A 288,358-nucleotide genomic window follows, 5' to 3' on the forward strand; every position below is an offset into this window, starting at 1 on the left:
TATTCCCAAATACACGTGCCAGTGGTTTCCTCACATACTCATCGTCATGCAGCTGGGAACTATACTTTCCAAAATACATGCCTCTACATTTTTATGTGAAAAACACTCCCTGAAGACGTGCACAGGACACCTACAAACATTGAAAATACACACACACACACACACACACACACACACAAACGGAGTCACCCATAACCCTACTTGTAGTCAGAAGTCACACAGAATCCTAAATCCTCTGGAAAATCACACAGACATGATACTGTCCAAAGACATACATACTTGATAAGCATTACTAATACTATTTCCTCCTCAACATACACAAACAGAACTCAGAACTTCCCAAAGACTTAACACAACCAGATACACCCTGATTATAAAAATGGAACATCCGCAACCCTGAAAAACATGGGAACAAACTACAACATACATGCATAAACAACTATTTGCAGAAAGACTTGATGTGCAAATACTAACTCCCAAACACATAAAGACTCACAACCCTCTCCAAATGTACATAACAATGATGTCAACTACAATCCACTTGTCATCATTTCCCAGATACACACATAATCCACTTGTGGCCCCAGTGCAAAATACAACACTGCCCTCTCTAGGCTCATACCCTCACTAAGTCAAACGGTAAACACACGCACAGAAATTCTACCTTTGAGCACTCCTTTTACAAAACTACCTATAAATCCCACACCATGAACAATGTACATACACTTTAACCAAACATCCTAACTTCTCTTCCCATATAAACATACCTCCTACATTCCCTCAGGGGATGCACACACCATCCTCCTACAGCTGGAGAATAAATACACAGCCACCACATTTCTAAATACATTCATAGTCGTAGATCATACGAATGTGAGAATGCACGTGTCTAAATCTACACACACACAGTACATCCACAGAACCAAAAGCACACACGGTCGCTCTGTCACTGTAATGGGTATGTACAGGACTGCTCGTACCTCCTGATGTATACAATTGCACAGAAATCTGTTGTGTCACAAGCATACAACCCCACAGAACTCTGAAAATGCTCAATTGTATACAATTCCTGTGATATACCTGATCATACACTCAGAATTCCCCATACCCAAATATAAAACACATACACCACAAAACCCAATTAAATCACCATCTGTAACCTTCATACAAACCTCCTAATTATAATCACCTCCAAAGAAACACTCAAAACAGATACACATATCCTCATATCCCAGAACAATATAAACCAGCCGACATAACACAAAATGCAATAACACACTCACCCTATCAATAACTGAATATGCTCACAACACATCATATACTTAGCATATGACATCAATATCCATTGCAAAATGTATCACATATGATCACTTACATGTCACAAACATGCACATGCACTCAATGCCTCAGAATTTGAACATAAGTGCAGACAAAGCACTCTGACCTACATAGCATCACCTACTCCTCACACAGGATGCCCCTCTGTAACCCATAACAACCCAATCACCTCGAAGTCCAAAATACAAACATACACAGCAGTCCACCCTGAAAATCTATCAAGAGCATCTGTCCACATCCACAGGCTTCATACACACACCTCATAGCATCCCAACATACCACATGATCCATTCTGTCCACCTCTCTGCACCAAAATTTATATGTCCTAAATTCTTACCTAGAAACCATGTACATACATAGAAATTTTAAGATCTGAAAGCACACACGGCCAATAAATGGTGATACACAGGTCCTACATCTTCTCAAATGTATGAACGCATGTTCCAACAGTTCAGTGCCCCCCCCCAAAAAAAAAAAAAATCACGGAACCAGCACTAACAAATTAAATACATGCATTGCCACAAAGGCACTCACCTAGCACAGATCAAGGAAATCACTCATATACAATCATTACACACATGACAATCAAATATGGACACACAAGATGATTCACGGTGTCCTGCTCCATATCCTTTCCCTGATTCTTCATATGAAACACAAAAGACCACCAAGTCCCGGTCCTAAGGCACAAGACACATGTACACTGCATCACATACGTAGTCTGATGTTTGACACCTCCAGTCAGCAATTTGTTACAAGCTATTAGTCTTGTGGGCTCTGCAGATAGAAGTCGAGGGATGAAAATGCAGATTTCAGGCACACACCTCTGTGTTCAAAACATAAGAGAACATAAAAGTGCAAAGCAGAGAGTACACTCCCTCCTATAAAACTCAGTAAGTGCTCAATATAGAGAAAACTCTTCAAATAGGAAGACAGCCCTCTGTGATACCTCTTATGGACATGGAACTACTCTGGGACAAAAGGGGGTACCTCTAGGGGAGGATCACCACAAATAGACCCAAGTGACCCTCCATCTCAGCCTATGTAGATGTTGCCTAGCTGGGAGGACACACTGTTGTGCAATGTATGATCCCGTGCTAGGCCCGGACTGGTCCACCTGAACTCCCTGCAGTCACATCTCCCCCAATTTCTGAATAATTTCAGACATCACAGTCTATGGTTACTTGGCCCTATCACCTTTGAACTGTGGCAACACCGTACGTGTGGTGGACAGAGGACAGTAGAGGAAAAGTGCTCTCCATATGCTGACTGGGAAGCAAAGAGAGGCAAAGAGGGAAAGGAACTGGTGTCCAAATACCCATTCAGGGGCACATCCCCAGTGACCTCATTTCCACCAACTGGGCCCCGCCTCATAAAAGGTGCCACTCCCCTGCAGTGAGCCATCAGGTGGGAAATAAACGTGTAATGTATGAACCTATGGGGGACACTAAAGAACCATACCATCAGGTTCCGCCCTTGTCCCCATAACCTCATGTCCATCTCACAGCATTCAGTACATCTCCAAGAGTCCCAATAGTCTCGACAGTTCCTGAATTTCTCAAAAGCCCTTCTCCAAAGGGCTTTTCTCACTTCTGACACTCAAGGAAATTCAGTGAGGCTGTACCCTGATTAAAAAGGCTTATATTCTGCTTTTTTGTCCTTTTAATTCATGAGCATGATTTTCTTTTCTCCCACACCCTCATCCCTGTCCTAATGACTAGCTGGAGAGTTAGTTAAAAACACTAACCTTTACACTGAGCACTCTCCCTTCCTAGGTCACAGGAAATGTCCAAATTCAAAGGAATTCACAGAGTTCTAGAGCAGAGAATGATGGGGATGAAAACCAGAAGCCCAAACCTTCAAAATGCTGGCTTCTCAACAATCATGTTATCTTAGAGTCACAGGTCCCAGATGAACCAGTGACCACTGGACCCACATAAGACCCTCACAACACATGTTCCAGAAAAGGACTTTTGTCCACACTAGTGAACTACCCTGGTGCCCACACGCCCAAGACAGAGGGAAGAATTCCACATAACATGCTATATAAATTTTCACTGGGCAGTGCAAGCAAGATAAAATCAGGAGCTAGACATTCATTCTTCTGACATGTCGGCATGTTACAACATAAAGGCTTTTCTTCTCCCAACACTCTGATTCTTCAGTGATTGGCTCTTTCAGTAGAAAGCAAAGCAGCAGAAGCAAACCTTTCAAACTTACTTTGGCTGTAATCCTCTGTAAAATGACAAGGAACTTAAACAAACTTCCAAGATACAATTGCAAAGGTGAAACACAAACATCCCAAAGGGAAGAACAGAAAACTTGCAAGTAGGAATCTAAACAAACACAGCAGGGCAAATATTAAGTCCTGTGCTCCATGTGTGGAACTGGGGCACATGATGGAGCAATATGGGTTCCAGGGGACTTGGGCATCCTCACCCCTCCAGCCTTGTCTACTGCAGGACCACTCCATGGACCTGGCTGGGCTCACTGCCTGTGACTTCCCGTGGCAGGTGTTTCATGTTCCTGGCATTGCTACATTCCTGGGGTCTCCAATACAACACTGGCCTCACTCTCACAGTTTAACAAATCGCCCTTTCTGGGCCTGCTGGATGGGACTCTGACTGCTTCACATATTTTCCTCACAACCAGGCTTTCCTGCAAATATCAGTACGACCCTCCAGGGCCCCACAACTCTTGCAGTCTGCATGCCTGAGTCCAGTATCACATGGACAATGCCATGGTCCTCTGTCAATGAGAGCAGTAGCCAGGCCAGCCTAGACCACGGCCTCTGTATGCCTGTGTGCTGTTCGTTAAACAAGGAATGGATCCTGAAGTAAGGATTCCTAGGCTGCCCTGGTACCCTGACATTCTCATCTCGAACAAGTCTTGCCCACAAAGTATATATCTAGTGTAAAGTGCAAAGTATTTAGCTACGTTTCATGGCATTCATCTCCTTACCAACCACACCCATCTTGACCCCTACGAAGCCCTTTTTTCTGGGAAATTTACAAGTATTTCAAATATTCCCACATTGTTTTTTTGCTCCTGACTCCTACTATAAATCTGGTTTGAACCAGCTAGAAATACCCAGGCCACGTCCTAATGATATGCTGCCTTGAAATTTCCTTGATGAGATTAATTAGTCTGTGTTTTCAGGACCCTTTTCCTCACCTTGACATAGATCAGACAAACTCAGCTAGAGGAGGAAAAGTGTATTTGGTTCATGCTCTCAGAGATCTCAGTCCAATGACTGCAAACTCCACAGCTCTGGTACTGAGGTGAGTCAGAACGTCATGGTGCAATGGTATGGAGCAGGAAAGCACATCAGGACATACTAATCACAAAGTGGGCAGGGGGGGAGAAGTGAGGATACTCTGCTCACAGTACAAACTATGAACCCCAAAGGGATGCCCCCCACTGACTGACTGCCTCCAGGCACACATACCTGCCTGCATTTACAACCCAGTAAATCTGTATCAATGGACTAATGCACTCATTAGGTAAAACCTTTCAAAACCCAATCATTTCACCTCTAAAGGTTTTTGCACTCTCTTATACATGAGATTTTGGGGGAATCTCACATCAAAGCATAACGATCTGTAACCTTTAAATAAGATTTCCACAAATTCTGTACATATGGAAAATGTACTCAAAATGTAGAGCAATACATGCTAGAAGCCACATGAGTGACCTCTAATCCAGTTCCTAATAAGGTACTTATTTCGATCTCAAAACCACATGGAAACAGCCTCTACTGTCTGCATTACTCCCCACTTTCTGAGGTCTGACTTCACATCAGCACCACCCACAAAGCTCTCTTTTACCATTCATGGTTTTCTCTAGCCTGCTGCTCCAAGCTGTTCCAAACCACTCCTGCAAAACCAACTCCAAAGCCTTCTGAACCACATGATCAGGTACAGTCACAGCAATGTGCACACTCTTGGAACCAATTTTCTGGGTTAGTCAGACGTCTGTCACAGTACAAAAATCTCTGAGGTCGACACGTTGAGTGGAGGAAAGATTAATTTGGGATCATTGTTTAGAGGTTACAGTCCATGATTGCTTGGTCCCGTTGCTCTTAGGCCTGTGGCGAGGAAGTACATCTTGCTGGAGGAAAACTGCTCACCTCAAGGTAGACAGGAAACAAGAGAATGAGAAGGAGAGGGAGGGGGCAGGAAAGAAAAATGTCCTAATATCCCATTCCCCATTGATACGATTTCTTCCCACTACATCCCACCTCCTGAAAGGTTCCACTGCCTCTCAACAGCACCATCCACTGGAGACCAAGCTTTTGACTCATGAGCCTATCCCATATGGAAAGACACAATCCCAAGATCACACTCAGATCCCCTTACTTACTCCATCCACCACTTCATGCAAAGAAAAAAAATGCTCAGAATTTTTCCCTGGGTGATATCCCAAAGGAAAAGTCATCAAGGAGTCAGGCACAGAAAACTACAGGTGGGATCCAGGGAAGGAAGGAGGAGGCATTGTACGGTCTCCTGGAGGCCACCCTGATCACACAGTTAACTGATAGGTCACCTGCTCAATGGAAATGGAGAAAATGAGAAGGCTGAAATACCCTATCAGGAAAGCATGAAGCAGTGTGCTTCCCACTGAAATAGAATCCTGATACTTCAAGAAAGGATGGAGAACATTTCAAAACATGACCCAGTGGAACATGTCTCCCACACAGAAAGTAAAATGTGAACAGAACTTTGGGGACCCTTGGATGTAGTGACCAGCCCTGAAGCTTCAGGATTCCACAGGGAAGGGGTACCCGATATCCAGCAGCAAACACCACCCAGGGCATATCAAGTACTGGGGTAGAGGTTCTGTAGGATTTCAGTAGCCTCACACTGTGGAGGCTGGTGTCTTCATCCACTAGCTTAGCCTCAGAGGAGCCAACTGCATTCTTGGCTGCCCAGCTGATTCTCAGAGCATTGGCATAGGACAGGTATTCTCCCACCTCACCTCCTGCCCAGGAAACCCCACGATTTTATGCCTGCTGCCCATCACAAACAAGAAACCTAATAAAAATTTCTGTTTTGTCCACCAAGTCCCACACAAGTGCTGAAGAGGAATCCATATGCCTATGGAATGACCATGGCTGAATCTATCTATCCACATGAGGAAAAGCCACAAATCAACATTCATGAGTGTTTTGGGCCCTCAAGAATGAACCAACCCAGTTAGGAGCAGTGGGACAGAATGACCACAGTCAATGCATACACACAAGCATTCCTGATGCCCCACCCACAATACACACAGAATCACCAACATATGAACTCATTGTTGCCTGAACATGTTTACTTCACACACATGACTCATCATACATCCTGAAAACACACACACACCCAAGAGGTATGCTAGTAAATGCTTAATAAGATATCATCCAGCGGGACATAAAAAAAGTCTTGACTTTCAGATTACAAGGTGTATCTAGTCAACCAAGACTAATTTCAACTTAACAACCAGATACCACTAAATACAAAACAAAAAGGGATGAGCCCCATCCCATCGCAACTAGTTCCAGCCCACACCAGCATACAAAGTATTTGTGCAAGCAATTTGGCTGTCCCTGGGATATGAACTTCAACTTCAATCCCAAATACACAAAGAAAATCACAGCACTATCTCCAGCAATAAATACACCTGAACATATGTACATCTGTTTTCTATACTCTGAACAGATATAATGCCTGTTACTTCTGAACATAAGTGCAACTGCTCTCTGCACCCTGAACAGATGTAACACTTGTTACTATATCAACTTTTACACAAAATACCCTGTTTGTCCTAAATGTTCACATGTGTCATTCCTACAAAACAACAAAGAAATAAAACATGAGCCGGAAACATGTCTGTACAACAAACATGCTGCCCCCATACACACCATGAACACCCTACAGGCAGGCACACATTCTGGGAAACCAACCAACAAGTATACAAACACTTGTCCCATGCACTACCCAAATAGACACACATGAAGTCCCACACTTCTCAAATACATTTCTCCACAACACCTCCATGCACAATGTACACAGCCTAGTTCCAAGCATACAATAAACCTCCCACATCTGTCAGAGCACACACCCCATGAATTCAAGGACACTCTCAGCCACCAAAAACCTCTACTTTTCAAACACATGAGACTGAACACAAATACCAGGAACACTCAGGCAACATCACACCAATCTTCAAGGATTACATTCCGCCATACACACAAACACAACTCTTGAGCATCTTGTATATGCATAAACTCTAAATATGCACATCCACGATCCCATGAACATACACCTAAACACTCATGTGCATACACAGATAACACAAAAACATTCGTCTGCCATGCATGAGGCACAGTTCAATACCAGCACACACAATAAACCAAACATGCACTAATCTTTATACACAGTTTCCACACAAGAACTGGGAAACAGACACATGAATATTCCCAAAACTTCTCATAGAGATTCCCGAAAACACTGCATAGTATTTTACATCCCAACAGAAAGCAACCTGCCAACCATGCCACTCAAAATGTCTGTATATGCCTATAAACATCACAACATTCCTCAAACAATACACTCTGAATACTCCTATCATCCTCATTCCCAATGAAAAAATTTATAGAGTGCAACCACTTAGTGATAAATCCACAAACTAATGTGCATGCCCAACACACAGGAACATCTCCAGCATATTATATAAAATACACATAAAACCACTTACAAATCTCATATTATCACTGGCTGCAAGAATGCACTTCTTCTCCACCCCAATACTAAGAAATCACTCTGTTTCGCATCTCTAACACATAGAAACACAATTCCCACACTCCTCTTTGTAAATGCCTCACCTCTCCATCCCATACGTACATCCCTACTTCCCAGTTATATACAAGTAAGTTTCTCATCAATACACACATGGCCACAGAAAATACACATCAAAACTGCCATGTCCCTTAAGTACACATACACTCGAACATTCTTCCTTCTCACTACTGTTGCTCATTCATGTAACGAACACTGATACAAACAAATGAGCACCTCTGGGGTGTGCTAGTTAATTCAATCTCCATATACATGTACCTCTCCATAAGCATCACATCCCTACACGATTAACCGGCACACACAAATATACAAATATTCCCAAATAGGTAGTACCTTACACTACCATCGTACACAAGAACACAAACTGCCAACACAAGAAACAACTCCCCATCAAAAATGCAGCATCCTACTAACTGCCACACCACAATCACATATATTTAACCCACTCCTACAAAAAAGTACTCTCAGACCTGGCCTCAGACACTCAAGTACCTATACATGAAGAGGAATACCAAAAATAAAAACAAACCCACATAACCAAACACCATGTCCTGAACGTAAAAATACTCCTATACGTCCCAATTATGTCAATCACTTTGCAAACCCAGAGAAATATACCCAAACATGAGCCTTAACCCTGCTCATATGCACAAACACACATTTATTTCCAAAATTACCCTCCTGCATGCACACACGCCAGTCTTCAGGGGCAAAACAAACAAAACCCACAGGGGAAATATTAACAAAATCCAGATCACGAACACCTAACCTCAACTCTCCGAGTTTATCTTCCCACCCTCCAGATACACACATCCCTACAAAGTCTCACAAAATCAGTCACGACTCTCCCTCAATCTCAAATTACAACCACTCACCACCACCCGCAATTCTGAATACACAGCAGATTCTCATCAGTCACTTGAAAACTAAACAAACCCCAAACTCTGAAGGCATGTCAACACATGAGGGGCACAACCACCCCACAAAAGGTACAGGGACAACCCCTCAAGCCCTCTGAATTCCCACCATCCCTACAAGGACAAGCACAGCATCTCATTTTCTCTTGCAAATAACCTCCCATTGATCATCATGCCCTTCAAAACGAAAGGAAAACTTCCTGCACCAGAAACCCCGACAAGAGTCTCCCAGTAACCCGACGACACACACGAGAGCATGCGATCCATTTCCCGTGTGCGATCCACGAACGCCACACAATTTAGTAACCAAATCTCAATCTCTTTATTGCAAAACCACTGTAGGGCAGACGCTTCTCATCGGGTCAGGTCATCGAGTCCATTTTCCACACTCTTCCGCCACAGCCAACCTGCGACTGCACGTCCACCGGAACGCGACCACAGCAGAAGGGCCAGAGCGGCTGGGTCGTCCCTTTTGCAAAGTCGCCAGCGCCACCGGACAGGAGTGTCCTTCTGCCCAAGGACGCGGAGGCCGCCGACATCTCCAGCACGCACCGTCTCCCGGGGACGAGGAGAGGCCGTCCCAACTCCACGGACCTCGACACCGGCCACCTCCCTGCAGACCAGACGCCGCTGCTCGCTCACCGCGGAGGCTCCGCTCAGCGCCACGGCCACGGGCTGCCAGGGGCGCCGACCCAGAGGCTCCGCGCTCGCACCGCCTTGGCGACCGTCCGCTCGCGTCCAGCACAGGAGGCGCGGGGCCGCGCGGGGCCCGGTCTGGGCGCCGCCCGCTTCCAGGTGAGAACCGGCGGCGGGACGACAGCGCCCGCGCGGACACTCGACGGGGAGGCCCGCCGCCCGGGAAGGAAGACCGGCGCACGACGGACCGGGGAGGGAGAGGCACGCGGGTCCAGTACCTCTGGGCTGGGAACCACTCTGGTCGCCGCCACGGGAGCCGGGCCGGCCGTTGGGGAACCGCCAGCCGCGCTCGCGCTATGCGTCGCCCCGCTGTAGCCGCAACCGACGCTGGACCGTTGGACGGCGGCCCGCGAGCGCCACAGCGCCTCCAGACAAGCGCGTGCGCGTGCGCGAGGGCGGCGGCGGCGGGAAGCGCGGAGCGCCTGCAGGATCTCATGGCAGAGGGTCCGGGTCCGTGAGGTGTCGCCTGCAAGACGGCTCCGCCTCCGGGAGCCTGGGTCTGCTCCTTCTTTCAGCGAGTGCACTTGAAACGACCGCCCTGATGTTCACTATTACACACCTACCATGCCTGCATTGGAGAACGCCCTGGCTGCAGCGTTGCAAGCTCTCTACCCTGAAGCTCAGGCTCCTCATCTTGGATGCACTGTTTTGACCCCCTTTGCACTATGTCCTTTTGATTCCTGCTCAGTCGTCCAAACATCAGTGTTTGCTTTCCTCCTACTGCATGTGTAGGTTCCTTGAAAAGGAGTTCTGGAAAAGGATTTTTAGATGAGGGTGACATTTAAAAGCCCCATTCCTTGATTTCTGCCTTCCGCATTTACTGTACTCAGCTTATGATTTCATATGAGAGCCCTCCCAATATATATGGATGCTCAACTCTTTTCTTTGAATGTTTTTTTTTATATGTTTATTGAAGCCCTGGCAATGGTAACCAATTTTAGTAGACAGAGCATTTTAATCCTCTTCCTATTCTTTTATAATTTTAGTTTTCAAATTTGTACCGTGGATTCACTTGACCTGGTAATACATTGAAAAAAGATTTCACTCCCTTGATGCTACTTTTTTGAATTGGGTAGTTAATATCGCTCCCCTCCAGAGGATAGTGTGGAAGACATGTCAAACGTGACACTGCCATCGGCTTCATGGTGTGCAAACCTAGAAGTTCTTCAGGAGGCAGACAGGGACTTTGCCATTCTTCCATGGGTCCCTGATTAGTTGGACCTCCACGTTTAGAAATATTTTTTCTCAGCAATCACTGTTAGCTCAGGACTTTACTTCACCAATGGTCAGATAATAGGACAGAAGGATATTTCATGCTTCTTTCCATGGACACTCTGTTGCTTGACTCTTTCCTACTGTATTTACTGTGCTGGGTGTAGTCTTAGATATGGGGAGCTTTCACAGTATGTATGAATGAATGCACAGATGTTTTCTTTGAATGTGTTTGTTACACCTTTAATCAAGGCTTGACATTGACCAATTTCATCAGAGCATTTCACCTTCTCCCTGTTTGAACTGTATGTCATGCTTTCAGTTGGCATACTTTATTTTTTGCATAACTTATTTATTTTTAAGCTACAAGTTTATCCCTCCCTCCCCCATCATTTTTAAAATGATTTTGATTCTTTGTATACAAATGGAGTACAACTTTTCATTTCTATGGTCGTACACAACACAGATTCACACCATTCGTGTAATCTTACATGTACATAGGGTAATGATGTCTGTCTCACTCTACTATCTTTCCTTCCCCTGATCCCTCCCACCCCATTTGCTTCTATGGAACCCCAGTTCCTCTTTTTTCTCTTATCCCCCCTGCCACCTGCCCCATTATGTACCATCATCCCCTTTTCAGAGAAAACATTCTGCCTTTGGTGTCTTTGGGATTCACTTAATGTAATGCTCTCCGACTCCATCCATTAACCAGCAAAGGCCATAATTTTATTCTTCTTTATGGCTGAGTAGTATTCCCTTGTGTATATGTACCACAGTTTCTTTATCCATTCATCATTTGAAGGGTATGTAGGTTGGTTCCATAATCTGGCCATTGTGAATTAAACAGCTGTAAACACTGATGTGGCTGGGTTACTGTAGTATGCTGATTTTAAGTCCTTTGTGTATAGGCCAAGGAGTGAGATATCTGGGTCAAATGGTGGCTCCATTCCAAGTTTTCTGAGGAATCACCATACTGCTTTACAATTTGCAACTGCACCAGTTTTCAACTCCACCAGGAATGTATGAGTGTGCCTTTTTCTCCACATTCATGCCAACACTCATTATTGCTTGTGTACTTGATAATAGCCATTGAAATTGGAGTAAGAGGAAATCTTAGGGTAGTTTTGATTTGCATTTCACTAATTACTAGAGAAGATCAGCACTTTTTCATATTTTTGTTGATCACCTGTATATCTCCTCTTGTGAAATGTCTGCCCAGTTACTTAGCCCATTTATTGATTGGGTACTTTGTATTTTTGATGTAAAGTTTTGTAAGTTCCTTATAATTTTTGAAGATTGGTGCAGCCCCTTTGTAAAGCAGTATGGTGATTCCTCAGAAAACTTGGGATGGAACCAACATTTGACCCAGCTATCCCACTCCTCAGCCTACACCCAAAGGAATTAAAATCAGTATACTATAGAGATACAGCCACATCAATGTTCATAGCTGCTCAGTTCACAATGGCCAGATAGTGGAACCAACCTAGATGTCCTTCAATTGATGAATGGATGAAGAAACTGTGGTATATATATACAATGGAATATTACTTAGCTATAAAGAATAATAAAATTATGGCATTTACAGGCAAATGGATGAAATCGGAGAATATCATGCTAAGTGACATAAGCCAATCTTAAAATCTCAAAAAACCAAAGGATGAATGATCTCGCTGATAAGCGGATGATGACACATAATGGGGGGTGGAGGGTGGCAAGAATGGAGGAAGGAAAGACTGTATAGAGGAAAAAGACTGGTGGGGGGGACCAAAAAATAAAAGAATGAATCAAACATCATTACCCTATGTAAATGTATGATCACACAAATGGTATGCTGTTACTCTTAGTACAAACAGAAATAACATGAATCCCATTTGTTTACAATAAAAAAAAATTTTTTTAAAAAAACAAAAACAAAACAAAACCAAGCAAAACAGTGTTTCCAAAATGAGGAGCCTGAGCTTCAGGGTAGAGAGCTTGCAACGCTGCAGCCAGGGCGTTCTCCAATGCAGGCATGGTAGGTGTGTAATAGTGAACATCAGGGCGGTCGTTTCAAGTGCACTCGCTGAAAGAAGGAGCAGACCCAGGCTCCCGGAGGCGGAGCCGTCTTGCAGGCGACACCTCACGGACCCGGACCCTCTGCCATGAGATCCTGCAGGCGCTCCGCGCTTCCCGCCGCCGCCGCCCTCGCGCACGCGCACGCGCTTGTCTGGAGGCGCTGTGGCGCTCGCGGGCCGCCGTCCAACGGTCCAGCGTCGGTTGCGGCTACAGCGGGGCGACGCATAGCGCGAGCGCGGGCTGGCGGTTCCCCAACGGCCGGCCCGGCTCCCGTGGCGGCGACCAGAGTGGTTCCCAGCCCAGAGGTACTGGACCCGCGTGCCTCTCCCTCCCCGGTCCGTCGTGCGCCGGTCTTCCTTCCCGGGCGGCGGGCCTCCCCGTCGAGTGTCCGCGCGGGCGCTGTCGTCCCGCCGCCGGTTCTCACCTGGAAGCGGGCGGCGCCCAGACCGGGCCCCGCGCGGCCCCGCGCCTCCTGTGCTGGACGCGAGCGGACGGTCGCCAAGGCGGTGCGAGCGCGGAGCCTCTGGGTCGGCGCCCCTGGCAGCCCGTGGCCGTGGCGCTGAGCGGAGCCTCCGCGGTGAGCGAGCAGCGGCGTCTGGTCTGCAGGGAGGTGGCCGGTGTCGAGGTCCGTGGAGTTGGGACGGCCTCTCCTCGTCCCGGGAGACGGTGCGTGCTGGAGATGTCGGCGGCCTCCGCGTCCTTGGGCAGAAGGACACTCCTGTCCGGTGGCGCTGGCGACTTTGCAAAAGGGACGACCCAGCCGCTCTGGCCCTTCTGCTGTGGTCGCGTTCCGGTGGACGTGCAGTCGCAGGTTGGCTGTGGCGGAAGAGTGTGGAAAATGGACTCGATGACCTGACCCGATGAGAAGCGTCTGCCCTACAGTGGTTTTGCAATAAAGAGATTGAGATTTGGTTACTAAATTGTGTGGCGTTCGTGGATCGCACACGGGAAATGGATCGCATGCTCTCGTGTGTGTCGTCGGGTTACTGGGAGACTCTTGTCGGGGTTTCTGGTGCAGGAAGTTTTCCTTTCGTTTTGAAGGGCACGATGATCAATGGGAGGTTATTTGTAAGAGAAAATGAGATGCTGTGCTTGTCCTTGTAGGGATGGTGGGAATTCAGAGGGCTTGAGGGGCTGTCCCTGTACCTTTTGTGGGGTGGTTGTGCCCCTCATGTGTTGACATGCCTTCAGAGTTTGGGGTTTGTTTAGTTTTCAAGTGACTGATGAGAATCTGCTGTGTATTCAGAATTGCGGGTGGTGGTGAGTGGTTGTAATTTGAGACTAAGGGAGAGTCGTGACTGATTTTGTGAGACTTTGTAGGGTCGTGTGTATTTGGAGGGGGGGAAGATAAACTCAGAGTGTTGAGGTTAGGTGTTCGTGATCTGGATTTTGTAATATTTCCCCTGTGGTTTTTTTGTTTGTTTTGTCCCTGAAGACTGGCGTGTGTGCGTGCAGGATGGTAATTTTGGAAATAAATGTGTGTTTGTGCCTATGAGCAGGGTTAAGGATCATGTTTGGGTATATTTCTCTGGGTTTGCAAAGTGATTGACATAATTGGGACATATAGGAGTATTTTTACGTTCAGGACATGGTGTTTGGTTATGTGGGTTTGTTTATATTTTTGGTATTCTTCTTCATGTATTTGTACTTGAGTGTCTGAGGCCAGGTCTGAGAGTACTTTTTTGTAGGAGTGGGTTAAATATATGTGATTGTGGTGTGGCAGTTAGTAGGATGCTGCATTTTTGATGGGGAGTTGTTTCTTGTGTTGGCAGTTTGTGTTCTTGTGTACGATGGTAGTGTAAGGTACTACCTATTTGGGAATATTTGTATATTTGTGTGTGCCGGTTAATCGTGTAGGGATGTGATGCTTATGGAGAGGTACATGTATATGGAGATTGAATTAACTAGCACACCCCAGAGGTGCTCATTTGTTTGTATCAGTGTTCGTTACATGAATGAGCAACAGTAGTGAGAAGGAAGAATGTTCGAGTGTATGTGTACTTAAGGGACATGGCAGTTTTGATGTGTATTTTCTGTGGCCATGTGTGTATTGATGAGAAACTTACTTGTATATAACTGGGAAGTAGGGATGTACGTATGGGATGGAGAGGTGAGGCATTTACAAAGAGGAGTGTGGGAATTGTGTTTCTATGTGTTAGAGATGCGAAACAGAGTGATTTCTTAGTATTGGGGTGGAGAAGAAGTGCATTCTTGCAGCCAGTGATAATATGAGATTTGTAAGTGGTTTTATGTGTATTTTATATAATATGCTGGAGATGTTCCTGTGTGTTGGGCATGCACATTAGTTTGTGGATTTATCACTAAGTGGTTGCACTCTATAAATTTTTTCATTGGGAATGAGGATGATAGGAGTATTCAGAGTGTATTGTTTGAGGAATGTTGTGATGTTTATAGGCATATACAGACATTTTGAGTGGCATGGTTGGCAGGTTGCTTTCTGTTGGGATGTAAAATACTATGCAGTGTTTTCGGGAATCTCTATGAGAAGTTTTGGGAATATTCATGTGTCTGTTTCCCAGTTCTTGTGTGGAAACTGTGTATAAAGATTAGTGCATGTTTGGTTTATTGTGTGTGCTGGTATTGAACTGTGCCTCATGCATGGCAGACGAATGTTTTTGTGTTATCTGTGTATGCACATGAGTGTTTAGGTGTATGTTCATGGGATCGTGGATGTGCATATTTAGAGTTTATGCATATACAAGATGCTCAAGAGTTGTGTTTGTGTGTATGGCGGAATGTAATCCTTGAAGATTGGTGTGATGTTGCCTGAGTGTTCCTGGTATTTGTGTTCAGTCTCATGTGTTTGAAAAGTAGAGGTTTTTGGTGGCTGAGAGTGTCCTTGAATTCATGGGGTGTGTGCTCTGACAGATGTGGGAGGTTTATTGTATGCTTGGAACTAGGCTGTGTACATTGTGCATGGAGGTGTTGTGGAGAAATGTATTTGAGAAGTGTGGGACTTCATGTGTGTCTATTTGGGTAGTGCATGGGACAAGTGTTTGTATACTTGTTGGTTGGTTTCCCAGAATGTGTGCCTGCCTGTAGGGTGTTCATGGTGTGTATGGGGGCAGCATGTTTGTTGTACAGACATGTTTCCGGCTCATGTTTTATTTCTTTGTTGTTTTGTAGGAATGACACATGTGAACATTTAGGACAAACAGGGTATTTTGTGTAAAAGTTGATATAGTAACAAGTGTTACATCTGTTCAGGGTGCAGAGAGCAGTTGCACTTATGTTCAGAAGTAACAGGCATTATATCTGTTCAGAGTATAGAAAACAGATGTACATATGTTCAGGTGTATTTATTGCTGGAGATAGTGCTGTGATTTTCTTTGTGTATTTGGGATTGAAGTTGAAGTTCATATCCCAGGGACAGCCAAATTGCTTGCACAAATACTTTGTATGCTGGTGTGGGCTGGAACTAGTTGCGATGGGATGGGGCTCATCCCTTTTTGTTTTGTATTTAGTGGTATCTGGTTGTTAAGTTGAAATTAGTCTTGGTTGACTAGATACACCTTGTAATCTGAAAGTCAAGACTTTTTTTATGTCCCGCTGGATGATATCTTATTAAGCATTTACTAGCATACCTCTTGGGTGTGTGTGTGTTTTCAGGATGTATGATGAGTCATGTGTGTGAAGTAAACATGTTCAGGCAACAATGAGTTCATATGTTGGTGATTCTGTGTGTATTGTGGGTGGGGCATCAGGAATGCTTGTGTGTATGCATTGACTGTGGTCATTCTGTCCCACTGCTCCTAACTGGGTTGGTTCATTCTTGAGGGCCCAAAACACTCATGAATGTTGATTTGTGGCTTTTCCTCATGTGGATAGATAGATTCAGCCATGGTCATTCCATAGGCATATGGATTCCTCTTCAGCACTTGTGTGGGACTTGGTGGACAAAACAGAAATTTTTATTAGGTTTCTTGTTTGTGATGGGCAGCAGGCATAAAATCGTGGGGTTTCCTGGGCAGGAGGTGAGGTGGGAGAATACCTGTCCTATGCCAATGCTCTGAGAATCAGCTGGGCAGCCAAGAATGCAGTTGGCTCCTCTGAGGCTAAGCTAGTGGATGAAGACACCAGCCTCCACAGTGTGAGGCTACTGAAATCCTACAGAACCTCTACCCCAGTACTTGATATGCCCTGGGTGGTGTTTGCTGCTGGATATCGGGTACCCCTTCCCTGTGGAATCCTGAAGCTTCAGGGCTGGTCACTACATCCAAGGGTCCCCAAAGTTCTGTTCACATTTTACTTTCTGTGTGGGAGACATGTTCCACTGGGTCATGTTTTGAAATGTTCTCCATCCTTTCTTGAAGTATCAGGATTCTATTTCAGTGGGAAGCACACTGCTTCATGCTTTCCTGATAGGGTATTTCAGCCTTCTCATTTTCTCCATTTCCATTGAGCAGGTGACCTATCAGTTAACTGTGTGATCAGGGTGGCCTCCAGGAGACCGTACAATGCCTCCTCCTTCCTTCCCTGGATCCCACCTGTAGTTTTCTGTGCCTGACTCCTTGATGACTTTTCCTTTGGGATATCACCCAGGGAAAAATTCTGAGCATTTTTTTTCTTTGCATGAAGTGGTGGATGGAGTAAGTAAGGGGATCTGAGTGTGATCTTGGGATTGTGTCTTTCCATATGGGATAGGCTCATGAGTCAAAAGCTTGGTCTCCAGTGGATGGTGCTGTTGAGAGGCAGTGGAACCTTTCAGGAGGTGGGATGTAGTGGGAAGAAATCGTATCAATGGGGAATGGGATATTAGGACATTTTTCTTTCCTGCCCCCTCCCTCTCCTTCTCATTCTCTTGTTTCCTGTCTACCTTGAGGTGAGCAGTTTTCCTCCAGCAAGATGTACTTCCTCGCCACAGGCCTAAGAGCAACGGGACCAAGCAATCATGGACTGTAACCTCTAAACAATGATCCCAAATTAATCTTTCCTCCACTCAACGTGTCGACCTCAGAGATTTTTGTACTGTGACAGACGTCTGACTAACCCAGAAAATTGGTTCCAAGAGTGTGCACATTGCTGTGACTGTACCTGATCATGTGGTTCAGAAGGCTTTGGAGTTGGTTTTGCAGGAGTGGTTTGGAACAGCTTGGAGCAGCAGGCTAGAGAAAACCATGAATGGTAAAAGAGAGCTTTGTGGGTGGTGCTGATGTGAAGTCAGACCTCAGAAAGTGGGGAGTAATGCAGACAGTAGAGGCTGTTTCCATGTGGTTTTGAGATCGAAATAAGTACCTTATTAGGAACTGGATTAGAGGTCACTCATGTGGCTTCTAGCATGTATTGCTCTACATTTTGAGTACATTTTCCATATGTACAGAATTTGTGGAAATCTTATTTAAAGGTTACAGATCGTTATGCTTTGATGTGAGATTCCCCCAAAATCTCATGTATAAGAGAGTGCAAAAACCTTTAGAGGTGAAATGATTGGGTTTTGAAAGGTTTTACCTAATGAGTGCATTAGTCCATTGATACAGATTTACTGGGTTGTAAATGCAGGCAGGTATGTGTGCCTGGAGGCAGTCAGTCAGTGGGGGGCATCCCTTTGGGGTTCATAGTTTGTACTGTGAGCAGAGTATCCTCACTTCTCCCCCCCTGCCCACTTTGTGATTAGTATGTCCTGATGTGCTTTCCTGCTCCATACCATTGCACCATGACGTTCTGACTCACCTCAGTACCAGAGCTGTGGAGTTTGCAGTCATTGGACTGAGATCTCTGAGAGCATGAACCAAATACACTTTTCCTCCTCTAGCTGAGTTTGTCTGATCTATGTCAAGGTGAGGAAAAGGGTCCTGAAAACACAGACTAATTAATCTCATCAAGGAAATTTCAAGGCAGCATATCATTAGGACGTGGCCTGGGTATTTCTAGCTGGTTCAAACCAGATTTATAGTAGGAGTCAGGAGCAAAAAAACAATGTGGGAATATTTGAAATACTTGTAAATTTCCCAGAAAAAAGGGCTTCGTAGGGGTCAAGATGGGTGTGGTTGGTAAGGAGATGAATGCCATGAAACGTAGCTAAATACTTTGCACTTTACACTAGATATATACTTTGTGGGCAAGACTTGTTCGAGATGAGAATGTCAGGGTACCAGGGCAGCCTAGGAATCCTTACTTCAGGATCCATTCCTTGTTTAACGAACAGCACACAGGCATACAGAGGCCGTGGTCTAGGCTGGCCTGGCTACTGCTCTCATTGACAGAGGACCATGGCATTGTCCATGTGATACTGGACTCAGGCATGCAGACTGCAAGAGTTGTGGGGCCCTGGAGGGTCGTACTGATATTTGCAGGAAAGCCTGGTTGTGAGGAAAATATGTGAAGCAGTCAGAGTCCCATCCAGCAGGCCCAGAAAGGGCGATTTGTTAAACTGTGAGAGTGAGGCCAGTGTTGTATTGGAGACCCCAGGAATGTAGCAATGCCAGGAACATGAAACACCTGCCACGGGAAGTCACAGGCAGTGAGCCCAGCCAGGTCCATGGAGTGGTCCTGCAGTAGACAAGGCTGGAGGGGTGAGGATGCCCAAGTCCCCTGGAACCCATATTGCTCCATCATGTGCCCCAGTTCCACACATGGAGCACAGGACTTAATATTTGCCCTGCTGTGTTTGTTTAGATTCCTACTTGCAAGTTTTCTGTTCTTCCCTTTGGGATGTTTGTGTTTCACCTTTGCAATTGTATCTTGGAAGTTTGTTTAAGTTCCTTGTCATTTTACAGAGGATTACAGCCAAAGTAAGTTTGAAAGGTTTGCTTCTGCTGCTTTGCTTTCTACTGAAAGAGCCAATCACTGAAGAATCAGAGTGTTGGGAGAAGAAAAGCCTTTATGTTGTAACATGCCGACATGTCAGAAGAATGAATGTCTAGCTCCTGATTTTATCTTGCTTGCACTGCCCAGTGAAAATTTATATAGCATGTTATGTGGAATTCTTCCCTCTGTCTTGGGCGTGTGGGCACCAGGGTAGTTCACTAGTGTGGACAAAAGTCCTTTTCTGGAACATGTGTTGTGAGGGTCTTATGTGGGTCCAGTGGTCACTGGTTCATCTGGGACCTGTGACTCTAAGATAACATGATTGTTGAGAAGCCAGCATTTTGAAGGTTTGGGCTTCTGGTTTTCATCCCCATCATTCTCTGCTCTAGAACTCTGTGAATTCCTTTGAATTTGGACATTTCCTGTGACCTAGGAAGGGAGAGTGCTCAGTGTAAAGGTTAGTGTTTTTAACTAACTCTCCAGCTAGTCATTAGGACAGGGATGAGGGTGTGGGAGAAAAGAAAATCATGCTCATGAATTAAAAGGACAAAAAAGCAGAATATAAGCCTTTTTAATCAGGGTACAGCCTCACTGAATTTCCTTGAGTGTCAGAAGTGAGAAAAGCCCTTTGGAGAAGGGCTTTTGAGAAATTCAGGAACTGTCGAGACTATTGGGACTCTTGGAGATGTACTGAATGCTGTGAGATGGACATGAGGTTATGGGGACAAGGGCGGAACCTGATGGTATGGTTCTTTAGTGTCCCCCATAGGTTCATACATTACACGTTTATTTCCCACCTGATGGCTCACTGCAGGGGAGTGGCACCTTTTATGAGGCGGGGCCCAGTTGGTGGAAATGAGGTCACTGGGGATGTGCCCCTGAATGGGTATTTGGACACCAGTTCCTTTCCCTCTTTGCCTCTCTTTGCTTCCCAGTCAGCATATGGAGAGCACTTTTCCTCTACTGTCCTCTGTCCACCACACGTACGGTGTTGCCACAGTTCAAAGGTGATAGGGCCAAGTAACCATAGACTGTGATGTCTGAAATTATTCAGAAATTGGGGGAGATGTGACTGCAGGGAGTTCAGGTGGACCAGTCCGGGCCTAGCACGGGATCATACATTGCACAACAGTGTGTCCTCCCAGCTAGGCAACATCTACATAGGCTGAGATGGAGGGTCACTTGGGTCTATTTGTGGTGATCCTCCCCTAGAGGTACCCCCTTTTGTCCCAGAGTAGTTCCATGTCCATAAGAGGTATCACAGAGGGCTGTCTTCCTATTTGAAGAGTTTTCTCTATATTGAGCACTTACTGAGTTTTATAGGAGGGAGTGTACTCTCTGCTTTGCACTTTTATGTTCTCTTATGTTTTGAACACAGAGGTGTGTGCCTGAAATCTGCATTTTCATCCCTCGACTTCTATCTGCAGAGCCCACAAGACTAATAGCTTGTAACAAATTGCTGACTGGAGGTGTCAAACATCAGACTACGTATGTGATGCAGTGTACATGTGTCTTGTGCCTTAGGACCGGGACTTGGTGGTCTTTTGTGTTTCATATGAAGAATCAGGGAAAGGATATGGAGCAGGACACCGTGAATCATCTTGTGTGTCCATATTTGATTGTCATGTGTGTAATGATTGTATATGAGTGATTTCCTTGATCTGTGCTAGGTGAGTGCCTTTGTGGCAATGCATGTATTTAATTTGTTAGTGCTGGTTCCGTGATTTTTTTTTTTTTTGGGGGGGGGGCACTGAACTGTTGGAACATGCGTTCATACATTTGAGAAGATGTAGGACCTGTGTATCACCATTTATTGGCCGTGTGTGCTTTCAGATCTTAAAATTTCTATGTATGTACATGGTTTCTAGGTAAGAATTTAGGACATATAAATTTTGGTGCAGAGAGGTGGACAGAATGGATCATGTGGTATGTTGGGATGCTATGAGGTGTGTGTATGAAGCCTGTGGATGTGGACAGATGCTCTTGATAGATTTTTCAGGGTGGACTGCTGTGTATGTTTGTATTTTGGACTTCGAGGTGATTGGGTTGTTAGGGGTTACAGAGGGGCATCCTGTGTGAGGAATAGGTGATGCTATGTAGGTCAGAGTGCTGTGTCTGCACTTATGTTCAAATTCTGAGGCATTGAGTGCATGTGCATGTTTGTGACATGTAAGTGATCATATATGATACATTTTGCAATGGATATTGATGTCATATGTTAAGTATATGATGTGTTGTGAGCATATTCAGTTATTGATAGAGTGTGTTATTGCATTTTGTGTTATGTCGGCTGGTTTATATTGTTCTGGGATATGAGGATATGTGTATCTGTTTTGAGTGTTTCTTTGGAGGTGATTATAATTAGGAGGTTTGTATGACGGTTACAGATGGTGATTTAATTGGGATTTGTGGTGTATGTGTTTCATATTTGGGTATGGGGAATTCTGAGTGTATGATCAGGTATATCACAGGAATTTTATACAATTGAGCATTTTCAGAGTTCTGTGGGGTTGTATGCTTGTGACACAACAGATTTCTGTGCAGTTGTATACATCAGGAGGTACGAGCAATCCTGTACATACCCATTACAGTGACAGAGCGACCATGTGTGCTTTTGGTTCTGTGGATGTACTGTGTATGTGTACATTTAGACATGTGCATTCTCACATTCGTATGATCTACGACTATGAATGTATTTAGAAATGTGGTGGCTGTGTATTTATTCTCCAGCTGTAGGAGGATGGTGTGTGCATCCCCTGAGGGAATGTAGGAGGTATGTTTATATGGGAAGAGAAGTTAGGATGTTTGGTTAAAGTGTATGTACATTGTTCATGGTGTGGGATTTATAGGTAGTTTTGTAAAAGGAGTGCTCAAAGGTAGAATTTCTGTGCGTGTGTTTACCGTTTGACTTAGTGAGGGTATGAGCCTAGAGAGGGCAGTGTTGTATTTTGCACTGGGGCCACAAGTGGATTATGTGTGTATCTGGGAAATGATGACAAGTGCATTGTAGTTGACATCATTGTTATGTACATTTGGAGAGGGTTGTGAGTCTTTATGTGTTTGGGGAGTTAGTATTTGCACATCAAGTCTTTCTGCAAATAGTTGTTTATGCATGTATGTTGTAGTTTGTTCCCATGTTTTTCAGGGTTGCGGATGTTCCATTTTGATAATCGGGGTGTATCTGGTTGTGTTAAGTCTTTGGGAATTTCTAAGTTCTGTTTGTGTATGTTGAGGAGGAAATAGTATTAGTAATGTTTGTCAAGTATGTATGTCTTTGGAGAGTATCATGTCTGTGTGACTTTCCAGAGGATTTAGGATTCTGTGTGACTTCTGACCACAAGTAGGGTTATGTGTGACTCCGTTTGTGTGTGTGTGTGTGTGTGTGTGTAGTTTCAGTGTTTGTAGGTGTCCTGTGCACATGTCTTCAGGGAGTGTTTTTCACATAAGAATGTAGAGGCATGTATTTTGGAAAGTATAGTTCCCAGCTGCATGTCGGTGAGTATGTGAGGAAACCACTGGCATGTGTATTTGGGAATAGGAATTGAGTATATGCTTTTGAAGGCAAGGTGTTGTGTGTGTATTCAGGGAATGCAGGGATGGGGTCAATTTGTGCATCCGTGTGGTGGGATGGCAGTGAGCTGATGTTTGTATACTATATTCAGATATGAGTGGTTTATGGTATCTGTAATAGAAGGGGTTGTCACCGGTGTACATGCATGAGTAAGGGTGGGTGTGTGGTGTGTGTCTGTGTGTTGGGTGCTGAATGCGGTCCCAGGAGAACATCGGTGATGGCAATCCCTTCCCACGTGCCCTTGTTTCTGTTGATCTACTGTGTTGCTCACACTCAGCTGGAGCCCACTGGAGGTCGGTGACTGTGGCAGAAGTGAGATTCTGCTTTCTGATTCCTGTCCAGTGCGTGTGAGTACATTAGTTGTGCTGGTGGGTGGCCATGCCTCTTGTGCTTGAGTGGCGCTGGTCTCTAGGATCCTGGGCTGGTGGATGCAAGCAGATCAGAGAGGACCCTTCAGGAGTGGTGGGGGAAGCTTTTCCTCCAAGACAGCCATTCTTCTCCTGGATGGTTCAGAGGAACTGACTCAGGAAGGAAATGACTGGGATATTCACAGATGCAGCAACAGTTCCTGAGATAGATGTTTATGTTCGTCCACCTATCGATTCCTCTCCTGTGTTTTTCCCACTGCCACAACAAAGTCCAGGATCCTAAGTTCATTCCCCACAGGACCCCCACATCCTGGCTGTGTCAGTGGCGCATGTGTGCACATGCCTGAGCTCACAGTGTGCATGCTCTAGCAACACCACCAGCTCTACAATTATCATATGATTGTGTCTTCAATCACATTAGAAGAGGAGTTAAAAGCTGAAAATCCAGTGATACTGGCTTTAAAATTTTTCCTGAGGCTGAGTTAGTGATCCTTCCTTTCCGATTGCATGGTCCTTTAACATATCTTCTTGCGCTGATCTCCGAGTGGAGAATTTTTTCAGCATTTATTTGGAAATAAAATGTGACTAACTTATTCATATGTGATCAAACCCACATAGCAAAGTTATACTATCTTAACCATTTAGGACTGCAGGTCAGTGGTTTTCAGAACATTTGTATTGCCATCCTTCTGATACCCTGATAGAGCCACAGAAATTTTTCATTTTGGAAATTTGAAATTCACTCATTTGTTAAAGAATAAGCCTCAATTTTCCCTCTTTTTAAGGGTGTGGAAACCAGTATTCTCTTTGTTCTATGATGTACCTCATGTGAGTAGTCATACAAAATGTATTCGTTTACATAGCATGATATTCTAAAGGTCCATTTGTGTTCTAGAATTGGACAGAACTTCCTTTGTAATTCAGAACACATAATATCCTATCATATACACATGCCACATTTAAAATAATCCTCCTTGAGACAGGAAAGGCAGTGTGTGTGAAATAATTTTGATCAAACTATCCTAGTGCAGATATGAATAGACCACCTAGAATTTCACCTTAGGTATTCCTGTAAAGCAGGAATTTAGAAAACTAACATAAGTGCCTCGTCCAGCAAGGCCTAACTCCCAGTTCCAGCATGGGGTGAAGGGGACTAGAAAAATGAAGCTCACAAACACAGATTTGGAAGATTAAGCTGGGATCAGGTGGAGCTCTGTTCTCTGATGGAGCTGTGGATCTAAAGAGTTACACCAGCAGTCTTTATTTATAAATGTCTCATTGTTATTTATTTATTGTGTGTGTGTGTGTGTGTATCCAGTTTTCTCAACGGCATTTGTTGAAAAGTCCGTTCATTTCCCATTGAATGGTGTTGTCAGAGACCATTTGATGGTTTATGTAAGGGCTTTGTTTTGCATTTTGTACTCTGTTTAATTCATCTACATTTCTGTCTTTCATTTTCAAACTGTTCTGATGACTAGCTTTTCAGCAGGACGTTTTGAAATCAAGGTGTGTCAGACCTCCAGGTTTGTTCTTGTTCAGTACTGTTTTGGTAGTTGTTACCTTTCAGATTCCATATCAGTTTTAGGATGGTATTTAAAATTTTTGCAACAAGACATTAGTCTTTTGTTAGGGATTGCATTGAATCCATGGGTTGCTTTGTGTAGTATTGATTAGTTAACAAATTTAAGTGTTCCAACTCCTGATCATTTACTGTCTTTCACTCTTTGGTGTCTGTGTAAATTTCCTTCATGATTTTATAGGTTTCAGGTTACAAGTCTGTGATTTCCTTGATTAAGTAGGCTCTAGTATATTATTTTATTTGAGATGATAGATGAAATTGTTTTCTTGCTCTTTCCATATTTTTACTTTTAATGTATAAAGCACAACTTAAGTGTGTGTGGGTTGTGCTTTGGCACCTTCGCGGAATTATTCATTCTGGTGGTTATTGTCGTGGAATCTTAAGGTTTTATATGCATAAAAGTATGTCTTCTATGGACAGAGATAATTATACTTGTTCCTTTCAATAACTATGTCCTATGTGTCTCTTTCTTGCTGAATTGATCTGGCAAGGATTCTGGTATGTTAAAAAGAACTGGTGAAGGCATGTATTCTTATTTTCTAACTTGTGGGAAAATATTTTAATTTCTGATCAATTAATTTAGTAGCTGTAGGTTTTCCAATGTGTTGCTGTTAATCTTGTTGTTGTTTTATTCTTTTTTTTTTTTTTTTTTCTTTTATAGGTAGTAAGGATTGCACCCAGGGCCTCAGACATACTAGACATGCACTCCACTAACCACAGAACTATATCCTAGCACCTTTTAAAATTTTATTTTGAGACCCAGCCTGGTTAAGGTGTGCAGCGTAGCCTCAAACTTGTAGTTTTCATGCCTCTATCCAAGGGCTGTGTTGACAGGTCTGCACCAACACATTCAGCTTATTTCTCCCTTCTATTTGTAGTTCTTTTTTTTTTTCTTTCTTTCTTTTACTCATGAAAGATGTGGATGTGGGGTTGATTTTCTCAATATTTGTAGTTCCAGGTTCTTGTCAAGAAGAAAGAGTTGGAGGAGAAACGTGCTAGATGGAGCAAGAGGATTTCTTGAAGTGAGAAACATGCCTTAGAAAGAGGCAGCAGGCTCCCGGAAGGACCTAGAGACCTAGAGACGTAGAGACCACGTGGGATCCAAGAAGGTCTCTGTAAGTACTCACAAAGAGCTGACCTGGGGATATAAATTGAGGGAGGGGATATGGATATTGCTTCATGAGAATAAGAATTTAGACAGCAATTTGTTTTCTCTAGGTTCATTTGGGATGTTGGCTCACTTAAGATGAGGAAGTATAAGAGTTAGTTTCCATACTTGGTTTTTAAAAAGGTGGTAAGTAGTACTGTCTGTCAAGTTTCAAAAGGGTATAGCCAATAGGAAGAGAGAGTAAAGGTTGTGGTCACTGTTGGAACTTGGAGATGTTGTCATAAGGAGAAAGTGAAGTGGCAAGGAGAATGAGCAAAATTAACTTCATAATGATGAGCTACTTCTCTGGTTTTGAGGACTTATTTTGTCAGAATGGCAATCAGAGGTCCTACATTGGTTCTTAAGTGTAAGATGAATTCTTGAACATTGTGTGTGAGCCTGGAGTACTTTGGGATTCAGAGGAAGGGCTTTAATCCAGGAGAGAAGGCTCCATCTGGTATGCCCAGTACCTTTATGGCCTTAGTAGTAGCTACAATGACTGTGTAAGCTTCCTTCCATCTAGGCTGTGACTGTTTTGATAGATCCACCTCCTTTCAGGTCTTAACTAGAACTTTGTCTCTTGGCTTTCTTTTCTCCTACAGCTCTATGGACTTCACTGGGCTTGGTCAATGTGCATTTCCGCATGTTTGGATAGTGGTCTGAACTCATCCCACATGAATCAGGTACCACAGAAGCTGATACCCATCTGAGTCTAGGACCATATTGCTAATAGAAATGTTATGCCATATAAATGTCATGTGGTTGTAGGGCCAGATAAACTTTCAGACAAACTCTCCTGGGGGCAACAGGTGGTAATTATAACCAGATTTTGGAATTGGCTGACAAAGCTTAGCTCAAGTCCTTGTAAAGGAATGATTGGCCCTTTCCTTTTTGCTGAAAGATGGAGGGTTCCATGTGGAATTTAGGCTGTATCCCCAGTGCTTTTGCTACTTGTGGGGTAATGTGTGCTCTAAGAACTGGACCATTGTCACTTTGTAGGGATCTTGGTAAGAAAAACTGGGCATGAGTTCCTTTAGGAACATATTTGCTACTTCCTGTGCTTTTTCTCCCTTTTGAGGGAAGTTTTTCAGCCACCCTGTGAATCTATCTCTGAGGATTAGGAGCAGTTGGTATCCTGTGAACATGGGCATATATAGGTGAAATCTAGTTGGCAGCCTTCTCTTGTGTATGATTCCTGGTGTTGAGCTGGTTCTATGAGGGGTTGTGATAGCACCTTCCTGGAGTTCTTTTAGGTGTAGAGAGAATAGTTTTGGCTGAGCTGGGTGGTGGTATTCGATACTCCAATGCCCATAAACACCCAACTGACCATTCTTATTGTAGCCTCTCTTCCATGTGGAAGAAATCATATACTCCCTCTCTGGGCTTCCATTTTGATTCCTGGGGCAAAACCAATGTGTTGTTTACACATAACAAGGTCCGGAGCAGTCTCCTTCCTGTTGCTGAGCCCATTTAGTTTCCTCAATAGTGATCTCAGAAGAGGGCAGGGTGTCAGTATAAGGAAGCAGGGTATCTCTGTAGCAGTTTAGGGATGTCCTTTTTTTTTCTTGTCATTATGCATTGTGTTTTTCCCAGGAAAACCAGGACTTTTTGATGTCCTTTTCAATGTATTACAACATCCTGTTTTTGGAGGATCCTGTTTTTGCTTCTAATAAGTTTAGAAAAATTTTAGAATTTGTATCCTGTGTTTTATAGGAGCATTTTTTGCAGTAAGCATTTCCCTGACTTGCCAGTTGATTGGGTGTGCATGAAGCACTCTGAAGGCATATGTTGAGTCAGTGTAGATGTTTCCCCATTTTTTTTAACATAGGACCAGTGCTGGTGTTAGGGTTATGAGCTCATGTTTTTGTGCTGCCCACATCTTCATGAATCCAATTTATACAGCATAGTACACAAATATTGCTCCATTTTAAACAAAATTGTTTTCATCTATGAACAATTCTGGTTCTGAGTTTTTGGGAGACTGATCTGTAAGACCTTCTGAACTGGCACGGGTAAAGGCTCACACCTGCATGCATGAATGATCCCATGGTGGAAGATGTTTCTTTACTTGTCACAGAGGCAGAATCTTTCATGTAACTTTGGGATTATCTAGATCCCAAAGTTGATATTTATTCAGCCTATCTGATGCCAGTCAGAGAAGACCCTTTATCCAGAAGTGCCTTTACCTGAGGTGCAGTAGGAACTTCTAATCTTTGTCGTAGAGTTAGTTTAGATGCCTCTTCCGTTAGTATGGCTATGGTTCTACTGCCCTAGGCAAAGAGGGTATCATTTTCTCTGAAAACCAGATACAGACGGTTTTTTTCTCCAATATTCAGACTAGTACCCTTAAAGCTATTCCTCCCCTTTGAGCCACAGAAAGGAAGAAAAGTTTTTTTTAGATTAGGGATACCCAACGTGCGAGTTTCTGACTGACAGCTGAAACTGTCAGAAACTTGTGTAGGGTTTGCTCCCACTCCTCGGGCTATAAATCTGGTCCTTGATTTGCAACATGCAGGGTTTTGACATGACCCCAAAATGAGACATCCAGATTCAGCAATAACTAGCCATCCTGATGAAGGCTCAGAGTTGATGTTTGGTCCCAGCTGGTGTGCTATTACAGATTGCCTGGATCCTGTTCCTGGTCAGCTATGTTTTTCCTGGTGTTAGAATACTTTATGCTGGGCATGGAACTGCAAGCCTATAATTCCATGCACTCAGAACGCTGAGGCAGGAGGATGACAAGTTCAAGGGCAACCTCAGCAACTGAGCATGGCCCTGTGTCAACATAAAAAGAGGGGTGGGGATGTTCCACAGTGGTTGAGTACCTCCGGGTTCATATTTTGTGGGTAACCCACTATCTAATAGAACATATCCTAAGTAACCTTTTGTTGTGTGACCTGATCCATGGTTTAGATTCCCAGTAAACCCATCGTGCTAGGAAATTTAGTTGCCAGATAGTATTTGATTAGAGTTCTCTTTGTCCAGGATACAAGTGAGAATGTCATCTACGTACTGAAGGACCTAAGTCTTTTGAATCCTTCATCAATACCTGGGGCTAAAACAAATGGGGGCTGTATGTTCAGATAAGTTGCTTAGTGTGTGTCTCAATGTCTCCACATTCAGAGGCACAAAGATTTTGTGAGCGGGATGCAATCAAAAGCCCACTTTAGATGAAGGACTGTGTACCAGTGAGTGGTATATGGAATCTGGGACAGCAAGGTGTGTTTAGGTGTGTTTGTTACCATGGGGTTGAGGAGGATCACTGCCTGGTTGACCCATGTTTAAATGCTGAAATTATCTATAGTCCCCTTTGGTTTAGGTCCCAGAAAAATTATGCTATTACGAGACATGCGATAATAAATTACAATCCGGTACTGTGAGGACATAGATAGAGCAGCTTATAATCCATGCGATGCTTCTGTCCTTAGGCGATATTGTCTTTCGTATGAAGAATTTTCCCATTTAATGATCTCTGTACCAGCTGTGCGCTCAGGGTTTTTCATGGACTTCCATTTTCCCAGACTTTGGATCAAGGACTAAACATTTGACCCTTGACTTTCTGAATCTGGCTGGTTTCACTTAGTGTGATGATGTTCTCCTGTTCAGTCTGTTTACTAGCAAATGCTGTGATTTCATTATTCTCTATGGCTTTGTGAAACTCCATTGTGCATCTATACCACAGTTTTGCTCATCAATTCATATGTTCATGGGCACCCATGCTGGTTCCACAGCTTGGGTCTTGTGAATTGCCCTGCTGTAGGCGTTGATCCGCTTGTGTTGCTCTAGTGTGTTAGGATAAATACCAAGGAGTGGGATAGCTGGGTCATATAGTGGTTCTAATCTTAGTGTTTTGAGGAACATTTGGACTGCTTTCCGAGAAAAAAGTGTTTGTACTAATTTGCAAAGCCAGCAACAATGTTTGAGTGTTCCTTTTCCCCTACATCCTCACCAGTGTGTATTGTTATGTGTATTCTTGATGATTGGCATTTTCAAAGGAGGGAGATGAAATCTCAGTGTAAGTTTGACCTGTATTTTGCTGATTTCTAGGAGACCCGCACTTTGTTTTTCATACATTTGTATTTCTCATTTTCAGAAATGTCTCTTTTGTTCTTCTGCCCATATACTGATGTGGTTATTATTATTTTTTTTTTTTGATGTTGAGATTTTTGAGTTGTTTATATATTCTGGATATTACTTTCCAGTTGGAAGGGCCGCTGACAAAAAAATTTGTCCCATTATGTAACTTCTATCTTCTTGCCCCTATTCTCCTTTGCTGTATGCAGAAGTTCTTTAATTTGCGGCTGTCCAAATTATTGATTTCTTGTTTTCATTTCTTGAGCTTTAGCATTCTTGTTACGAAAGTACATGCCTACAACAATATGTTGTTGTATTAAGCATGTGTTTTCTTCTATCAGCTGCAACATTTCTTTTCCAAAGTCTATGTCTTTGATCCACTTTTGTCTTTTATGCAGGGTAAAAAGTAGGAATCCAGTTTCATTCTTTTGCATGTGGATATCCAGTTTTCTCAGCACTTGTTTTTAAAAAGCTGTCGATACCTTCTCCAGCATGTGCTTTTGGCACCTTTGTTGAGTACCAAATGATTGTATCTATGTGGATTTGTCCCTGTGTCTTCTATACCAGTGGACTTCCTGTCTGTTTAGATGCCAATACCATGATGGTTTTGTTGGTATAGCTGTGTGGTATCATTTGAGAATAGGTAGTGCGATGCCTCAAGCATTACTCTTCTTGCTCAGTATTGCTTTGGCTATTCTGAGTCTTTTGTTCTTGCAAATGAATTTTAGATTTTTTTTCCCGTTGTTTGAAGAATGTCATTGTTAATTTGATGGGAATTTCATTGTGTCTGTGTAACAGTTTTTGGTGTTATGACTACGTGGACCATTTTTATACTACCTATTTTAGGTTATTGAAAGAACTTTCCATATTCTAAGTTCTTTAATTTCTTTCTTCAGTGTTTTCTAGTTGCCAGTGCAGAGCTCTCTGACCTTATTGGTTTCTTTTATTCCTAGGTATTTAATTTAATTTTCTGAGGGTATTTCTGATTTATTTTTCACTGGGTTCTTTATTGGTGTCTAGAGAAGGTGCTGATTTTCTCTTGGTGATTTTGTAAACTGCTGTTTTGCTTAATTTGTTTATCAAATCTGGCAGCCTTGTGGAGGAGTGTTTTAGATCGTCTGAGTATAAGATCATATCTTCTGAAAACAGATATAATTTGACTTCTTCTTTTCCTATTTTTATCCCTTGCATCTTATTTTCTTGCCTTATTGCTCCAGCACAAATATCCAATAATATATCAAATAGAAGAGTTTTGAATGGGACCTCTTTTACTGTTTTCAGATTTTAAAGGAAATGTTTTATTTTTTTCCTCATTAACAATGGTGTTGAGTTTGGGTTTGTAGTGTATGGATTTTGTGGATTTTGAAGTAAATCTCTTCTATCCATTGTTTCTTCAGAGGTTTCAAAGTGAGTGGGTGCCGCATTTTGTTCCTTTTCTCTATATGTATTGTGATGACTGCACAGTGTTTGTCCTGAATTCTACATGTGTGATGAAGAACTTTATTGATTTCCATATATTGAAATCAATATTCTGTTGTGTCCCTGGAGTGAAACCAAGTTCATCATGATGTACAGTCTTCTTAATGTGTTGATGAATACTATTTGCTAATTTTTATTAATAATTCTTGCATCTGATTCTGTCAGGGATGTTGTTCTCCACTTTTCTTTTCTTGATGTGCCCATGCCTGGTTTTGGGTGTCAGAGTGGTATGTGATTTCATATTATAGATTTGGAATGGTCCCACTTTTCTAGTGTATCAGTTCTTCTTTCAATGTCTCTTAGAATGCTGCTAAAAAATATCCCTCCATTTTTGGACTTGTGTTTTTGGAAGGCTTTTTATTACTGCTTCTATCTCATTGTTTGTTATTGGTCTGTTTAGTTTTTTCATATTCTGTTTAATTTTGGTAGGCCATATATGTCTAGACAGAGATTTCTTCGTGGTCTCCCAATGTATTGGACTGTAACTTTTGAATATAGTCCCTAATGAATCTTTGGACGTCTGTGGTGGTTTTCTCGTCTTTCATCTCTAATTTCATTAATTTGTTTTTTTTTTTTTTTCCCCTCTTTTGTTCAGTTTGGGCAAGGTTTTATTGATTCCAAGATCCAGTCCTTCATTTCATTGTTTTTATTGCCTACTGTGTTGATTTCAGGCCTGTCTTCCATCATTTCTTTCCTTCTTCTGGTTATGGCATTGGTTTCATTTTGTTTTGTTTATGGCTTTGGGATGCATCACTTTCTCTACTCTACTGATCTCACTTGACTTTCGTGAACCATCATCCACCTTTCTTTACATTTTTCTTTTCTCATACACACACACACACACACACACCACATTTTATTTATCGACTTGTCAATCTAGACTGATTCCATAGTGGACATTTGTAAATTGTACTGCTGTAACATGGGAATGTATGCATCACTACGGTGTAATGGTTTCATTCTTGTATGAGTGGTAAGTCTGGGCCATATGGTGGTTCCATTCCTAGTCTTTTGAGGAATATCCATACTGGTTTCTATTTTCGTTTTACTAATTTACAGTTCCAACACCAGTGTGTATGTGTTTCTTATTTTCCTATATTCATCGTCTCCAGCATTTCTTATTTGTATTTTTGATGGCCACCATCCTGAGTGGAGTGAGATGAATTTCCAACTTGGTTTTGATGAGCATTTCCCTACTTGATAGAGATGCTGAGTGTTTCTTCGTGTATTTATTCGGCATTCATATTTCTTCTTTTGAGAGGTGTTTAATTCTTTTACCCATTTGTGAATTGTTTTCTTTGGTTTATGGCTGTTAAGTGTTTTGAATTGTTTATATTAAAGCTCTGAATGCAGGTGGTGAAGACCTCCCATTGTGCAGGTTCTCTCTTCCTGCTCTTATTTGTTTCCTTTGTTGTGCAGAAGCTTTTGAATTTGCTGCTATCCCACTTTTGAATCTTGGTTTTCTTTCTTGTGCTTTAGGTGTCTTGCTAAGGAAGTTGGTTCCTGTGCCATCATGTTGAAATGTTAGGCCCACATATTCTTCTATCAGTTGCAGAGTTTCTGGTCTAATTCCAAGTTCTTTGACCCACTTTGAGTTGACTTTTGTGTAGGGTCAGAATTCATTCTTACACCTATGAATATCCAATTGTCTGAGCACCATTTGTTTAAAAGTGTGTCTTTTCTTCAGTGTATTCTGGTGAGAACTTTGTTAAGGATCAGATGACTACATTTGAATGGGTTCCTGTATGTCTTCTTTTCTGTATCATTGGTCTGGGTATCTGCTCTTATTCCAGTGCCATGTTGTTTTTGTTACTATAACTCTACAGTACAATTTGAAGTCAGGTATTGGAATTCCTCCATTGTTGCTTTTTTGGTTTATAATTTCTGTGGGTATTCTGTCTCTTATTTTTTCAAACTGAATTTAGGACTATTTTCACTAGTTCTGTGAACAATGTCTGGTATTTTGATCTGGATTCCATTGAATTTGCATATTGCTTTTGGTTGTGTGGCCATTTTAACCTTATCAATTACTTCTGTCTGTTCATGAACATGTGAGGTCTTTCCATCTTTTGGTGTCTTCCACAATTTCTTTCTTCAGTGTTTTTTATTGTAGAATTTTTCACCTCCATGATAAGATGGATTCTTGGTTATTTTAGGTTTGAAAGCTATTGTGAATAGGATTGTCTTTCAGTTTTCTCTCTCAGTAAATTCATTATTGGTATATAGGTAATGTATGATTCAGATAGGTTGATTTTTTTTTTTTAAACTCGCTACTTTGTGTTTTTTGTTTTTTTTTTTTAAGTTCTTGGAGTGTTGTCTTAAAGCTTTATGGAATTTCTAAGTATAGGATCAGTTCATGTGTAAAGATTGGTATTTTGCCTTCTTTCCCTCCTGTTTTTATTTTTAAATTTCCTTCTCTGGTCTAATTGCTCTGGATAGAATTTCTAGTATTATCTGAAGTAGACGTGTTAACAGTGGACATCCTTGTCCTGTTGCATATTTAAAGGCAATGTTTTCAGTTTTCCTCCTTTCACTTTGATGTTGTGTTTCCTGTTTTCTCATATAGCGTTTTGAATCTTGAGGTAGGTCCCTTCTACCCCTCGTTTCTTCAGTGTTTTTGATCATTAGTGGGTGCTGACATTTGTTAGGAGGTTCCTGTGCATTTATTGAGCTGTGTGGTTTTTGACTGTAATTCTGTTTATGTAAGGAATTACTTTTACTGATTTTCATTTTCCACCATCCTTATGTCCGTGGGATAAAACCAGCTTGGTCAATGTGTATAATCTTCTGAACATGTTGTTGAATATGATTTGGTAACATTTTATTAAGTATTTTTGCATGTAAGTTCATTAGGGATATCGGTTTGTAGTTTTCTTTCCTTGATGTGTCCTTATGTGCATGATTCTGGAAGTGTTCCATCCATTGATTTTTCTTGGAATAATTTGAAAAGCATTGGCATTAATTCTTTTTTAGAGTGCAGTAGAATTCAGCTGAGAATCAATCTGGACCTGGGCTCTTCTTTGTTGGTAGGACTTTTGTTAATGCTTCTCTCTCATTGCTAGGTTTTGGTCTGTGTAGGTTTCTATGTCCCGTTGATTTAATGTTGGCATACCATAGTTGTCTAGAAACACAGCCATTTGTTCTAGGTTTTTCAAGTGATTGAAGTATAGTTTCAATATACTTCCCAATGATCCTCTGGATTTCTGTGATGCCTCTGGTGATTTCTCCTTTTACGTCTCTAATTTTGTTTTCCTCCCCCGCCTTCTTACTCTTGGTTAGTTTATATGTAAGGTGAGAACCTTGAAAGTGCATTGTAGTTGGTTTTCTTTTCCTAATTTGTTCTACATGCCTTTGAGTGGAAGAGTTGAGACTGTTTATGTTCCATGTTATTATAGAGAGACGTTCATTAGAGGGAGGCACATTTAGTAATTCTCACCATATTTTTTTGATATTTAATTTGTTCCTTTTTCACATTTGCTTATCTAATGTTCATATGAGATTAATCCATTTATGAACTGTGTAGTTGGTTTTCTTTTCTCCTGTGGTATTTCATGAAGGATTGTCTGTTGTCCTGGTTTAGTAGTTTTGAATTCTTTTAGCCTCTGCTTTTCCTGGAAGATTTTCTTTTTTTCTTCGATTTTGACAGATAGTTTTACTGGATATAGGAAGTTCGGTTAATATTTATTTTCCTTCAGTGCTTGTAACACACCTTCCCAAACCCTTCTGTATTGAAACTCTAAAATCAGAGTTTGACCTGAGAAATGATAAGTAATTCTTTCTGACTCGCCTAAATGCGATCTGATGTTTCCTCTTCAGACTTCTAATATTCCCCACTTGCTTTGTATGTTAGGCATTTTAATATTAATGTGTTAATATTGTTTTTGCATATTGTCCTTTGAGCCTTCCAAGTTCTTCCCATAGGTGAAAGTCCACCTGTTTCTCAATGTATGGGAAATTTTTGTTACTATTTTCCTGAAGAGGTTGTTCATGCCATTAGCCAGCATCTCCCAACCCTCTCTTGTCCAATGATTTTCAGATTTGGTCACTTAATATTGTCCTAGATTCCTTGTTTACTTATTCCTTGATTACTTATTTTCACTAATAATGTGTGAATGTTCAAGGCCGACCACTTTGTCATCCCATTGTGCAATTCATCTTATTCATGTTCTACCCATTAGGGAGACTTTCAAGGGAACATTTTATTTGATTTATTTTGCTTTATATTACCAGGATTCCTTTTTGGTTCTTTTTCAATATTGCCATCTCATTATTGAATTTCTCATTGATATCCTATACTGACTTCCTTCATTCCTTCCTTTTAGTGTTGTCTTTGAATTCATTGATCATTTTATAATTGTTCCTGTGAATACTTTATGTGCTATTTCATGCACTTCAGTTATGGTTGGAGTCAGTTGAATCATGAAGCATAGTAGTTATCATCTTACCTTGTTTTTTTTTTTTTTTATGTTTCTTGTATTGCTGTGTTGGGATTTGTGCATCTGTTTGGATGTATTTCTCTTCCTTTAGTGTGCGGGAGCCTATTTAGGGGATATCCTTCTCTCGGCAGTGCGTTCAGGGATATCAGGTTGTTTGGAATATTTCAGTGTATCTTGAAGTGTGTTTTGAAGCATCATTTTTGTGGTTCTGTGGTGATGATCATTGTAATTTGTTGTAATGTGTGTTGTGTCAGCGCTTGAGTATTCCACTTTCCCTGTAGTTCTCCCAAGAGTGGGGTGCTTGTAGATCATGCAATCCCGCAACTTTGTTTCATATGGTAGGCTATGTGGGGTATGCCCCTTGTGGTTGCTGTTCACTTAAGACTGTGTCCTAAAGGCTTACAAAGGCTGTGTACATTAAGACTCCTTGTGGGTGGGGTATCCACAATGTAACACAAGTTAATTGCCTCTGTTTCTGTTGTAGGAGTGGATGTCCATGGGTAGGATCTCAGTTCTCCACCTAGATATTCCTATTTGGGATCCCGTTGGCTGTTTTTGTATTAAAGTAGCACTGCCCACGCACTGTTTATGGGTGATGGAAGGTGCTTTGTCTCCTGGCTGGGTTTTGGAGTTAGCTGACCAGCAGAGTCCCCACCCTGAAAACTCATGATGTCCCAGGAGGTTCCTTACAGAAAAAGGGGAATGGAGCAATAGTAACAGCAACAAACTGTATACACTATGGCATCTACAACTAATTTCCACAAAAAGAGGAATGGCAGAGTCGGCAACTGCCAACAGCAAGAGCAGTAAAATGCCTTGAAGAAGATCCACTTTAAAAAACTCATCATATATCAACCAATCTATCCACAGTATGTGATAACTGTAGCACGTTGGAGGGTAGTGGGGTGGGGTTAGGAATTTAGAAACTAAAATAGTTCTAATGGATCATATGATGTAGAGTTCATTCAGAGAAAAGAAATGTGATTCGAAGGTTACAGAAATGTTAGAAGTTTCAAATTTTGAACAGAGTAGAAGAAATGTAGGAAAGAGGATGACATAAAGTAAAAGAAACTAATAGAGAAAGAGATAACAAGAGAAACAGTCTGTTACGAGTGAGAAGAAAGGTGTTAGAGACGATAGACACAAACAAAAATCCCCACGTAAATAAAACCCTAACTCTCAAATGACAAAACAACATGAAGTAAGAAACGTGAAAATGGAAAAAGAAAACAAGTGTGTATCTGAGTGTAAATCCACAAATCAAGTAGCAGTGTAAAAACAGGAAGACATATACATACATACATACATACATAAGTGTATGTATGTAAGACAAAAAAAAAATGGCAAAGTCACAATGAAAATAGCTGTTTGAACTCAGGTGGTCAAATCTGCTTGTGTAGGACTGCCCTCCTTTCCCTTCTTCTGGGGTCGTGTGTCCCTTGGAGCATACAAGGAGTGGGGGTTTTTAGGAACTTCTTTTTATATCTGTCAGTGGGCTGTCAGCTGTAGTGAAGTGGACTGATGCTGCCTGTAACAGCTTGCAGGTTTCCTCTCACCTGTGTACAATAGGATAGAATGGGAATGTCAGCACAGTTTTGTCTGACAGTTTCTGGTTCTGGCTCACTACAGTTAGCTGGATAGTCTGTGATTCCAAACATTTATTGGCAAATGCCTTAAATTTCTTCTTTGTTATGACTGAGGAATACTCCATTGAATGTGTATGTATGCATACCAATATGTGTGCACGTATGTAAGATGTCCATATATGTATCTGTATGTATCACATCACATTTTTTTTATCCATTCATCTGTTGAAGGGGACCAATGCCGTTTTTCTAGCTTGGCTATTTTTAACTAGTCAATGCAAATCCCATGACTCGAGGATGGGCAATGTTGCAAGCCAGAGTGTTGAATCCAGGAGTGAGCTGGTGTGACTAGAAATTTCCTGTCCTCAGGGAGAGGGGAACAATTGAGAAGTCCGTGGACAAGTGACAGGACACATAACAGACAAACTCAGAGGACAGAATTTACATAAACAGAGACAAAAGTATCAAAAGACAAAACTTAGAGGATGGATTTTACTGGAACTGTCAGTGTAATCCCAAGAAAGGGATTGATACCACTCAATGTAGTGTAGGAGACAAGGACAGTGGCACTCTTCCTGCAGGAGGAGGCAAGTACCCTGGTTTGGCTTCCAGTCGCCACTAAACCAAAATGAGCTCAGAGGACAGTCCAGCTCTCCATTCCTCAGAACAAATAACAGACCAGACAGGACAAAGGCATTGATAAAGAGACATTTTTAGGCAAAGCATCTACCCAGAATTTTCATGCAACTGTATAGTGAATCATACAGACAGACAAAACGAAAACCTAAACCAAACCTCTCGAGAGAGAATCAGAAAACCACAATCCTCTACTGTTGGCATCCCCATATAACATGAGAGGACTGGGGAAGTTCCGCATCAGGCGTTCCCTTACCACCCTGATACCAGAGCTGATGTCAGTGTACAGCCTTGCCTCCTAGGAGGGTTAGAAGGACCCAGACTGCTTTGGAATACTACAGTCATTCCAGACCTCCCTGGACTCAGTGGAAGGCAAGGGGCCCTGGGATTTCATCAGGGGGCATGTCACCTGCATCTTGCTCACCGATGGGGAAGGTCTGAGGTGAGGCTGAGTCTCATGGTCACGGGGTGGTGATGCCATCCCCCCTCCATCTCACTGGGGCCTCCAAATGTTATGATGTGCATTAAAATTAAAGACCAGTGTGCTTCTTGAACCAAATTAAAAGGGGAAAAGGTCCTTTAGTGAGCAAGCCAGACAAGCGACTGGGAGCAGGCTGGTGCCTCAAAGAACTCCCAGCACTTGCATTGTGGAAGGACAGAGTTTATAAAGGTAAAACCCACAAAACCCACAAGGACAGTTGAGCCAGATGTAGGTCAGAAAGGCCTTGTTGAGACAGATATTTTGAATATATGAGAGAATTGTTTTTATTATACATTTCAGAATTATTTTTGTTCTACATCAAGGCCATAGTCAGGGCCGTGGGAAGGTCCTACCATACTGTCAATGTAGATACAGCTGTCAGGAGACTGAAGAGAAAACATTTTAAACAAGCATAAAACGGAGTCATGTCAGAACAAAATGACATTACTTTCTTTTCTGTTTCAGTACATGCACATATAACTTCGTAGATTTCACTTTCCAGCACCTTCCCCTTTCCTCTCCTCCTCCCATACCCTCATTCCCTTTTCTCTCTACTCTTTTAGCCTCCCATCTGTTTTCTTTTCTGTTTTTTTTTTTTTCTTTTGCTTTGTACCTGGGATGGAACTCAGGGGCACTAAACCACGGAGCCACATCCCCAGTCCTATTTTGTATTTTATTTAGAGACAGGGTCTCAGTGAGTTGCTGAGCACCTTGCTTTCACTGTGGCTGGCTTTGAACTCAGGATCCTCCTGCCTCAGCTTCCCGAGCTGCTGGGATTACACCCATGCACCCCCATACCTGGCTCCCTTCTGTTTTCAAGGGATCCCTTTGTAAATTTTCCTTTTGCCCTTCATCATCTACCTATGAGAGAAAACATTTTCCCTGTGACTTTTGGAGTATGGCTCATTTCTCTTAGCATGGTGTTCTTCAGATCCACCCACTTATCAGCAAATGGCAATTTCTTTCTTCTTTATGTCGGAGAAAGTAGAACTCCATAGTGTATACGGACCACATTTTCTTTATCCATTTATTTGTTGGCAGACACTTAGACTGGTTGATGACTTGGCCAATGTGAATTATGCTGGTTAAATACTGGGGTGCATGTGTCATGATAGCATGCTGATTTTAGTTTTGTGGGACAGATTAGAAGATGTGGAATTTCTTGATCCTATGGTGTGCCCATTCAGAGACTTTGATGAATCTGTGTACTGTTTTCTGTAGTGGTTGTGCTTTGCATTCCCAGCAGTGTGTAAGTGTTCCTTTCTGTCTTCATGCTCACCAGCATTTATTATCATTTATAATCTTGGTGCTTGATATGTAACTGGGATGAGGTGCAAGGTCAAGGTAGTTTTGATTCTCATCTCTCTGATTCCTAAGGATGTGGAGCATATTCATGTATTTTTTATTTTTTTTGTCCACATGCATTTCTTCTTTTGAGAAACGTCTGATTAGTTCAGTTGACCCAATGTTGATTAGTTATTTTCTCAGTGTCCAGTATGTTTTTGGTATATTCAGGCTATTAAGCCTTTGTCACCAGAGTTGTTGACAAAGATTTTCTCCCATCCTACAGGCTGTCTTTTCATAATCTTACTTATGTTATTTGGCATGCAAAAGTTTTTTTTTTTTATTGTAAACAAATGGGACACATGTTGCTCTCTGTTTGCACATGGCGCAAAGGCACACCATTTGTGCAATCATAAATTTACATAGAGTAATGTTGTTTGATTCATTCTGTTATTTTTTCCCTTCCCCCCACCCCTCCCACCCCTCTTTACCCTCTATACAGTACTTCCTTCCTCCATACTTGCCCCCCCTCCCTAACCCTAACTCTAACCCTAACACTAACCCTTCCCTCCCCCCCATTATGTGTCATCCTCCACTTATTAGCGATATCATTCGTCCCTTGGCTTTTTGAGATTGGCTTATCTCACTTAGCATGATATTCTCCAATTTCATCCATTTGCCTGCAAATGCCATAATTTTATCATTCTTTATGGCTGAGTAATATTCCATTGTATATATATACCACAGTTTCTTTATCCACTCATCAATTGAAGGGCATCTAGGTTGGTTCCACAGTCTGGCTATTGTGAATTGAGCAGCTATGAACATTGATGTGGCTGTGTCTCTGTAGTATGCTGATTTTAAGTCCTTTGGGTATAGGCCAAGGAGTGGGATAGCTGGGTCAAATGGCGGGTCCATTCCAAGTTTTCTAAGGAATCTCCACACTGCTTTCCAGAGTGGCTACACTAATTTGCAGCCCCACCAGCAATGTATGAGTGTACCTTTCTCCCCACATCCTCGCCAACACCTGTTGTTGCTCGTATTCTTGATAATCGCCATTCTAATTGGGGTGAGATGGAATCTTAGGGTGGTTTTGATTTGCATTTCTCTTATTACTAGAGATGTTGAACATTTTTCCATATGTTTGTTGATTCCTTGTAGATCTTCTTCTGTGAAGTGTCTATTCCTTTCCTTAGCCCATTTGTTGATTGGGTTATTTGTATTCTTTGTGTAGAGTTTTTTGAGTTCTTTATAGATTCTGGAGATTAGTGCTCTATCTGAAGTATGATTGGCAAAGATATTCTCCCACTCTGTAGGCTCTTTCTTCGCATTGCTGATAGTTTCCTTTGCTGAGAGAAAGCTTTTTAGTTTGAATCTATCCCAGTGGTTGATTCTAGCTTTTATTTCTTGTGCTATGGGAGTCTTGTTAAGGAAGTCTGATCCTAGACCAACAAGGTGAAGATTTGGACCTACTTTTTCTTCTATAATCTGCAGGGTCTCTGGTCTGATTCCGAGGTCCTTAATCCATTTTGAGTTTAGTTTCGTGCATGGTGAGAGATATGGGTTTAGTTTCATTCTGATGCATATGGATTTCCAATTCTCCCAGCACCATTTGTTGAAGAGGCTATCTTTTCTCCATTGCATATTTTTGGCCCCTTTGTCTAGTATGAGAAAATTGTATTTCTTTGGGTTTGTGTCCGTGTCCTCTATTCTATACCATTGATCTACCTTTCTGTTTTGGTACCAATACCATGCCGTTTTTGTTACTATTGCTTTGTAGTAGAGTTGAAGATCTGGTATTGCAATACCCCCTGTTTCACTCTTCCTGCTAAGTATTGCTTTAGCTATTCTGGGTTTCTTATTCTTCCAGATGAATTTCATAATTGCTTGCTCTATTTCTGTAAGGTACATCATTGGGATTTTAATTGGAATTGCATTGAATTTGTATAGCACTTTAGGTAGTATGGCCATTTTGACAATATTAATTCTTCCTATCCAAGAACATGGAAGATCTTTCCATCTTCTAAGGTGTTCTTTAATTTCTTTCTTTAGTGTTGTATAGTTCTCATTGTAGAGGTCTTTCACCTCTTTTGTGAGATTGATTCCCAAGTATTTTATTTTTTTCGAGGCTATTGTGAATGGGGTAGTTTTCCTAATTTCTCTTTCTGAAGATTCATCACTTATGTATAAAAATGCGTTGGATTTATGGGCATTGATCTCGTAACCTGCTACTTTACTGAATTCACTTATGAGTTCTAAGAGTTTTCTGGTGGAATTTCCAGGTTCCTCTAAATGTATAATCATGTCATCAGCGAACAGGGATAGTTTGAGTTCTTCTTTCCCAATTCGTATCCCTTTAATCTCTTTGGTTTGTCTAATTGCTCTGGCCAGAGTCTCAAGAACGATGTTGAATAGAAGTGGTGAAAGAGGGCATCCCTGCCTTGTTCCAGTTTTTAAGGGGAATGCTTTCAGTTTTTCACCATTTAGAATGATATTAGCCATGGGCTTAGCATAAATGGCCTTTACAATGTTAAGGAATGTTCCCACTATCCCTATTTTTTCTAGTGTTTTGAGCATGAAGGGGTGCTGTATTTTATCAAATGCTTTTTCTGCATCTATTGAAATAATCATGTGATTCTTGACTGTAAGTCTATTAATGTGGTGAATTACGTTTATTGATTTCCTGATGTTGAACCAACCTTGCATCCCTGGGATGAAACCAACTTGATCATGGTGCACTATCTTTTTAATATGTTTTTGTATGCGATTTGGCATGCAAAAGTTTTAAAAATAAAATTGTACCTTATTACTTGGTTTCATTTCACTCTGATAATAACCAGGTTACAGAAGTTATTGCGAATGTTAAACGACATAATATTTGAAAGGTCTTAGAGCTTTAGCAGTCTTACTTAGGAAGTCAGTGCCTATGACTGTATGTTGGAGTGTTGACCCTGTGTCCTCTTCTCGCAGGTGCAAAGTTTTTCAACAAATTCCCGTGTTTGACCAACTTCAGACGGCACCTTTGTGTAGGGTGAGAGGTATGAATACAGTTTCCTTCTTCTACAAATGAATATCCACTTTTCTCAGCACCATTTGTTTAAATAGCATGTTTTACTATATCATAGGTCTGGCACCTTTGTCCAGGATCAGAGAACTTTGTATGAATGGTGGTTTTGTATTCTATTGTTTTGATCTTCCTATCAGTTTTTATGCCAATTCCTTGCTGTTTTTGTTACTATAACTTTGTTGTAAAATTTAAGGTTATGAATTGAGATGCCTCTACCCTTGTTCTTTTTGCTCAGTGTTCCTTTGGTTATTCTGTGTGTTCTACTCTTCCATATGAATGTAGGACTGGTTTTTTTTCTAGTTCTTTTAAGATCATCATTTATCCTTTGATGCGGATTGCATCACATTCATGCATCACTTTTAGTAATATGGCCATTCTGTCTATCCAAGAACACAGGAGGTCTTTTCATTTTCTGATGTCCTTTTAATTTATTTCTGTAGTGTTTTGTTCTTCATAGAGTTCGTTCACCTCCTTGGTTAGATGTATTCATAGGTTTTTTTCTTTTTTGGTTGTTGTGAAAGAATTGTTTCCCTGATATTTTCTCATGGAGTATGTTATTGGTGTATAGAAACGCTACTGATTTTTGCATGTCAATTTTGTGTCCCGCTACTATCCTGGATTATTTTTATCAGCTCTAAAAATCTTGTGGTGGAGATTTTTGAGTATTGCAAGTATTGTATCATATCATCTGTGAACAGAAATAATTGGACTTCTTTTTTCTCCTTTTTATTCAATTTTCTTCTTTTGTGCAACTGTTCTGGGTAATATTTCTTGTACTACATTGAATAGGAGTGAGGAGAGTGAACATCATTATCTCGTTCCTGACTTTAGAGAAAAATCTTTGTTTCCCCAATTTAGTATGATGTTGGCTGTGCATTTATCATATATATTATTATGATGTTAAGTTTCCCTATTCATGTTACATATATGAATGGGTGCTGAATTTTGTGTAAGATTCTCTGCAACTATCCATATGATCATGACATTTTCTTCCTTATCTCTATGTGATTTACATTATAAACTACAATAAATTCCATTTATATGTACAAAAAATTACATTTATTGATTTGGGTTTGTTGAACCCACCTTTCATCCCTGGAATGAAACCAACTTGTTTATGAAACAGTCTCCTTGATGTGTATTTGAATATGGATTGCTAGTATTTTATTAGGGATTTTTCCATTTGTGTCTTATCTGGCTTTGGTAACAGGGTGATACTTGATTCGTGGAATGTGTTTTGGAATGTTTCCTCTTTTTATTTCACAGAACCAGTTGAGAAGCATTGATGACAATTCTTCTTTCAAGATCTGTTAGATTTCAGCTGTGAATCCACGTGTTCCTGTGCTTTTCATTGGTGAAAGCTGGAAGGACTTTTGTTTGTTTGTTTGCTTTAATTACTGCTTCAAACTTGTTGCTTGATATGGTGTACTTAGCTTTTCGATATCCTCTTAGATCAGTTTGGGAAGGTCATGGATGTCTAGAATTTTGTGAGAATCTTCTCAATATTTCAGTTTATTAAAATATGATTTCAAGAGAGTCCCTAACGATCCTGTGGTTTTCAGAAATGTCCTTCTCTAATTCTGTTGGTTTTGGTCTTCTCTCTAAAACAGAGGTTAAGGTCTTATCAGTTGTGTTTATGCTTTCAAAGAATCAAGTCTTTTTTTACCCTGCTCCCTTTGTTTTTTATTTTCTATTTCTTTAATTCTGGCTCTGATATTATTACTTGTCTTCCACTACTTGTTTCTCCTTTCCTAGCACCTTAAGTTGTAATACGAGACTGATTATTTGGTGTCTTCCTTTCTAATGTAGACCTTTGATGCCATGAACGTTCTTCTTAGAACCACCTTCAAGAAGATTCTGTGAAGTTCTTATTTGTTGCTAAGAATTTTTTGAATTCTCCATTGATTTTCTTCTATGATTCATTAATAGTTAGTAAGCTTGTTATTTGAATTCCATGTGTTTATATTGTTTTTCCCTTGCTATTGGTTTCTAATTTCATTTTATTATGATAAGATAAATTGCAAGGGATTATATTTTTGCATTTATTAAGTCTTTGTGTCATAAAATATATTTAGTTTGGGAGGAGGTTTTGTGATTAACTGAGAAGAAAGTGAGTTTGGTTATTGATGGAAGAATTCTTCTCCAAGTGTCTTTTCAGTCCATCTGTTTGGGTAATCATATTATTTTAGATCAGAACAGTCGTAATATGGGTTGGGTGTTGATTACTTATCTGTGGGTGAGAGAGTTGTGTGGAAATTATATTATTGTGTGGGAATTTTTTTTACATGAAGGTGGGTGTACTGAGGTTTGGGGAACAAATATTTACAGTCCTTTCATCTTCTGGTTACACTGTACCCTTTACCAGTATTAACTGACCCATTTTGTGTCTTCTGGCTCATTGTGACTTGAGATCTACTGTGTCAGATAAAAGTGTAACTACGCGTGTTTGGTTTTGAGTCTAATTGGTTGGATTACCTTTTTTCCATTCTTCTTGCTTTGGATGTATTTGCCTTTAAGGTGGGTCGCTTGGAAAAAAACAGAGTTGGATCATGTATTTTGATCTTCTCTGGAAGTTACTGTTTTAGTTGGACAGTCGAGGCCAATTACATTCAGTATTTCTATAGAGACATGACAGTGGTTTCCTCCCCTTTTATTTCTAATGTTTAATTTGGTCCTAGTTAGCTTTGACTTGGCTTGTGCTCTAATGAGACTCATGCATTTGTAGTATCTGATTATTTTATTCTTTGATGGGTATAGCATTTATTGAAGTAGTGCTGTCTTAGTAGTTAGGAATTCTTTTGGTTTTTACCTCTCTTGGAGTGTTTTTATTTCTTCATCAGCTATGAAGGATACGTTTACTGGACATGGCAGTCTGGGATGGCAGTATATTCTTTTGAGGGTGTGGTGTACGTTGTTCCAAGCCTTCCTTAATTTGGGAGTCTGTGTGAAGAAAATAGAGGTAATTCTCATTGGCTTCACAGTAAATGTGAGTTTCCAATTTTCTCTCAAGTCTTCTAAAATTGTACACTTTTGCATATTGGCGATTTTAATTATGTTATAATTTAATTATAATTTATAACTATAGTTTAACTATATATAATAGTGTTATAATTTAATTCTAATGAGAATTAAATTTCAAACTCCAGATTGGTGTTTTCTATTTGGGACTCAGAATGTGGATTTCCATCTCATTCCTAACGTCTCAAATTATTTTTTGTGATGTTATTTTGCAGAATAGGTGACATATAACCCTAGGTTGTATCTCACCACTCTCTCCATTGTCAGTGATTCTTAGGTTTGCTCTTTTAATATTGTGCCAGATTTCCTGAATATTCTGTTCTTTTGTTGTCTTGTGTTTCTGATTTAAAGATCACATAGTCTGTCTTCAGGGCCTGGAAATCTGTCTTGTCTGTTGTGTAATCTGTTGTGTAATCTGTTGGTGATGCTTTCAACTGAATATTTACTTGGATTTATTGAGTCTGTCATTTTCAGGATTTCTGTTTCTTTCTTTCTCAGAACCTTTTTTTTTTTTTTTTTTTTTTCTTGCTTAAATGATCTTTCATTTCCTGTATTTTCTCTGTTAATTCTTGCTTAGATCGTCTTGTAGTTCCTGAATCATTTAAAAACATCAACCTTGTAAATTCTTCATACTGAATTTCTTCTAAGGCATTGTCTGTATGGCCAGTTGTTGAATTGATTTTGTGAGGCATTGGGGGCACCTCTCCCCTTGCTTTCTTCTATTGCTTGTGAGATGAAGTGAGGTGTAGGTTCTTTCTCTTTTGCATCTGAAGAATGAGACTCATAGCGAAGAGAGGGTAAAGTGACAAATACTTTTTCTTTCTTCAAACACAGAAATGGTGCAACTTCCACGAGGGAGGGGTCCCACATGAGTTGTTGTTGAGTTGCTGTTGCCTAGGGTTTTATATTGGCATTGGTGGGGGTGACCTTTAAAGCCATTGTCTGATGTCTTTTAGGGAAGGGAGTTTCTACATCCAATCAGAGGAAGACATTCTGTGATCATGGGCCCCCCACCCTCCAGTCAGGAAGTTCATTAAGTGCTGCTCATGTGCTTATTCACATGCTCACTAGATATTTTAAATATGGAATTGTAGCAATCAAGGTCCCTGCTCTGTGTGCCTATATCATGTTTCTAGTTCCTGCTCTTATCCGCCCCCTCTGAAGAAATAATCCTAACTTCCATTAGGGGATTTGGTTGATGACCACTCTTCCTTCTTCAGGCTGCATGGGGCCATAAGCTCTGGCAAATAGGGAAGCTCTTCAGCGGGTCTATCTGGAAGATCTTGAAAACGCATCTGTGGCCCCCTCTCTAATATCATGTGGAACTTGATAGCTGTGAGACAAGAAGGGATGAATTTCCATAAGGTATTAAATATACATGAGCCAAAGAGCACAATCAAACACACCATGCCTAAGAGGGCAAGTAAGGGCCACAAGCTGTGGAAGGAGTTGTTCCCACAGGAGTGTCCACCAATTGGAAAGCTCTTCTTTATGTGTTACAATCTGATTGGAGTTTTTTGTCAATGAGCTTAACTCAAGAATTCTTCCCATAAAAGCAACATTCTCCTTGCAAAGTGACAGTTTCCCCCAGCATTGGTGGTCAAAAGTTGCAGAGCCTGGGTGATTTTGTAGGACCTCTCCTACCAGGAATCTACCTGCTGGGTTAGTTTTTGTCTCCCCCTGCAGTGGTTTCCCTGAGTGCCTTAAGGAGCTGGGCATAGAGATGTACAGAGGTTCCTCTAACAGCTGTCCCTGTGTTGTCCACTATCCCTCATATTAAAGTTATCAATGTTCTGAGAGATGCAAGTATTACCCTTTTGATTCTAGATAGATTTTATGTACCCGATGCATCTTTGTCAGCCTTGGTGCTATTGAAGTTCCCGGGCCACGTAGGCCAACAAGCTGTGGCCTCTCCACACTGGTGGCAAGGAAATATATGCCCTATCTCCACAATGAAAACTAACTCTCTGTCTCCAGATTTATTTGAACCCATTGGAAAAGGTAAGTTAGGGGGTTTTCACTGAAAGGCCTGGAGCCTTTCCTAAATAAAACCATGTTATATCTTAATCTGGAGATATCATTTTGGCCAAGAATCAAAAAATACGCATTTTCAAAATGAATTTTTGGGAGGAAACTAGTAAGCATGGGGCAATAGGGAGATCAGTACTGTTAAACGACACTGAACTCCATCTTGCTGAAAGATTGGAGGCATTATTTTTCGAACACAAGGAGGCCTTACAGGGAGGGATAAATTGAAGGTCTGGTATTGTGATGCCTCCTGCTTCACTTTTTTTTTTTTTTTTTTTTTCTTTGCCAAGGATTGCTTCTGCTATTACGGATCTCTTATTTTTGCCAAATGAATTTCAAAATTGCTTTTTCTAATTCTATGAAGAGTGTCATTTTGACATATTAACGTTTGACAATATTAACTATGCCAATCCAAGGGCATGGGAGATCTTTCCATCTTCTAAGGTCTTCTTCAATTTCTTTCTTTAGTGTTCTATAGTTTTGATTGTAGATGTCTGCCACCTCTTTTATTATATTGGCTCCCAAGTACTTTACTTTTTAGAGCCTACTGGGAATGGGGTAATTTTCCCAATTTCTCTTTATATAAAGAAATAATTTTTGAGAGGAACATAGTAATCCTTGGGCAGTGGTGATGTTGGTACTGTTTAGAGAACTGAACTCCGTCCTGCTGAGAGACTGGAGGCATTACTTTTAGAACAGAAGGAGGCCTTACAGGGAGGGATAAATTGAAGCCTAAGAACAAGTGGTTCTCTTCAAGTCTCTCAGAATTTGGCATAAGACCTGCTACATTGCCCCCAAAGCAGAATTTGTACCTTGTAAGCTTCTTCCAATGGTCTGCAGCCTTGGTGCAGTGAGCCTTTCCAGATTGCTTTTCCTTTGTGAACCCCTTTCTCTAGCATGTAGGTAGGAGCTCACTAAAAGATAAGAATCCTAAGTATAGGAAGAAGCGGCCATTTATTTCCAATAGTGACTTGGATTTAATAGTGATGCTTTCTCTCTGGCCTTTTTTTTTTTTTTTTTTTTTTTTCCTTCTTCTTTTCGCAGTGCTGGGGATCGAACCCAGGGCCTTGTGCTTACAAGGCAAGCACTCTATCGACTGAGCTATCTCCCCAGCCCTTTTCTCTGGTCTTGAACTGGTTGGGGCACTTGCTCGTGCAGCCCACATTACAGACAGATGTCCGGCAGGCAGCTAGGGAGCAAGCAAATTTGCCATTTGGGGCACAAAAGGCAAAATGCATACCCAGAGTGACTTCTGCCCATTTTCCCTCCCTTTCATGAAACAAGTCTAACTATAAGTTGGTGTTGTAGTTTATGCTTCCCTTTGGAGGCCATTTTATCCCCCAGCTTATATTTGGGCCAGGCATGGGTGCAGAAAAATACCAGGCATTTCTTCTTTAGAGCTTGTGGATCAAAGTGATTTCAACTGCTGAACATAGCAGAGGGAGTATTTCCCATCTGTAAGAGAAAAAAGAAAAGAACAAGGCATCCCCTGCTATTCCCTTTGCCTCCTGATAGGTGTAAGCTGCTGTTCCTTTCCTTTCTCGTGAGCAACCATGGGAAAGGGTTGTGACCTATGGGATTAGACACTCTTGTCAGCATGGTCCTGTGTCCTTTGTATCCCTGTGGGTTATGGTAAACCCTGAGCTATCTGTGTGGAGCCTACCAATATATTGATAGTTTTGGAGGGATAATTGCACCTCACTCATTGGAGAAGTTATTTAAAAGCTACTTGAAGTCAAACTTCAGTGCACTGACACAAACCGGAACCCAGCCCTCCATGTATCAAATTAAGAAGATCCTCCCAAAACCCCAATCTGCTCTCATCAACACAAACTCCTCTGTCCACCAGACTTCCACCGCTCAAGCAAAGCATGTCCCAAAGAATAAGAACTCACACCTGCTCCAGTGTCTCCCATATGACCACAGCATAACTGACCAATCGCCCGTTAGCTTAGGCTTTCACAATGTACCTGACACCCCAGGGAAACGTGACCAGGGACATGCACACACCCGAGAACCAAACGTGCAATCTCAAGAGCTCTGTCCAATCTGCAGTGCTGGCTTAACCCAAGCAATGCAGCCATCCTGCCTGTACCAAGCCCATAGAAGCCCGCATTCCATAAAGGCCCACATCAACACTCAAACCTCCCAGACAAACACACCCAGCTCTCAGATGTACATTTAACTGCAGCCACACACATCTAGGGCATAAACCACACCGCAACAAAACAACACAGTAACCAGTCTGAAGCAACATTCAAAAGATCCCAAAACAGGTGTGGCCATCAAACCCCTAAGACACAGTCTCCTCAACAATAACAAACCCAACAGACCCAACTTGATCGCCCACAAGAACTGCTTGGAATTTACTTTGCAAAAACCATCTGCAGCTTTCTTAGACACTCTATACTTGTTTAAATCCTTAGTTTTATATTCTCTGGCCGTACTAAATGATTATTCTCCCAGAAACTTTGTATTTGCCGACCTCCTTTCTCAAATCCACATCCTGAAACAATCCTTACATAATTCCTGAACACCACTCTTGCCACAAGACAAAGCACTTCCAACAAGACAAAGCACAGCCCAAACTCCCCATGCTCCCTGCCCTCTCCATAGTCTGGACAGGGAGGCAGGCTGGATAATGCTCTGGGTGATGTCTCCAGTTAAGGAGGAAAAACAATCATGTTCCTTCTGCCAGAAAAGGCATATTGACTATGAGATTGTATTATACCTTGGGTCCTAGGGTGTATCTATCTTAGAGAATTGAGGCTAGAACCTGCCCAATTGGCCCCATCCCTAGAGGTGTTTATGAGGAATATGGTTGTATTTGGGTCCTAAAAGGTGTCCAAGGACTCAAAAATTACCCATAGCCTTATCCTACAGTTGAAGCATATCACCGGAGCCTATCAAGGAACCTGGGTCTACTGGTGCATGAGAGAGGGTGAGGAGAGGAATTTACAGCATAGAAGTAAAGTAAGAGACACAGGCCTCTTGGTTCACACTCTTGGGGATTAGTGGGTCACCTCTTTCCTGAAGACCTGAGATCAAACCAAGACTTGGTCTCAGGATCTGAGAAGATGCACCCTCCACCATGGGACCATGGCAGTCACAAAGTGAAAGAGGCAGGCACTCTAAGTTCGCAGTTCAACCTGGTTTGTGTTCTGCAGAGAAGATGAAGCAGAACTTCACCAATACTTCACCATCAGAGAAGAAGGAAATTGATCAAGCCTTCTCCACTAAGCCTGTTACCAGTGTCTTTAGAATGGGGGCCCCACTAACAGCTTCTAACTGGCTGACAGGTACCCAGTACCACTCCTTGGGACAGAGATGAGTTTTTAATTTTTTTTTTTTCTAAAAGGAGTATAAAACTCCAGAAAACATAAGTGACAGTTCCTTTGGTCTGTTTTACTCCCCCTTCCAAGGATCCAAGTTGAGACCCTTGCAGATCAGCAGAATGAGACCCATGAACAACAGAGGTTTAGGTGACAGAATTTCTTTCTTTAAACAGAGAGAAAGTAAAGCTTCCACAGGGTTGGAGTCCCAAATGGGTCTCAGGTGAGCTGCTGCTGTCTAGGCATTTATTGGTATTGCTGGATGTGTCCCTATACAGCTATTGCTGATGAGTTTTAGGGTGGGGCGTTTCTACATCCATTCAGAGTGAGAGAATTGGTGATCATGGGCCCTGCCACCCTCCAATTAGAATGTTGATCATGTACTGTTTACAGGCTTGACCACATGGGGTGTGGCCCATCAGATACTTTATACATGGAACTGTAGCAATGAGGGTCCCCACCCTGTCTGAATATCATGTTTTTAGCTCCCTCTCTCACTTGCAGTCTGGTGCTTCTGCTGGGATGGATAGTTCTTCTTGTATACGGGGTACTTTTTTTTTTTTTTTTTTCTTTTGTACCAGGGATTGAACCTAGGGTTGCTTAACCACTGAGACACGTCCCCAACCCTTTTTAATATTTTATACAGAGAATGGGGTCTCACTGAGTTGCCGAGATTGGCTTTGAACTCGATCCTCTTGCTCAGCCTCCTAAGCCATCAGGATTACAGGAGTGGGTCACTGCGCCCGGCTACAAGGGACTTTTTATTGAGCTGTTTTCTCTTTTTTAAATCTTTTTTATTCTTTTTAGTTATTCATGACAGTAGAATGCATTTTGACTTATCATGCATACATGGAGCATACCTGTATCCCTCTCCTTGGCATATACCCAAAGAACTTAAAATCAGAATATTACAGGGACTCAGCCACATCAATATTTGTAGCAGCTCAATTCACAATAACTATGAATAATAAGCTATGGACAGTAACTATGAACAATAAGCTATGGAACCAACCTCGTGTCCCTTCAACAGATGAATGGATAAAGAAAATGTACAAATACAGAATGGATTAGTACACAGCCATAAAGAATGCAATTATGGCATTTGCTGGTATATAGACGGAACTGGAGATTATCATACTAAGTGAAATAAGCAAACCCCTAAACACCAAACACCAAATGTTCTCTCTGATAATCAATTTTTTTTTTCCTTTTTAAGGCAACTGGACTGGGCAAATATCAAATTGTCAATTCTTCCTTACAATGTGAACCTGAACTGTCATCATTAGAACTCGTTTGATGAAAGACACTAATTTCTAGTGACTGAAACCACTTCAGAACAAAGCCACATTCTAATAAACCTTTACAAAACGTTTTGAGAATGTTGTCCACGTATCTACTGCTCAAGGTGAACAATGGGAGTGATGTGCATGAATAGGTTGAGACATTAGGTATTAAAACAATTAAAATTTCCATGAAATAGTATAGAGCTCTCTGGTCAGCTATTCTCTTACTGATTTAATTTTGGGGTGCAGAGGATTCAAGGCTTACTGCCTAGTTGCTCCTTAGGAACTGGTATGTGTGTGTTTCTGTGTTTGGGTTTGCTTTCTTGCTGAGGTTTGGAATTAGAGACTATTTTTCTGGATTTCTAGATATTGGACATGGATTGTTATCACCTGTGTTGGAAGGTAATCAAATTTATTAGGGAAACCTGTGTGTAGAGTCTCCCTCCAATGGTGCCAGAAAATCTCTGTTAGAATGCTCCTTCTTAGGGCCTCAGTGCATGTGCTGGAAGTGGGGGGGATATATCTTATCTTCTGAAATGTTCGTAGGCTTTGAGAAGTGACTCAGAAATCACAACATTTGTTCTAACTTTTAATCTTTCTCAGTTCCCCGCTCACCCTCATTTTGAGGCAAGATCCTTTTTACCAGAGTTTGAAATTGTTTCAGTCACCATCTCTGCATGGTACATCGTAGGCCACTGGGTAAGCAGAGGCCAGGATAGTGTGGAAATATTTGCTATGGTCTCTTGGGTTCTCAGCACAGCCAGATACAACATTAACACCTGAAGCCGGATCTCTCCCTGAGGTTTAGGTGCACTTTTCAAATACCAGCTTGCTGGGTGGCCTCAGTCTCAGCTAAATTCACACTGTCTTCTACATGGGTTCATGTGCAAAATTTATGTGCTGTGTTTCCCTTTCCCGTTGTGCTGTCCTTCCCCTCTGCAGTGACTGGGTGCCCCTGCTGCCCTGGCTTTGCTGCCAGGGCTGGCTTGGCTGTGATGTATTCTTTCCCATTCTCTGTTCATAACACCATAATTTCTGGGTCTGAGTCTCTGATGTCCCATATTGGATTATAATGATTTTCCTCAGTCCTTCATCACTTACGTAAGCAGCATTCCCATTTCTTCCTCTGTGAACTGAAGAGTACAGCCATCCTTCTTCCTGGGCCTATGTCTTGAATTGTTGCATCTGTTTTTTCCTATAGCATTTTCAAAGATTCATTTGAGTTGATTTTTGTAAAATATTTTGTATTCCGACATAAAAAATGGATCTAGTCTTATATTTCACTTTTATGTCAGGTTTTGAAGATGTCCATGTAGTCCTTTCTCTGAGGAACTAGGTTACAATTCACATTTTCAGAGACACAATAATAGTGTGTGTGTGTGTGTGTGTGTGTGTGTGTGTGTGTGAGAGAGAGAGAGAGAGAGAGAGAGAGAGAGAGAGAGAGAGAGAGAGAGAGGTGTAGATAGAACATGGACAGATTTATTGTAAAGATTTGAATCCTGTGATTGTGGTGTTTTAGGCTGGTGAATTTGAATTCTGCAGGACCTGTCAGGCAACTGAAGACCCAGGGAGGAATTGATGTTGCACGTCACCTTTGAGGGCAGTCTTCTGGCAGAATTCTTCCCAAGAGATGTCAGTCGGTTCTCTTAAGCTTTTGAACTGATTGTCTGAGGACTTCCCACATTGGAGGGTAATCTGTTCTATTTAAAGTCCACTGACTGGGGCTGGGGTTGTAGCACTTGCCTAGCATATGTGAGGCACTGGGTTCAATTCGCAGCACCACATATAAATAAATAAATGAATAAATAAATGTGTCATGTCCAATGACAATGGGGAAATATGAAAGTCAACTGAATGGAAATATTAACTACCACCCTACCCCAAAGAAAAACTTTCACAGTAACATGTAACTGATGTTCGAGCAAAACTGCTGGGCACTGGTGCCTAGCCAAATCAGTACATTAAATTAACTATTACAGTAACATTTAATGATCTTATAGAATACAGTATGTTCCACGGTGGACAAGCAGCAAAGTGTGGCTGAAACTCAAGCACACAGTCAATCTAATCTTCAGAGAAGTTCAGGAAAGGCCGTTCTGATAGGTGCCTGAGAAGCAGAGAACCGACAGATAAACTGAACAAGTACCCCTTGTAGTTGGCTCACTCTTCCACCCTTGAATGGAATGTGCTTATCCCTCCCCAAAATAAACAACCAGTTGATCTACTGCCAGAATGAAGTCAAACTCCAGTATCTCTCTGTGATTCACACCAGTCCTCGTGTGAGACCCAATTTGACTCCAGCGAAATCAGTCATGGATTACAAATAGCAGTTTCCTAACAACACAAGCATGTGGGGTTAGGCATGTGCAGCCCAATGCAGAAGAGGCGTGTGTTGAATAGAATGAGGTGTGTGTTGTGATTTGGATCTTAAACATTCACAAAAGGATACTAAGGTATTTCCTCACCGGCCTGTGGCAATATTGAGAGGTGATGGGACCTGTAGGAAGTGGAGCCTCCTGGATGGAGGTTACACTGTTGTGGACATGCTGTTGAGGGGGATATTGGGACCCTGGCCTCATGCTGTCTACTTCCTGACTGCCACGAGGTGGGCAGCAGTACTCCAGAATCTGATCCCTGCCATGGTGTTGTGCCTTGCTGGAGTCTGCAAACCAATGCAGCTAACCAATGAGACATGGAAAGAGGTCTCTGAAACCTTCAAAGGAAACTTTTCTTCCTCATCATTTGTTTTTCTTATATAGTCTGTCAAAGGCCACAGAAAGCTGACTAATGTAGTGAGGCAGTTAAGATTAAAATACCTGCCCAGCAACACTCTTAAAATGTCTCAGGTCAGATATTTTGTTTCTTGATTTGACAACAGTTCCCTCACATTATGGCTCATCTCACTGTTTTTGCATGGCTCTTGGGTCTGCCCTCTGAGAAATCCATGGCCTCCTCTTTTCCTATCATTTTTTTTTTGTTTGTTTTAATTAGTTATACAGGACAGTAGAATGCCCTTTGATACATCGTATATAATGGAGTATAATTTCTCATTCTTCTGGTTATACGTGATGTAGAATACCACCAGTGGTATAGTCATATATGTACGTGGGGTAAGAATATATATTTGTAAAAGGAAGCAAATGATTAAGTTAGTTTAGTTTCAAAAAGTGAATGACAGTCAGATATTGTAAAAGTATATTAGGTGATGTTAAGGAATGAGAACACAAATACCGTTGTCTACGATATTGAAATAACTAATGAATAGAAATACGATGTTCTCCCACACCTTGTTGTTTAATAGCCTCTAGTGTCATAGAATTGAATATATGGGAAGGGGTTGAGGGGAATGGAAGACCCGTGCAAAGCCCTCTACAGAGACACGAGTGTTAATAATTGTAAAAGAGGAGGCCACCACAGAAGAGAGTGAACAGCCCCATCCAAAACATGGTGTAAATGAGATGTGCCCCCATGGGAAATTACTGCATTAAAACCACAGACTGCCCTCATGAGATGCGTAATCCAGGATGGAGGATCTAGTCCCTTCCCATCCGGTTCTTTAATTGTCCATTAAAACACTTATGACCCCTTCAGCTTGGTTGTGATGTGGAACGTGGGGATTTCACAAAACACCACCCCAGCAAGGAAAAGCTCTCCCTACCTGCCAGACCTTGCCAAGCTTAACAGTATTGCCCAGGGACATATCCCCAAGACCAGAAGCCAGAGGATTCTGGGCCGGTAAGTTATATTTGGCTTGTTTTTCCCCCTGTCTAGAAGGTTCTGCTGGGTCCTAAGTACCACTGCCAGGTTTCCCAGGCTTGGACCTTGCAGAGTTAGGACATGCAGAATCATATTGGTTTCCCGTAAAATTCTCTGAGTTTATTACATCTGATAACAGCTGCAGATCTGTGGCTTAATCACAAGACATCCAATGAACTCTCCATGGCCTTTTCTTAAGTAGACATCAGAACAATATGCCCTTATCTTCCTTAGAGTAATCAGGTTTCTTGTTCAGATTACTGCACATTGATAGTTGGGAACACAGGGGTTCTTTTAATTCTCAAAGATATATTAATCTAGACTGGGGGCTATTTTGATTTAAAGAAACTCACAAAATTCTCCATATTCCTCCAGTTATTCCTTATTCACTCTCCCTGATTCCATGGCATACTCATGGTATCTAGGAATAAATCCACCCCAATAGGATCACTACTCTGTCAGGAATATCATTCAGGATATAACCAGACAAACGTTACACTAGTAATTTGAATTAAAACATGTATGTAGTAAATACACACACATATATATAACTACACACATGTGCAAATGTTTATGTGAAGTTACTTAAGTGAAGGAAGAATAACTACGGAAAGTGTAAAAGAGAATTGCAAGAGGTAATAGACCTTCAGTACACGGGATAAGGGAAAGTGAATAAGGAAGAAATGTAGACACATAGAAGAGGGTCCTGAGGCTCAGATTGAGAAGTGCGTACCAAGTGCAGCGCTGGGAGAAAGTGTGGCCTGTTCCAGGTAGATGTGGGTGCACATGGTGATGTGAAGAGGGAACATTATTTTGAAGAACTTGAAGAACTCTCAGATGAGTAAACCTGTGTGAACACTTGTTTTGACTGCTTACAGAGGAAGTTGTTCTCTGAGTGCCCTGTCTTCATGTTGCTCACCACAAAGCATTAAAAGCCAACATGTCTTGGTATATATGGGGCAGGAATGAAATTCAGAATTAGCATCAGGAGAGAACAGAGACTCATACATCTTAGGCTTGTTTGGGTCCATTTAGATGCAATCATTTAGAAGATATTTAGGCGAAGTACAACCAGGTCTCTTAATATTAGCAGCTCTGAGGTTTGAGTGCCAGTGACTCTCAGACTGTAGCATTAACGGGTCTCCGCATAGTGTTCCTGGCACCCTGAGCCAGCAACTACCAACAGCTGTCTGGTTAACGATCATAGAAAGACATCAACCAAATGCTTCACAACTTTATACATCTTTAAATCTTTTGAATTCAGTAAAGAGAAGAAGCATTCATGCACTGTTTTATGACATCTTAATGTGTCACTTCTTATTCCTTATTTCACCCTGTGAAATTGACTACTTGGCAACATTTTATTCCACACTGCAAAGTTCCTTTAGTATTTATTAAAATACGGGGTTGCTAGTCAGAAATTCTCTCTTGCATCTGTGATTGCTATTGGTTCAACTTCATTGTTTCCTGAGGGAAAAAAAACATTATTGTCTTTATTAATTGGAAGAAGAACCAATGCTACTGATCGAAGCTTATGCTAATTAGGGTTGGGGAAAGTTCGGCAATGGGCATAGGTTGGGTTGCTGCAAGGTGACATATCGGCTTGCCCCAGCTCACTGTGGTGCCGGCCTGAAAGCCCCAGGTCCTCCTGAGGCAGGGGCTGAACATTTAAGGTTAATTAGGTGGACTTGTCAGAGAGATTCTCCAAACAACCTTTTGAGGATCTGCATGCAGAGGTATACAGAAAAATGCATCTTTTAAGTGTACAACTGAACCAATTGGAATGTTTAAACAAGGTGCAAGGATTGGGGACCATGGGATGTATGGGAACCGCTGCCTCATTTACTGATCTGAGGTCCTGTACTAGCCTCCATTCCCCATTGGTCTTCCAGTGGGTTTATTACATGGACTGTACAGTGTCTTAAGAGGCCCTGTCCCTTTAAGTTACCTACTACAGCTGGTAACCATGCTTTAGTCTCTGGTTTCTGGGGATACTCTTTTCTGGTGTGGAAGGGACAGAGGACCTTTGAGATGGATCTGGACAGGAGCAGGTCCGAGTGCTGCACCTGTTTTCCACTGTGTGGCCCAGGCTTCTAAGTTAATCCCAGTTTGTCCTAGGGGCAGACAAAGTACCCGTTCTGGTGTCATGAGAAGTGTGGTGCCTAGACAGGTCAAAATATCTCTTTCCACAAGGGGAGTGGGACTTTCAGGCATCATCAAAAAGGCATGTGAGAAGAGGAGCTCATCCCCAGAGCAGCTGAGCAGTTGGGAGAAATATCCAGTCACAGGCTTTCCTGACACTCCCCTTGTGGTCGCATAGTGAGAGGAAAGGAGTCCTGGGTTTGAGGAGTTCAGAAAAAGTGACTCCAGCATCAAGAGTGAGATGAATTACCCTTCCCTCAACAGTCAAGGTCGTGTGGGGTTCCTGTCTGGAAATAAGTCTGAGTAGTTAGGAGCCTAAGCCGGATTCTCCGGGCCCCACGCCTCCTACTGTTGGACCTTCTGAAGTGAGGGATTTGTCCCCTGGGGCCTTTGCCTCTGAGTGCAGGCCAACCTGTGATCCCCTTCACTGACAGGATAGGTGTTGGTGGCTTCCCCTGGTTTCACAAGCAGTTTTTCTTGAAATGTCGCTTCTGGCCACAGTTGTAGCAGGCTATGGAGGGAGCCACACCACTTCAGAGAACTTGTCCTCTGGAATTAGCCGTCTACAGCAGTGCCACAAGGGCAGCTGCCTTTCTTTTGTCCTTTCTCTCAACTCCCTTCTTCCCTCCCTCGCTCCCTTCCTTCCTCCTCCTCCTCCACCTCCTGTTCTCCATTGTAAAAGCCAAAGTGGCAATTTTTATGACACTAACTCAAGGGTTGTCTTTTCCTGTAACTGATTTTTTTCCCTAATGTCAGGAACTTACTGAGTTATGAATTTGTTTTTTAAGTTTTTATGCTGGGGAATCTGGGGCCCTTGAGCCATGTTTAATTAGTGCTGCCCTGAGTCCTTTTAAAAAGACTGTGGAAGTTTCTTCATCCCCCTGTATTAATTAAGAGATTAAGTATGGGTTCTCCTTAAGCCCTTCAGCACACAGTTCTGAAAGTCCTTTCCCTTCCATTTCCCACTGGGATTATCTGCATCCCATTTTGGGTCCTCCTAGGGAACTGCCTGTTGCCCTGTTGGGTATGTTTCTTCTGAGTCGATTTCATTTGGAAGGAGTAGTTCTCCTGAGCCTTGCACTGTGTACCACTCATGCCCAGAGGTCTCAACTGCCTGTAAAACATCCCAGTGTTCAGTTGTAGAGAGCATTTGGTTAGGAACAACATTGTGTCTTTCTAGGTTAGGTCAAAATTTGGTGAGGGCCCTGAAACCTCTCTGTATATTTTTCATATCAGTATCATCTGAGAATCTCACTAAGTCAGTCTCAAGTCTTGTAGAGAAAAAGTGACCTGTACCATAATGAGTCTTTATGGACACTCTCCTGTGGCTCACAGGGGTAGGAAGGGGACCAGAATGTTTTCCTCCTGGTTTTGTGTTCCCTTGGGATGTGAGGACTTTGTTGCAAACCCTGAGAAAGGAGGGCACATGGGCTTAGAAAAAGGCTTTACTGTACTTGATCATTCTCTGAGAGAAAGTGCTTTCCTACGGCCTGTTAGTGTAGCCAAGAGTGGAGCATCTAATCTACATTGGTTGCATAATTTGGGGTTGTGTCTCCAGGCAAAAAACAGCTTGTGTAGAGGCTACCTGTGACCATTTTTTCCCTTCCTTTTATGATCTTAAGTGTCAAATGGTGTTACCGTTTATACTTCCCTTACAGGGCCATTTTCCCCATCACCCAACTGCTACTCAGGCCAAGCTTGGGTACAGAAAAATATCAGAAACTTCTTCTTTAGGGCCTGAGTGTCAAAGGAATCCCAGTGTTTCGGAGAATGCTTCTTAGGAGAGTCCCTGTGCCAGATGGAGTGTTACCCATCTGAAAGACAAACGGGGAAGAAGGCATCCCTTGGCTTCCCTCCTTTATCCTAGCCAGATTGAGGCATCCCTCAATCTCCTGTGGACCTCAAAGCCATGGGCGACCACCCCTTGAATCCTGCCAGTTGAAGTAGTTGATCTTACCAACACAAAGTTCTCAGAACTGTAGATGTTCTGAGACGGGTTTGCTGAGGGTGAGGATGAGGATGCCTAGCCTTAGCCAGCGTGCTTGCCCAGGCATCAGAGATGGAGCTCTGAAGGCACGGATCTAATTTTATTTAGGGTTGCACAGGACACATATAGACACATTATCCAATCAGGTTAACATGCTTGTTAAAGTATAACAGAGTCAGCCTATAGGTGAACTATACGTCGAGGGTCCAGGTGGTGTAAACAAACCAAGCATGCCTAAGCAATTCTGCCCAGTAAGAGGTCTGAGACAAAGGACTGGGGTAATGGCAAGCTCCATCACACAGCGTGAGGCAAGGCAGCATGGGCGAGCTCACATCACAGCTTTCTGTGATGCATGTCAGAAGGAGGCCTCCCCTCAGTTCAACCTCAGCCGCAGCAACTGCAAAGACCTTCATTCCATGGCGAGTCTTTACCATTACCTCAGTTTCTGTGTTCAGACTGTTTGGCTTACTTAGACCATGGTGTCAGTGACTGCTGTCAGATAAGCTTGAGGAATGTTCCCTACACAGAACTACCTGTGATCTTCAACACCCGAGTGACCACGTTTTGAGGCCTTCATAGGATTTGGGCTGGTTGGATTCATTGCCCTTACCAGTGCATGATCCAAAAATCCCTTTCCTGTGTCATTTCTCTCTTAAAGTGACATACCCTGGCTTTTGTGGACTGTTTTGCCCTTGATTCTGCAGGCAGTATAGATAGGGTTGCATGTCTACCGGTTGCATGAGTTCTGGAGGAACTCAGGCATGCTAAGAGAGAGCCATGTCCGTGAGGCTCAAGTGCTGTGAACAAGTTTTTAGGCTTTCCTGGTATATTTACCATCCTTCTCATACTTAGGAGCACTGACTTCCTATCCTATTTTCTGGAAATATTGGATCTTATATTGCTTGAGAGTCTTTGTTCAGATTGCATTTGTTTATTTTTCTTTGAATTGACAGGGTTTGGAAACCTAGAGAGGGGGACCTTCTTTTCGGGTGGGCACTCAACAGGGACAGCATGGGTTTTGGGACCTAAGGGGCACTGAAGGGCCTGAAAATTCTGAAAAACCTCATCCATGGGTTCTATTGGAACCATTGGGGCTCCAAGGGTAACAGAAACCTGAATCTATATGGCATATGTAGTTCGTGGGTTGGGGCGGGAAGGAAGAGAAGAGAACAGGAGAAATAGATCTCCTGGCTCATTCTCTGGGGATTATTGGGTTGCCTCTTTCCCAAAAACCTTGGATCAGACTTGAATCAGACCAAGACTTTGTGTTAGGATCCAAGATACATCAGGTGAGGGATTCTTGCATTATTGGGTGAAGTCAGTCTGAAAGTGGAAGAAAGAAGCCGACCCCTAACTGATCTTTTGACCTGGTTCTATTCCACGGAGAGAAGCTGAAGCTCATCTTGACCAATATGCCTGCATTGGTGATGAAAGGGATTGAGCAGGCCTCCTCCAGAAGTCTGTCACCTGTGACTTTAGACTGGTGGCTGCACTATCTGATTTTGCCTGGGTGTCACGTGCTTCTTAAGTTTGATGCGAGATAGATTTCTAAAATGGGTATAACTCCAGAAAAAGAAGGGGGGCAGATAGTTTTGTTGGTCCGTTTCACTCTCCCTTCTAAAGAAGCCCCAGGTTGGGAACCGAAAGCTGAATCTTGATTCTCTACTTGTACTAGCAGTGGAGACTGGAGTTTTTCTGCTTCTGCTAGCAGGTGAGGACTGTGTATGGTGCAGATCTCTGTATCTAAGATGTGTTGCTCCTCTCAAATGTGAAACGAATCCTCCTATGTTGAAGCAGACCCCAGAAGCTCACTATCAATTTCTTCTTCCTGGGTTCTTTGTCATGAATTCAAAGAAAGAACTCCACAGACCAGGATGAGGCTGGCTATCTGAGTTGGCAGCTGGCGAGTCATGACAATAGGAGGAGTGTTTCTTGATTGTGTTGTTATTTGAAGTTTCAAAGGGTGCTGTGACTTCTTTCCCTGGAAGCTAGGCCTTGTACTTCTATTAAGCCAGCTATGCAGCAAGGCCATGCTGAATATTGGTCCATTCCTTTATGTAAGTGAACGAGGCACATTCCTTTATGTATCCCCTCCTTATTCTAGGTTTCTCATGTCCCTCTCCTGAACCACAAAGGAAACCAAGCATGAGCACCTGGTCAAAGATAGAACTTATGCAAGAGAACATCATGGATCCTGTGCTTCTCTTGGTGTAGTGTGGTTGGGACTGTATACCATGGAATAAGGACTGAGAGGACAGGCCCAGGAGAGGTCGTGAGAAAGTCGAAGCTATGCTGAGAGAATTGGGTTACTTCCAAAGAGGGCTGTTTTGCGTTTGTTTATTTGTTTGAATGACAAGGATTACATGGAGCAAAGACAAAAAGGCCAGAGATGCGTGCTCAGAGCATTTGAGACATTGACTTTCCCTGACCCTGTTCTTCAAATTCCACATGTCTTCTGGAACTTCAGGGTGTAGTTGTGGCAATTTTCATAAGCAGGGGTGATCCATATGCTTGTAAAATGGTTCATTTCCCAGGCAGGTGGCCAGCACCAATGTAGTGAAACTTGTACACTTGCACAGCCCTCATGGTAGAAGGAGACCCCCTGAGCTTAGCTGCTTACTCCGCTGCACCTGAACCTCAAGGCAGTGGTGGAATTAAGAACATTGAGGCCACAGCTTCTGGAACTCTTAGAGAATGCCCAGCCCTCCAGGAAGAGGGATCAAATTCTTGCAGAGCAAGGTGTTCAGTGGTTTTTCCTGTGATAACAGATGCCCCTCCTTGCTGGATATGAATGACAAGTCCCACTAGATCCAACTGTGTAACCCATGTTCTTTATCATTGAGGCCCAGACCCAGATCTCCGATGTACTTTTCCGCCCTCTCCATAGAAGATCATCTGGTCAGAGTTGTTTGTGTGTTGACATTCCTGCAGACCCCTCCACAGTGCCTCCTCCAGAGTCATGGTAGGCTTCAGTTTAGATAGGGGCTAAAGCACTGGGCTGGGATTCCTCAGGACCAGTCACAATCCACAACCCGTGCTCCATTGCCAGCTGACCTGGCCCAACACACACCTTGCCTTTGCCTCCTCTGCCTGGACATATCCACCACCCAATGTGGGCTCCGTGCATCCAGGACATGCTGTCATACACTAGAGACAACACCAAATATTCTACTTCAGTGTGACTTTCCCTTGAGTTCTTGATGTTGTGTATTTTGACATGAATGTTTTTGTCCTCCAGAATTCATTTGTGAATGCCCTAACCTCCAAGGTGATGGTATTTGGAGATTGTGGCTTCAGTGGTTCTTAGGATTTTAATGAGGTCATGAGGGTGGAGTTCCCATGATAGCAGTAGTGCCCCTCCAGGAGAAGGAAGGCATGCTGAAGCTCTCTCAGCCATAGGGGGTCCCAGGCAAGGCAGCCATTGTCTCAAGTCAGGAGAGCACTCACTGGACATCAAATCTGGTACCCTTTTTCTGGGACTTTCCAACTTCAGAACTATGAGAAATGAATGCCCATAGTTTCAGCCACCCAGTGTGTAGCCTTGCATAAGGCAGCCTGAGTTGAGTGAAACAGAGCACAGAGTGCCCTGGGATCAGGGCTACAGCCTGGATGTGCCTCTTCACTGAAGATCCGAATGGGATGAGTGTCGCTCGCAATGACGACTCTTGCACGATCTTCCTCAAGCAGTTTTATTACCCCAGGTTCTTACAGAGTTCCCGTAGATCTTCTTCCCCTTTTCCCCAGCAACCACTCCCTTATATAGCGCCCATCAGCCAATCAGCAGCCTGTCCACGTGCACATCTCATGGACACAGCCAGCTCATTGGCAGTTGCCCCGTGGCATGCGGTGTTCCCGTGCATCTCATGCTCCCGCTGTCAGACCTCCTGAAAGTTATTTACCACCTAAGTGCTCCGAGAAACTTCCACTCAGCGCCATCTTAGCTCTCAGACTTAATGGCCGATGGGCGGGGCCCGTCACAGTTCCCCCTTTTTGTTTTATTCAGACAGGAGAGGACAGAGGACTCAACCCCCGTAAGCTTGAAAAGGGCCTTCATTGCCCACCACCTTTTGCCAGGGACGGGACAAGAACCAGTGGCAACCCGTATGCAGTTGAGCATGCCCTCCTCGGGATGCACCCTCCCGGGGTCCCGAGCGCAGTCCTAGCTGGCATCCTGTCATTAGGATTTTCCCATCACCACAAGCCATATTTGAGGGGATTGTCCCAACTCTATGGCTGCAAATGCCTGAGCTATGAGCACTTGATCTGTAGCTCGCTGACGGAATATTTTTCTAAGACAGCAGAGACACAAGATACACAGCAAGACCAGACAAAGACCAAGGGCTCCCAGTCCAGCCCACTCTTTCAGATGACGAGCTGCTTGTTGGATCCAGGACATCAAGGTGCGGGCTACCACCAGGTCAACTCGGGTAGTATTGATTTTGATGATCTCCAACCGCAACTTTTCTGTCAAATTGTCAAATTTTGATGACCAGTTTCCTGTAAGATATTGAGAAAGCTCACGGGAAAGATTAGCAGCAGTAGACATATTGTTATAGGGGATTCCAGTCAAACACAAAGCTGTGGAATGCCACTCACAGTCAAGCTGTGCCAGCCGCCACAGCACATCAATTTGATCTTGTAACAAATCAACTCTTTGGTTTAATATCATGATACCGCCACGCAGGTGTGCATTGATACTACTCTGTGTAGTCAATGCTTCAGCTGTCTTAGTAGACAATGTATTTAATGTCTCAGCAGTACTGATAGAGGTGGCCAAGGCGACTGCGGCAGTCGCCGCGGCAATGGCAGCAGCAGCAATCGCAGCGACAATGGCTGCTGTAATCCCAAAATCTCGTTTAGGGTGGAAAAGAGTCAGGGGAGTCGGTCCATCCACAGGGAGAGGAATATGTTCAGGAATTCTAAGTACAACAGCAATATGGAAACTGGTAGCATTCCAGCAGAGAATAGAAACAAGTAGTATTGGAACAAGACAGGCTATCATTTTGTAACGTACTATTAGACACAAGAAACAAAAAAGGTGAAACAAGACACACTGGAGTGGGACCAAATGTAACATTTTGTCCTGAGCGATTGAAAGAAGCATGACTTTTAAACACTTTAGAAGTATTCCACACTATATTAGTATGGCCCAGGGCACCACCATTAATCATGACGAGGGGAGCTAAATCCATGCAACTACCATTTATTCCACAAAGCAGCCACAGGTCGAATGGGTTAGAAGGTGAAGCCATGGTTGGGTTCTGATAGGTAAAGTTATAACCTGCAAAAATAGAATTTGCTCCTGTGCCAATTTTAGGGGAAAAGGTAAAAAGGTTAGTAGTCCACTGTGTAAACCTAGATTGACATCCCGTCCAGGGTGGAGAGATTGTTTTATCAATGCGAGTGCCTCGGCAACGAGGGGCCCAATATGGCTGTCTTGGCGGTCTAAGACGGGTTGAAGAATTTGAATTTGTAGAATTTATTATGTTAGAAAAATTAATGGGCCAATAGCCTTTTATCCAGAAAGAAGTGGAGTTAGCTATACCATTAGTAACATTTGGTTTAGACAGCCAGGCAGCAGTTTGATTGTATAAGCTAATGCAAGGAGGAGGACCATTATCGAGCAAGGAACGATTAGTAACCAAGGAAAAGCATAAAGCTCCTGGGAGTTTAAGACTATCATTATAAGCAGGAGCCATTTCCTCCTCCAATGGTAAGAAAGGGAGGTCCAGAGATGCATTGGTGGTGAATAAGCGGGGAAAAACTTGAGCAGAATGTAATGACAAACGCTGTTTAGGTTTCATATCCGTTCCAATTCCCCCTTTTTGTTTTATTAAGCACTCTTTAAGAGTACGATGGGCGCGTTCTACAATCCCCTGTCCCTGAGGGTTGTATGGAAGGCCGTGTTTTATCATCACTCCCATCTGTGTGCAAAAGGAAGTGAATTTTTGAGAAGTATAAGCTGGGCCATTATCAGTTTTTATTTCTTTAGGCATATTCCATGCTGCCCAGGCCTCAAGACAGTGGTTAATAACATCATTTGCTTTTTCCCCAGCATGAGCAGAGGCATGGATAACTCCAGAGACAGTATCTATGGAGACATGGACATATTTTAATTTTCCAAACTCAGACATATGAGTTACGTCCATCTGCCAAAGATGTAGAGGGAGCAAGCCTCGTGGGCAAACTCCCACATGTGGGGGATGTAGGAAAGGAGCACAGGCATTGCAAGCTTTTATAATCTCACGAGCCTGATGTCGAGGGATCTTAAACCTTTGTTGTAATGTTTTAGAATTTACATGATAATGTTGGTGAAATGCCTGTGCTTGTTATACCTGAGTAAGAGAAAAAATCATGTGCATTTTGGTAAGTTTATCTACTTGATCATTTCCATGTGTAATAGGACCAGGTAATCCTGTATGAGCTCTAACATGTTGGATAAAGAATGGTGTCTTTCTAAAATGAATATAAGTTTGGATTTGGCTAGCCATAGAATGAATAGGAGTGTGTAAGGAGATTTGACCAGCACATTCAAGTGATTTAACTAGATTAACTACATATTGTGAATCTGACAATAGATTGAAAGGAGAAGAAACCTTTTTGAATATTTCTAGTACAATATTTAGCTCAACTAATTGTGGGGAGGTATGTTGATATTGAATGACAACAGGATCATTCCCCTCTATAAGGTAGGCTCCCACACCAGTTTTGGATCCATCCGTAAAAATATTGACTGCATTAGCTATAGGTTTGTTTTTAGTGACTAGTGGGAAAATGAGAGGATGTTCAAGAGCAAAATGTAACAATAGATCTTTGGGAAGATGATTGTCTATCTCTCCACTGAAAGAGCACCTTAGTATAGCCCAATCGTCAATAGTAGCTCCTAATGTCTGTATTTGTAGAGCAGTGTATGGTACAATTAATTTGTCAGGCGGCTGGCCAAAATGTTGGATGCATTGTTGGATGGCCTTAAGGGCAAGGTTTGCTACACTAGTGGGATAATACTCAATTACCTTTTGAGGAGAAACCTTGGGATGAATCCATAGAAGGGGTCCCTGTTGCCAAAGAACACCAGTAGGCTGTTTTATAGTGGCCAGGATACATGCCCACAATGGCTGTCCTGGAGTTACTCGGCGGAGAGATGCTTCTGTAAGTGCTTGTTCTATCAATTTTAGAGCATCACGGGCCTCATTAGTAAGAACCTCTAGGCCCCTGTGCTTGTAAGGGGTAATTGCCTGTCTGCATTCTTTAGTGCATTGTTCATAGACCAGTTGCTTAATAAGCGGCATGGCCGCGTCAGGATCCCCAAAAATTCTACCCGCAGCCTCCACTAGACAGGCCACGAAGTCTGAAAAGGGTTCAGTCAATCCCTGAGTAATTTTAGTAAGATTACCAGATATCTCTCCTTTGTTAGGGAGGGCCTTCCAGGCCTGGGTAGCGAGTCTGTTAATTTGTTCATACACCTGTTGCGGATATCCAAGCTGTTGATTGGCAAATCTTCCCTGGCCCATTAACATGTCAATATCCCAGGCTGGATTCCCTGCTGCTCGATTATGTGCAGCTTGTTCAGTGGCATATTCTATATAGTAAGCTTTCCAATCCAAGTATTGACCAGGATTTAAAGTGGCCCTAACTAAATTTTGCCAATCTCCTGGGGTCATGGCAAAACGATGTAAACTTTCTATTATCGTTACAGTGAAAACAGCTGATGACCCATATGTGCGGACTGATTCCGCAAGATGTTTAACCGTTTTAAAATCCAAAGGTTCATGGTATCGATTCCCCCCCACTTGCGGTTGGAAAACTGGAAAAGCCTGACTTGCTAAGAAAGTCCCCACTTCCCTCCACATTTGACAACTAAAGGAGGCACCTTCTCCTGCGCTGGGCGCGGAAGGGTTATACGGAGGAGGTGAAACTTCCTCTTTGTTTAACTCTAGGTCTTTCATTTGCTTGCAGATGGCCTCTAGCTCCTCTTCAGAATCATTTTCTCCCTCTGACTCTGAATCCTCTTCACTGGCCGCTTTAGAGGAAGTTGAACGTTCCTCTTTTACACTGTCTAAAGCTGCCTGACCCACCTGCACAATTTTTCTAAAGCGCCTTTCTTCCAAACAGGGACGAATCAGCCGACAGAGCGGTCGAATCCCTCTTGAGACAGTACCTTGTTCTTCGGCGCGTTCTACGTCCTTTCCCAGTTTATCCCAACTTGCTAAGGAGAGATTCCCCGATACTGCAAACCATGGTGCCACCCTATCTATCTGTTCAAGAAAATCTTGTATTGTCTTATCCCTGAGCTTTAGACCTCTACTTTTTAATAAAGCTTTTAATGCTTTATGCAATGGGTGGGATGGACTATTCCCCATCTTGACAAATCAGGACCAGCCCGATTTCTCTAGCTTATGTACTAGAACTTATCCTCCCTTAACGGAGCTCCCTTCTCCTCTTACCGAGGTTGGGAAATAATCCTCCTTTAACGGAGCTCCCTTCTCCTCTTACCGAGGTTGGGAAATAATCCTCCTTTAACGGAGCCTCCTCCTCCCTTTTTGGAGTCGAAGGAGTACTTACCAGCCGGCTGCCCTGGACTGCCGAGGTTCTGATCAGAGCTTCCCCGTGCGGGCCACCACTTGTCATTCGCAATGACGACTCTTGCACGATCTTCCTCAAGCAGTTTTATTACCCCAGGTTCTTACAGAGTTCCCGTAGATCTTCTTCCCCTTTTCCCCAGCAACCACTCCCTTATATAGCGCCCATCAGCCAATCAGCAGCCTGTCCACGTGCACATCTCATGGACACAGCCAGCTCATTGGCAGTTGCCCCGTGGCATGCGGTGTTCCCGTGCATCTCATGCTCCCGCTGTCAGACCTCCTGAAAGTTATTTACCACCAAAGTGCTCCGAGAAACTTCCACTCAGCGCCATCTTAGCTCTCAGACTTAATGGCCGATGGGCGGGGCCCGTCACAGATGAGTGAGTACCCACTTATGAATTCTGCATCACCTAAATATCCTAAACAAGCTCTCCAAACAATATGGTTGGGTACCTACAGAGATCTGTACTGGTGCCTCCACCCCGTCCCCAATACTGGTTGTGATGTTGTCTGCCATGAACAATCAGGTCTATGCAAGAAGGTGAAAATACTAAGTGAGGGACAATCGTATGGAGTCAGAGAACCAAATCCAAATACTAGCTCATGATGCTCCAGGAGCCTGGTCTTCCCTTGGGTCCCCTGTGTGACGGTAATGATCCCTGAAAACAAAGATTGCTACACTTACAGGGCAGCGAAGGGCAACTGAGATATGGCGTATTTCACCCCCTGGTGTGAGATGAATGTTGCTGGGGATGTAGGTCTCTTAGATTGTCCCCCATACCTCAGGAAATTCCTTCCGGTTCCCTGACATCCCAGGTTCCTTTCCCATCCGGCACTTTTTCTCTTTTCAGAGCTCAAGGAGTTTTGGTTCCCTGGGGCGAACACTCACAGGAGGAAGCAGGAAAGTGCTTCCACATCTGGATTCCGAGGAAGGTGCCTACGGACCATGGTCTTGAAGGACTACCAGCTCCACAAATTTTTGTAGATGCTCTGAGGTCTACTGGAGTCATCTGGTGGTAATGCAGCCTGGCAGGTGGGCAGTGAGCCCTCCCCATGCACTGCACCTGCCCACTGATGCACATTCATCAGGAAGGCGATGGGGGCCAATTGGGTGGTGGCGATGGAAGGTGAAGGCCCAGGTCAGGGGTCACCATAGTTCCAGATCCGCCCCCCCCCCCCGGCCAGGGCAGGCACAGCGGACCTTAGGGCAGAAGCTACTGTGAGTAATGGGGCAGGGTGCTCCACACCCCCTCCGAAGGACCCCGGGGCACTCCCGTTGGAGGGGTCTCTGAATGTGGGCAACATTGTGAATGTGACGAGGCTCTCCTCGTCTCTGTTGTTACCTATGTTGACCAAAGTTGAATAGCCCAGCCACACACAGGGCAGGGAAGCCAGCTCCTGCTGACATAAATGTTCCAGTGTAAGTAGACTGCACCGGCGGGTTACATTGGGAGATCGGTGCAGTCACAGGTGGTGACAAGGCAGCACCCAGAGTGACAGGTGTGTTGGCACAGGAGCAGAGAGAAGAAAGGGCAGGCCTCTGAAGGGAGACCTGAGAACCCCAGGACTGAGGTTCATGCCTGGTCTTAGCATTTGAGATGGTGTGGAGGCAACGTAAAGGGGAGGATGGGAGAGGGGAAAAGGCGCTAGGAGTGAGGCTCCCCAGTTCCTTAGTCACCAGGTATCTGAGGAGGAAAGGCAGTCATTCTCTGTGTGAATTTTAGGCTTCATTCCTCCAATCAAAAGTTATGCCCAGAGGAGTCTTGTTTCCAGTACTCTCACGATTCCCTGGACACTGTGTGTCAACAGTGACACCTCAGCTTTTCTTGAACAAGAGGCCCCTTGGCATCCTTTGCTGACAGTCGGTGGTCAGCATCCTAGGTGTTTCACTGGACATTGACTCTGCTGAGTGGCACTCTTCCTCTCAGCATTCTCACCAACAGGAAAAACAAAACAAAACAAAACAAAAAAAACCCTTCTCCAGGGAAGTTCCAGGCACTCCAAAGTCTACGTGAAAGTGACAAGTTCATACTTCACGGCCCCATCACCTCCTCAGCCTTCCTTTTGCTGATGCTCCTTATAAAACCTCTCTTTCTTTCCTAGCCCTGCACAACTAAACCAAGGTGCCTGAATGAAACTTCTCCCTAGCTAGAGCGTGAGGAACCCTGAAGGTCACCCAGGAGCACATCCTGCCCAGAGTGTGGGTACTTCTCCCAGCACTTCTAACCACAAACACCAGTGGGACACAGATTCTGGCCCCTCAGTGTATCCATGAGCAGGATTGTTCTAAGAGAAAGTATGGTGGCAAAGACTATGAAAACCTTAGAATTCTAATTTTTGATGGGTGGTGTGTGTTATGTGAATGTCTTTCTAAAGTGTTTTTGTACTGACCTGAAGCAAAAATAGTAAGATATGAGGGAAGAATGCCTCCTATGCTTGGCTAGCATGGCACAACCTGGCCACGATCCCAGGAAATAGGAAACTGATCAATCCTTCCCAGTGCACAGAGACCAGGAGGACCTCTTCAACTGTTTCAATAAGGTTGTAGCTAACAAAGGGCTTCCTACAAGGATCCTGTCCCTGAGGTCACTGTCAGAAAGCATAGCATTTCATTAATAGGGGGAGTGGGTCTTGCTGGTGGTATCATTTGACAATTCCCTAGTGTGCAGCGACTCCTTCCCCTGGAAGGTAGGCCTTCTCATCAGGCCACCTACTCAGGAAGACCTTGGGGATGCTGGGGTTTGGTCCATCCTCACTGTCCAGGATCATTCAGGGGAGGAGAAAGAAGCTGTCTAAAAAAATAGTGTCTCAAAGCTTACTTCTAGAAACCTGATTAATGGCACAGAGGCTGAAGGCTCAAATGTATCTCTCCATCGAAATGAGACAGGAGGGCCAGAAGTTCTGAACAAGTACTTTATAATAACTCATGCCCCTGTCTGGGATGGCCATGGAGCATGTGTCCTATGAAGAAGCATGAAGTTTGATTACACGTGACAGACCAAAACTACTTCACCTCCCATCACTTTCGTGCATGCATCATGTCACCCCAGTTCTTTATCCTATAAATAGCACTAATATTTGGTTGCCTTGCAATTGAACCATTCTCCTTTTCAAACTTCCCTATTTTTGATGATTGGCAGACCATGTGATGTGTAGCCACTTTTTCTTTCTCTCACTGATTTGTAGGAGAACTTGATTGCATTTGGACCAGCCATGCTCAGTATGGGTCAGGCTGGGGTCAGGCTGGGGCCAACATTATGTAGGAGAGGGTCAGAGCACTGTGTCAGTGAGGGGTCTGTCTTGGGATGCGGTCGGGGCCTCCAGGGTTGTGAGTCCCCAGTGTGTGCACGTTGAGGACTCTAGTGGCGGTGGGAGAGGTGTGAAGGCAGGCCTTCTCCTCTCATCAGGCCACCTACACAGGAAGACCGTGGCCATGCTGGTGATCGGTCCAACCTCACTGTCCTGCATCATTCACAAGAGGAACAAGAAGCTTTCAAAGAAAAAAAAAAAAAAAAAAAAAAAGGTCCAGGCTTATTTCTAGAAACCTGATTAATGGCACAGGAGGCTGAAGGCTCAAAATCAGCTCTCTGTACAAATAAGGCCAGGGGGCCCCATTTCTCAACAGGTAGTTAATAAAAAATGGTGCCCCAGACTGTGATGGCCATGGTGGCTACAAACGTCTCATGGTCACTTGGAGTCTTTACTTCCATGGCAGGTCCTCCACAGATGACTGCACTCTGCAGTGGCTCCAGATGGCTCCACCCCTTTGGGGCCCTTCAGTAGTCCCCAGTCTGGAGTGCAAGGAGCCCCTCCCCTAACCATGCCTAAGCAGACGTACTGCAGGTATCTGAAGGACACTGTGCATGCTGGAGCCCATCCTTTTAATTCAAATAATGTTCCTTCCCTATATCTTGCAACCAGTCCCTGTCCCAGTTCCCTTTCTAGTGCAGTGTGTGCCTTATCAATGGTTATAGTCTGTATGTTCATGATTTTCATCTCAAGTAGAGCAGGTCAAGTTAATTGCACTGAAATCTAGCAAACTGAGCAGGTCACTCTGAGAACGATGAGCACAGAGAGGGACCCAGAGCTTTGGAAAACTACAGGAGCTGCTAGGTCTGGCTGTCAGATGAGTTCCAGGGAACAGTTGGAGGTTGCTGGCTAGTGGTCCCAGGAAGGCAACAGGAGAGCTGCTACCATGAGGAGCTGAGGGTCGCTAACATTCAATCTCAGGGCTAGTAACACTAAGATCTGAGAGCCACCATTCAGTCCTCAAAGCTCAGAGCTGCAAGTACCAAGGGAGATGCACTTTGCCCCTTTGTGATTTCTCTTCATATCAGGCCCTCGGATGATTTGTAAGAGAGATATTTGAAGTGACACAGATGATTAAAGGATGAAGAGACGATCCCTTAAACTGAGAGGTCTTTTCAATGGGGTGGTGAGTGGGGTCCTGGGAGTTTTTCCTGTTGTATTCCAGGATCAGTGGAAGAGCAGTCTAAATCTGGAGGCAAGACCCAGTGAATGGACACCCATGCACCCTGGGACCTGGCATCTCCAATTACCTGTTCCTTTTAGTTCTCACTGCATGAAGTCGCACAGACACCACAGCAGAAGGCGGCAGCCTGAGGAGATTTTTCCTACAAAACTCCCTTTATTCCCATTGACACAGGACAGCGAGGTACATTTTCCCACCCAGGCTTGAACATTCCACTAACTCACCTCTCAGTACCCTCCCTCTGCCCCCTCCCTGCCCCTTTTACACAATCCCTATACCCTCCCATTCCTTTCAATTCCCTGAGATCCAGCAGGAACTGTCCTGTGAGAGGAGGAACCTTTGGCTCTTGGGGTGCAGTATGAAATCAGGGCGAGATCTTGCCTGAGGGACAGCCACCCCGGAGGCCACCCAGCAACAATACTGTCCTCAGGTCCTCTTCTTCTTCTGTTGGTTGCCTGATGTGTTGAACTTCCTCTTCTGAGGCTGGCATGTTCGAACCAGCTGCAGATCCAGATGTTGTCCTCCAGTGACCTGGAGGGGAGGCCCCGAGCAGGACATCTTCTCCACACTGTGTGAGCATCCCGTGAGATCTCGCTTCTTGGACGTGGCAGCTGGAGGTGGTTGGTGACTCAGGCCTCCTCTCTGGGGAAGTGGGGCCTGGACTGCTTGCTCTCCTGAGCAGAGGGTTTCCACGTGAGGGCCCTGGCTCTGTGACAGTCCCCAGGGCAGCAGATGGTGCTGGGAGATTAGGAGGAAATCGAGGCTTTGGAGGTCATCATCCACACTGCAGCCGTTGGCTGTCCCACGTGGCCTCCCAGAAGTAGCGGCTCTTCTGGGACCCACTGCATCTTTGTTCCCCAGGTTTACAGAGGAGGATCTTCGGTTTTGGGGAGGAAGGTTGGACCTGACCGCCGCCAGGGCAGAAGACCCATGACCGCTTGGGAGAATAGCAGTGTCCTTTGGACCTAACAACTCGGGCTCTGTGGCTCTGCACTTCTTCAAGTCCTGGGAAGCCACCTCTGGGTTCCTGTTCTCCACGCCGACCCCTGGATCCGCGTGATGGTCACGTTTCTCTGCATTTTGGCTGTCAGCTGCCTCGGAAGCTCTCGAGTCCTGTTGGAACATACCATGATCTAGCGGCACCTGCAGAGGTGCTTCCTCATGAGCTGAGGGTATGGGCACTGGCTAACTCTTTATGTATGACAAGGACCACAGAGGACAGGGACATTTATATTTCAGTGGAAGGTGGGAGCTGGAGGTTTCTGATCTCAGAGAGACAGACAGGCTCTGCTGGCCACCCTCTTGGGCTTCCTTTCAGCTGGCTCTCCTGAGTCTGTCCCTGATTCTCCTGTCTCTTTCCTTTTGTCCCTCCTATATCCTGTGTCCTAGAGCAGTCACACTCCAGAATCTTGTATCACAGGCAGGATGGGGATAGACAAGGATTCTGTGAGCCATGTGAACAGAGTCCTGCACGTACCTCATCCACCTGCTATCCCTTGCACCCCTGTCCACTTGTGGCCACTCCTTTTCCTACCTACTTGTGTCCCTTTGTCTCCCAGTCTATCAGGTATCTCTCTCTGCCTTATCCACTTGGTGTGTGTCGCAAGCCCTGGTAAACCTGGTATCTTGACCTCCGTCATTCTACCTGGTGCTCCATTCTCTGTGTCTGTCTTTTGATTCCGACCAAGCCCCTGTGTTCCAGGTGTCCCTGCCTGTCATATAACCAGTGTACCTCCAGACCCTGGTCTGCTGGGACACCCTTCTACCCCTGTCTACCTGGCCAGATGTGAGTCCTTCCTCCTGCTCCAGCTCTTTTGTTAGTGACAAGATATTTATATCTGGTTTGGAGGAAAGTAATTCTTCCAGGAAGCGGGGGTGAATCATGGTCTCCACCTGGGAGAAGGAAAAGAGTGTGAGTGACCTTGGGAGGAAATGGCCCTAAGTCAGGAAGACTTCTAGGAGAAACAGATAGCAATGATGGCCCTGTCCTGGTCCACACCATGGGGTTGTTAAATCCCAACCGCCAGCTGCACATATTCTCAATACCTGCACGCGGGCATGCGCACACACAGACACGTACACACAATGCTGACAACCTAAGGTGTGAAGCTCGACCTTATGGGTCCTGAAACCTTGTAGACACCATGACTGTAGGCTCAGCTCACCTTCTTGACGAAGTCTTCATCAACGTAGCTTAGAAGACTTGGGTCTGGGTATAAATCATCGTCTATTGGCTGTTGCTCCAGTTCTTCCTCTCCCAAGTTTGCAGCAAGCTCTCCTGTGAACAAGCTGGAGGGCTCCCAGGTGGTAAAGTTGGTAGGCCCCACCAGCTCATCCATGATGTTCAGGTACTCTTGGACGGCTTCAGGTGGGATCTCCTCGGGGGCCTTGGTCTTGAGTGCCTTGATAGCACGTGCCTTGGTTTCACGTGCCTTGGTCTCAGACACCTTGGTCTGTGGCACCTTAGATTTGGCTGCTAATGAGCGAGCAGGCCGTGCCTTCAGGCTGGTCTTTCTGGAGGTGCACGCTAGGACAGGGAGGACCAGAATATTGCTTGGATAGGGGTCCATGTTCATCCCAAACATTTGGTACAAGGCAGGATTCAGGGACCTAACCTGACCTGCCATGCACCAGGACAACCTCACCCGAGGACCCAAGGGAGGTGACGGTGTACCAGGTAGAATATCTAGCACAGCCCCTTGGGAGGACATTTGGAACCACTGAGAACTCCACGCACTCTGCCGACCCAGTACCCAAGTTCGGGAAAACGGTGTGTTGGTTCTTTGGGCGTGCAAGGAGAGAAAGGAACTATGTACTCGGCCCAGTCGATATGCAGTTCAGAACAAAGGGTGACGGACATCAGGTTCTGTGGGGCTGTTTTGCATGCAAGCACACATCCTCCGTAGTGAAGGAAACGTTCTATTTAGGACAACAACCTGCCTCGTCCTTGGTACCCTTTGGATACTCTCATGGGTTTCTGTGGGTATAAGGCAACCCTACCTGACTGTTGGACAGCCTTAGGGACCAGGGGCTTTGGATGATCCAGCCTCTGAGGAACGGGAGGAGGTTGGGACTGGAAGACCCCAGACAGCTGCATCCTTGGATCCTCCAACTCTTCTGCAGCCTCGAATTCCATGAACCTTGGTAGGGTTTGGGTAAGGGAGACACAGGCTGAACTGAGAAGCAGGTCAGGCATACCAGTCAGGTGCTACCTCCTACCAGGCAGGAACTGGTGTCAGGAACGGGGCTGTGTGCTGGAGTGGGCTGGGTCAGTCCCCAGGGATAGCTGCTTCAAAGGGAGAACCACAGTTCTGGGACACACTACCTCAACTACCCCTGAGGGGAATTAGATACGGGGGACGCAGGCAGGGCCCATAGGTGACCCTTGTTCCAGCTCTCTCCTGTCCCTACCAGGAACAACAGAGATCAGATAAATGCTAGAGCTAGTCAGGGATTTGACTTCTATCAGGGAACACCAGGGGTTCACCCTGGACCAATCCAGGGATACTGAGCTTGGGACCATGAGCCCTGGAAGGATCACCTGGGAGACAAAGGCACAGGAGAGGTCACATGAAAGTGGAAGCTAAGCAGAACCTTGGGTTGCTTCCAGTGAGGGCTGTTTCTTTTTCTTTTCACTTGTTAGAATGGCAGGGATTACTTAGAGAAAAGCGAATAAAGACTGGGGGTGTGTCCCCAGGGCTTCTGAGGTACTAGATTCCCGAGCTTGCGCTCCCCACTGCCACCCTCTTCTGGAACATCAGGTTGAAGTAGTAGGGACCACTTTCATGACACCTCATCTCCCCAGTCTGTAACAAGGTGCCAGTTCCCAGGCAGTGGCCTGTGTGAGGCTAGTAGAACTTTTCCCTTCTGCAGAGCCAACAAAGCAGAAGAAGTTGACGTGGCTGGACAAGTTACCCCTCCCCATCCTGACCCTGAAGCCCCAAAGCAGAGTTGGAGTTGGGAACCTTGAGACTGGAGTTTCTGTACAGTTGCAGAGAGGATGCCTGGAGCTCTCGCCAGGAGTTGCTGCTTGGAGAGCTAGTTGCCTCTGAGCGAGCAGGAAGGTGACAGGCCCTACAAGACCCTGCTGTGTAATCCACGATCCCCCACCCCTAGGCTCTGGGCCCCAAAGCCTGGCTCACTTTTCCGCGGTCTCATAGAAGATCGTTCGATCAAAGTTGCTCGTGCGCTGCCATTCCTGCAAGCCCTTCCGCAGGCCCTCCTCCACGGTTATGGTGGGCTCCCGTCGGGACAGGGACCGAAGCACTGGGCTGGAATTCACCAGGATCAGTCAGAATCCACAAGGTCACCCTCCATTCTCAGTTTTCCTGGCCCAACACGCCTCCTACCTTTGTTACAGCTGCCCCATCCTGCTCAACTCAAAAGTACTGTCACTGGGGCCCTGGGACACTATACTTCATACCAGACATTAACATCAAGTCCTCAGTGGCCTGTATGGTTTTCCTTGGATTCCTCAGTGGCATGGGGTATTATGTGGTGAATGCTTTTTATCTTCCAAAGTTCACTTGTTGAAATCCTAACCCCCAATGTGATGGGCATGTGGAGATTGGCTTTAGAGTTTTGGGGAGTTAGATGAGATCCTGAGGGTGGGGCTTCATGAGGGCATTAGTGGTCTTCTAGGAGAAGGAAGACACTCTGAAGTGACCTCAGTCTCATGTGAGGACACTGGTGAGTCAGCAGCCTTTTCAAGGGAGCAGAAGAGAGAGCCCTCATGGCACTTGGGGTCAGGCACCCTTTATCTGGGCCTCCTGGCTGCAGACTCTGAGAAATACATGCCTGTCCTTTCATCCCCCTGCTCTATGCTACCCTGGATGGCAGCCCCAGCTGACTGAGACAGTGCCCAGAATGGCCAGGGAGCAAGCTTACAAAGTGGGCTAGATGAACATCCCCATCCTGGATCCAAAGAGCGTGAGCTTCCCCATGAGTGCTGCATGATCATAGGGTCCTGAGCAGGAGTTTGGGACAATGTGTGTGGGTATCCGTAGAGTTCCATCTTGGGGCCAGCACTCCTAACCCCACTTCTGGTAGTGATGTCCTCTGTGCTGGGAACAATCAGTTCTATGCTGCAAGGTGAAATTCCTGGGGGAGGGACGATCATGTGGAGTCGGACAGCCATCTCCGAATCCTGGCTAATGTTATGCAAGGAACCTGCTCTGGCCTTGAGTCCTCCGTGTGATGGTGACGATCTTTGGAAACAAAGATTACCTACACTCATAGGGTCGTGAGGGGCAACTGAGTCATGGCATATTACGTCCGCTAATGTGAGATGAATATTGTTGGCAATGTAGGTCTCTCAGCCTGTTCCCCCACCCTCAGGACCTTCCTTCCAGGTACCCTGCATCTCAGTATTCTTTTCCATCCCCACTTTTTTCCCCTCAGAACTCCACGAAGAGTTCCGCAACCCTGGGGAGAACACTCACACGAGGAAGCAGGAGAGTGCTTCCACATCGGGAGTCTGAGGAAGGTGCCTGCGGACCAGGGTCTTGAAGCGCTGCCAGCGCCGGAAGTTTTCGTAGATGCTCTGAGGTTCGTTGGAGTCATCTGGTGGCACTGCAGCCTGGAGGGTGGGCAGTGCACCCTCCCCATACACTCTACCTGGCCATTGTTGGGCATTCATTGGGAACATGATTGGGGCCACCTGGGCAAATGGTCGTGGTGCTGGAGGCCGACGGCCCAGGTAACAGGGGCCCCCGTAGTTCCGGATGCCCCCACTGGCTGAGGCATTCACGGTAGTCCTCAGGGCAGTCGCCGGGAGGAATGGAGCAGGATTCTCCATGCCCCGGCAGAAGGCCCCTGGAGCCCTCCAGTTGAGGGGTCCCTGAGTGTGGGCAACGTTCTGAATACGAGGCGGCTCTATTGGCCTTGGTTCTCGCCCACGTTGTCCAAAGCCGAACAGCCCAGCCACATATGGTTGTCCAGGGTAAGCAGATAGCACCAGAGGGTTACCCTGGGAGATAGGTGCAGCCACCCGTGGTGCCATGGGCAGCTCCCAGAATGGCTGGTGTGCTGGCACAGGGGCAGCGGGAAGAAAGGGCAGGCCTCTGAATGGATTCATGAAGGCACCTGGATTGAAGTTCATGCCTGGTCTCTGATTCAGATGCTGTGGAGGGAACGAAAAGGGAGAGAGGAGGAGGGGGAATTGTCAGCAGAATCGAGGCCCCCAGCTCTTTAGTCAGTGAAAATGTGACGAAAAAATCATAACAGCTCAGGACCCTCTGTGCAAAGATATTTGCAGTTTGCAAACATCCCTGAGTGGATTTCATTGTGTTTCCTTAGTCGTAGTTACACCCAGAGAAAACTTGTTCCCAGTTCACCAGGATTCCATGAACACTGTGGACTGTGACCCCTCAGGTGTCCCTGCCTCTGAGAGGCCCCTGGCACATCCTTTGCAGACAATCTGTTGCCCTCCTGGGGCATTCCCTAGAAATGGTTCAGTTTGTGCTCAGCGGCACCATGCCCCTCCGCATGCTCACCAACTGGAAAGGGACCTAAACCAGGACAGTTCCAGCATCCCAGGGTCATGTTGCAGGTGGCAATTTCCAAAGATTATTGACCCATCACCTTCTTAGCCTTCCTTTTGGTGACTCTGCTTGCATACCCCTCCACTTCTTTCCTAGTCTCTCACAAACAAATGTCACCTGAATAAACTCGCTCCCTGGCTAGAGGCTGAGGAACCCTGAAGTTCACCCAGGAGCAAATTCTTCCCAGCATGTGGGTACTTCTCCCAGCACTACCCACAGCAGTGCCCAATGCGAGGACAGATTCTGATTCTGGCCAGCCCTGTCCCCAGCGTTCACTGGTTCCTGCCGTGACATAGGGAGATCTGTTCCTAGGGAAGAGGTCTGTGTGATAGACATTGTGTTCCCTGAGATCCTCTCCTGGCATCACCAGCAATGGCTGCTGAGATTTACTAAAGGTGATGGAAAAGGGTGAGTGATGCGACTTTCAGAGACTTTTAAGGCCACTGCTCACCTTGTTATTGGGCCTGCGAATTGGAGCCATTCTCATGTCCTTTGTTTGAAACATAGGAAAGTATTACAGAGAACCAGGCCTGCACCTGCTGCTAGGTGTGGCAGGGTTGTCTGGAGCACATTCTTGTTCCCCAGAATGTCATGCAGTCACGGTATTCAAGATCGAGAACACTTTACCACTTGCATATATTAATCAGGACACCTGCCTAACTTCATATGAGAACAGGAATGGGGCCCCGTCCTGTGTGCTGTTCTTTTTGTCTTGAAAAGAACCCAGTTGCCCTCGAAACTCATTGAACCAAAGGAAACGCGCTCTCCGTGTGTTCACCTTTCATGGAGTACTAAAGAAGGAAGATGAGCAATGTCTTCATGCCAACATAGAAAAGGGCTGAGGCTGTAGCAGAGAGAGCTCCACACCAGGACACTCTGAAAGACCTCTTTCCATGAAAGCGAGAACAAGTCAGAAGACCTCCTAGGTCCGAATCTCTGTTGGTTGTGTTTCCCTGGTTCCCTGCACTTCAGGAATCAAGGACACCTGCTCTCTGAACTGAAGAAGTTTCCTAGGCAGGAAGTGGGTGAGGGACCCTGGCCTGTGGCAGTTGGCGTGCCCTGCAGCCTCACCCAGAGTGTATCACACTGCAGATGTGGTCAGCAGGAACCGCACTAGGCAGTTTACTAGCTGAGAACATTTCTCTCCACTTCCCATTTATGATCTGAGAGCCTCGTGTCAATCCCCTCAGAATGATATCACAGGCAGCTTCCAGGTGTCTGAAGAATGGACACAGGCTCAGCCTCTCCCCTCCAGGCAGCCCTAACTGACCACCACTGTGTCACTGTCTCTGACTGCCTAAAAATTCACACAGTGACCTGTGTCGATTCTACAAGGAATCAGTCCCTTGGCCTCTCTTGTTTCAGCTGACCCAGTGTCCTTCCCCTGAATGGTGTTGATGGACGCCTTAGGAGTCCTCCTCCCCATGAGCACTATCAGTCGTCCTGGGCTTTCTGAGCCATGTCAAGTGCCTTGTCAAAGGCTCTCTCCTTTGTCTACTTCTGCTTCATCAGTTGACAAGAGAGGAAGTAGTCCATTCAAATTCCCAAGGATTTACAGGGTGACTGGTATTCAGAAAACAAACCACTGTCCCTCCTGACTCACCTCTTTCTATAGGTCAAGACACTGGACATAGAGTCTCGCAGTCTCCAAGTGGGAATCGTCTATACTGGACCTAGAGAGTGATCTGACTGTAGCAGATGCTCAGGGTCCAACAGAAATGCTGGGCAAAGTTTGAATGTAAACCCCAGTGGAATGCTGGGTCTAGACATTCTGTAGGGGGGAGGGGGGGAGGGCATCAGGCCCGGGTGGGCAGACATTCCATGAAGAGCTCTGGCAAGTAGGGAAGGACATGATGTTCCCTTGAAGGCATCCTGTGGTGACACGTGGTGTGTGCCTCCGGGTCATTTTGAGATAGTTTCTAAAATCCATAGGAGAGTGGTTTGAGAGGTGCTCCTCTATTTCAGTGCCTCAATAAGCATCTTTTCTTCCCCTGCTGGGCAGGCCCAGTGAACTGGGGCTCTCATCAGACACACAGTCATGGGTAGAAACCGCCAATACTCCAAACTCTAGAGTGTGGCTTGCATTTTATGGATATAGTGTTTTTTCATCCCATCACATCTGCAGAACACACACTTCAGTGTTCATGAAATAGCCAGCACCTTATTTCAGTCTCTCAGAGGAATAGTAGGGCCAACCATGATACCCAAGCCATGAAAACAAGTTTCTTTCATTCTTCCTTCACTTGTCATCTGTTTCCCACATTCATGTCATTAATATTGTGGCTGGTGGGGGTTTGTGAACCAGTGATATAAAATATGCAATGTGGAGAAACTGTCTTCTCCTCCTTCCACAATCAGTTTTTTAAGAAATAATCATTTACTATCGTGAATAATGGGGACCAGATTTCAAAGCAAGCTGTTTTTGGTAGATGGAGATTGACTTATGGGCTCCAGCATACCTTTGGTCAGTGCTTTTCCACTGCGCTTCACCCTTTACCCCATGCACTCCTTCAAATTGCTAGACTGCAGATGCACATATACTCCAACCAGTCAAATTCAATTTGTGAAAACTGGCCATGGAAGAAGCAGTGAAATGTCCTTGTGTCCTACCATCTGACCATTGCTGTTGTGAAGCCCTGAACTAAGATTGATTGTTGAGGGGAAAGAAGGATAGTCTGAACATTGATGTAATCCTAATTAGGAACATTGGAGGAATTGCTAAAGGCCTGTCTGCCTTCCATGCAGCCTCTGCTTCTGCGCAGCAGGAGGCCCTTAGCAGTGTCACATGTGACATGTCTTCCACAATATCCTTTGGAAAGAAGTGATACCAATTAAACCCAAATTTCCAGAAAGAGCATGAAGGGAGTGTTCTTTTTTCTTCAAAGTATCACAAGGTCAAGTGAATCCATGGCACGCATTTGAGAAAGTTCCAGCTAAAAGTATGGCATGTAGGTGAAAAGGAAGAGGATGAATCTGCTGTCTGCTGAAATTGGTCGACATTGCCACGTCATGACATTGCCACGACATTGCCACGTTGAACATATAGGAAAAATCTTCAAAGAGAACATTTGAGCATCAGTCTGTGTTGGGAGGGCAGAGTACAGTAAATGGGGAAGGCAAAATCAAGGAATGGGACTTTTAAGAGTGTTCCAGAGACCTAAAACCTTTGCCAGAACTGTTCTTTAATGGAACCTACAGATGGAGTAGGAGGAAAGCACAAGCTAATGTTTGGACGAGCGAGTGCCAATGAAAAGGACATAGTGCAAAGGGAGTCAAAACTGCATCCAAAATGAGGAGCCTGAGCTTCAGGGTAGAGAGCTTGCAACGTTGCAGCCAGGGCGGTCTCCAATGCAGGCATGGTGGGTGTGGTGTGCTAGTGAACATCTCGGCGGTCCATTCAGGTGCACTCACTGGAAGAAGGAGCAGCCTGAGGCTCCCCAAGGAGGAGCCACCTTGCAGGCGACCGGTGGTGCTGTGGTGCTTGGGCCACCATCCAATGGTCCAGTGTCCTTTGCACCTGCAGTGGGGCGACTCACAGCGCAAGCGCGGACGGCAGTTCTCCAATGGCCGGCTTGGCTCCCATGGCGGCGTCCAGAACCGGTTCCAAGCCCAGAGTTACTGGACCCGCGTGCCTCTCCCTCCCTGGCACGTCATGCGCCGGTCTTCCGTCCCAGATGGCCGGCCTCCCGTCCTGTGTCCGTGGGGGTGCCACTGCCTGGCAGCCGGTTCTCACCTGGAGGTGGGCGGCCCCACGCCTCCTGTGCTGGACGCAAGCGGACAGTCGCCAAGGCGGTGCGAGTGCAGAGCCCCTGGGTCAGTATCCCTGGCAGCGAATGATATAGTCAAGTGTGTGGAGTTGGTAGGGTTGTGCATTTTGGAAGAGGAGTTACTCATATTTGGGCATGTGTGAACTTGTATGAGTAGTTTATTTGCGTGTGTATGGGGACATTTGCATGTTAGTAGGTAACTGTATAGAAATAAGATTTCTATGGACAGTTACCCGTATATTGAGTTTGTACTAACTGCCTCATCTCAGGTGTGTGTGTGTGTGTGTGTGTGTGTGTGTGTGTGTGTGTGTGTGTTTGTTTCATGTACTAGCAATAGTTGTGAGAAGGAAGAATATTGAGATGTCAATTAGTATGTGTATTCAAGGGACATGGCGTTTCATGTCTATTTTCTGGGGCCATATAGGTATTAAGTAAAAAGTTATTTGTATGTAACTGAAGTAAGGATGTATGTCTGTAATAGAGAGATGACTTTGTGCATTTATAGAGGGGAGTGTGGGAATTGTGTTTATATGTGTTAGGGATACATGATACAGTTATTTTTTAGTAATTGAGTATAGATAAAATGTGTTGTACTAGCCCATGATAATTTAGGATGTGTCTGTGAGCTTATGTATATTTTATATAATATGCTGGAGATATTTTTTGTGTCTCGGGCATGCAAATTGGTTTGTGGATTCGTAGAGGGGTGCCTGAATACTGTGTTTCTTCACTGGGAATGAGCTTTCTAGGAGTATTCAAAGTGTATTTCTTCGGAGAATGTGTGACATTTCTAGGTGTGTATAGGAATGTTTGGCTGATGAAGTTGGCAAGTTACTTTCTAGAGATGTAGAATTCTGTAGTTTTAGGGAATCTCTATATTCATGTTTTGGAAATATTTCTGTGTCTGTCTCTCCATTTATGTGTGGATATTATGTACCTATTGGTTCATATATAGAGATTCATATATGCATGGTTTTTCATGTGTGTTGGTATTGAACACTGCCACATTCAAGCAAGATAATCAATTTTGTGTTTTATGTGCAGGCACACAAGTGATTAGGTGTATGCTCATGGATTTGTGGGTGTGTGTGTTTGGAATCTGTGTGCATACAAGATGCTCAGGAATTGTGTTTGTTTTTATTGTGGCATGTAATTCTCGAAGATTTTGGTGACATCAGTGTAATGTGTGGTTTGGGTATATTACGTTTAGCCTCCATGCATTTGAGAAGTCTAGGTTGTTGGTGGCTGAGTGTGTCTTGAACTCATGGGGTTCTGGGGATGTGTACTGTGGCAGGTGTGAGAGGTTCACTGTGTACTTGGAAGTCGATTGTATATTTGGGTGTTGTGGAATGTATGTATTTTAAGAACTGGGATTTCATGTGGGTCTCTCTCTTATAGTGCAAGAGATGACTGGTTGTATACTGTTTGGTTTTCCAGAGTCTGTTCCTATACGGCATTCATTGGGTATATATGGGCAGTGTGTATGTTGCATAGGTACGTGTCCCTCCCTTGTTGTTCATGTATGTGTAATTGTGGGAATGCACATGAACATTTAGAATGAATAGGGTATTTTTTCTGCAAAAAATCATGTAGTAACAGGCAGTGTTCCTTTGTATTTAGGGTGGAGAAATTGGTTGTACATGTGTTCAGAACTATGCAGTGTTTTTGTCTGGAGACATTAATGTCATGTTGTTCGTGTATTTGAGGTTGGAATTCAGTTTAGTATCCTGGGGCAGGTGAATTTTGTACACATATTCTTCGTGGGCTGGAGCTGCCAGGAACTTGCTGTGGTAGCTGATGCTACTCATCCCTTTCTGTTTGGTGTTTAGTGGTTCCGGTCATTAGGTTGAAATTAGTCTTGAGGTAGATGTACCTCATACACTAAAAGTCAAAACTTTCTTACCTACCTCTGGATTATATCTTACTAAATGTTTACTAACACACCTCTAATGTGTGTTTGTGTTTGTGTTCTGCATGTGTGTGCACCATTTTTATGACCAGGCATCTATGTGAAGTAAACATATTCGGACAACAATGTGTTCATATCTTAGAGATTCTACATGTATTGTGAGTGGGGCATCAGGGATCTTTTCGGGAAGGCATTGACCCTGTTCATTCTGATCCACTCTATTGCTCCTAACTGGGTTAGTTCATTCTTCAGGGACAAAGAACCTGCATGTCTGTTGCTTTCTGGCTCTTCCTCATGCAGATGGATTCAGTACTGTATGCTCCTTGGGCAGGCAGGTTCCTGTTCAGCATGTGGGTGGTCCAGGCGTCTCAGTCATAAGCTGACTGTGAGGAACAGAAACTTTTAAATAGGTATCACGTTCGTTTTGGGCAACAGGCATAAAATTGTCGGGTTTCCTGGACAGGAGATGAGATGGAAAAGTCCTCTTTTGTGCCAACACTGTGAGAATCAGCTGGGCAGCCACAGATGCTGTTGGTTCCTCTGAGGCTAAGCTGGTGGATGAAAACACTGTGCTCCACAGCGTGAGGCTAGTGAAAACCTGCAGAACCTCTATGGCACTACCATCTGTGCCCTGGGTGGTGTTTGCTGGTGGAGGTCAGGTAATCCTTCCCTGTGGAAACCTGAGGCTTCAGGGGCCTCCAGGGACCCCAGAGCTCAGAGATTTTATTTTCTGTTTTGGTAGCTCTGTTTTATTGGGTCATGTTTTGAAGGAACCTTCTCCATGTTCTGAAGGGCAAGGATTCTCTTCCTGGGGGAAGCAAATCCCTGCTTCCTGTTTGTCTGATAGTGTGGTGCCACCTTCTTTGTTTTCTTCATTCCCATTGAGTGGCTGACCGATCAGTGAGCTGCATGCTAGCAGTGGAAACCAGAGGACCCCACAACATGCCCTTCCTCCTTAGGAGTCACCTGAGGTTTTCTGTGCCTGTCTCCTTAGGCTGATTCTCCTCCTGGTTGTGACCCAGGGATGGTGAGAAGGAGTGAAAGGAATAAATGAGGGGATCTCAGTCCCCTCTCAGGGTTGGATAATCACCTTTTGGGAAAGGCTCATGGGTTCAAAGCTTGGTCTCCAGTGGATGGTGCTACTGGGAGGCAGGGGGGACTTTTAGGAGGTGGGATGTAGTAGAAGTCAATCACGTCATTGTGGGTTCTCTGGAATGGGATATTGGGACCTGGGCCTTTCCCTAGCCCTATCCCTTTCTTTTTCTTTCTACTTCCTGGCCACCTTGAAGTGAGCAGTTTTCCTCTAGTATACTCTACTGCTCAGCCAGAGAGTAGCAAGGCCAAGCAATCATGGATTGATTAATCTTTCCAAATTAATCTTTCCTTTTCTCATGGTGTTGCTCTCAGATATTTTGGTACTGTGACAGACGACTGATTAACCCAGAAAAATGGTTTCAAGAGTGCATGATTTTGTGACAATACCTGCTCGTGTGATTCAGAAGGCATTGGAATTATTTTCAGGAAAAATTTGGAAAAGCTTGGAGAAATAGGCTAGAGAAAGCCTAGAGTGCTAGAAGAGAGCTCTGTGAGGGATGCAGATGTGAGGTCAGACCAGAATGTGTGGAGGAATGCAGACAGTACAGGCACTGTCCCTGCGGTGTCCAGATTGAAGCAAGTACCTGTTTGGTAATTCCAATAGAGGCCACTCATGTTACTTCTGACAAGAATGGCCTACATTTTCTCTACATTCTACATGTGCTTAGAATGTAGAATATACCTAAGTGGGAGGTTTGTTTAAAGATGAGAGATTATACTTTAGATATGAGACATCCCCCAAAAGCTTATGTGTAAGAAAATGCATGAAAGTTTAAAAGTGAAATGAGTGGGTTATGAGAGCCTCATTAATCCACTGGTATCGGTTATCTGGATGGAAACTGTAGGTAAGTTGGGTACGCCAGGAAGTAGTCAGTCAAAGGGGGAATGCCTTTGGGGATCATAGTTTTTCTCTGTGAGTAGAGTCCCTCTCCCTCTCCCTCTCCCTCTCCCCCTCTCTCATTGCCATATTCTGAGCTCCTTTCCTACTCCCTACATTTTCACCATGATGCTGTGCCTCAACTTGACCTGAGAGCTATGTAGATCATGGTCAGATGACTGAGATCTCTGAGACCATGAGCTAAGTAAACTTTTCCTAATCTTACTTGTACTTGTAACTTCTCTTGTACTTGTTAGATTTTTTTTTTTTTTTTTTTTTTTTTTTTTTGTCACAGGCAACTGAAATACAGACTAATTAATCCAGTTGAAGATATTTCAAGGCACTACATCATTTGAGATGTGGCCTGGATATTTCTAGCTACCTTTAGCCTGATTTACAGTGCAGCTCAGGAGCAAAAGACAGAGTAGTTGGAGGTTTTCCAGAAAAGAAAGCTTTGTAATGTTGGTGCTAAAGATGGTGTAGTTGATAAAGATGTTAGTTCCATTACAAAGAAGCTGAGTAGTTTGTACTAGTACACTAGAGAACACACTTTGAGGCACCTCAGGAATGGAAGGACCCCACCCTTAGCAGACTCAAACCTTGTTGGAGAGGAGAGCGTCAGGGTGCACCACTTGCACAGTGCAGCCTGGGAATCATTACGTCAAGATTGATTTTGCAGTGTGACTAACACCATACAGGCTTACAGAGGGCCTGGGTCAGGCTGTGCTGGCTGATGTTCTCATTCACAGCTGGCATTGTCCGTGCGATGCTGCTTATCAGGATTACAGAATGCAAGCATTGTGGGGTCATGAAGGTTGGCACTGATCCTTCAGAGGACAGGGAAGTGACTGGTGACAGGGAAGTGTATGTCACGGTCAGAGTCCAAGCCATTAGCCCCAGAAACAGTGATTTGTCAATGTGTGAGGGTGGAACCAGTGTTGTAATGGAGGCCTCATTAAGTTAGTGGTGCCAGACCTATGAAGTGTCTCCGAAGGGAAGTCAAAGGCAGTGTGAGCACGCCCGACTCCAGGGATTGGCCCCACAGCAGACGAGGCTGAAGGGGAGAGGATGCCCAAGCCCTCGGGGACCCATATCACACCATCATGTGCTCTAGTTCCACACCGGGATCACTAGACTGAACGTTTGTTCTGCTGTACTTTGTTCAGTTTCCTCCTTGCTAGATTCCTGTTGTTCCATTTTGGGCTAGTTGTGTTTCCCCTTGTGCCATTGTATTTTGGAAATGTTGATTATTAGAGAGAATTATAGCTAATGTACCTACAAAAGTTTTGATTGTGCTGCTTTGCTTCCTCCTGAGATAGCCAATAACTGAAGAGACAGAGAAGTGGGAGAGGAAAGGTCTTCATTTCACAACAGTCCAGCATATCAGAAGATGAATGGCTAGCACCTGGTTTCATCTCGTTTAGTGCTCCTGAGTGAAAGTGCATATGGTATGCTATGTGGGAGTGTTCTCTCAGTCTTGGGCAGGTGTGCACAAGGTGGTGGTTCACTAGTCTTGACAGATGTTCTTTTTCATGAGCTGGGGTCCTGTGGGTCTTATCTGGACCCAGTGTACACTGAACCATCCTGGTCCTGTGGACGGGATTGTTTAGACGCTTGCATTCTGAAGGTGTGTGCATCTGGTTTCTTCCTAGTCTATCTCTGCTCTACAATTCTGTCGATACCTTTTAATTTGGACATTTCCTGTGACCTAGAAAGGGGGACTGTGGAGTGCAAGGGTTAGTGCTTTTAACTAACTCTGTGGCTGGTCATCAAGATGGGGCTGAGGGTGTGGGGAGACAAGAAAGCTATGCTCATGAATCAGAAGAAAGAATGGAGTAAAAAACCTTTTCATTCAGGGTTCAGCAAAACTGTGGTCCCTCGAGTCTCAGAAGAGACTTTGGAGAACTATTGAGAAATGCAGGCACTGTTGAGATTTGTGGACTCTTGGAGATGGACTTAATGCTATTTTATTTTATTTTATTTTTTTCTATGAGCTTTTTGGAGACCAAAGGATAGATGTTACTGTACTGACCTTTGGTGTCACCAAAGACTCACCTATTAAACCTCTGGTTTCCAGCTGATGGCACTATTGGGAGATGGTGGAACCTTTTGGAAAGTGGGGCATATTTGAAGGAAATTAGTTCATTGGGGATGTGCCCCTCAAGGGGTTTGTTCTGGGACCCCTGTGAATTTCTGGCTCTGTCTCTCTTTGCTTCCCAGCTGCCCTGAGGTGAGCAGTTTCCTCTGCTACACACTCTCTGCCAGATGTTCTGCCTTGACACAGGTCCAGAGGCAAGAGGGCCAAGTAACCATGAACTGTAATCTGAAATGATGAGCCAAAAGTAGATCTCTACTCCATTGAACATACTGATCTCAGGTACTTGTCACAGGGTTGGAAAGTGATCAGGACAGCTCCTGTCCAAAATGCAAGATGCCCCAGCCCCTTCCACTAACCAAAGTCACCTCCTCTGTTAGAAGCAGGGAACAACTGATACTTCACTCACTCATCTGTTGGGCAGCAAACATGCCAGTAATGCCCCCAGTATAGAACTAGGGCATGTAAGGATGCCCAAGGCCTCTCCTGTGAGAACACGGCAGACCATATTGAGAAATTGGAGCAGGCATGGCCTATGGGAGCCCAGGTGGACAAGCCTGGGCCTAGCATGGGAACAGACGTTGTGCAATTGTGTGGCCCCCCATCTAGCAGACGTCTGGGCTGACAGTGGATACTCAGAAGGGCCTATTTGGGGTGATCCTCTCCTTTAGGTATCCCCTTAGTGTCCCAAAGTAGCAACATCTCCAAAAGAGTTATCTAAGAGGGCCGTCTTCCTATTTGAAATGTTTTGTCTGTTGAGCACTTGCTGAGTGACTGGCAAGTGCCTTTCGGTTCTTGGGAATGGAGCAGTATCCATTGTGAGTATGTAGGAGGAGTTATTGATATCTATGTATGTCTGAGATTTGTTGCTGAACTTCAGACTCTGAGGCATTGTGTTTATGTGCATGTTTGCAACATACAGGTGATTGTATGCATTACCTTTGAGAGTAGAAATCATCATGTGTTAAAAAGTATGTTTGGTTCGAATCTCATCAGGTATTGAGGGAGGGTTTGTGTGATTGCATTTTGGGTTATGACTGCTGTGTTTTTTCCTGTGGTATGAGGATATGTATAATCCATTTTAAGTGTTTCGTTGGAGGTGATCAGAATTATGAAGCTTTGTAAGAAAGGCTATTGATCGTGGTTTATTTGGGCTTTGGTGTGCCTTTTTTTTAGATTTGACCATGAGGAACTCTGGGTGTACAGTCAGGCATCTGGAAGATGGGAAGTTTATGCAACTGAGAATTTTCAGAGTTCCACAGTGTGCTTGCAACTGTGTACATCAGGAGGTATGGGCAGTTCCTGCACATATCTGTTAATAGTAACAGAGTGGCTGCATGTACTTCTGGGTCACTGAAGGGACTCTGGGTGTACAATTGATTTGTAGATTGAGCGGGACACCTGTGTTCTCAAGCTTCTATGATCTCGGGCTCTGAATATATTTAGGAAATGTGGTGGCTGTGTATTCATTTTTGAGCTATCGGTGAGTGGTGTGTGTTTCCACCGAGGAAATTTAGGAGTTAGGTTTATGTGGGAATGCAAGTTAAGAGGCTTGGGTACTGACAATGTATATTGGCAATTTGTGGCATGTTGGGACTTGTGGTTAGTCATTAAGAGGAGTGTTTGGAGTTTTTTTGTGAATGTGTGTATTTTTTTGGTTTGGGAAGGGAGTGAAATTAGAGTGTACAGGGGTGAAATATGTGTATTAGGGCCACACATATGTTGTGTGTGTATGTGGGAAATGCTAATGGGTAGATTTCAGTTGACATCATTGATGTGTACATTTGGAGAGGGCTGGGAGATTTACATGTGTTTGAGAGTTGGTGTTTGTATATCAAGTGATCCCGGGGATATAGGATCATGTATGTGTATATTGGTGGTTGTGCCTGTGTCCTTTAGGGTTATGGATGTCACATTTTTTAATCAGACGTATCTGGTTGCATTCATTCTTGTGGAGATCTAAGAGCTATTTGTGTATGTTGGGGATGAAGCAATATTATTTTTATTGAGGGTGTATTTCTGTTGAAAGAATCAAGTCTGTGTGATTTTCCAGAGGATTAAGGATTTTGTTTATGTGACATCTGGTAACAAGTAGGGCTTGATATGTGTGTGTGCATACTCAGTGTTTGGTGGTATGATGTGCACATGTCTTCAGGGAGCATAGAGTGTACAGGGATGTGTAAGCCTGCATTTGGGAATGTACAGATAACAGCTTCATGCCTTTCACTACCTGACTGATCATGGGTATGTGTATTTGGGGGCATGAATCAAGTATATTTTTTTCAAGGGAAGGTGTTGTGTACGTATACAGGGATTGCAAGCATGGGGGCAATTTATGCATCTGTGTGTTTGGTGGGGTGGTACTGTGTTGTGAGTCCTGCACCTGTTTCCAAACTTGAGAGGTTTTGATGATATCTGCGGTGGAAGGGGTTGTAATGAGTGTGCATCCTCACATGTGCGTGTGCTTGTGCAACAGTGTGTGCACAATCTTTGTGGCTGGTTGGCGTGTGTGCATCCAAGGCTGGAAGGGGTGGCAGGAGCACATTGGTGATGGCAAGCCTTTCCCATGTGCACTAACGTTTGTTCCCGTGATCGGAAGCCCCAAAAGTGATTTCCTGTTTCTTGTCCTTATGCACTGTCTGGCTATGTTAGTTGTGGTGGGGAGGGGGGAACATGCCTCTTGTGCTCAGGTGGGGCTGGCCTCCAGGATCCTGGGCTGGTGGATGGAAGCCAGTCAGGGATGACTCCTCTGGAGTGGTTTGGGGACCTTTTCCTCCAAGGTGTGAGGTGGGACCATTCCCCTTCAGAATGGTTCAAAGGGACTGACTCAGGAAGGAAACTGCTGGGAGATTTACAGATCCAGGGACAATTATTGAGAGAGTTGTTTATGTGTTTCCACCTGTTGGTTCTTCCCTTGGATTTTTCCCTCCCATATAAAAAGGCTCAGACTATAAGTACAAGCCCCCACAGGCCCTCCCATCCTGATTGTATTGGTGACCCGTGTGCACACATGCCTGAGCTCACAGTGCGCATGCTTTGGCAACACCATGGGCTCTACAATTATTACACATTTGCTCCTCAATCACATTAGGAGAGGAGTGAAAAATTGAAACTACAGTGATAGTGGCTTTAAGGTTTCTTGAGGAGCTTCCCTCATGTTTATTCTTCATTTCTTGGCATGACTGAGTGAGTGATTCTTCCTTTGAACCTGAATGATCCTTTCACATTTCTTACTGATCAGTCCCACTAGTGGAGAACTTCTTTGGTTTTTTTATTTATGTGGAAATCAATAAAAGGAGTTTAATTTTTTATATGTGATCAAATACGCACAGCAAAATTTTACCCCATTAACTATTTGGGAAGGCAGGTTGGTGGTGGTCAGTACACTTATTTTGCCATTCTTCTGATACCAGCATGGAGCCACAGAACTTTTCTCTTCTTGCCAAATTGAAGCTCATTTATTAGACAATGATTGTCAATTTCCCTTATGCCCTATGAATCTACCATTTTCCTTTCTGTATTATTCCAATTCCTCTGTGTACTGTGCTTCACGTAAGTAGGATCATATAGTGTGTTCTCAAGGTCCATCCTGTTCTAGTATCAACCAATTTTTCCTTCATTTTTCAGAGCAAATAATATTCCATCATATGCTACGTGTAAAGCATTCTTCCTTGAGATAAGAAAAGGCTGGAATAGTGGAGTGAAATTGACCAAACTGCCCAATGTACATATATGGAGAGACCCATAGTGAATTTCATCTTTATGTATATCTGTAAAGCTCTAGTTAGGAAAACTATAAATACATGGAAGGAAGACCAGTAGAGAAGAAAGGAAACCAGGCCAGGAGGAGGGGAGGGAATGGGCAAGTTCTGGAGACAGAATGGGAACAAATTGCATTCCATGCTTATGTACAGTTATAAGGCATAACTAAAACATAAAAAAAAAAAAAAATTCTTCCTCAATGAACCCTTGAGTATAACAGATGTTCCTGGAGTGATTATATTTATATAAATATCCATTAAAGTCCTTTCTTGTAATGTTTTAGAGGTATATGCTGCAAAGTAGGATTGAAGGATCATGTAAATCTACTTTTGATAATTTGAGGAACCAACATACAGTTTTCCATAGAGCCTGCAGCTCTTTGCATTCTAACTCACAGTGCATAAACTTTTAAATCAGGGTACAGCTCCACTGAATTTCTTTTGAGTCTCAGAAGAGACTTTGGACAAGGACTTTTGAGGAATTCAGGAACTGTTGAGACTGTTGGGACTCTTGGAGATGGATTGAAAGCCATGAGATGGGTAATGAGTTTATGAGGACAAGGGCAGAACCTGATGGTCTGGTTCTTTAGTGTCCCCCATAGGTTCATATATTAAACACTTGTTTCCCACCCGATAGCTCACTGGGCGGTAGTGGCACCTTTTAGGACGTGGGGCCCACTTTGGTGGAAATGAGGTCACTGGGGATGTGCCCCTGAATGGGCATTCAAACACCTGTTCCTTTCTCTCTGTGTGTCTCCTTCCCAGCCACCATCTGGTAAGCATATTTCCTCTGCTATCTGCTGTCCACCAGATGTACTGGCTGGCCGCAAGTCCAAAACCGAAAGGGCCAAGTAATCATAGACTGACATCTGAAACTATTTACAAATTGGGGCATATATGGCAGCAGGGAGTCCAGATGGACCAGCCCAGGCCTAGCATGGGAGCATATGTTGCACAACGATGTGTCCTCCCAGCTAGGCAACATCTGCATAGGCTGAGATGGATAGTCACATGGGTCTATTTGTGGTGATCCTCCCTTGTAGGTCTGAATGCTGTTGCTGCACTTATTTTTGAATTGAGGCATTGAGTGTATGTGCATGTCTGTGACATAAGTGATCATGTATGATACATTTGGCGATGGAGATTGGCATCGTGTTAAGAAGTATATGATTTGTTTTGAATATACTCAGTTATTGGCAGTGTTTCATTGCATTTTGTGTTATATTGACTCATTTATATTTTCCTGAGATATGAGGATATGTGTATTTTCAGTGTTTCCTTGGAGGTGTTCAGAATTATGAGGTTTGTGTGAATGGTTTTAGATTGTGGTTTAATTGGATTTGCAGTAGATGTGATTTCTATTTGGGTATGGGGAACTCTGGGTATATGATCAGCAGTATCACAGACAGGAAATTCATACAACTGGACATTTTCAGAGTTCCATGTGTTTGTGTGCTTGTGACTGCATTCATCAGGAGGTACCAGCAGTCCTGTACATACCTGTTATAGTGACAGCGGCTGCATGTGCTTTTTGGTCTGTGGGTGTATTCTGTATGTGTAGATTCAGACAGACACCTGTGTTCTCAAGCTCATGTAATCTAGGGCTGTGAATATATTTAGGAAATGTGGCTGTGTATTTATTCTTGAGCTGCAGGTGGGTGGTGTGTGCTTCTCCCGAGTGAATGCAGGAAGTATGTTTACATGGGAATACAAGTTAGGATGTTTGTTTAGTGACAGTGTATGTGCATTGTTCATGGTGTGGTGGGATTTATGGTTTTATATTAAGAGGAGGGCATGAAGGAGGGCTTATTCCCTCACCATTTTGGCTTGGTGAGGGAATAAGCTTAGAGAGTGCAGTGGTGTATTTTGCATTGGGGCCACAAGTGGGATATATGTGTATCTGGGAATTGAAGATAAGTGGATTGTAGTTGACATCATTATTATGTACATTTGGAGAGTTTGGGAATCTTTATGTGTGTTTGTGAGTTGGCGTTTGCACATCAAGTCTTTCTGGGAGTGGAGTCATGTTTACGTGTGTATGTTGTGGGATGTGCCATGTCCTTCAGTGTTATGGTTCCGTTTTTCTTATCAGGGTGTATCTGGTTGTATTAAGTCTTCTGGAAGTTCTCAGAGCTGTTTGCGTATGTTAAGGAGGAAGTAACATTACTAATGTTTATCAAGTATGTATTTTTTTGAAAGTCTCAAGTCTGTGTGATTTTCCAGAGGATTTAGGATTATGTGTGACTTGTAGCAACAAGTAGGGTTGTGTGGGAGTATGTTTGTGTGTGTGTGTGTGTGTGTGTGTGTGTGTGTGTGTGTGTGTGTGTGTGTTTTAAATGTTTGGTGGTATCATGTGCACATGTCTTCAGGGAGTGTATTTCATATAAGAATGCATAGGTGTGTGTATTTGGGGAAGTATAGTTCACTGCTGCATGTCCATGATACATGGGGAATCACTTGCATGTGCATTTGGGAATAGGGTCAAGTGTATGTTTTGGAAGGCAATATGTTTGTGTATGTATTCAGGAAATGCAGGTATGGGGTCAGTTTTTGTGTTTGGTGGGATGGTACTGAGCTAATGGTTGTGCACCTGTTTTCAAATGTGAGTGGTTTTATGGTATCTCTAGGAGGAGGGGTTGTCTCATGTGTACGTGAGTGAGTAAGGGGCATGTGCACATGTCTTTGTGACTGGGTGGTGTGTGTGTGTGTGTGTGTGTGTGTGTGTGTGTGTGTGTTGGGTGCTGAATGCAGTCCCAGGAGAACTTCAGTGATGGCAAGCCCTTTCCACATGCTCTTGTTTCTGTTAATCTGGTGTGTTGCTCACACTCAGCTGGAGCTCACTGGAGGTCGGTGACTGTGGCAGAAGTGAGATTCTTCTTTCTGATTCTTGTCCAGTGGGTGTGAGTACATTAGTTGTGCTGGTGGTTTGGTCATGTCTCTTGTGCTTGAGTGGTGCTGGCCTCTAGGATCCTGGGCTGGTGAATGGCAGCAAATCAGAGGTGACCCCCTCAGGAGTAGTGGGGGGAGCTTTTCCCCCAAGATGGCCATTCTTCTCCTGAATGGTTCAGAGGATCTGACTCAGAAAGAAAACTGCAGGGACATTCACAGAACAATTCCTGAGATAGATATTTATGATTGTCCACGTGTTGCTTCCTCCCTTGGGTTTTTCCCAATGACAAGACAAAGTCCAGGACTCTCAGTGCATTCCCCACAGGACCCTCCCATCTTGAAGGTGATGATGGCCCATGTGTACACATGTCTGAGCTCACAGTGTGCATGCTTGGCAACACCACTAGCTCTACAATTAGTATAAAATTGTGTCTTCAATCACATTAGAGGAGGAGTTAAAAGCTGAAAATCCAATGATACTGGCTTTCCAATTTTTCCTGAATGCTACCCTCATTATTATTCTTTATTTTTTGTCATGATGGAGTTAGTGATCCTTCCTTTCAGCCTGCATGGTCCTTTCACATTTCTTATTGATAGGATATCTGAGCTGAGAACTTTTCAGCTTTTATTTATGTGGAAATAAACAAAATTTGATTGTTACTTAATTGTGATCAAATACATATAACAAAGTTTTCCCATGTTAAACATTGAGGAACGCAGCTCAGTGGTTTTCAGTACATGTATATTGCCATCCTTCTGACATCATGATGCAGCCACAGAGATTTTTCATTTTACACATATGAAACTCAGTCATTTGTCAATGAATCAGTCTCTATTTTCCCTCCTCCTAAGGACTTGGAAACCACTATGCTATTTGTTCTATTATTTCAAATACCCTGTGTACCTCATTTAAGTAGAGTCATGCAAAATGTCTTCCTTTACTTGTCATAATATTCTAAAGGTCCATTCGTGTCCTATCATTGGGGAGAATTTCCTTCTTTATTCAGAACACATAATGTCCTATCATATGTGTATGCCACATTTGAGACATTCTTCCTTGAGACAGGAAAGGCAGTAGTAGTGGGATGAATTTGACCAAATACCCTAGTACATTCATGAACAGATCACAATGCATTTCACCTTAGGTATCCCTGTAAAGCACTAATCTAGAAAACTATAAACATGTAGAAGACCAGTACAGTAGAGTAAGGGGAACATGGCCAGGGAAGAGGGGAGGGAAAGGGTAAGTATTGAGGAATAAATTGGAACAAATTATATTCCATACTTGTATGGTTACATTAAAATGAATCCCAATATTATGTTTAATTTCGATACACTAATGAAAAATGGAAAATTGGCTCCTCAGCAGACCCTTGATCTGTTCAAGCCCTTTCTTGTAATGTTTTTGAGGTGGACGATGAGAAAAGTGGTATTGTAGGACATATATATCTACTTTTGATAATTGTGGAATCCCCATACATTTTTCCATAGACTCTGGACCATTTTGCCTTATAACCCACAGTGCACTAGGGTCCAGTTTCTCCACATTTGTTTCTTTGAAAGTAGCCATCACCATGGGTGTGTAGCTATATCTCATTGGGGTATTGATGTGCATTTCTCCAAAGATTATTGATGTGGACCATTTCCCTTGTGCTTCTCAGGCATTTGTGTATCTGTTCTGGAGAAATCTCTGTACAAGTACTTTCCCCATTTTAATATTGGGTTGTTGTGTACATATTGCTGGGGCTTAAGGACTCTTTGTATGTCTTTTTCTTTTATAATAAAAGAGGAATGGCAATCAAGTAAAGAAATAAGAATAACAGAAACATTTGTCTTTCTAAGCAAGGTGTGCTAAGCAGGATCAGTATGGCAGAGGCAGAGTTTTCTCACGGGAAAAGCATTTCTGACATGACAAGGAGTCTCGGGGTAAAATGGAGTCTGTTTGGTCATTGCCCATATATCCTGGCCCATAAGAGTTTTATCCTTTTCAGGTTAGAAGTCTCTGATCTCCCTGATTAAGTAGACTCTAGTATATTATTCTATATGAGATGATAGATGAAATTGTTTTCTTGCTTTTCTTTCCATATTTTTATTTTTAATGTATAGAAGTACAATGTATGTGTGTGGGTTGTGCATTGGCACCTTTGCTTGTGATGGGCTGACAAATCTGACTCCATGAGAATGTTATACGCCAGACTCTAAGGGAAATAACTAAACAGACTCCATTTTGCTCTGAGACTCCATGTTATGTAAGAAATAAGTTTCTCCCATGGGAAAATCATCATCAGTTACTTAGCATGACATGTTTAATAATGTACAATGGCAACTCCTATGTAGTAAAAATTACTCTCCTTTGACCTCTATTGCTCTTAACCAATGTACCATGTAAAAGGTAATTGTGTGGATATTAGCAACCATTCTTTAGTTTGTACCTAGGTAAGGGTCAGTTTAACCCACTTCCCCTCTGTCAATGATCTCATGATGTTAGTTTGTAGCAACCATTCTTCAGTTTGTACCTAGGTAGGGGTCAGTTTGACCCACTTTCCCCTCTGTCAATGATCTCATGATGTTAGTTTGTAATTTTGAATCGTAGCAACAGACACTTATGATTGATGTGATTTTTGGTATAAGAACCCCTACAACCCTGTTGTGGGGGCTGTTCTCCCAATAGCCATTTTTTGGGGGCATTGTGTGAGACAGTCAGTCGGCTGGCTTAATAAAGACTCTCAAATTTGGACTTCTCAGTGGTGATCGGTCTGTTCTTAAGTTGCACCCCATAGCATTGCTGAATTTATTAATGCTGGTGAACTTATTCGTTTATACACATAAAAGTATGTCTCCTATGGACAGAGATAATTATGCATCTTCCTTCCAATAACTGTGCACCTTTTTTCCTATTTTTTGTGAAATTGACCTGGCATGGACTTGTGGTATGTTAAAATGAAGTAGTGAAAGCACATGTTCTTATCTTCTAATTTTTTAGAAAATATTTTAAAATCTGACCAATCAATTTCATACCTGTGGGTTTTCCAGAATGTTGCTGTTCATTTTGTTATTGTTTTATTCTGTTTTTTGTTTTCTTTCCTCCATAGTACAGATTGCACTCAGGGCCTCACATGTACCAGGCATACACTCCACAAACCACAAAACTGTATCCTGGTACTTTTAAAATTTTTATTTTAAAGCAGGTCCTGGTTAAAGTGTACAGGGTGGCCTCAAACTTGTAGTTTTTCTGCTTCAGTGTGAAGGCTGTGTTTAGAGATATGCATCAACACATTCAGGTTATTTCTCCCTTCCATTTGTAGTTCTTTTTTTTTTTTTTTCTTGTAGTCATGAATGATGTCGATGTGGGGTTGGTGCATTCTCAGTATTTGTTGTTCCAGATTCGTGTCAAGAACAGAGAGTTGGAGGATAAATGTGCTAGATGGAGCAAGAGGATTTATTGATGTGAGAGTACACTGCCTTAGAAAGAGGCAGCAGGCTCCCCAAGGAGAATGGGAGGCCTAGAGACCACATAGGATCCAAGAAGTTCTCTTTGAGTAATCACAGAGAACTGACTGGGGGTGACAAATTGAGTGAGGGAATATGGATATTGTTTCATGAGAATAGAGAAGGTTGACAGAAATTTGTTTTCTCTAGGTTCATTTAGGATCTCGGCTCACTTAAGGTGAGGAAGTATAAGCATTAGTTTCCATACTTGGTTTCTAACTAGGTGGTAAGAACTACTTTCTGTCAAAAGGGTACAGCCAACAGGAAGAGAGATTAAAGGTTGTGGTCACTGTTAGTACTTGGAGATGTTGTCCTAAGGAGAAAGTGAAGCAGCAAGGAGAATGAGCAAAACTAACTTCATAATGATGAACTACTTCTCTGGTTTTGAGGACTTATTTTTGTCAGAATGGCAATCAGGGCCTATATAGTTCCATAGGTGTAGGATGGATTCTTGAACCTTGTGTATGAGCCTGGAGTATTTTGGGATTCAGAGGTAGGGATTTAATCCAGGAGAGAAGGATCCATCTGGTATGGCCAGTACCTTTATGGCCTTCAGAGTAGGTAAAATGACCTTGTAAGGTTTTTCCCATCTAGACTGTAATTGTCCTTTCAGGTGTTAACTAGAACTTGTTCTCCTGGATTTCTTTTCTCCTACACCTCTAAGGACTTGACTGGGCAGGGCAAAGTGTATTTTTGAATATTTGGGTAGTGGTCTGAACTCATCTCCCATGAATCGGGGACCACAGAAGCTGATTCCCTTCTGATTCTAGGATCATATTGCTACTATAAAGGGTGTGCCATATAAATCTCATGTGGATATAGGGGCAGATAAACTTTCAGAGTATTCCTAACTCTAATCAGGGCAACAGGTGGTAACTGTAATCAGATTTTGGAATTGACTGACAAAGTTAGTTCAAGTCTTCAAAGGAATGGTTGGCCTTTCTCAATTGCTCAAAGACTGAGGTTCTGAAGTAAAATTAGATAATACTGTATCCCCACTGCTTTTGCTACTTACTGGGTAATGTATGCTATAAAAGTTGGACCATTGTCACTTTGTAGGGATCTTGGTAAAGAAACTGGAGAGGAGTTCCTTGAGGAACATTGTTGCTACCTCCTGTGCTTTTTCTCCCCTCTGAGGGAAGTTTTACAGCTACCCTGTAAGTCTATCTATGAGGATTAGGAGTACTTTGTATTTTGAACATGGGCGCATAGGTAAAGTCTCATTGCCAGTCTTCCCTTGTGTATGATTCATGGTTTTGAGCTGGTTATATGTGGGTTTGTGGAGTTACTTGAGGTGTAGAGGGAATAGTTTTGGCTGAGCTGTGAGGTGGTATTTGATACTCCAATGTCCATAAACACCCAACTGACCATTCTCATTGTAGCATCTCTTCCCATGTGGAAGAAATCACACACTCCCTCTCTAGGCTTCCATCGTGAGCCCTGGGGCAGAACCAGTTTGCTGTTTATTCATAACCAGGATCCAGACCAGTCTCCTCCTTGTTGCTGAGCCCACTTAGATTCCTCAGTATTGTACTGCGAAGAGGGTAGGGTGTCAATGGAAGTAAACAGGGCATCTCTGTAGCAGATCAGAGTGTTGTCCATTATTGCTTGTCAATATACATGGCATTTTCCCTGGAAAACCAGGTCTTTTTTCTGATGTCCTCTTCAATGGATTACAGCTACTTGTTTCGGGAGGTGGCTTGTTTCTAATAATTTTAGAAGTTTAGAATATTTTTTAGAATTTGTATCCTATGTTTAGTAGGAGTGTCTTTCCAGTTGATTGGATGTGCATGAAGCACTCTGAAGGCATATGTTGAGTCAGTGTAGATGGTGGCCGATTTGTCTTTGCATAGGACCAGTACTGGTGTTAGGGTAATGAACTCATGTTTTGTGCTGCCCGTATCTTCAAGAGATGAATCCTAGTTATTATGGCATCCCATACAAATATTGCTCCACTTAAATGGAATTGCTTTCATCTATGATGAATTCTAGTTCTAGGTTTTTGGGAGGTTGATCTGTAAGATCTTCTCAACTGGCACAGGTAAAGAATCACACCTCCATGCATGAATGATCAATAGTGGAAGATATATCTTTACTTGTCACAGAGGCAGAATCTTTCATATAACCTTGAGATTATCTAGAAGGACTGTTTGATATTTGTTCAGTCTTCCTGATACTAGTCAGAGATGTCTCTATCTCCAGGACTGCCTTTACCTGATGTGGAGTAGGAACTTCTAATCCTTGTCCTAGAGTTACTTTAGATGCCTCTTCCATTAGTATGCCTAGGGTTCTACTGCCCTTAGGCAAGAAGAGTATCTAGAGATGGCAGGATTTAACTTTTCTGAAAACTAAGCTACAGGATTTTTTTTTGTTTCTTTGTTTGTTTTTTTGATGCCCAATATTTAGACTAGTACCCTTAAGGCTGTTCTTACCTTTTGAGCCACAGAAAGGACAGAATGCTTTTGTAGATCAGGGATGTCCATTGTAGGAGTTTCTGAGTGACGACATTGTGTAGGGTTTTCTTCCACTCCAAGGGCTTTAAATCTAGTCCTTGATTTGCTGCATAAAGGGTTTTGCCATGACCCCAAAGTTAGACATCCAGATTCAGCAATAACTAGGCATTCTCACAAAAGCTCAGAGTTGATGTTTGGTCCCAGGTGGTGTGCTATTACAGATTGCCTGGACCCTGTTCCTGATCAGCTATGCTTACCCTGGTGTTAGAATACATTCTGCTGGTCATCACACCACAAGCCTGTAATCCATGCACTCAGGAGGGTGATGCAGGAGGATGACAAGTTCAAGGCCTGCCTCAGCAACTTAACATGGCCATGCATCGATATAAAAAGACAGGTGGTGATGGTGCTAAGTGGTTAAGTACCCCTGGGTTCTTTTTTTGTGTGTGTGTGAGAACACCTTTCTCAAATAGTCTATACTCTAAATAACCTTTTGTTGTGTGATCTGATCCATGGTTTAGAATTCCAGTAACCGCATCATGCTAGAAAGTTTAGGTGCCAGATAGTATTTGATCAGAGTTCTCTTTGTCCAGGGTACAAGGAAGGATGTCATCTACATACTGAATGACAGTTCTAGCCAGAAGAGCTAAGTCTTTTGAATTCTTCATCAATACTCAGGCAAACAAATGGGGGCTGTATGTTCAGAAAAGTTGTTTAGTGTGCGTCTCCAGATCTCCTCATTCAGAAGGATATTGGGAATGGGATGCAGATGTGTAGAGTCAAAAGCCCCCTTTAGATCAAAGACAGTGCACTGCTGAGTGGTAGATGGGATCTGGGACAGAAAGGTGTGTTTGTTACCATGGGGTGGAGGAGGATCACTGCCTTGTTGACCCAAATTTAAATCCTGGAATTATCTATAGTCCCCCTTTGGTTTAGGCCCCAGAAGAATTGTGGTATAACAAAATAAGTGACAATAAATTACAGTTCTGTATTGTGAAGATGTATAGTGACTTGTAATCCATGCAATGCTTCTGTCCTTAGGGGATTTTGATTTTTGTATGAATAACTTGTTCCCTTTAATGATCTCTGTGCCAGCTGTGCATTCAGGGTTTTTCATGTTATTCCATTGTCCCAAACGTTGTATCAGTCACTGAAGGAACTGTAGGAGTTGTCAAAAGCTGGAATTGTGATTTTAGTGGTATATTAGTCATCCTTCTGAAATTGCAGGTGGGAGTAGCAGCATAGGATGTCAGGACAGAGGAAGTGTACCCTGTGTTCAGAAAGAACTGATTTGACTTCTGTGCCACCTCATGAACTACCCAGGATTCCTCACGTGAAATGAGAATGGTTGTTAGGGGCATCTTTGTTCCTCTGACCTTTCTAGTTTTCTTGAAATGTTCAGGCCTTGTGTCTTGTTCCCTTTCCCTTTTCATTGTCAGGTGACAGGGTCATCCTTACATATAGACAATGTCTGGGGCAGTGTGGGAGCTGGGCTTGTGCACTTTGGTGCCAACTGTCCATTTCCCTTGCATTTGTAGCCACTCTGCTCTCACTTGCTTCCTGCTGTATCATCACAAGACTAGGTTTTTACTGTAGGTGCTGCTGACAATGAGTGCAATATTTAAGCCTTCCTGTTATCCTTCCTTTTTCCACACCAGGTTTCCTTCAAGTCCCTGCTATTGAAGACAGAGAAAATCACATCTGTTAAATAATTTTGAGGAGTCTGAAGTTTCATTTGAAGCTTTTGGAGTTTTCTCTGGATATGAGGGACAGACTGAGCCATAAAATGGTGTCCCATTAGGGCTTGTCCCTTAAGGGAGTTTGGATCTATGTTGGTGTACTTTCTAAAGACCTCATTAAGGCATGCATGGAATCTGCATGAAACTCCCCCATTAATGTGCTCTCATCTGGGATGCAGCAGGTAGTAAAGATTAAACATCCCTCCAACCGAGATTGAAGGAAAGAGTGAGTGTTTGGAAGTGGTAAAGCAGGAGGAAACTTCTGAGCAATTTCCAAGTCTTCCTTTTGGATTTTTTTTTTTCCAATTACAGAGAAATGTCTGTAAACACAGACTTTTCCATTTAGTTTGGTGACCTCCCTTATGAGCAGGCATGTTCAATCAAATACTTGATGGGGAATTGCTTGATAAGAGGGTACTCTTTGGGAGTGATGTGCAGGGATGATGGGAGCCTCTGAGGACATTTTTCAGTACTTAGGAACGTACAGAGGAGAGCCTAGGGCATACATGATTCATGAAGGGCCTGTTTGGTGTCTGGGTTATAATCTGCTCTGGAGAGAAAATGGGAACAGCCAACTAGGGGTCATCTAAAAGATCTGGCTTTCCTATTGTTTAAAATCATCCTTTGTCTCCCAGCATATGTCTGGATATTGATATAATGCCTTGAAGACTTGCATGCATGGAATCTCAGGTCTTTGGCCCAATCATTTGCTGAAAAACTGTAGTTGTATGATATAATTTAGGCCAAGGTTGTTGGGCCTTGGTTCCCCATATCCCATCGTATATTATGTCCAGGCAATCTTACAGTAGAAAATGAAGCACTTTATCCTGAAGATATCAGGGTCAAACTCATCTCAGTTCTTTTTTTTGTAACTTTTTTTATTTAGTTAGTTAGTTATGTGGTGCTGAAGATTGATCCTGATGCCTCACACATTCAAGGCAAACACTTTACCTCTGAGCCACACCCCCAGCCCCCTTGTCCCCATTGTTTAGAGTTTCAATGTAAAAGGAATATCCCCCTGTGTTGAAAGTGAGGCTCCCATGTTGTGATACCAGTCCCTAAAGGAAAGGATGATAGTGACAGACTCAGAGGAAGTTGAAACATTCCTTTGGTTCTTCCGAATGAATCGCACATTGTGTACGCAGAGGTTGGGTTGTCCTCTTACTTCTGCCTGACTGCCAGATACCTCTGACAAGTTTCTGGGTTCCTCCAGTGAACTGTGCCTGCTTTCCTTCCTTCACAGGTGTGGCCAACTGTCAGAAGTGGGATGTTTGATGTATTGATCTGGACATTGTATCCCACACATTGTCAATTTGTAGGACTTTCCATCATTAATGAGCCTCAGGAGAAGCCCTCATGATCCCAAGTTTCAAAGGGATAGAAGTCCTTGGGCAGTGAACCATAAAAGAGGCAGTAGTTTTACTGTGAGTTGGTCCTGTAAATAATGGGGAAGTTGATGTCTCCCAGTAATTTCTATAAGCAGTCTTCCTTTAGAATTCTTGTACTTCTATATTGATGCGTTAAGATCACAGGGTGATCAGTAGGTTTTCTCAAAGCTCCAGGAAGTCCAAAATAGTATCTATAGGGATAAAACCTAGTTCCAAACCAGGAAGTGAAAAAGGAAAAGAAGTAAACGTTGCCATTGCACTTGGACTATGGAATTCAGGGGTGTTGAGAGGAAACATGAAAGAGCCATAATAGTAGCCTCACAAGACACAGAATGTAAACCTGTATGACCTGTGGAATTGCTTGACACTGGGTGTTTTTGTACCTTTAATAAAACATTATTTTTCTTTTTTCTATTTCTTATTGGTGCATTAAAATCATTCAGAGTAGTGTATTTTGTTGTTACCTGTTCACACATGTACATGATAAAACAATATAACATGCAGGGTATCATTCCCAGTGTTTTCACTTTCCCTCTTCTCCTCCCTCCTGCTGATCCCTTTCCTCTGCTCTTCTGGTCTCCCTTCACTTCTCATGTGGTCATCCCTCCTTTCCTTTCCTTCTATCTTTCTAGCCTCCACAAAGGAGAGGAACCATGTGACTCTTGACTTATTGCATTTGGCTTTTCCTTAACATAATGTTCTCACGTTCCATCCATTTTCCAGCAGATGACATGATTTCATTTTTATGGCTAATAAAACTCCATTGTACATGGGTACATTTTCTTCATCCATTCAGCCATTGGTGGACACCCAGGGTGGTCCCATGGTTTGGGTGTTGTGAGTTGTGCTTTTGTGAACTTGGCTCTGCACATATCACTTTGCACATATGACTTTAATTCTCTGCAGTTAATACCAAGGTGCTGAATAGCAGAGTCATGTAGCGGTTCCATCCCCAGTCTTTTGAGAAGTATCCATGCTGATATCCAGAGTAGTTGTACCAATTTACAGTACCACTAACAATGTCAAATTATCCTCATTTCCCCATGTCCTCTCCACCATTAATTATTATTTGTAGTGTAGTCATCTACCTGGAGCGAGATGAAATCTAGTGTAGTTATGATTTGCACTTCTTACTTGCTACAGATGTCATACATTATTTTCATATATTGTTGGTTGTTTGTATTGCTTTTTTCAGACATGTATGTTTAATTCATTTCCATGTTTATTCCCTGTGTTATTTGTTAACTTGGTGTTAATTTTTTGAGTTCCTAATATATTACGGATATTAATCTTCTGTCTGAGCAGGTGGCAAGCATTGTCACCTATGCCATAAGTTCTCTCTCTCTCTGCATCCTTTTTTTCTGTACTTAATTAAAAAAAATTAATGGTATTGTGAGTGCATCATAGGTATAGGTGATATTTTGGTTCACTTTGACAATCATACCTGCATGGAATACGCTTTGTTCCTGTTTGTTGCCCAGAACTTCTCTTTGCCTTCTTTCTTTCTTCCCCTGCTCGCTTAACTCTGCTCTACTCATCTGCCTTCTGTTCATTTATATCTTTTTAAATTTGTGCTTTGAGATATATATATACAGTTGAAATTCACTATGGTTTGTTCATATATTTGCATAGCATGATTTGCTAAATTCCATTGCACATTCTTCCCTTATGCCATCCCTCCTCTGTCCTCTTCTTTTTTCCTTCCTTTCCTGCTCCGCTTATATCCCTTCCATTTTCATGGGATTTTCCTTTTTAAAAAACATTTTTTTTAGCTTCAATTGAGCAAGCACAATTGACCCTTGACTTTCTGAGTCTACTGATTTCACTTAGTATGATGTTGTCCAGTTCGATCTGTTTACTACTAGTTGCTATAGTTTCATTCTTCTTTCTGGCTTTGTGAAACTCCATTGTGTATCTATACCACATTTTTGCTCATCCATTCATCTGTTGATGGGCACCCATGCTGGTTCCATAACTTGGCTCTTGTGAATTGCCCTGCCTTAGGCGTTGATCTGCTTGTGTTGCTATAGTGTGTTAGGATAGATACTAAAGAGTGGGGTAGCTGGGTCATTCCTAGTCTTTTGAGGAATGTTCCCACTGATTTCCAGGAAAAAGTGTTTGTACTGATTTTCAAACTCACTAAAAATGTATGAGAGTCCCTTTTCCCTACATCATTACCAGTGTTGTTTATTATGTGTATTCTAGCTGATTGCCACTTTCAATGGAATGAGATGAAATCTCAGTGCAATTTTCATTTGAATTTTTCTGATTTCTAGGAGATTTGAACTTTTTTCATACATTTCTGGGCCATTTGTATTTCTTAGTCTCAGAAGGGTCTCCTTTGTTCTCCTGTCTATTTGGTGACTGGGTTATTTGTTTGTTTGATGTTCAGATTTTTGAGTTGGTTTTTTGGTATATTAATTCCCAGTTGGAAGGGCGGCTGGCCAATATCTTGTCCCATTATGTAACTTCCATCTTCATTCCCCTGTTTTTCTTTGCTGTGTGCCAAAACCTTTTTAATTTGACGCTGTCCAAATCGTTGATTCTTGGTTTCATTTCTTGAGCTTTAAGCAGTCTTGTTAAGGAAGTACATGCCACACCAATATGTTAGTGTATTAAGCCTGTGTTTTCTTCTATCAGTTGCAAAATTTCTGTTCTAAAGTCTATGTCTTTGATCAAATTTTTGTTGTTTTGTACAGCACAAAAGATTGGAATCCTGTTTCATTTTTTGCAAGTGGATATCCAGATTTCTTAGCACTTTTTTCTTTAAAAAAGCCACCAATACCTTCTTCAACATGTTTTTTGGCACCTTTGTTAAATACCTCACAACTATATCTATGAGGATTCATCCCTGTAGCTTCTGTATCTGTTGACTTCCTGTTCTGCTTAGATGCCAACACCATGATTGTTTTTGTTAGAATAGCTGTGTGGTATCATTTGAGACTAGGTACTATGATGCCTGAAGCATTGCTCTTCTTGCTCAGTAATGCCTTGGCTATTCTGAGTCTTTTGTTCTTGCAAATGAATTTTAGAGCTGTTTTTTTTTTTCCTAGTTTTTTGAAAAATGTCATTGTTAATTTGATGGGAATTTCACAGCATCTATGTAACAGTTTTCTGTGTTATGACTACAAAGACAATTTTAATTCTGTCTATTTAAGGAAATGGAAAGGCCTTTCAATATTCCAATTTCTTTTTTAATTTCTTTCTTCAGTGTTCTCTAGTTGTCATGGTATAGATCTCTCACCTTATTGATTTGCTTTATTCCTAGGTACTTAATTTGATTTTCTGAGAGTATTTCTGATTAATTTTTCATGGGGTTCTTTACTGATGTCTAGGGAAGGTGCTGATTTTCTGTTGGAGATTTTGTAAACTGCTGCTTTCCTTAATTTATCAAATCTAGCAGCCTTGTGGAGGAATGTTTTGGATCTTGAGTACAGGATCACATCTTCTGAAAATAGATACAATATGATATCTCCTTTTCTTATTTTTATCCCTTCCATCTCATTTTCCTGCCTTATTGCTCCAGCTAGAATATACAATACTATATTGAATAGAAGAGTTTCGAATGGGACCTCTTTCACTGTTTCCAGATTTTTTTTTCCATAATAAAAAGTTTTTATTAAATAGAATGTGTTATTAAAACAGAAAAACGAATAGTGTGGAATAGTGCATTTGCTTTCAAAACTTCAGAACAAATTTAATAATTATATTGGATATAGTACAAAATCAACTTAAAACATGCAATAAAATACAATAAAAGACTCATAACAATTTTCACCTTTCTCGCTAAATTTTCATTTGATGGAAGATTTGGTTTTTATGCATTAAGAGTCAGAAGAATCACACAGCATTATACAAAGAAAAATGTAAAAATTTTTACACGGACATCTTAAAAAAGAAAACAACATATAGCACTGCCACGAATCTCTAAACATAAAAGGTCAGAATTAAACAGGGGTGTTGACTGAGAGTACTGCCATGTACCTCTGAAAGCTAGTCATCTACAACAATAAAGATAAAAGGTTTAATCTCACATCACATACCAGATATATATAAAAATTCACTTGTAAGTTACATACATATCTGACCTACTTTTGATATCAAAAATTCTTATGACTTTTTCTAGGGAGGATTCCTTTAAAAGTTAAGCATTTTAGATTGGCATTTTCTTCTTCTCCTTAATTATAAAAAAATACCCCAACCAGCCAAGCAGGCCTTTCTCTTCCCCTGGGGACACCTCCTGCAGTAGAGAAGTTCATTAAGTTTTATGATCTTCCCAAGTCAGTCCTGCTTATAAGCCTCACAAAGGCTACAAATCTGGCAAACCATCATGTATGCCATTAGACATTACTAGTAAATGAACGCTATTTAGGGTTTGTGGTGGCAATAAGTCAGAGGTTGGTTGGCAGCTATCAACATGGAATATTTTAACTTACCATTTAAAAAGAAAAAGGGTTTGTTAATTTTTTTAATATGACTTTTTTTCACAATACTATTAATTCAGATTATGTATTAAAATACTAAATTCTCATTTAAAAAATAAAAACTTTCTTGAAAAAACATTTTCTTCATTCAAACAATTAACAGCTCTGGAAAGAAGGTAGATTTGTGAGGCTGTAATATGTCACAAAGGAAAGCTCGGCAACAATCAAGATTGAGGAAGCTAAAAAGAGGTGAAAGAGTATACCAAAAGAAGGTGGCAGATGAGCAGCCTAATGGCATCAGGAATGTTTACTAAGAGGTAATGATAAAATATGGATATTTTAAAAAATCAGGAGGAATAACATAACAACTATCTCACTGGTGATTAACTTGGTTTAAAACGGACACATATCTCAATTTTAAAGGCTGTAACTTTTCAACTGCTTTAAAAATGCACAAATGTCACAATTCAGTGAGATATTTCTGCCCCCCGAATAACTATATAGTAAATTTCACAAAAGAATACATTTTCAAGAAAAAGCAAGCATCTTACAGTGAAAGTACACTTTCCTTACCTCTGAACAAGAAAATAATATAATTGTGGTAGATTACTCATTTATCTGTCAGAAGAGAAAAATACTTTTTCATATTTGGTAAGGGGGGGAAAGATGTTTTCCAAACTAAATCCCTCATGTGCATCAGAACTGGCAGTATTCACTGCCTGATCAGAAACCTCAAAATCTACTGGCAGATCTACAAATACATGGAATTTTTTAAAAGCGATTGTTTTATTTTAGAAGAAAAGCACAACTGAAATGAAATTATCCACTGAAGTGTCAGTCTCTTACCCTCAACAAGTCAACCCTCTCTACCCTTCCATTATGCAGAACACAGTCATCACACAATGTTCCTGGTTTCTATTCACAAATGACTAGGCAAACTTTCTCTGCATTATAAGAAATTAATCTTCGAACACCACATTGATACATTCAATAAAATGATTAAAGAAAAGGTATTATGTAATATACATGTATTCTACAATGCTTATTGACTAAGTTCATGATGTTTCTTAAACATGACTGTGGAAGCAGATGTGGGGTGGGCCCTGGAATTTGCTGCTCGGCTTTCTCTGCTTTAGTAACACTAATGTCTACACAGCTGTTTTATTTCAAATTGAGGGATGTGAATCCAGCGATCCTGTCTTCTTCCAAGACTAGTTTGGGAGGGTGAGGTGGAGCTGTGGACAGTCGAGCAGAAAAAAGAGAGGAGAGAAAGAGCTTCACCCTCATCAATCACTTAGTACTTAAATCCCATCCCTCTCGAGCTTAGAGAGGCTGGCAGGAAGATGCCTCTACCCAGACAGCCGCCTTTACTCTTTGTCGGCTGTTGGCTTTTTACAAAAGAGATAACGTGCAAACTTGGATCTGCTGGCCAAAACACAAAAAGAGGATCTAATTTACAAGTTATCACTGAAAGCCTCAGAAACAATTTTCAAAACAAAAATTTCTTTTGTCAGATACCTCTGCTTATTAAATAGCAAAAGTCCTCCCAAAGACATCTCTGCCAGTAATCCCAGACTCTGAAAAGACTTGTTTCTTTTCTGTAACTCACCTTTGACATGTGGTTGACTATATTTTCCTTTCAGAATGGTATAACTAAGTCCTGTGCAAATAAGCAACTAAGAGGACTTAACACTTCTTAATTGAATTCTGCCTGCTGCTAAATGTCTAAACATGAAAAGCAGTTTGGGTCTTAAGCCAGGTCGAAACTTTAAAAAAGCCAAAAAAAAAAAAAAAATTTTTTTTGAGAAGAGGGTGAGAGCAAAGAAGTATCAATCCCCTCTCTCTACTAATATAATGCCATATAAAGTTGAATCAGTCTTAATATTCACAGTATAGTCAATACCCAGTGCTTAGCTGTCAGCAGAAACTGAAGTGGAGCCCTGACAGCAAGAAAACCCTTGGACATTAAACAACATAATTTAAAAGGAATTAGGCACTTTTAGGTTTCTAAATTGAGAATCTCCAGGATTTGAAGATGGATGTCTTATTTTATAGTTAGATAAAAATCATCTACCATTTTAAATTGTAACACACTTTCTAAAGGTAGCTAAAAATCAACACAGAATAAAAAAGTTAGTAATTTAAAATGACTAGTTTTCAAAATGTAAAATAGATCTTTAAAAGAATCACAATATTAAGAAACCATCCATACTAAGTAAATGAAAAGTAAGGAAAATACTCTTTAGGATCTCTTAATATTTGCTGTCAATTATGGTTCAGAATACATATTTAATAGAGAGCAATAACCCATCAACTTTTCTGGAGTAGTTTTGGGAAAAGAATAGTACATTGCATAGTGAAACAAATCTGTTTAGAAGGAGGGCAACTCAACTACCAACCTAACAATCCTACATAGTGTGCTAGTGTTTGTACAGTCAATTTAATCATATCAACTATTTAAATAGCATCACTTGGATACTGCTGTATCCTGCCTGGACATTAACTTTTTCTTCTTTGCCTCAACATTAAAAAGCACAACTTTATAATACCATATACACAACATACACCCCCCCCAAAAAAAAAAGTAAAGCTTATTTAATGCACTTGTTTGCCATTAACAGGGAAGATGACAAATATAAATTAAATATCTAAATTAAATCTCTACTTCGAATTGAACCTTACATAAAACTCAAGACTACAACATCCAATTGAGAAAGTCTGATAAGAAAGTTGAGCTGAAATGAACTACCAAAAATTTACCTAATACGTACCTGTGGTTTTCATTGCAGTGCTCCTGAAAAACCTGTCTTCTTATATATTCCCTGCCTTGAACTTCAAAATCATTTAATCTGCCTCTGTGCACTGTTTTACTTTACATTAAGCACAGTAAATGGTTTCAAGATATAGATTTTAATGAAAGCATTAATAGATGTAATACAGTGCATATGCCTAAACACATTATTACCCTTCTTGTATTCTTAAAATTAAGTCTTCCCACCTAAAACACTAATTCAAACATGCTACTGAGGGCTGCTCAATTGCATCTATTCTTTTATCAGTGGAGCTGAAGCTTAAGCCTGTCTAAGAAAAACAAAGTTCGGGAGGATGCTTCTCCCAGGGAATCGGTCCCTGGCATCCAGTCTCCCATTGCTTCTTTTAAAAACTGACACACAAACAAGGCAAGATGAGAGGGCGGCAGGCGCTCCTGGCCCCCTCCTTGCTAGAGCCAGGGGCGCCCGCCTAGGGACGGCGACCCAGCCTCATAAGCACCTACAGTTCATTTTGCACCAGGAGCGGAGTTGAGAAATCGACTCCAGATTTATTGCAGTTTTTTCTCAAGATCAGGAGGTGGGAAGGAGAGAATGATCAAAGATGGCGGTGCCCAAAAGCAGCAGCTCTCAACTGGAGAGTCAAAGGAGTAGCTCCAACCCCACCTCGGGGGCTTCCAGGCCCGCTGCTAGGCGCAGTGTCTTACCTGTTTTCTCTTTGATCTCACACAGGACGCTGAAGAGCGCCGGTTTCATTCTGTGACAGTTCAGGGCATGTTTCTTTGCTTGCGCCTCCTCCAAGCTCTGGTCGTGATGGTCATGATCTGGTGGAGGATGTCGCCGATGTCCTGCTTCCTGCCTTCGCCATCCGCCCCTTAGTGGCGGTGCGGGGGAGGCGGCAGGGCCATGCCCCCCTGCACCGAGTGGCGACCAGGTTCACCCCGGCCAGAGTCTGCAGCATCCTGGATTGATCGTCCATCCCGCCGCGCGCGGGCGGGAGCGGGGGGCGGCGGCGGCGACGAGGGAGGAGAAGAAAGAGGGGGAGGGGGAGGCGGCCGCGCGCTCCCCGCCCGCTCTGGGAGGGGGCGGCCGGCCGGCGGGGCCCGCGGCTGAGGCGGTGCGGACCGGCGCCCGGCTCCGGCTTCCGCCGCCGCCGAAGCTGGTGCGGAGCGGCGGGCGGAAGCTCCGGGCTCGGCGGCGGTGGCTGCCCTCACGCGGCCGCCGCGCCGCCTCCTCGCCGCCGCGCGCCCCGCCGGGCGGCCCAGCGCAACTTGCTCCTCAGTGCCGGCCGAGTTGCCGGGACGCCACCGCCCCCCGCGCCAGCCCGCGCTCTCCCCTCCCTCTGCCGCCGCCGCCGCGGCCAGGCGGGATCCGAGCCCCGGCGGCCCCGGGGGAGGGAGCGGCGGCGGCGGAGGAGGAGGCCGGCGGGTGGGCCGCGGGAAGCGAGGGGGGCTAAGGAGGAACGTTTGGGAGCGGGCGGGCGGCGCGGCGGGGATGCGGAGCCCGGTCGAGGGCCCCGGCGGGCCGCGCGCGGGGCGGACAGCAGATTGATGGGGCGAGAGAAGTCGCCGCCGCCACTGCGGAAGCCTCGCACCCAGCCAGCAGCCGCCGCGGACCGGGCTCGAAGGCCGCTAGGCTGAGGGATTCTGTTTCCAGATATTAAAGGAAATGTTTCATTTTTTTCCCTGATTCACAGTGATGTTGAGTTTGGGTTTGTAGTGTATGGACTTTGTGGATTTTGAAGTAAATCCCTTCTATCCCTTGTTTCTTCATAGTTTTCAAAATGAGTGGGTGCTGCATTTTGTTCCTTTTCTCTGTATGTATTGAGATGACTGTGATGGTGGTCCTGAATTCTACACATGTGATGAACAACATTTATTGATTTGCATATGTTGAAATGAATTTTCTGTTGTATCCTTGGAGTGATCCCAATTTCATCATGATGTACTATGTTCTTTGATGAATACAATTTACTAATATTTTATGAAGGATTTTTGCATCTAATTATTTCAGGGATGTCATTCTCTACTCTTCTTGATGTGTACTTAAGCTCATTTTGGGTGTCAGAGTAATCTCTGATTTCATATTACAGATTTGGAATGGGTCCATCTTTTTATTATATTAGTTCTTTAAATGTCTATTCTAATTCTCCTTAAATGTTGTCGATTTTTGAACTGTTCTTTTTGGAAGGTTTTTTTTAGTGCTTCTATCTCATTGTTTGTTACCGGTCTGTTTAGTTTTTTAATATTCTCAGTTTAATTTTGATAGGCCATACATGTCTAGAAATAGATTTCTTCCTGGTTTCCCAATGTATTGGACTGTAACTTTTCAATATAGTCCCTAATGAATCTTTGGAAGTCTGTGGTGATTTTCTCCTCTTTCATCTCTAATTTTATTACTTTGGGGTTTTTTTCTCTTTTGTTATCTTTTGGGCAAGGTTTTATTTATTCCAAGAACCAACCCTTCTTTTCATTGATCATTTGTATTGTTTTTATTGTCTGTTATATTGATTTCAGGTCTGCTGTTCATCATCTCCTTTCTTCTTCTGGTTCTGGAATTGGTTTTGTTTTGTTTTGTTTATACCTTTGGGATGCATCAGTTCCTCTACTGATCTCACTTTGACTTTCATGAACCTCCCTCCAACTTTCTTTAAATTTTTCTTTTCTTTTCATACACACCCACATACACACACACACACACACACACACACACACCTACACATACACTGACACTCCCTCATACACATTTTCTTATCCATGTGTGTATCACTTTAAGTTTGATTCCATAGTGTGACTTTTGTAGATTATACTGCTATAAACACAGGTATGTATGTATCACTATGGTTTAGTAGTTTCATTCTTGGAAGAGTGGTGTATCTGGGCCATATGGTGGTTCCATTTGTAGTCTTTTAAGGAGTATTCATACTGGTTGCTATTGTAGTTTTACTAATTTACAGTGCACCCACAGTGTGTATATGTTGCCTTTGCCCCCCTCATCCTCTCCCACATTCATTATTCATACTGTTCATGCCTGTCATTCTGAGTGGAGTGAGAAGAAATCTGTATGTGGTTTGGGTTTGCACTTCCTTACTTGCTAGAGATGTTGAACATTTTTTCATGTATTTACTGATCATTTGTATTTCTTCTTTTGAGAAGTGTTTAATTCTTGTACCCAATTGTTAATTGTGTTCTTTAGTTTATGGGTGTTAAGTGTTTTGAATTGTTTATATTAATGCCCTGAATGCAGGTGGTGAAGATCTCCCATTGTGTACGTTCTCTCTTCCTGCTCTTACTTGTTTCCTTTACTGTGCAGAAGCTTTTGAATTTGATGCTATCGTACTTTTGAATCTTGGTTTTCTTTCTTGTGCTTTAGATTTCTTGCTAAGGAAGTTGGTTCCTGTGCCATCATGTTGAAATGTTAGGCCCACATATTCTTCTATCAGTTGCAGAGTTTCTGCTCTAATTCCAAGTTCTTTGATCTACTTCGAATTGACTTTTGTGTAGGGTCAAGATTGATTGTTAAACATATGAACATCTAATTGCGCACCACTTGTTTAAAAGTGTGTCTTTTCTTCAGTGTATTCTGGTGGAATCTTTGTTAATGATCAGATGACTACATTTGAATGGGTTCCTGTATGTCTTCTATTCTGTATCACTGGTCTGGGTGTCTGCTCTTTGCCAGTGCCATGTTGTTTTTGTTACTATAGCTCTACAGTACAGTTTGAAGTCAAGTATTGGGATGCCTCCATTGTTGCTTTTATGGTTTAGAATTTCTGTGGCTGTAATGGCTCTTTTATTTTTCAAACTGAACTTAGGACATAGGATTTTCTCTACTCTGTGAATTGTGTCTGGTATTTTGATCTAGATTCCATTGAATTTGTCTATTGCATTTGGTTGAATGGCCCTTTCAACTGTATTACTTTTGTCTATTCACTGTGTCTTCCACAATTTCTTTCTTCAATGTTTTATATATATTTTTTTATAACAAGGACTTACTTTATTCAAACTGGGATTTCCATCAAGGAGGCAGACTGCTGGGACAGAGGATGTAACTGGCAAAGCCACAGAAAGGAGCAGAACAACCAATTTGTCCTCTTTGTTGGTTGCTGCACTGTTGCGACAGGCAGTGCCAGGTACTGAGTTCATGCCACAAGTGCCCTCCACCTGAACAGCCAGCTTCAGTATGACATTCAGGAGGCAGGAACTGAAAATAGAAAATACAGAAATGCAAATATACTTCAAGACCAGTTCCTTGGGCCTGCTTTTCCTCCTGGTTTAGTCTGCATCACCCTCAGTCCAGCCCAGCACTCTGCACTGGTTCTTGGACAGTCTAGGCCTGCTTCTCCCAGCTGCTCATTTCCCAACTCAGAAGTCTCTCGAGTGCAATATCTTGTCACTCAAATGAAACTGGTCCGGAATTTGGTCTCTGCATCCTTCAATGAATACTGTTGTCCCTCGGTCACTGGGACTAAGAGACCAACTTTGTCAGTTGACCATGTCGCTTCTGTTTACAGAGAGCTATTGATAAAAATGACTTCACCAAGGTGATTACTGAGCCAGAGCAATACTACCATGCATTTGCTTAAAGAACTTACCAATTCTTAAATATTCTAACATATGCATACAATTATCTCAATGTGAATGAAGACATTAAGTGACCAGCTCTCCCAAAGCATTCTCTCTCCACAGGCTGCCAGGTGCCTGACCCACTCCCCCTGGCAATGCCTACTCCATAGCATCCAACTCTTTCTAGGGAAGTGCAGCAAGGAAGGCTTCAAAATTTATCACCCTCATAGCCAACATGGGGGCTAACACATCCATAAATGTCCTAGAACTCTTTGGGTGTTCTTTTACTCCTGTGACTACAAAAATCCTCTTTCTATATCAAACTAACAAGGTGCCCCAAGGTTGCTATAAACCCATCCCTGCCCCCTCTAGTCTTACCTGTTGCCCTGTGGTCTTTGCTGCAGAGGGTGGCCCTGGGAGACCCCAGGCTGACACTCCTTTTCTACCCTGGGGTATTCCCAGAAAACTCAGGAAGTCTATACAAGAAGCAGGTGGTAAGGGAGAGAAAGTCTGTGCATGGTACTTCTCTATTTTATAATGCCAGGGGCGCAACCTCCTAGCATCTGCCTTCAAAGTACCTGCTGGCCTCCTATTTCAGAGGCAAAAGTGATTACTAACAATCATGTTAATAAATATCATGTGAGCGGATTGCTTGCGGAACACCCAGTGCCTCCAAGCACTAAGCTGGGCCCTGTGGAATATATTTTTGAACCTCTTTGGGGCCACTAGCACTGCTCACCTGTGTCCTATTCTCCCCTTTTCCGAGCCAGAAATGTTGAACTGGGGCTCAGTGTGGTCCTATGGGTGGGTTCACATAACTGCCAGAATGACACCCTGCAGCATCTCCTTTCCAGGGCTGCAGTGATTGCCCGAGCCCATGCACCCTTCGCCTCCATTCCTTCGGTCCTTGAGTGACTACAGTGAGCAGGACCCACCTGCCAAGCACACTGGAAACAGTGGGAAAGACAAACGGTATTTAGCACTGACATATGGAGGTAGTTGTTACTGCCCCACAGCTGTCCTCTCATGCTGATATATGGCTATTTAAAAAAAGAAAAATGAGAGGAATCCTTAATCTGTTTTCTAAATCTGATAATATAGAGAAGCAGAATTCATTTCAAAATTTAAATATAGCACAGACTCTAGCACACCTTGAAAAGTGGAGTGTGCCCATGGCATAGACAGGTCCAAACCCCTCTGAGGGAAAAAGAAAACACAATGGCCTCCCAACAATGGTGGGGCCTAGCCATTCTTGTGGAATCAGCTGAAAAGTTCCAAGACATGATTAAAAGGACACCTTGACTATAGTCCCAGCCATCTAGGGAGAAGAGAGCTCCTCACTGAGAGGAAACAGAAGCTACTTGAGCACAGCCCCCTCCCGAGAAGTCCAATTCCACTCTATTCTTCCCTCCAGCTTCCACAGATCCAGTTCCATTTCTCCATCTCCCTGCTGGCTTCCTGAAGGTGATTCACTTTTGTACCTCTGCCCCCTCAGCCCCATCCCTTGGCACCTCTCACAGAGCCCCTTATCTATCAGATGCCCAGTAAATGTCTGCTGACTGAATGAATTTACAGTACAGAAAGACACAGGAGCCAGAGGCTCGGCCATACTTCCTTTGTTCCTCCAACCTGAAGCTGAACACCACCAAAGTCATCTAGGGGTGGGGAGCCTCCTTCCATATCTGTCACTGAGTCCCTTTCACTCCCTTGGGCATGGTGACATCAGGTGATAGTGGTAGCATTTGGGAGGCAAGAGGCTGACAAGCAGGAAGCACAACTGAGACTGAGCTTTGTGCAGCCTTTCTCCGCAGCCCACTCTGCAGCCCACTCGGGCACTCGCTACCCAGTGGTGCAAGTGGGGGCATCACTGGGTGGTCTCTCTTCACTGCCCAGCCCAGACAGACACTTGCTGCGGGCTGGCCACCGCCTGGTCCTCCCACCTTGGGCTATAGGACAGTGCAGGCAACGCAGCATGGGCGGCGCCTGCAGCCCAGCTCCATGCCCACCCTTGGGGCAGCTCTCCATCTGCCAGGCCGCCCTCCTTTCCAGGGTCAGGCATGGCTGCCAGGTGCTCAGCACCAAGCAGGAGCTGTTTGTGACACTGTGGAGACTAACACCATTTTATAATTTTTATTTTAGAAGTTTTTCACCTTGGTAAGATGAATTCTTGGGTATTTTAGATTTTGAAACTATTGTGAATAGGATTATTTTTCATTATTGGTATATAGGAAATGTGTGATTTTTATATGTTTTTAACCAGCTACTTTGGTTTTGTTTAAAAAGCTCTGCAATGTTTGATTGAAGATTTTTGGATTTTCTAAGAATCATGTCATCTGCAAAGAGTGATATTTTGACTACTTTTATTGTAGTTGTAATTTTTAATATCCTTCTCTTCCCTAATTCTTCTGACTTGAATTCGTAGTGTTGTCTTAAATAAGAGTACTAAGAGTGGACATCGTTGTCTTGTTCTAGATTTAAAGGAGATGATTTCAGTTTTCCCCCCATTCACTCTGATGTTGTGTTTCCTGTTTTCGTGTACAGCCTTTGAAATCTTGAGGTAGGTTCCTTCTAACCATAGTTTTTTCAGATTTTTTTTTTTTAATCATTAGTGGGTGCTGACGTTTGTTGAGAGCTTTCTGTGCATCTACTGAGATGAGTGGTTTTTGACTGTAATCCTGTTTATATAAGGAATTACTTTTACTGATTTTCAGTTTTTCAACCATCCTTAAGTCTGTGGGCTAAAACCAACTTGCTCAACATGTATACTCTTGTTAATATGTTGTTGAATATGATGTGGTAATATTTTATTAAGAGTTTTTACATGTAAGTTCATCAGGGATATTGGTTCATAGTTTTTGTTTCCTTGATGTGTCCTTGTCTGGATGATTCTGGAAGTGCTGCATCTACTGGTTTTTCTTGGAATAATTTGAAAAGCATTGGCATGAATTCTTTTTTAGAGTGCAGTAGAATTCAGCTGTGAATCAATCTGGACCTGAACTTTTGTTCTTGGAGGGACAACTTGTTAATACCTGTTTCTCATTGCTAGTTATCGGTCCATCTAGGCTTTTGTATCCTATTGATTTAATGTTGGTATGTCATAGTTGTCTAGAAAGGCACCCATTTCTTCCAGGTTTTCCAATTGATTGGAGTACAAATCTCAAAAATAGTTCCAGATGATCCTCTGGATTTCTGTGATGTGTTTGGTGATTTTGCATCTTTAATTTTGGTCTTCTCCCCTGCCTTCTTACTTTTGGTTAGTTTAACTGCAAGGTGAGAATTGTGCAAGCACAATATTGTTGTGTTTTGTTTCCTAATTTGATCCACAAACTTATGCCTTTGAATTGAAGAGTTGAGACTGCTTAACTTCCTTGTTATTACAGAGAGACTTTTTATTAATTCTCGCAATATTTTTCTGATGTTTAATTGTTCCTGTTTCTCATTTTCCTAGCTACTCTTCAAATGAGAGTAGCTCTTTTGTGAGCTCTGTCGTTTGTTTTTGTTTTCTCTTGTGGTATTTTTTGAAGGATTGTCTGTTGTGCTGGTTTAGTAGTTATTAATTCTGGTTCTGATTATCCTGGAAGGTTTTATTCCTTGATTCTGACAGATAGTTTTACTGGATATAGCAAGTTTGGTTGACAGTTATTTTCCTTCAGGGCTTGTAACATACCTTCCCAACCCTTCTGAAATCTAAGAGTTTGACCTGAGAAATGATCAGTAATTCTTACTGGTTTGCCTTTAAATGCAACTTGATATTTCCTCTTCAGACTTCTAAAACTGTACACGTGCTCTGTATATTAGGCATTTTAACTGTAATGTGTCATGGGAAGTCCTTAGAGGGTTCTGAGTGCTTTCCATGGGTTGATGTCCATCTCCTTCCAATGTTTGGGAAATTTGGTTATTATTTTCCTGAAGAGATTGTCTATGCCATTACCCTGAATCTACCAACCCTCCTTTTTTCCAGTGTTTCTTAAATTCAGTGACTTCATGTTGCCCTAGATTTCTTGTATACTCTGGTCATAGTTACTTCTTTTCATTGATAGTTTCTGAATGTTCAAGGCTGACCACTTTGTCTTCCCACTGTGAGATTCACCTTATTCATGCTCTACTCTATTAGAGAGATTTTCAAGGGAACATTTTATGTGATTTATGTTGCCTTTTATTACCAAGATTACTTTTTGTTAATTTTTCAATTTACTATCTCATTATTGAATTTCTCACGCATACTCTGTTCTCACTTCCTTAATTCATTTGGTTCTTTTAAGTGTTTTCTTTGAATTCATTGGTCATTTTATAATTGTTTCTTTGAATACTTTATCTGGTATTTCATGTGCTTCAGTATCATTGGAGTCAGTTGAACTATGAAGCATAGGAGTTATCATGTTACCTTGTTTTTTCATGTTTCTTGTATTCCAGTGTTGGGATTTGTGCATCTGTTTGGGTTATTTCTCTTCCATTAGTGTGCTTGGCATATTTAGGGCACATTCTTCTCTTGGCAATGTGTTCAGGGATATCAAGTCATTTGGAATTTTTGAATATATTTTGAAGTGTGTTTTCAAGTATCATTTTTCTTCTAGTTCTGTGGTGATGATCATTGTAATCTGTTGTAATGTGTATTGTGTCAGAGCTTGAGTATTCCACTTTGCCCTGTAATTCTCCCAAGAGTGCTGTGCTTGTAGATCATGCAATTCTGCCATTGTGTTGTACATGGTAGGCTATGTGGGGTATGCTCTTTGTGACTTCTCTTCACTTAACAATAGTATATCCTAAAAGGGTTTGGACACTGTGTACATTAAGACCCCCTGTAGGTGTGGTATCCATACTATAACAGAAGTTAATTGGCTCTGTTTCTGTCATAGGAGTGGACGTCCATGGGCGGGATCTGAGGTCTCCATCTAGATGCTCCTACTTGCAGCCCTGTCATGTGTTTTTGTATTAAAATACCACTGAAAAGTTCAAGCATGGTTTATGGGTGTTGCAAGGTGCTTTTTTTTCTTGGTTGAGTTTTGGAATTATCGCGGCAGCAGAGTCCCTACCCTGCAAACTCATGGTGTCCCAGGAGGTTCCTAATACCTTATAGAAAAAAGGGAATTGAACAATAGTAACAGCAACAAACTATATACAGCATTGGAACAAATACCCAGTGCCTAACATCTGCTACAGTAACTGCCACAAAAAGAGGAATGGCAGGGTCAGCAACTGCCAACAGCAATAGCAGTAAAATACACCGAAGAAGAAGATCCACTTTAAAGAACCCCTCAGATATCAACAAGTCTATCCACAGATCTTAATCACTATACCACCTTGGAGGGTAGGGCGGTGAGCTTAGGAATTTAGAAACTAAATATGATCTAATGGACCATAAGATATAGAGTTCATTTAGAGAAAAGAAAATTTGATGTGAAGGTAAAAGAAATGTTAGGATTTTCAAATTGTTAATAGAGAGCAGAAGAAATGTAGGAAGGAGGAGGACAGAAAGTAAATATTGATTTCTTTCCCAATTCACTGAGAAGCAGTAGTCCCATTCCTTGAATTTCATGCCATGGACCAAGTGGTAATGAAGTCTCCCTCCAATCTGACATCTTCTTTTCATTACTCACAATTTTTTATTGGTTATTTTTAACTGTAGATGACATTAGGGTCATTTTGACATAGTTGTAAACATGGCATACCATTTACTCTAATGCAATCCCCAGTATTTTTCCTTCCCCTCTCTTCCTGCCCGCCACTTTCCCTTTCCCCCCATTCTTCTAATCTTTCTGCTGTTTACTTACATTCCTTTTCATGTCTTGTGGATATACATGTTTATGAGAATCCCTGTGCTATATTCATATATGTACATAGGAAATTTAGGTTTGATTCATTCTACTGTTCTTCCCTATTCCATCCCTTCTCCCTGTTCATCAGTCCCCTGTATCTACTCCACTTATCTTCTCTTTTGGTAGTGTCCCCCACCTTTCTTTTTCCCCTTATTTTGGACTAGTTTCTGGATATCAAATACAAATTCAACCTTTGACTTTTTTGGTCTGACTCTCTTCACTTTTGCATAGAGGTCTGCAGTTCCAAACATTTACTGGCCAATGCCATAATTTTATCTTTTCTTGTGGCTGGGTAATACTCCATTATATATATATATATATGTGTGTGTGTGTGTGTGTGTGTGTGTGTGTGTGTGTGTGCATCCATATAATATATATATGGATATATCACATGTTTTCTTTATCCAATCATGTGTTAAAGGGCACCAACATTGTTTCCCTAGCTTAGCTGATTTTTAGGGGGGTCCATATCAGGGATTGAACTCAGGGGCACTCATCCACTGAGTCACATCCCCAGCCCTATTTTGTATTTTATTTAGAGTCAAGGTCTCACTGATTTTCTTAGTTCCTTGCTTTTGCTGAGATTGGCCTTGAACTTGTGATCCTCCTGCCTCAGCCTCTCGAGCAGCTTGAATTACAGGTATGCGCCACTGTGTGTGGCTAACTTAGCTATTTTGAATTGTGCTGGTATACACATTGATATGACTACATCCCTATAATCTGCTGATATTAGAACGTTGGAATATATACTGAGTAGGGGGATAACTTGTCACATGGTGTGTCCATTTCTACTTTTGGGGTGCTACTTCTTTCCATACCTCTTTCCGGAGTGTTTGCACTAACTTGAAGTCCCACAAACAATACATGAGTGTACCTTTCTCCAACATCTCACCAATGCATAGTGTTTTTATTCTTGTTAACTGCCATTCTGACTGGAGTGTTGAAATCTTGATGAAGTTTAGATTTGAATTTTCCTAACTGGTATAGATGTTGAATTTTTTTCATATATTTGTCGGCATTGCATTTCTTCATTTGAAAAGTGTTTTGTTTAGTGTTTATCTTTTCACCTTTGTCGAGTTCAGATAGCTGTATTTTTGTGGGTGTTTCTCTGTGCCTTTGATTTCATTCCTTTGGTCTTCATGTCTGTTATAGTGTTAGTTCCTTGCCATTTTTTCTATTATAGCTTGACAGTATAATTTGAGGTCCTGTAATTTGACGCCTTTAGCATCACTCTTTTTGCTCAAAATTTCTTTGTGTACTGTGGGTATTTTTTCCAAATGGGTTTTAGACCAGCATTTGGTAGTTCTGACAGGAGTGTCATTGGTATTTTGATGGGCATTGCATTGAATCTTTATAATGCTTTTGATAGTTTGGCCATTTCAACAACATTAATTCTGCCTATCCAAGAACATGGGAGGTCTTTCCATCTTCTTGTGTCTTCTTTGATTTCTTTCTCCTGTGTTCTATAGTTTTCATTTTCAAAGATCTTTAGCTCCTTTATAAGATTAATCCCCACTTAATTGTAGAGATTATTGTGATTATGTTCTTAATTTCATTGTAGGCAGATTCATTATTGGAGTTTATGGGGAAGTCATTTTTTATGTTTATACTGTATTCTGCTAAGTTTGTAATCAACTCTAGAAATCTTCTGGTGAATTTTTCGGGGTCTTCTCAATATAGGATCATATCATCAGCAGAGATAATTTGAGCTTTTCTTATCCTATTTGTATCCCTTTAATTTCCTTCTCATATCTGATTGCTCTGGCTAGAGTTTCAAGGACTATGTTGAATAGGAGAGGTGATAGTGGACATTCTTGTATTGTTCCTGTGTTTAGAGCAAATGCTTTCAGTTTTTCTCTGTTCAGTATGCTCTGTTGCCCATGGATTTGTCATCTGTATCCTTTACAGTGTTTAAGGTGGTTCCTCCTATCCCTACTTACTCTAGAGATTTAAACATGAATGGGTGCTACAGGGATTTTTCTACAACTATTGAGATAATCATGGTTCTTTTCCTTAACCCTGTTTATGCTGTGAATTACCTGTATTTATTTCCATATGTTGAGCCAGTCTCACATCTTTGGGATGAAACCCACTAGATCTTGGTGCCCTGTGTTTTTGATGTGTTTTGATGTGTCTGGGTTCAAGGATAGTTTTGGTTTGGATGTGAAGTGTCCCCCGAAAGCTCATGTGTGAGAAAATGCAAGAGGGGTTAGAGGAGAAGCAGTTGGGTAATGGGAGCCTTAACCAATCAGTGAATTAATCCTGTTAATGGGATTAACTGAGTGATAACTGAAGGTGGGTAGGATGTAGCTGGAGTGTGTGGGTCATCGAGGGTGTGTCTTTGGGGTATATATTTGGCATCTGGTGAGTGGTCTCTGTCTCTCTGTCTCTCTCTCTCTTTCTCTTTTTTTCTCTCTCTCCTTCCTTCCTGATCATCATGGACAGCAAAGAATCAGAGCTTGAGTGTAAAATATCATGGGTAATATCTTTAAAGGTATGACCTACTTCCCACACCCTACCTACCTAGAGTTCCCACCCCTTCATCCATTCAAAGTATTAATCAATCAAATGGATTGATTCACTGTTTAGTCTGAAGCCCTCAAAATTTAATCATTTCATGTCTGAACATCTCTGCATTGTCTCACACAAGAGTTTTTGGGGGATATCTCACTTCTAAAGCATAACACTACTATTCATTCTTCAATTTTTCTCTTCCTGCACCTGACTCTGATTAAACTAGGTCAGTTATTTTCCAAGCTTGCTAATTCTTTATTCTGTATGCTGAGGTCTGCTGTTTAGCCACTTGAGTAGTACCTTCACTTCATTACTATAGTTTTAGTTCCAGAATTTGTGTGATTTCTTTTTGTAAATTCCAACTTTATTAATATTGTTCATTTTGTGAGCAGCCATTTTCTCGCTTTCCTCTTGTACTTGGTTCAAAGTTTCCTTTTGCTTTTTGAGCATGTTGCAGGAAGCTGAATAAAGTCTTTGTGCAGCAAGTCTGATGCCTGTGCTTCTCCTGGTTAAATGTCCAATAATTATTTCCCTGTGAATCCGTCAAGTTTTCTTGTTTGCCTTTCTGCCTCATAACCTGTTTTTAAATATGGCCCTTAGTAAGATAATGTAGCAGTCATCGAGATTATTTTTCTGAACCCAGGGGCACTCATAGCAGTTCTTCAAGAGTGATGAAATCAGCAGTTCCGCATTGACAAAGTCATCTTTCAGAATTACATCCCCTGTTTTTCTTTATTTCTCTTTCATTCCTTCTTTCCTTCCTTCATTCTTTCCCTTTCTTTCTTTCCCCTAACTCCCTCTTTCCCTTCCTTATTTCCTTTCCTTTATTTTTCCCTTTCCCTTTCTGATTCCTTTTGTTCCTTTCCTTCATACCAGGGATGAAACTCAGACATGCTTAACCACTGAACCACATCCCCAGATGTTTTATAATTTAATTAGAGATAGGGTCTACTAAGTTGCTTAGAGCCTCACTAAGTTGCTGAGGCTGGCTTTGAACTCACAGTCCTCCTGCCTCAGCCTCCAGAGCTGCTGGAAATACAGACATGCACCATTGTTCCTGGCTCCCCAGTCTTTCTTTAATTTTTATTTTAAGACCGAGTCTCAGTTGCTGAGACAGCCTTTGAACTTGTGAACCTTCTGTCTCATCCAGAACCTCTTAAGTAACTGTCAGTATAGTATCAACTTGCATGTCCCTGATGGCTAAAGATGTTGAAGAGTTTTTCTTGAAATTATTGGCCACCCATACCTTGTGAGCAGTTCATTTTATTTGCCTGTTTGTGGATCATGTTATTTGATTCTTTGTTAATCTTTCTTCATTTTTTAATAAGTTCTAGACCTGTGTTTTCTGTTGGAAGAAGAGCTGGAAAACATTTTCTCTCATTCTGTAGGATGTCTCCTCACCCTTACGTTTCTTTTGCCGTGCAGAAAGTTTTGAGTTTGAAGCAGTCCCATTTGCTGTTTTTTGCTTAGGTCTGTGCTTAGGTGTTTTCATTATCATGGTCTATTAGTACTTTGTAATTATATGGGATAATGGGTATCATTTTGACATATTCATATCTTTACATAATATAATTAATTCCTTTTCTTTCCACAGTACTTCCCCTTGCCCTCCTTTTCCTCCCCCAGTTCTGCTTCTATTATTCCACTGCTCTTCTTTCTATGAATTTATTTCATTAGTGCCTTATAATCATAGTTGTGAGCAGGATTCATTGTGATATAATTATGTATACAACATATCAAATTGGTAGATTTATATTTTTATTTTATTCTAATTAGCTATACATGAAAGTAGAATGTATTTTGACATTTCATTCATAAATGGAGTACAATGACTCACTCTTCTGGTTGTACACAATGTAGAATCACAGCGGTCATGTAATCATTAATGCACAGGAGGTAATAATCTCCGATTCATTCTACTATCCTTTCTATCCCCATATCTGCTCCACTCCCTTTACTTCCTTGTCCAACCTCATGTACATCTATTCTTCCCTAGTCCCCACCCTGTCATTGCAAATTAGTCTCCACATATCAGAGAAACACTCAGCCTTTGTTTTTTGGGGATTGACTTATTTTCATAGCATGATATTCTCCATCTCCATCCATTTCCTGGTAAATGCCATAATTTCATTCTTAAGGCTGAGTAATATTTCATTGTGTGTGTGTGTGTGTGTGTGTGTGTGTGTGTATACCAAATGTTATTTAATCTATTCATCTATTGAAGGACATCTAGGTTGATTCCATAGTTTAGCAATTGGGAATTGAACTGCTGTAAATGTTGAGTGACTGTGTCACTCTGGTATGCTGATTTTAAGTCCTCTTTATATAAGTGGAGGGATAGCAGGATCAAGTGGTGGTTCCATTCCAAGTTTTTTGAGGAATCTCCATACTGATTTCTATAATGTTGCAGCAATTTGCAGTCCCACCAGCAAAGTACGAGTATACCTTTTTCCTCACATCCTCTCCAACATATATTGCTGCTCGTTTTCTTGATAATTGCCATTCTGACTGGAGATGAAATCTTAGGTTTGTTTTCACTTCCATTTCCCTTATTGCTCTGAATGTTGACCACATTTTCATATATTTGTTGACTGGCTGTATTTCTTCTAGAAAGTGTCTGTTCAGTTCCTTAGACCATTTATTAATTGGGCTACTTGTTTTTTGGTGTTAAGTGTTTTGTGTTCTTTATATATCCTGAAGATCAATGCTCTATCTGAGGTATGTGTAGTAATCATTTTCTCCCATTCTGTAGACTCTCTCTTCATGTTATTGTTTTAACATATAAAACAATTGCTGAGATGAAGTTTTTTAGTTTGAATCCATTTCATTCTTGATGCTTGATTTTATTTGTTGTCCTTTAGAATTCTTGTTAGGGAAATCAGTTCCTAATCCACAGGTGGAGATTTGGGCCTAGTTTTTCTGCTTTAGGCACAGGGCCTCTATTCTAGTGCCTAAGTCTTTGATTCACTTTGAGTTTCATGCTACATATGGATTTCCATTTTTCCCAGCACCATTTGTTGAAGAGGCTATCTTTTCTCCAATGAATATTTTTGTCACCTTTGTCTAGTTTGAGATAACTGTTTTTATGTGGGTTGTTTCTGTGTCTTCTATTCCATACCATTGGTCTACATTGTCTGTTTTGGAGCCAATACCATGCGGTTTTTGTTACTATGACTGTCACGTAGTTTAAGGTCTGGTATTGTAATGCCTCCTGTTTCACTTTTCTTGGTGATGACTGCTTTACCTATTCTGGGTCTCTTATTTTTCCAAATGAATTTCACAATTGCCTTTTCTAGTTCTATTAAGATTGCCATTGGAATTTTAATAGGAATTGTATTAAATCTGTATAACACTTTTGGTAGTGTGGCCATTTTGACTATGTTAATTGTGCCTATCCAAGAGCAAGTATTTCCACCTTCTAATATCTTCTTCAATTTCTTTCTTTAGTGTTCTGTAGTTTTCATCAGAGTGGTCTTTCACCTCTTTTGTTAGATGGATTTCCACGTACTTTATTTTGTTTGAGATTATTGTGAATGAGATAGTTTTCCTAATTTCTCTTTCAGTGGATTCATCACTGATGTATAGGAACGTGTTTGGTTTATGGATGTTGATTTTATATCCTGCTACTTTGCTGAATTAATTTGTGGTTTCTGTAGAAGTTTTCTGCTGAAATTTTTTGGATCTTCTAGATAAAGAATCATGATGTCATTGGTAAATAGGGACAGTTTGAATTCTTTTCCTAGTCATATCCCTTTAATTTAGTTTATCTGTCTAATTGCCCTGGCTACAGTTTTCAGGACTAGGTTGAATAGATCTTCTGAACAAAAACTAAACAAACTATAGTACTAAATAAGAGAATCAGTAATTTATACTTAATGGACATATGTAGAATATTTTATCCATCAATGAACAAATACACTTTCTTCTCAACAGTACATGGATCCTCCTCTAAAACAGATCATATCTCAGGCCACAAAGCAACTCTTAGGAAGTACAAAAAACTAGAGGTAATACCCTGCATTCTATCAGATTATAATGCAATGAAATTACAAATCAACAATAAAATTAAAAATAGAAGCCACTTTAATACCTGGAGATAATATGCTATTGAATGACAAAAGAACAGCAGAATAAATCAAGAATGAAATTTTAAAAAATACTTAAAGGTACATGAGAACACCATAGAACATATCAAAATCTCTGGGACACTATGAAGGCAGTAAGAGGAAAGTTCATTGCATTGAGCTCATCCCTTAAAAGAATAGAAAGTCATCAAATAAGTGAACTAACATTACATCTCAAATCCCTAGAAAGAGAACAAATAAACACCAAAAGTAGTAGAACAGAAAATAGTTAAAATCAGAGCTGAAGTCAATGAAATTGAAACAAAAGAAACAATTCAAAAAGTTGACAAAGCACATAGTTGGTTTTTTGAAAAAATAAATTACATTGATAAACCCTTAGCCACACTAATGAAGAGAAAGAGAGAATAAACTCTAATTACCAAAGTTCATGATGCAAAAGGAAACATCATTATGGACACTACTGAAATATAGAAGATAATCCAAAACTCTTTTGAAAATGCATACTCCAATAAAATAGAAAAACTCTTATGCATCAACAAATATCTAGAGGACTTCCGAAACTGAATCAAGAGGACATACACAATCTAAACAGATCAGTTTCAAACAACGAAATGGAAGATGCCATCAGAAGCCTACTGACCAAGAAAAACCCAGGACCAGAAGGATTCTCAGATGACTTCTACAAGACCTTCAAAGAAGAATTAACACCAATACTCTTCAAATTATTCCATGAAACAAAAAACTAGGAAACTCTTTGAAACTCATTCTAAGAGGCTAGTATCACCCTAATTCCAAAACCACACAAAGACACATCAAGGAAAGAAAATCTCAGATCACTATCCCTCATGAACATACATGCAAAAATTCTCAATAAAATTCTGGCAAATAGCATACAAAAATGTATGAAAAGGATAGTGCACCACAATCAAGTGGGGTTCATCCCACTTGATGCAAGGTTGGTTCAACATACAGAAATCAATAAACATAATTCATCACATCAATAGACTTGAAGACAATTGGGCAAAACACAGCACCCTTTCCTGTTCAAAACACTAGAAAATCTAGGAACAGTAGGAACATACCTCAACATTGTAAAAGCTATCTGTGCTAAGCCCAAGGACAACATCATTCTAAAAAGAAAAATGGAAAGTATTTCCTCCAAAATCTGGAACAAGACAGGATACCTTCTTTCACCACTAGTATTCAGCATAGTCCTGGAAATTGCTAGATCTCGGTCTTTGAGACTTCCCCATGCCCGCCTCTACTCCATCCACCTCATTCCCTTTCCTGTACTCTTTTGGTCTCCCTTCTGTTTTCATGAGATCCCTTTTAAAAATTCCTTTTCCTCTTAAGCACCTGCCTATGAGAGAAAAAAACATCAAATCTTCAACTTTGTGAGCCTGGCTTATTTCATTTAGCATGATGTTTCCCAGTACCATCCACTTACCAATAGATACTTTCCTTTTTCCTTATGGCTCAGCAGAACTCCATAGTGTATACATACTAGATTTTCTTTGTCCATTCATTGAGGTGACACCTAGACAGGTTTGCTGACTTCACAACTGTGAATTATGGTGCTATAAATACTGGGGTGCATGCATCATGATAGCATGCTGATTTTAGGTTTGTGGGACAGAGTAGAATGTATGGAACCATGGGGTCATAGGCTGGGTCCATTCAGACACTGATGGATGCGTGGTGTTTGCAATAGTGCCTAGTGGTGGTTTTTTGCCTTCCCACCGACAATATGTGAGTGTTCCTTTCTGTCTATGAACTCCCCAGCATTTATTATCATTTATAATCTTGTTGCTTGACAGTCTAACTGGGATGAGATGAAAACTCAATGTAGTTTCAATTCATATTTCTCTGATTGCTAAGGATGTTAAGCATTTTTGCCATGTATTGTTATCCTTTTGCATTTCTTCTTCTAAGTAATGTCTGGTTAATTCATCTGACCCAATGTTGATTAGGTACTTTCCAATATCTAATCTTTGTTTTTTTTTTTTTTTAAGAATATTTTGATATTAATTCTCTGTCAGCAGAGTAGTTGGCAAAGACATTCTCCCATTCTATAGGCTTTTCATGATCATATTTTCTTTGCTATGCAGAAATTTAAAAAATAGAATTACACCCCATAATTACTTGTTTTTATTTCACTCTGATAATACCCACATCACAGAATTGTTGAGAAGATTAAACAAAATAATATACTTTCAAATATTAATATACTTTCAAACTTAAAGCTTTTTCAGACCTACATAGGAAATGAGTGCCTCTGACTGTACATTGGAGTGTTGAGCCCGTGTTCTTTTCTAACAGGTGCAAAGTTTTCCCACTGATCCCTTGGTCTTTGATTCACTTGAGAGTGCACATTTGTGTAAGGTGAGTGATAGGGATGCAGTTTCATTCTTCTACATATGAATATCCAATTATCTGATCACCATTTGTTTAAACAGCTGGTTTTGCTACATCGTAGGTTTCTGGCACCTTTGTCAAGGATCAGATAACTGTATCTGTGTGGATGTTTTGTATTTTATCATTTTAGTCTTCCTGTCCTATTATTATGCCAATTTCTTCCTGATTTTGTTATTATAACTTTGTTGTAAAATTTAAGGTTAGGAATTCAGAATGCTCTACCCTTGTTCTTTTTGCTCAGTGTTCCTTTGGTTATTCTGTGTCTTTATTCTTCCATATGAATTTTAGGACTGTTTTTTCTAGCTCTTTCAAGATCATTATTTATCCTTTGACAGATATTACAGTAAATCCATGCATTGCTTTTGATTATATGACCATTTTGACAGTATTAATTCTGTCTACCTAAGAATATGGCAGGTAATGTCATTTTCTAATGCCTTCTTCAACTTATTTCTCTAGTGTTCTGTAATTTTTATGAGAGAGCTTTTTGACCACCTTGGTTAGATTTATTCATAGGTATTTTTTATGTTGTGAATGGAATTGTTTCGTAATATTTTTTCATCAGGTGTGTTGTTGCTATATAGAGAAATTATTCATTTTTGCATGTTGCTTTTGTGTCTTACTACTGTCCTGAATTATTTTCATCAGCTCTAAAAATCTGGTGGAGATTTTGGGGTATTTTAAATACAGTATCAGATCATCTGCAAACAGAGATAGTTGGGCTTCTTTTTCTTCCTTTTATCCTTTAATTTCCTTCCTTTGTGTAAGTGATCTGGCTAAAATTTCTCATACTATATTGAATAAGAATGAAAAGAGTGAACATCATTGTCTGTTTCTGACTTTAGAGAAAAGTCATTTGGTTTTTCCCTGGTTAGTATGATGTTGGCTGTGCATTTATCATATATAGTATTTATGATGTTAAGTTTCTCTATTCATTTTTCATATGTGAAAGGGTGCTGAATTTTGTGTAAGACTTGTTCTGCATCTATCCATATGATCATGTTTTTTCATCCTTACCTCTATGTGATGAATTACATTTATTGATTCATGTTTGTAGAACCCACTTCTCATCCCTGGAGTGAAACCAACTTGCTTATGACATAGTCTCCTTGACATGTATTTGAATAGGATTGCTAGTATATTATTAGGGAATTTTCCATCTGTGATCTTAAGTGATATTGTTATTTAGATTTGTTCCTCAAAGTGTCCTTATCCGGCTTTTGCCTCAGGGAGATAACTTGCTTCACAGAATGTGTTTTGGAGTGCTCCCCCTGGAAACAGTTGAGGAGCACTTGATGACAGTTCTTCTTTCAAGGTCTGGTAGAATTCAGCTGTAAATCCATCTGGTCCTGTACTTTTCCTTGGTGAAAGGTGGAAGGATTTTTGTTTACTCCTTTGCTTTTAACTACGCTTTGAACTTGTTACTTGATATTTTGTATTTAGCTTTTTGACATCTTCTTAGATCAGTTTGGGAAGGTCATGCATGTCTAGAATTTTGTGAACATCTTCTCATCAGTTGTGTTTATCTTTTCACGGGAATCAAGTCTTTTTACCCCTGATCCTTTTTTTATATTATATTCTCAATTTCTTTAATTCTAGCTCGGATATTATTACTTGTCTTCCACTGGTTTTGGAATTAGTTTGTTTCTCCATTTCTAGCACCTTAAGTTGTAATACAAGACTGATTATTTGGTATTTTCATTTTTAATGTAGGCTTTTAATGCTATGAAGTTTCTTCTTAGAACCATCTTCACAGAGATTCTATTAGGTTGTACCTCTGTTCTTCATTTTTCTAAGGATTCTTTGAATTCTACCCTGATTTCTTATATGGCTCATTAGTAGTTAGCAAGCATGTTATTCAAACTCCATGTGTTATATTGTTTTTGTATTTTTCCTTACTATTGGCTTCTAATTTCTTTTTTATTATAACATTAATTGCAAGGAATTCTATTCTTGCATGTACTAAGTCTTCCTTTGTGTCCTAAAATATATTTAATTTGGGAGGAGGTTTCATGAGCAGCTGAGACGAAAGTGAGTTTGGTTATTGATGGAAGAATTATGCTGTAAGTGTCTGTTAAGTCCATTTATTTAATCATATTCTTTTAGATCAGAAGAGTCTTGACATAGGTTCTATGTTGACCTATCTATTGGTGAGAAAGTGGTGTGGAAATTACCCAGTATTATTGCATTATGTCTATCTGAGTTTTTACGTTGAGTCAAATTCTTTTAAATGAAAGTAGGCATACTGAGGTTTGGGGATGAATACTTAAAATCCTTTCATCTTCTGGTTATACAGTACCCCTGTACCCGTATGGAGAACTAGCCCACTTCGTGTCTACTGGTTAATTTTGGCTTGAAATCTAGTTTGTGAGAAAAAAGTGTAACTGTGCATATTTGGTTTTCATGTCTAAGTGCATGGATGATCTTTATTCCATTTTTTCCTTCATGCTTTGAAAGTATTTATTCATCATTAAGTTGAGTCTCTTGGAACATAGTTGAATCTTGGTTTTTGATAATCTCTGTCACTTATTGCTTCTCGTAGGAAAGTTGAGGCCAATTGCATTCAATGTTTCTATAGAGACTTGACAGTGATTTCCTCCCCTTTTATTTCTAATGTTTAATTTGGTCCTAGTTAGCCTTTACTTGGCTTGTCTTCTAATGAGACTCATGCATTTGTGTTATCTGATTGTTTTATTTTTTCTGGGTATTGCATTTGTTGAAGGTTTTCTTTGGTACTGTCTTACTAGTCACACATTCTTTTGGTTTTTACTTCTCTTGGAAGGTTTTTATTTCTTCATCAGCTGTGAAGGATACCTTTATTGCACATAGCAATATTGGTTGGCAAGTATATTCTTTGAGGGAGTGCTATACATTGTTCCAAGCCCTTCTTATTTTAGTAGTCTGTGTGAAGAAAATAGCAGTAATTCTCATTGACTTCACAGTGAATGTGAGTTTCCAGTTTGCTCTCAAGCCTTTTAAACTTGTATGTTTTATGTGTGTTATAGTTTTTACTTACAGTGTCTTATGGAGAGGATCTGGATTGGTGTTGTCTATTTGGGGCACAGAATGTGGATTTTCATCGCATTCCCAAGGTCTAGAATTTTTTCTGATATTATTGCACTGAATAGATGATGCATAACCTTAGATTGCATCTTTCCAGTCTCCTCATTGTCAGCTGATTCTTAGGTTTGGTTTTCTAATGTTGTGCCGGATTTCCTGAATGTTCTGTTCCTTTGTTGTCTTTTGTTTCTGTTTTTAAGATCACATACTCTGTCTTTAGGGCTTGAAAATCTATCTTCTCTGTTGTGTAATCTGTTGGTGGTGCTTTCAGCTGAATTTTTACTTGGATTTATTGAGTCTGTCATTTCCAGGACTTCTGGTTTGTTCATTCTCAGAACCTTTTTTTTACAGAAATGATCTTTTGTTTCCTTGTTTTTCTGTTAATTCTTGCTTAGATATTGTTGTAGTTCATGAATCATTTAAAAACATCAACTTTCTAAATTCTTCATACTGCATTTCTTCCAAGGTATTATCTATATGGACAGTTGTTGAATTGTTGTGAAGTATTGGGGGTCTCCTCCCATTTCTTTTATTGCTATTAAGGTGCCATGAGGTGTAGGTTCTTTCTTGTGGATCTGAGGAATGAGACTCATAGCCAAGAGAGGATAAAGTGACAAATTCTATTTCTTTCTTTTAGCACACAAGTGGTACAGCTCCCACAAGGGAGGGTGTCGTGTCACATGAGTTGTTACTGTCTAGGGGTTTGTTTTGGTGTTGCTGGAGGTGACCTTTAAAGGCACTGTCTGATGACTTTTAGAAAAGTGAGTTTCTACATCCAATCAGAGTAAGACATTCTATGTTCATGGGCCCCCCATCCTCCAATCAGAATGTTGACCAACTGCTCTTCATATGCTTATTCATTTGTCCATTAGATTCTTTGAATATGGAATTATAGCAATCAAGGTCTCTGCCCGGTATTCCTATCATGATTGTAGTTCCTGCTCTTATTCCCTCCTCTGAAGAAATAGCCCTAACTGCCATTAGGGAATTTGGTTGATGGCCACCCTGTGTTCTTCAGGCTGCATGGGGACATTAGCTCTGGCAAATAGGGAAACTCCTCAGTGTGTCTATTTAGAGGACCTCAATAATCCATCTGTGTCTCCATCTCTAACACCATCTGCAACTCAATAGCTTGAAGACAATAAGGGACAAATTTCATTAGGGCATTTAATATTCATAAGCCAAAGTGCAAACCCCAAAACTCCATGTCTAAGTGGGCAAGTAAGGGCCACAGCCTCTGAAGGAGTAGTGCCCATGTGATGTCCACCAATTGGAAAGCTCTTCTTCCTGAGTTACAATCTGATTGGAGTTTTTTTGTCAATGGATTTGAATCTAGAACTGTTAACATAAAAGTGATATTCTCCTTGGAAGAAAACAATTTCCCCCAGCATTAGTGGTCAAAATATTCCAGGGTTTGGCAATTTTGTAGGACTTTTCCCATCAAGGAGTCTACCTAGTGGGTTAATTCTATCTCCAGAAATAAAAAATCACCCCTCTTATGATTCCAGAATTATTTGGAACCCATATGGAAAGGCAATGTAAGAACTTTTCACTGAAAGGATCTGGAGCCTTTTTTAAGTTAAAGCCATATACTTTAATCTGTTCACATAGCATATTGACCAAGAATCCAGAAATATGCATTTTTTAAAAGAATTTTTCGAGAGAACAATAGTAATCCTTGGGCAATAGGGAGGTCGGTACTGTTAAAAGACACTGAACTCATCTGGCTGACAAAGTGGAGCCATTACTTTTAGAACAGAAGGAGGCCTTAGAGGGAGGAATAAATTGAAGCCTAAGAACAAATGGGTCTCTTCGAGTCTCTGATGATTTGGGATAGCACCTGCTACAGTTGTCCCCAAAGCAGCATTTATGCATTTTAATTGTCTTCAAAAGATGTGGGACCTGGTACAGGCTGCCTTTTTAGATTCCTTTTCCTTCTGTGACTCCCTTTCTCTAGTCATGTAGGATGGAATTTACTAAAACGGAATTCCATAGTATAAGAAAACCAACCATTTATTTCCATAGTGGCATGAATTTTAGAAGTGAAACTTTTTCTTTGGTCTTGAACTGGTTTGGGCACTTGCTCATGCAGCCCACTTACAGACAGATGTCAGGCAGGCAACTGAGGAAGCAAGCAATTTGCCATTCGGGGAACAAAAGGCAAAATGCAGTACCCAGAGTGACTTCTGCCCATTTTCCCTCCCTTTCATGAAACAAGTCTAGCTGTAAGTTGGTGTTGTAAGTTTATGCTTCCCTTTGGAGGCCATTTTATCCCAGTGGCCTCCACCTCATATTTGGGCCAGGCTTGGATGCAGAAAAATATCAGGCATTTCTTCTTTAGAGCTTGTGGATCAAAGTGATTTCAACTGTGGAACATAGCAGAGGGAATATTTTCCACCTGTAAGAGAAAAAAGAGAAAAACAAGTGTTCCCTGTTATTCCCTTTGCCTCCTGATAGGGTGTAAGCTGGTGTTCCTTCCCTTTCTCATGAGCAACCATGGGAAAGGGTTGTGACCTATTCTATTGTTCACTCTTAACAACATGGTCCTGTATCCTTTGATTCCCTGTGTGTTATGGTAAATTCTGAGTTAACTATTTGGAGCGTACCAATATATTGATACACTTTGGAGGGAGAATCATACCCCACTCAGTATGGAGAAGTTACTCAATAGCTTCTCTAAGGTCAAACCTCAGTGCACTGACAGAAACCAGAATCCAACCGTCCATGTATCAAATCAAGAAAGTCCTCCCAAAACACCAATCTGCTCTCATCAAGACCACCTCCTGCCTTCAGCAGACTTCCACCACTCAAGCAAACCATGTCCCAAAGAATCAGAGCCCACATCTGCTCCATAGTCCCTCAGTGACCACTGCATCATTGGCTAAACAACTGTCAACACAGTTGACACCCTAAATATATGTGACCAGAAACATGCACACACCCGAGAACCAAATGTGCCCACTCAAGAGCTCCTTCGAAGTGTCAATACAAAAGTTTCTAAAATTAAAACCCATGCTGGCTTTACACAGGCAGTGCAGCCATCCTGCCTGTACCAAGCCCATACAAACCCCCATTCCATTAAGCCCCACACCAGCACTCCAATCTCACAGGCAAACATACCCAGCTCCCAGATGTATATATACCTACAGCCACACACATGTAGGGCATAAACCACACTGCAGCAAACTGACACAGCAATGAGACATGAGGCAACCATTCAGAGGACCCCAAAACCAGTGTGACAGCCTCCTAAGACCCAGTTTCCTCAACAAGAATGACCCTGTGTACATGTACAGTTACACAGATGGTGTGACTCTACTTTGTTTCCAACCAGTGAAATGAAAGTTGTACCCCATTTGTGTACAGTGAATCTAAGTTAAAATATAAAAATTTGAAAAAAAAGAAATCCAACAGACATAACAGACATGACTTGATCACATACAAAAACTGTTTGCAGTTTACCTTCCAAAAACCATCTGTAACTTTTTTTTTTGTAGAAAACATTTAATTTATTGATCTTTTGGGGGGAATTCGATGCATCTCCATTGAATTACAACTGAGCCATCAATCCTATAGCTTCGTCAACATTAAGTGGTTCATTTTCATGATGCTGAGAACTCAGATCTTTCTGCAGAGGTTCCAGAGAAAGGCCTTTTGAGAAGTGTGCAAGTTCCTTCGGTATGTTCACAAAAGCTTTATTCACTCGGTTAACATTTTCATCATTCACAATGTTTATCTTCTTAAGATTAGTAGTAACTGGTTTTGTTTTGTTGTTAGCCTGAAAGTTTTTTTGGCTGGCTGTGTGCAATACATTCCTGGACTTCGGCCCTCAGCCATCGTCTCTCACCAGATCCTTGATACCCACATGCAGCTGCTCAAGTTCCCCATCTGTAACGTTTTAGACACTCCATAGCTTGTTTAAGTCCTTCGTTTTGTACTCTGTTGCCAGACCAAATGATTTTTCTTCCAGAAACTTCCTAGTTGCTGACCTCCTTTCTCAAATCCACATCCTGAAACAATCCTTATGTAATTACTGAACACCACTCTTCCCATAAGACAAAGCACTTCCATCAAAACAAAAGAAACCAATACTCCCCATGCTCCCTGCCCCCTTCATAGTCTGGACAGGGAGGCAGGCTGGCTAATGCTCTGGGTGATGTCCCTAATTAAGGAGAAAAATCCAATCATGTCCCTTCTGCCAGAAAAGGCCTACTGACTTTGTATTATACCTTGGGTCCTCGGGTCTATGCTGTGAGCTCTTAGAGAATTGAGGCTAGACCTGCCAAATTGGCCCCAGTCCTAGAGGAGGTTACTGAGGATATGGTTGGTGTTTGGGTACTAAAAGGTGCTCAAGGACTTGAGAATAGCCCTACATATGGGTCCTTGTGAAACAATTAGGATTCAGAGGAGCATATCAAGAATCAGAGTCTGCTGCTGCACCAGAAGGAGAGGGGAGTTTTCAGCAGAGAATAGAGAAAGAGACATCAACCGCTTGGTTCACATTCTGGGGAGTAGTTGGTCACTTCTTTCTTAAAGACCTCAGAGCAGAGGAACACTTCATCTCCAGATCCAAGAAGATACATCATGTGAGGTGCCTCCACCATCAGGTCAAGTCAGTCAGAAGGTGAAAGAAGCAGACACTTAAAGTTATCAGGTCAACCTGGTTTGTGTTCTGCAGAGAAGTAGACACATATCTTCACCAACATTCTACCACCAGAAACAAAGGAAATTGATCAAGTCTCCTCCAATAAACCTGTTACCAGTGTCTTTAGCCTGGCAGCCACACTAAGAGCTTTTAAATGACTGACACGTGCCTTTTGGCAAAGAATGCTTTCCAGTCTTGGCTTTTGCCTACACTGCAGGATCAGGGAATAACTGGGGCTCATTTCCACATCTCCTTTTTTTATTTTTTAGTGCAACCTATGCATGTCTATTCAGAAGTGTTGGAACTGGACCAGACAAACTTTCAACTGACTGTGAGGAAACAACACAGAATGTAGAGTAAGAAAACAAACCCTATGAGATACCATGTAGTACATTCGAGCATATTATAAGGACTGAAACCATTAGGTTATCTCACAGCTTTTCTGCAAAATTGGTAGAAGACAGCACAGGAATCTGACTTTCCTGCTTGACTTGGATATAATGATGCAATTGCAGGAGACCTAAACTAACATTCTTATGATTCTAAATTCCTATCAGATGCATATTCCTCTCTTTCCAATCCCCCTGAAAGCTATTGTATGGAACAGGTGTTACATAAATAAATTGATAGGCAACGTGGCATCGTAATTGTCTGACTTTTAGACTTTGTATCTGGTCACCTAAGCTCATGATAATAGCTTCTGAAGCATTTATGTTAGCTTCAAGTGTATTATCGATAGCCTCATCTCGAAAGGATCCTGAAGTATTTTGTGCTAAAGTGTTGACAGAATGAGGTTTTTGAAAGCTGTGTGCCAGAGTGACAGAGGCAGTGATTGCAGAAGTAATTACACTAATTAAAGTAACAGTACCAAAGACTACAAGTCCCATGGCACAGTGTGACTGAATCTTCTGATTTTGGAGTGCCTGAAGGACTTGCACTCCTTTATCTTGATACCAGTTATCTATAATGCTAGTGGGAAGCATAATAAGGAAGACTGGTATAAATACAAAATATCTTGATCTTTGTTATGTTTAGTCACACAGTGAGATCACAGTACACTGTACAAAATATCAGTTACTGTCCATTCTTTTGATATTAGTATTTTCTGTTAATAACACATAAGGAAACGTAATACATGCTCTCAAACCATCAGGGGGGTGGCAGTACGACCACAGGTTACATCCGTTACTAATGGACTAGTGAAGTTAACAAAATCTAAAGCAGCAACTAGATGCCATAAATCCTTCTGAAGGCCTCTTGAACTTGTGGTCAAGATGTTACTAAGAAATGCCCCAGGAGTCATGAATTCATCATGAGGACACGCCAAATCAAGTTGATGAGACCAGTCCAGGACATATGACTGAGACTGGGAAATGTTATGTCTTATGAGAACAGTTAGCACAGTCTAGCAATTTGGAAACATTCCCAGGTCTCAGGCAGCAGAATTAGGACAATAAGGGAGCAGAAGGTGTTTGGCAGAGTTCTCATGACTGGAATTAGGAAACCCTATTTTACTAATGGTTTGCAGGTATTTTTCCAAATCCCAAGGACCAGAAATGGTGGACACACAGTGCAACCACAGGGTGTGTTATATTCCTGGGACACTTGTAAGCACACATTATTTTAATGAATAGACAAACAAATAGGGGCCTCAGCTCTATACCCAGAATAAGTAAAATTAAAGTAACGAGAGGGAATAATATGCCATTCAGATAAACCCTCACCATAGCAGAGTGATTTGTGAACACTGGACTAGATCCATTAACTACAGGAGGGTCTGGAAAATAGGTCCAAGTAATTTTCTCCTGTCACCATATGTAGCTGGCAACCTACAGTGGCTAGCATTGCCATAAACATGGTAGCTGGAATCACAGAGGCCCCTTCCATCAGTTTCTTGATCTGATCCCAAGTCAAGGGATTTGCACTCAGTGTGCAGCTCCATTGGTTGGTTGTTTCTCTTGGCTGTTCTCCTCTTCTGGGATTTCGCGGTGGGTCTTGCTGTAGCAGTCCCTTGTTTCTGGAGCAGTCCTCAATCTTTTGAGTTGCACATTGAGTCTGGCTGTTGCATCCATGTTGATGTCACATTGCTCTCCGTGGTACCCAAATCTGCCTCTCAACACCTTCTGCAAAGATAAAGACATGGCCTCTTCTCCACATTATTACTGGAACTGGCCCACTCCATTTTCCTGATGTAAGTCCTTCCACCGTACCATGTTGAACAAACTGGACCAGAGACTTAATCCCTCTTAACTGCAGTGTGGCCCTCACCACAATTTTAAAAACTTAAAGTAAAAAGAGCATGATGTAATTGATTCTGCGGAGATAGCTATTCCCTACCTCCCCTTTTTGCTTTTGAAGTTGAATCTTTTAGTGTTTTATTGGCACTGTCTACCATTGCTTGTCCTTGAGCATTGTATGGAATTCCCGTCTTATGAATAATGTGATAGGAAGCCAAATGTGTTGAAAAGAAGAAGTGGCATAAGCTGGACCATTACCAGTTTTGAAATATTGAGGTTTTCTCATGACAGCAAAAGTGGCCAGGCCATGATTAATTACCTGCTTAGCACTTTCTCCCATTTGTGCTGCAGCAAAAATAAAATGAGAATAGCGTCAATAGACACATAAGCCCACCAATATCTTCCAAACTCCTGCATGTGAGTAACATCCATCTGCCAAACATGATTTAGCTTAAAGCCTCAAGAATTGATACAGTTGCTAAGAGCAGGTGAATAATACATTTAGAGCATTGTTTGATTGTGGTTCAGGTCTATTCCCTAGTGAGATCAAATTCTTTGGGTAAACTGGAAGCATTTTGATGATGTCGGACATGTGATGTTTGGTCTGAAGAGTAAGGTGATACACATTACACTGATGCAACAAGATGATCTATAACTTTGTTTCCTTCTACTCTGTGTCCTGGAAGACCTGAATGAGCTTGAATGTGTCCAATAAAACATGGGTAACATCATCATTGAAGAGTGTATTGATAAGATTTCAAAAGCTGAATAATTCCACAGTTAGTATGTCCCACGGTAACCATTTCAGTTACCTGAGATGCCCCTACTACATAAGCATATCACTGTAAATATTTATAGATTCTGATGAAATTTTTAAGGCAAAAATTATGGCTTGTATTTCAACATACTGTGTAGAGGAAAACTTTGTCTGAAGAACCTTCAGCTCCTTTTTGCTATAAAATCTGGCCCTCCCTGAGCTGGATCCATCAGTAAAAACTGTTAGAGTCTGGGAAATGGGTTTAGTACAGATAATTTTAGAGAAAAAAAAAAAAAAGTGGTCAAGGAGGCAAACTGTAAAATTTTGTTAGCAGGTTAATGACTACTTAGCCCGAAAAGTTAGCAAGTGCAATATGCCAACTTGTGAAATACTGTCAAAGACGATCTTGTTGTGCGGTAGCAAGAGGAACTACTATAAGAGAAGGCTCTAGCCCTAATAGGTGCAGCACTTGATGTCAAGCTTTGTAATAATTTGAGTGACTAACTCATGAAAAGGTGCTAAAGATTTGGAAAAAGAAAGTGGCAGGTGAAACCGTTCTGTAATACCTTTTTCTTGCCAAAGAACTCCCATAGGGCTATAGGTGGTAGAAAAAAGTAGTACTTGAATAGATTCATTTAGGTCAAGCCTAGGAAGCTGGGCTCTTTGAAGAGCAGACTCTGCCCAAGTCAGCACAGCTTTAGTTTCTGGCATAAGTTGTGAAGATAGAGAGGATGGAGAGGGATCTCCTTTGAGAATATCGAACAGAGGTCTCCTCCTAATGATGTAGTTAATTTTAAAGAAGGACATCACCAATTAATGTAACCCCAGAGCTTGGGAAGTCATTGAGAGTATGTAAAGTGTCTATCCTAATTTGGAGCCACTGGGAACAAACTCCATGCCCTTAAACTTTTTAAGACATTGATAGAGAGAAGCCTCTGAACATTTTCTGGGGCTAGGCATAACCCATGTGCAGTATGAGAAGTGTGCAAGTCCATGAAGACTTCCTGGAGCAGAAGCAATTCTGCATGAACAATTACGACGTCATCCATATAAGGATAACACATGCATTGGAATATTTTATACGAATGGGGGAGACAGCTTAATCTACAAAGTGTTGGCATAAAGTAGGACTGTTAGCCTTTCCCTGTGGCAACACTTTCCAGCAATATAGTTTGACTGGCTCTTTAAAATTTCCTGTAGGGACACAAAATCAAAATGTTTACAGTCCTTGAAGTGCAAAGGTATGGTGAAGAAAACAGTCCTTTAGATCCAGCATAAATAAGTGATAGGATAAAGGAATAGCAGTAGATGATGGGAGTCCATACTGTAGAGGTCCCATAAACTCCATAGTTTTGTTGACTGCCCTGAGGTCCTGTAGTAAACTCCATCTTCCAGATTTTTTTCTTTTTGTGGGGTGAGGGTTACTTGGGGTTGAACTTGGGCCCTTGACCACTGAGCCACATGCCCATCCCTATGTTTGTATTTTATTTAGAGACAACGTCTCACTGAGTTGTTTTGGCTAAGTTGCTAAGTTGCTAAGGCTGGCTTTCAACTTGCGATCCTCCTGCCCCAGCCTCCTGAGCCACTGGGATTACAGGCATGCACCACCATGCCCAGCCAGATTTTTCCTTACTCACAAAAATAGGAGTATTTCAAGGATTAAAAGTAAATTCAATATGATCATCTTAAAACTGTTCTTGTACTAATAGTTGAGCTGCTTAAAGCTGCTCTCCTATTAGAAGACACTGATCAACAAACAGTGTTGTCAGAAAGCCAGATGATTTTTGTCTCCTGTTTGGCGGGTCAGAGAGGTGACCAAATCCCCCAATGAAAAGGTGAGCAATCATTATTGTCTAGCCCTATTCACCCCTGTTGGTGAGAGGTGGGGATTGAAAGCAGTCTGCCTTTTTGCATTTTACCTAATCCTTTAATAGGATCCAAACCTTGATTTAACATTTGAGATGTGACCACTGAGTTGGATTGAGTACTAGGACACCCATCTCAGCTATTACACCTTTTACCTGGAGATTAACAGGAAGATGATCAAGGACTTAAAGCTTAACCAATATAGTATTACTTCAGGGTCCTCCCACCTAAGGTGTCAAGCACTTTCCTGACCAATAACTTGTAAGTCTGCAGAGGCCACATCTAGAGGCCAAGGCTTTGGCCGCTGTCACAGGGGCAATGACAGAGACGTCAGCCCTGGTATTTATCACACCTTGAGAAGATTTCCATTTAATTTTAATTCAAGTTCTGGATGCCCCTGTTGAATCAGTTGTGACCAGCACACCCAGGTGGAGGTGCCAATCTTTTTCTTTTCTCAGATCAAGATAAAGAATTTTACCTGTCAGCTTATGTAATACAAGAACCATTTCTACTATCCTAGTTTCAGGAAGAATTAGGACAAAAGTATTGTGTCATGACCTTAATTTCCCCTTGACAATCAGGATCTATGTCTGCTGGTAACACTTGAAAACCTTTCATAGTTAGATTACTTCTTCTCAAAATAAAGTCCCAAAACACTGTGGCAGGGACCATAAACTCATATAGGAAGCCTTGGGTGGGGCATCTCTGGGGTCAATATGAATCTGGAGGTGGGACAGAGTTCCAATCCTGCCCTTCCAGGGGTGGCATGGTAGAGGTCTTTGTGGATTTGTAGGTTGCCATGCCAATATGGCTATGGTAGGGTAAGTGACAGTACCCTCACTGTTTGTCAAGGCCAGGACTGGCTCCATTAGCAGTTTCCCTGCCAAAGGGACTAAGGGATGTCCATGGCTGTCTGTGTGTGGTGTATATTAATTGACCCAGTGATTACCCCTCTGGCATCTCCAGTTGGCTGTGGTGATCCCTGCTCTTACTGACCCTTTAGAAGAATAGAGCTTGACAAACATCCTCTGTCAGTGACAAAAGGGATCGGTCAAGTCTCTTCTAGTAAGCCTGCCACCTGTGGCTTTAGACAAGCAGCTGCATTCTCCAATTTTAACTGGGTGACAGGTGCCTGTTATTTTTGATAGACAGATTTCTAAGAGTATAGAACTCCAGGAAAAAAAGGAATAGTTTCATTGGTGTGTTTTACTCATCCTTCCAAAGAAGCCTCAGGATTGGCACCAAAAGATGAAACAAAAATTTTGAGATGAAGTTTGATTCTCTACTGCACACTGGTGATATTGGAGTTTTTCTGCACTTGGCAGGTGAGGTTGTGTGAGGTGCAGATCTCTGCAGCCAAGAAGTGTTGCCCCTGTCAGAGGCGACCTGTTCCCTCCAATGTTGCAGCAAACATCAGCAGTTCACTATCAATTTCTTTTTCCTGGGTTCTTGTCTTGTGAATTCAAAGAATGAATGCTATAGACCAGGATGAGTGAGATGGGTGGGTAGGTTTTATTGAGGAACAGGAACAGAACTCTTGCAGTGTAAGAGGGAACCCAATAGCAGGCTTTCTTCACCCAAGTGTGCTAGTCTACATGTTTATATAGCACTTAAGTCACTGTGATTGGTCCGAGCTTATGCTAATTAGGGTTTGGAAATGTACTAATGCTACTGATTCCAATTTATTATAATTAGGGCTTGGAAAAGCAATAATGCTTTTGATTAACTTCCAATCCCATTCAGGTTTGCCTCACTTCCATTTTCTCCACACTGGGAAGCTGCAGATTCAAGTCATTGAATTCTGCATGCTCAGTGGCGTGTCTGGAACTGCAGTGCTCAGTGGAGTCTTCTACAGTGACCGTCACCACTGTGCGTGGGCAGGACTGCTGCGGGTGATGGGTCAGCTAGTGCTAATTCACCTTGGTGCTGAGTGATGCTTCAACCAACCTGGTCCATGGCTCTACTGCTTTGCCGGCGCTTCTTGGCAGGGACCAGAAGTTGGTGTCTGGCTTGGCAGCTGGGAAGTCATGACAATAGGAAGAGTATGTGTTGATTGTGTTGTTAGGTTTCAAAGGGTGCCATGACTTCTTTCCCTAGAAGCTAGGCCTTGTCCTCTCAAGCCTCCTATGCAGGAAGGCCTTGGCCATGCCGAATTTTGGTCCAGCTCGACTATCTAGCCTCTTTCACAGAGGCAGAAAACAGCTTTGCGAAACAATGCCATCTGCATGCTCAGTTCTAGAAAATGGTTTAATGGTTCAGAAGACCAGAGGCTCAAAAGCAACTCTCCTAAATGAGACAGAAGAGAAAGGACTAACACTCCCCGTGAGGCATTTAAGAAAAATTGACATCCATGGCTGCCCCAAATATGTCACAGCATCACAGAGCCTTTTCTTAGGTCACAGGTCAATCGTAGATGACTTTATCCTGCAGTCTCTGTGGATGTTGCCACCATTTTTAATATCTTCAGCTGCCCCTAGTCTGCTGCACAAGGAGCCCCTTCCCTAACCATGGCTGACAGAAGTCCCACAGTTACTGGAAGGACACTGTGTGTGCTTGAGCCTGCTTTTTAAGCCAAGTGAGCCCTTCCCCATCTCCTTATGCAAAGAGTACCTGTGCCATTTCCCCTTAGGGTGTGCAGCTTAACTCCCAATGAGGCCTGAAGTGGGTGGATATACTTTACCTGTCCAAGACTTTTATCTCAAGCACAGCAGGTGGGGCTGGTTGCACTAAGCCCAGATAGCAGTGAAGTGTGCTGGCCTGAAAGCAGCCTGAGGGCATCTATCAATCAGAGAGTGGCAGCAATGGACAGCTTTGAGGAACAGCTAGTTCTGGCTGTTGGAAGAGTTTTTGGGAACCATCAGTAGCTGCTGGCTCCCCCTGCCAGGAACATAGTGGCAGTGCTAATACCACTAGGAGCTGAGGGTCACTGGCATTCAATCTCAGGGCTATGAACTCTAAGATCTGAGACACTGGCCCTGAAAACTCAGAAATGCTCATACTAAGCGAGGTGCACTCTATTTATGATCACTCTCGGGAGGGAATCACAAACCCTCAGCCGATTGGTAACAGATGTTTAAGGGACACAGATGCTATGGGATGTGCAAGAGAGGCCCCCTAAACTGCTGAAACCATTTGAATAAAGTGATTTCTGGATTTTTAAGCTTTTGATCCATTTTTCTCCCAGGTTCAGTGGAAGGTGCGGCCTAAATGTGAAAGAAAGACCTTGGTCAGGCACCTGTGCACCCTGAAGACTGGCACCAGCAGATACCTCCTCCATTCTTCCTAATTGAACAGAGTAGCACAGACCCCACAGGGTAAGGCAGCAGACCTGAAAACATATCCCCACTGGACTACTTTTATTCACACTGACATACAATGCGCCCAGTGTACAACTTTGCCCCAGGTATGCCTGTCTCTCCTTCTCCCCTCCCAGTACCACCCTTTGCCTTCCTCCTACACCCCCAGTGCCCTCCTCTTGCCCGTCCTTTCCTGAGGACCAGCAGGATCAGTTCTGAGTGAAAAGGATCCTTTGCCCCTTGTGTTGCAGGATGCAGTGAGGGTGAAATCTCACCAAGGCCAACCTGAGGGGTTGGCAACCCAGAGAGCACCCACTAAACTTACTGTCTTCAATGACTCTTCTTTCTCTGGGGTCTGATGACTCACACTTCCTCTTGGATACTGGGCAGTTGGAACCAGCCCCAGGATCACACCTTGCTCTCCAGAGACCTGAAGACTAGGCCCAGAACAGGGCATCTTTCCTATATGTGAATTGAGAGTCATAATGGAGCTCACTTTCTAGCCTTGGCAGCAGGAGAACAGAGGATGCAGATCTGCTTTGGGGATGTGGTGCTTGGCGTGCTCCTAACTGTGGACATGAAGGGGTCTGTGAGGGCCCCAGTTCTGGGACAGTTCCCAGGACACCAGAAGTTTCTGGGAGGCCAGGAGGATGTCCAGGCTGTGTAGGGTCATGGTCATGGTCAGTAAACAGCTTTGCTGTCCCATGTGCTCCCCGCAGTAGGAGAGGCTCTTCTGGGACCTACCTGACACCTGTGCCCCAGGTGCAGGGAGGAGTTTCTGTGCTCCTGGGGAGGGTTGTGGACCAGATGGTGCCCAGTGAGGAAGACTCACGACAGCACAGGAGGATACCAGTGTGCTTCAGTCTCAGGACCTGCAATTCTGTGACCCTGAATCTCTTAGTTTCCCAGGAGGTGATCTGTGGGTCAGATCTCCATGTAGACCCCTTGTCCAATGCCATGGCTATGTCTCTACACCTTGGCCAGCAGCTGACTTAGAAGAACTCAGTGCAGGGTATACCATAACATTGGGGCACCTGCACACCTCCTTTCCACTTCAAGGGCAGTAGGTGCTTCTCCACCAGCTGCTGAAGGAAATGGGCACTGGCTCAGTCTGCATCAGGAATAAGAAGAGCCAGAAGGATTCACGAAGGGTAAATTTGAATGGGAGGTGTCACCTGTCTTGGTGTCAGAGGGACAGACTGAGGTTCTGCTGGCCACCCTGCTGGGTGAGTCCTTCCTCCTGATCCAGGTTCTCAGATAGTGTCAAGATGTCCATGTGTGGTTCTAAGGAAAACAATATTTTCAAGAAAGGGCTGGTGGTGGGGAATGGTGGTGTCTACTTGGAGGAATAAGTGTGTGTGTGGCCTTGGTAGGAAGGGTGCCCAAGTCAAGGAGACCTCTAGAATTTATAGGAACCAGTGATGACCACTTACTGGTCCATGCCATGGGATTGTTAAATTATAACCGTGAGCTACCCCACCCAAAATGCACACAGTGCTGAGAATCTAAAGGATGAATGGTAATTCCAGGAGTCTGGGGTGGCTTTCTCCAAATCTTTTAGATACCACTGTTCCCAGCCCAGCCCTCCTTGGAGACAAAGTCCACTCGGAGCACAGATCATCAATGTAGGTCAGGAAATCTGGATCTGGTACAACTTGTCTTCTTTTTGTTGTTACTCCATTCCATTCTCTTCCAAGTTTCCTGTGGACTCCTCCGTGGCCTCCCACATGGTGAAGATGGGAGACTCCACCACCTTGTTCGTGATGTCCATATACCTTTATTGCCTCAGGTGTGATCTCTGGCTACCACTAACATTTGACTGCTGATAGGTGAGCCTTAGAGCCAATCTTTCTGAAGATGCACACAAGAATAGAGTTTAAGAGAATGGTGTATATATGGCAAATCCAGATTTGCTCCAGCCATTTGGTGGAGGGAAGGTTCAAGGGACCTAACCTGGTCCAGGATGGTCCAGTACACACTGACATAAGAACCCATGAGTGGCAACTGCACCAGCAGGAGAATGTACATCATGTGGGCGGACATTTGGATACACCCGTATTCCATGTACTCTGACCATGCAGACTCTCATATCCTGGGCAAATGGTGTGTCGATTCTTTGAACAGGCAAGGGGAGAGAAGATGAACTTGAAGTAGATCATATCCAGTTCAAATCCAAAGGCAGCAGGAATCCCAGATGCTAAGGTGCTGTTCCGCCTGGAAGATGAATCTCCTATCCTGAAGAAATGTTCACATGTGGGACAACATACTCCCGTGGCATATATTTTTCTTTATCGTGGATTCCTGTGGGAATGTGTTCAGCTCTACCTGGCTGTTGCACATCACCACGGACTGGAGAACTTGAAGGATACAGACTCCACAGGATTACAGGACTCTGGCTCTGGAACCTGCCATCAATTGGATCCTCCATCTTTGCAGCATCAAACTGCACAAACCTGGCAGGTAAGCAAGGCACAGACTTAGTCATCAGGAAAGCCCAGCCATAGCTTCATACCAGAGTGGAACTGTTCGCAGGGATTGGGAGCAGTGTTTCACGTGGGCTGGTCAGTCCCAGGAGGGATAAATTCCCAAGGCAGAAATAGTTCTGTGAACATCCTACATCACTAAACACCTGAAGGGAATCACGTGGGCCTCAGTGAACAGGGCACATTCCTTTACGTATCTCCTCCTTATCCCAGGCTTCTCATGTCCCTGTTCTGAACCACACAGGAAGCCAGGCATCATCATTTTTGTCAAAGATGTGATTTATGTAAGATAACTCCATAGGTTCTCTGCTTTTCTACAAATGGTGTCATTGGAACTCTTAAACCGTAGGGAACAAGGGCTAGGAGAGGTCCTGAGAGAGTAGAAGCTCTGCTGTGAAAGCTGGGTTGCTTCCAAAGAGGGCTGTTTTTGCATGTTTTTGTTTGTTTGTTTGAATGGCAAGGATTTCCTGGAGCAAAGACAAAAAAGGCCAGAGACAGGTGCTCAGGAGATCTGAGACACAGGACTTCCCTAAACATGTTCTTCAAATTCCACATCTCTTCTGTTGCATCAGGGTATGATTGTGGCAACTTTCATAAGCAGGGGTGACCCATATGCTGTCAAAGGGTTCGTTTGCCACGTGGGTGGCCAGCACCAGGCCAGGAAAACTTGAACCCTGTGTGCAGCCCTCACTGCTGAAGGAGACCTCCTGAGCTTGGCTAGTTACTCCTCCACACTGAACCTGAACCTCAAGGCAGTGTTGGAACTAAGAACATTGAGGCCAGAGCTTCTGGGACTAACAGAATATCCAACTCTCCCAGTAGAGAGGGTCAATGCTTGGAGAGCAAGATGCTCTGTGGTTCTCCCTGTGGTAGCAGATGCCCCTCATGGCCAGGTATAGGTGTCAAGCCACACTAGAGCCAGCTGTGCAACCCATGTTCCCTAGCACTTAGGCCTAGACCAAGGCCTCTGATGCACTTTTCTGCCATCTCTTAGAAGATCATCTGGTCAAAGTTGTTTGTGTGTTGACATTCCTGCAGACCCCTCCACAGTCCCTCCTCCAGAGTCATGGTAGGCTCCAGTTCAGATAGGGGCTGAAGCACTGGGCTGGGATTCCTCAGGACCAGTCACATTCCACAACCCTTACTCCATTGCAAGCTGACATGGCCCAACACACACCTTGCCTTTGCTCTTCTGCCTAGTCATATTCACCCCCCACTGTGGGCTCCCTGCATCCAACATTCTGAATATGAGGGTACTCTGCTGCCTTCCATTCTGGCCCATGTTGTCCAGAGTTGAACTGCTCAGCCACACAGAGTAGGGAAGTCAGTTCCTGCTGACAGATATTCCAGGGAAAGCAGACTGCACCAGAGGGTTGCGCTCAGATGGGTGTAGTCACATGAGGTGCCAGGGGCAGCTCCCAGAGTGGATGGTGTGTTGGCACAGGGGCAAATGGAAGAAAGGGCAGGCCTCTGAAGGGACACATGGGGGCACTAGGATTGAGGTTCATGCCTGGTCTCAGCATTTGTGATACTGTGGAGGCAAAGAAAAGGGCAGAATGGTGGAGGGAAATGGCAGCAGGAGTGAGGCTCCTCAGTTCCTTCGTGGGAATCTTTGGGCAAATGGCAAGAGCTCAGGGTCCTTTGGGCAAAGAAACTGTGAAGTTTGCAAATATCCCCAAGTGAATTTGGGGCTTCATTCCTCCAATCTAAAGTTATACCCAGAGAAATCTTGTTCCCAGTACTTGAAGATTCCCTGAACATTGCCCACAGTGACAACTCAATTCTTCTTGACTCAGGCCCCTTGGCCATTCTTTGCTGACAGTTGGTCAGCCTCCAGGGTGTCTCGCTAGAAACTGATTCTGTTGAGCAGTACCATTCCTCTTGGCATTCTCACCAACAGCAAAGGAACCTGCTCGCAGGCACTCCAAAGTTTTATGTGAAGGTGACAGGTTCAAAATTTCTGGCCCCCATCACCACCTCAACCTTCCTTTTGCTGATGCTCCTTGTAAAACCCTTCATTTCCTTCCTAGCCTTGCACAACTCAACAAAAGGGGCTAAATGGAGTCTCTCCCCAGCTAGAGCCTGAGCATCCCAGGAGGTCTCTCAGGAGCATATTCTGCCCAGTGTGAGAGTACTTCTTCCAGCACTTCTGACTGAAATCCAGTGGGTACACAGATTCTGGCCAGCCATTTCCCCATGGCCATTGGTATTTGTATGACAGAAGAAGCTCTTTTCAGGGAAGAGGTCTCTGAGATAGTCAGATATCAGGGATCTTCTCTTTGCAAGCCAGCAATGGCAGCTGAGGTCTATGAATGCCAGTGGAATGGTAGGCAGTGGGGCTTTCTAGAGATTTTCACAACCACTGGTCATGTTGGAATTGGGCCTGGGAATTGGAGTCATTCTGCGATGCTTTTCCTTTGCATTCCCAGAGTCATGTAAGACATGCGTGAGCCAGCTGCAAGGTTGTGTGGAGATTCTGTTCAGCAGAAGCTCATGCAGAGTCTAGTGAAGAAGAGCAGGTTCCACACTACCTGCATCTGAAAGCAGGACACCTGTCCTAACTTCTAAATATAATAATTGCAGTGTTGTGGTTTGGATATGAGGTGTGCCACAGATGCTTCAAAGGCAAGGGGCAGGCTATTCCAGCCCTTTGGAAATCACATGTTGCCACCAAGTGCTCCAGATGCTGTATGCAGAGTTACAGGGCCTGCTTGCCTGACTGGGTTTTGGTCTTATTTAGGTCCCATACTTGTTTCTATATCCAGATTGCTCCCTTTTAGAAGGGAATTTTTATTCTGTGAGATTGTATTTTGGAGATTTATATATATATTGTTTATATATTTATATGTTTATATATATATTTATATATATATATATATTGTTATAGGGTCTCACAGCCAGTTTGTATCTCAGAGTTTGAATCTCAGAGACTTGGATTACAAGGCAGTACTGAATACATTAAGATTGTGGGGACTCTTGTATATGGACTTAAATCCATTTTGCATTATGTGATGGCGATTGTAGTGGCTGGGGTAGAATGTTATGGTGGGGATGTGCAATATCTCAATATCTCCCAAAACCTCCTGTATTAATGCAGGGGTGACAGGATTAAACTATGAAAGCTGTAACTAATCAGTTGATTAATAATTTAGATTGATGAGTAACTTAATAGGCTACTGTAACTGTAGGCAAGTGGGGCATGGCTAGAGGAAGTAAGTCTTGGGCTTTCTAGAGGATTTCACAATCACATGTCCTGTTGGAACTGAGGATTTCAGCTGGCCATGGGGGATTACTTCTTCTCTGCTAAATGCTCCTCCTCTCTGCTTTCTGACTACCATAGGCTGAGCTAAGCTCCGTGCCCTTCCCCCAGGATGTTCTGCCTTACATTGGTCTCAGAGCAATGGAGTCTGTTGACCATGGACTGAAACAGTAGAGGGCAGAAGGCATGGTTAGGGCGGGCAGATATTCTCTGGTAGGTAGAGAAGAACCTCGAGTTTCCTTCAAATACTACAGTGGTAACATGGGCCTCTGGGCCATGTTGCAGTTGTTTCTCAGACTACAGCATAGTCATTGTATCAGTGTCCCTCTATTACAGTTCATCATAATCCTTGTGCAGTTTTCCAGATCCCACCCTGGTTTGCTCGTGTAGTTGGGCTCTTCATTAATTTTAACAATGATTGCACCTTCTGAAGAAAATTCAGTATATGCACTTGAATAGTAAACACATGGGTTTTTAGGGAGGCAGCGGGGGGAAATGAAACAGGATCACCTCAGTGGATTGTGTTTTATAGGAAACCATCTTCATGACTCCCACTGCCTATTACTGTTACCTCTACATTCTCCAGAACTCCAGTCTTAATAAACCCCTTTGCTGGAGAGTTCCACTAGGCTCAAAGAACCACTGTGTAGCCTGCAGAACCGCCCCCCCCCAAAAAAAAACCTTTTTTGCTTTTCAGAGCATCATGTTGTCCAATGTTTCCATGCAATAATCACACTCAAGTCAGAGTCTGAACTCGATTCCATAACACAAGTTGCAGATTTCAAAAGCGTGGAAGATTTTCTGATGATATTGTATATGGAGAGGCATATACTATAAGTATATACTGTACTTATCTGGAATTAGTGGAGGTAGGGACAGATAGAAGGGGCATGAGAGGATAAACCCTTGTCTTGTTAATGTAGAGGGACTTCACAATCATAGAGCCGTGACATCTCCAGCACTAGCAATCACTCCCCATGTACTGAGCTTGCGTTTTGGATTCTTCCCACCAATGTGCACCCACTCATCTAAATCTTAGCTCTCCAATCTGATGCTGGGGGTCCTATTCATTAACCTTCTCCATTGCTTTTCTCTTACACCACTGCTCTTTGGAATTCACTTTCTTCCTCGCACAACTTGGTGCAGGAATGTACAATAGTTTGACTTTAAGGTGTTGAAAAAGTGATATGCATTTGTTAGAATTGATGCCTGGAATTTTGTATTTTGGTGTTTTCTTTGGCCAGTGCAATTCATTCCTGCACTCTGTCAATGCTGGGCAGGTGTCATTAGCTATGACCCTTATCAGTCACTCATTCACGGGGATAGTGAACACATTGTACTGTGGTTTGCATTCTTTATTGTGTTTTTTCATCCCATCATATCTGCAAAACATGTGACTATCATGAGATATTCAATACTTTGCTTATTTCACCTCACTAATCTGCTACTTCCCACATTTTCATTCACATATTTGACGTAAGATTTGAGTCAGTTTATCATTTATTTCTGGGGCCAGTGATTTAAATTTTTCATTGTTAAAAAACCTTTTTACTCCCAATTTTGTGATTGGTTTTATTTTACACTACTTCATAATGCTAGACCCCAGATGCACATATAATTAGCCCAAGTCAGTTAGAGTCACAGAAAGAGGCAGCTAAACATCCTTTTTGCCCATAGTGTCTGCTCATTGCTATTGTAAATCCCTAACCTGACACTGATTGCTGAGCAAAGAAAAAAAATCTGATCATGGATGATGAACTTCAGAAGACAGAAGCTCTTCCACTGAACCAGGGAACTTAGGAGGAAAGGCAAAGGGTCCTGTCTGTCTCCTCCTGAGTGAGGCCCTTGGCAGTGTCACTTAGGCCTGAATTTCTTGCCAGCACTGTTCTTTAATGGAAAATATAGATGGACTAAGAGGAACGCACACACTGGGTCTTTGAACGAGTGAACAAGAATGAAAGGGTTAGTGCAAAGTGGGTAAAAACACTGGGCCCAGGCGAGGAACCTATGCTTCAGGGTAGAGGACTTGGAAGTTTTGCAGCAAGGATGGAATAATGTATACATGGCAGGTTTGTAATACTGAAAACCATGAGTGATCATTTCCAATACACTTGCTTAAAGGAGGGCCAGCTGCAGAGGCTCCCTGAGGAGGCATCCCCTGGCCCAAGAAGTCCAGCATGTGCCCTCACACACTTTGTCCTCCTCCTGCAGACCCATGCCTTCATCCAGTGATGAACACCAAGACCAAGGGAAAAGTGACCCAGCCCAAATGAACAGGGAGGGATGCCCTGTGGCACACCTCTGTGCCTGTTTTGCAGATGAGAAAATTGAATCTCAAAAGTTAACTGATATGACCCGAGGCTTCTGAGCCTACCAACCTCCACCTCTGGGCCCCAAAGAACTAGCCCTGGAGCTGTCCCCTCCACCCAGCTCCAGGGCTAGATCCAGACCACCTGTCTTGTTCCACAGTCCCACACCTGGGCATTGTTGGGGATTTCCACCCAAGTAAGATCCTCACCAGAGTGGGCAACCTGACCTACCTAGGTTGATGTCTCTGGGCTTCCTGTTTTGGAGTGGATGTAAAGAGAAGATACAGGGACTCCTGGCACAGCACCTGACCTCGCCCAACCCCCACCACATCCTTTCCATCAGGCCCCAGGTCAAAAGGACTTTGGGTCCCACCCAAAGAGCCCTAGGCCCCTTTGTAAGTGGAGGGGAGCAGTGGTTTCCAGGATTTCTTGCCCCATGGAGTCACATCTATCTCCCCCCAAACCTCTGAAGGGATGGAGGATGGGGGATGGTGGGTAAGGACAGCCTCAGGTTCAGAGACAAGAGCAGCAGCGGCAGCAGCAGAGCCAAGGGCCAGGCCTGCCTTGAGAACACACCGCCCATGCATCCGTCCAGTTCGGAGATGGAGGAAGTGATCCACCTTGACCTGAGCCTAAGCTGTGTGCATGACAGACATCCCAAAATGACCCAGTACCCTACCCAGACAAAATAAAAATGTTCCATGGAAGCACAAATAAAAAGCCTCATAAGCAGGAAAAATATTTAGCTATTTGCAAAATGACAATAAGTGTAATTTTCAAATAAAGTTGGAAATATTTCATAACTTTGATTTCTACATCTCCATCCTAAGATGATCATTCAAGTTCATTTAAAATTAAGTTGAAAAAATAGATTTTTGTGATAAAGATTACCATAACCCTAAAATAAACAAATTACTATATATACATATCTAAAGATTTAAAATTATAAAAAGTCATGTTCCTTGGTTCATAGCTATTATAAAAATTGCATATTTTGTTCTATTTTCTTTACAAACTTCACATTTATTGTCTGTTAATACTTTACATAAGTACAATTTCTAATATAACAACCTAAGTCAATTTAGGATAATAAGACCATTATTTATAAAAGAAACAAAATACAAAGCTAACTTTCAGTGTTTATACTGACACCACTTCATAATTTTCTTACTCAAAACAAAAAGTTACACATTTGGTGAAAGCTAGGTCTCCTTGCACTGTGGTGCCCTCTTCAGCTGAACAACAACTTTAACAATCCTCACACACTAAGAGTTAGCTTTTGCTAATGTTCCTGGCCAAGTGACAATCATTGTCCTCAGCATAAGTTCATTCAATTTGCTATTTTAACCTCATTTATTTTTCCCAAGATTTGTAGGTGCTCAGCGAATACATGGGGTTAGTGACAGTGTTCACTGATGGCACCAGGTTAGGAAGAACTAATTTTTGGAATCATACTCAGGTGGTGCAACTTTCCTACACCCCTACAAAGCAAGCAAAGCTTTCTCTCATTTGTGCCTTACTTTATTTTGCTAATAAATCAGTTAATATCTACAGTGACAGTTCTTAGAGAGGAGTTGCTATGTGCATTGAAACAGCTACAACTGGACATGTACAGTCAGAAGAGTTATCTCATTTCATGCTTTACAATAAACAGTTCAAGTACATCATTGTCCTTGTTTTATTGGTCATATTAGAGCTCATTCTAAATCTCATCACGCTAAGGCGAATATACTTGTTGCAGCCTGTCAACAAATGTCTCCATATGACTGAGCTCAAACTTCTCATTCTTCACTTTATAAGAATACTTCCAATATGCACACAAAAAATAACATTATGTGAGATCAAGCTCACACAGAATTGTTCATTATTATCCACAGTGTGTGATTCATACTTCAGCTTCACCCACTGGGGTTGATCCCTGTGGTTTATGGCCAAATCAACTGTGGCAGATGGATGTAACTCATATCCCTTAATTTGGCAAAGCATGTTATGCTCTTGGTATTAGTGACACCTGTTCTCATTTCCTTTATGCCACTGCTCACATAAAAGAAAACAGTCTTCCTCATTTCTCATTGCTTAGCTGCTTTTGCAGTGCTCAGCCATTCTCTACAATTTAAGGCTGATGCTCCAGGTTATACCAACTCTTCAACAACTTTACAACACAAGGGGGGAGCCAGTACCCCACAAAGTTGTTTCTCATGTTCCCCTTGTTTTAAGATACTTAAATACTCTAATGCTAAAAGTCTCACTGCTGCTGAGCAATACTTGGCTCTTACTACAGTAGACCTGTCAGGCTTAGTTTGGTGGAAAGACAAACAGTACAATGGAAGGGATCAGATTCAGCAATGATACAGGTACAGGCTTTCCAAAAAGCTCAATCTGCCCTCATGCAGATAACTGAAGGACCTGACGTATCAGGCCAAGCAGATGATTGAACAATAGGGAGGCACTAAGTCTCCAACCACAATATTCGTGGCTATGTTGGCTGGATTGAACTGCTAGAAAAGGGAAGGTCATGGGGGAACTGACTGTACCTATTTCCCAGATCCATTTTTGGCACACCGAGACGTGTGGACTGGAGAATACATCCTAGTATTTACTGATGATACTCATGATGGGAGGTTTCACAAACATGTTACACATGTTCATGTAATAGTATTTATACTGGATATAGTGGAAATATACTTACATGTTGGTACCAATCTTAGAATCAGGTCAACACTTCAGATCATACCCAGGAGGGACTGGAAACAAGATTTTAACCCATATGCCCTAGTTCTCAGGATACAAGCTCTTACTAAACCTCATACATACATTTACAGAGTGGATATAGATGTTTCCTAATAAGGTAAAAATGCACAGGAGGTGGGAAGGTATTCCTAAAGGAAATCATCCCTGGTTTGGCTTACCAAGATCCCTACAAAGTGACAGTGGCCCAGCTTTTATGGCACAAATTACCCAGCAAGTAGCAAAAGCACTGGGGATACAGTGAAATCTACATCTTCTTCCAGCCAAGTAAAAAGGGGCAACCATTCCCTTAAGAGAACTTCAGCTAAGCTATGAGAGGCAGTATCCAAAACCAAATGAATTTACAACCCATTGACCTTATGAGAGTCATAAATACTCTGAAAGTTAATCGGATGCTACTTCCATATGAGATGTTACATGGCATATCTTTTCTATCAGTAAGTATAGTCCAAGAGCCAGAAGTGAATCAGATTCTGCAGTGCCTGATTAATCTGGGATGAGTTCAGGTCACACTCCAGAATAAGGAAATGCCCATTGGCTGTGCACAATAAATGCCAGAGAGATACAGAAGAAAGGATAGCCAAGAGACCAAGTTCTAATCACAGCCTGGAAAGAGATGGACCTATTGAAACACCTACAACCTAGATACAAGGTCTCTTACATGGACATTTTAGCTCCCCCTATGGCCATACAGGTACTGGGCATACCAATGTGGATCACTCTCTCCTGGGTGAAAACATCCCTCCCTCTGGATCCTGATGATGCTCTAGACTCACTGCCTCACAGAATTCATCCTACACCTGTGAACTTCTCGAAGACCTCTGCTTACTCTTCTGATGTAATTACTACTCAAAATCAGATAAGCAGTTCATAAACATGAAGTGAACTTTGCTTTTCTCTTTGCTACTTCACTTCTTCCTTAGGACAGCTTCTCCAACTGCATGCAGTGGCTCAAGCCTTTAATCTCCCCCTCCACCTGGCTGTGCCCTTCTGAAACTCTGACCAAAAGTAGTTTTTACCATGTCTCCGGAAACAGTTGAGAAACAAATCTTCCACTTCCTCTCAACTGAGTCAAGTTCCCAAATGAAGCTACAGAAAAGACATTTCTATCAACATTCTCTGCTCTTAAGCAGCGATATCCATATCCCCTCACTAGTGGTAGCATCAGGGATCTGGTCCTTTTGAGTTCTCAAAGCCACCTTCCCAGGTCCTTTTTTACCTCAGGGCCTCCCATTCTCGTGACTCAGCCCACTGCCCCTTTCTAAGGCGGATACTCATCTCCTTCAACATATGCTTTTCCATCCCTCCAGATGGAGACAATATTTTCTCTACCTTTAAATTCTTGACCGTCACTATCCACAGGTCCAGGTCCACCTGTGCCCTTCTTTGGACAAGTCCTGTGTCAGTATTAGTCTCATGTCTTGCAGGAATCCTGGTACCACCTGGGCACCACCTGTGAAGAACTGCAAACTCTTGCCACTGGTACACCCCCAACCCCCAACCCCAACACACAGACTAATTCTGTCTTGGCCGCTCAGCTCAGAGCCACCTCCCTGGGTGCCACAGCCTCCCTTGCCCTGCCTTCCTGGGACATTTCAGTGCTGTCAGTTTACTCTTTGCTGCAGATTGAACCAGATTATAGGTCCCTGAGGCCCCTGACCTCCTTTTGATAAGAGCATTTACTTTGGAAAACTTACAATTATAAATCCTTTATATGTCGGTTTGAGATGTAAATCCTCTACAACCCAGTAATGTCTTTCTGAAAGACCTGGAAGCCAGCCCTTTGAAGTCTGATCATCAAGAAGAGAGCACATGTCTCCCAGTCTCTGTGGAAGGGTGGGAGCCCCACTCTGATAAGATCCCTTCAACACGAACAGACACCTCATGACACACACCCTGCCCAGGCTCAGTCCCTGGTTGTCAGCACATAGAAGCACTTGAGTAGTTGCCTGGCTGCTCCCCTGGAGCTGTGTTCTTGCACACTGGGACTGGTGAAGTACTTACAGACCAGAGGTGGAGATCAACCCCTGGATTAGCTATTAGGCTCACTTTGCATGACAAGCCAGTTGGCCCCAGGTGGGACACACACTTCTAAGAAAGACAGGACAGGCTCCTGTGGGGCTCTGCTGATGCCAGAGAAGAGTGGACTTGGGGCACTAGGGGGTGCAACAGGCTCAGCTTGAAGTGCCAGGCCAGGAGCCAGGGGTATTGTTCACTCTCTCGGGCCACAAAAGAGAAGCCCTGTGAGTGAGCGGGCCCTCTCAGGTGGCTGTGTGGGCTCTGTCTGGGGCCAATTGAAGCTCCCCAGACAGCGCTGTTTTTGTCCCAAGTGTTGGTGCCTCTCCAGTCACTTTTTACATCCCTAGTGTCTGGCTGAAACTCTGCCTTGTCCTCCTTTGTGCTAGATAAGAAGATGGACTGTCCTTTTATGTGGCAGTGCAGGACATAAAATGACCCTGCAGGCCAGAGCTGTGCAGTGACCCAAGTAACAGTGTGAAACACTAGGGCTGTTTTAGGTCCTGTAAGATTTGCTACCAAAACCTTACCAATCTCTCACTGCTGGCTGTCCATGCACAGGGAAATGAGAGGAAGTGAAGTTAATATTTGTTCTCATGCCATCATCTAGAGCTTTTAAACATTCAGAATCACAGTGTTTTCTATGTTTGTAGGACTGTGTCATCAGCTCTGCTTCCTGGTGGCTAGGTCCTGACCGCTCTCTTCTGCCACTTCCTCCCACCTCGGTGTCCACCTCACTGGGGCACAGAGCCATGTGGTCGGCCGTCTAGGGACTGAGACCTCTGAACGTGTTGCATGACTTTAAGAATCACTGAAGCATCCAGACTGCTCACCCTGGTGGGTGCGGACTGTCTGTGGGAGCCGTCCTATGAAGGCACTGGAAGAGGTGCAGACTGGGAGACGCGGTGAGGATCAGGGCACAGATCCAGGAAGACGTTTGAGAGGGAGCCCACCTGGCAATGCTGTTGTCTGGGCATTGGCCCATTCTTAGGAAGAACACTTGAGGACTACCAAGGAGCAGTTTGGACAGCCCCTTGGTGGCTCATGGGACCCGAATGAGGACACACTCCCTGAGACAAGGGGTGAGCTCACTCACCTCCACCTGTTGTTATGAGTCCCACGTGCCCAACCACAGGAGTGCACTGAGTTACTACCGCTACCTAATTTCTTTTTTCTTTCTGGTACTGAATTTTGAACCCAGGGTGCTTAAACACTGAGCCACATCCCCAGCACTTCTTATTTTTTATTTTGAGACAGGGTCTTGTTAAGATGATTAGGGCCTCCCTAAATTGCTGAGGCTGGCTTTGACCTTGAGTCCCTCCTGCCTCAGCTTCCCAAGCCCCTGGGATGACAGGCATACCCTGCCATGCCCTGCACCACTGCATTTTTGGAATGGCGTCCAGCAGGTGATTCCTTGAGCTTTGATTCCTGAGGCATCGGGGAGAACTGCAAGCTGCAGTGTGTTCCAGGGCGCCTGGTTTCCCTGGGGTCTCCAGCCTTCCCACCCCTGCCTCCTCCTCCCACCCACCTTCCTCCTTCTCCTCCTCCCACCTTCCTCCTCCTGTACACCCCTGCTCCTGGAAGGAGGGCCCCTTCTATGCAGCACATCAAGGCCCCTCTTTGTTCTGATTGAACATCATGCCACTGGCCAAGGAAGGCTGCTGAAGGGGCTCAGATCCCTTTTGCAGATGGCACTAACAAGGATGAATTTGGAGCTAACAGGCACTCAGCTCCTCTTTTGAGCACAATCTTGCTACTGGAGGAAGCCAACATGTTGGGTGCTGAGGGCCAAGGCCCAGGCTGGCAGGATGGTCAGGAGGAGCAGCGACTCAACCAGAAACAAATGGAGAAACCTGCTCAGCTGAGGCCAACATCCTGCGTGGGGCTTTTTTAAAACTTATGTTTATGCACGCAGATTACAATTTCAAGGTCATTTCCTATTTAAATACAGAGCAGGGGCTTGTCTCTCAGGGGCCAAGCCACAGTGGGCTGCCATCCGGTCAGAAGAAGATTACATAAACATGTGCTCATTGGGTTAAGGCAAACATGTGCATGAGATTAAGGGGGAAAAAAGATGATTTCTTATACCTCCAGCAGAAGCAAGCACAGGCAAAGCTCAGGGTCCAAGTGCATGGCCTGATTCACAAAGCACCCATGCCAGTCTCCTCATGACCACAGGGTCAAATCCAGACTCCTCTGGGGACACACAGCACCATGATGTTGACCCTCCAGCCTCTATGGCCCTGAATGGAAGGTTGACCAGTAGCAGACCCATCACTCCTGGGGGTGGGGAGGGCAGTGGCTGGCAAGACACCTCTCCTTCCTCCGAGCTGCTCTTTGTTTTAACCCAGGTCCCCCTGCCTCCTGCTGGTGAGTGCCTCATCATTACGATTCAGCTGGACTTTGATTTCTTCCTTCTCCGATCCCTTCTTCCCATTGTTCCTGGCTTCTGTGTCTCAATCCCACCTGAAGTCCATAAACACCCAGCTCCTGGCAGGCAGGGCAGTGTTTCTGGTGACTGTCCCCTCTGGGAGCACGAGTGGGTGGCACGGGCCAGGGCACAGCAGGATTCTCTGACAGATGGAACCATCTGGATTTGAACTTTGTCCAACTGTCTGTCACTCACAAAACGCTCACTGAGTATTTACGAAGCTCCATTCAGGACAAGGTAATGTGCTGATGGGAAGAGATGCAGGAAGATCAAGGTTAGATTCCCAAACTGCCTCCGCTGATGACAGCCAGAGTAGAGATCACGTGCCAATGCTGCCATGTGTGTGCAGCAAGAGATTGCGTCTTACTGACCAGATATTGAAAGACACTTGATTTGGACCATAGGAGAACAGAGACTAGAGAAGTTTTCAAGAGCATGAAACTTAAGGGTGTAAATAAATGAACTTGAACTATCATAAAAGGAGTTAGTGCTCATTTAAAAAATGCAAACAATGCAAAAGTAATTTTACTTATTGCTCTCCAATCCTACACCTCAGAGAGGCATTTTCACATCTTGCAATATTTGCATATGTAATATATGTGTATTGTATGCATATAGAATATATCTTTATGCCCTGGGGTTTGGGAGGCTGAGATAGGAGGATAGTGAGTTCAAAGCCAATCTCAGCCACAGTGAGGCACTAAGCAACTCAGTGAGACCCTGTCTCTAAATAAAATACAAAATAGGGCTGGGGAGGTGGCTCAGAGGTTGAGTACATCTGAATTCAGTCCCTGGTACTGAAAAAAAGAATATATCTTCATGATTACATGCAGTTTTGTTTTTTATAGAAACATGATCATTGTACATGTTTTTCTGTAACTTGGGCTCACCCTGTGAACTTCCAGGTCACTACACCTAACTGATAAACCTATATAAGCATATTTTGGAGTTGGATGTCCAGGAAGTAATTATGGTTTTTCACAGAATGATGAAAGGAAATTGAATTATCGAGTTTATTGTTTTCTATGGTTTGCACATAGGAACATACACGCTCATGTGAAAAGCAACCTCCTACATTTTCTACCCAGGATACGGTACAGAACATGTCAGGTCCACCCACGGGATCTCTTCTTTTGCCCCGTTTCATTCTAAGGTTTTTACAAAGTTCTTGCACATGATATGGAGAAAGGGCTTTCATTCCCATGTGCATAGAAACTAACACTGTGGCTCTGGGTTTTTGCAAATAGAAAATGCTTTCTCCTGCAGTCCAGAGGTAAGGATGCTGGAAGCTGTAAGCCCAGCTCAAACTTCCTGATCGATTGGCAGGGCAGGCTTGTTGATTGGGTGGTGAGAGGGAGTTTAGGGGTTTTTTGCACATGCTTAGCCATCATGCCAGCTCACAGGTCACGTTTCTCTGGGGGGAGGGATTATGCTCCTTGTGGGGGATTTTGATGTCAAGAGTTCATTGGCTGAGCAGGCTACTTCCGCACACGTCCATTTTTGAAAAGCCAGCTTCCAACCATCATGGAATGGGTTTGGAAGATTTTCCTGAGAGACAGCTAAGCATTTTGTTATTTAAGGAATGAATGTACATGCCCATGTGTCCAGGCCTTGGCCAGTTTTAATAGAGTCATAGCAGGTTTTGTGAGCATCCCAGTCAGAAGTAGGAAGGGCTGAAACAAGAGGAGATGTGACTGGGAACATCAGGGGCATGCTCACAGTGATATCCAACTCCACCAGTACCACATGAGATGGAATCCTTGGCACAGTGAGGGAGTAAATAGATTTAGCCTCTCGTTTCTTTAATTGGTTGATGTTTGCCTCAATGCAATGTCTAATTGATGTTTGTCTCAATGCTTGTCTAATTGCTTTATGATATTGGTTTCTTTAGGGAGGAAAAAAGAACATGTAGGAACTATTCATATTTTATTTTATTTTCCCCAAAATGAAACTCTGGTATTTTGGTGAAATCTATTAACTTTTTAGAATATCAGAATATCAGTGAAATCTGGGCATAATAGAAAAAAAAAAAACAAACTACCAGAAAAGTCAATGCAAATAATCCTTTCACAAAGCAAGAATTCTTCAAATTTTGATGCTTCCCAGGGCACTGGGTAGAACCACATAAAACTGCCAATATGCAGTCATTCTTTTGGATCATAAACATTTCAATTTCATGACTTAAAGTAATCCACCTATAAAAGAATAAAGGCTTTAAAATAAGGCCATTTAGTAGGCATGTCTATTTTTACACCTCCATTAAGAAAGTATGCTTAAAGTGGACTCCAGTGAGGAAACCAACCAACCTGAAGCCTAACTTTGATGGGCACATTGACATGCAAGGTTAGGTGTTGCCCATGGTAGTTCAAATGAAGGTAACCAGAATATTAGTCCACGAGAGAGAAAAATCTAGACGTGGTGTAACAAGCATGTTTTCATTAGCAGTGTACTGAACTTAGAAATTTCCTGCAGTGGTGCTTGCCTGCAATCCCAGTGGCTTGGGTGACTGAGGCAGAAGGATTGTAAGTTTTAGGGGCCAGCCTCAGCAATTTGGTAAGGCACTAAGCAACTTTGCAAGACCCTGACTTAAAATTTTAAAAAGCACCCCTGGGTTCAATAACTGGTACAAAAAAAAATTCCTCTTAAGATGTGTTAACACTTAAGAGGAATCCATCTATAAAAGAATAAAGGCATTCAAATAACAAACAGTCCGGAATTGTCTGGAAGTACACACACATCTGCTGAAATGTGAGGCGGAGTGCTGGCCTCAGACTGCGGCCTCATACCACACCGCTTGACCTAGAGCCAGTTCCCTGCTGTGGGTGGGATGCCTCCCTGAGACGGATGCCCTACAGGGTGACCTCTGGAGTTTCTTGTGGTGCTCAGTCCTGGGCTATTGTGCATTTCATCCCTTTGTCCCTGTGAGGCAAGGCAGCAGGCTCATCCACAGACCTGCCTCTCTGCCTGAGAATGTGTGCTTAGAACAGCAGCCAAAGGAACTGGAGTGAACTGCTTGACCCTGCCTGGTGCCATGGAGGCCAGTGACAGCTGTCTTCATGTCCACCCTGGTGCTGGTCCCTGCCTCCCTGGACCTGCCAAGCAAAGTTGAAAGAGAAGGTTTCACTTCTCTCCTGGCAGCAAGCATCCTGGGGCTTGTGCTGGCTCAGGAGCTCCCCTTTGGAGTAGGCTGCCTGGACTATACCCTGACATCCTTCACTTTGTCACTGTGCCCAAATGTCTGGTGGGAGTTCATCTGTTTCCCCAGCACAGTGAAGCCAGCGGCCTTCCCCCAGTGTAGTCAGTGACTGTCCTCTGACCCCTCACACATGTTGGGGTGCTGCCTGGTGGTGGGAGGCAGGAGGTAGACTGTGTGCCTCTGAAGAGTGAGGCCTATGAGGCTCACTGCTCTCAGGGTCCATGGGCTGCAGAGAGGAAGGAGGAGAGGCGGCTCCAGACCCCCTCTGAGAGCCACTTGATTCACGGGAACACTTTGGCTGTTGGCAGCCCTGTTATTTGTCTAGGGACTATAGCAATCAAGAAAGGGTCTGAAGCATATAAAGAACAAAGCATTTTAAGGTCAGAGAGCAGATACTTTTATTAAAAATATTGTCAGTGGGATTGAACCCAGGGGCTCCTTCCATTCCCAGCCTTTTAATTTTGAGGCAGGATCCTGCAGAATTGCATGGGACTCTGCTAAGTTGTTGAGGCTGGCCTCCAAATGAGCCTGTGAGTGGCAGGGATGGCAATCCTGCACACCACACCCTGCGGAGGGTAGATCCTGCCAAGCAGCATTCGCTCCCGGTTTCTTCTGCACACCTGCCACTGCGCTTCAGCCACTAGGTGTCAGCAGGGCACCGCATGCTCACGTGCCAGACCCAGGCTGGCTCAGGCGGGGCCCAGGCATTTCATTAAGCAAGAGTTAGCAAGGTTTTGTGATTTCTTCTTCGCCTGCCCTGTGATCGTCTTTTCACTGCTGTTTCTTCGTTCTCTGACTTGCTCTCTCCCACGGGTCAGAATATCACCCAGTGGTTGGAAGGATTTTTGACAGCGTTTCACACATTAGCTCAGTTCTCTGCGGGAACTTCTGACCCTGCCTTGATCCGACCTTCACTGCTTCTTTCCTATAGAAGGGTTTGCTTTGTCTTTTAAAATAATATTCTAGTATTATTATTGTTATGTTTATAATTTGGTACTGGGGGATTGAACCACTGAGCCACACTCCCCACCCTTATTATTTTTTATTTTGAGACAGTCTTGCTAAGTTGCTGAGGCTGGCTTTGAACTTGCGAGCCTCCTCCCGGGAGCCACAAGGATTACAGGTGTGTGCCACCGCTACCAGCTCCCCCAAAATTTTAACATGAATTAAAAGGGGAAAATTTTTCCAGTACCCTAAGTATAAAATAGATGAGGAAGAAAATCAAAGATATTTAGTTGGCACAGTATGTAATTTAGTTGCCACAAAGTTAAATTTAGTTGCCTGTCATTAAGTCAACTTATATGGATGGAGCCTACTGTGATCAAGTGGGAGTAAAAGAAACCACAATCAACCCAGCATGAATCAGAACACGAGTAAGCACAAGCTTAATAAAACTTAAAATCTTTAGAACATGAGAACTTACAAATATTTTTGAGAAAAAGATGTAGTAAGCTTGTGTTGCCTCAGAACAGTGGGGTAACTCTAGTTCTCTATAATGTGTTACATATTTTATGAATATCTAGAAAAGAGAAGCTCAAAGGCTCCAAAGAGCAAGTCATGATAAGGAGCTTACAATGCTCATTACTCCAATTTGATCAGTACATTTTTTTATATGCATGGAAATATCACAGTATATTCCATAAATATGTACAGTTATTATGCATTAACTTTTTCATGTTTAAGGAGAGGGAAATGTTAACTACTCTGATTTGAGCATTTTATTTTGTATGTATATATATATATCAAATATCTCACAGTCCCACGTTTACACAATTAAGATGATAACTGTTGGAAAATATTTATAAAACTAGCTCTATTGAGGTGCAGTTTATATCCCATAATCACCCATTTGAAGAATGTAAGTCAACCATCATTCTAGTATGGTCTTAGAACTTTCATTACCCCCTAAAAATCCCTCGTGCCCCTTTGCACACAATTAGGTTTTAAATTTGGTTGCTGCAAGATGCACTGGCAGAAAACCAATACTTGTTTATTGGGAGAAAATGTTTTTCTTCCTCTTGTCAGCATGTCTCCAAATCACCTACTCAAATTTCATTCACAGCCTGTTACATCCAGCAGATTTCTCTCCGTGTCCCCACAGTCTCATGGCCTCATTCGCCACTCTGGGCCTTTGTCCATGCTAGTATCCTTGCCCAGCACCCTTGATATGGCTTAGGTGTGAGGTGCCCCCCAAAGGCTCATGTGTGAGGCAATGCAAGAAGGTTTAGTGGAGACATGATCGGGTTAGCAGGCCTTAACCTAATCAGGGTTAAGGATTATGGCTGTGGATTAACCGGGTGGTGTGGCTGGAGGAGGTGGGTCATCGCGGGGTGTGCCTTTGGGGTATATATTTTGTGAGCTGAGCTTAGTCTCTCCCTCTGCTTCCTGATTTTCAGTATCCTGAGCCATATTTCTCTCCCTCACTCTTCTGCCATGATGTTCTACCTCCCCTCCAGCCCAGAGCAATGGAGTTGGCCATTTACAGACTGAAACCTCTGAAACCATGAGCTCCAAATAAACTTTTCCTCCTTTAACTGTTTTTGTCAGGTTGATCACAGAAGAAAAAAAAGGTAACACAACCTCCTTGGTCCAATTCACTTACCAGATCTTTCTATCCATTAGGCTGTAGCCCAGAGTGCACCATCTCCAAACAGCCTCCAGTATGGACCTTCTCCTACCCCAGCGCCACACCCCAGCCTCCCGCTTCACAGCCTCTGGCTGACGGAACTTGTTTGGTAGAACCTGAGTGTATTTCATTTCTCTGTGGTTTTACTTTGAATCCTTTGAAGCTAGAATGATCAGATAACACTCCTTTGTCCAGTGTTCCTGAACCGCTGGGGCTCAATTCAACAAACCTGAGTTGACCAGGCATTTGGCTGAACAATTGACCAAGCAGTGGAGGGATAATGTTGGCAAGAGTGGAAGTGGTTGACTCTGCTGAACACCAAGCAGTCAGGTCAAATTCAAGATTAGAGGGGAGAATGGATTTGGTGTATCTAGTGACCTTCTAAAATCTAAAGGGGAGAGGGAATGAGTAAAATGTGTCCAGGTGCTATTTGCCAGGTTTTTTTTTTTTTTTTTTTTTTTTTGCATACTATATTTTACATAAATCTGAAAAGTTTTTGGAAGACCTGGGAGTGTGCCCTTCAGGCTCTGCCCCAGTGCCTTTTTCTTTGCTTCCTTTTGCTGTGATAGATCTTAGCCAGGAGCAGGATTATGTGTTGACCACCAGGAGTGTCTGCACCAGATCATCAGACCTGGTCTTGGGACCCTCAAAGTGGGGGAATGGAAAGCATTATACTTTGGATATGAGGTGTCCCTGGAAGAACTCGTGTGTTAGGCAATGCAGGAAAGTTCAGAGGTGAAATGAATAGATTATGAAGCTGTAACCTAATCAGTGAATTAATCTATTGGATGGATTGATTATTTGCATGGATTACTGGGTGGTAATTGTAGGCAGGTCGGGGCATGGCTGGAGGAATTAGGTCACTGGGGGTGTGCCTTTGGGGATTTTATCTTATCCCTGCTCTCTGCTTCCTGGTGGCCATGACCTTTCCCTTCTCCTTTGAGGCCCAGAGCAATGGAGTTGACTGAACCTCTGAAACCATGAGCCCAAAGTGGATTTTCCTCCTCTAAACTGTTCTCATCAGGTACTTTGGTCACAGAGACACAAAGTCAACTAACCCAGGAAGCACATTGCATGATTAAAGAGCAAGGTTTAAATGTTATGCTTGAAGTAAGTTTCTTATAGACAAAATATAGTTAGGGCATTTGAAGAACCTGTTCTGATGGTCTCTGTCTTTTAATTGGTGTGTGTAGGCCATGTATATTTAATGTTGTTATTGATGTGTTTGTATTCATGCCTGTTATTTTATCATTTGTTTTCTGTTTGTTTTGTATCTTTCCTCTCCTTTCCCCTTTTCCTGCCTTCTCTTTGGTAATCCAAATAGTTTTCAGTCTTCTATTTTAATTTACCAGTTGAATTTTTGACTACAGCTTGTTGTATAGTTTCGTGGTTTCTCTAGAGACTGCAATGTTAGTATTTTACATTTCACCATCTGCTAGTAGTTAATGGTTTTACTACCTTAAGTGGAATTTAGAAGCCTTACAAATATGTCCTTTTATTCTCTGGCATTCATTTTGTAGTTGTCCTGTGTATAACATCAGCACATAACACTGAAAATTCTATCTATCAGGCAACACAACATTTCTTTCTCATGTTTTCCTTTCAAAACCCATAGTACTTTAAGGGGTTCAAGAGGGTAAGGTAATATTGAATTGTATTTATATTTTGTTTTTTTTTTTTTTTTCTTCTTTTTTCCCCCTGAACTGAGGGTTAAGCCCAGGGGTGCCCTACCACTGATCTACATCCCCAGCTTTTTGCATTTTAGATTTTATTTTGCGACAGTGTCTGACTAAGTTGCCCAGGCTGACCTTGAACTTGTGATCCTCCTTCTTCAGCTTCCTGAGTAGCTGGGATCCTAGACATGCCCCACCTTGCCCAGCTTCTTTCTCTTTCTTCACACCTGATGATCCACGTTTCTCTCTAATATCATCCAGCGTGTGTCTGCTGGTGATTAATTTAGTCATGTGAAATTGTCTTTATTCTACCTCATAACAGAAATATTGTCACTGGATATAGAACTCTGGGTTGCTATCTGCTTATTTATTTAGTCCCTTTAAATTGTGCCTTTTTCTTTGATTCTCCATAGCTTCATAGTCATTCTGATCATCATTTCCTTGTATCAAGTGCACTATCCATGAATTCATTTGAATTTAGGGCTTTGCTTAGCTTGTTTAACCTATAAGTTTTCTTTGCCAAATTTGGAGCTTTCAGTCTTTATTTCTTCAAATACATAGCTAATAAATCTACTGTGTGTCTGTCTGCCCATCTCTCCACTGCTCGCTTGATGCCTGTGCCTATCTCTGGATCTCGTTGACGAAGGTCCAGCCTCTTCCTGCTGCTGTTTGGGTCCTAGAGGTTTTGTCTGTTTTTTCATTCATTTCTTCTCTGTTGTTCATATCAGACAATTTCTGTTGTTCTCTCTGAGCTCAGTGACTGTTTCATCGTCTCAATGCCATTACGGAGCCCTTCTCGTGAATCTTTTATTTCAGCAACTGTAGTTCGATAATTTGTATTTAGTTCTTCTCTTATATTTCCATTCTTTTGAAGAATGTTTGCCTTGTGGAATAGCCAAAATCATCCAGAAAGAACAAAGTTGTTGGTTTTGCATTTCTTTTTTAAAGAAATTTTAATATAAATATATTTTTAGTTATATATGGACATAATACCTTTATTTTTATGTGGTGCTGAGGATGGAACTCAGTGTCTCTCACATGTAAGGCAAGTGCTCTACCACTGAGCTACAGCCCCAGCTCCAGTATTGCACTTCTTAACTTATTACAAAGCTACAGGAGTCTAAACAATGTGGTACTGGCATACAGACAGATAAGTAGACTGATGGGATATCAGAAATAAGAGAAATCCAGACGTAAGTCTTCACATTAAAGGTAAAATGATTTTTGATAAAGGATCAAGACCATTCAATGCCAAAGGGCAGTCTTTTCAACAAATAGTGGTGGGAAAAGTGGATAGCCACAGGCAAAAGATGAAGTTGGATCCTTACTTTACATCTTATGCAAAAATTAACACAAAATGACCTAAAGGCCTAAATATGAGAGTTAAAGCCATAAGACTCCTAGAATAAAATGGCAAAACCGTCCTGATGTTGCATTTGGCAATGATCTCTTGATATAACCTCAGAGGCACAAGCCACAAAGGGAAAAGAATTAACAAATTGGATTCATCAAATTTAAAAATCTTTTATGTTATCAAGCACTATTAACAGAATAATAAGACAGCCTACAGGATGGGAGAAATTTTGGCAAATCATATATCTAGGAAATTAATATCCAGAATATATAGAAAACTTGTAAAACACAATTCAGAAACCAAAACCTCAATTGGAAAATGGACAAAGACCTTGAAGATGGTCTTTGATGATATTTTTTAAAGAAGATGTACCCAAGGATGATAAGCACATGAAACAATGCTTAATCTCACTATTAGAAGAGTGCAAATCAAAACCATATTTAGATGCATTTTTGCACTGATTAAGATGCCTGGTATATATATATACATACATACAAATATATATATATGGAGAGAGAGAGAAATACTGACAAAGATGTGGAGAACCTGGAAGCCCTGTGCACTGCTGGTGGGAATCTGAAGTACTGGGGCCACTGTGGAATACAGTTTGGTGGTCCCTCAAAAAATTAAATACATAATTATCTTCCCAATTCCCCTTCTGGGTACATTTCCAAAACAGCTGAAAACAGGGACTGGAACAGACATGGGTCCACCCACGTTCACATCAGCATTATTCGCAGTAGTCAAAGGGTGAATGAGCCTAGGGACCCATTAATGAATGGAAAGACAAGCACCACATTGTGCAGGCACACACTGGGACTTGAAGTGGGACTAAGGTGAAGGCGATTCTGACACACCACAACGTGTGTCAGCACTGAGGGCATGGTAGTGAGTGTACAGAGACAGCCTCCAAGGGATATCTATTTTATCATTCCATGGGTAGTTAATTTATAGAGACAAATAGAATAGAGGCCACCAGGAGCTGAGGAGGGTGGGGAAGGAGGAGCTGGTGTTCAAAGGGAACAAGTGAAAATGTTCTGGATACTGGGCTGGCTGGGGCTGTAGCTCAGTGACAGAGCGCTTGCCTAGTATGTGTGAGGCACTGGGTTCCATCCTCAGCAGCACATAAAAATTAATAAATAAAATAAAGGTACCGTGTCCATCTACAACAAAAAATATTTTTTTAAAAAGTTCTGGATACTGATGGTGGAGGTTGTTGCATAACAATATGTCTATGCTTAATGCCACTAAAAAGTGCACTTAATGGTGAAGATGGTAAGTTTTAATATTATGTAAATAGTCACCCTCTGTATTTGCAGAGTCCACGGTTTTGCATCTGCAGATCCAACCAACTGGACATGGAACATATTTGAAAAAATTCCACAAAGTTTCAAAAGGTAAAACTTGGATTTCAGACACACCAGGCACTGCCCAGATTCCCTGTGAATGGCGTGGGGTGCAGGCACATCCTGCGTGGCTTCCCGCCATTTCGCAGGCCGGTTTCTCTCCCTGACGGTTCAGCTAAGTTCCTCCCTCTTCTTATTCCTGGGCTGTTTTATTAGACCTGCCACGGCCCTGCCTGCACTAAACATATGCAGACAGGTTTTTTTCTTGTCATTTTTCTCTAAACAATGTGGCCTAACAACTATTTACATAGCATTTGCGCCGTTTTAGGTAGAATAGATTATTAAAAATAAATTGGCCGATGTGTGTAAATTATATGCAAATATTTAATGCAAGGGACTTGAGCATCCATGGATTTGGTGTCCTTGGGAGTCCGGAAGCAATCCCATATGGACACTGATGGGTGACTATGTTTTACTACAATATAGAAGTATTTTGTGAACTTAATGAAATTGGACTTGTTAATTCAATGACATTTGGGTTCAACACCATTGATCATTATCGGTAGTTACGATATTTCATGGAGTATGATTCTCAATTGGAATGAGTGGGGGAATCTCCAGAAGGGACCCCCCAGCATCTTGAGCCTGCTACCTAGCCTGAGAGGAGTCTAGCAGAAGGAAGCTTTTACTTCTCCAGTTAGACCGAGGCTTCATCCAGGTGTAAACCACAGAGGCCGAGGAAGGGAGGGCGACCTCAGCAGCGCGTGGGGCCTGGAGAGCAAACCCTTTCCACTCTTCAGCTTTCAGCCCAAAGCGTGTCCTGTCGTTAACTCTCTTTGCGGCCTTCCTGGGTGGGTCTTCTGCAGAGAGGAGACCTCATCCTCTGACCCACACAGGCGGGAGACGTCCCTGGACGGTGGCGTCCATGCAGCCAGTCAGAGCAGCTCCCCAGCGCCTCCTGCGAAGGCGGGAAACGGCTGCACCTGAAGTCAGCGCAACCTCATTAGAGAGTACATGCCACTCACGCTCACTCTGGAAACAACCAACCAACACACAACGCGACCGGAGTCCCCTCGTTTCTTAGGTCGGGTGAACAGAAGCAGGAAGCCCTGGGCGCGACTTGGGGTTGGCAGGAGGTCCCGGAGGACGCACGGGGCGACGCCCGAAGGCGACTCCACTAGGTGGCGCTGTGCGCCCACAGGACGCGCCCCAACGCGGGAGGGCGTTCCGCCCGCGCAGGTGGGAACCGGGAATCCGAAAGGGCCGGGGAGAGGCGGCCGGTCCCGTCGGCCCGCCAGCGCGCACGCCTGCAGGAGGCGCCCGACCCGTGCGGTGGCGGCTTCGGTCCTCAGGGACAGGCTCCGCGGGGCGACGGGGAACGGGCCTGCCCGGGAAGAGCCGGCCGCGTCCAGGGTGGGCGGGCTCCCAGGAGGAGCGGCGCCGGCGCCGTCAGGTGAAAGTCGGAAGCAGCGGATCCTCTGGGCCCCATCCAGGAGCCCGCGTCCTCCCGGCCGCCTGCCACGCGGGCGCCCTTGGTTCTCTAGGTCGCTGTCCTTGCTGTCGTGCCCCTTCCCCTTCCTCCCCCTGTGCTTCCGCGCACCTGGGATTCTCCCCGGGCCGCCATCTCCAGAACCTCCCTGGAGGCTGGAGGCTGGAGGCTGGAACCCGGTTCCGCGTTTGCTGCTGCCCACTTTGAGGAAGCTGCTGTCCAGGCACCACGTCCAGGCGGCTCATCAAAGAAACACGGCCTGGGGTTGCTTTCTAGGTGGTGCTTCACACACACACACACACACACACACACACACGTGTGGTGGTTTACACACACACATACACAGGTGGTGTTTCTCACACACACACACACACACACACACACTCAGGTGCTGTTTCTCACACACACGTGGTGTTTCACACAAAAACACACTCAGGTGGTGTTTCACACACATACACATAAAGGTGGTGCTTCACACACACAGGTGGTTTCACACACAGACACATAGGTGGTTCTTTACACATACACACATGGTACTTCACACACAGGTGGTACTCCACACACACACACGTGGTACTTCACACATACACAGGTGGTACTTCACACACACACACACAGGTGGTTTCACACACAGACACACATAGGTGGTACTTCACACACACAGATGGTACGTCACACACAGTTACTTCACATACACACAGGTGGTACTCCACACAGAGTTTCATTTAGTCACAAAAGAAGTTTAAAGCTTTAAGGTTTTTGTTGTTGTTCATTGTTTTATTTATATTGTCAGATTTTGCCTGTCCGGGTTTTGAATACGGGTGGGAAGGTTTCCCAAGCATGGGTTTGGGGTCACCGACCTCAGGAGCGTCATCCACTGTGCACATCCAGTGTGCCACTGAGCAAGGTCGGGGTGAAGGCTGGTTCTCCTCCCACCCAAGGTCCTGTCATGATGGCTTCGGGACAGGGGAGTCCTGGGAAGCATATCCCTGGGTGATCTTGTGCGAATGGCGTGCACTCACACAGTCCTGGGTGGCGTGGTCTGCCGCACACCTTGGCAATCTGCTGCGTGGCTCCCGGGGCACGGCAAGCAGGGAGACGCAAGATGGACAGGACAGAGAATGCCGCAGTGAGGAGACTCAGGAGCATAGGAGAGGTGCTGTCCATGGCACCTCGTATTCTGCAGGAGGCTCCTTTCTACTAAGTCGACGGCGTGCACACCTACAGCACCGATCAGAGCGCAGGACAGTGAGCACAGAGCCAAGCCTCGCTCACCAGGAGTCGGATGCACGGGTCTGCTGGCACCTGCTGTGCTTTCCTGACCGCGGAGCAGTGACTTGGTTCACAACAGCTCCTCACAAATAGGTGATCATGCTGTGACCTCTGCGGTGCCCCGGTGATAGGAATTCTCAGCTCCTTTGTGATCTTCAGGGTCACCGTCCATCCTCAGTGAGTACCATCCTCGACCCCAGTGTCATCGTTCAGGGCCACCCCTTCCTGCATTTCTCTGTCTTAAAACATGAGGAGGATAGGTGGCAGAAGACCAACCCTGCCTGGGATCCGCAGGTTCACTGTCCTGGCATCCAGGGAGGCTGGAGAGGGAGAAGGGAGGAAGAGGGAGGTGTGGCCGAGAGAGGCTCAAGCAGGGCTCATTGGCTCTGAGGCCTGGTCACCTAGGAGAGGGTCACCTAGGAGAGGGGCATCGCTCATCTATGCGTTAGCTCATCTCCCGCAGGACACGTCCTCATAGCAACTTGTCACTGCCATCATCACAAAGAGTGCCTGCGTGTCAACGAGTGACAATTTGATTGGCACCTGTCGCTCCCAGCAGACTGTCATCCCTGCGAAGGAGGCGAAGGAGGGCCTGGGTCTGTGTGCCTCACCTCTGTGTTCCCACCACCTGGCCCAGCGCGGGCACAGAGAGGGCCCCCGGTGCCCTTGGGTACAGTGCAGATCTCAGTCTCTGAGTAGCTGGGTCCTGCCCTCCAATCTCACTGACTCCTTGGAAATGCTCTAGAGGAGGTGTGGGTGCCGGTCGGGAACAGGGAGAGCAGCAGCCCCGAAGGCATGGACCCACTCGGTCTTTCAGCAGATATTTACTGAGAAGTCTTGATGGGCTGGGTGCTGGGGAGACGGTGGGATATTCAGGGTCCCTCCTGTCCCCTGCTCTTTGGCATTTACTAGCTAGCGAGGGAGACAGGCCTAGGGAAACAGGCCCAAATGTGGGTGTGCAGTCACACTGAGTCAGCACCTCCACACATTGAGGCCAGGAAGTGGGCGTCTCTACAAGGGCGTCCACCGGTGGGGTGCAGCCTGGAGCAGAGGACTCGGGAAACCTTTCCACAGGTGGAGAAGCTTCTGCTCGGAGTCAAAGGAAGCCTGAAGGGGCCTCTGCAAAGAGCTTCCTCGAGACCTGAGAAGAGAAGATGACTGGGACCCTGTCAGCAGGAGAAACTTGTGCCAAGAGAGGTGCAGAGGTCAGAGAGGCCCCTTGGGTCAAGGGTTTTAATGATTGTTCTTTAAGAATGGGTGATCTTGAAATACAGCAGAGGATGGCAGGAGAGCTGTGTCAGTTGTCTATTGCTGCATAACAAATGACCCCAAATCAGTGCCATAGGACAACTGGCATTATTACCTCAGAGTTATGTGAGTCAAGAATTTGGTCGTGGCTCAGTTTGCTCCTGGTCTCCAGGTCTCCCAAAGGGCTGGAATCGGGAATCATAGGGCTGCAGATATCTCAGGCCTCGACTATGTGAGGGCCCACATGTAAGCTCGCCCACATCAGGTGGCTGGAGACATCTGTTGTCCTTGGGCCTCTCCACAGGGCTGCTGGTAACTGGAAATCTGATTCCCCCAGAGCATGGAAGGCAAGGCGAGGAGCTGGATGGGCGAGGAGAGGCAGAAGGACCTTCCTGTAGCCTAATCTGAGGGGGGACAGCCCATCATTTTCCCACACACTGTTCACAGAGGCAGGTCACGGGATGCAGCTCACTCTCCAGAGGAGATTATACACAAGGGAGGACGCCAGGAGGGGGATCACTGGGAGCCACTGTAAGGGCTGCTGCCTGCAGTGTGGGGAGGGACTGGAAGGGTTGGGTCCCTGTGGAGTAGGGACTTCGGAGGCCATTGGAAGAGCCTGGACCAGGGTGTCCACCAGGGTCCTGATGAACTGGTGGGTGTGTTGGAGGGATACTTAGGCGCTACAGCCGATGGTACTAGGTCAGAGCTGGGTTGGATTGAGGAAGACAGGGTCCTTATGGGGCACTCCCCAGTGTCTGTCCTCTACACTGGGCAGACAGTGGTCCTGACCATTCATTCACAAGGATGGGGAACAGGAGACGAGGTTCAGGCTAAGGGAGAAAGGATGGGAGTTCCATGTCAGAGGGATTGGCCTAGGAGCCGTGCACAAGAGACTCTGGGTCACCTTCCTGGACATGCCAAGCATATGAGCAGGGTCTAAATCTTGGGCTCCGAGGTGAGGTCCACGTTTGAGATTTAAAAGTGGAATCATCAGTACATTGCTCCACACTGATGTGAGGAACATGTGGGGTGATGAGAGATGGATCTGGGACTGAACTTGGTGAGCTCTGCTTGCCATGGTGGGCAGAGAGGAGCCTATAAGAAGGCAGATGAGACAGGACCAGAGTGGACAGAGATCAGGAAATGATGCTTTCTAAGCCAAGTAATCTGCTTAAATGCCTTGCATCTGTAGCAGGGGCAGATTTACTCCTAGGCACACTCATGACAAGGTCCATTCAGTCCCATTCAGCCATTGAATGGGCAGCCGTTATTCTCCTCGTCCTACAAGGGGGAAACAGGCTCAGCCACAGGGATCCAGGCACAGGGCAAGTGCTCAGACCTAGGAGTGGGAGCCGAGCCAGGCCTCTCAGTCCTCTACCCCATCCACTGCATCACAGTAGCCTTGGGATTTTTATCTAAGGGGTTGCCCAGACCCTTTTGACCTACTGATCTAGACTCTCCTGGGACTGGGATTCCGCTGTCTGTTTTTAAAGACATTTCCCAGCCCGATGCAGCCAATCTAGGGGCCTGCAGATGGAGCCAACACCCCTCCAGCCACTCCCTGGGCTCTTGGAGAAAGCCAGATAATAAGAGTCTGCAGTATTTCATAAAGAAGAATGAGATGGTGGCATTGCTGGTATGTGGATGGAACTGGAGACTATCATGCTAAGTGGAACAGGCCAGTCCTCCAAAACCATATCTCTCTGATATATGGGTGTTGACTCATTATATGGTGGGGGGAGGGAAGAATAGAGGTTCATTGGATTAGACAAAGGGGAACGGAGGGAAGGGTGGGGACAGGAATGGGAAAAACAGTAGAATGAATGGGACAGAACTTTCCTGCATTCACATATGAACAGACGAGCAGTGTAACTCCACATCATGTGCAACTGCAAGAATGGGAGGTTATACTCCAAGTGTGCATAACGTGTCAAAATGCACTCTACTCTCATGCATATCTAAGCAGAATGAATGAAATCTTAAAAAGCAGTCTGACAGTATTTGATGTGGCAGTGACCCCTCCGTGGCTGGGATCTTTAGCATCCTGTATCCGTGTGTGCTTGATAGGCATGTACCCGTAAGTGGGGCCCTCGGTGGCCCTCACCCTACTGGCCTCCCAGCAGCCTTTGACGCTGTCAGCCACTCCCTCCTTCCTGAAGTCTCCTCCGTGGGCTTTTCTGTGGCATATGAACCACAGGCTCTCTGGGCAATAAGGGGCTGAGGAAATATTCTTGTGGCTTCTTGAGTGACATCCTGAGTGAGGTCTTCATGACACCGACATATGGTGACATCATGGAAAGACTGCATTCTGATTGATCAATGGTGACCTTTGCGGTACTAATATCCAAAAGAAAACCCTTACTGACCCATGAGCCAGCAAAAGGAGACAGTGAACCCACCCCCGCCCTGCTCTCAGCATCCTGAAAACATAATCAAGCAGCCAGCCAGCAGGGAGACAATGGAGCACTCCTTGAACCTGCCTGAAGAAGCAGTTTTAGGCATATGAGTAAATCAACCCCGCCCACCGCAAATGCAAGGCATTTCAATATGCGACAACCCAATTACTTTGGATTAGAAAGCTTATTCAGGAGCTAAATGCAAATTGCTTCTAGGTGTGCTTCCTTCAGCCAGCTGTTGAGGATTTCAAGTGCAAGGGGTTTGGCATCCTAGATCCATTTTGGTGCCCATCTGAGGGTGCACTGTTTTGTAAGGCAGGGGTTTTGAGCGCATCTCTCAGAGCTGCAGATTTCAGCTGCACAGTCAGAGCATTTAGGAGGATGATCCCGAGAATGTGGTTTGAATGATGGGATGTGCTCACAGTTTTGCAGAGGGAGTTGTTTGTATGGTATGTAGGCCAGGTGGGGCACAGGCTGGAACTGTTTTAAGATGACTGACAGTTGCAACAGACTCCTCTTGAAAGAGCAGAGAGATGATGCAGTCTGAAATTATGCAGTCAAAGAAATCAGGAGAGAAATTCTGAAAAGGGAAAGGAGACAGCTGAGAGAGTAGCTAGAGGCCCCCATGTTCCCCAGGAACCTTGACTTCAACAGACTGTTCCTCTGTCCCACAATCACCCTAGTACTTTCCCATCAAAAATATCATTACCACAAGGGACAGGCACTAACACTTATTTGTACTTCACATGCCCTTTCTTATTTAATAATCAAACAACCCTATGAGGTCATTATTCACATTTTGAGATGTGGGAATTAAGGTCCAAAGTCATGTGGTCAGAGGTGAAGGAGACAAGATTCGCACTTGAGAAGCCTGTGGATTTTCCTCCATGGTGTTCCACCTCTGCCCCCAGGGGCTTGCTCCCAGACACTGCAGCAGCTGGGCTGGTGTGTCCCACTTCTGCCTGTCACTTCTTCTCATTAATGACGGCTCTGTCAGCCACACCTCTCTGAGGTCATGTCTTGTCCCAGAGAGATGACATAAGTTAAAAATGTCATTTTGTAGAAAATAATCAGCCAGGTTCAGTCGTGCAGACCTGTAATCCCAGCAACTCTAGAGGCTAAGGCAGGAGGACTGCAAGTTCAAAGCTGGCCTCACAAACTTAGTGAGGCCCTAAGCAAGTTAGTGAGACATTGTCTCAAAATAAAAAAATAGAAAGGGTTGAGGATGTGGCTCAGTGGTTTAGCGCCCCAAACCTGAGTATTACAAAAAAAAAGAACAAAAACAAACAACAACAACAAAACAAAACCCAGATGGCAAATGTGTTAAAAAATTTAAAATGAAAACCAGACCCTATGTTTGCTCTACATAGACCACCACATTCTGAATGTGTCATCAGGTCACATAACTACCCAGAATCTTGTTCCTAATCAAGTGGTAGTGAATGATGTGAATCTATGTGTATTATTAGACAGCTGATCACGATGTTGTTTTAGCACATGTAGCACTGAAATACAGCGACAAGCTGTGCGTGCTTAGTGTTGGACTATTTTTTTTGTTCTTTTTATTTGCGTACGGGGGATCAAACCCACAACCTTGTGCCAACTAAGCTATCTCCCCAGCCCCTTAGTGTTGCACTTTTAATTCAACCTCATATAAAGGCACATTTCTAATGGAGACTGTTGACACTTTTATCAGCCCAGCTGATAAGCACCCTTGCTCTTCCATCCATGCATTAATTCTGAAGTGAAATAGGCATAATTTTTATTTTTTATTTTTAAAAGAAACTCTTTTAATTCATAGTAAGCCATTATCTAGCTTTTCTGGTAACTTTATAAACTCTTCTTTCCTTGTGAAGATGCAGCATCCACACTCAGTGAAACCTGCATGCGTAGATGAAAACTTAGTCCTTTGTTTCAAGATTTTCCTCTACTGAACATCTCGGAACTTGCCTTCCCATTGCAGCATGAAAGTCTTCTTAAAATCCAAAGCACTGTTAGTGGCTTCAGAAACTTGATTGAAAAGTGTGTAAACTAGATAATTAGTTTTCAGAGAACCAGCAGTTTGTGTACTAGGGAAGTAATAGAGAGCGAATGTTTTCATAATTACTCCTAGTTTTAAAAAATCAGTACAAATATCCACAAAATATAGTAGATAGGCTTTGGTTGGAGTTGGGAGACTGGACAAGAAGTTCACCTGAGCGGGTCTTCATTTCCTCACTGTAAAATGGATGAATTGCATCAGTTAACTCGCATATCTTTCCTGCAGCCTTTGACCCCCAGAAGAGCTGTGTTCTTCACTGTGTTTTACTGGACATGTCGCAGCCTGTATGAAAGGGTAGAGGAAAACATGTCGTCATGAGGTTCCAGAAAGGAAGTGGCTTGAAGGATTCTCATTCTGGTTCTAAGTACCTCCGTGGTCCTTGGGAAATTCACTTAAACTCTTTGAACCTTACATGTTTTTTGAGTGTCAGAAATAAAGACATTGATTTGCCCACAGTGAAAGCTTCTTATGCCATTCATTTGCAACCATTAATAAAAAGTGACTTCACTGAGAAGACTCACCTTCACTCGGAAGCTTGTGAGGTCTTTAAATCATTCTAAAACAATATGAAAGATTACATGATTCATCGGGTGTGGTGGCCCACCTGGATCCCCGTGCAGGGGAGGCTGGAGCGGGAGGGTCACGGGAGTCCAGGAGCTCTAGACCAGCCTGTGCAACATTAAAAAAATTCTACGTGGTATAATGATAAAGTGTCATTCTGTCATTGAGATTTATGATTTGTGTACTTATGTGGATGCAAGACAGGAAAATGTGGAAGTGTGAGGAGGTTCAGGAGTTGACTGCCCTGAGTGCATTCGAGTCACTTTTCGATAACGGTTACAAATGAATGGTGCAGGAAGCTTTCAATAGGTGTAAACTTTAAGATTTGTAAGATAATGTTTGGTACATATACATATATTTTTTAAATATATTTTAAGTTGTAGAGGGACACAATGCCTTTATTTTATTTACTTATTTATATGCGGTGCTGAGAATAGAACCCAGTGCCTCACACGTGATAGGCTAGTGCTGTACCACTGCACTACAACCCCAGCCCCCTGGGTTCATATATTTGATCAACGTACTCAGATTTTATTGTGCTAGATAGGCATTATATTGTTCTAATGTAGTATGAAATCCTTGTAACATTGGTGACATGTGCTCATTTCCTGTCCTAGTGCTAGTAATATATGAACCATCTGTTACGAATAGAGATTTACATTATTTCAAATGTTTGCTGATCTCACTTCATACCACAGCTTTGTCTTTGAAATGAAATGATTCAATGGAGAGGAGAGATGGTTTCAAACCTCTTGGGGACGGTGTGGCACCTTGCATTCTGTCAGTTCCTGTGTCTGCTTACAGGGGTGAGTGGGAAGGAAGCATCCGCCAGCTGCCTTTCTGCTGCCTTCCTCATACCCTTCTGTATACTCGGGTTCTCTCCTGTCTTCCATCATTCAGAAATGAGCTAGTTCCATTCCCACTTCCCTTTCTACACTCTACCCAATACCCTCCCTTCTGCCCTGATTTTTTCAACTTTCAAAGCTGAGGATATTGGTGTGCTACTTAGCAGAATGCCCATACGATGACCTTGCCAGAGTCCTAAAGTCACAAAACCACAAACTGTTCTCATTAGTGTGAAGTATCAGCTTTTCTCTGCTGCTGGTTTGCACAGAAATTAAGATGCTACTTTTCAGTGGATAAATTTGCCTCAGTGCCACCGTTTAGAGGAAAGAAGAAAGGTAATACCTCAGAGTGGCTGATGCTGAGTGACTTCTCAAGTTTCTTCTGCAAGAGCAGAGCCATAGGCTTCAGGGGGAACCAAGGAGGGAGCCAGAGCAGCCACAAATGAAGGATGATATTGAGAATATGCCTAGGCTTGCTTTTTACATAAAACTAATGTTAAAGTTCCTTAATCTAGGCTGAGAAAGAGAGGATATCAGAAACAAAAGAAGGATCCTTATTATTGATGAAATGGACATCAAAAGGACAAGAAAGGAATATTAGGAACACTCCCATGTCTACAAATTTTATAACATAGAAAACGACCAATTTCTTAAAAGATACACTCTTCTAAAACTCACACAAGAAGAAAGAGATCATCTGAATGGTCCTTTATCTATTAAAAGAAGTTGAATCATAATTAATAACCTTTCAAAACAGTAAACACCAGGCTGGTGGATACACAAGCAAATCATACCCAACATTTGAGGAAGAAATGATGATAGTTTTCTACAATATGTTCCAGAGATAAAGCAGAGGGAACACTGTTCTGACTTATGAGACCAGCATCACCCTAACACCCAAAGCAGACAAAGACATTGCAAGACAGGAAAACCACAGACCAATACTTCTCATAAACACTGATGCAAATACCCTTCACAAAACACTAGAAAGTTGAGTCTAGCAGTATAGAGAAGGTTGTATATCAAACCAGGTGGATTCATTCCAGGTCTGCAAGGTTGGCTCAGCATTTGACCAACAAGTAACGTAATCCATCAAATCAACAGGCTAAATGAGAAATTTACATAGTGATAAAGAAAAAATATTTGACAAAATCCATTACTGACTCACTTAACTCCGAGCAAACCAGGAATAGAGGGAAATGCCCTCAAGCTGATGAGAACATCTACAAAAACCGCAGTGAACAACATGGTCAATGGTGAGAAAATAAATGCTTTTCCCTAAAACTGGGGGCAAGACAAGATGTTCCCTTTCACACTCCTGGTGAATGTTACACTGGAAGAACTAGTCAATGCACTAAGATAAGAAAAGGAAATTAAAGGCATATAGATTTGGAAGCAAGGAATAATACCATCTTTGTTCACAAATGACATTATTGTTTCAGTAGAAAATTTGAAAGAATTCACAAAGAATCTGGAACTATTAAGTCATTGTAGGAAGGATATAAGGTTATACAAGTCAATCATATTCCTGTATCAGAAATGGACAACTGGAATTTGAAATTTAAAATAAAATACCATTTATTACCCCCAAATGAAATGTCTAGGTACAAACCTAACAAAATATGCATAAAATCTATATGAAGGAAAAGTGCAGAAGTCTGAAGGAAAGAATAAAAGTCTTAAATAAATAGCTGTTTTATGTTTGTAGCTAGGATGACTCAGTATGGCTAAGATGTGACATCTTCCCAGCTCAATCAATAGATTCAATGCAATCCCAATCAAAACCTCAGCAAATTACTGTGTGGATATTATCATGCTGATCTAAAGTGGTTATGGAAAGGTGCAGAACTGCCAATGCAAAACTGAAGAAGAGGGAGGAGAGCTGAACCCAACTTCAAGGCTTACTGTAACACTGTAGTTATCAAGACAGCCTGGGATTGATGGAAGAACAGAAAATTGGGTCATTGATTCAAAAGAGAGAGTTCTCAAGTAGACCCAGATTAATGCAGTCAACTGAGGTTTGACAAAGGAGACAATGCAATTATGGAATTCAATAGAGACAGGATACTTCTTTTCAATAAAGGGTGGAGAATCAATGGGACATCTGCATGCCAAAAAAAAAAAAAAATCTAGACACAGACCTTATGCCTTTCACAAAAATGAACAAAAATGGATCATAGCCCTATGTGTTAAACATAAAACTATAAAAACTATAGAAGATACCATAGAAGAAAAATCTACATAACCTTGGATTTAGTGACGAATTTTGACACAACATTAAAAGCACAATCCATGAGAGAAAAATAATAGGTACATTGGACTTCATTAAAATTTAAAACTTCTGCTTTGTGAAAGACACCAAATGAAAAGGCAAGTCCATCCTCAGGAGCACAGGTGGCTGGGAACAGACACAGCTTGCTTCTTGAGTCCCAGCACCCTCTCCCTCCTGGCAGGGCCCCAGCTCTGTGGGGGGAGATTCTACTTCACTTTTGACGTCCCTAATGTAGATGAACACATGTCACTAGAAACACAGTTCTTAATAAAAGTCCTGAGAGTATGCATCCATCCACGGTGTGAAGATTTTCATGTGTATGAAATTTCATAGAAATGAGGGAGAATACAACAAACACTTGAGGTGTTTTCTGTAATACATGGAAAGCAAGTTGATTTTGGAAAATTTGGAAAACTTTCTAAGGAATAGCGGTGAGCACAAGGAAAAGAAGACCATCTGGTGATGATCTTTTATTTCATGACTTGATTACACTCCCCTGGACACTGCCAGGCTGGATGTATTTGTTTGGCAGAGTTGAGGTCACGCCCCATCTTGCCCACCTTCCTCTTCACGATCAACGCCATGTGAACATTTTCCACCCCTGGAGTATTGAGAGAGCTCTCCTGATTGTTCACGAAATCATCCTTCCCAACATACCTGCCATTAAAACTGATCATTTACATTCTGCATCCAAATCTGAAGCCAGGTCTTCATGGTTTTGATCCTCCAAACCATTTATCTTGGGAAAAGAAACCAACTGGAGTTCAGTGAAGAAATACTTGACTTTGGTAGTGGATAGAACTCACGTATGACATGACTGATCACCAAATTCACTTAATTCTTATGGCACTCACACAATTTTCTATGACCTGTATTATAAACATATTTTAAAATGATCTCATGTTGTAAATAATGCATTTTAAGAGGAAATAGCACATCATTACTGAAAGCAAACATGGGATCACTGGCCACAGTGACTCACAGTGGAAATGAAATAAAAAGGAAAAGTACTGTGTTCTAACTTAAAACCAGTATCTCTAGGGTGCCATGCTTTGGGGAACACAGACTAGCTGAATAGGATCCACGTGTCTGACTGGGCCTGGCACCTACCCCTTCAGAGTGGCCAGATGCTATGTGGGTTTGCCCTGGAGTTGATGAGAACATCCAGGCCCATACACAGAACCAGCTAAAAGGGACTTTAAGGACACCCTGCAGGCCTTGTTCTCACCCCATTAAAGGAGTCAATTCATTTTTAAATCCATTATCTTATCTGAGGAGTGAGTGAGAGATTCTCCAGGGTGAGAACACTTTGACTCTAAAAGATAGCAGAGGTCCTGAGTTGACCCATTTGTCTGTGGCCCCGAATGATTTTATGTACCAGGCTGTGATTATGTACCAAGCTGTTGTTGTTCTTCTATTGCTACAGTGAGAACTTAAGTGGTCATGTTGGCATCCAAAGAAGAAGGTGGCTGGATGTGAGCTGTCCCCCAAACCTCATGTCTGAGACAATGCAAGAAGGTTCAGAGGAGAATCAACTGGGTTCTGAGACCCTTAACCCAATCAGAGAATTAATCCCCTAATAGGAATCAGGAGGGTGGTAATTAACTGTAGGCAGGTGGAGTGTGGCTGGAGGAGATGGGTCACTGGGATTTATATTTTGCTTTGTGGGTTTATATTTTGTCCCTGCTGGGGGGAGCTCTCTCTCTCTGCTTTCTGGTACAATGTCCTGAGCAGCTCTCCTCCTCCACCATGATGTTTCCTTCCGCCATGATGTTCTGTCTCACTGCTGGCCCAGAGCAATGGAGTTTGCTCTCTGTGGACAGAGAACTCTGAAACCGAGAGCCCCAAGCAAACTTTTCGTCCTCTAAAGATGTTCTCCTCAGATCTTTTGGTCGCAGCAGGGAGAGAGCTGACTCAAACAAGGTCACCCCTTTTTTCTGTCTATTTCTCTGAGTTAGAAGGGCTGTGTTCTGATCACTTATGAGAAGCCTGTAAGGTCATCCTGGGATTTCCTGTTGGACTTTCAGGGTGAGAGGGCCAGGATCTACCAAGGTGGATGCAGCCCTGGGCTGGCTGGTGACAACTTGGCACTGTCACACAGGACTTCCTTCATGGATTGCTTTTTCAGGGGGGTTTGTGTGTGTCCCAATAGCTCTTGGCGTTTTAGGGTAAGATAATAAGTGTGCATTAAGTGTGTCCTTAGAGCGATCTCATGTCAGGTGTTGCTCCTGGTGCAAGGATTTAGCAAACAGTAGTGGCGGCCCTTTCTGGCTGGTTGACAGCTTATGCGGAAGTTCTGAAAGTGGAAACGGGTAGTGGTTCTTGTTACCTGTAAATTTGACTGGATGCTGGTCACAGTGGAATGAGCTAACAAACAAGGTGTTCCTGGTGGGGAATCCCATTTGCAATAAATAATAATCTAGAAGAAAATAAAAAGTGGCTTTCATGAAGAACACCATAAACCTTTGCAGATCCTCATAAAAGACATGGGCAAATGGCAAGAAACTGTGAACATGATCAAATTCGATTCAACATCCCAGGGGAGTTGGGGGGTGTTGACAAGTTATTGCTAAAATCCTCTTGTAGGTGGACATTAAATACACTGGGAAATCTTGGAATTAGGAATTCTGCAGGATTTTAAGTTCATCATGGATGTGTATACAGGTAGGGTCTATTATAAAGCGGGAGAGCAGGGACTGTGAGGGGTGCTGTTTCAGTCAGCTTTTCTGCTGCTGTGACTAAAAACCCATGCAGAACAACCATAGGGGAGGAAAAGTTCGTTAAGGGCTCAGGATTTCAGGGTCTCCATCTGCTGGCACAGGTTCCATTCCTGGGGCCTGTGTATGAAAGCCACAGGCCTGGCGGGTCAGCCCTTTGCTGTCCAGGAGCTTGGTGGGTGATGCAGACATGAGGGGGGCTGGCATGTGTGTAAAGGCGGGGGTGGGTTTCTAGGAGTGGGCAGGCCCTGGGAACCACTTGGCCCATCTGACCACGTGAATGTTGAGAGGCACTGTCCTGAGGACAGTGTCACAGGCAGTGACACTGGCAGTTCACAGGCAGTGTCATAGCCAGTTCCATGTTCCAGGGTCCACAGTGGAGTCCATGTCCCCCTCAGTGCTAGCTTGGACAGGGAAAGGCTACTGATGGTATCTGAAAACGAAGGCTGGGAGGTTTTGTTTTTGTTGTTGTTGTTGTTGTTTGTTTGTTTGTTTGTTTGTTTTTTACATAGATGGTTGATTTCTAATTGGAGAATGGAGGATTTTGAAGTGGTGCAAGGCATATAAGACAGCTTCACTTCATAATTGGTGCTATGGTTTGGATAACTGTCCCCCAGAGTCCCATGTGCTAAACTTGGTCAACAGCCTGGAGCACTGTTGGGAGATGGTAGAACCTTTAAGAGGTGGGGCCTAGGGAGAGAAATTTAGGACACTAGGGGCACACCCTTGAAGGGGATGTTGGAACTCAAGCCTCTTCCTCTCTTTTGCTTCCCAACTGCCATGAAATTAATAACTTCCTCTACCATGGACTCCTACCATGATGTTCATTCTCACCATAGGCACAAAAACAAGAGGCCAACCATCCATGGGATGAAATACCCAAAACCATGAGTCAAAATAAACCTTTCCTCCTTATAACTTGATTATCTCAGGTGTTTTGTTACAGTAGCAAAGTTGAACAGCTGTTGTGCATGATATTCATTTTTATCTCTCCAATTCATTTATTCTTTCTTTGCCCAACTGCATTATGTGCTGTCATCCTAGGATGTTTTAAAATAGGCTTGACTGATTTTATGGAAAGAGGACAGTTATAAAGACTCAAGCACTTTACACCACGACCCTACTATTTCTTGTATGATCCTACAAGAGAAGACACAACAAGATCAGGGCAGGACAACATGTTCTCAGAAAAGGAATCTTCACAAAGTGGGCCCAACACATTCGTTACTACTTTAGAGTTCAAACATCCTGTCTGTCCTCTTCTCAGAAGTTTTCAACATTTACAGTGCTTTAAGCAAAAGTCCAGGGGGAGAAACTGAGGACATATCCACACCTGGAATGCTTCAAAACTACGGCAGAAAAAGCCAGGCAGAGGGTCGAATACCTGTAATCACAGCAATTTTGGAGGTTGAGGTAGGCAGATCACATGTTGATTGAGGCCAGCCTGGGCAAGTTAGACGTAATCTCTAAATCAAATGAGAAGGACTGAGGTGTAGCTTGGTGGAAGAGTGAGGACCTGGGTTCCATCCCCAGACCACACCACACAGTAAAAAGTGAAGCAGGAAGGGATGTAACGTTATCCTTGGTGAGATCCCACTGGAAAGGCAGGGGGAGCCACAGGGTTGCTTGCTGGGAACGGGAATTCCTAAAAGTCAGAGGGGCCCTTCTGGGATGGGGACGTCCGACCTGGCCCTGCAGTGTCTGTCATCAGGAGTGCCTCCAGGGCACAGGACACTGTGATAAAACCACCGCCTCTGTCCTGAGGGCTGAGCACTTAACATTCCCTCAGAAGAGCTTCAGAGTAATGCTAAATCTTCCCAGGGCTGCAATACTTTAATCACGGTTTCTTAGATTTATGTTTAAAGCAATTAAGGAAATCTGTGAAGTAAGGACATAAATTACCAGATGAACAGTTGACATTTAGTGCCCATTATTAGTGATTAGAGGGCACTCACAGCAGTGGGATTGGTAGAAAGCAATCTCGAGTTATTCAGAACTGGAATTCTGGAGCAATTAAAAATCTAAATAGAAAAGAGGTTTTCTCCATTAAGACAGCTCCAACTTGGCCATTATTCAATTATGGATGAGCTGGAGTTGGAGAAGAACGAAACCTTTCTCATTAAGAAATGGGAAGGAGGTGAAAAGTAGCACCAGTGACCAGAACCCGGGCCTCTCTTTGTATCACCTAATCTAAACCCTGGAAAAAAGTGACTGAGTTTCTTTTATGAGTTCAATTGCCTCTTTGTTATCTACCTACATCCTGCACTTTAGCTGTAGATTGGCAATTATTAAGCAAAACAAAATAAGCACCTAGTGAGCTGGAAAATAAATGCAGGGCTTAAAGTACTTGTATCAATCACTGTAAAATTCTGAATCCATTATTTGATCAAATGGTTATCATGGCTATTTTTATCTCCAGGTGGGCTGTGGCCCTGAGGTATTTGCCATACCTGTCAGAAGCAGACCCAGGCAGGGCGAGTGACAAACAGCCCCCCAAAATTTCACCTCAGGAGACCCCACCTCCTCAGCATGAAATTCTTCTCACAGGAGTGGACACGGGACCCCAGCGGAAGTGAGAATTCAGAAGGCATCATCCCACAGGCCCCAAGGCAGCATGAGACAGCTGTGAACCAGGGTTTGGAAATGTCACAGATGTTGACTAGAGGAGACTGGGGGTATAAAAAAAATGTGAATTTCCTTGGAAAACAATGGCGGAAATGCTTCGGGGAAGACAGTCGACAGCTCACTTTCTGTGATGCCCCACGGACACTTGGTTTAATAGACAAATCCAGGAATCCCCTGCCAGGAAGCGTCAACCACACACCCAGCTCCCTGGATGGCTTGTGGTGAGGACCGAGCCCTCTCATGCTCATTTTCTCGGCTTATCCCAGGGGATGGGGAATTCTTGCTGACCTCTTGCTTGTGGGGAATGTTTTTTTCCCAATTACATGCTAGTAGGTTTAAAAGCTAGGGAGGCAATAAGAAAAGTCATGGCATCTCAAAATAAATAGCCAAAGGATTTGTTAAAAAATAAATAAAGATTTCAGTGTAATCAGAACCTGAAAAAGCCTTCTAAACCCTCCCTGCTGTTCAGATCACTGGGTGCTTCCCTGAGAGAACACCAGAAAATTAAGGAGAGAGAAGCCCAACTCTTTTGGAAAAAAGACTCTTTGCCATAAGCTTTCATGTCTATGGGGCGATCCAATCAATATTTTAATAATACTAGGAAAAACAGAGCCAGCAGCTCTGCGGATCCAAGGAATAATGGCCTTCTGGCTCTCCTGCCTCTGTCCTTGTTTACATAGCAAATGAGACTGGTGTCATCCGCCCTTGGAAAGCTGCCCTTTCAGATCTGACATTGAGTTCATCTGGTACAAATAGAAAACCTTGAGGAAATGTGAGTCTGTCTTCTGCAGAGGTCACTGCCTGTTATGTACACAGACAGCCCCTTTCCTACCCTTGCTGGGTCCACACGCCCAACCAGCTGCTCCCTGGCCCTCCCTGAAGCTGGATCTGCAGTCATCTCTGACCCCTGGAGTCCCTGGGTGATGGTCCCAGGATGCTCCCGTGCTCCCCAGGGCCATTCTCCTCTGGCTCCGGAGAGGTCCTGTGCTGTGTGGACTGTCACTCTCGGTGGAGGCCTGAGTTAACCTGCCCCAGTTCACCACTGTCAGCCCAAGACTTATGAGAAGGAGCCTCTGGCCGATCACAGTGGCACATGCCTATAACCCCAGTGGATTGGGAGACTGAGGCAGGAGGATCACAAGTTCAAAGCCAGCCTCAGCAAAACGAGGCACAAAGCAACTCGGTGAGACCCCATCTCTAAGTAAAAACTACAAAATAGGACTGGGGATGTGACTCAGTGGTGGAGTGCCCCTGGGTTCAATCCCCAGTACCCTCCCCCAAAAGAAAACAAAACAGAGCCTCCACAGCAGAACTGCAGACCACTGCCTCACTGTGGAGATCAACCTGGTATCCAGAATGTCCCTGTGCGCACATAGTGTCCTGGTGTGGGTCTTACTGTTTGAAAAACTGAGAATGACCCCAAACATCTGCATGAAGGAGCAACTAGCAATTAGTCAATTAAGGTTTTCTTTCTGAAATATTGGATGGTCACAGCCCTAAAAGTGCCCAAGGTAGCGCTTGCCCGTGATAATGGAAAATGGAAGGGAAAGAAGAAGGTTAAGTGACTGTCATTCATCATTAGGCTACTGCTGCACAGTCTTTGTCTAGTTGTAGAATTATGCCCCTTCCAGGTGTGTCCCTCTTCCATGTCTGAGTCCTTAGAGAGTGACTCTTGAGATCAGGCAAAGGCACATGTGCCAGGAAGAGGAGAAGGAGCTACCCTCTGTTTGCTCAGCTAACTGGCTAAGTGTACCCTGAATGAGAGCCGGGGACCTTAAAGCCAGCCACTTCAGTTTATTTGGAGCAAAGTAACATCTAAAGTCACATTAAGGGCCAGGTGTAGCTCAGTGATAGAGCATGTGCTTAGATGTGCAAGGCCCTGGGTTCGATCCCCAGCACCCCCTCCAAACAAAGTCCCCAGAGCATGAACACATGTGCAGCAGCCATGGAAAAAACATGATTGGAAGTTGTCATGCAATCTTTGCCAACAGGATCCAGTGCAAAGATGGCATGCCCCAGATGGACCAGCTCCGGAGGCACCCTCATGAGCTGTGTGATCTGCTGCAGGTCCCTGAATGTCTCTGGGCTTCAGTGTCCTTGTTTGTTCATAATGAATGCGAGCCTCATTGGCTGTGGGTAAGAGTAGGTGTGATAATGAATTTGAGGGCACTTAGCAGGTGCCCAGGCAAGTGTTCTCATTTTAAACTTTATTGCTTTTAGAGGTATAGGAATTAGGTGTTGAGACGTTTCAGAATTCTTCACCCCATGTGCAGAGTTCAGCAGCCTGACTCAAGATGCTGAGTCACAAATGTCAGCCACTCCCAGCCTTGGGGCGGCTCCCAGGCTGTGGCTGTGAGATCTGCCCTTTCTGCTGCTGCCCTTGGTACTCGGCTGCCTGGATCCTCTCCCATCCATTTCCCCATGTCCCTTCCCTGATTCCCACCCCCTAGCACAGAACCCTACCTCAGGTGTCATGTAGACAAGATAGATTTTTGTGTTCGACCTAAACTCTTATCATGAAACAAAATTAAGCTTCCTTTTGAGGAATCTTGGCATTTTCCACCACAGACCTGACAAACAAATACACATTTGAAGTCAGCATTTTTGGAAACTGAGGTCTGCCTGGGTGTTGTTCCTCCATGTGCAGATCTGGTTTGATTGTTTTATCAGTGAGATAAGGAAGGGTCACAGCCACAGGCGCTGGCTAGGGTGTGCACATTGTGTGAAATCTGTAAAACCAGTTTTGCGTGCCATGCACAAGTCTTTATTGAAATGAAAACATACCTAGGCCTGAAAATATAAAGTCACAAGTAATATTATATTATTCATTTTCTAGTTCCCTTTTTCCAGGTTGGGCCCTGTATTAGTTGACTTTTTCGATACTGTGACTAAAAGACCAGACAAGAACAATTTCAGAGAAGGAAAAGTTTATCTGGTGGAGGGGAGCAGCTCACATGATGATCAGCAAGCAGAGAGGAACTCCACCTGCCAGACACAAAATATATCCCCCAGAGCCACGCCACCAGTGACCCGCCTCCCCCAGCCACGCCCCACCTGCCCACAGTTTCCACTCAGTTAATCCCCATGGGGCATCAGTTCAAGGATTGGGCTAAGGCTCTCCTAACCCAATCCTTTCTCCTCTGAACCTTCTTGCCTGGTCTCACACATAAGCTTTAGGGGGACACCTCACATCCACACCATAACAGGCCCCAAATGGATCCAAAGCGTCCTTATTTTCAGAACAGGTTTTCTGTAACCACAGAGGGTGACTTTGGAACAAATTCTGAGTGAGAATGACACAGCTGGGGAAGTTTCCCACAGTGACAATCCACGCATGACAATAGGGGCCTTTGCCAACCTGCCTGTGTCTGAAAGAACAGGGAGGGAAGGCTGCCCCTCTTGATGGACATTCCTTGGCCTCTTGCTAGTTGTATTTTGGTCTCATTATATTACTTTCATCTTTCTAAACTAGATGCTGAGTCCTCTTCTGGTTTATGCTTTTGAACTGCCCAGAAGTCAGGTTTGTAGTTACTGAATGATGACAGGACATGGTTGGGACAGCATCCCCAGAGCTGCCACCAGGGCTCAAAGAGCACCTTCGGCTCCTGCTGTTTTTTCTGCAAGACAGAGACTCATACATACACCGAATGATCATCACAAAGCACAGTGGTCTTCCTCCTTGCTTAGTTCTCAGCGCTCTGAGGCAAAATTTAATTCTCAAACAAAGGCCAGACTTCACAGCCAGATTAAGAAAGTTGCATGCTGCCTTCCGACTCAGTGAGTGTCACTTCTCTGTGCTCCTTTCATACCCTTTGCCTGGGTTCTATGATCTCAGCCTAAGTTCGTTAAGTGAATACTTTAAAATGCATGATCGTGAAAAATTCTAACAACAGAAATGGTTTAAACTAGAGGGCTGGGACTAAGGAACACCCAATGACCAACTATTGCTTCTGAGAATTTCCCTCAAAAAATATCACCATCTCCTCCAGCCTGTGCGTGTGTGTGTGTGTGTGTGTGTGTGTGTGTGTGTATGTTAAGGGCATTGATCTTACCTAAAAAGTCAGGAAAAGTTCAAGGACAGAAGAAATACATGAATGGGCAGCATTGCCCTGTGCCTCTGGGAGGACTGTGGTCACTGACCACAGTGATCCTGATGCTGTCACACCTGTGTCCTAGCTGAAGTCGCCACGCAAAAGACACATGAAGGGAAACATGAGCAGGAACAGTCTGAGAAACACAGAAACCAGTGGAAACAATCTGTAAGCTGACAAAGCTAAGGTTTGATAACAAAGCCCTTAACTGAAGGAGATACACGCCCAGAGTGCTTATGTCAGGAGAGAGAAGTGTGTGAGTAAGGATCGGAGTGGAAATCAGTGTGGAATAATTGTGATGAGGATGATGTTGGAAATTTAGGAAAAGGACATGATTATAACATACTCTGTTCCCCTCTGGACATTGGAAGTCCTTCCAGAATCCATAGAAGGTGAGACTCCTGAGGTCAGATGACAGAGCCTGGGGAGATTTCCTTTGTTTTAAACAAAGGGACGTTGGAAAATCTCCGTGGAGGTCAATTACAAAGCTTCTGGTGTTGCTGTTAGTATGAAGCTGAGCTGCCTGTTCTGCCCCAGCGGGAGCTGTGATTGTGGACATGGAAACAGATGAGACGGGCCAAGGCCGAGGAGGCGAGGGTCACAAAAGGGAAAATGTGGTGGAGGTGATGAAAAGCAGATTTGTAGATGCAGAAGTGGGGAAACCCAATGGGACATGGGAAATGTGGGGTGCAGGACATTTTGGTCACTGGAACGTTTGGCTCAGTGGGGCCGAGTCTGGGCTCAGCACTGGTGGCAAGGGACAGCTGTGAGGAGGTTTCAGGCGGTGACCTCACTGTGGGCGCCTGCCTTTCTGTCAACACCTCCCAGCCAAGAGCCTGGGGAGTTATCTCAGCACGCACTGATCCTGTGGAGGGGGCCTTCTGCATTTTGATTCTCCCTTTGATCCAAGAGATTAGTGTGTTGTTCTTCACCACTTTCTCCAGAGGAAGGTGGGGCAGCAGGATCTGGAGGAATCCCCTGGGGGTAACTTGGAAGCAGAAAGCATCCATCCTAGCTTTCCCCCAAGATTAAGTGAAACTCTCCAGCTTCAGTTTGGGGCCTGCAGAGGACATTCCAGACACGGGACCAGGCCAGCCTGGGACGCAGCTCATGGGGCTGGGGCTTGGGTTCTGCATGTTCCCAGACAGTTGTTGCCATCCTCAGGTGCCACTTCCCAGACTTTTGAGCAGTTGGACAGTCAACACACACTGAAAAACCATGGCAGGTATAGCCCAGTACCATGTGTCCCAGGGCCTAACAAACACAGGTCACATTTCTTTGTACTGCTCATTGCTTTGCCTGTGGCACAAAGTGACGAGAAGATCTTTGTTCATACCTCTCCAGCCTGCCTTGGTAGACATCACCTCTGAAAATGCAGTGGTGACTGTTATGTGGAGAAAAGTGGAGCTGAGCTGTTCGTGCCAAAATCAGATGTCATATCTGACTCAACCCCTGCCGAGGGCTTTTGATGCCTGCACATTTCCCCTCATCTGCGACACCCAGGATGCTGTCGTTGCTGCTTCTGCTGTCAACCTCTGATGTCATGGGCAGTGCCCCAAGCAGGAAGGGTCATGTGAACGTGGGCCGTTCTTGCAGCGACAGGGTGCGTCACAGTCCTTGGACCCACAAAATCCCAAATCAACCTTGTCTGGCCCCACCGGTGGGTTTTCTGGAATCAGGCCTGACTGGGTTTTCCATGAGCTCGGTGGTTGCAGACACATCTCAGTTTCCAGGGAAACCCATTTCCAGACCCCATAATCAATCCCAGGTGGGGGAGGTGGCTTCTCTGCAGATTCGGCAGGGCAAGATCGTGTTGAGTGTCTACTGCCAAGGAAGCTCTGCATTGGTTTCCAGAAATTACAGACTGCTCAAGAAGTCTGATTCTGGGTTCAATAGATTCAAAACTTTGATGACTAGAATCAAAGGGAAACCTACTATTTAAAAGCCAACAGGGGGTTTCCTCTGAAGTTCAGACTAATAGTTGTGGAGAAACTGCTCTTTTGCTTGAGACAAGAAAGAAAGGACACCTCACTGCTGGTTTTGGTGTTTGTTCCAAAGGCGAAGCCATGATTGGGCACTGTCCCGTGTTCAGGAAATGCAGAAGCATGTGGTTTTCTATCGTATGTAAAGGTCATCTTCGCCAGGGGCAGGTTGCCTTTCTTCAATTTCATCCTTACTCACTTACTGAACTAAGGCCCACCACGTACCCGATGGTGCCGGGAGTGTGACAGACACCATCGATAGTCACATAACTCCTGCTGGGGGGCTGAAGTCAGGGTGAGTGGGACAGGCCACCATAGTCTGGGAAGGTCTCTGAAGAAGCCACTTTTGAGCTGAGATTCGAAGAACCAGTCAGAGTTCATCAATTAAAGGGGGCAGAGTCCACTTCCATGGAGTCGAGGGCAGAGGACAGGCCCCACAGCACCTGGGTACTGATCTTGGTCCTGAGACTAGTGGGGTGACTGGAAGGCTTTCACCAGGGTGGTGACATAATTTATGTTTAATATAATCCCCCTGGAGTGGGGTGGAGAGCAGACGGAGGGAAGGGGCTGTGGCTGTCCCGTTGGGAAGGCATCCGAGCTCATCGGGAGAGGGATGGTCACCACTCGGGCTAGGATGTTGAGGCTGAGGGTGGACCTGAGAAAGGCCAGAGGGCAAGTGGCCGAGCTTGCTGATGGGTCGCTGATGGGCGGGCAAGAGAAGGAACGGTCAGGAACTAGCTCCCAGTATCTGACGGATGGGGTGGCCTGAGTCAGGCTGGCAACACAGAGAGAAGGGTCAGAGTCGGGGATGATTCTCGTGATGGACAGGTCGACTCTGAGCCATTGAGATTTGCAGTTGCCCGGGAGCAGGATCTGGAGCACTGGCGTGTTGACTCGGGTTCACCAAGTCCACACTGAGTTTTGGTAGGGACTTTGGCAATAGTCCCTGATACACAGCACGACATTGTTTCCTCCTTCGTGTGTTTGTGTGTTTTTCATTAGTGCATCATAATCCCATGTCATAGTGGGACTTGTTACATACTCATGTGTGCACGTTACTTGGTCAATTTAATCCCCTGGGCCCCTCCGCCCCTCCTTCCCAGGTCTCCTTTCTCTTTACTGCTCTCCCTTCTGTTTTCATGGAACTCCCGGCACCCCCTGCATGCATACGCAGGGCCCCCACCCTTTTTTTCCTCTCTAGCTTTCCTGGATGAGAGAAAACACATGACCCTGGACTTTCTGAGTTGGGCTTCTTTTGCTTAACATGGTGTCCTCCAGTTCCATCCATTTCACAACAAATAACATAATTGCATTCTTCCTTGTGGCTGAATAAAATGCCATTGTGTAAACATGCCGCATTTCTTTATCCATCCAACTGTCGACAGGCACCTGCTTGTTCCATGATTTGACTCTTGTGGATCAGCTGCTCTAAACACAGGTATGCGTGTGTCACTGTCACAGACTGTTTCTGAGGTGTGACTGTGGCTGGGCCTGTGAGGACTCAGGACCCCTCCCTAGAGAAAACAGGAGCACCCTCCAATCTTCCTGCATGTGTGGCAGGCAGGTCCCTCCACTAACAGCTGACGAGCAGTTCCTTCTTATGGATGGCTGCTCCCAAAGAAGCCGAGCTGGCTTTGTGACAGAATCCTGGCTGAGCTGCCCATGGCATTGGTGGCAGATGACATGGTGTTGGGTGCACATAGCTGGTGAGCCATCTGTGTGTCCAACCCTGGTGGGAGGGCCTCAGACAGCTTCTGAAAGGTCACCCTACAAGGGAGACACTGGGTGCCAAATGGTGGAAGCCGATGATACAGATGGTCACAGGCTGGAGCGTCTGGGACAGCTGCCTTTCGTTGAATGATCTTGGAAAAAAACAGAATCAGGAAATCGGCCCGAAGTAGAAGTGGTGCTGGGTCTACCAGCTCCTCCCTCTGTCTCTGACAGTCATTCCCAAGACCATCCCAGCCTTGCCCAGAAGGAAGCCCATTTCTTATACACACTCCCCTGATGAAAGACATGTAAAGGCTCCCACTGAACAATCAGATGGCAAGGAGACAACACGCAGGCTGCACCACCAGGCCACCGAACATGTGACAGATGCCCGCGATTAGTCACACGTGCCTCAAGAAGTAAACACGCTGGATCGAATGGCAGGCAGCCTTTTAATTGTGCCCCCGGGCAGAGTCTGCAGTGGAGAGTATTCGGGTCAAATTCTGGGGCAACTTCAGAACTCCCCGGAAGTGGTTGGTTCTCTTCACTTTAAAAATGGGTAAAAATATGAGAAAAAGCACGTGCAGTGAGGCCTTACCCACAGACCTGAGGGTAATCTTGTGCTGAGGACAACTCGAACTACAAAAGTTGAACAAGATGACCTTGACGGGTCCCCAAGAAGACGCAGTGGCATAACAGTGAGGCTGCACAAACAACATGGCGGGCGGTCTGACAACAGGAAGCTGGCGGGACCTTGGAGCAGGGGGAGGAGGACCCAGGCCTTGCAGCCCACCCCACATGCAACAGCACCAGGAGTTTCCAGGGAGCTGCTGCAATGATTGGTTGTCACCTAATCAAAATATTTCTTGCTCTGAATTGCTGCATGTCGTTCAGATTTACATAAATTCCTCACTAGGTTAGTGCCAGTCTGATTAGGAGAGTCTAAACTGCATGGGTCGTTCCCACCAGTGCACAGACGGTGGGGCCACTGGGTGCTTTACTCTTGACATTAATGGTAGTTTAGTTAAAAGGGACCATTTTGAATGTGAGTTCTTGGTCTCCCTGGAGTCCCATTGTGTAAATATTCTCTTGTAATGGCTCTCAGACAAAAGCTCAGTCTTTGAAAGGTCCAAATCCTTTCTACTCTTCTCTTACTGGATGTCCCTGAGTTAGAGGTCGGATATATAATTAAGAGTCTGAGTGGCCATTGTCCCTGGTTCCAGGGCTTTGAAGCTTTGGAAGTTTCTGAGCCACGGGAGTGTCTTTGTTATTTAGGAGCCCCTTGGAGCATGCCCAGTTTACCCTAACAAGATGACTGGGGATGGGGCTGGTAACTGGAAAGATCAGCAATGTGACTAGAGGGTGGGTCCTCCAGCCAGCCCAGCCTCCAGCAAGGAGAAATGGCATGGCTGATGGTTCAACCAGCCATGTGTACGTGATGGAAGCCACTGCTCATCCGGATTCTGACGCTTGGTGTGGCCCTTCGTTGGTGGAATGTTGATGGATGGAAGCTGATGCTCCCCGAGGCTCCAGGGAGCAGTGAGTAGCTCTGTGTTCAGGACCCTCCGCACTCCACCTGTGCTTCATCTGGTTGGTCCTCATCTGAGTCCATTACAATAGGACTTTTCTTTTTCATCCGTGTATTGCTCTCTTGAGTTCTGTGAGTCATTCTAGCGAATCATCAAAATGTGGGGAGTCACGGGAACCTCCTGGACTGAGACCCAGTTAGTGAAAAGTGTGGGTGGCCTGGAGAGCCCCCAACGTATGACTGGCATCTGATCCACTGCTATGCGGGACCCTGCATTTAGCCTATAGTGTCTGATGATTACTCTGAGTGGTTAACATAAAACATGGACTGTCCTGCAGTAGACAAAGGCTATGCTCATGGTGGAGAAAGAGACGTCCTGGCATGCCCTGGTCCCGTGGATTGCCGTGGGGCCACGTGCCCCAGGCAGGGTCAGTTTCTCCGAGCTTCATGTCATCATGTCTTTTGTTGAGAGAGGCGAACACGTCCTAGGAAAGACTCGTGGATGGGTAAGTTGGCATTTTGCTTATTGCTAGGCCACGGAAACAGCTGGTTACTTAAGCAGATAAAAGGCACACTTTCTCAGGGGGTCTGGAAGCCGTGTTTTCCAACTTTGGTGTCCGTGTGTCCCAGTATGGGCTGTTTTCCATGACGGTGCTGAGCAACTGGTGCCAACGCTTTTCTCTAAAGAACTTAAACCCAGGATTCATCCTTGAAGGGGTAAACAGAAGGACTCAGATCATAGAAGCCTGCTCTGCTGTCTCAAGAGACAAACTCCCTGCCGTGCATCACTCACAGGTGGAGCAGGATATGCGCCCCCTCCACTACTCAACTCAGCCTGCCTGTTAACACACTCAAGAGGCCCTTCTGCTCCACCCCTGGAACACCTCTTCTCCTTGGAAGCTCCTGGAAGCAGAATCTTCTCCTTTTCATGGCACTAGTAAGGGTTCCCCAACCCCATCTTTATGATTTTGAGAATGCTCTGGCCTCAAGTCTTCTCTGTTATATGTGACAAAACATACCCTTCACTCCAAGACCTGAATCTTCCTTCTCCCAAATGATGTACCCAGAAGAACAGAGCTCCAGTTTTAAAGTAGATCATGCACATTTTTTTATGTGATCCTTCCGAAGTAGAATTTTCACCCCATATTGAAGACAAACATGTTTGTCAGCTTTCTGCCACTGTAATAGAATACCCAAGGAATGTAACTTATAAAGAGAAAAGATTTATTTTGGCTCACAGTTCTCAATAGGTTGGTCCCATTGCTTTGGGCCTCTGGTGAGGCAGCATTTCATGATGTTAACTTATGGCAGAGTAAAACCAATTGTATCTCAAGCCAGCGGACAAAGAGAGGAAGAGGAAGAGGTTGGGGTCCCATAATCCCTGGAACCTAAAGACCTCCCACTTGGCCCCACCTCGCAAGGTCTCCACCAGGTCCCAATGGCATCGTTTTGGAGACCAAGCATTTGACACACGGGCCTTGGGTGACACTCACGATCTAGACCATAGTAGCAAGGAAACTGATGCTTATGGAGGCTAGATCATGTGCCCGGTGAGTGACAGCCCTGAGATTAGCTCCAAGATCCGACTGACTCCAAAGCCCACGCACTTAATCCCCCGGCTCTGCAAATAACAACTGGTTATTTGTATTTGAGACTCGGTGACAGTCCCAGCAAGCAGCACTTGGAAGCCAGATTGGTAGATGTCTGTGCCTTTGCTAATCACTCTTCCAACCGCTGCTCCACACCGGGTAGGTACAAGGTGGCTATTGACTGTGATCACTGAAAGTTTAACTTTAAAACACCATGAAGTTACTCTCATGGAAATTCTTGGAAGAGAAACATGACCAAGATGTACTGGGCTAAAAATTGAACCCATGAACCCTTGTTAATCTCCTTTTTGTACTTTTTAACCGAGTTTTTGCATCCAAACTGGATCACTTGGCGTGGTCCTTGCACTCATCAGAATTGGCAGGGAGAGAGTGAGTGCAGATTCAAAGTGACCCCTCTGTGAAGCCCACATGTCTGCTAAGCGTCATCTTTGGATGGCCCAGTGAAGTCGGTCAGGTCCCTGCCCTGTGCTGCGTTTGGGGTGCTTGGCTGTACTGCCCATGACTGAGCAGATGGTTAATGGGGACACGTTGATGTGGGACTCATGGCGTCTCATCTTCGTGTAGAATGCAGGATGACAGAAGGGCAGATAGAATGGCAGAGGAGGCCAGCCCAGGGAGGCTGGAGGAAAGTGCTGCTGTCAGAATAGCCCTGGACTCTGGTTTGTTGGCTTCTCCCTGTGAGAATTTCCACCCGCCGCCCCGCAGCCACCTTGCTCAGTCTTGATGCTCCTCCCATGGAATAGTCCTTGCATTCTAGTTCAAGTTCAAGAGGAGGCCTGATAGGAAGAGAAAGGGCACTCTGACCTCCTGGATTGGACACGTTCGGGTGGGGGCCAGTGGGAAGGTTGAGCTTCCTCCTGACCTTGAGGGCATGGCGGTCCTGAGGGTTGCAGCAAGGCTCCCTGGAGTCCTGGCTCTGTTCTCAGCTCTGCTTATGACCCAGTCCTAAAAGTCGGGTCTCAGGTGGGGCCCAGGATCTGCTGGGGAAGGGAGGGAGGGAGGCTGGCTCTGCCCTGTATCCCTCTGCACCTTTGAACTTGCACCTCGCCGTCGTGTAAGCTACTTTTTGAATATTTAAAATATTGAAATAAAGGGGCAACTGCCCAGAGCTTGCTTTGTGCTCTGGAGGGACACTTTGGACACTTGGTCAGGTAATCAGGCCACAGCGAGGGAGCCTGCCCCTCTCCATACTGTGGAGCGGGTCCACCCTCTGCTTCTGTAGTATCATGGACTCTAGTTTGACACATCCATGTGCCATCTGTCGTGTTATTTGCTTTATGTTGTGAAGATATGTTCACTTTTAAAAGTTCAATTTAACACACTTCAAAAATACCTTTTCTAGCTCAGTGGACATTTATCCATGTTTTGTTACACAGCTACTAGACTTCTGAACAAACCTTTTTACCACCGTTGCTCTGACTGCCACAGATAGGAAATACTGGTGGTGAGAAAAAAGACTGAGAAGACTCCTCACCAGTTAGGACCAAGCACAGGGAGCTCTCCCAGGTCATTCCTAGGACAGGCCTGGCTAGTAAAGATCCAGCCCTGCATTTACCGAACTGCGGGTGACACCCGGGGCCATCAAGGAAATGTGGGAAGAGATGAGAATTTTCGCCCAAACAGGAACCCTACCACATTTTGGTTCCAGCCCCAAATAAGCAACATTTAGAATATGGACCCCTGGCAGGAGATCACAGGAAGGGGCACCTGGCAGAGATGGGGTTCACACCACAGGACCGTCCCTGTGGGCAGCAATCTAGGGTAGCCGCCCTGCGGCCCACCTTCATTCCCTTCCACCAGCCCAAGTCAGCATGCGAGGTCAGCAGGGCCGCACCTCCACCCACCGACCCTACACCCAGCGCCCTTCTCCTTAAAATCCCCGCTGGAATGTCACCGTTCTGAGACTAAATTCCCGAGGGTATTAAAAGAGAAAAGGAGAAACAAACTTATCCCAAACCACAGCTCTGAGTAAGCCTCGGGGAGAAGTGTGGTGTAGGCAGGAAGGGCCGCCCGCATCTGGGCAGCTGTGCCCCGAGCGCAGTCCTCGCGGCAAGAACCTCCCCAGGGAGGCCGGTGGTCAGGGCGACTGTGAAGAGGCAAGTTCAGGGGTTGATGCCGAGAGGGTAACACCTCTGTGTTTCGGGTTTCTCAGGCCCTGTGCACAGCCATCTCCCCACCGTCCTGGGGGCAGGTACTTGAGACACGAGGGAATGAGGCTCAGAGAGGGTAAGGGACTCGCCTGCGGGCTCCAGTGAGGCCGCGCAGCCCAGAACCTCGCTTGGCGTCCTGCCTGCCGCTGACACGCCCCTCATGCTCCTTACGCTCTGCGCACTCAGACCGCGCAGGGCCTTTGAGGGTTCCGACTTTGCCACTAGCATGGAAAAGATTCTGAGAAATTCAGCGGAAAATCCAGAAAACGAGTTGTTTGCATTTCTGCATTCCAGCGTTTCTCCTTTCTTTGTCCATGAGTTCCCCCCCCCCCTTGCTTTCTTAAGATGGAGTTATTACTCGACTAGAGAGCCACGAGACGGGGTGCGGGGGTCTCCTCTCTGCGCGGGCCTGGGAGCAGCTTCTCTTCCCAGCCGCCTACTGTCTCTGAGCATTGAGCGCCCCACCCAAGTTCTGTCAAGCTGCGGTCAGGGGACAGTGGGGCTTGGGCAGGATCCCTCGGTGCAGGCAGGGCTCTGTGTGCTGGGGCTGAACCCAGAAAAGCACCCCCACCCCACTATCCAGGACATTTTAAATTGCAAGAGAAAAAGAAGTGATATTTTTGATATTGCTGTTATTTTTCAAAATTGGGTTGAAGGAGATGAAGTTGGTCCCACATCTGTCTGGGACAAGGGACTAAAAGTCTGTCTCTCTGAGCTTGGCCCTCACAGGCAATGGCTCCCTTCTTGGTACCACTCCCCCACGTGAGGACAGTGGCTCCAGGCTTCATGGGCTCCCACCCTGGAGTTCCAGGCCAAGCCTAGGCTCAGGCTCCTCCTGGGCTCAGCGGGTCAGGAGCCCACCTCTCAGCCGGCTCTGGCACCAAGAGGATGGCCCTTCTTTGATTAGCCAGGCTGTGCCACATGCCCAGGAGGGGCTGAGCCCCACCTTCATCACATGGAGAGCGAGCAGGGACAGGCGTCCCCTTCCTGCCAGTCCTTCACATTCTGTTATGAGGGACCCCAGGCAGATAAAACCTACAGCGCACACAGTGAGGGCAGGTTGGGGAGCTGGGAGCAGCCTGCTCTGTGGCTCCCCTTCCACAGCCCTTCCACTTCCTAGACCTGCTGGCCGAACCTAAGCAGGTCTTTGAACAAGTATGCAAAAAATGTGTGTGCAAGCATATAACGTTGCTTATAGTAGAGAAAAACTAGAAAGTCAGTCCAAAGAGAATTGTTTAATGAGTGATGAAGTATTCTTAAGGGTTTGCACAATCTTTTCACATGACCACGTCTGCAGTAACATGATCCTTTGCAAGGAATCCTTGTAAATTCTCCTAAAGTGGAACACGCTCAACTATTCATCTGTAATAGGTCTGAACTCTTATTAAAACTTTAATTTTCATTTAAAAGGGAATTGTATGAAAATGGGATTTATTAAGACAGGAATAATATTTAAATCACTCACATCTAAATACTATGCAACCAATAAAAAATGAAGATCTGTATTTGTTCATGTGCACTATCCACAACGTATTACTGAAAGGAGAAACCGGTTCCAAGAATCACCTCATGTTGGAAAGATTGCTGACCTTTCTTCTTGAGTCTGCATGAATAAAGAGGTTTTAAAATGTTCCCCAAATATTAGCAGTGTTGATTGCTGTGTTGGAAGTGCTATGGAAAATTTTTATACTCTTACTCCTTTCCTGAATTTTTGCCACAGATGTGTATTTTTGTCATCAGAAAAAGTCAAGCTATTTATTATTTTCAAAGAAAACTCATTATAGTCTTAGCTAACATAGGACTCTGTCACACAGGTCAGTCCTAAATCGTTCATAGAATCTGTATATTCAAGGACGTTACTACGCCAGCAACCGATAGGGAATCGCCCTGGGCTCCTCCTTCCTGAAGTCCCCTTCCTGTACTTGCATGGTCATCTGGGAGGCCTGGCTTGAAGCCTGCCTGCGCTTCAGGAGGGTTTCTGTCTCAGGTGTACCGGGGAGGTGGCCCACTCTTGTAAACACACCTCTGATTTACCTGGCCCACTTTGGGTTCTGCCCTCTCGTCTGTATGCCTGGCACAGGGAGTCTTTCCTACCCAGTGTCTCTCCTGTTCCTCCACATAGACGAGCTGTCTCCAGTAGCATGGCCACCAAGGGCCATGTGTCTCCTCCTCTGGGCACATGAGCACCCAAACCAGCCTGAGGGCTCGCACGCTGGTCTGGAAGTTGAGAACCCTTTTCAGTCTTGCTGTTAAATTGCTTTGTGAAAAGGAATGCTCTCTGCTCTGATTTCCTGTCAATGACACTGAGTAGTTTTTTATCTGTCCAGAAGACAAAAGGACCTTCCACTGCGGCTCTTTGTCAAGCAACCATCATGCCTCCATTTAAAATTCATGAAAGCTTTTCCGAGCGGTTGAGCTCACCTTTAGGTTGCTATGATTTTAAGCTTTGCCATTCTTCGGTCCGTGTTTCACGTGAAGTTATTATTAAAGGAAAAGTGCTAATTAATTTTGAAATAAAAAGCTGGAAGTTTCAAGGTGTTTATCTTGAGTCACAGCGTAAGGCAAAATGGCCCTCACGGGGTCCCCACAGCATAGTACTGAGACTGCACTCTCATTTGTACTTTTGCTAACTTGAAAGAATGGAGGGTCATGGGAAGTGGTATATTTTCCAAAGAAAGCTGTTTGGATGGTCAGAGTTCCAGCAAAGCCAATCCTGGCACCTGTAGAGTCCATTCTCCACACTGCTGCCAGGTTGGCTAAGTTACTAAGGTGAGTTCCTAGCAAGTCACTCTGCTTCTTACAAACCTCTGAGTGACTCTTGCCCATGCAAGCGAGTCCACACCCCTCACTGCAGCCCTGCAGATCCCTCCCCACTCAACCCAGCCTGCCTGCCCCTTGAGGGCACAGAAGCCATTTCTCACCTGTACATAGGTGACCCTTCTTCCAATGCCTGCCCTCATCCTCCCTGGGGGACCACCAGGCCTCCCTGAGGCTGCAACCCCAGAACCCTCACATTCCCTGCAAGGCCTGGCCATGTAGACTCAGAGCCAGTAGCTTGTCTTCACTAGATTCCATGGGAGAGCCAAGGCTAAGCACCTTGGCTGAGCACCAGGGTCTCCGGGGCATTTTGAGAAAAATACAATTTCTAATCCCCATCAGACCAACAGCATTAGAACCTTTCAGAGAGGTGCCCGGGAGTCCTATGAATTTAAAACAGTTTTGCAGGGGGTTTGGATAAATAGGCAGGTGTGGGTACTGCACGCCATGCAATTTCCCTGGGCTCAGGCTGGTGGTGGCCAGGAGGAGGCAGAGACAGGAGGGGAGGCTGAGAGCTCAGGCGCAGCACTGGGGGCTGTCTCTGGGCCAGGCTTTGCTCCGGGGAATTTACACCTGCTCTTGAGCAATAGGTGTCAACATGCCCATTGCTGCAGAAGAGGAATCCAAGGCTCAGGGGGTTGGGCACCATGTCCCAGAGACATTGGTAAGAAGTGGAGCTCTTTGGTTTTTGTACCAGGGATTGAACCCAGGGGTGCTTAACCTCTGAGCCACGTCCCCAGCCCTTTTTTATTTTTTATTTAGAGACAGGGTCTCACTGAGTTGCTTAGGGCCTCGCTAAATGGCTAAGGCTGGCTTTGAACTTGTGATCCTTCTGCCTCAGGCTCCCGAGCTGCTGGGATTACAGGTGTGTGCCCCAGGCCCCACAGTAGTAGAGCAGTTGCAGAACCAACCGGCTCTGCTCTCGATGGGCTCGTGTTCTTTGTCTACTTAACCCTCGTTAAGTCGGTATTGGTTAAAATAAATGAACACTATATTTTCAAATGCTGGGTGCCTCACTGCTCTCCGTTCAACCAACCCACAAGCCCCCTATGTTCTATGGCTCATGTCCTTGCTCTGTCATGGAGACCATGGAAACAGACCCAGACTTCCAAAACTGTGAGCTGAGATACATCTTTGCTCTGTTTCAGCTGATTTATTTTGTCACAGTGATGGCTGACTTACACACATGGTATGATTCTATTTGTGCATTTCCATAAAATTCTATGCACATGTGTTTGCATATTTGAAAATTGAGAAAAATTAACAATGCAAATGTAGTTCATTCCTCCACCTGCTGATGGCTCTTTGCTGTCCTGTGGGTGAGTCCAGATTCTCTAGCCTGGCTCCGGAGGTCCCTGTTCCCCTCTCCACTCTCTGCAGCTGAGCGCCTGCCTCTTTCTCTGTGTCACAGAAACACATTTCCCTGTGCTTCATCTCCCCAGGGGCCCCCAGCTCCCTGCCCCTCTGCTCCCCTTTGCTGACACACCTCCCGCTCCATTTTCCTGGGTGACTCTCGCCTGTATTTACTTGTGTGTATTTAGGGTGTATGGCGTGGTGTTTTGAGGTGCGTATCCTTAGTGAAGTGGTTATTATTATGGTCTAGGTCTGGCTTAAGCACCAGTTTCTTGGAGGGCTTCTGCTGGCACCAAGAAGTGTTTGGGTGTCCTGGTGTTTGTTCCTGTGGTTCTCTGTCCTTATTGATGTTCTGTTTTATTGTTAGCCTCCTTGTCCATACTTTGCTCGGCTTTTGCGGCAGGGGTCTAGAGCTTATCTGTTGTATGCAGATGAATAAGAGCCGAGATCAGGGGCTCAGGATCGAGCATCGTTCCCCAGATCTCACTGTGATGGGGGCGGTGGAATCCTGCTCCCACCCTTCTTGCTCCCTGTGGCTCTCAGCCATGATGAGGTCTCTGGTTTTCCAGAGCAGCAGGTCCTGACTGCACATGTCATCCGTGAGGACTGATGTGTCCTCCCCAGCACTGTGAAGCTATGTCCCCACCACCCCTCTGTCTCTCTGGCCCCTGTGTTCCTTGGAGACCCAGGCCTCCCTGCTCTATGCCCTCTGCTTCTGTCTTGCAGGAAGAGCTCCCGGGCAGAGGAGCGCTCTCCAGTGCCACTATAGAAGGCCACAACCTGGGACCCACCAGGAGGCTAATGTGGGATGGCTTCAACTTTCAGAATGTGTCTGGGGCAGCTAATGCTGACACTTGCTGTACCATGAGAAAACTGGCCAAGGCAGGTGTGCGAGGCCAGGGCAGGCAACGTCAGGGAGAATGCCCAGGGCAGGGACCCACTGTTTACTTACTACTGCTCTGCTTTCACCCCTCCCTCCTCCCTCCCTCCCTTCCTTTCTCTCCCCCACCCTCCCTCCCTCCACCCCTGCCCCACACTGGAGAATGAACTCACTGTTTAACCACTGAGTTGCATCTCTATCCCTGCCCTTTTATATTTTGAGACAGTCTTGGTAATTTGCTTAGACTGGTCTTGAACTCATGATCCTCTGGCCTCAGCCTCCTGAGCTGCTGGGATCACAGGTGTACACCCCTGCACCTGGCTTCCTACATGTTTTCAATTAAACATGTTTATGAAAAACCAAACCCAGATTCACAGGAAGAGAAAAAAATTGAGTTCACTGTCAAACCATCCTGTTCAATTTTTAACATAATGATAGCTTTATTTCTGCAGGCAATTGCATCTCTGTATACATAAATGGGGGAAAGATAGCAGAGGGCCTTATTGTTGTGTTTTGTTTTGTTTTTGACTTTTCCATTCCAGGAGCTCTGGGGAAGCCCAGTTTCAATTGAGATATTTACCTTCTGGAGGTTGAGAGGAAACATTCAGATTTCAGAAGGCGAAGAGGATGGGGAGCTTGTGTATGCTATATGGATCTTTGAAACCTGGGGGCTGCTAATTCCAAGAGCTTTTTATATTAAACTGAGCTTGTGATCCCATTTGCGGTTACCCTGTCCTCTGTGCATAGAGGACTGAGCAGGATAGTGACTCCCACTAGCACTCAGGGTGGGGGGTTTCCCACGTAAATCCCTTCACAGGTGGGTGAGCAAATCGAGCACCTGCTCAGCATGACCTGGGTGTTAGCTTTATCTCCTAGAAAGGCCCTTGGTATCCCGCTATCTTTGAAGCTGGGGAGGCAGGAAGTCCTCAGTGCACAGAGTCAGCCAGCTTCTCCTTCTCATCTGGACTGTCCAGCACCCTCAGCCTCTTCTCCAGCCTCTGCTTCCATTCTTCCCGGAGCCTGGGGAGGGGACACAGCACAGGAGGTTGTCAGCACACTTGTCTCCAAAGCTGCCATCCCTGAAAAGCGTTTTCTTTTTCATCTCTGAAGTATTTATAAAAAGAAGCCCAGGGATTTTATAGGAATAAAGGAAAGGAATAGAAAAATGGGTGAAGACTGTGAAGAGGTAGTTTCCCCCACATTAATCTTTCCCAAATTGGTATTAGACTTCATGCAATTCCTATCAAAGTCCAAGGCAGGCATTTCTGTAGCGACTGACAAGCTGGTTGCCAATTGTGTCTGGAAAGCTGTGTGCTTATAGTCCCAGCTTCTGGAGGCTGAGGCTGGATGATCACTTGAACCCAGGATCTTGAGGTCAACCTGGGCCTCAATAATATAGCAAGACCTCATCTTAAAAAAACAAATCCAGCAAAAAATACCCCTATAATAATTTATATTGTCTTAATACTTAATATAAGTTAATACAAATTAATCTTAATAGTTAATTTATATTGTCTCAAAATCACTACCTGATCACTAGTTGATTAATATAAACCTGGGATCATTATATGTGACCTTGGCAAAGGAACAGGCAGGAAGGTGTTGGCACAGAAAAGAGTCCAGAAATACACACTAATGTGGTTAATTAATTTGTGGCAAGGGGCAGAGACAACTAAATGGAGGAAGGATAGTATTTTAAAAAAATGGGTGCATCAACATAGTTAAACATCTATGTTAAAATAAATGGACTTTGAATCTGCTGTGGTGGGAATACTTTTCCCACACTCCCCCCAAAGCATGTATTGAAATCCTAACCAGCAAGGTGATGGTGTTAAATTTTACTCCATTATGGACTTGGAAGAAAATGGAAAGTATCTGGAGGTGCAGGGGTTTAGGTAATAAAACCAGCTTAATACAGAGAAATCCAAATGTATAAAAAAGAACAAAGAAAAATTAGATGTGTGTTAATTTTCCACTCTTGTGAATAACTCTCAAATGAATGCAATGCTTAATACTCTTTCCATCTCCCAGTCTACTTTCCCGAGAGAGATTCCCCAGGTGAAACATCATAACTTAGAGGAGATAAATATTTTGAAGGCTCTAGGCACCAAATTGGCTCCAGGAAAACTTATTTAAGACTCTGCTCAATTATGGGCCCAGGAAAGAATGGAAAGAATTTGGAGTCAGTCTGCTGTTTAGTGCTGCTCGTAACTGAAGCACATTAGCAACCAAGGACTGGAGTTGAAGTGTGGACAGAATGAGGGATGCGGGGGAAAGTCACAGGACATCAGCTATCATCTTTCTCCACGTTAACTTAGAACAGAAGTCAATGACATTTCAATAGGCCTTGCCTGCTTGAAGAGGGGACAGAGGTCCTAGAACTGCTGTTCCCAGAGGGGGAAGATGGCATGAGAAAAATGTGTCGAGCTTCTAGAACCTTCTCTTCTGATGTCCACCTATTAGTGATTTTTATAATTATATTTCTTCACTGGGTTGTGAACTAGTCATTCCGTGTTGTAATTTGTAATCAGCTTCTCCAATCGGGAGAATGTCCAGCTTTACAAAAGCTCCCTGGTACCCATCTCTGAAAGGCCCTGTAACAAAGTTCTCTTCTACCTACGTTGACTTTGTCACCTGGGCTCTTCCACCCCTAACCAACAAAGTTTGCTGCAGGGGTGGCATGGAACTTGATGGACTTCTTAACAATGTGGGTTCATTCATTCACAAAAGGAGCTTGGCGGTGGCCATGAAGACTGGGTACTCAGAAGTGGCCTAGGCTGACTGGGGCCTGCGCTACCTGGGCAGCTGCTGGAGCTCTATTGCAGATATGCCTGTGTCTGCCTCCCAGGAAGATGCCAAGGCCAAACTTCCTGCAGGCTGCCCCCGGGTGGTGACCCAGCACTGCTGAGCACAGCCATTCCAGCAGCAGCAGAACTTCTTTCCCAGGTGACGTTGGCTCAAGGTCCCCCCATCAGTGTGTACAAAATTTACGAGGCCTGTCCTGCTGTCCACCCAAGCCCCCTTCCTCCCCTTCCTCGGGCATGGAGGTCAGGCCTGCATCACAGTCTGAAGACTCTTGCCCCCTTCTCAGGTTTCCCCTGAGGGATGTGCTGGAGCTGGCTTATGATACACAGTCTGTGAGGGCTAATTTTTAATTAGTAGATTTTTGAGTTATTAAATGCAGACACTATTAAAAGTAAATTATAGAAGCTTATAGTTAATTAAATTGTATCAAAACAAGAAGTGATAAATATACAGAATTCACCACTTCCTATTTTATCATGTCTCACAGACCTCTGTGCTCTGCTGGGGTCAAGGTCTACTGCCTCTATGTGATGCGGGCCCTGTGTGACGGGGAGCCGTAGCCAAGAGTCACCTCAGAACTCATCGGCATGGACAGCACTGGCAGCCTGAGTAGACTATGGCAGGAACATTCACAACATGCAAATCAGCAAACACTGTTAAACACAAGATTTGGTTTACTTTGTTCACTGCCAAACAAAGAACTGTCCCTCTGGTCAAATTTAGACAGTCGCTTGTTTTTGTAAATAAAGTTTTATTGGAATAGGGCCCTATTTGTTTGTTTACCTATTTTGTTGACAAATGGCCATAGTTGCTTTCTCGGTACAATGGCAGAGTTGAGTCATTGCTGCACAGACTGTATGACTTATTAAACCAAAAATATTTACTACTTGGTCCTTTTGAAAAAGTATTTGCTGACCCCCTGATCTACATTTAAGAGAGTCATTGAGGAAATTTTAATAATGCAGATTAAAGTTAGAAGCATGTCATGTCTATAGCTAACATTTTGGAATTCAAAAAAATTGACGAAAGTGCTCTTTTAGAATTAAAAAAAGTTGATTATGATCAATGACGTGAACTTTGCTGAGCTGGATAGTAATCAGACACTTATTTGTTGTCTGATTTTGTCAGTCTTAGTTGAATTGCATGTTTGGCTATAGATAAAAGAGGGTGGCAAAAACTCATAAAAGCAGGCTGGGAGAATCAGTTGGCTACCTAAAATTTCCAATAAAGAACATATTGTGTTTTCCTATTATGTGTAAGTGTGTGCTATAGGGCCTTTGTACCAGTGAGACCTATAGCAGACTTGGGCGTTTATTTACCTGTGTGCGTTCCCCAGAACCAGCTGTTAAGCACTGATCAGCACACCTCCACCTCTTCCTGCTTTTCTTCCATAGGTGCTTCCCCCAGTAACTCTCATGCACACCTCATCTCGCCTTGCCTCTGCTTCTTAGAGGATCTGAATCAACACATTTGGTCTGAGGCATTTGTTCTAGGACACGGCTTAGGAATCTGGGATTCAGAACACATTTATTCACTTTTTATAGCAGCCCTGCCACTATTTATTGCCGAATAGTGAAGGATTCAGGGTCCCCATCTTCCCCAGTGACCTTTAAATTCCGGTTTATGAATATTTAGACTGATTGTGGCTCCTTTTTGGTCAATATCTTTCATCACTGTGTTGCTTCTGCTTAATTTTGGGTTCTCAGTAAACTGGTGAATATAAATGGAGCTTTTACTTTGCAATGGGGTCGGTCATTGTGAGGAAGACAATGCTTAAAAATTAGCGTATAGATTCAGACACGTGAGAGGAGTGAGAAAACAGGCATTAATGCTCAAGAGGAACGTTTTTACCTTCAGCATAGAAATGACTCATTTTTCAAATTGGGGCCAAACAATGTTTATTATTTCATGTTCTGTATTCTTCCGAGTTGTTCAGGAGTTGTAGTTCCTGTCTAGGAACACAGATTCTCTTGAGAAGTATGGGCCTTACCTAGAAAGCAGGTGATGCTTTTGAACCTCTTAAACCATAATTATAGTGTCCTTATTGGGAGCCAGTAAGGATCAGTTGGGCCTGCAATTATACTTTTCCATCATTTGCCAGCATTAAACATCTGTGTTATTTGGGGCCCCCTAAGAAGCAGATTTAGGGGAAAGACCTGGGGAAAACACAGTGGGAGGGACCAGAAGTGGGTAGGAAGGGCCACTGGTCTGACGTCTGTGGAAGAGGGACAGAGAAGAAATGACGGGTGGGAAGAGCCACGCAGCACAGCCCGCTTCAGAGAGAGCTCGGCTGGGCTGATGGGGCATCTCTGAGTAAACCTTGTCCCTCAGAGGAGCCCTGTCATGCAGGACTTGTGTGGAAAGGTCACCCTGCCATGCCTGGCAGCTGCCTGGGGCAGCTTGGCTACCATGATAGATGTGGAAAGGCGGCAGCTAGAGGATCAGTCAACTGATCCCCAAAGGAGCGCTGAGCGGGGCCCTGACCGTGGCCGCCATATGTAGAGACGAGTAATAGAAAGAGCGATCCCTGCCCTGGAGGAATGTATGACTGACAGATTCTCCATCTCCTATATCAGCTCTCGTTACGCCAACCTTCTCTTCTGTGCTTTGGTTTAATATGAAATGTTAGATGGGATTCTGCTCCTCTTCCTGCATTCCAGTAGGGAACAGGTCTTTAGAGTTGTTTTCCATGGTGTGGGGATTGGGGTCTAAGCTTGGTTTCTTTGTGACTTGCTGCTCACTGCCCCAGTCTCTGTTCGCGGGGCAGATCTCAGTCAGCTGACACAGGCTGAAAAGCTTCCACATGCTCTTCTGAGCAACTCAGTTTACCAACCACGCTTTCTATTCTTGGTTTAAATGACAAATTTATCTAATAAACATCCTCTCTGATTATCCTTTGTAGACTCTTTTTTTTTTTTTTCTTTTGGTAGTGGGGTTTGAACCCAGGGGCCTTTAGCTGCTGAGCCATAGCCCAGGACTTGTTTATATTTTATTTAGAGACACAGTCTCACTGAGTTGCTTAGGGCCTTGCTAAGTTGCTGAAGCTAGCTTTGAACTTGTGATTCTCCTGCCTCAGCCTCCTAGGATCATGGGCATGTGCCACCATGCAAGGCTCCCAGGCTAACTCTTGTGAAAAGTGTGAAATTGTGGTTCACCTGGATGGCTCATTGAGAGCAGGATATTCTGTTGCTAGCGGCCACAAGCATCCTGATGGATAGAGCTGATGGGCAGGCATCAGAGCGATGGGAGCGAGTGGGCTCTGGACAGGCCTGAAGCCCTCTCCCCTTTGCAATCTCACCAGATTTGATGTCTGTCCAACACTAAGTTCCTCTAAATTCTGAAGAGGTACTTTAAAGACCTCACTGTTTGCATTAAACATCACTTTTTCACCAAATCGCTGTACAGTTTCTCAGTTACAGCTATAGGCTGGTCACTTAGATTTAGATGTTGACAGATTTATCATCTAAACAGATGCTTTTAAAAATAAATGAATGAAATGAAAGAAAGTTAGACTGGAAGGATAGCTGTAGGGCCGGCTCACCCCAGGCAAACCAGGAGGTATGATTGGTGCAGAATCCACGCCATGCTTGACTGTTGTCACTCTGTCCCAGGGGGTTGTTTACAAGAGCCCCCAACTTCTCCAGGGGAACGACATATCCACTGTGTTATTGGACTGGAAGGAACAAGGGGTGGTGTTGGACCGGGGTTTGGCTTCCCTTGTCCTGCCAGTACACACCAGGGGACGATCGCTCTGTTAGGACAGTGTTTCAAACTGTTCACTCAGATCGGTGAGGGTTTAAACAAATGTTCTGCCTTTCTGGTTTCGGTTTCAAAATATCTAGACTCTTCTTGGGTGATCTGGCAGCAAGTAGGTTTTCATTTGTTGGCTTCCAGATGAAAAAGGCTTCAGGTTATCTCCTTTTTTTAAATTTTTTTTTTATTTACAGTTGATAAAAGTGTAGCTCTGGACAGTGGGCTTGAGAATGGGTGAACAGACCACAGAAAAGTCCTCTCCCAGCTCCTCACGACCCTCCTGTCCTGAGCAAGGCAGAAGCGACATCCATGTCTCTAAACATCCATTTTGGAGAGATGACAATGAAGTGTCTTGCGATGACACATGTCGAAGGAAGAGAACATGACCCCACACTTTGGAAGGGGTCCTTTCTGGGCATATGGGTGCCTGGGGAAATAATGCATTTGCTCTATGGACCACTGGCCATTGGTGGCCTTTTAAACAAATTTCTCCTAAATACCCAATGCCACAGTCTCGTTAGAGCAACTGGGGAAAATATGAGCATGCATGTCCCTCCAGTCCACCTTTCTGCCATCTAATAATAGCCTCTTATAATATCTAAGCACATTTTCTTCTAATCGTTATCTTATACAAGCATATTACATGTGTTTACACACACATGCACACACACAATCGCTATCCCTAGAAAAGTCAAATCATATCACAAAATTTGCCTTTAATCCATCTCTGCACGGCTTCTGGAAAGGAAGTTACCGTACAGGGCTCAGTGTGGGGTCCGGCTTCCAGAGCACCAGTGGTCCAGGACTAGGGGAGGAAGGTGTCCTCTCTCCCTGGCTGCTCTGGAGTGAGACCGTCAGGGGAGTGCCTGATTTTACCTGGGTATGGAGAGAGGCTCCTCTCTGGGCTTAAAAAGTATTTTTAAAACTTGATGTTGACATCCAGGTGCAGTGGAATGCTCCTATAATCCCAGTGGCTCAGGAGGCTGAGGCAGAAGGACCTCAAGTTCAAAACCAGCCTCAGTAACTTAGGGAGGTCCTAAGCAACTCAGTGAGAGCTTGTCTCAAAAATCCAAAATAAATAAATACATAACAAGGGCTGGGGATGTGGCTCTATGGTTAAGCACCCCTGGGTTCAAATCCCAGTACAAAAAAATAAAATAAAATAAATAGTTTAAGCCATCAGAACTGTGCCTATTGTTAGCTCAGCCCACACTGGACAGACACAGGAAACAGGAGCCTGCTGTCCAGCAAGTCATGCACCGACCATCCCCCTGGCTAGCGGGCTGTTCCCACCCGATAGGGCTGCTCCGGGTCACTGCACACCCGTGGCAGGTGCTGGCGTTCGATTATAACCACACACACACAGGACGCGCGTTCCCCACACCTGTGAATGCGCCCCCTGGTCAGGCACCTTTTTGCCTAGAGCGTGAACGTCTGCCTGCCAATGGGGACGGCCATGTTCCCCTTCTTCCCTGTCTTCCGCTCTTCCCATCCCGCTGGGGGCTCTTCCTGTGAAGCTGGTTTTGCGCGCACACACTCAACGAACCCCAACACTTCGTGTGACCTCACGTGCTGGGGACTGTAACAGTGAAGTGGAGAGGAAGAGCTATTTTTTTGGTTCATGGAGATACAGAAGACAGGACTTCTTTTGTTTGTGATTTAAAAAGGCGTTTCCACCTCTGTGAGCCATTGGCTCTTAACAGGGACCCCTCCGGCCTCCAGGGAACCTCTGATCGTGGGATGGGAGTGGAACACTCCAGGGCAGGCTGTGCTGAGCACCTTACAAAGCACAAGACAGCCCTGCACAGCCGAGAGTCATCTGGCCCTACGTGTCAGTAGTGCCACAAACCCTGTGGCAAACGGAGTGCAGACACACTTGAGAAATTCTGGTGTGGATGTGGCAAGACTGAGTGCGCAGCTGTGCCAACCTTGGCTTCTAGTTTCTGTGTGATGTGTGTTTGGCATCTTAAGAAGCCTGCTGGCTGGGGCAGGGCTGCCCCTCCCAGGACTGGCCTTCTCCAAGGTGGGAGAAGGTTCAGCCAATCTCCAGACCAACCTTTGCTGAGACTCCTCACCCAGCTGGAACACACCTGGCAGGACTTGCCCTGCCCTACAGCAGCCTGGAGCCGGGACCAGCCGCAGCCATGCCATAGCCCGAGGCCCACTGGAATCATTAGAAGGCGCCAACTGGGTATGCACCTGTCCCACGGACCCCAGCAGGCTCTGGCCTAGACTCCCACTAGTTCCTGCCTTCTGCCACTTGACCCAAGCCCGGATATGTGGAGAGCCCTCTCTGGGACCTGCTTCCTTCCAAGCTGCTCTCTTCCTCTTGCACTGCGCAGACGGTGGCATGCCCTCCTCTGCCCATCCTTAGACAGCAGATGATAAAGCTACTTCAGGCCCTGCTCTTCACGTCTGGCGAGTCTCTGGGGAAGTCTACTGACCAATGGTAATGGAGAAACAGTCCACCTACTTTCTCAGGGCGCTCCTTCCCTGGCGGTCCTCCTCCAGCTCTCGGTAGCAAGTCTGTTTGCTGATTTCTTTTTCCCAGAAGCTCTTGAGCTCGTGGCAGGTTTCACAGCAGAAGACTTCCCGGCGGATGTACTGATTGTTCATCCCTGAAGGACAAGAGGCACAGTGAGGCCCAGCCCTCTCAGTAAAGCTGCTTTAATTTTGGGTGAGTCTGAAGCCAGTTGCTGCCTGATGCTTTTTCCTGTAAGTGTAGACACACCACACGCTCACATTTGAATCTGTTTTCTCGGCTGCAGATGAGGATGACGACAGTTACATCAGAGAATGTTGGGAACATGTTTTTGAAATGAACAGAAATAAAAAGGATGTCTGGTAGCCCTTTCAGACTGGTTCTGTAACTGCCTGCCCCTTCAAGCAATTTTGCAATTCTTTAAATTATGGAAAAATTATAATAATGTAAATGATTCTCTGGACATAGAAATTCAAATAAATTTTGTCCAGTGGGATGCAAATGATAACACCTATGGATATCAATCCATTTTTCATCTGCTTGTAAATTCATTTGAGGATTCCCGATTGCCTACATTTGTGTGTTCTTTGAATTTCCCTTTGAATATCAGTTGAATATTTTCTCACTATTTATAAGTAAAATAAAATCTTTGGCATGCATTCATTCTATATCTGTATGAGAGTCATGATTTAAACTTTCTTAAAATATCTTTACCATATATTTTATAGTTTGTGTGTGGGTGTGTACATGTGTGTATAAAATGAATAATCAAAAACTCTGGCCAGGCACCGTGGCACTTGTCTGTAGTCCCAGTGATTCAGGAGGCTGAGGCAGGAGGATCACAAGTTTAAGGCCAATATCAGCAATTTAGCAAGGCCCTAAGCAACTCAGCAAGACCCTGTCTCAAAATAACAATAAAAAAGGGCTGGGGATGTGGCTCAGTGGTAGAGTACCCATGGGTTCAATCTTCAATAACAAAAGCAAAAACAAAAATAAAAGCACACACAAAAACCAAACACAAAGCAGAGCAAAGGCAGGCACTCAGTAAATGTTATATTTTTTCCATTGTTCTTCATACAATGACAATGACCTCTACCGTTTATTGAGTATTTACCTGCACTTTTACTTACGCCCGATAAGCATTTTACACACACTGTTTATTTGCTCCTTGCTGCAACCCTGTGAAATGGAGGAGTCTCCACTCATGTCAGATGAGGACACTGAGGAGACCCTGCCCACGGCCTCACCACTTAACATGGGTGTGCTGGGTGGACCTGAGCCTGGGTCTGCTCATCTACCCAGAGCCTGCTCCTTGCTCTTCAGATCCTCGGCACTAGGAGCGGCCACCATCTTTGCAAATGGCTACATCCTCAGCCAGCTTGCTGGGCCTATGTGTGAATCTCAGAGAATGCCATGCTTCAGGGTGTTTGTGCCCGAAGGGGCAAATTTTCTGGACCATAGGGGCTTCATCAGGCAGGCAGATGTGAAGCACAGCAAAACAGATCTCTCCTTGCCTGTTGCCTGCACCTGCTCAGAGCCCCAGTCTGGCTGCAGATTGGAAAGGGGCCTCGTCCCTCCTCCCCTGCTACCAAGTCCAGTGATTCCACACCAGCCAGGTGTCCCTGGCTCAGTCCACAGGACTGGGTTTGGAGAGGAGTTTTAAATGGACTTCAGAGAAAAAATAAATAAATTATTATTTGATATTTACAGTACATAACATTTCTACTACCATTATGTTATATTTCTAATAGGATCTGATGCCACTGTCAGAGGGACAGTGAAACCTTCTCCATGGAAACGTCCTGAGATAGGAGGAATCTTGGAAGGGAAAGCTGCCGCTCTATCAATTCTATAAGATTTTAAAAGCCCACGTTTCATACTCTTCCTCCTGGGCCTGTCTTCTAATCGTCTGGTAGTTTCTGTGGCCAGAGCCAGGAGCATGTGGGTGGATGTGGGGATGCGGGAAGGAGACTGTGGGGGATGGGGAGAGCACACTTCTCAGGTGCCCCCACTGGCTGCGTTCTGGGTAACTCCCACCTGTAATGCAGTCACATGACAGCCATTCTTTATTGCCCCTGCCTTTTCTTCCCCTCCATTTTTTACTTTTTTAAAAAATAGATATTTCTAGCAGCTCAATTCACAATAGCTAGACTATTGAACCAACCTAGATGCCCTTCAACAGATGAATGGATAAAGAAAATGTGGTGCCTGTACACAAAGGAATATTACTCAGCCTTAAAGAAGAATGAAATTATGGCATTTGCAGGTAAATGGATGGAGTAGGAGGACATCATGCTAAGTGAAATAGGCCAATCCCAAAAAAACCAAAGGCCAAATGATTTCTCTGAAAAGTGGATGATATACATAACTGGGTGGGGGGAGGGAAGAATGGAGGAAGGATGGATTGTGTAGAGTTAAATGAAGGGTGGGGAGGGGGCTGGGGAAGGAAAGATAATAGAATGAGACAAACATCACTACCCTATGTACATGTATGATTACACAAACGATGTGACTCTGCTTTGTGTACAACCAGGCAAATGACAGTTGTACCCCATTTGTGTACAGTGAATCAAAAAATTAAAAAATAAATAAAATAAAGGTATTGTGCCCATCTACAACTAAAATATATTTAAAAATGCATTCTATTGTCATGTATAGCTAACAAGAACAAATAAAAATAGGTACTTAATTACTAGGGGGTTTTTCTTAATCAGTGCTTTATAATCATACGTGGTAATAGAAATCATCATGCCACATTTGTACATGCACATAATGCAATTTGATCCTTTATAATTTTATTTTTTATTTAAAAGGTAAAAACTAATTTTTTTTTTTTTTTTTTTTTTGGTATCAGGTATTGAACCCAGAGGCACTGAACTGCCGAGCCATATCCTCAACCTTTTTTATATTTTTATTTAGAGACAGGGTCTCACTGCATTGCTTTGGGCCTCACTAAATTCCCTAGGCTGGCTTTGAACTGGCTATCCTCCTGCTCAGCCTCCAAGCCCTGGCAGGTGCCTCCATGCCCACCCCAAACTGTATTTAATTGACAAGTGAAATTGTCGGTACTTCCCATCTACAACATGATATTCTGAAACACTCGCACATTCTGGAGTGGCTAAAACTATTGAACAAATGCCTCACGTTGCACAAGAGGAGGCTGATTCTCAGAGGCAATTATTGCCACTGCCAAGGTCACAGGGCTGGAGAAGCGCAGAGCTGGTCCTGTCACCAGCGGGTGGAGATGTCCCTGAAGAGCATGGCTTGAATCTGCTGCCCCTCCCTCACGCACTCAGAGGTCTTTCCTGTGACTGACAGAGGTCTTTGTGATAGGGAGCCCAAGTTTCCTGGAGAGACTTATTTTGATATTTTTCATATGAAATGCCTCGAATCATTTGGTAGGGCTTCCGTATTCTTAACTAACTTAATCCCTTTCTAAATTATTGTTTTCAAAAAAGACCTGGCTGGAGAGGACAATGGCTCCTTTGGAGGCCTCTCAGCTACTCAGGGGAGGTCAGAGAGGGATTGGTCAGGGAAGAGCTCCATTCAGGGCCCTGGACTGTCTTTCCTGGCAGGGACCAAGCCCTGGAACCTCTCTGAACTTGACCTGTCTCTGCCCGACCACAGACACGCTCCTGTCTCCTGGGGGCCATATCTGTCACTTCTCTCCCAGGATAAAGGATCCAGTGCAAGGAGTTCTAACAGATTCCTAGTGACTGGGATCCGAAGGAAAGCTGTTCATGAAAATAAAGCAGCCTTTACATTTTCCCAGAACTAAGGTGGGGTGAAATTGTACATGCCGCCCTTCTGCAGTGACTGGATTCCCTGGTACGGGTGGTTGGCGCTGCGGGGGGTCTAAGTCCTCTCATTTTGTTGAGGCTGCAATGACAGGAGAGAAAGCAAGGCACACTTTGATGGGGAGGAGCTTGTTAAACGTGCACCTTGCGAACACCCCTCACCGACAGGTAGGACGAAAGCGCTCCTAGCATCTCAAGCACGTAGCAAGTATCTGGCACTCAGAAAGGACAGTTCAGCCAAATAGGTCCTCATGGAAATGTCTTCCTTTTCTCAATATTTAGAATTAGCATTTTAAATGGAAGAGCATCAAGGAGAAGAGAAAAGAGGCCCGGGCAGGAGCCCAGGCCTCAGATGCAGTCCTCACAGGTCATCCTGTCTGTTCGCGGGAAGGTGGGTTCTGCGTTTGGAGGAGGCTTTATTCCAGCACCCCCGCGGTTGCAGAATCGTGAGTTGAAAGCAGAGTGGTGTCCCCAAACCCAGGCAGTAAATGAAACCAGAATGACCAAAGGAGGCCAGGCAGTGAGCTATGAGGGGCAGCATGCTGGGCTTGTTTCCTGGTCTCTTCGGGGAGAAGGCAGTTGGGGAAGGGACAGAGGACTCTGTTTTCATGAGGAACTGAGTGCAGTGGCCATGACCTTTGGGAAGACATAGGAAGGAGTCCTGAACTCCAATGCCCTCAGGGCCCAGGCTAACCTGAGCCCCAGGGAGTCCTGGGCACTGCGCTGTGGTCTCAACAGGAGCCCCACATGGTGCCTGTGCCGGCGGGAGAAGGTGCAGGCTGAGGGCTGCCTCCAGCTCCTCTCGGGGCACACACTGCTGGCAGCTCTGGCCTTTGTGACTTGCTGCCTAGCTCCCAGCAGCCGCCTCTCCTTCTCTGCACCTGAGCAGACTGGGAAAATCCACTGGACTCCGCCAGACGCTGTTGGAAATGGCATTTTTCCCCAGGCCTCCCCTGGCCCCTAGGGGACATGCAGGCCTGGCTGCCCTCCCCGCCTTCCTGCATGCCTCCCAGACCTGCAGGCTGCACCCTGGTAGCCAGAGGGGTGAGGGAACTGAGAAGGGACAGAGGACTTTGTCACCACTGTGGCGTTGAGTAAGCGAGCCCTTTGCTCACTCGGGGCCCCAGTTTTATTACCCATGAAATGGAGACTATACAGGAAAGGGCCTCAGACACGACCTGCCATCTGTCCCTCTGCCCCAGGGCTGCATGCTGGTCACCAGGAGCTGGGGTCTATTGCCCGCCCCTGGACAATGCTGTCCATGGAGCATGGACAATGCTGCCTTGGGCACTACCTCGTCGAACTCCCATGGTCTTCCGATTACGCATGATGGCAAGCACTCGCTTCTTACTGACTCAGCCGGTATTTAAGGTTTATTTATCTCTGTTGCTGGGCTGTTAGAATCAGAGAGCCTGAGGTTATGGGGATGAGTGCTTTCCCAAATTGTCCAAGGTCCAGCATTGGCAAGGACAGAGACACCTTTGGCAAAGCTCTCGGTGATGCGACTGGCCCTCCTAGGATTTAGGATACTGTATTTGTGGGCTCTTTGTGGTCAGGCCTTGAGGCACAGTCACCGAGGGCTGCTGAACATATGGAAGAAGTGACTGTATTGCTCAAATTGATAGTTGCTCTCTGCTAATAATGGGGCTCAATCCTCCTGTGGTATTGCAGCCCAGCTGCTTGTTTTGCTGGGAAATTTGAACTTCAGGACTATGACACATTCTTTAAGAGGAAATACGTTTTGATTCAGAAACACTATGCATTTCTCCCTCCCATTTACATCTGCTGTTTGCATTTATGAGCAGCACAGTAGTGGCTGATATCTGCTGCTTTGGACCCTCAAGAAATGGACTTGATAGACATTTTAGGAAAATATCAAAATAAGGCAGGAAAGTGGAATAAAGGGTGTCCAGTTTCCCTGGGGATATTGATGGAAAATCTGAACTCTGATAATTGCTTTCTCTGCACCCACTCCTGATCCAGGAGGAGAAAATCAACTCTGCACCATAGGCATGCAGTGCTGCCCCATGCTGGGCTCACGGGAGCACTGAAAGGCATTGCTTTCTCCAGTTGCTGTCTGCAGGAGCCAGAAAAAGGGAAAGCAGCTGTGATCTCCTGTTGGTTGGATCAGTAGGGTTTTTATAGTCACAGAAATAAGAAATGCTGAAGAATGTAGACATGTTAACCGGTCAGGAACCTGACTCCCCCTGGGCCACTGTGGAAGAATTGCAAGATTAAGCTCCTCTTTTGTTTTTTTTTTTTTTTTTTTTTTACATGAGGAACATTTTAAACTCAGGTGTCTCCATTCTGTTCTTGTGTGATTGATTTTTTTAATAAACCCAACTTCAGATCTTTACATTCACCCCCTCTAAGTTTCAATTTGTGACTTTCGGATCCTGTGGTGTCTGTGAATGGGAGGGAAGTTTTATGTTTGTCATGATAAGAACCAAATAAACGAGATCCAGGGTCCTAACGCTAGTGTTCCTCACCATGGAGCACCGAGGCCAGTCCCTTCACATGGGGCTCGTGCCTCTGCAGGTGCCAGGGCCTCCCTGACACTCCATTTCCTCTAGGGGGGCTTTTTCACACCTGGTGGCAATATGTTTAGGTCAGAATTTGCTGGGTTCAGTTGCTAAGAGGCTACAATTGACAGTGGCCTTGAGACCACAGGGCTTCATTCCCTTCCCACCTCCAGGCTCCAGGCTCCAGGGAGTAAATGTCTTCCTCCTCTTTCTTCCTTCGCCTGCACCCATGGAAGTGGCGGTGTGATGTGGAAGTGCCTCTCAGTTTAGCAACTTGCAAAAACACATGTTTACTCCTCCCCTCCAACTTTAGTCAGGCTCTTTGCATTTAAATCTTGAGTCTTGCTCCACAGTTTTCCAATTAGTATAATTAATATCCTTCAAAGTCACTCAGATTGTGCAAACAGTATATTAGGTCTTATGAAGAGGCTCAAGGGAAATAAAACTACCTGGAACCATGTGAGTTTTGGATAGCTGTATTTTTCAACTAAAAGATCTATAAAGAAAACATGCTTTTACTGAACACGTGTCCATCATAATTCAGTCCCATGGTTTCCTCTGGGGCTTGCCTGACTTGATTATGGGGCGTCATAGTTGGGATCCGGAACATCTGCCAAAGGCTCATAATGCTAAGGCTGATTCAGCCACGTTCAGAGGTGGGGCTTCTGGTACGTCATTTGGTCAGAAGGGCTTTGACCTCGTCAATTAATCCATGCATCCATGGATTCATGACTGAATGAACTCTTAGTGGGTGTTGGGAATGGCAGGAAGTGGGCACTAGTGGATCCCTGGGGACCTGCCCGGGGGCACTGTATCTCAACCCCACCTCTTTCTCCCTTTCTCCGCTTGCTCAGAGCCATGATAGGAGCAGATCTTCTCCGCCAGACTCCTCCTCCTTGGTGTGCCATCTGACCGCGCACTGAAACCTCTGAAGCTGTGAGTCAAAATCAATCTTTCCTTCTCAGGCATTTTGTCACAGTGACGAAAAGCTGTCCATCACAGGGTGACCCTAGGTCATGAAGGAGGAACACCAACAGGTATTAGGGAAGTCACTATGACTTTGGGGTCTTACGACCTTGGGAAAATGACTGAACCTTTCCAAAGCTTAACTCCTTTATATGAAAAATGCATTGTTCTGAGAATTAAATGAGGAAATGTAGCATGCCAACACTTAACATAACCCCTGGCTCATAGTATATGCTCTACATCATCTCTATTCCTATTAGCAACCTGCACTGAGTGAAATTCCAAGTGTTGTCTCATTTACTTTTCAATATACTGCGATAGGTTTATTATGCCTGTATTTGGGGACATGAAAGGGAGCCTGAGAGGTTAAGTGATGTCCCAGGCATCTTGCCCATACCTGCTCATTTCACAGTGCCCAGTCTGCCAGTCCTGCCTGAGTTACATCACACAGAAGTGCCTGACAGTAAAAGTCAAGTCAAGCTTTGCAATTGCTAGATTGTTCTTGAAAATGATCTCATTTAATGATATCAATAGCTCCGGAAGTGGGTCTTATGACTCCCAGTTAGCAGACAAAAAGCCAGGCACAGAAAGTGCAAATGCTTGTCCCCATCATGGAACCAGTCAACACTGGGCTGTCTGAACCTGTGCCATCTGATGCCCACATGCCTGTCATCACCGCCTGGGTTTGAGCCACTTTCCTCACTCATTTAGGGGAAAGTTCAAGGACTGATGAGTGTCTGTCACTGCAGATTATAAATATCCTAAGATGCTCTGTGAGAGTGCTGCTGGACCCCTCCAGGTCCCGAGAGTCTCTGCTCCTGGTCAGGATCCCTGCTCCTGTGGAGCAGAAGGGATGAGGCTGGTCAGAGCAGCATGGGTGCAGCTGGGTGCTCTGGTCAGAAGCTGAGTTTCTTCAGACTGTAACAAGGGCCGACGCTGCATGAACATGGATGATGACGGAGTGGTACCGAGGTTGGATTTCTTCAAGTTGACCCCTGTGCTGTGATTATATGGGAGTGACCTTGTCCTTGGTGAGAAGACACTGGAATGTTTAGAGGGGACTGAGGTGCCACCACGTGTCGACTGGATCTCAAATGGTTCAGCAAAAATACGTAGGTGGACAAAGCAGCTGCCAAAGCCATCAGGCCACCATAGGCACACCTGGGCTTGTGCTGTGTGGAGTTCTTGGAATTATTCTTGTAACTGTCTGTAATCTTAAAATTATTTCCAAATAAATGTTAAGACAATCAAAATTACTTTTATCTCCTTATAAGAGAAAGAACCCTGTGGTTTTCTGACTTCCTGGCCGACCTCTCAGCAGAACCCGGGTCTGTCTCTACACCGCCGAGAGGCTTGGCCTTACAGCCCTGGGACTGAGCTTTGCTAAGAATGAAAGGATTAAAGGATGGGTGGGGGCTTTGCCAAAGGCCAGAGAGCCAAGATGGAGCCGCCACCTGAGTCACACGGCTTGGTCACACTCCGAAGACCAAGTCCAAATGGGTAGAAATGATGGAGATAAATAAATGAAAGATGCTCTCATAATTCCAATGAGTCGATGTAGAAGGAAGGAGGGGCGAGACCCTGGAGCAGCCCAGAGTCTGCGCAGCAGACTTCATCCACCAAAGAGGAACCGGGGCTGGAGCAGGCATCTGCGGGCCTCAGGCCAGGACCTTCTTCTGCACCCACCTGCCTCCCCCGGAGACTGGGATGACTTGGTGACTAGGGGAAATGGTGATGTTCCAGTGCAGAAACAGAGCCCACCTCAACCCGGAGGTCAGGGGTGCATCACCTACAGTACGTACCACCGCATCATGTGCCCCTGATCCCACATGGTGCCACATAGAGATGTGTAGCCGCTGTGTTGCATGTCCCTGAACTCCAGAAAGCTCAGTTCTTCCTGAGAAAATTAGTCAAGCTCAAAGTCGGGTACCTTCTATGAAATACCTGAGCACCCCTTACTAAAGGGTCAAGGCTGGGGCTGGGGTGTAGCTCAGTGGCAGAGCGCTTACCTCAGGTGCACGGGGGCCTGGGCTCCATCCTACACAGAATAAATAAAATGAAATAAAATAGAATAAAATAAAATAAGATTAAATAAACAAAACAAAATACCATAGTCCAGGTTGCGAAAGATAAGGAGAGACTGCAGATCTCTCACAGACCAGAGAGCAGGAGACCTGAGGTACCCCTTGCCTGTGCACTGTGGTAAGTGCATGTGCTTTTCTGGATTGAATCTGAGGACACTGTAAAGTGGGCAAAGTGGGGAATCTGAACGAAGTCCACAGTGCATTTCGTTGCACCAGGGTTAATTTCATGGTTATGATAGATGTGCACATTAGAGAAAGCTGGGTGATAGATGTATGGGCACAATCTGTGCTGTCTTTATAACTTTCCCTAAATCTGAAATTATTTCTAAATAAAAAGTAAAAAAAAAAAAAAAAAAGCTATACCAAGCACATGCATCTTCCTGACACCACTGACAGGTGTGAATTTTGGGCTGTTCTCCAGCTAAGGAATGTTTTCAATGCACACAAAGATCCTGTGTCTTAGAGCCAGTGGTCCCGTGGAGCCCAGCCCTACCTGTCAGGGAAAGCGCCCTGGACTAGGAATTAGGAGACTCCTACCTCCCGTCTGGCCAAGGTACTTGAATTGAACCTCCATTTCCACATCTGTCAAATGGAACAATACATTCACAGTACAATACAGTTAGTTCACAGGTCTAATCAGCTTTCAGTTGAAAAGGCTACTCTGGGTAATGTCGAGCACCCCACAAAGTACATGCTTAATAAAATCTTTTTTTTTTTAAATATTTATACTGTTGATTATCCACATAGCACAGGCCACAAACTCAGAAGCCTAAGGGTTCTATGGCAAATTCTAGAATGTGTGGCTCTTTCTAAAAGAGACACTGCCTCTCAGCTCCCAAAGAATGTTTCTAGCAGAGTGTGGTCCCAGCATGACCCCATATTCAAGTTTTTCAAAAGAGGATAAAAATCCTGATTTTTTTAAAAAGTATAATCTCCTTATTTTAAAATGTTGCTAATGAATTTAAGATATTTTAAAGCCTTGTGAAGAACATCAATCAGAACTCTCTGCTGGCCTAACAGGGCTTTGTGTGTTCAAAAAAAAGATGTCTCTGGGTTTGCCTGTCCTCACCGAACCAGAGAGCTGACTGTCTGGAACACTGTCTCCTTGATCCCCCTGTTGTCCTACTGAGTGAGAATGGCCATGGGTGGAGGCCCACAGTTCCAGCCCCAGCCAGCTGGGGTTACGGGCTCAATACAGTGAGGCCCTCAGAAACTCAGGAGGCCCAGAGGAGGCCCCAGGAGGAGGCTGCCAGGGGAGGGGCAGTGAGGGGCAGTGAGCTGGCCAGGAGAGGGGCACTCTGCCTGTCCGGGTGACTGACCCAGGACCAGATGACTGACAAGAGCTAAGAGCCTGGCAACCAGGAGCATGTGCTTCTTGTTCCTCTGAGTATTTCAGGGCTGCCCCTCCCTTCATTTTCTTCGTGTTGTGATGGTGCTTGGGTTTGAGGATGTGTGCGAAAGTTACCACATCCCATAATTTATTCACTGTTTCATCACAAAATCTCCAGAACTAAAACAAACAAACAAATAAAAAGATCCGAAACAACAACAAAAATAACTCCAGAATAATTTGGTCAAAGGATTAGAACGTTCTACACTATTAGCAAAGATGTTCCTTCCAGATTGTATTTGAAAAAAAGGTAAATAATGCCCATGGTAAAATGTGTACACAATACTGAAGGATATGAAATAAAAAGCTTTCCTCCACATTGCCGCCAGCAGCACTTCCCAATGACGTCCACTGTGAACAATGCCGTGTCCATATTTCCATTTTAATGAAAGCCTACGAGTGCGTACTTATGTGTATATATAAACATATGTATTCTGTTCTTGTAAGCAGGGCCAAGCTGCATGCGCTGATCCAGATTTTGCTTTATTCTGGGAAAACATTTTCCTACAGTGCACATTGTTGTTTGTGGCTACGCTCTAATCCCCTCACAGACATGCCAGGCTCTGTCTAATCATTCCCACGCTGATGGGCATACAGTTACTGCTGGGGAATTAAATGACGCCTTCAGAGAGAATCATGTCTGGTCACACACTCAGGTCTGAAGCATCGGGTCCTAGGAGGATCATCATGGGGCAGGAAAGACCAGGTTGCCCCCGGATCTGCCTTGTAGTGGAAAGACAGCACAGATGAAGGTCACATGCTGAAGAGGGTGGACCTGAACCTGTCACTCAAGGGAGACCCTGGACAGCTGTGGTTGCTTGGAACATATTTGTCAAATTAATAAACAAATGAATCATGACGTGCTTATAAAGAGGCCGTTGAGACGTGTCTCAATTCAATTCTGCCTCAGCCATGAAAACCCTTCATCTGAACAGATAAATTTCAACTTTAACCAGTTTTATTGCATTCTTATGCTAGTAGGAACCACACAGAGTTTGGGGTATGTAAAAAGAAATGCTCAAAGTTCTAACAGCAGATGGGTGTTCTACCTGGCTAACTGTAATTTCTATTTCTCCTATTTTCTTTGAATGGTATTTGGTGTGTAGTTACCCTATGATTATTAATGTGCAGCTGTTTCTTAAGTACAGGTTTAAATGCTTTTTATTTTATGGGTTTTATTCACTTTGCTTGGAAGGTTTCTTTTTTTTTAGATGTTGGGAGAACTTTGGTTTCGAGTCCTGGTCTGTGGATTGAGGTTCATCCACGTCCCTCTGGCTCTGACAGTCAGGAAATCACTAAATTCAAGGGAATAGTCAGTATTTTCTCAATTAGTGGGGCTGCGGGTTTTGCTTTCTTCACTTGGAGATGAGGGTATCTGGTTGCCTTGTATATATGTGAAGGGCAAATATCAATAATTAGAAAGACTGCTGGGGATAAAAGAATCTATTTCTTTGCATCCCCTACAGCAAAAGTAGTTTTTGCTAGTTTCTATCTCCTGGGAGAATTAGTCCTATTTGCAGTAAATCATTACCAGTTTGGAAAAGTCTTTATTCCAATGGTGATTTACTTTACTGATTAAATTACACTTGAAGACTACTAGAATTCAGTCTTAAATAAATTTTAAACGACTATCCATTTAGCCAAATAACATTTATTGAAACTTAACTTTGTGTGGCTCAAACATTTTTATCTATGTAATGAGGGGCTATGGAATTGACAGTTGTATATACCAAAACAAAAGTGAATTCTACCATTCAATTTTCCAAGTCCCAGGTTACTCAGCTGACAGGAGCCCCAAGTTAAAAGTTAATGCTTCTGAGCACCAGCTTCTTCAGAGACTCCCATGGTCTGGCACCTACAATGAAGGTTTCTTGGGACTTAGTTTTCATCAATCAGCATGGTATATTCCTTATTTTGGTTAATCTCAGAACCTTCCTCACTGAGATGGACACTGATTTCTGATACTTCCACATTTTTCAACTTGAAATTCATGCATCACTGACATTTAGAAAAAGATGGAAACAATCAAAGATGGAAAAAAAAATCTTTTGGCTCATTTAAGTCATTCCCCACTGGTTACAGGTAGGAGAAAATGAGTTCCACCAAAGATCACACGTATAAGGGGCCATGTCCACTTCAATGTCTATCCCCAAACTGAGATGTTCTCACACCAGACACGCACGAGCTCAACACACCTTACCTTAAAGGTGAACTTGCAGGTGACCAATCTGCTGGGTGCAGAGGAGGGCAAGCGTCCAAGCCCCAGTCCTGCCTCCTCAGCTCGGGTTTGGGAAGGCCACAGCTCAGTCCTGAGGTCTCATGGCTGCAGCTCTTTATATATAGACTGGGAGGAGTTACAGAAATCCCTTAGCCTTCCAAGGTCATTTGTATCAAATTAGTAGCAGAATCAGACAATATCTTTCCACGGACATTGTAGCCTTTTCGAGTGGTGAAAGATGGTTCTAAACAAATTCTATCTCCTGCTACTCCACCCCCCAGGGTGAGGAGCTTCTGTTCTGGCAGGTCTCATGATGCTATGACTTGGCCTGAACCAGGAGAGATGGCTTAGAGCATGGGCTGGATTATCCAGGTGCCCTATTGCTCAGTGATTCCTGAAAACTATCCTCGGCCCCTTGGTGTATAAAGGGGACTGGAATGGTGGGATGAGTCACCCTTGGGTGTAACGTTACAGGAAGACTTAGAGGCATCTTTTACTTGGGATCCATTCATCCTTGAATAGAAGCTGGTGATGACACATCATGGACTGCTAAGTTCTCTGCCCGTTGGAGCAGGAATTGACCCCCAGTGTTTTCCAATAAAATGCATCCAAGTGGGATTGACTTCTCATTTTAGAGTGGCTCTTATCTCATTAGGGAGGAGCACGTGTTGTCCTCAGGAAAACATTTAGAAGCCAGTGCCTCCCACGAGGGGCTCCCCATTCAGGCTGCAAGGCTTGGGGTGCTTGGGAGGGCAGCTTTCAAGGGGTTTCAGAAACAGGGATCCCATTTTGGCATAAATGTCCTCTACCTCCAAGCTCACCGCAGTCCCATGGAGCAGGTGTGGCCTGGAGTTCCTCGGAGGACCATCACAGAGCTGCTGGCTCAGAACCACATGACCATGATCTGCCAAAAGGACTCCCAGGCTTCACATGGATTTGGTGAAACTGGCTTCTGATGGTGGGATTAGAGTCTTCTCTTCATTGACCAAAAGCAAATTTGGTGGCAAAATTTGAACCTATTATAAATCATATCACTGTCTTCATCCAAGTGTGGAAAATTAAATGTGGCTTAAAGTGGAACCACCAAAGACAAAGGCTGCCTGTCCCTGTGTTGTGCTGAGCCATGGGATTATATCAGTTCAGCCCAGACCTGGGCCGCTCTGGACAGCAGCCCAAGTAGATTTTTTTAGAAGTTTTTATCTCACATTCCTTTTTTATTTGATAAATATTTTATTTGAGAAGCATTTGACCTTTACAGGAAACTTCGAAGAATATTAGATAATTCCCATGAATCCCATGATCCCTACTACTGAACATCCTTTATTATTACTGTCTTACTGCAAGATAGATATTTAGAAAAGTGTATGTAGAGGTTCCCTTATTATTTCTCCAGTCTGAAATGCGGATGAACCTGGTTCATGGTTGTGTAATATTTATTTGTACAATAGCATTTTCTAAGGAAGCAAATACTGGGATGAAATCATCAGGACACTTGTGGCTGCATTTACAGGGGTGGGTAGGGAGTACACATGCGTTCATACCCATGTGCTGGGATGGGGCTGGGGCGCTCCTGCACCCAGTTAGCAGAGGCCTGTTATTGGCTCCAGAGACCAAGGAAACAGGGAGGCTCCTCCCTGCCCTGCAGTAGAAAAACTGATTTGTTCTAAATCCAGCACATGCCATGGAATCAGTATGGCTCCACTAACCGTTGATTCCATGTGCTGAAGCACAAATAGCTTGATGTTTGTAGATGTTTTAACCAGTTTTTCTACTGCTGTGACCAAAAGACTGATCAGAACAATTTTGGAGAAGGAAAAATTTATGTTGGGCTCACAGTTCCAGAAGACTCTGTCCATAGACAGCAGGCTCCATTCCTCTGGGCTCCAGGTGAGGCTGAATGTCATGGAGGAAGAGCGTGGTGGAGGGAAGTGGCTCACATGATGATCAGAAAGCAGAGAGAGAGGGTGTCATTCTCCAGATATAAAATATACACCCAAAGGCATACCCTGCAAGGACCCATCTCCTCCAGCCACACCCCACCTGCCTTCAGTTACCACTCAGTTAATACGCACCAGGGGATGATTCACTGATTAGGTTAAGGCTCTCATAAAGATTAACTTCTTTAAAAAAGAAAGGAAGCTGACCAGTACTCATGGTCACTATGGGAAATGAACCAGGTCGCAGTCTCTCAAACCTGTCGCGAAGGGTCCACCCTTGGGGTGCATCTGGACCCGAGAAAGTTGAGAAAGTCGTGGACAAAATCTTGTCAAGAGATGGCACTTAGTCAGGAGTGTGTCCTGAAGGGACGGTGAGATGTGGATCCTGAAAATGGGTAAGAATGATGACCAACAAGGGTCAGGAATCAGAAGGGCCGTGTGCCTTCCGGGAAAATCTCACGGAAGCAGGGAACCAAATCATGACTTCCCTGCATCTGGAAGAAGAGCTTTGGTAGGTGAGAGGTGCTGGGAGGAGAAGGGGTTCTGGGGTCTCAACTGGGTGGAGGAGGCGGGTCAGGAGCTGCAGGGCGAGGCCGATCCCACTCTCCTGGCCCTGAGTGGTGTTGATGGGGCGGGTCAGGCCCAGCTGGGGCCGCTGGCTGACCAGTCGAGGAGGGGCCCTGAAGCTGCGAGTGTGGCCTCGTCACCAGTCTGGACTCCACCCATCGTCATCCGAGGGTTGTGACTGCCCTGTCTCTGCTTGGTGTCCGTCATTTCTTCCGTGTTCAGCCCTGACTGTGCAGGGCTTCCCTCTTCTGCAGGGCTTCCCGGTCGCCGGCGGTGGTGGCTGTGGCCCAGGCAGGTCTGCAGCCGCGAGCGTTGCACCGCTGGCCGATGGTCTCGGGGCTGAGAGCAACGTCAAGACAGGCTGGCCAGGCCGGCTCTGGCCTTTGACTCTGCCGCACCCTTGCTGTGTCCTCCGCGAACCGCAGGGTGTTGAGGGTGCTCCGCGACCTGCGTGCCCGCGCCCTGCCCCGCTCTGTCCTCAGACCTCCAGGGACCTGAGCGCTCAGCTGCACTACGTCAGCCTGGGCTCGGGTCCCAGGGTCACCTTCCTTCCTACTCCGCCGGCCGTTCCTGCCCCTGCAGAGCGGCGGTCTCCTCGGCCTTGTGCGTGTGCAGCCAGGGTTTCTGCTGTGCCCCGCACACTCTCGGGCTTTCCTGAGCACCTGAAATGCGGTCCGCTCGGCTCCACGTCGGGATGAGCCCAAGGGCTGTGGGCTTAGAGATCCCGTCTCGTGTGACACCACCTGGGGGTGCAGATCCAGCTCTCCAGGGTGCGTGCTGTCATGGGGCGGTGCAGTGACCACGAGATGGGCGGCCCTTAGCAGAGCAGCACGCTCGCTGTTTACACCGCACTTCTTTCAGTGCGAAGCAGTTCACGCAGAATAATGATGAGAGTTTACAACAGAAGCCGCGCCCCATGGCACAGGCCTATCTTCCCGCTACTCGGGAGGCTGAGGCAGGAGGGTTGCAAGTTCAAGTCCATCTGGGCAACTTGGTGATATCGTCTCAAAAGAAAATCAAAAGGGGCGGGGATGTAACTCAGTGGTTGAAGGCTTGTGTAGCCAGTGCAATTCCCTGAGCAGAATTCTCATTCACACACACACACACACACACACACACACACACACACACACACACAGAGTGTTTAATTGTAAATACATAAACCCATAGCCTAGCTGCTTATTATCATTAGCAAGTGTTCTCTACTTTTCATAATTGCATGCACCATCTTTTCTCTACCTTTTTTATTGGTGCATTATAGTTACTCATAATGGCGGGGTTTGCTCTTACATATTACATATAGTGTGTATGCACACACTATCACAATATAATTTCATCAATATCACTTCCCAGCACCTCTCCCTCCCTTTCCTCTACTGACCTCTCTTTAATGTTCATGAGATCCCTCACTCCTCTTTTCCCGTTTTTTTTTTTTTTTTTGCACTGTTGTGGACTGAGCCCAGGCCTTTTGTTTACAAGGCAAGCACTCTACCAACTGAGCTAAATACCCAACACTCTTCCCTTTTTTTCCTCTAACTTCCGCACATGACCCATGACCTTCCGAGTCTGACTTATTTCACTTAACATAATCATCTCTGGCTCCATCCATTTTCCTGCAAATGACATGATTTTATTCTTCTTTAGGGCTGACTTAAACTCCAATGAGTCCATGTGCAATGTTTCCTTCATCCATTTAGCTGTTGACTGACAGCTGGCTGGCTCCACAGCTGGGCTGTCGTGAATTGGCATGTGCCATATTTTATTTTATATAACTGGCAATGCCTTACCAGTCACTGCAGATATTTGAATGAAGTGTCATACTACGATGTTACCATGGCTAAAACATCACCAGGTGATCAGAAGTTTTCAGCTTTGTGATAACCTATGGGCCCATGGGGCATGGTCCCTTGTTGTCCAGAATGTCACTGAGCAGCACGTGACCATGGAAGACATGCCCTCTAGAGGGAGGTTGCTGGTTTCCCTGGATGCCCTGCTCTGGTACAGCTGCTAGAAGTTCACAGACCTTTTCCCTGGGGTTCAGTAGTGTTTCTTGAAGAAATGCCTCTCAACCTGTTCTTTGCTACTGGCTGATTTCCCAAGTTCTCAAACAGTTGTTTTTCTGACAGTTTTGTTCTGTTCTATTATCGTCTGGAGAGAGGGTTGGAAGAGCTCTATACACTAGCATTCAGGAAGTCTTTGCATCACTAGTTTTTTGTTTTGTTTGCATTTGACCTTTCCAAGATGATTCCAGTGAGTGGCCTTAACTGAGAGCCACTCTGTTTTCAAGAGGGAACAGCTGCTCCAATCCTACAGCTGTCACTGTTGGCCAGCTCTGACCAAGTGTAACTCATGTCCAGGAAGCACCTGTCTCTGGGAAGGTCAAACAGTCTGACCTCAAGTTAGTCCTGCTACTCCTCAGATGAACGGGAGGAAGAGTATCACCTGAAGAAATGACGAGTGTTCCTAGGTAGGAGATTTGAAGTATTTTATTTGTCAACATTTACTGAACACTTCCTGGAGGAAGGAAAGCACTAAGTTCAGCTACAAATGTGTCACTGCATCAGCGCACGCTGCCCTCCACAGCCTCGGGTCCCAGCACCACAAGGTTAGAAAAGTCGCCTGAGCCCAGTCGCAGCCGGGGCCTCTCCCTCAGACCTGAGTCCATCAGCTGTGGAGTAACCAGGGGCTCAGCCCTGGCTGCACAGGAAACTCAGGGAGCCTCCAAAGTTCCCATTCGTGGGTCCCTTCCCAGACACACTGGATGAGAACCTCTAGGAGAATGGGCCCCAGGCCAGGGTGGACTTGGAAAGGTGGATTCTAGCCCTTTCTGGCCCAGAGCAAGTGGTCCACAAAGGAGGTCAAGGCAGAAAGCTGGGCCTGTGTCTCAGGGGGATGGATATTGACTGTGGTCAGTGGGGCTCCTGGACTGGGGAGTGGTGGTAGGCAGGTGAAGTGAATGGCACACTGCAGGGACCATGGGGAGCCCCAGGCCGTGGGTCAGGAGCAGGCCCTGGGCCAGCTGCCCTGTGAGATTTCCAGACGGCTGGGTCTCCCATGCTAGGCTGAGTCGTGAAAGGTCACTTCAGCCTTAGTAGCCCAGCCCACTCTCTCTCTCTCTCTCTCTTTCTCTCCCTCTCTATATATATGCGCACACATGTGTATATATACTTGTATATATGTATACATATGTGCACATAAGTATATGTATGTATATAATATGTATACATATAAACACATACATATATACAAGCACATTATGTACACTTATACGTATATACATATATACTGTATATACATGTACACACATATACATATACACACTATATTTTCATAGATATATAATTCAATGTGTAGCAGAATTAAATGTATAGTTTTAAGCATATATCACATTTTAAAATAATTAGACATGAATATGTATTTGTGCAAAATGTGGAAATTTATTCATATTAATATATAGCTATATTTACCAGACTGGGTGCTTCACTCAGGCATAGAAAACAAATATATTTATATATATTTATATACACACAAATACAAATATAGATTTATAACATAAAATATATGGATATATCAATAAGAACATAAATATATCACTATAAATGTACATATTAAACATGGCCCAAAGAAGGAGATACACACAATATCTGCCTTCTTGGATGGGCCGAAGGGCACTCGGCACCTACTGGCCAGAATGGAGTGGAAAGTGTCAGGTGTCTCTTGCCACTGGGTCCTGTTGGCCCTTGCAGATCGCCAGTAGCAGAGCAGAGCTTTTGTGACAAACCAGGTTCAGGTGCCATTATCCTCATGTGAGCTGCTGTGATCTGTTCTTTGATCTGTCAATCTGGATGACAACCCTCTTTTGAACATGTAAGGGGCCACGTAAGCAGGAGAACAGGGCTGTGGGGGTGGAGTTTCTCCCCAGAGATTTAGCTTGGTCTGAGCCATTAGGTGGCGTGACAGCAGCGTGAGGGACTCCGATGGCCCTGGGCTAAAGGGCCATCTCTGCCAATATGGAGCATCCTGGGGCCGATGGGACCCCAGGGTCTTGGATACAGCCTTCGCTGCCCATGGCTACAGGTCCTGAGCCAGTCCCTGCTGGTGGCTCCATCTGGAAATAGCAGAAAACATGGACTGGAAACACCTGGGGTCCAAGTACCTGGTGCCTACAGCCTTGTTTATAAGCTCCCAGCCCACAGGATTGGCCTGACAGGAAATGGTGGAGGGTCAAGCTTTGCGTCCCCAGCTGGATGGGTGATCAGTGTAGATAAACTGGGGCTTTGCTTTAGGGAGGGTCAGGTGTGAACAATAAGCATCTGTGGAGGTTGTCAAGTGAATGTGCCCAAAGCACCAGACTGGAGAGAGCCCTGGAGCTTCGGGGTGGGTGAGGGATCTTGGCTGCATCTCTTAAGACCTGGAGGTAACACTTGGGTCCTCGAACCTGGGCTGATTCCTGAATAGTCACCTCAGCCTAAAAGCCCAGTTCACACACACACACACACACACACACACACACACACACACACACACAGAGAGAATATACATAACTGCAATACACACAACAGAATATTTAAATGAATACCTAAAAATACGGACATGTGTATATATATATATTACAGATGTTCACATTCTAGATCAGGAGCTGCGCCTGCCATGATGGGGCACTTCAGCACACATTACCAGGCTCAACTTGTGCATGGAGGCAGCTCTGGCCTGGCAGGTGTGTGGGGGTGAGGTGCCAGTGTGCAGGGAGGAGGTTCCGGAGTCCTGAGCCCACTGGCCATGCGAGAGACCCTGGACTTCCAGCTCTATGAGATTTCTACCTCTCATGAGCCTACTGCTAGGGTGAGTAGTGGGTGGTCTCCTCAGACAGCAGGAGCCCATGTTAATAAATACAGACATATTGAGAGGAATATGCATCCTTTTACTCAATCCACAAACACGTGAATGTGTGTATGTATGATATAGATATATTCCTGTCTATAATATAAATGAGTAGCCATTTCTGCTGCACTGGGGTGCTTCAGTACAATGCACAGAAGAGAAAAAAGAAATTTTAGTGTATATGTACACATACAAAATAGGTTTATACATAAGTATAAAGAATATACAAAATAGGTAGATATAAATAAGATATCAATGTATACATATGAAATTTATGTATAATATAAGCATAAGCCAAATGCACACAATCTCATATATATACACAGGAACTTGCATTTATGTATGTCAGGGGCAAAGGTCACTCTGACAGCATCAGCAAGGACAGGAGCCAAAACTCCAAGGGAGTCAGTCCCTTCCTGTCAATTACAGATGGCCCTTGGTGGCCACAGCCCAGGGCAGTGCCCTTTAGCAGGCTCAGCAGAAGAGCTGTCACCTCCCTTTGGGAGCTGGCCACCTTCCCTCTGGGGTCATAGTGACAGTCCTTGTTTTGGACGGCCAGAGGGCAGCACACACAGCCCTGGTCTCTGCATTCTGTGGAGCTCTGCCTGGAAGGGGCATCTGCTTATTCTGAGACTCCAGGTGGATCTGAGAATGTGTGCTAAGATGACACAGGGCTAAAGTGTCATTGGAGGTGGCCCCAGGAGGTTCAGAGCGGGGACTTCAACTCAGGACGATGGGGTCCTTGATGATTGCTGTAAGGAAGGAATTCCTGGACGTGTCAGGGTGGAGGCCAGGGATTCATTTTGGAAAGCAAGAAATCCACAGGGAGGAGACTGGACTCTCAGCAGTGAGAGGCCTTTTGGGGTCCTCAGACTCTTCTTTGAGAGGAAGCTTGGTGAGGGTGCATGGGAACGACTTGGTCTGGCAATACTTAACGGTCTGTGGTGTTCTGGCCACTCTCAGGATCCTATGTCACCTGATCAAGAGGTCACCTTGGGAAGGACCCTGTGCCACAGGGTTTTGAGGTTTTATAGGTTCCGTATCTATCTTCCTTTGCTCTATCTGTTCTAAAGACACCTGTGCTAGTGGGCTGATTAATAGTGCGCAGGGTAATCTCAGTAAGTGGGTGAATTGCCAGTAACTCTAAGATTGTGAGTAAGTTTGTCGCTATCCCAGACATTCGGGAGCGACAGGCCTGGGATGAAAGCTGGCCTGGGAGTGAAGGTCTGGGGACCTCAGCACGCGGCTTGCAGGTCAGGCTGCATTTTCCTTGTCCTTTCTCTTGCCTCCTTTCTACCCTTCTTCTTGATTTCTTCTGCCCTACCTCACAGGGGTGTCCCTGCCATGGCCACAGTCCACCGAGAGCCACTGGGATGTCCCAGGGCCTGGGTTTGGCTCCTGGCAATGATGGCTGCTCCCTCCTGAGCAGAGGGTGGGAGGACCCTGCTAACCTGCCATGTTGGGCTGCCCCTCCATGAGGGGCTGCCTGCCATGTTGGTTCTTGGCCCCACAGAGCCTGGAGTAAGGAGTTCTCTGCCTTCTTTCTAAGGCTACAACTGTTTCCTTCCGTGGGTGGATCATTGTGAACTTACTCTGCAGGGGCAGTGACTACCCAGGGGGCTGACCCCTTCATGGGTGGGATGAATGAAATTCTATCACTGGTCTGTGCCCTAAAACTAATGGTCACGTTTCAAGTCCTATGGATTTTGTGCTGGGTTTTCGCTTCCAGGGTTTGTGCCTGAGACATGGCACGTCACTCCTAGAAGCACAGAAGACATCATCTGAGTAGTCCTCTGGGACCATCCTGTCCTAGAGTGTCCAAGACACATGGAACCACAGGGTTGAACATGAAGCCCCAGCTGTTCTCTCAGCACAGTGTGAGGGCCTCCGCACTGCCAATCAAATTCCAGAGAAACTCATGTGCACCTCTGACTGGCACCATCTCCCCAGTTACAGGTAGAAAACGAGGCCGCCATGGGTGTGGATAGTGACAACCTCGGTCTCTGAGGCCCGGTCCTGCACACAGGGGAGTCCCAGTTCCTGGCACTCTTTACTTGAATGATGTGTAAGTGTGTCACTTAGATACAGAATGTATGCAACATTCTCGAGTTAGGCAGTCTCAGGAACAATCATGAGGGTAGGAACTGCAAAAATAAAAGCCACTCATTCACTGGTGAAGGGAAGGGCCTTCTCCCAAGTTACTGTTAAATGAACCACAATGACATGGTGAGCACGGCAGGAGCTTGTCGGGCAGTGACAGGCCACCCTTCGAGAGGCGTGTTGCACACAGGCACTGTGCGGAGAGCTGGGAGGGGTGCAGGCTCTGTACACCTCTGCTGTCACAGCCTCATTCAGGCCAGGCCCCTGCCAGGCCCACAGCTCCTGAGGACGCAGGCTGACATCCCCAGCCCAGCACAACTGCCTTCTCTCGTCTCTGCCACTCACTGTGCTCCTGGCCTGGCTGGTCACCTGGGCTGGAGAGACAGGAACTGCCTAGGACGGAGGTCCTGGGCGTCTTCAAGGACCCAGGTGCTGGAGCTGTGATGGAGTAGAGCCACGTCCAGCCCCTGCTGGCTCTTACTCGTCATCTCTAAATTGCCTTGAGATCTTAAAGGCCAGATCTCATCACCCTTGAAGTCCAACAGTGTTGCTCCGTTAAATGGCGTTTTAAAGAAATTTAGAGATTGATGATAAGTTACTAGGGAAACTGGCAGGTCACAAAGTGAACCTTAATCAATGCTGTGGGGGGAACTCTGAACCCTGTGGCTGGAGTCTTCCTTCCCCTCCCCCTCCCTCTCCCTTCCTGCCTTTTCTCTTTCCTCCCCTCAACTCCCCTCCTTCCTTCCTTCCTTGATTTCAACTCCATATAAGGGCTTAACAAAAATCTCTGACCCAAGAGTTTTAAAGGACTGTGATTGGGAAAAAGAGCCTCACCTGGCTCGTCTGCATCTGCTTTCAGCAGAGCAGAGCGGCTCTCACGTGAAAGTGTGCTATAACCAGACAGGAACTGACCATTATCACTGTTTTGCCTGCTTTTTAAAAATCGCGATTTAATCCCAATGCTGCCTAGGCCTATGGTGGGGGGCGGGGCATGGAGAACATTCAGGAACCAGCAAAATGATTCCTCCATGAAATAGAATAACATTTTTCCTTACCTTTCTCTAGGCACTTCTCTCACCTTTATAGTTTACGACCACTTGAAAATGATGACACAATATTTATTCAGGTTCTTATTTTCTTCACTCAGATACCACTTGACTGTATCCTGGAGCAGATTGCCTGGGCCACGTGATGGAGTCCGGTCCCCAGGCATAGGGAGGAATGTGCCTCCTGCCTGCCCCATGCCTGTCCTTATCCTCGATCATCTGAAGTCCAGGTGGGGTCCTCACATGGGGGCTTTGGTTGGACCTCTTGTGCTGCAACATGACTGATTTTTTCATCTACTTTTGTGTTTCTCTTCTTCCTGGTTTTAAAAAAGTTATTGGAATCTAAGGTCTGAAAATGATGGAGGACCGAAATAAGAATATATAACACATCCACAAAAGTATAAATAAAATATGACTTATAATTCCTTAGCGGGTTATCTATGATGTCAAATTGATCATAAACAGAAGCCTGCAAAAAAAGTTATTATTTTTTTATGACTGAAGTTCAGAACCTGAAATAAATATACAAGCAGCAATTCACGCGGGCATAAAACTAATCTTCAAAAAATATTAAAACTCACGGAACGGCATGCTTTTTTCATCACTTGTAGATTTTAGTTGATGCTCAAAGTGTGAGAAAGATTTATCAGAGATAAAAACATGTCCATTGTCTTCTTTTCTGAGGGTCACTGCCAAGTGCATTTCCACCTATTCTCACAGTCCTGTGGGGTCTCCTGTTAGCTGGGTGATCTCTGTCACCTGGGGGGCTCCAGGACATTCTCCCAGACACTACTTGTAGCTGAAATGCTCTGGCCTAGACTCAAGGCATCAGGAAGCAGGATGGAAAAGGAAGGCAGGAGCCCAAACACAAGCTGCCCTCTGCCTGTGCATGCAAGCAAAGGGCAAGGCTAATTGCCACCATCTGTAGGCCTTGGCTCCCACCCAGATGCGCCATTTGTAATTTGTAGTGGGATTATAGAATGTCAACATAATAAGCGATCTCAGGAAGGAGGATTATTTCTCGAAGGTCATGATTCATTCCCTTCAGTCTTTCAGCTCCTAAAATAGAAGAATTTACATAAAAGCCTCCCAGTAGCTTTCCTTCTTCAGGCAACCACTTTCTGCCAGGTACACACAACCTCTGCTTGATTTCCAGTTCCCTGGCTCACGTGATTCCTAGCTGCCAGATGTCCTTGGCTGGTTGGAGTCAACAGGGGGTAGCCCAGCACCAGGGGCTCTGCAGGCGCACAGGAAGTTCTGAGCTGGACGCAGCCCTCCCTCCGTCATTAATTCAGAGCCACTGGGGGGCAGGCTCCGAGGGCTGCTGGGGCTTAGAGGTGCAGATCCCAAGCCCTGGGGAAAGCCAGAGGTTGGCTAATAGTCAGCAGGAGGCCAAGATTTGAGGAAGGGTGGAGACACCCAGTGGGCGTCATGGGGAAGGTCAACCAATTCGTCTTTGGCAATCAGGTGTTTCTCTCAATAGCTTCCACTGAAATGTGGAATGCTCATTGGCTCTTACCTACCTTGGTGAAAATTTGGAGTTTCAAAATAGTACTTCCACCTGGGCTCATAGCTTCAAAGCCAAAATAAGCTGGAAATAACCTATTTCCATCTACAGATGAATTGATAAAGTGTGGTACGGTATGTAGGCACATTGGGTTATCACTCAGTCTTGAAAGGAAAGAAATTCTAACACATGCCACGACAGGGAGGAATGAATGTTGAAGACAGCCTGCCAGGAGAAATCAGCCAGTCACAAAGGACACACATGCATTCCACAACTCCAAGTGTGTGAGTGTGTTTGTCAGCTGCGAGGTTCCACCTCCTCCCACTGCCTCCAATCTGGGGATCAAGTCTTAACCCAGGGGCCTTGAGGGACCTAAGATTCAGGCTATGACAATGGGTCACCTAGAAGAGTCAGATTCACAGGAACAGAGGGCAGAATGGCCCTTTGCAGAGGCTGAGGAAAGAGCAAATGGCGCATCGGTGTTCAGCAGTGCAGACCTCAGCTGGGGAAGATGAAAGTGTCCTGGGGCTGGGTCAGGGGGATGTTGGCACAACAGTGTGGATATACTTAATGCCACGGAACCGTGCACATAAGAATCAGTCGATGCAAATTTTATGTATATTTTATTGTAATCAGTTTTTTTTTTAAAGTGAAAACTAAAAAAATAACTTTCTGAGGAAAGTTAGGGAAAACTACTAATCTCTAGTCTCATAAATTCAAAATTTCCATGGGTTAATGCAAAAAAAGTAACAGTGAGCTCACTGTCTTAAGGGGCCATTCACTGGAACCTGCTCCCCAGTGTCAAATGACTTCTGTTTCCTTATTCCTGAGGCTCAGCCAGCATTTGTTAAATGAGCATATGGCTTAATTTGCATGTGACATTGATTAGGTATGAGACAGTAACTCTGGTGTTCTAGTCTCAAAGGTCTAGTGAGAGAGCAGGAGGTGGCTCATGCGGGAATAAAAGGAGCCAAGCGAATATCATCAAGGCCTCCACAAACCGGAGGTGCCCCTGCTGGTCACTTGAGGGCCGGACAAACCCAATGGGCCCCTGCTCTTCAGTCTCCCGTTTCTCTGCTCCAAACTAACATGCTGTTCAAGTAATGTTGTGCCCAGTGGCTCGAGACCCCACAAAGACCACCAGAGACCATGATCAATGCAAGCAACAGAGTCATTTATTAGCAAGCTCGAGCCTGGTCCTCTGCGCACTCAGTAACCCGGTGACGCTAAGAGGCCCTGAGCCTTTGTTCAGCAGGCTTTTATAATGAAAGGCAAACAGTTTTACAGTGTTCTTTTTAATTGGTTAACATTTGAACAGCTAAACATTAGTCCTCCTCTGGTTGGGTCCTGCCAACCTATTTGATTCTCATTGGGTCCCACCGGAACTGAACGGTCCTAGAGGAAGAAGGGAGGAGGGAAGGGGTGAACTATGCAGGAGATGAGTCGGAGTTAGGCCCCCCTGTCCTTGATAGTTAAGGTTTCTAGGCAGCTGCACATTTCTCAGACAAATATTTCTTAACAACCTCGATAAGCACGGGGGCCCAGCAGTCCTGCTTGCGCTGTATTGGCTTTTGAGGGTGCAGTCGCAACTGCCTGCATCCTGGTGATTAAGACAGTTAGCTGCACAGATATCACCCTGTTCTCAACAGTAACACACTCGTCCCTCCTTCAGTGTGGTGGGGGGCCACTGTGAAATGATGGAGAGAAAATTCCCTGGCTGTTCCTGCTCAGTTTTAAGGGCTGGTTGGAAAATCTTCCCTCATTCGTTCTGCCTTAGTTTTACATGTTGGCATGTTGAAATAGCAAACATAATCATAATAGCGGGAACTTTGACTTAGAATGGCCTGGATTTGATCCCTACCACTTAGCAGACTTTGAAGTTGGGTAACTCTCTTAGCTACCATGAGGCTCAGTCTCCTTGTGTTTAAAATGTGGCTGACTACCTCCCAGATGTTGCTGTATGGATTAGATGAGGTAATACATGTAAAACTCACAGCAAAGATCTCGGCACAGAACTTTGGGACTTGATAAATTTTTTCCCCTCTGGATCAGATTTTGAGGTCAGCATATAGTTAGATTCCTGCTTTTCTACACCCTGACACATCTATGGTTTTCTCAGCATAGTCTCTCTACATCAAAGCGATGCTTTCATTTGTGTTTTTCATTAGAATTAAAACAAAATTGTCTCCTTAAAGAGAGAAATTTACTCTTCAGCACACTTTTATTCTGCATGTTAGTATTTTTCATTTTTCATTTCCAGCTCGGCATTTCTAGGTGCTTAAGAAATCTCTCTTCTCTCCTTTTGTGTCTCAGGTACAGGAGGAGGACTCTCACTTGTTGGTTTGGTCTCAAACTTGAGGGCATCAAAATTGCCTTCTCCCTCTGTCAGAGAACTCTCGTTCAGGTGACAACTCTTGAAATATATTGAATTTTCCCTGTTGCCAAAGGGAGAGGGTGTATCCTTCTGTCCTTTGTCTTAGAATATTTTATTGAGAGAACTTCCCTTTGCAAACCTTTCCTCTGTCCTTTTGATGTGTATGTGTTTTATGCTTTTCTTTTTTTAACTTCTTTCTTTTTTGCACCCGGGTTTATGTGAGGCTACATCTTCTCCTCCTCCTCTTTCTCCCTCCTTCTTTTGCTCGCTTGTTATTTTGGTATGATTTCCAACCTAGAGAAAAGTTGTAACAACACCATACGGATCTCCCACATATTACTTTTACCCAGTTCAATCTGTTGTTTACATTTTGACCTACTTTTTTTCAGATAATTTTCTACCTCTCTGCATATTTTTCGAGTCACTTGAGAATTTGTTGCAGCTAAGATGCCCCTTGCCAGTAATCACTAATAACATGACATGACTTTTTCTGATCATTTTCCAAGGAGATGTCCTTTTCCCTATGCATTTATTCCCTTATTCATCCTTTTATTGATGTTAGATTTATAATATCAATAAACTATATACATACATCAAATATAACCTGGCTTCTAATCTTATCCCATGAATCACAATCTATTATTCTCACTACCATTATTTATAGTCCCAGATTTGGCCAGTGGGAGCCCTTTAATCTGGCTCTTAGGCCCTTTGGATAGATCATTGTCCTTTTTGGGGATATTTTCATGCTTTTTGGTAAGCAAGATGTCTGCCCAATGTTATGGGCCAGGTTGTATGGGCAATGACCAAACAGGCTCCATTTTACCCTGAGAATCCATGTCATGGAGGAAATGCTTCTCCTGTGGGAATACCCCACCTCCATATGCATCAAGAGTTGCATAGCATAGCACGTTTGGCAACACAAATTCTTATACAATGTAAAATTGTTCTCTTTTTTGTTCCTATTTTTCTTAGACATTGTACCCTGTCAGAGAATGATTATCTAGATGTTAGTAACCATTCTGTAACTTGTACCCAACTAAGGTTGCTTTGACCCTAAGGTTGCTTAGATCTCATGGTATTAGTTTGTAGTTTTGAATCACAGCAACAGACACTTAGGATTGATGTACTGACTGATGGTATAAAAAACCCTGCAACCCTGTGGTCCGGGCTGTTCTCCCAGTAGCCACATTGGGGCGTTGTGTGAGACAGTCAGCCAGCTGGCTAATAAAAACTCTCAAACTTGGACTTCTCAGTGGCAATCAGTGTGTTCTTAAGTTGTGCCCCACAACACCTGAGGCTTTCTATTTTCCTGGGACCCTTGGTTCATTTTAGAGAACTGCACTTAGAATCAAAGGTCCAGCATTAATTGTTCTCATTCTACTGATGTGACATACACTCTAGACTTCCTTGCGAAAACAAAATTAGGAAATATGAGTGTGTGTGTATATGCACATAACACACATATTTACTTCTGTTTTTCTCCTTAATTGATCACTTACCTAGCTAGGTATGTATCTACCTACCTACCTATTTACCATCGTCTTCCTAAAAGGTTACAGTCATACTGACATCTCCACTTCCAGTCCAATACCACAGGTATAATGTAATGTTTCCTGTTTTTATATTCACAACTTCTTTCAACAGTGAGGATTCTGGGGGGCACTGCCATTAATATATTTATTTTGTCATTGCAGAAACTTTAGGATACTCAGAAAGTAACATGAGAATTCCTTTCTATGCCACTGTGAGAAACAAACCAACTAACTGGTGTTGATATTTTTTGCAGTTTTGGATTTTTTTTTTTTTTTGCAGTTTTTTAAAGGTAAAATTAACATACAATGAAATGTTAAAACCTAACTGCTCACTTGTAAGAGCTTTGACAAATGCATGTACTTGTGCTATTTCCCCATAGAGATAGAGAACATTCTTATCACCCCAGAGTTTCTTTGTATACTTTCCACCCTGACCTTCCTCCACAAGCAGTTTCACCTGTGTAGGAATTCATCAAGGTCAGCCACTCAGTACTTTCTCTTCTGTGCCTGTCTTCTTCCAAGAATACAGTCTGCAGATTCATCCCTCCTGGTGTTCCATGGCTCATTACTATTTTATTACTGAGTAGTATTTTATTCGACTGCAATTCGTCGCCTCTTAAACATTGATCTGCAGTTTTTGTTATTATGAATAAAGCTGCTATATTTTTGTACAAGTCTTAACTTTCTTGAGTAAATCCATAAGAGTGGAATTACTGGGTCACAGTGCAGGGACATGCTTAGTATCAATGGAAACTGAGAGAATCGTTCTAAAGTGATTGTATCAGTAACATCTGAGAGTTCTAGTTGTTTCAGGTTCTTGTCAACATTTGGTGTTGTCAGGCATTTTTATTTTAATCATTGTAGTAAGAATATAATGGAATCTCATTGTGAATTTCAATTAAACTTGATAGTGATGCAGAATGTGTTTTCACAAGGTATTGACCAGTTATCTCTTTTTTTGCAATTGTCTATTAAAAGCATTTTCTATTGAACTGTTTATCTTTTTATGTTGATCTACAAAAATTCTTCAAAAATTTTGGGTATAATTCTCTGTTAAATATATGTTTTATGAATATTTTCTCCTAATCCATGCCTTGAAAGCCACCAAGACTCAAGAACTCATGTGAATTCAATAATCCAATCACTTTAAAACTAGTTTCAAATCCAAATACAAAAGGGAAAGGAAATTAGAGATCTCTAGGAAAACAATACATAGTAAGTCTTTTTAAAGGAGTGCACACTGTTTGGATATGAGGTGTCCCCCAAAAGCTCCTGTGTTAATTCAGGAATATGCAGAAGTGAAATGATTCCATTATGAGAACTGGAACCTCATCAATCCACACTCACCAGAATGGATTACCTGGGTGGTGACCAGGCAGGTGGGGTGTGGCTGGAGGAGGTGTGTCCCTGAGGGCAGGCCCTGGAAGGATTTATCTTCCCTGACACCTCCTCCCCTCTGTCTCTGCTTCCTGGCTGCCATGAGTTGATCAGCTTTCCTCTGCCATGCTCTTCCGCCATGATGTACTGCTTCACCTCAGGCTCAGAGCAATGGTTGGCTGACCATGGACTGAACCAATGAAACCATGAGTCAAAACAAAGTTTCTCTCCTCTAAGTTGCTCTCGTTGAGTATTTGGTCACAGTGACAGCTGACTAATACACACTATGTTCTCTCCAGTAGAAGGACAGAAATGACAGATTTCTGGAGAATAGAAAGAAGTGGGGAAAACAGCTAAGTCTCCCAGGAGTATATATTTTCACAAAAGTTTAAATATTTTATTTGCATTTTACTTAATCAAACATATATTTGAATGGATATTTAAAATATGTGATTTTTGACTATAAAAATAAATAATTTCCTGTTTAATTTTGTTAGAGACAAAAGGAACACTTTAAAATTTGTCTCCTAATTTGGGCTTTTTCAAAATAACGAGAAGAAAAATGATACTGCTTGTCAGAAGCGGCAGTCTTCACATAACTGCAACTTAATCCTTTTAAACTGTGTGGGAAAGTGACATTTAAATTTTATTTTTATATGTTTCTAATCTCTGAAGACTATGTGAACATGTGTGTGCTATTTGTCCTTTTTATATAGATACTATTGACTGACTAAATAACAGCAAAAACAGAACATTATTTTCTAATGCAATCAAGCTCTAGAAATCAGAAGTTCATTTTCAAAGATGAAGGGATTCTGGAAGCATCTCCATCTCTCTACAGCTCACTTTTAATCATTTAGTAGAAAAATACCATAAGGATGACCTACTTGAATTGGACTTTGTCACTAAGAACCAAAGGAAAACATAAATGGCATTGCATGAAAGCTAAATGGCAATGTAATACAAAATATACCAAATTAACTATTTTCTGTCTCTAGAAGTTTCCTCAGGAAACTGGAGACCATATTGGAAAGAGCCAGGAATTCAGTGGCTGGCACTTTAGTCACTCTGCTCTGTTCCTAATTGGTGGAATGGCATGACAAGCTGCTTCAGCTTTTTGGAATTCCAGTTCCTCTGAACTGAAACAAGAGCCCTGGAGAGGAAGGAATCCAAGCTGTGTGACCTGCAGGAGCTCGAATGCTCAAGTAGCACTCAAGCCCTCAAGAGGACAGAAGAGCAGAGCCAACAGTCTAAAAATTCCAAACCCAATCACAGACCACACAGGGAGCTGAACTGCGCTGAGATCCTGAAAGAGTTTGGTCCTCACCATGATGCTTGATGAAATCTGTAATACTTTTGACCCACCGAGGCCTCCTCTTGGCATTAGATAGCAGTCAAAAGATCTGAATTTTTAATGCCTGTAAAAATAGTCTTTCTATCAAATTTGAGAACCAAGATTACAGCAGTAGTAGAAAGTAGGTTCTTGCTCAGGATCTGATAGGTTGTTAGGGAGCTGGTTGTGGATCTTCCAGAAAGGGCAGCTTAATTCAGAATTGCCACGGGTCTATCATTACAAAGATTTGATTTATGCTCTCAAGAATATGCAATGGAAAAGGGAAGCTATACAATAACACATCATTTCAGGATTTAGTTGGAAACTCAAAATCACTTAAGGCCCTGAAAGAGGCAGATAAGGTTTCTTAAAGGAGTGTCTCTAAGAGCCAGGGTCACCCTGACATCTTTTCCCGGCATCTGATAGAACCAGTGATCACTGATAGAATCAGTGATGAGGCTGATAATAATGATGACGATGATAAAGAATGGGATGATCTGCAGGGTGAGGGAGGACTAAAGGTTTTATGAGCCCATTTTGGGGAAATAACATCCAGTAGAACATTCTCTATCTTAGTAGTTCTCAAAGTGTGTTCCCTGAACCAGCAGAGTGGATTTGATAGAAATGCAAATTCCTGGTTCCCATCCCACACGTACTTCATGAGGAACTCTAGGGATAGGGCTTCATGATCTGTTTAACTAGCCCTCTGGGTGATTTGATACATGCTACATTTTAGAGACACCGTTCTTATTGATATGTTTACTCTTTGGTGCTAGGGATGGAATCCAGGGCCTTGCTCACGCATGCCAGCTGACTGGACTACCACCAAGTTCCAGCCTCAAGCCCTCTCACTGACATTTCTGTGTCCCTTCCTAGTCTCCATCCCTTTAAATGTCTGTGCAATATTCCACTTGGTAGACACATCATACTTATTTCACCCAGGTGTTTGCACTTTCTGGCTATTATAATAGTGTGGCAGAGAGTGCTCAGCTATATTTTGCTTGATGGACTTATTTAGTTATGATTGATGTACTTTTTCATTATTGAAGTGTGCTTTATAAGCACTGAAATGCACAGATCTTATGTGTACAATTTAATGAGAGTGATAACATATCAGTGCTACCCACTACCCTGTCAATCTTTTACTGCATAAAGTCAATAAGTGCTAAGAAGAGAAAATTACCAGGATCCTTGTGAATACAGCTTCTCTGATACATACTCTGATTGTCAATGGAAGTATGAAAAGGTCCATTTCTTATCTCCACACAAGTTCTGATTATTATTAAGTACTTAATTTTTTATTAATTTCCTGTCAAATAAATAGCATCTCATCCATACCTTGACTTACATTTGTGGTATAATTATTCAACCTGCCCCCCCCAACCATGTTTATTAACCTTTTGCATTTCCCTTTCAGTGACCTGGCCAAGAGATTTGTTGAACTTGAATACAGAATTAACTTTTCACTCTGTCCACATGTGATTTCCTCTAGGAATGATTTCCTGACTTCCCGCACAGACCCACTCAGGTAGACCAGGTGGTCTCATCTGCACTTCCTCGCCCCCTTTCACTTTACTTCCTGAATAAATGAAAAAGCATTTCCTTATGTCCACCTTTTCCCTCCTCTGTCCCCCAGGACACTCCAGAGACAGGGTCTTCCATCTCTGCCTCCAGAGCCAGCAAAGTTCCTGGCACTGGTTGGCTTCTTTGGCCTGAGTCTGAATTCACCTGTAGGGTTTGGGAGAAATAAAGAGAAATCATGCATCACGTCTTAGCTGTGCTTCCATTGCAAAGATCACTGAATCTAAAAAAGCAAAAACCCAACAGTTACATTCAGGCTCAAAATAGTTACAGAGGAAAGAGAGGTTAAGTTCCTCCAGCACATTCAGAGTTGCTGTTGATATTTTGGGCATTGATGGAGTGTTTTAAAGCATCCCGTCTATAGCACCAACGTGCATTAACACACTTAATAATTGTTCTGTTGCTGAGCCTACTCTCTGGCTGGGCCTCTCTGGCCTGTTTTACAAAGCAGCACCCCTATCAGTGGTGGAATGCCTGATTTTGGCTTTTAGGCAAGATGACAGTTCATTACTCTTTCTCATCTAGCTGTGTTATTTTAGAATTCAATGGGTATTTACTCATCAGTTAGTAGATAGAAATGCAGACAGGACCATGTAGACCTCTAAGACTGGGTCTTGTCCTCCATGGTAAGTCCAGACCACAGTGGCTCAAGGTAGAGAAGATGAAACTGAGTACAGGAGGTGAGATGCTGGGGAAGGAGGGGTCACATGCAGACACACAAGGCCAGGGAATCTGGAGGCAGACAGATGACAGACAGACAGATCCCATGGAGGAAGTCCCCTTGGAAAGGCAAGGTTGGTCTTCTTGAGATGGGGGAAGCCCACTGTGAAGTACTTCAGTGCATTTTAGACCCCTGCCTTAGCTCTCTATGGTTTGAAATGGATTAAATGCAAGTGCAGGGATGGGTAAGGAGGCAGGGATGCCAATCCCAGAAACCGAACTTTCTGCAGTAAGAACATCGTATATTCGCAGCACCAAAAAATGCATCCGGCTCTTTGTAGGAATGGTTTTTAAAAACCCTCGTCTCCTTCAGGTTTGCTTCCGGGTTCAGTGACTCCTTGGCAGCTTTGTAGATTCAAGTAGAAATAGACCATGATCAACTCGCACCTTTCACAGGGACAAGAAGCAGGTTCCTGCTTATGGGATTATTTGTTCACAGTCTTGCCCCGTGTTTTGGATGCTTTAGTTGTTTCCAAGTATTGAGCAGCAAACAATCTATGGCTTGTAAAACTCTCATTAATGGCTACAGTTTGCATTCTGCAGACTTTGCAATGGAACTGTCTTTCAGGGACATGATTATGTATTTGTGTGGGTCACAAACACTCAAAACCCCATGAGAGGCACTGCTCCAGGCCGAGGAGGCAGAGGGACTCAAGAGGCAGCCTTTTCTTTCTCTGTTCCACCCCGGACTCTGCCAATCATACCACCCTCTCCACTAGTATGATCTCCGCTTTTTCAGATTCCAGGTCCAATGGTAAAGTTTCCTTGAGACAGGAAAAAGTTGTGAGATCTATTGCACAATAGGGTGACTACAGTCAATAGGATGCATTGTGTATTTCAGGAGAGCTAAGGGAGAAAGTTTCACACATCTCATTACAAAACATGGTAAGTAACCAAGGTGATGTATATGCAAATTAATTAGCTCAATTCAGTCATTCGGTATTGTATGCATATACCAAAATATGACGTTACCCATAAAAAGATATAATCATGATTTTTCATTAAAATAATGTTAATGGCATTTTAAAAAGAGAAAAATAGAAACTCATATAATAGTGGTTACAATTCAAGCCCCACCCCATGGGGACAGGAGTCCTCGTGAGGTCTCTCCTTGGTCCTTTGGGGATAGTGGAGCAGAGAGGGATCCTGCTGAGACAGAATGCTCCCTGCGGGCAATTTGTGAGCTGGGTCTTGTAAGAACAGCCTGTGATAGAGAAGAGGGACCTGGGAGGTCACTTCGGGTGGTGGCAGGCTGAGTGTGCACTTTTGTCGGAGCGCAGGCTGCTCTTAGGGTGGAGAAAGGGACCATGGTGGAGAAGAGATGCGGAAGGTGAAGCATGAAAGGTGGGCCAGCTGCATTAGGGTCCTGTCCACACTGTGGCCATGTAGCCCACCAGAGCTTTGTAAGAGAAGAGTGACATGCTGGACCTGGGGAAGGCTGGGCCTGGGGCCCCAGGAGGGAGGTGCTTCCTGTAGCTGCACCAGGGCGGTGGAGCAGTGAGACTTTCTGGAACAGTTCTGTTCTCTGCTGGGTGCAGATGGAAAGAGGCAGATGCAGTTTCCAATTGGGCTATATGATTTGTTTGGTTGTTGTTTTCAGATATACATGACAGTGGGGTGTATTTTGACACATTTTGCACACATGAAGTGCAGCCCATTGCAATCCTTATCCCATCCTTGTGGTTCACATGAGGTGGAGTTACAGGGTTGTGTATTCATACATGAGCACAGGAAAGTGATGTCACACTCGTTCTACTGTCTCTCTACTCCCATGCCCCTCCTCCTCAGCCTCCGGAGCTGCTGGCATGCACCCCTGTGCCTGGCCTCAAGTATCTTTTAAAGCTTACTTGTCTATGTGAATTCATCTAGTTAAAGATACATAATGAGATGTGTAAATTCATCTGGTCAGAGGCAAACTATGTCAAAACACTGACGAGAACAAACGATGGGAACTCCACTCTGCTCTCCATGAACCCAAGGTCCTTCTGATGCATGAAGCAAGTGTCAACAGGTATATCAAACAGTAAAGGAAATTACTTTCTTGTTTTCATTAAAAGTACATTCATGTAGAAGTTCTAACATGCTGTTGCATTGGATTGATATTCTCGTTCCCATCGAGACTCTTTGGTTTAGACAGTGGTCCTAAAGCTGGGATATGTCCCCCCACCCCCCATGTATGCAAAGACTGTTTATAAGGTACACAGAAATAGATAACTTTAAGCAGATCAACTTCCGCAGGTTCTAAAACAGATGTCTTGATATTCACCTGCAAGAGAAGCTACTTCTGTTTAGAGGTTTTCCTTTTCTGCTCCATGTTCACTATCACCTTCACCCTCTTTGCAGGTGAAAGGCACACCTCTCGCCCATCCAGAACCTTCCTGTGGACCCTTCCCAGCCCACAATATCTTCTTGACCACCCAAGGGTCAAACAAATCCTTTGGTCAGCACCATACACTTTCTTACCAGATGGGTTTCCAATAAATACTTTTTAGGTTTAAAGATGACTTTTCAAAATGTGGGCTTGTTTATGTTGTTCAGACTAATTATGGTCTAGGTATATACGTAATTGTAATGTAGGTCGGAAGAAAAAAATTTAACACTTAGAACTTCCTGGTTCCAGAAAATAAAATCAATAAATTTCAAATTCTGTACATCTTATGTTTTGTTGCAGGAAAGTATGATAGGGCTGTAAATAAGAGTCTTTCAAGCATGAAGTAAATTAAATTAGTGTTAAATGTCATGTAGGAAGTGGAATGAAAATACAATTTCAGAGAATGACGAGAGCTGGTGTTTCAGTAGTAAGAGAGCTTGCTCACGTGTCTTTTTAAATGGAGGAAGGTAGATATGAATCCATTTGGTATTTGTATTTGACTGGATCCATTTAAAAGAGCAACAATAATTTTTCTTCTGTATGTTAATATTTATGACACATGGGAAATTATATTTCTGGACAACTTTCAATTTGTGATGCAAATTTTTGGACATCAACCTAACCCATTTTGCTTCATTGTCCCAGATGTGGAACACCTATAAAAACTTAAATATAGATCATAATCTAAAACCTAATCATATAATAATACTAATATAATTTATTATAATATAGTAATTATAATAATTAGTTAATATAATAATAATATGCAAGTTGTAGGTTATGATTTCCCACCTACTTTAGTGGACCCCTGTCAATTTCATTGGGATCTTTGCAGAATTAAAAACTAGGGACTTAATGAATTAAACATGTGACAGTAATCATGGTGGCCGGAAATTCATTTAGGGAATATGCAGATCTCTGAAGTAGACAGCTCTTTAGAGAGTATAGGTAGGTGACAGGAGACAGATGCTAGGGTGCAGAGAGACTTTTTCATTTTGGCCAAGATGTATGTATTTATAAATCTATGTATTTATAGACTTGGGAATGCTCCCAGGAAGGAAGTAGTGCCCCCATATCTGCTTGGCGTTTTTAGATCATGAGTTCTGAATTCAGGCTTAGAATATCTCACCTTTTTCCCATCCACAAGTCTGAGTCCGCCTCCTCAATGGTGGGACTCACTCTGCCCACCAGGTGTAAGTACCATCTAATAGGGTATCTTCATTTCAGCTTTGAAAAGGCTGAGAGCAAGCTGACTTGGTGGGAAGTCTAAAACTCTTCTCGCCTGTATTCAGATGCTGCCACCCGCCTGTCCCTTCCCATTTCCCACCTCAAGTTCCATCAGCTCATGCCAGCTAGACTGAGGAGGGGAAGAAGAGAAGGGAGAGAGCCCTGTTCTCATGCCTCAAGGAGATAAGGGTGCAGAAGTGTGGCCAAAGAGAAACACGAGCGGGTTCCCCTAGACTTCAATCTGAGGAGGAGTACGTGTGTGCGTTTTTTAAAGAATTTCAAGTAGAATTTAAAAAGTGAGTTTCCTGGTGCAATCTCGGGTAGGAAGAAATCATAATTACTTACCAAGACAAGTTTCTGGTTTGTGGTTTCAGCCTTGTTGCTAGAGATCGCCCTCGTTATAGAGAATCTCTCCTAGTTAAAGGTTAGCTTTTGATTGAAATTCAGATCGGTTCAGCAGATACTATGAAAGTGGGACACACGGACTTGAGAAATTTCCAACTTGAGGGAAAAATAGATGGAAACACCGCACTTGAGCACATCGAGTGGGCGTGAGATAAAAAGATGCCACCCTTGTCTAGCCCGTGAGATCCCCATCTGGCCTCCACTTCCGGGACTCACCAGGCAATTGGGTTTTCTCTCCCTGCGTGCGGACAGCCCAGGGCTGATGAGAGACCCTGTGGAATGAGTGCCACAGGACGTTGTTAGCCTGGTCTGCTCAACTCTGTTAAGACCACACGTCTCATTTCTCACCAGATTACTGCTGAACAGAGTTTATAATTATTACCTAGAAAATACCAGTATCTCAGGATTCGTTTCCCATGTAAGTCAGTGAACTATAAAACTAAGAAATGCTTGGATAACTGGTGGATAGGGGCTTGTGGAAACAAATCAAACCTTTAGCTTGCTCTGATCATCCTACATTTTAAAATAATTTCATACTCTTTAAATTGTATGTGTTATTAACTTTTTCTTATCACAATTGATTTATGTCGTAGATATCAGCATTCAGATATTGTAATAGCAATAAGATAAATAGAATTCTGCCTGAATTAAATGATTATTAAAGAAGGAGAAATTAGAGATGTGGCTAATATTAGCTAAAAATGAAAAGTGCACATCCCTTGGGGAAAACTCTTTTGTCTAGCACCAGGGCCTGTGACTGCTGGTGCCCTAAAATGAGGCTACTTTGTTTGCACCATGAGTGATTTAATTGGCATAAATCTGGTGGCATTGTTTTGCATCTTGAGTTTCCTAATTGCAGTTCTATTAAATAGGAAGGAAACAAGGGCAATTTTCTTATTTGGTTATGATGCTGATGATGAACTACAATGAGGAAAAACTACATTTGTTTTAATGAATTCCCATGGATCTGCACAGGGGAAAAGATCACTTCATATTCCCTTTTTTGGTGGGGGGCAACAGGGATTGAACTCAGGGGCACTCGACATCTAAGCCACAACCTCAGAGCTATTTTTTGTGTTTTATTTAGAGACAGGGTCTCACTGAGTTACTTATTGCCTCACTTTTGCTCAGGCTGGCTTTGAACTTGTGATCTTCCTGCTTCAGCCTCCCAAGCCACTGGAATTATAGGCATGTGCCACCGTGTCCAGCTACTTCATATTCCTTTTTAACTGTAATTTTTACATTTCAGTGTTACTGGAGCTATATATATATGTATACACATATATATATATATCCCTTTGGATATTTGTTTGTTAATGGCAATGGTGGGGAGAGGAAAAGAGCATAGATCCACCTTATCCTCAGGGTTTGAACCCTTCCAAATCTCATGTTGAAATTTGATGGTGGTGGTTTGGGAGGTGGGGCCTTTAAGAGGGGATGAGATCATTAAGAGGGGTGAATGTAGTTCTCCCATGTGTGGATCAGTTTTCCTGGGATTGGATTGTTGCTATGAGAGTAGGTTCTTAGAGACTGAGGCTACTCTTCATGTTTTTCCTCTTTCACATGTTTTTATTTGCCCATCTGCTTTTCTGTCATCTATTGACACTGCACAAGACCTTTTTCAAATTGGCTGCCCGATCTTGGACTTGCAACCTCTAGAACCATGAGCTAAATAAACTTTTCTTTATCAATTACCCAGACTCAGGCATTCTGTTACAGCAACAGAAAATGGACAAAGATACTTACTCTTGTAAAATTATTACTTTTCCCCATACCATCTCCCCAGTTCAAATGACTCATGACTTCCCAGTATTTACCTGATGCATCAGGAACTTCTTGCTCTAGCATTTGAAATACATTTTCTTACCTTGTCTTCTAGTACTTAACCCAAGGGAACTCCTTTCTGCAGACAGGAACCAATCCACTGACTCCTTTTCTGGTGTCCCTAAGCTATTTTCCTTACTTGGGAAACCCACTCTGGTCATACCCATGGGCCAGGAGGAGGCACTGATGTGGGGGTAGAGGTAGGTGCAGGCCTCTTGAGTCAGGTCACACTTGGAGAGACATGATCTAGGTGTGTGGATGAGTTGCTGCTGAATGGAGAGGTGGGGTCTGTGGCTGAAGGGAGTCAGCAGAGTCGCTATTGACAGAGTTTTCCCACACTTGAGGCATGAGGGAACGCTCAATGCAATAATGAACGATTGCCTAGTAGCCACTTGCTAGTGGTAGGGGTTCAGTAAAAGTGTATTATTGCTTGATTTTCAAAAGTTGTAATAAGAAGGGCTGGGGACACAGCTCAGTTGGTAGAGTGCTTGCCTCCCAAGCACAAGGCCCTGGGTTCAATCCCCAGCCCTGCAAAAAAAAAAAAAAAAAAAAAAAGATTGTAATAAGAAACAAGCACAGAGATTTCCTATGAACCAGTTCCCCAGCCTCAGCACCACTGATACTTTGGACTGGGCAGTCGTGGCAGGGGGTATGTGCATCCAGGATGCTTTGTTTCTGCTCTGTACATGTCAGGAGCAACACTCTCCCTTCAAAATTGTGACAACCCAGCCATTGCTAAATGTTCCCTTGGAGGGAACGCTACTCCCCATTGAAAGCCACTGCTATAAGATAATCTTCCTCAATTTACTTGGACCTGGGCAATCTTAGAATTAGGTTTCCTTCCTTCAACACTTTTAACAAGCAATTGTTCTCCAACACACCAAACCAGACCTCCATTTGTGTTTACCTTCTCCTTGGGATTGCTTAATGGAACTGTCCCCAGGCTTAAAGTTCCAATAAAGTTACTTGCTGCACAGTGTCCAGTTCCTTCCCTTTCTCTTTGTTAGAAAGAAAGGAGATGAATAAGTTGGATATAAAAGCCTGCTGATTTATGATTTTTCCTGGGAGAAGGATTCTGAATTAATTCATTGGAAAAATGAGTTAGTGCCTATTGTGCAAGGAATAGTGTTAAGGTCTGTGCTGAGAAGATATATCAACCTGATGGTGACACAGTGGATAAGATGTGATATATTTTGCCTCAATATCAATGACTTTGTCATCCTTATTAAATATACCTGTCAATGGTACTTAACTGGATGACTATGAGATATTGTTCCCTAAGATCTCGGCAGAATGTGCTGGTATTCATGGGCATTAAATTGCTCTGTCAGGCCTGCTCTTGGGGCTCCCATATCAATACATGCCACACTTATTGAGTTTGTCATCAAAGGAGTGAGCTGTTGTGTTGTTATTCATCCAACTTCTGTTTCCTTCTCATTATTCTTTTATAAGATTTCACAATGGATTGGTGCTTATTTGAATAACTTTTGGCTGGATTTCTTTTCCATATGCATTGCTTGCTCATTGGAGAGAAACCCATCCTATGTTGGTCTTACAGGGTAGAATGGGATATTTTATGATCAACTTAGTCACTAAAACATATTTAAATTTTGGATTTATTCACCATGTATTTAAATGGTGTGGATGAAGTGAGATCTCTAGTTTGGTATGGACAACCAAAAAACTATACTTTTATTGGTCTGTTGGATCCTTGATATTTTTCAAGGAGAGGGTATCTTTTTCTTTCCAAGCAAAATTTGATTGGTGCTAAATTGTTAGAAAGGCCTTTCTTTTGTGGAACTCAAATCTGCCTTCTGGAATTGTTCCCTGGTCCTCTAATACACTGACTTACAGATAGCTTCCCCTTCCATTTGAGCATCCTGCAGTATTCCAAGGGAGCTCTTTGCTCTGTCTAAGGACTTCACTCATATGTAATACCTCTAGGCTCTTCAATTACTCCCTAAGTTGAATGAAGTTCAGATGGTCAATTCCGCCTGCAGGAATCCCCCCAACATGTCCAGAACCAGCAGAAGTTCTGGTCTCCTCTCCCATGGGCTCCTGCCTGGTCTGACAACAGGACTCCCTCTTTCTCTCCACATCCCCACAGGAGACACACTTGTCATAACCTTGGCCACGTCCTTCCTGTGTGCTGTGTGCACCTGACCTCCAGCCCCTCCATCGCACTGTTACCCCGCATGGATAACTGTTCCACAGTGACACGGACACAGGTTGTTTATTCTGGGGATGCAGAGTATGTTGAGTCAGATGACTGAGAGACATGCCTGGTGAGCATATGCCGTGTGTGGAAGAGGTCTTCTGAAATAAACCTTTAATTTTAGAGCAGCTCAATTTTACAGAATAATAATCAAGATAGTAGAGTCTCCCTTCTAGCCTGTGCCTGGTTTTCCTAATTATTAACATCTTACTGCAGTGTGGTACGTGGGTCAGAATTAATGACCAGCAATGACATACTGACATCCCATTATACACTAAAGTCGGTCCTTTATCAGAATTTTTAAAAGCTTCTACCTGGTGTCCTTCTGTTTCAGGAGCCCCTCCGGAACTCCACCTTACATGCTTCTTTGTGACTCCATGCTTATGTTTTTTTGTGACTCCATTCCACCATGACATTTTCTCAAACTCCTTTGTGATTTTAAGGAGGACTGGTCAGGGGTACTGTAAGACACCCTTCTATTAGAGTTTATCTCTTTTTTCTTCTGGTTAGACTAGGTTTATGCTTTAGGGGGAAAACCCCATTCTGATTACCCATTTAGGGGTTAGTTGCCTTTCTGATCACACCATTTTAAAGTCCATGATCTCAGCATAACTTCTCACTACTGAGGTTTGCCTGGATCACCTGGCTAGGTGATGGTGCTAAGTTCCTCACTGTGAAGTTACTGCTTTCTTGGGAAGGCAGTTTCTGTGTGCAGTCCTCACTTAAGGAGGTATGATGTCCCCCCCCACCCCTCCTCCCTCCTCCCTCCCCCCCCTCCATGCTGGGGATTGAACCTAGGACCTCGTGCATGCCAGGCAAGCACTCTAGTACTGAGCCACACCCCAGCCCTTGTGCCTGTCCTTCTTGAGATTGGAATATCTACATAATTTAGGAATTCTTCTGCACTAGAGATGAGCCTGTTCTTCCCACTTATTTATTTATTCATCCAGCTTTTCATCGGTACCAGTCTCGTACTTTAGGTCACTGGGTAGATTTTTATTCCACTGAATCGTGGCCTTGCTCTCTCTGTTCATCGTCTTCTCTCAATTTGTAAGAGTTTACCTGAAGCCTCCACAGCTGCTCCAAACTCACGGACCAAACACGAAGCCCGTGTGTCATCAGTTTACGGGAGGCTGCACAGGTGCACTCCTGAAGCTTGTAGGTGTGTCAGATCCTCCAGACGTACTGCTGGTCCCTGGGGGGTCCTGCTCTCAGCTGCTCCCACCCAGCACAGCACCAGGACCCCCAGAGAGGCTGACATTTTATTCCTGGATATTGACATTAAACGATGTCCTAGTTGTGTGACAAATCTATAAATCAACTGATTTTGAGTGTGTGAAATATACAAGACTATGAAGCATTTTATGAGGAATTTAAAAAATGCACATCACCCCCTGAAATCCCTGGATATGTTCAGACATCGCCTGGCAGATCCCTGAGAGGAGATGGCCCCAGAGCCAAGGGCCTCCTGAGCGCTGCTCGGCAGCTTGACCATCAACTTCTCCTCTCCTTCTTCCCCCTCACTTCCAGCTGTGTCTGCATTTGCCTGCCCATCAAGGTTTACAGGTAACACACTGGATTCCCATGTAAATTTGAATTTGAGGTAAAGCACAAATAATTTTTTTTTTTTTTTTTTTTTTTTTTAGTGTAAGTGCATTCCAGATGGTGCATAGGACATACCTCTGTGAGATTCTTTCCTCAAACATGATATAGTCTAATCATGAGGAAAAAAAGCAAATAGTGCACCAGGCATACTTTACTAAAAATTACTTCTTTTAAATAATTTATTTTCTCTTTTTCTATTCATCGTTGTTGTTAATAAAGGAAATACTTTACACAGGAACTTCTGCTGATTTCATGATGGCATTCAAACAACCCACTCCAGGAACTTAAATATGGCATCTTTAATTCTTTAAGAGTAGTAGTTATTTTGTTGTGTTATTTCTAAGTTGAATGAATGAGAACAAAGCACTAGATTTAAAGTATTGAGATATAAAATTATTTTAATGACTGTCATAGTTTTCTGTTGCTGTGATAAAATACCCGAGAAAGTGGACTAAAGGAGAAAAAGTTGAATTTGGCTCACGGTTTCAGGGTCAGCTGACTCTGGAGCTGCGGGCCTGTGGTGAGGCACAGCATCATGGCAGAGGGCATGGTGGGCAGAGCTGCTTACCAGTGGAGGCTGGGAAGCAGAGTGAGTGAGGAAGGAAAGGGCTAGGAACAAGACATAACCTGCCAGGAAAGGGCCAGGAACAAGATGTAGGCCCCCAGTGGCCTACCTCCTCCAGCAAGGCCTCACGTATCACAATTTTTACCATCTCCCCGTAATGCCTCTAAATGATAAATCCACTGACAGAGTCCTCATGATTCAATCACTGTCCCAAAGCCCCACCTCTGAACATGGCAGCACTGGGGACCACGCCTTCAAACAGGAATCTCTGGGGGACAGTCCAGATCCAAACCATGACAATGACCTTGTTTAAAAATCAATAAAAAATTAGAAATGCCTTGATTTATTTATCTGAAATTCAAATTTAACTGGACCTTCTGTGTTCTCGTTTGCTAACTATGTCAGACCTGCATGCTTTCTTTGAGAAGATTAAAAACGTGTTTGTGCTTGGCTCCCTGACACCAGACACTCTGTTTTAATTTATGCAGCCTCGTCAGGGGGACTTTTTTAAAGCTCTCCAAGTGTTCCCAGTGTGCAGACAAGGCCGAGAATCAGTGCTGGGCCAGCGACATCTAATTGTACAGGTGGTTTCGATTCCTATCAGTCAGGAACCAGGGCTTAGAGACTGCAGGTGAAAGAGAGAAGCGGGGTAGGGAAATGCAGTTACGTCCGGTGACAAGGTGGGCATTCAGGACAAAGGTGCCTCAGGGAGCTCTGGGCATCAGTGACGCGGAATGGATGAAGGGACACGCGGCACCATGACTACCCTCCCTTTGGTGTACGGTCACCAAGTCTTGGGACCCCTTCAAGTTCACACAGACCTGGGGGAGGATGCCTGGAGAGTCCCACACTGATTCCTGCCCAGATTCTCAAACACCATCCATACCCCGGTCACCATGACTGACTCCCAGATTCTTGCTGCACAGGCCCCTGACTCCTTGGGCCCCCAGAGAACCCTCAGCACTGCTATGTAGCTGGAGTGAAATTCTGGCACATGCTTCCCTCAGGGATCAGCCCAGATTGCCCCAGTCAATGGCTGGAACCTTTGAGCTCAGACAGAAACCGCTGGTTTCTTTGTCATTTTGTGCTGCCTGGTTGTTATCAGGACCCAGGTTGGCATCTGTGTGGGTTGGTTCTGGATTGGCTCCAGGTACACAGCAGGTGCATGGTTCTGCAGCCGGGATCACCTGGGAGGCCTTCGTCCGCCTAGACTGCATCTGGAAGCCACTCGGTCCAGGACTGCCACCTCATGTCCCAGGATGGGAGGCTTGTGCTGGGGCTCCTTGAAGTCCCAGAAGGGGAACAGCTGGCCCTTCTGTTTCTGCACCACACACCACAAGAACTGGTTAAAGGCTTCAAAGAAAAACATGAATCTGTAAGTGGGAAAACAGACCCACTAGACACAAGGACTGTCCTAACAGCTGTGTGGTTCTGGGAGGAGAGAAGCCACCGCCTCATGCCTGCAGGTCCTCATGATGCAAATGAGCAGACGGATGCTGAGTGGGAAAAGCTAAATAACAGTATGTCAGGCAAACAGTAATAATACTCTGAAGAGTGATGACACACAGGAGCAAAGAGCTCTCGACCAGCTGGATTTGACTTCAGGTTTATGAATAACTGGCTTCTTTACCAGAGTGAAATCTCACAATGTGTGACTGATAAATGGCGGGGCTTGTTGATATTTTTATAGTGCCAGCTCTCCCAGAGCAGAAGTTCCTGACTTATTACAGGTTTTAAAACTAAAATCTGGAGCACAGTTCCCCATTGAAATGATATAACAAATGGTGATTAAGCCTCAGACACCTGCTTAACCCCAAATGTATCTGTAGTGTGCTGATTTTTCTACTTTATGGCCAGAACCGAGGAGGGTGGCTCACAAAGCACCTGGTTGCAGCCTCGGCCTCTAGGACAGAAGTCTTCTCTCATGGTAGCCCTGTCCTGGAGCCCCTTCTTCCTTCCCACTGCAGGGAGAGGGCCGCTCTCTTCCTCCCCACCCACAGTTGGCAGTGACAAGCTTCGGTTCTTCTTGCCTTTCCCCAGGGGCTACAGTTTAAGAAAGAGGCTCTGCTCTCTTCCCCTGCCCAAGGCACAGAAAGTTCCAGTGGATAGGTGGGAAATGCCAGGGTAACTCGGGCACTTGACCGTTGAGCTGATCCCCAGCCCTATTTTTTTTTTGGTATTTTATTTAGAGATAGGTTCTCACTGAGTTGCTTAGTGCCTCACTTTTGCTGAGGCTGGCTTTTAACTCTTGATCCTCCTGCCGCAGCCTCCAGAGCTGCTGGGATTACAGACATGTGTCACCATGCCTGACTCTAAGGCCAAGATTTTTTGATGGAAATTTCCAAAGGGGGTCCAAGGGTCTGTTAAGAGGAGGAAAACGGGGCTCACTTCAGCAGGCTCCTCAAGGCTGAAGGTGAAGAAACTGGTACATGATGAGTTACTGAGAGCCTCCTAGTTCACAATTCTAGATGAAAATAACCCAAAGAGAGGTAGGCAAGGGGCTACCTTCAATTCAGTCCACCTCATTTCTGCATGAATGTGCACAGGCACCCACGCCGCCCACTTCAGAAGGGACTCACTCCAGGGCAGCCACTCTGGCTAGCTGTGATTTGCATCAAAAAATGACATCACAGAACAGTGTGATCCAGGCTCTGTTTTCTCTGTTTCTGTGGAGTCCACAGCCTGGCATCAGATATTCTTCTGAAGGTATCTTCTAGAATCAGGCTTGTCAGGAGCTTCCATCTCTGCATGTAACTAGAGTTCCCAATATCCCATGTACACTAAAAAGCTGCGATAGGCCACGAAAGGAGTCCCCTGTCCTCTCCAGATATGTCTTTACTTCTGGTGTTATATAAAAGTTGACTATTTGCTCGGAGTTGGTGAGACAGTATTTTGAAGCAAACTGGACAACACTGAGCTATACCCCCACCAGTGACCTCCTCAATTTTCTGCTGGGTTGCTTTTCAAAGTCACATTTAGAAATGTTAATTTTTCTTAACACCCAGTTTCTTTCCTAAGTTACTGACCTAACTTCTTACAGGTATTTATTTTTTCTTTCAGGTACATAGTGATAAATCTGGAGATCCAAAACACTCCGTGTTTTTCAGCAATGCCCTCAATCTCAAGGGAAATGGGGGAAGAGAGATGTTATCCTTAGAAGGGACAGCTTTGCCCTACATGCTGTGTACATGGTGGAGTGGCAGTGTCCCCAGGACTGGGGACCAAGCAGGTCGAGAGGCAGAAGCAAATCTCCGCTCAGCCTAAATGCTGCATTTGCAGGTCATCAAGCAAATCTATATCTGACCATCCCTACCTTCCTCCATTCAAACATGTTTAAATACAGAAGCCAAAGAGAATTTAAAAAAATGTTTTCCAGGGGCTGGGGATGTGGCCCAGTGACAGGGAACTTGCCTAGTGTATGTGAGACCCTGGGATCCAATCCACAGCACTGAAAAAAATTTTTTTTCCAAATATATCTATTTTTGGAAATTAGGTGCTGATTACCCCCTGGGAGTGCTAGGAAATCTGACTCTCTATTGATTAAATATAAATAGAGAAAGTTCTCAAGAAAGGAGGAAGCTGGGAATATGTTGAAAATATTTGTCATGGAGTAGCTTATCAACTTCCTTATCCATTACCTACTCACCTATGCATTTGGTCAAAGACCGTAGAAAAACAGGAGGATGTAGAAGTAATAAGCAGAGGAAATCACCATTGCTGAGCTACTCAGACTCATGAATGACTGTATTTCTGAGGCATCGGCTGGGATAATTCATCCTGGCAAAATCTCCACTGCACCCTTGTGTTTTTAAAATAGCAGGGGAAAACAAAAACAAAAACAAACAAAACAAACTAAAGTCTTTCAGAGAGACAGGGACGCTTCCTCAGGGTTGACCTGACTGAACCAGGAGAGCCATAGGTTATCAATGTGCTTCTTCTTTAGCTTCTCTTTTACGGGAACTTGGCTGAGGATCTGCCCACATTCCCAGCCCTTATTGATCCCTCCGGTTCACAGCAGAAGTCTTAAGTGGAAGATTCTATAGAAAAGAAGAAACAGTAAAAACTCCATCTGACCAACCTTCCATAAATCTTCCTTTAGGTTGAACTATTAACCGGCTAAAATCAACCTTTTCAAAATTCTGCATTTTAAGAAAAAAGACCTTGGCTTTTATACTTGATGATCACAGTAAAGCAAAGAGGGTGAGAGGTAAATAAATAAAACAAGGAAAAAGAAGAGAGTTAAAGAATCATTTGTAACAGTGAAGATTTTTTTCCCCTTCAATTATTCTGCATCAGGAACTGTGAAGCACATATAAAACCCCCAGGAAGTGGGAAAGACTTCTCATTACCTGCCTGGAGGCAATTCGCGTGCTTTCTGCAAAGCTGTTATGAACTGACGGATCTGCAAGACCGATGGCATTGTAACACGCACCCAGCGCGGAAATGGAGTGCGGCCTGAAATGATCCGTATCGGGCAAGGAGCCACAGAGCGCCCAACACCTGCGCGCTTTCAGACAGCCTCCGCTCGGATAAGAAATCAAGCCCTGACGTTTACACTCATTTTCCTGGGGATGATAGCATCTTTTCTCTATTAGGTCCCTGTCATGATTCTATCAATCATGTCAGAGCCACTGAGTGATATTTAGTATGAGCAGTGAAGAGCTTATTGCTTCATTGAGAACAATTTAAATGAACTCTTTTAAATTAACATAATGCTAAATTAGATGGCATTACTTCTTCGGTTTAACATGAGCTCAGTAGCTGAGATGCAAAAACAAACCAAATGACCGTCAACTTATGAGAATATCTTCCCACAACAGCCCCCAGCCCCTGAATGTCACCTTTGGGGATCCAAGCACTTAGGCAGAGGTGGTGAGCAGTGAGCTGCAGAGACCTGTTCCGGGCTGCATGAGGGCTTTGGCAGGACGCTAAGTTGTGTTTAACATGGAAGCAACCCAGCTTTCTGTGGATGAAAGAGAGAAATCACTCACTAGGGTCTTTTAAGTCACAGCTGCAGTAAGGATGGTTTTGTCAGGAGCATGGGCGGCGGGGACTGTTTCTGCCATGCTGCTTGACAAGGTCCAAGCATGGGGAAGGGCTTGGCAAGGCCACCGTTCCAGGAAACTGCCAGAGTCATCTCTCCTGGGAATTAGGTGTTTTCTTGTAATTATCATGCAACTGCAAATCATATTTCCTGGATAGTTGTGATAAGAATTTAACCTCAATGAGTCTGTGGAGCTTGGGGGAGGCCGAGGAATGCTTTAAAAAATGTACCAATATCACACATAAGTCTGAAAGTACAGAGTTTGAGGAGTTCTTCAGAAAACTACAGTTATAGAAATTGCTTGCTCCTATGCTGACCACACCTGCCCCAGTTAATGCTTTACCAGCAAAACAGCCTGACAAACAGAACAGGAGACTTCTTGTCCCCACAGTACTGGGACCGCCCTACCTAGCTTACAGGATTGGGGGACGTTTGTGGTATCCACTTAGGGAAACAAGTGAATAAGTATAAGGACCCGCCTCCCACAGATCCTCCTATTCCCTGTACAAGAGTTTACAATGAAAATGGTGAATGAATAATTAATATTAATGGACAAATGTCCAATGTTTGTCCTTCCTTCAAAGGCTTGGACATCAAGGGCCACCCTGGAAATGTAGGACTAAAGAACAAAGAAACAGCATAGGCAAACAACTAGAAAAATATTATCTTAAGATCAAATGCCCTCACTGCATGTTAACTGGTTATGAGTAGTTTATGCTGGCTTAGGTCTCACACATGTATTAGAGTAGGTAGAGGATAAATCAATGACATAAAGAATAATAGGATAAAATTAGATATTCACACTGATTGTTTAGCAGTAAACAACCTACTTAGTCTTAACTGAGCTTGTTTAGGTAATGGAGTGGACCTTTAAGGTTAAATAAAAAAATAATAATATGAGCTAAAGAGTAAGTGCATGTTTTGCTTAGCAGTTCAGTAAATTTAGCTTACAAGAAAATAGAGTCACTATGCTGACATTAGGTCTGATACCGAAGGGCAAACAAAGGCCAGTAGGATGAAAAGAGAAAAATACCTTTCACTGTAATTTGCGTATGTGAGTAACTTCATGTAAATATAGAAAGTGGGCCTTAATGCACCCGCTCTGTGTTAGACACCTGCTGGAGAGTGTGGTTAATGACAAATCTTGTGGTAATTTCTCTATAACTGGTATCTTATTTAATCCTGCTTTACTTAATACTATAAAAGAGGAGCTAAAATAAACCTGAGTAGCACTTGCTTCAAGTTGCTCCAGGGGTTCCTGTGGTTCCTCTGCGCCGACTCCACCCATCCTTCTGGGAACCCGCCAGTTGCTGGGGCTGCACCCCGCACCTTGGGAAATGAGGCAGGTGTGTGGACAAGGGCACCGCACCTCACCTTAGTGTCAGGGCATGCAGGCTTGTGTGGGTGAGATTTCCATTGCCGTGACTCAAACCCCCGGCAGAGACAACCTAAGAGAGGAAAGGTTTATTGTGACAGAGGTTCAGTCCATGGTGGGCCAAATGTATTGCTCTGGGCCAGGGGTGGGGGTGCGCAGAATATCATGGCAGGCTGGTGTGGTGGAGTGTTGCTCTGCTCATGGTGACCAGGAATGAGAGTCGGGGGGCGAGGGGAGAGGGAAAAAATCAGAGAGAGAGAGAGAGAGAGAGAGAGGGGGGGGGAGAAAGAGGGGGAGGGGAGGAGGGAAACAGAGAGACTTGCTGACTTTATCAACAATTTATTCACAGAGCAGAAAGTTGTAGTTTTCATGAAGTCCAATTTATTCATTTTTTTCATTCACGGATTATATTTTTAGGGTTGTATCTAAAAACTCAGAACCAATCTCAGGGAATCCACATTTTCTCTTCTGTTATCTTTCTGAGGTTTGTGTTTTACTTTAAGGTGCACAAACCATTTTCTGTAAGATTTGTGAAAGGTTTACTGTCATGTACAACTAATTAGAACAAATAAAATTAATAAGGAATAAAAATAAATAAAAAAGTCTTACAAGGGTCTGTTCTAGCACCATAGGTCAAAATGTTACCCCTTCCCTATAGAATCGCTTTTACTCCTTGAGCAAAAATCAGTTGACTATACTTAAGTGAATATATTTTTGACTCTGTTCTGTCGCATTGATTCACATGTCTATTCTTTCATAAATGCCATAATGTTTTTGTTCTATGTTTTTTTTATTGTAAACAAATGGGATACATGTTGTTTGTTTGTACATGGGTTAAAGGCATACCATTTGTATAATCATAAATTTACATATGGTAATGTTGTTTGATTCATTCTATTATTTTTGCCATAATGTTTTGATTGTTATAGCTTTATGGTAAATCTTGAAGTGTAGTGTTAAGTATTCCATATTTGTTCTTCCCTTTGATAACATACTAGCTACTTTGGGTCTTTTGCTTTTCCATATAAACTTTTGAATCACTTTGCTGATATCTATAAAGTAGCTTACTGGTATTTTGAATCAAGCTGGGAAAAAATGACATCTAACCAGGATTGAATCTTCCATTCTGTGAACATGGAACATCTCTCCATTTATCTAGATCTCTATTTTATTTCATGAAGTTTTCTAGTTTTCCACATATGTGTACATAATCGCTTCTTGGCCTTTTAGTTAAGATCAAGCATAGAACTTGCATGTATTTTGTTGACTTTATAACTAAGTTTTTTAAATTTATTTTTGGTACTGGGGATTGAACCCAGGGATACCACATCCCCAGCCCCTTTTACATTTTATTTTGAAACTGGATATCGCTAGTTGCTTAGGATCTTGCTAGGCTGCTGAGTCTGGCTTTGAACTCATGATCCCCACACCTAGGTCTCTGGAGCCACTGGGATTACAGACCTATGCCCCTGCACCTTGTTGTTGGGCACAACTTAGGAACAGACCACTGAGAAGTCCAAATTCGAGAATCTGTATTGGCCGACCAGATGACTGTCTCACACAACGCCCAAGATGGCTATTGGGAGAATAGCCCCGAGCACAGGGGTGCAGGGGTTTAAAAAGACAAAACCACAAGAACAACGGAGGCACACATGGGTCAGAAAAGACCTTGTTGAGACAGATACTTTGATTACACAAGAGAATAGTTTTGATTATACATTTCGCAGTCATTTTTGTTATACGTCAGGGCCATAGTCAGGGACCTGGGAAGGTCCTACTGTACTGTCAACACAGACACAGCTTAAGGAGGCTGAAAGGAAAACATTACAAGCAAGCATTCAATGGTGTCAGGTCAGAACAAAATGGCGTTACTTTGTTTTTTTTCTATTTCAACCTGGCTAAGTATTTTTTATTGTTGTTGGTGCTATAAGAAGTGGTATTGTGATTCTAATTTCAAACTATGATTGTGTATTGCACCACACAATTGACTTTTTAAATTTATTTTTACTGTAAACAAATGGGATACATGTTGTTTCAGTTTGTACATGGAGTAACAGCATAACATTTGCATATTCATATATTTACATAGAGTAATGATGTTTGATTCATTGTTAATTTTTCCTTCCCCCCCACCCCTCCCACCTCTCTTTTCCCTCTATACAGTCTCTCCTTCCTCCATTCCTGTCCCCCTCCCACCCCCCATTAAGTGTCATCATCCGCTTATCAGTGAGATCATTCCTCTTTTGGATTTTTGAGATTGGCTTATCTCACTTAACATGATATTCTCCAATTTCATCCATTTGCCTGCAAATGCCATAATTTTATTATTCTTCATAGCTGAGTAATATTCCATTGTATATATATACCACAGAGTCTTTATCCATTCATCAATTGAAGGGCATCTAGGTTGGTTCCATAGTCTGGCTAATGTGAATTGAGCCGCTATGAACATTGATGTGGCTGTATCTCTGTAGTATGCTGATTTTAAGTCCTTTGGGTATAGGCCAAGAAGTGGGATAGCTGGGTCAAATGGTAGGTCCATTCCAAGTTTTCTAAGGAATCTCCACACTGCTTTCCAGAGTGGCTGCACTAATTTGCAGTCCCACCAGCAATGTATGTGTGTACCTTTTTCCCCACATCCTCTCCAACACCTATTGTTGCTTGCATTCTTGAAAATCGCCATTCTAATTGGGGTGAGATGGAATCTTAGTGTAGTTTTGATTTGCATTTCTCTTATTACTAAAGATGTTGAACAGTTTTTCATATGTTTGTTGATTGCTTGTACATCTTCTGTGAAGTGTCTGTTCATTTCCTTAGCCCATTTGTTGATTGGGTTATTTGTATTCTTGGTGTAAAGTTTTTTGAGTTCTTCATATATTCTGGAAATTAGTGCTCTATCTGAAGTATGAGTGGCAAAGATATTCTCCCACTCTGTAGGCTCTCTCTTTGCATTGCTGATAGTTTCCTTTGCTGAGAGAAAGCTATTTAGTTTGAATCTATCCCAGTTATTCATTCTTGCTTTTATTTCTTGTGCTATGAGAGTCCTGTTTAGGAAGTCTGACCCTAAGCCAACAAGGTGAAGATGTGGACCTACTATTTCTTCCATAAGATGAAGGGTCTCTGGTCTGATTTCAAGGTCCTTGATCCATTGTGAGTTGAGTTTTGTGCAGGGTGAGAGATAGGGGTTTAGTTTCATTCTGTTGCATATGGATTTCGAGTTTTCCCAGCACCATTTGTTGAAAAGGCTATCTTTTCTCCATTGGATATTTTTGGCACCTTTGTCTAGTATGAGAAAATTGTATTTATTTGGGTTTGTGTCCGTGTCCTTTATTCTGTACCATTGATCTACCTGTCTATTTTGGTACCAGTACCATGCCGTCTTTGTTACTATTGCTTTGTAATAAAGTTGAAGTTCGAGTATTGCGATACCCCCTGCTTCATTTTTCCTGCGAAGGATTGCTTTAGCTATTCTGGGTCTCTTATTCTTCCAGATGAATTTCATGATTTCTTGCTCTATTTCTGTGTGGTACATCATTGGGACTTTAATTGGAATTGCATTGAACCTGTATAGCACTTTTGGTAGTATGGCCATTTTGACAATATTAATTCTGCCTATCCAAGAACATGGGAGATCTTTCCATCTTCTAAGATCTTCCTCAATTTCTTTCTTCAGTGTTTTGTAGTTTTCATTGTAAAGGTCTTTTACCTCTTTGGTTAGATTGATGCCCAAGTATTTTATTTTTTTTTGAGGCTATTGCAAATGGAGTTGTTATCCTCATTTCCCTTTCAGCTGTTTCATCACTTGCGTATAAAAATGCTATAGATATATGTGTGTTGATTTTATAGCCTGGTATGTTGCTGAATTCATTGATGAGGTCTAGAAGTTTTCTGGATGAGGTTTTTGGATCCTCTAAATATAGAATCATGTCATACGCAAATAGTGACAGCTTAAGTTCCTCTTTTCCTATTCCTATCCCTTTAATTTCCTTAGAGTTTTGAGGACAATGTTGAATAGAAGTGGTGAAAGAGGACATCCCTGTCTTGTTCCTGTTTTTAAAGGGAATGGTTTCAGTTTTTGTCCATTAAGAATGATGTTGGCCATGGGCTTAGCATAAATAGCCTTTACAATGTTCAGGTATGTTCCTACTATCCCTATTTTTTCTAGGGTTTTGAGCACGAAGGGGTGTTGTATTTTGTCAAATGCTTTTTCTGCGTCAATTGAAATAACCATGATTCTTACCCTTAAGTCTATTGACATGATGGATTATGTTTATTGATTTATGAATGTTGAACCATCCTTGCATTCCAGGAATGAACCCCACTTGATCGTGGTGCACAATTTTCTTAATATGTTTTTGGATACGGTTTGCCAATATTTTGCTAAGGATCTTTGCATCTATATTCATCAAGGATATTGGTTTAAAATTTTCTTTCCTTGATGTGTCTTTTCCTGATTTGGGTATGAGGGTGATATTAGCTTCATAGAATGAGTTCGGTAGGGTACCGTCCTTTTCTATTTCCTGGAATACTTTGAGAAGTATTGGAATGATTTCTTCTTTGAAGGTCTTGTAGAACTCGGCTGAGAATCTGTCTGGTCCTGGGCTTTTCTTGGATGGTAGATTTTTAATGGCTTCTTCTATTTCATTGCTTGATATTGATCTCTTTGAATCGTGTATGTCCTCCTGCTTCAGTTTGGGCGGAGCATATGTCTCTAGAAATTTGTCAATGTCTTCGGTACTTTCTATTTTGTTGGAATACAGATTTTTAAAGTAGCTTCTCATTATGTTCTGTATCTCAGTGGTGTCTGTCGTGATATTTCCTTTTGCATCATGTATTTTATTAATTTGAGTCTTCTCTCTCCTTCTCTTTGTTAGTGTGGCTAAGGGTTTATCTATTGTGTTTACTTTCTCAAAGAACCAACTTTTTGTTTTGTCAATTTTTTGAATAGTTTCTTTTGTTTCAATTTCATTGATTTCAACTCTGATTTTAATTATTTCCTGTCTTCTACTACTTTTGCTGTTATTCTGTTCTTCTTTTTCTAGGGCTTTGAGCTGTAATGTTAGGTCATTAATTGTTGACTCTTCATTCTTTTCTGGAATGTGCTCCATGCAATGAATTTTCCTCTTAGAACCACTTTCATAGTGTCCCAGAGATTTTGATATGTTGTATCGTCATTCTCATTGACCTCTAAGAATTTTTTTAATCTCCTCCCTGATGTTTTTTGTTATCCATGTTTCATTCAATAGCATATTATTTAGTCTCCAACTGTTGGAGTAATTTCCTTTTTTTATTTTGTCATTGATTTGTACTCTCAGTCCATTATGATCTGGTAGAACACAAGGCAGTATCTCTATTTTTTTGCATTTCCTAAGGGCTGCTTTGTGGCATAACATATGGTCTATTTTCGAGAAGGTTCCATGTGCTGCTGAGAAGAAAGTGTATCCACTCGTTGATGGATGGAATGTTCTATATATGTCTCTTAAGTCTAGGTTATTGATTGTATTATTGAGTTCTATGGTTTCTTTGGTTGGATTTTGTTTGGAAGATCTATCTAGTGGGGACAGCGGTGCGTTAAAGTCTCCCAGAATTATTGTGTTGTGCTCTATGTGATTCTTGAAATTGAGAAGGGTTTGTTTGATGTACAGGGATGCACCATTGTTTGGGGCATAAATATTTACTATCGTTATGTCTTCCTGATTTATGGTTCCCTTAAGCAGTATGAAATGTCCTTCTTTATCCCTTCTGACTAACTTTGGCTTGAAGTCCTCTTTATCTGATATAAGGATGGAGACCCCCACTTTTTTATTGAGTTCATGCGCATGGTAGGTTTTTTTCCCATCCTTTCACCTTTAGTCTGTGGATGTCTTTTTCTATGAGATGAGTCTCTTGCAGGCAGCATATTGTTGGGTCTTTCTTTTTCATCCATTCTGCCAGTCTATGTCTTTTGATTGAGGAGTTTAGGCTATTAACGTTCAGGGTTATTATTGAGAAATGATTTGTATTCCCAGTCATTTGGCTTATTTCTGGTTTTTAAGTTGGCTTGGTTTCTCCTTTGAGTGGTTTTTCTCTAAGGTAGTTCCACCCTTTGCTGACCTCCATTGTTGTTTTTCATTTCCTCCTCATGGAATATTTTGTTGAGAACATTCTGTAGTGCAGGCTTTCTATTTGTAAATTCTTTTAACTTTTGTTTATCATGGAAGGATTTATTTCATCTTCAAATCTGAAGGTTAGTTTTGCTGGGTATAGGATTCTTGGTTGGCAACCATGTTCTTTCAGAGCTTGAAATATGTTGGTCCAGGCCCTTCTAGCTTTTAGAGTCTGGGTTGAGAAGTCGGCTGCTATCCGTATTGGTCTCCCTCTATATGTAATCTGATGCTTTTCTCTTGCGGCCTTCAAAATCCTATCTTTATTTTGAATGTTAGGCATTTTCATTATAATGTGCCTTTGTGTGGATCTGTTGCGATTCTGTGCATTTGTAAGCCTCTTGTATTTGATTTTCAATTTCATTCTTCAGGTTTGGGAAATTTTCTGATATTATTTCATTGAATAGGTTGTTCATTCCTTTGGTTTGTATCTCTGTGCCTTCCTCAATCCCAATAATTCTTAAATTTGGTCTTTTCATGATGTCCCATAGTTCTTGGAAATTCTGTTCATGATTTCTTACCATCTTCTCTGTTTGGGTGACTTTATTTTCAAGATTAATTATTTTGTCTTCATTGTCTGAGGTTCTGTCTTCCAAGTGGTCTAGTCTGTTGGTGATGCTTTCCATTGAGTTTTTTATTTGGTTTATTGTCTCCTTCATTTCAAGGGTTTCCATTTTTTTTTTTTTTTTTTTTTTTTTGAGAATCTCTATCTCTTTTTTGAAATGATCTTTTGCTTCCTGCAGGTGCTCTTTCAGCTTATTGGTATTATCATTCATTGCCTGCATTTGCTCTCTTATTTCATCCTTTGCTTTGTGAATCATCTTAATCATGTATAATCTGAAGTCCTTTTCTGACATTTCTCCTAAAATACTGTCATTGGATTCTATTACTATAGAATCTAGATTTGTTTGGATCATTTTCTTCCCTTGTTTTTTCATGTTGTTCATGTATCTTCCACTCTAGCAGTGCAGATCTGGGGTATTGCAGATTTCCCCCTGTAGGCTTATAGTGGTCCTATAGGTTTCCAAAACCCTTTCTTTAAGGGGAGATCAATATTAGCAGAGCCCAAATCAGACACTATGCAATCCTAGACCAAATAGACCCTATGAGGACAATAACAAAATTGTCATAATGAAGAAAATGAGTTCAAATGTTATCTTTGGTAAAACAAACAGGTTTGCAGTAAGGTCTGCAGTTTCTAATGGAGGACAAAGAGGATGCAGAGGGATGTAGAATATGGCTGTTAATGGGATAAGAAAAGAATATACAGAAGTTCTAGAAAATAGAAAGGGTAAGAGTGTAATCAAAAGAAATCGGATGTTAGCATGCAAAAAAGGGAGAAAGAGATTCCGAGGGAACAGGTAAACAAAAGGAAAAGAAAGCAAGAAAGTAAAGAAATAAAAACTTAATTTTTTTTTTAAAAAGGAGAAAAAAGAAAATCTACTGTATAACAGTCATATACTAATGCAACCTCCCAGTGTTCAGTAGCCTGATGCATGAGAGGTACCTGACAATGAGCTTCAGGCCTCCAGCAGGTGTCTCGGGATGGGATTTGCCCCACCCAAAGATTGGAGCTACGGCTTCCTGGATTATCCCAGATGGCCGTTCTGGCTTCGAAATGTGTTGGCAAATGGGGAGTTGCAGCTCAGGGGTGGATGTGGTCAGCTGGAGGTCCTGGAGATGGGATGCAGTTGGTCTGGCAGGGGTCCTGGGGGTCCAGTGTGTTTGGTGTAGTTGTGGGATCCTGGGGGCCAGGTGCAATCAGTCAGTCTGGGTTCCCGGTGATAGGGCTCAGTCAGTTGGTCTGGGGGTCCTGGCAGCAGGGAGCAGTCAATTGATGTGAGGGCCCCAGAGGCAGGGAGTGGTCAGTCGGGCTGAGGGATCCTGGAGATGGGGCTCAGTCAGTCTGGCCAGGGTTCCTATGGGGCCTGGCTGTTGTCTCAAATTGGCGGCAGCCATGTGTAATCAAACCTGCAGGTTCTGTGACAGTGAACTTCCAGGTGACAGCAGGAAGCTGGTGCTCCACTGGCGGTCTGCGGTCAGTCTGCTGGCAGCGAGAAATAGATATCCTCTGCTTGAATCCAGCGTTACAGAACGCAAGGAACGCAGCCTCGCTCTAGTCTGCCATCTTGGATCTCTGGTTCTTCCTCTTCTCCACAATTGACTTTTGTAAGTTAGTCTTGTAGCTTGTGACTTTGCTATGATTGCTTCTTAGTTCCAGATTTTTGTCAATTCCTTGTGATTTGATACATAGATAATCATGATATCTGTGAACAAAGCTTCATTTCTTCCTCCCAATTTACTTTTTATTTCCTTTTCTTATCTTACTATATCAATTAGGGCTCCCAGTATGATATTGAAGAGGAATAATGAGAAGAGACTTTTTAATTTTGTTTCTGATCTTAGGGGGAAATCATTCAATTTGTCACTAAAAAAGAATGTTAGTTAAAGGATTTTTTTTGTAAATATTCCTTATCAAATTCAGGAAGTTCCCTTATATTACTAGTTGCTGAGATTTTTAAAAATCATGAATCATTTCAAAAACTTTCTACTTCAGTTGAAATGATTGTATTTTTTCTTCTTTAGCTTCTTGATGAGGTACAGTACATTAGTTGATTATTTGAATATTGAATCAACTTTACATACCTGAGATAAATTCCACTTGGTCATGAGATATAATTCCCTTTATACATTGTTAAAGTCAACATACTAATGTTTTGAGAATTTTTGCATCTGTGTTCTTGAGAGATGTGTGTCCCTAGTTTATATTTCTTGTAGTTTAGTTATTTGGTTGATATTAGGGAAATTCTGACTTCATAGAATGAGTTATGAAATATTTCTTTTTTTCTATTTTCTGGAAGAGAGTATAGAGAGTTGGCATAACTTCTTCCTTAAATGTTTGGGAGAATCCACCAGTAGCACCATTCAGTCCTGGTTCCTTCAGTTTTGGAAGGTTATTATTAGTCATTGGTTCAATGTCTTTAATAGATATAGGTCTGTTCATATTATTTACTTGTAGTGTCTGAGTCTTTGAAGTTTGTGTATTCAAGAAATTGAACCAGTTCACTAAGTTAACACATTTGTGGGCATGAAGTTGTTCACAGTCTCCCTTTATTGTCCTTTTAATGATCATTTATTTGATCCATGGTGATAATCCTTTCATTTCTGATATTACTAACTGTGTCTTCTCTTTTTATTTTCCAGTCTTGCTAGACATTAATCAATTTTATTGTTCTTTTCAAGGAACAACTTTTGGTTTCAGTGATCGGCCTGCTTCAGGCATAACTTGCTTTTCATTTTCTAGATTTTCACAGTGAAAGCTTAGATTACTAATTTCAGATCTTTTTTTTAATGCATCCAATAGTATTAATTTCCCTTTCAAAAACTGCTGTCACAGTACCTTACAAATTTTGAAAAGTTGTATTTTCATTTTCATTTAGTTTAAAAGATTTTTGGATTTCTCTTAAGATTTCTTCTTTGACCCCTCTGTTATTTAGGAATGTGCTTTTTGATCTCCAAATATTTTGGAATTGTAGCTAATTTTTGTTACTAATTTATAATAATTCCATTGTGGTCTGATAAAAAATCTTGTATGATTTCTATTCTGTTAAATTTTTTGAGGTATGTTTTGTGATCAAACATCTATATTATGGGTAGATGTTCCACAAGAACTTGAAAAGAATGTGTATTTTGCTGTTGTTTGATGGAGTATTCTGTAAATGTCAATGAGATATGATTTATTGATAGTTCTATTCAGGTTAACTACATTCTTATTGACTTTCTCTTTGTTGGATCTATCAATTACTGGAGGTGTTTTGTAAATAATTGATGATTTGATCTTGTTATTTTTTGACCTCATTGAGCATTGTGTGTGTGTGTGTGTGTGTGTGTGTGTTTCGCTGTTGTTGTTGGAGGGTGGTGTGCTGAGATACAACTCAGGCCCTTGAGCAGTCTACGGCTGATGTTTCCACTTGCGCCCCCACCCCCAGCCCTAGCTGTGTTGTTAATTGGTATTTTCTCAGCATTTGCGTTTGGTTAACATTGGTATGGTTGGACTGGCTTCTATCTCACTTGCCACTGTTTTCTTCCTTGCAGCTATTTCTCATTTCTTTTTTCCTCTTCTTTTCATTTCCTCTTTGGTTTGAATAATTTCATAGAATCTTCTTTGCTCTCCTCTCTTAGTATATCAGTTTTACTTCTTTAAATATTTTTGGAGTTGTTGCTCCAATTTTCAAAGTGTAGGTCCAACTGGTCTAAATTCACTTTCTCAAATAATGCTGTGTCGCTTCCCAGGTAATATCTTACAGGCTGCCTTGTATATACCTTATAATATTTATTCCAAATTATTCCTTCCCTGCAATTTATTTTATTTATATGGTACAGTTACACAATACACTGTTGCTACTATTACTTTGAATCAAATGTTACTTATTATATAAAGGAAGAGTAAGAAAATTTTTTTATTTAACTTATAGTTTCTAATATAATCCCTTTCCTTATTTTGATCCAAATTTCTGACCTACATTATTTTCTTTTTGAAGATTCTTGAAATCATCTCTTGTGAACCAAGTCTACTGTCAAAAAATTCCCTTAGTTTTTGTTTAAGAAAATTTCTAGTTTTCCTTCACCGGGAAGGGTAATTTCACTGAATACACAATTATAGATTTTTTTTTTCTTCTTTCCTTTTAATACTTCAAATATTTCATTTACATCCTTTTCTAGCTTTCATGGTTTCTTACCAGATATCAACTGTAATTTTTATTCTTGCTCTTCTGTAGGTCAGGAGGTGCCCCTGCCCCAGAGTCTTTCAATCATTTTCCTTTTCAGTTTGAATAGGACTTACCTAGGAATCATATTGCTTTTTTGTATTTATTCTGCTTAGCCTCCTCTGAGCTTCCTGGATCTGTGATTTTGTGTCTGTCATTGATTTTGGAAAATGCTCTCTTTCTACCCTTTTTATTTTATGACTTTCACTCATTATTTCATGTTATTCCATATAAAATTATTGTTCAGTTCTTTAATAGTTTTTAGTTTTTTTGTTCTCCCCCACCCCCTTTCCATTTCTGCTTGAGAAACTGTTTTTGTTTTTTTGGTTTTTTTTTTTTTTTTTTTTTTTTTTTGTACCAGGGATTGAAGCCTGGGGGGCTTAACCACTAAGCCAAACCCCCAACCCCTTTTTATTTATTTTATTTTAATTTTTTTCTTTTTTATTTGTTCTTTTTAGTTACACATGTCAGTAGAGTGTGTTCTGACATACATACATGGAGTATAACTTCCCACTCTTGTGGTTGTACATGATGAGGAGTTACACTGGTCGTGTATTCATATATGAACATGGGAAAGTTGTGTACGATCCATTCTACTGTCTTTCCTACCCCGGGCCTCCCTAAGTTGCTTAGGGTCTCACTCTGTTGCTGAGGCTGGCTTTGAACTTATGTTCCTCCTGCCTCAGCCTCCCCAGCCACTGGCATCAGCTTGAGAAACTTTTGTTGACGTATCTTCAGCCTCTGATTCTATCCTTGTCCACGTCCGGTGTGCGGGTAAGCTCATTAAAGGCATTTCATTTTCATTGTGGTTATTTTTATTTCTATCCTTTCCTTTTGATTCTTTCTTAGAGTTTCCATCTCTCTGATTACATTACCCATCTTTTCTTGCATGTTTGTCTCTTTCTCCAGCAGAGCCTTTAACATATTAACCATTGTTATTTTAAATTCTCAATCTGATAATTCCAAAACTTACCTCATATTTAAGTCTGGGTCTGATTGTCTCCAGACTGTGACTTCGAGCATACCTCATACTTTCCTTGACTTTGAGCATACCTCATAATTTTTTGTTGAAAGTCAAATTTGATGTATTGGGTGGAAGGAACTCAGAAAACAGGCCTTCCAGGATGAGGCTTTCTATTAATCTGGCTGAGACCTGGCTGAGTTCAATGATGCCCCTGCTCTCTGCTGTTTTCTTTAGTGTCCCCAAGAACTGCGATGTGCAGCTCTTCCTGATGCGACCCACTCTCGTGATAATGGAGCCTGGTTGACTGGTGGTAAGGTGGAGGGAAAGTGTCACACAATCTGATGACTGAATCTTAGTTTTAAGTCAGTCTGTGTCTCTCTAGACGTGAGCTTCAAAGTGTCTCCTAGTGCCTCCTCCCTCCCCTTTGGCGAGCCAGTGAGGCTGGAGGGGACTAGGAGTTGGGGCAATGTCCTTCCAGCTAAGCAAAACGAGGCTCTTTTCTCTGGAGACGAGGCCTGTGTTACAGAGAATGCTCTGGATATATTTCAAAATTATTACTTTGCCTCTCCTGCTGACAGATGCAGGAGGTGATTTTTCTTTTCTCTTCTCTGTGAAAACCTGGTGGGGTTCATGGAGGTAAAACTCATGGAAGGGTGGATCCTTTCCTGCCTTCTGGATTCTCACTTTCTCACTTGGGGCCACACTCGGCCAACAGCAATCCACCGAAGTTACCATATTAATGTTTCTATTGGTTTATGCTCCAGCTGCCTCTGCTCCTCTTAAACTGATCTCAGCTGGACCTCTGTCTCTTCAGAGTTCCCTGTGACCTCAATTCTCTGATGAACCCAAGAAAAATCGTTAAATTCCAGTTCAGATTTTTTTTTTCTTAGTGTGAGGACAGAGGTGAAAACTTTAAAACTCTTGACATGTTGCAGTGTAAACTGGAAGTCTTACTTAAAAAACAAAACAAAACAAACAAACAAAAAAAACAGCTGTCTTGCTGGCAGTTAATTGTAATAGTTTAAAAAGTGTACTATTCTGATTAACCATGGGCCCACTGCCACTGAAAATCAATATGTTAGATAAGCAACTCGTTCTGACTGATATAATTTAATTCTATTTTCGGAGCTCCCAAATTCATTCAAGACAGACCAGGCTGAGAGCTTCAACTCCATTTGCACATATATTAGGCTGTTTCAGGCAGTGAGGATTCTGCAGCTTCCAAAACACCAATTTCATGTCTCCTCCCTGGAATTGCTTGGCACCTTTCTCTGGTAAGCCACACACTGATAGGCAATTTGGCAGACGCTGCTCAGCTTCCCTTAGTTCTGCCTCCAGGGAGGAGCAATGCAGGGCTGCTGTCTCCATTTACAACATTCCGCTTGGGCTCAGCCGCCAGCCTTCTTGCCAAACCAAATAGAAGTGAGCCTTTGCTCTACGCTGTGAACTAACATTAACTCTTTGTGACATAGAAAGAGAAATGGTTTTTAAGGAACACTTCGTTATAGGGTGTTCAGGATGGTGGAATCCTGCTGGCGACCACCTTACAGTAGCTGCACCCTATTACTGAATAAAACCAGAGTTCTCTGGTGGCATGGAGGGTCAGCAGGCTGGGGAAGAGCAATGGGAAGCAAGTCAGCCAGCAATGAGATGGAACCTGGAAATACCAGTTTTAGGATAGGAAGAGAATGAATAAAGTGAAGAGCCTGCTCCTGCGCCAGATGCTGGTTGGCTCAGTGGGGAGGGAAGTGCCTCTCCAATGCGCTGGCAGAGTTTCCCAGCGAGTTTAAGAAAAAGCAGACTCCACTGTCCAGCAGACCCACATTCTGAGCAGAAAGAGGCTCCGAACCCAAAACGTGAGCTGCAAGGGAGAGGATCCAGCCCTTCTCAGCAAACGGGAGTGAAGCTGGGAAGTGGTGCCAGCCTAGAAGGTTCCTTTTAAGCCCTTTGTGTGGGAGGTGAGCAGTTCCTGTGTTGTTGCCTCTTTCTTTCTCTTTCTTCTCTTTTAGTCTTGCAGAGGCAAAGGCTGGTGGTGCTTGACTTCTGTTTGGATAGGTGGGCACCCAAGGCACAAGCAGTCTGGGCTCACAGGTGAGAGTGTGGCCTGGACTTGAGGGGCGCCCTGGGCAGTGTTGGAAGCTGTGGCTGCTGGCCTGCACCTGCCGAGCAAAACACAGGCCACTGTCACGTGAAGCTGTCTGTCCCAGGTCTGTGAGAAGGGGCCAGCTGGCTGGGAGTAGGAGTGGGTCTGGGCTGGATGCAAAGCTGCTACCTGCAGCATCCTGTCGCAGGCTGGGCCATCCCAGCCCCATGTGCCCCCAAGTGTCTGGAGATTCGTTGACACAACCTGGGCACTTTCCAAACTTCCCCCAGTACAGGAACCAAGGCTCTCGGAACTAAGGACAAAAGTACAATCCAGATCAATGCACAGGTGACCTGGGTGAGAAGACTGGCAACAGAACCTACGAAAGCTACCCTCCCATCTCCAAATACAAACCACAGTGAGGCTAAGGGAGAATCTGCTGTGAAATGCATAACGCTCCCCCAAAGCTTGCCGGCCAACAAGAAGGGGTGGAGCTCACTACACAGCCTCCCCAGCAAGTTTGGCATTTGGGATCAGAGCTGAAAAATGAATGAACAGTACAATAATTGAACCAAGAGAATGTAGAGAACTGAAGCAGACCAACAACAAGCAATGAGATTGAAGCAGTAATAAAAAGACTTCCAACAAAGAAAAACCCAGGACCAGATGAATTTTCAGCTGAATTCTACCAGACATTGAAAGAAGAACAAATGTCAATGCTCCTCAAATTATTCCATGAAATATAAAGGGAGGGAACACTTCCAAATTACTTCATGAAGTCATATCACACTCACAGCAAGACCAGATAAGGACACATCAAGGAAAGAAAACTACAGGCCAATATCCTTGATCAACATAGGTACAACAATCCTTGTTAAAATATTAGCAAATAAAATTCAATAACACGTTGAAAAGATTATACAACATGATGAAGTTGGTTTCATTTAGGGATGTAAGGATGTTTCAACATATCAATGCAAATCGGTAAGCCTAATATGCTGTATAAATAGGATCCAGTACAAATATCACATGATTATCTCAATAGATGCAGGAAAAAAAACCTTCAAAAAATTCAACACCAATTTATGATAAAAATATTGAAGAAAGTAGAAATACAGAAACTTATCTCAATGTTATAAAGATTATCTATGACAACCCAAAGCCAGTATCATATTAAATATGGAAAAACTGAAAGCACTTCCTCTAACCTCAGGAAAAAGATAAGAATGTCCACTCTCATGACTTCATTTCAAAATAGTACTTGAAACTTTAGCCAAAGCAATTAGACAAGAGAAGGAAATAAAAAGGATGCAAGTAGGAAATAAAGAAGTCAGATTTTCTCTGTTTGTAGATTATATGATCCTATACTTTGGAGAGCCCCCAAAAGCCCCTTCAAGAATATATATAGAGCTGATAAACAAATTTGTCCAGGTAGAAGGATATAATAGCAACATACGAATGTCAATAGCATTTCTGTACGTAAATAATGGATCTTCTGAAAGAAATCAGGAAAACAATTCCATTCACAATAATTTAAAAGATAAAAGCAAGAATAAATCTAACCAAAGAGGTAAAAGATCTATGCATTAGAAATCATAGAATGTTGAAAAATGAATTCAAAGAAGACACCAGAAGATGGAAAGATCCTCCCACCCATATATATGGACTGTCAGAATAAATATGGATAAAATGGCCACAATACCAAAATCCATCTAATGATTCAATGAAATTATCATTGAAATGCCAATTATATTCTTTTCAGAACTAGAAAAAAGTCCTAAAAATCATATAAAAGAATGAAACAACCCAAATAGCCCAAGAAATTCTTCACACAAAAAAGTAAATTTTGAGGTGTCACAATATTGAATTTCAAATTATACTACTGAGCCACAGTAAGTATTGTACTGCAAACTAACTAACAAAAAATGCAATAAAACAAACTAGACATGAAGACCAATGGGATCGATTAGAAGATACAGAGACAAATCCACACAGCTATTGTCATCTGATTCTTGACAAAGATGCCAAAGATGTTGGATAAAATACAGTTTTGTTTTGTTTTTTTAACAAATGGTGCTAGGAAAACTGGATATCCACATGAAGAAGAATGGAACTAGAACTCTCTCCCACCCTGGCCAAAGCCAACTCAAAATAGATCCAAGACATAGGAATAAACTCAGAAATGTTGCAAGAACCCAGGGAAACACTCCAACGCATAGGTGGAGGCAACCAGTTCCTCAGTAGGATCACTGTAGTTCATGGGATTATGCCAAGAATTAATAAATGGTATGGCATCAAACTAAAAAGCTTCTGCACAGCAAAGAAAATAACTAACAGCTGAAGAGAGAGCCTCCAGAATGGGAGAAAGTCTTTGCCAGCTACTCTTCTGACAATGGATTGCTATCCAGATATATAAAGAGCTCAGGAAAGCCAAACAACCCATTCGATAAGTGGGCAAATGAATTAAACACACACTTCTCAAAGGAAGTACAAATTGCCAATTGCATGAAAAATATGTTCAGCATTGTTAGCCATCCGAGAAATGCAAAGCAAAACTACACTGAGATTCCATCTCACTTCAGTCACAATGGCCATCTTCAAGAATAAAACTAATACTAACTTCTGGTGAAAATGTGGCAGGAAGGGGAATCCTTGCTACTGGTGGTGGGAATGTGAGTTTGTACAGCCACCATGGGAATCTTTATGGAGGTTCCTCAAAAAACCAACAATAAAATCATCAGATTATCCAGCTCTACCACTCTTTAGTATCTATCCCTAAGAATTACAGATAGCACCCTTCAGAGATAGATGCAATCCCATAAGCGTAGCAGCACGATTCACAATAGCCAAATTATGGAATCAGCCTTGGTGTCCATCAACAGATGAATGAATAAAGAAGAGGTGATATACACATATACATACACACACAAAGGAGGTGATATACACATATACATACACACACACAATGGAGGTGATATACACATATACATACACACACACAATGGAGGTGATATACACATATACATACACACACACACAGTGGAGGTGATATAATGGAGGTGATATGCACATATACATACACACACACACAATGGAGGTGATATGCACATATACATATACACACACACAATGGAGGTGATATACACATATACATACACACACACACAATGGAGGTGATATACACATATACATACACACAATGGAGGTGATATACACATATACATACACACACACAATGGAGGTGATATACACATATACATACACACACACAATGGAGGTGATATACACATATACATACACACACACACAGTGGAGGTGATATACACATATACATACACACACACAATGGAGGTGATATACACATATACATACACACACACAATGGAGGTGATATACACATATACATACACACACACACAATGGAGGTGATATACACATATACATACACACACACAATGGAGGTGATATACACATATACATACACACACACAATGGAGGTGACATACACACACACACAATGGAGGTGATATACACATACCCATACACACAATGGAGGTGATATACACATAAACATACACACACACACAATGGAGGTGATATAGACATATACATACACACACAATGGAGGTGATATGCACATATACATACACACACACACAATGGAGGTGATATGCACATATACATATACACACACACAATGGAGGTGATATACACATATACATACACACACACACAATGGAGTTTTATTTGTCCCTAAAGAAGAACAAAGTTTTGTCACTTGCAGGAAAATAGGTGGAACCGGAGAGCATTATGTTAAGTAAAAGACATAGGTAGACAAGTTCTTTACATTTTCTCTGCTATGTGGAGGTCATGGAGAAGAAAGGAAAATGAAAGGCATCTCTGAAACTAGAAAGGAGACCATCCGAGTAGAAGAGATCAGGGGGAGGGAAGAGGGGTGGGCAAGGGAGATGTTGGGAATGAAATTGATCAAATTATGTGATATGTGTATGTGAATACGCCACAATGAAGCCCACTATTCTGTATAATTAAGATGCACCAATAAAACCTAAAAAAAATTTTTTGTACTTCTTTTTAATTTTCAAAAAATACTGTTCCTATATATTAACCCCTTGTCAATCTCAATTTTCTCAATTGTTATTTTGACATATAAACATTGAAGACCACCTGGCATTTTATGATCTATATGGTTCATCTCCCACCATGACCAAAAAGCCAAAATTTTTGTGTTGAACAATGAAGGTGCAGCACAAAGAAAGAAGTAAGTTTTAGCTCCATCTCGTAATTTGTGACTAGAAGACTAGGTCTGAGAATTGCTCATAAGCAGAGCATCATTTGTTAAAAATCCAGACTGTCACATAAATATTTTTGCTAGATATGGAAAAATAAAGTGGAAAGTTCAAGTGACAAATAGAATCATTTTGAGAGCACTAAAATCTACTCCAAGCAAGTTAAGAAAAGTTGCTGTCTGGATATCACAAAGCTTTGGGGGAAGTCGCCCTGCTGGGTAATGGTGAGCAAAGATTGGGGGGAAGTCGCCCTGCTGGGTAATGGTGCTAGGGCTAAGTAACCTGAGCCCTTGAAGAAGACAACCCAGGAGAGAGGCTGTCAGTTGAGATTCAGTTGTAAACAGAGGGATGCATTCTAGAAAGGTTGATCAGAAATGGTTTGTCACAGGGAATTGAAAGTTACAGATTGAGCTATTTTAGTGACTCCCAAAGTTGCTACAAAACCAGGCCCCTAAGGCAGGTGCTGTTCCTGTGGCCACTGAGAAGCTCTAGGACCCAGAGCAGCTTCCAGAGCTACCAGCTCCGAAAACACACTGTCTCCACTCTGACCTGGAAGCCACAGTTATGGTGGTCACTCCAGATCCAGCCCAAGTCTAGGATGGACACGTCTGACTGGTTAAACTTAAATGACTCCTGGCACTCTAGCTACGAGAAAACCCTCAGCATGTGACCGTTAGCTTTCCTGACTCACAGAGAAGGTGTCTGGATGCACCATCCTTGATACTGGTCATGGGGATTACCGGGTGGAAGATACCTTTTTTTTTTTTTTTTTGGAACTTGATGTCTCTATATTTTTAAAAAACCTGCTTTAAACTATACATATTTAGTAGTATTTTAATCACTTTTAAGATCCCCT

General features: G+C 43.7%; 3 protein-coding genes and 1 long non-coding RNA gene across 15 annotated transcripts; 1 reads left to right on the forward strand and 3 right to left on the reverse strand.

Annotated features, from left to right (window-relative positions):
• The first annotated feature begins 13,246 nt into the window (after positions 1–13,246).
• Positions 13,247–149,025, forward strand: LOC306643320. 11 transcript variants are annotated; one of them, XR_013758891.1, is made up of 7 exons: positions 13,247–13,362; positions 26,296–26,458; positions 74,136–74,336; positions 74,681–74,770; positions 75,015–75,325; positions 79,554–79,738; positions 148,494–149,025. It is a non-coding gene; the product is annotated as an uncharacterized lncRNA (long non-coding RNA). The 11 variants fall into 11 exon arrangements; XR_013758892.1 differs by having other exon boundaries at positions 79,554–79,700; XR_013758893.1 differs by lacking the exon at positions 148,494–149,025 and adding an exon at positions 80,451–81,165.
• Positions 75,457–77,500, reverse strand: LOC306642792 (NUT family member 2G-like). Of its 2 annotated transcripts, XM_079108607.1 has the most exons (4): positions 77,154–77,178; positions 76,828–76,934; positions 76,319–76,680; positions 75,457–76,046 (listed from the first exon to the last, which is right to left on the reverse strand). In XM_079108607.1, exons 2-4 carry the CDS (start codon positions 76,862–76,864, stop codon positions 75,795–75,797), a joined length of 651 nt encoding a protein of 216 aa, XP_078964733.1. In that variant the 5' UTR covers positions 76,865–76,934; positions 77,154–77,178; the 3' UTR covers positions 75,457–75,794. The 2 variants fall into 2 exon arrangements, with proteins under 2 accessions (XP_078964733.1, XP_078964732.1); XM_079108606.1 differs by having other exon boundaries at positions 76,319–77,500.
• On the reverse strand, positions 139,315–140,408 carry LOC306642594 (ribosomal biogenesis factor-like; the record flags this gene model as incomplete). The annotated part of the gene is made up of 2 exons (XM_079108388.1): positions 139,315–139,632; positions 140,306–140,408. 2 exons carry the CDS (start codon positions 140,406–140,408, stop codon positions 139,355–139,357), a joined length of 381 nt encoding a protein of 126 aa, XP_078964514.1. The 3' UTR covers positions 139,315–139,354.
• A 61,501-nt stretch (positions 149,026–210,526) lies between the features above and the next one.
• On the reverse strand, positions 210,527–233,595 carry LOC306642823 (protein FAM240B-like). The gene is made up of 3 exons (XM_079108622.1): positions 233,357–233,595; positions 218,665–218,809; positions 210,527–210,653 (listed from the first exon to the last, which is right to left on the reverse strand). Exons 2-3 carry the CDS (start codon positions 218,805–218,807, stop codon positions 210,560–210,562), a joined length of 237 nt encoding a protein of 78 aa, XP_078964748.1. The 5' UTR covers positions 218,808–218,809; positions 233,357–233,595; the 3' UTR covers positions 210,527–210,559.
• Between the last annotated feature and the right edge of the window lie 54,763 nt (positions 233,596–288,358).

Source organism: Sciurus vulgaris (assembly GCF_902686455.1).
Source record: "Sciurus vulgaris genome assembly, chromosome: 13".
Taxonomy (NCBI): Eukaryota; Metazoa; Chordata; class Mammalia; order Rodentia; family Sciuridae; genus Sciurus; species Sciurus vulgaris.

Coding starts and splice junctions, on each gene's coding strand:
- LOC306642823 (XM_079108622.1), bottom strand. CDS start 218,807: ATGAACAATCAGTACATCCGCCGGGAAGTCTTCTGCTGTGAAACCTGC. Junction 210,654..218,664: donor GGAAGGAGCGCCCTGAGAAA/GTAGGTGGACTG, acceptor TCCCCTCCCCAG/GCTCCGGGAAGAATGGAAGC.
- LOC306642792 (XM_079108606.1), bottom strand. CDS start 76,864: ATGTCCTCCCAAGGGGCTGTGCTAGATATTCTACCTGGTACACCGTCA. Junction 76,047..76,318: donor ATGAAGACTTCGTCAAGAAG/GTGAGCTGAGCC, acceptor TCCTTCTCCCAG/GTGGAGACCATGATTCACCC.